The sequence below is a fragment of the Rana temporaria genome, chromosome 9 (genome assembly GCF_905171775.1).
Source record: "Rana temporaria chromosome 9, aRanTem1.1, whole genome shotgun sequence".
Classification (NCBI taxonomy): Eukaryota; Metazoa; Chordata; class Amphibia; order Anura; family Ranidae; genus Rana; species Rana temporaria.
Window position 1 is genome coordinate 52,146,689 of NC_053497.1, and position 288,358 is coordinate 52,435,046.

The 288,358-nt window shown below is 43.6% G+C and overlaps 7 protein-coding genes and 1 non-coding gene across 13 annotated transcripts in view; 4 read left to right on the forward strand and 4 right to left on the reverse strand.

Moving 5' to 3' along the window:
* Positions 1 to 12,901: 12,901 nt before the first annotated feature.
* LOC120913490 (cyclic AMP-dependent transcription factor ATF-4-like) lies at positions 12,902 to 14,672 on the reverse strand. Its single transcript, XM_040323452.1, has 2 exons — positions 14,466 to 14,672; positions 12,902 to 13,238 (listed from the first exon to the last, which is right to left on the reverse strand). The coding sequence occupies exons 1-2, from the start codon at positions 14,576 to 14,578 to the stop codon at positions 13,001 to 13,003; spliced, it is 351 nt and encodes a 116-aa protein (XP_040179386.1). The 5' UTR covers positions 14,579 to 14,672; the 3' UTR covers positions 12,902 to 13,000.
* A 169-nt stretch (positions 14,673 to 14,841) lies between these two features.
* NRM (nurim) lies at positions 14,842 to 22,384 on the reverse strand. The gene is made up of 4 exons (XM_040323451.1): positions 22,164 to 22,384; positions 20,449 to 20,648; positions 17,266 to 17,442; positions 14,842 to 15,653 (listed from the first exon to the last, which is right to left on the reverse strand). The coding sequence occupies exons 1-4, from the start codon at positions 22,339 to 22,341 to the stop codon at positions 15,354 to 15,356; spliced, it is 855 nt and encodes a 284-aa protein (XP_040179385.1). The 5' UTR covers positions 22,342 to 22,384; the 3' UTR covers positions 14,842 to 15,353.
* Positions 22,385 to 22,498: 114 nt separating this feature from the next.
* On the forward strand, positions 22,499 to 22,571 carry TRNAK-CUU. The gene has a single exon. It is a non-coding gene; the product is annotated as a tRNA-Lys (tRNA).
* A 12,125-nt stretch (positions 22,572 to 34,696) lies between these two features.
* Positions 34,697 to 64,873, forward strand: LOC120913491 (serine/threonine-protein phosphatase 1 regulatory subunit 10-like). 4 transcript variants are annotated; one of them, XM_040323454.1, is made up of 20 exons: positions 34,697 to 34,803; positions 34,955 to 35,506; positions 47,685 to 47,800; positions 47,944 to 48,030; positions 50,391 to 50,526; positions 50,623 to 50,674; positions 50,771 to 50,848; positions 52,200 to 52,370; positions 52,454 to 52,556; positions 52,807 to 52,916; positions 54,518 to 54,618; positions 54,797 to 54,941; positions 55,041 to 55,226; positions 55,321 to 55,567; positions 55,721 to 55,796; positions 57,100 to 57,288; positions 57,532 to 57,646; positions 58,609 to 58,719; positions 63,403 to 63,852; positions 63,960 to 64,873. In XM_040323454.1, exons 3-20 carry the CDS (start codon positions 47,694 to 47,696, stop codon positions 64,067 to 64,069), a joined length of 2,574 nt encoding a protein of 857 aa, XP_040179388.1. In that variant the 5' UTR covers positions 34,697 to 34,803; positions 34,955 to 35,506; positions 47,685 to 47,693; the 3' UTR covers positions 64,070 to 64,873. The 4 variants fall into 4 exon arrangements, with proteins under 4 accessions (XP_040179388.1, XP_040179391.1, XP_040179390.1 ...); XM_040323457.1 differs by lacking the exon at positions 34,697 to 34,803 and having other exon boundaries at positions 34,822 to 35,506; positions 63,403 to 63,669; positions 63,733 to 63,852; XM_040323456.1 differs by lacking the exon at positions 34,697 to 34,803 and having other exon boundaries at positions 34,822 to 35,506; positions 55,047 to 55,226.
* A 20,076-nt stretch (positions 64,874 to 84,949) lies between these two features.
* LOC120913492 (serine/threonine-protein phosphatase 1 regulatory subunit 10-like) lies at positions 84,950 to 128,159 on the reverse strand. Of its 2 annotated transcripts, XM_040323458.1 has the most exons (20): positions 128,037 to 128,159; positions 127,358 to 127,886; positions 117,642 to 117,757; positions 117,208 to 117,294; positions 115,637 to 115,772; positions 115,490 to 115,541; positions 115,306 to 115,383; positions 113,810 to 113,977; positions 113,616 to 113,718; positions 113,185 to 113,294; positions 111,658 to 111,758; positions 109,800 to 109,944; positions 109,520 to 109,699; positions 109,020 to 109,266; positions 108,309 to 108,384; positions 106,411 to 106,599; positions 105,361 to 105,475; positions 101,159 to 101,269; positions 86,506 to 86,844; positions 84,950 to 86,405 (listed from the first exon to the last, which is right to left on the reverse strand). In XM_040323458.1, the coding sequence occupies exons 3-20, from the start codon at positions 117,746 to 117,748 to the stop codon at positions 86,296 to 86,298; spliced, it is 2,454 nt and encodes an 817-aa protein (XP_040179392.1). In that variant the 5' UTR covers positions 117,749 to 117,757; positions 127,358 to 127,886; positions 128,037 to 128,159; the 3' UTR covers positions 84,950 to 86,295. The 2 variants fall into 2 exon arrangements, with proteins under 2 accessions (XP_040179392.1, XP_040179393.1); XM_040323459.1 differs by lacking the exon at positions 128,037 to 128,159 and having other exon boundaries at positions 127,358 to 128,019.
* Positions 128,160 to 140,069: 11,910 nt separating this feature from the next.
* ATAT1 (alpha tubulin acetyltransferase 1) lies at positions 140,070 to 202,270 on the forward strand. The gene is made up of 13 exons (XM_040323460.1): positions 140,070 to 140,411; positions 140,529 to 140,761; positions 150,450 to 150,510; positions 165,010 to 165,101; positions 168,025 to 168,085; positions 168,696 to 168,809; positions 168,998 to 169,099; positions 170,830 to 170,875; positions 173,443 to 173,514; positions 176,827 to 177,037; positions 189,731 to 189,828; positions 193,625 to 193,661; positions 201,900 to 202,270. The coding sequence occupies exons 2-13, from the start codon at positions 140,667 to 140,669 to the stop codon at positions 202,195 to 202,197; spliced, it is 1,287 nt and encodes a 428-aa protein (XP_040179394.1). The 5' UTR covers positions 140,070 to 140,411; positions 140,529 to 140,666; the 3' UTR covers positions 202,198 to 202,270.
* Positions 202,271 to 212,209: 9,939 nt separating this feature from the next.
* On the forward strand, positions 212,210 to 230,606 carry C9H6orf136 (chromosome 9 C6orf136 homolog). Of its 2 annotated transcripts, none has more exons than XM_040323461.1 (6): positions 212,210 to 212,425; positions 215,555 to 216,043; positions 219,194 to 219,282; positions 223,129 to 223,329; positions 226,421 to 226,490; positions 230,111 to 230,606. In XM_040323461.1, exons 1-6 carry the CDS (start codon positions 212,315 to 212,317, stop codon positions 230,237 to 230,239), a joined length of 1,089 nt encoding a protein of 362 aa, XP_040179395.1. In that variant the 5' UTR covers positions 212,210 to 212,314; the 3' UTR covers positions 230,240 to 230,606. The 2 variants fall into 2 exon arrangements, with proteins under 2 accessions (XP_040179395.1, XP_040179396.1); XM_040323462.1 differs by having other exon boundaries at positions 212,211 to 212,377.
* Positions 230,607 to 237,481: 6,875 nt separating this feature from the next.
* The window catches only part of ABCF1 (ATP binding cassette subfamily F member 1), a 67,912-nt gene continuing 17,035 nt past the window's right edge, over positions 237,482 to 288,358 (reverse strand). The window contains exons 3-29 of the mRNA XM_040325230.1: positions 288,033 to 288,119; positions 282,025 to 282,160; positions 277,974 to 278,008; positions 276,498 to 276,605; positions 271,856 to 271,915; positions 270,332 to 270,428; positions 268,887 to 269,038; positions 266,667 to 266,729; positions 266,447 to 266,536; positions 265,478 to 265,546; positions 262,311 to 262,403; positions 258,409 to 258,531; positions 254,282 to 254,382; positions 253,987 to 254,072; positions 253,760 to 253,899; positions 252,249 to 252,397; positions 251,215 to 251,298; positions 250,963 to 251,087; positions 248,354 to 248,466; positions 246,314 to 246,485; positions 243,799 to 243,873; positions 241,785 to 241,855; positions 241,664 to 241,696; positions 241,382 to 241,550; positions 239,688 to 239,752; positions 238,124 to 238,196; positions 237,482 to 237,842 (exon numbers count right to left, since the gene is read on the reverse strand). Of these exons, the coding sequence (XP_040181164.1) occupies positions 237,655 to 237,842; positions 238,124 to 238,196; positions 239,688 to 239,752; positions 241,382 to 241,550; positions 241,664 to 241,696; positions 241,785 to 241,855; positions 243,799 to 243,873; positions 246,314 to 246,485; positions 248,354 to 248,466; positions 250,963 to 251,087; positions 251,215 to 251,298; positions 252,249 to 252,397; positions 253,760 to 253,899; positions 253,987 to 254,072; positions 254,282 to 254,382; positions 258,409 to 258,531; positions 262,311 to 262,403; positions 265,478 to 265,546; positions 266,447 to 266,536; positions 266,667 to 266,729; positions 268,887 to 269,038; positions 270,332 to 270,428; positions 271,856 to 271,915; positions 276,498 to 276,605; positions 277,974 to 278,008; positions 282,025 to 282,160; positions 288,033 to 288,119 (2,757 nt within the window). The 3' untranslated portion in view covers positions 237,482 to 237,654. The remainder of the gene's footprint in view (positions 237,843 to 238,123; positions 238,197 to 239,687; positions 239,753 to 241,381; positions 241,551 to 241,663; positions 241,697 to 241,784; positions 241,856 to 243,798; positions 243,874 to 246,313; positions 246,486 to 248,353; positions 248,467 to 250,962; positions 251,088 to 251,214; positions 251,299 to 252,248; positions 252,398 to 253,759; positions 253,900 to 253,986; positions 254,073 to 254,281; positions 254,383 to 258,408; positions 258,532 to 262,310; positions 262,404 to 265,477; positions 265,547 to 266,446; positions 266,537 to 266,666; positions 266,730 to 268,886; positions 269,039 to 270,331; positions 270,429 to 271,855; positions 271,916 to 276,497; positions 276,606 to 277,973; positions 278,009 to 282,024; positions 282,161 to 288,032; positions 288,120 to 288,358) is intronic.

The following is a 288,358-nucleotide window of genomic DNA, read 5'->3' on the forward strand; positions in this document are numbered from 1 at the left end:
CCATTGTCATTTTTACAGCGAAAAGTGCTATAAAAATGCACCGATTACTGTGAAAATGACACTGGCAGTAAAGGGGTTAACCTGTAGGGGGCCCTAAAGGGGTTAAGTGTGACCTAATTTGTGTTTCTTGCTGCAGGGGGGCGTGGCTGGGCATGTGACGTCACTGATCGTCACTTCCCTATGACAGGGAACAGACGATCAGTGACAGGCTCACTAGGAAGCATGGGGAGAGGTTTGTTTACACTTACCTCTCCCTGTTCTTCCTCTCTGTGCTTCTGTGAGATTACGGGACACCAGCGTGAATCAGGTCCGCGGGCACGAAGCACAAGACCGTGTCGCAAGCGCGCCGTGACCCACGGCTGGGCTTCTGAAAGGGGACGTACCTGTACGTCCATATGCCCAGCCGTGCCATTCTGCCGATGTAAATAGTCTTGCGGCGGTCCTTAAGGGGTTAAATGACAGCTCTGAGTCTGTTAACATTACATTCAGGATGGCAATGCTCAGCAGCGATGTCAGGGCTTTTGGATGTCTACACAAGGGAAGCTTTTACAGGTAAATAACTTTGGTAAAAAAATAGTATATATTGTACGTATTACATAATTATATTCTGTACTGTCAGACAAAATTCATGAAAAATAAGCAGATGCCCCCTACGCATTCTCAGCAGATACAGAGCATCTAAGGACATCTCTGTTTATGGCTTGTAGCTTTCTGCCGTAAATGTTAATGTAGAAATCTCCAAACAATGAATTAATAGCTCATGAAATTAGCTGGTACTTTTCTGCCCTCTGTTGTTTAGTTGTAGCACTACAGGAAACATGCATTCGCAAAATTATATACCAACCACACAAAACGGGGGGGGGGGGGGAATCAACAGCATGATGTATTGGGTCTGGTCTCGGAACCTACGTTTTAATGCACTGCACAAAGAAAATCTGTTCTGCATGGCACTATTAGACAATCAAAGTCAAATGGCAGAGGCTAGTGGGAGAGCAGGGGAGATGCAAGGATCACAATTTTCCCACTTCCTCAATGCTCATAGGGAATATTAGTTATGATGAGGGATTGGATATATAAGGAACTTTATTTTTGGCACGCAGGCACAGCCCGACTGTAAGGGCCCTTTTACAGGGGTGATCCCATCAGGTCTGTCAGTCAGTTTTTTTAGTCTCACCTGATCTGACAGTCCATGCATCCCTATGTTCCAGCGGGTGTAAATGGATTACCTCCGGACCCAATAGGCCGGCTTAAAAAAAAAAGAAGGATCGAGTCCTCTTCCATTGGGGCAAACCATGGAGTTCATTTACTCCCAGCTGCCCATAGAGCAGAGCAGAGTGGACATAGACCTGTCATTCATCCTGCTCTGCTCCAATTAACAGGGGATCAGTGGACAGATGTGTGAAAGGGTCTGACTTGCCTTAATAAAAACTTTTGTAAATAAAAATAAAAAAACAAACATGCATCTTTGGTCTAAAGATGGCTATATGCTTTAACCACTTCAGCCCCGGAAGGATTTACCCACTTCCTGACCAGGCCATTTTTTGCGATACGGTACTGCGTTGTTTTAACTGACAATTGCACGGTCATGCAACGTTGTACACAGACAAAATGTATGTCTTATTTTCCCTACAAACAGAGCTTTCTTTTAAAGGTGGTATTTGATCACCTGTACATCTTTTTTTTTTGCGCTATAAACAAAAAAATGAGCGACAATTTTGAAAAAAAAAAACAATATATATATTTTTTTGCTATAATAAATATACCCCAAAAAATGCAAAAAAAATTTAAATGTCTTCATCAGTTTAGGCCAATGTGTATTCTTCATATTTTTGGTAAAAAAATAAATCGCAATAAGCGTATATTGATTGGTTTGCACCAAGGTTATTGCGTGTACAAAATAGGGGATAGATTTATGGAATTTTTTTATTATAAATTCTTTATTTTTTTAACTAGTAATGGCGGTGATTTTAGCAGGATTGCAGCGGACAGATCAGACACTTTTTTCGGGACCAATGACATTTATACAGCAATCAGTGCTATAAAAAGCCACTGATTACTGTATAAATGTCACTGGCAGAGAAGGGGTTCAAACTAGTGGGCGATCAAGGGGTTTAGTGTTTCTAGGAGGGAGAGAGAGAGAGAGAGAGAGAGAGGGGAGAGAGAGAGAGAGGGGGGAGAGAGAGAGAGGGGGGGGGGGGAGAGAGTAAACCGTTCCTGATCACTAGAAACAGCAGATCTCCCTCTCTAGCTACTGTTTGGCTGACAATTTTCTGCCCCACATCATACTGTTGGGGATTAAATGAGCTCCACCCCAGGAGAAAAGGGCTTTTTTAATGTATGACGATACACCTTCCTGGATATAGACTTTCTTGTCGTAAGGATGGTAGTGTCAGAAACACCCCTAGCCAATGGGACTTGGGCCGTCAAACTACAAAGCAGAATAGAAGATTGAACCCCGTGACAGGAAATCTTGGCCAATGCCAACGATTGTTTGCCAAGAGATTTATGATGTCTGCATACCATGTTGTTTATGGCCAAGTAAGTGTGATCAACATCACTGAAATGCCCTCCACCTGCACAACAGGTGAGAAAGAAGCTGCAGTGGAGTGAAAGCATAGCTCAAATTAAAATGATCCCAAGGAGTCACCAGGTCGTCTACTGCATAGGCCTACAGATTCCGGTCTAGTTTTTTGATGAATATGGAGGCCAAGAGATCCAACTCGGCCACCCCCACCAGTCAGGTCTCTGCAAACACCTCCAGGTAAGGGGCCCCATTCTGCTGGTTTCAGCTGCTGATGGCTGAGAAAGTGTACCTACCCGCCAATTTTACACACTGGGAATGTGCACTATGGATAGGGATGAAACAAAGCTCTGCTTCTTCCCGAGCAGCCCAACTTCTTGCCTCTCCTTGATGGATGATGCATGATACAGGAGTAGCACTGTCTGACTGCACCTTAACAGGCAGACCTTGAAGGTGTAGCAGAGCCAGCCAAATTGCCCAAAGTTCCATGATGTTGATCAGCAACTTGCGCTCCTCTAACGAACACATTCTCCCAATCAAGAGGTTCTCCAGAACACCTTTCCAGCCCAAAAGGCTGGAATCCATTGTCTAGCATCTACATGGATTTCCACCATTCCAGAGAAAACTTGGTCTTGGGAGTCAGATGCATCGGCAGGTCCAAGAACATCTGGTGTTTGCCTTAAATAAACAGGATATTAAAAGAGCTCTGCAATGAAACTTGGCAAAAGTGACTGCATCAAAAGGCGACTACCATCTTCCAAAGTACCTCACGCAGGTTCAAATCAAAAGGTTTTCCAATGACCTCAGAGACTCCTCCTGAGATTCAGAGAGACAAGCATGACATAGTACCTTCATCTGTGCCATGTCAGGAACTAAGCCCAGCACTCTGCTCCTTCCCATTGAAATCAATGGGAAACCGCGGTAATATCGCCGGCAATGCACCTCTGCAGAGGCGCATTGCGGGCGGTATTAACCACTTTTTCGGCCGCTAGCGGAGGTTAAAACCACACCGCTAGTGGCCGAATATCGCAGTAAATACAACGCTATACCACCACTACACCTCCCCTGCCCAGTGTGAAAGGGGCCTTAAAGTGGTAGAAAACTTTTTTTTTTTTACCTTCATGTAAGCTTACAGGTAAAGCTTACCTGTAAGGAAAATGAATAACGCCTAAACGTGCACCATATTCTAGAAAACAGCAGACGGTGACGTCACCTGCAAATACGCTCTGAAGAAACAGCACATCTGTGCCATTCCTTTAGAGCCGAGTACCGCGAGTGATGTCATCATGCCTCGACCATTTAAGCCCATAGGAAGACCGGGTGAAGATGAAAGCCTCTGCAGTGGTGACAGCGTGCAACTGGAGGGCTTCATTTTAAGGCAAGTCTATGTGCATACTAGCACATTATGAGTTTTCGTTGCAGCACGAAACTTTATTTTTAAACAAGAATTTACTACCACTTTAAGGTCCAGAATAGGCTGCATGCCTTTCATTTAAAAATAGAAGCCATGAGACCCCCTGGGACAGCAGCCTTTCCAGAGCTGCAACAAAAACTGCTGTTAAAGCATGAAAGGGTATAAAGCATGGAGGGGCAACGCCACAAACTTCAATGGCTGCAGATCCAGTCTTCTTTGACTTCCCGAGGACAGACGGTCACAAAGGTCAATAAATATCCCCAATCTGAGTAGGGGCACCCCTTTCGCTGGAAAGAGTATTTTTTGCCTAGCTTCAAAAACCCGAACATTGTTGCTTATGCAAGGAACTTGCTTTGATTCTTTTGCCTTCTTTTTGGGAAAGAGCATGCTTTTATCCACAGTCACCTTCTGGATAAAGGTATCCAAGGAGGGTCTGAACACGCATTTACCCTCAAAAAGAAGCCTCTCAATTTGTTTCTTGCAGAGTTCTGCCATCTACAACTTAAGCTATAGGATCCTTTTTATATGGACATAGTATAAATATGGCAGCTTTCAAGGATGGGCACCAAGTGATGTTTCTTTATTTCTATGATTTTCCAAAAGTAGAAATTATGGTTGTATGCCTCAGCTTTGAGACCTATGGCCTGCTGTCATTGTACTGAATTTCCCCCCAATTAAAAGAAAAATGCCGCTCTCCCAGCGCTACGCCATTCTGCTGCAGTATGTGATGAAGCAGCATCCCCTGAAGATAAGGGAAAGGTGGGAGGCGGATGCGGGGGAGCTGGACGGTGAACAATGGGAAGAAATATTTCAGGCAGTAGGCAAATGCTCGTTGAATGTCTCACAGAGGCTTACGCAGTTATATATTTTGTTGCAAACTTATTATACCCCACACAGGCTCCATAAGATGAATCCGCAGCTTGACCCTACCTGTACCAGGTGTAAGAGAGACCATGGAGATCTGATCCATATGCTGTGGAGATGCCCAAAGCTCCACACGTATTGGGCGGGAGTTGTGAGTACTGTAAACTCAGCATTTGGCGTGGCTCTTCCACAGGACCCGAGGGCTTGTCTCTTGGGGGCTCTGGAGGGGTACGAATGGGAGGAGGCGGACAGAGAGGCGATACACAGGGTTCTGTTCCAAGCAAGGAAGCTTATTATGGTTCACTGGAAGGCTGAGGCTCCTCCGACTCTGGCTGAATGGATTAATAATATTGGGACAGTGTTGAGGATGGAGAAAGTGGTATATCAACACAGAGGTAATACCCACAAATTTGAGAAGCTGTGGGCAAAGTGGTTAGATGTACCGGGTCTGGCCCCGGTGGACCTGGTGATGGATAGGCTTTTGGGCATCAATGTGGGGTGAGGCGGGGACTGTGCTATTTGTCGGGATGGTGATGTTTGAAATGTTTGGGGGAGGGGGGTCTACCTCCTGCTTATGGATGCTTTATGAGTATTGGTTATCTTGATCTTTGTTCTTAATCTGTCCCCGCAATGTCAAGGGGACCTTGCATACCTTGTACCTCTGCAAACTAAATAACATTTTGTTGGATCCAAAAAAAAAAGAAAAATGCCGCATGGAATCTTCCAAAGCATTCCCCAAGAAATTCAGTGCTCTCAAAAAATCTTCCAGGAACTGGCAGACATCAGGAACCCCAGGGTCTGATCCTCTGGAATAGAGCATACATTTTGATGATATTTTAAGGGCTTGGCAAACTCCTACCGCAGACTGCAGATCCACCCTCACCAGAAAAACTCTAACCTCTTGTCTGTGGCATCTTAAAGATGGGTTCTCATACACAGGTACCATTAGGGTCTTGTTTAAGTAGGTCAACAGCCAGAGAGCCCCTTGCTTGTAAATTCCTCCTACATGGGATACTGCTCAGAAAATCTCCTGGAGAAAAAAAAACTATCTCCAGGTGAGCCCAAATAGTATACATCACTTCCTGTAACAGAGTGCACAGGAAAAAAATGGGGATGTTCACCCCCTCTTTAGATGATCGCTGGGCTAAAAAATAAATAAAAATTAACCTCTCTAAATCCAGTTTTTCACGTGCGCTTCTGTTTACTTCCTGCTGCAGTCCTTCTTCCATTGACAATTCCCACTAGCTAGGTCCTTATAGGATCCAGAAAAGATCCAATGTCGAGTCAAGAGAAGTGATGGGGACCACTCAGCATGGTTAGAGTGCGGCACGGGACTAACGGTTCCCGCATGTGAAAACGGTGTCAGCGAGGAACCTGGATGGAGACACCCAAATGATTATAACTTCATAAGGTAAGGACATCTAAACACCTGGCAGGATTGGTAAGAGATGAACAGTAGCTATCCCCAGATACTTGTGGAACCCTTTGCAGAAACCTGCTGCACCATTTATGAACTAAAAGTAGCTGAACAAAGCTGCAGGAGCTGTAAAACATGTGTTGCTCATACAAGGAAACAGCAAAATGGTGCCCACACGTATGCACAATGATGTCACCAGGGATGCATGCCAGTCTGTCCCTTTTAAACAAACACAACTGTGCTGTAACACTTTGATTGATAAACAGCCCCACTACACTAGGGACACCCAGGAAAAGACTACCAACCACTCCACCTAGCCCAGAGGCACTCCACTTTTTCTTTGGGGGAATCACTGACATGGATCTGTGGAGCACCCTTCCAGCGAGATTACCTTGTACACTGTATCCTGGAGATCACTGCCCACAGGATCCAGTGCCAACTAGCATTGTTACAGGTCATCCCCATTCTTACTTGCAGGCTCTGGGTATGGTCCCTCTCGGCCTGCTGGCCATAAGGACTGCTTGGGATGAAGCTCTCTACACTATCAGGGGTATTAGGAGCAGACCAGGCATTAGGGGAAACTGCAAAACAAAATTCTTCGGGACAGACGCACTCCGAATAAAAAATTGCCTTTATTTTAAAAATCCAAAATAAAAAAACAGCACACTGGTAATGCTGACGCGTTTCACACTATTAGTGTTTTTTTTTTTAATCAAAAGGTTTTTATTGCTCACAAAAACATACAAAGCATGAAAACATGAAATAATGTACACAGTAGTCAGACATTGAAATAACATATCATAAGACATCGAGTGCAACTTGCAACCAATAAAGCTAACATTCTGCCATAATTCCCCCAAGCTTATCTTATGCTGCTCAAACCCCCGCCACCCTGTCCTCACCCCACCCCCTCCCATTGGTCACCCCTCCAGTCAAAAGATGAACCAAGTACCCGGCCCGGTGTCCCTTCTCATATCTACTTTGCCTATACACCCCCTAGCAATCTCATCTGAACCAGTTCCAGAGGGCCAAGACCCGGTACAGCCAGCCATGGATCCCAAAGTTTGAGAAATCTCCCGGCGTTACCCCTGTGCTGAAATATATACTTCTCCATTGTGAGCGTTCTACCCATGTGCTGTATCCATGTTTTAACCTTGGGCGGTATGGCCGATTTCCAGTTAAGAAGAATGTTTTTTCTCGCATGAAGCAAAGCCCTGGCGAATGCCACTCTGGTCACCTCCTTCGGTATCGCCCCCTTAAGTGTATCCAGAACCTCCGTCCAGAATCTGTGGAGTTTGGGGCAACGCCAGAGCAGATGAATCAAGTCCCCAGGCACCGCCCACACAGTGGGTCGGGTGCCCTGCCCATCCTGAAGAGTTTCACCGGGGTAAAATGTACTCTCAGTAAAATAAACAATTGAGAGACTTTTTGTGACACATTAAGCGAACATAGATTAACTGCCTATAGCGCCTCCTCCCAGAGTTCCCCTGCAATGGGTCCTACATCTGCCTCCCACTGATCCACCACCCTCACAGGGTGTCCCTCCAGAAATGACACCAACAGCATGTTATAGCACTGGGTCGGATGCTCCCTGTAGTATACGGAAAACCGGGGTGGGGGACTGAACCCACTCCGTCCCATCTCCCTGGGCCCTGATAGCGTGTTGTAATTGCAGGTAGTAAAACTGCATATTAGGAAAGAGCGCATATCTAGATTGAAGCGCACTAAATGAGAGCAGAGCCCCGCCATGGAAAACATGTTTCAGGTGTGTTATCCCCATGGGGCGCCAATTGAGTCCTTGCTTAATCTTGGCCAGTTCAGTGTATGTGTTGTTCCCCCAGAGAGGGCTATATTCGGTGAACCCTGTTACATTTTGGAGCTGTTTGGTCTTATTCCATACCTTCTGAATGAGCGAGTAGGTGGGCATACGTTTATTGGGTTTTTGAAACAGCTGGGCCTCCAGCCCCTCAGGTATTGCGTCTGCACCCGAGCCGGCCCAACAAGGCCGCAGGCAATGGGACCATGGCTCCTATCAAATGTTGTAGCTGTGCGGCCAAGTAGTATATCCAAGGATTGGGTAGGGCAAGGCCCCCTCCCTCCTTTGGACGTTGTAATTGCTCTAGTTTTATCCTAGGAGGTTTGGTGTGTCACAACAATAACCTAAAGAGAGAATTGACAACTCTAAATATTTTAAGTGTGATAACCACCGGCGTATTGTGGAGGAAATATAACAGCTGCGGCATTAGAATCATCTTAATGAAGTTTGTCTTGCCCGCTAGGGACATTTTCAAGTTGTTCCAGATGTGTATGTCCCTGAACCGGGTCAGTAGGGGATAAACATTTAGTTGGCAGAAATCAGTTATTTTAGGGGACACCCAGATATTTGAAGGATGACACTACAGGGACCGGGCAAGAGAGGCTCCCACCAGACATGGGTGTCTCGTCTAGGAACATTAAAGCTGACTTTGACCAGTTGATGGTAAGGCCCTTTAAACGACCAAAGTCAGTGATAAGAGACATAACCTGAGTCAAGGAGTCATCCACATCCTCCAGGAAGGAGCATGTCGTCAGCATATAGAATGATTTTCTCATGCATGTCACCATATCTGAAGCCCCGAACCGTGGGGCAGCTCCTCACCAGGGCCACCAGGGGCTCAATAGCCAGGGCGAAGAGCAGGGTGGACAGGGGACATCCCTGCCTGGTCCCCCTGCCCAGTGCAAAGGCATGGGACATCCTATCAGACATGCGTATGGCCGCCTGTGGCACGTCATACAGAAGTCTCACCCACCTCAGGAAATTAGGACCAAATCCAAACCTAGCCAGCACCGCCGCCCAAAGATACCGCCAGCCAACACTGTCAAATGCCTTATTGGCATCAAGAGACAACAGTGCCCTGTGGCCGACGGAATCCGAGGGGGTCTGCATGTTCAGGTACAGCCACCTAAGGTTGGTCGCAGTAGAGTTACGTGGCATGAACCCTGCTTGATCCAGATGGATGATAGACAGGACAACTTTATTAACCCTCATAGACAATACCTTCGCCAGAGTTTCAACATCGCTTTGCAGTAGTGAAATGGGCCTATATGAGCTGGGGTCCAAGTGATCCTTGCCCGATTTTAGTAATAGGATGACACTTGCCCTTGACATGGATGGGGGTAAGTTTCCCGACTCGAACGAGGAGTTGAAGACTACAAGTAATTTGGGCAGAATCACCTCTCCATATTGGGTGTACACCTCCATGGGGATCCCATCATCCCCCGGGGCCTTACATGTGGGAAAGGAGGCGGCTGCCTCCCTAAGCTCCTCTAGATTGAGTGGAGCCTCCATCTCTACCACTGTGTTAGTGTTTAATCATAGCTAGTGAAACTAAAGTCCACAAAATGAATCTTCAGAGAGACACAAATGGGCACCATCCATCACCTACGAACACAAGCCAAAAACAAGCTTAGCTGAGCTGGGAGGCGTTATGCCTGTCCATTCAACTGAAGGTGGCAGCATAACCCGAGTCTGTGCCATTCGATATGTTGAAGAGTGAATGCAGTGTGACATATAATTTTACAATATTACTGGGTCTTGAAGGTTATCAGTATCATGGTCTTAATAAAAGTGAAATTTGTAATAAAGACACCACCAGATGATTTACTCAAAAGCCTACAACTGCTGGATGACCAACACAGAACTCTTCCGACTTAAGTTTGGTTGCCACAAGGTCGATGGCATCCTAATTACACCAAGGATGATAACCTACTCTGCAATGTCTGTACTGAACCATCATAATAGACATACTACAGTAGAAGGATTGCATGCGGTTATACACCCCAGTCACTGCATAACACAGGCAACTAGTGCTAGAGATGCACCAAAATTTCAGCAGCCAAAAATTGCATTTTCGGCAAATTGCCAATAGAGGAAATAAAAGGTGAGGATAATGGTGCCAAAAACGCACATGATTTTGCTGCGATTTTTAACACCACAATGGAAGCACAATGGACCAGTGAATAAATGCATAGAATTTAAAGGGACGTGCTTTTCTTGTGCTCAAGGTCCCAATAATGGCCAGACGATAAACTCATACCAATTTAAATTTATGATATTAAAAATTTGACTACAATTATATATTAAAAAAAAATCGGTTTTGGCCAAGTGCATCCTCAATTTCCGGTACCAAAATGTCCTTTCGGTGCACCACTAATTCGTACAGATCATTGTGTAAAGAAACTGCAAGAACCCTTTTACTCATAAAGGACAGGAGTAGGAGAGACTTTATATGCACCACCGAAAACTTTTTTTTTTTAAATCACATATTCAATGTGAAAAAAAAAAAAAAACACACACACATTACACCAGATACCACATGTTGAAGATCACCGTTTTTATCACGTTATTTTAAATACTGTATGTTAATAAAAACTGAATGATTTATTTAATCTGTGCAATTTCTTGCTATCACATAAAGTCCCATTTACCTACTCCTCCCTCTTCCAGTTTCATTGCAATAAGGAATGTGTCCACTAGGTGATACATTTGTATAGACAAGGCACCCCTACATAAAACTCTTTATGCATATCACTCTGTATTCTTTTTGCTGTTTACGGTCAACATGACTGTAAAAATGTGTACTCCTAGACAAGGTAGCCATACACAGCTTGAAACATTTAGTGCCGTTTCTTTATCTGACTATCAGGCTAAACCATCCCCCCCCCCCCCCCCCCAGTAACTTGGTTTACATTTGACGGATACATGTTGAATGTGTTTGTTAACCACTTCAGCCCCGGACCAGAGCACTTTACAATTTGACACTGCATCGTTTTAACTGAAAATTGCGCGGTCGTTCGACATTGTACCCAAATAAAATGTGTATCCCCCCACAAATGGATCTTCATTTTGGTGGTATTTGAGCACCTCCGCAGTTTTTATTTTTTGCACTATAAATAATTTTTTTGAAAATAAAGATGTTTAGGCCTATTATACACACACACAATTTGGGGGGGGGGGGGGTAATATAACAAATAAATACATACAAATCTCCATCTATCTATATCTCAATTGACTGCAAGCTATGGGAAAGATTTTTGCCATTTTTATTATTTATTTTTACTAGTAACGGCGGTGATCTGCGATTTTTTTTTTTAGCTGTACTGCGATGCACAGATCGGAGACTTTTGACACTTTTAGGGACCATTGGCATTTATACAGCAAACAGTGCTATAAAAATGCACCGATTACTGTGTAAATTTCACTGGCAACAAAAGGGGATAACACTAGGGGGCGATCAAGGGGTTAAACGTGTGTTCCCTCAGCACGTTTTAACTGTGTGGGAGATGTGAGGGGCTAGTAGAGAAGCAATATCGGTTTTCCTACTTCGTACAAAGAAACTATATGGCTCCTCTCCTGACAGCACACGGATTGTTTACGCACACACACACACACACCTGTGCTGGTGCTCGTACACACAGTTGCCGCTGGCCACGCGCCACCCTCTGGTAATCAAAAAACGGGCAGGACGTACCTGTACGGGATTTTGCCCAGGAGAGCCATCATGCTGCAGTATATCTGCGCGACCGTCGGCAAGTGGTTAGGGAGTCAACTTACTACGCAATATTATTGTGTATTACCTTTTATTCTGTTAGTGAAACATTGTTTCTCCTAATCCAATTTATAACGGATGTATGCAGATATAGATTTAGCCCTGACCCCAAGTGCAATTTACAGTATCGCCTAAAGCGGCGTTCCACCCAAAAGTGGACCTTTCACTCATTTGTCTCCTATGCCCCTCCGGTGCCACAATTGGTGGGGGGGGGGACCGTAGGCTACACTGCTGGGTTCCCTTACCTGCAATGGCGGCAGAAGCACCTGACAGCGGATGGAAACATATCAGCTGCAGTGCTGCCATCGCTGGACTTCAGGACAGGCAAGTGTTCTATTATAAGTCAGCAGCTGCAGTATGTGTAGCTGCTGGCTTTTTAATTTATTTTATTTTTTGGAATGGATCCCCGCTTTATCTAAAAATTTATGGGAATCCAGTGCAGCTTTACCTCTCACTTATTAGGTGCATGCACTGTTATTTAGTTGCAGATTTTCCCCATCAAAGCAGAAGCGCAAGACTGAACGAGCCATACGGAGGTTGCCCTGTCACTTGCCCAAGCTCAGGGCTTACAACGAACTTACAGTGAGGCTGCTGAATGACAGTATAAAATTGATAATCAATAAAAACTTTAGCCTTCTTTAAAATAAATTCAACAGAAACTTTAAATTACTTGATTATATGCATTCAACACAGCCCTCGGGTCTTACAGCCCAGCAAGCAGAGAATACAGAATAAATAAAAGCAAGACTGCATTATAACTTAAGAGTAGAGATTCAGATTGCTAGAGGCCCACGGGTGATTGGCTATTTTTAAAGCAGACCAAGCCCCAGTTTGCGAGAATTACAGACTTCTGCAGAAGTGATGGCACCCTGCGCTGGCCAATGAAGATGACTGAAACCCTGCACAAAGGAAGAGATGCAGGCAGTGACTAGGGACAGGGCAGTTGGAGGAAAGACCAGAAAAACCTGTAGCTCTGCTTTAAATGAACTGCAGCATAGCAGGCCATGGTTACAAATTAAGTTGTAAGCATTAAAAGCTAGTGTATGCTTAAAGCCCCCCCCCCCCCCAGGAAAGACGTGTAATATCTGCCACACAGATTAGAGAACTACAAAATAATTTATTGGAGTAGACATTACTTGTTTTTTTAACCAACTAACCTATATGTACAACATACACAACGCTCCAACTTTCCAGTCTCAAGAACGTTTTGCTTGTTTGCTTTTGGCCTTGCGAACTACCTCCATTAGATTTTTTAAATACTGGATCTCTTTTGCTATAGAGTCCACTTTTTCATTGAGGGAATCATTTTTCTGTTCCAGTTCTCGACACTCTGCAGATATTAACTCTTGTCCCGCTTTCTTCTTCTGCCGGTAGCGATTGGCTGCCGTTTTGTTCTGCTCCATTTTCTTTGTCTTCTTGTCTACTCCACAAAGGTAAAAAGTAGGATTGTCCCGATACCACTTTTTTAGGACCGAGTACAAGTACCGATACTTTTTTTCAAGTACTCGCCGATACCGAAACTTTTTTTTTTTTTTTAATGTGATGTGACAGTGGCGTTTTTTTTTTTTTGGTTGTTTGTTTTTTACTTTTTTTTATTTTATTTTTATAGTGGCGTTTTATTTTTTATGTTTTTAGAGGGGGGTAGTGGATTGTCAGTGTGTTTTTGAATTTTTTATTACCATTTACATTTTTTTTATTTATTTTTTTATTTATTGCAATTTTTATTTTATTTTTTAACCAACCCTGTTGGGGGGGCTTTGGTGAGATATCAGGGGTCTTAACAGACCTCTGACATCTCCCCTTTGAGACAGAGAAAGGGACTAGGGATACAGATTCCCCTGTCCCTTTCTCAGCAGCATCAGCTGCGCTGAAAATGAATGCAGAGAAGACAGCGTCTTCTCTTCATTCATAAAACTGAAACATTGTAATCAACAGGTTACGGTGATTCAGTTCTGTGAATGGACAGTCATCGCTGACTCTGTCCATTCGGAACAGTAAGGAGCCGGGTTTACCGGCTCCTACCGCCGCTCTCCATCCTGACAGTTCCGGGGGGGGGGGGGGCACGGGGGGAGAGAAGGAAACATCCGGACGCACGGGGGGAGAGAAGGAAACATCCGGACGCACGGGGGGAGAGAAGGAAACATCCGGACGCACGGGGGGAGAGAAGGAAACATCCGGACGCACGGGGGGAGAGAAGGAAACAGCAGGGGGGGCACGGGGGGAGAGAAGGAAACAGCAGGGGGGGCACGGGGGGAGAGAAGGAAACAGCAGGGGGGGCACGGGGGGAGAGAAGGAAACAGCAGGGGGGGCACGGGGGGAGAGAAGGAAACAGCAGGGGGGGCACGGGGGGAGAGAAGGAAACAGCAGGGGGGGCACGGGGGAGAGAAGGAAACAGCAGGGGGGGCACGGAGGGAGAAGGAAACAGCGGCGGGGGGCACAGAGGGAGAAGGAAACAGCGGCGGGGGGGGGCACAGAGGGAGAAGGAAACAGCGGCGGGGGGGGGCACAGAGGTTGAGAGACTGCATAAAAAGGGAGGGGGGGCTGGAGGAGGACACAGGACAAGTATCGGGTGAAGCATCGGGAGCATTTGCCCGAGTACAAGTACTCGGGAAAATGCTTGGTATCGGTCCCGATACTAGTATCGGTATCGGGACAACCCTAGTAAAAAGTGTAGGGCATCCCAGAGATGTCTTTATCATTACGGGGGGGGAGGGAGAGGACTGAACACTACTAGGGTACAGAAGATGCGGAGGAGAGTCAGCAAAGTCCTGCATCTTCTATGCTTAAGTTTTGTAACCATGACAAACTGCTCAGTTTTGTTTTGTTTTTTTAATTAAAAATTATACAATATTTCCACAAAAAAAAAAAAAGGGGGAATAGCTTTAAAAAATAATAATAATTCAAGTGTAAAAGAAATACTTTACAACCCCCCCCCCCATTTCTGTTTTCAGTGTACAGTCAAAAAGCAAAAATAGCTTTGTAGAGATATGTACCTCCCAAGCACATAGACAGGTTTTGCATGGCAGCAATGGCTAAAAAAAAAAAAAAAAAAAAAATACAAAAAGCAGAGCAATTTGCTACAGGGAGCTTTGCTCATGGGAGTTACACGGTGAAGCAGTCCTGAAGAACATTGTCCATCTGGTAATCCAAACATGGCTCAAGGTTGACAGCTGCTTCCTTAAAAGTTGCTGCAGATTCGTAAATATGGCAACCCATGGGTGGTCTTTATTCCTTTTTTTTTTTTTTTTTTAAACACGGTTAGCAAGTTAGATATCATCTTAAAAGCATTGCACTTGACACGATCAAGTTTCTAATTTTTAAAACTTTGCAAAAGTAAAAGAAATAAAATCCAATGAATAGGTGAAACCCAATGTTTCTTCCTTATTAAAATGCTTAAAGTTTCTATCCATCATCGTATTCCACAGTCAAGGTCCATCCAAGGCACTTGTTTTCCGCAGACCAACACTTATTTACAGCTCAAAATACTTCACCCAAGTTAGTCCTTTTTGTCCTCTACATACTTCTCAAAACTCAAATTACAAAGCGGTCTCAGTCATTTTTCCACGTTTCCCGGTCAGTGCTCGCTTCCTCACGGGTGAAAAGTGAAAACTTCTTCTCAAGCTGAGAACGGAGGTAGCTGTAATCTTGAACATCCAGTCGATGAACACAGGAGACGTACAAAGTGAGGGCAGAGGCCAGGAGAAGGCGATCCGGAGGAAGGGAGGGTACCACCCACAGGATTACAAGCAATTCCAAAAAGACCGGGTGCCTGAGATGGGCATAGAGGCGAGCAGCACGAGGCGACTTGAGAGACAAGGGGTCACCCATTCCAAAGCAGTGGTAATACACCTGTGAAAAAGTAAATTGAACAGAATGGAGTTTAAAATACTTCAGCTCATTGCCTAGCTACGTTCTAAGTTGATGGGAACCTTATGAATACCAGAAGTGAAGCTTTAAAGTATTGAATGCTTAGCCCACTTGTAGCTTCTGGCATTTAAACAGAAAATGTTAAACTGGTGTAGCCGATACTAGTTATAGATTATGCAAGACTAGCTATTCTTGCAAACATTTCTGTTCCCCGATTTGGTCAATTACAGCCAAAATGGTAGCAACACTGCACCTAAATTGGCTCTGTGTAACCTATTCAGAAACCCCTGGTGGACAAATCTTTGGGTAAAAAAACGCGGCAGCAGTTATTTCCCCAGAAAACTGCTTTTGTTCTCCAAAAGGCAGGTAGATGCAGTAAAACATTTAAAATTTCAATTAGTTTGAAAGCGGCAGGGCTTGTGAATGAACTACAAAGTTGCTCATTGGCTCCCTCACAGTTTGAGAACTACAAGCCATCTGCCATTGTGGAAGACGGGACTTTTAATTCATTCATTGATTGCTGCTCAGAGACATTGAAAAATCAAATCATGTAAATACGTATTGCCAGGATCACACAGGTGGACACCAATATCCCTCAATTTAGAAAAAAACATAAACACAACACTGTTTAGAACCACTTTAAAAGTCCCAAAGAAGGTTTTTTACCTTAACGCATTCTATGCATTAAAGAGGAGCTCCAGTCTAAAAAAAAAAAAATTCAGTTTGGCAGCGACAAAATACTGTAGCTGCGGACTTAATACAAGGAAACATACCCGTCTAGGGATCCTGCAAGGTTTTCACCCCGGGCGCAGACATTGTAAGACAAACCAGCAATAAAGCCTTTCCGGCTTCACAGCTAGTTCCCTGTGAATGCATGAGTTGCGCCACACTTTCTGAATGGTCCCGCCATCTTCTGGGACCTGTGCGGGGAAGGAGGGGTCGGAAATGTCAGATTGCTGATCTTCCCGAAAGTGGGAGCAGGTACCAGTCAAAACAAAGTACTCACTCGCCCCCCCAAAAAGTGCCAAATGTGGCAGTGGAAAAAGGAGAGTGCAAACAAGGGAAGCTTCCCCTTTTGTTTGGAGCTCCGCTTTAAAAGATATATAAAAAAAATAAAATAAAAAAAAAATAGATATCGACATGCAGCAGGACACAACAATACCTGAGCCCCATCTGAATCAAGTGATGTGCACAAGAGCTCTCCGCAGATACTCCCGCCTCATTGGCTGAGGTAGCAGCGGCCACCATTGTCTCCCGCTGCCATCAAAGTCAGCGAGCCAATGAGGAGATGGGGGTGCAGTCAAGCTGCAACTATCGGAATGGACAGACAGAGACAAGGAGCAAGCCTTGCTCTGGGTGCAATCGGCAAAAAGGAGGGGCCAGGAGCACCAAAAAGGGGCCCGAGAAGAGGATCTGCAAAAATCATTTCACAGAGCAGGGACATAAATAGTTTATTCTTATTATAAAGGAGAAGACTCTAGTATCACTTAAATCTGTTGTCCTAAATTTACTTTAGCAATAGAAGCATCTCTGGTTTCAGGAAACACACAGGGACTAGGAAACAAGGGTGTTAAGAGGTTTGTGTAAAACTTACCTGCTTAATTCCCATGAGCTCGGCATAGTCAAAAATAAGTAGAACACTGAAAATAAGCAGCCATGATATGGTGTGTAGCAGAGCGCAGATTACAGGGAATAATGCACTCCATGGAGCAGTAGGGACATTCCACAGGAAGGGACCACGTGGGAAAGACTGCCAGTATCTCATCATGATCTATAAAGAGAGGAAAAACACCTTGAGCCAAATATAAAAGAAAAGCACCCACTAGCAAACATCATTACACCACCTATCGGATAATACGCCTGCTGCCCCTCCCTGCAAAACACCACACACCGAGTTTAGTTCAAAACAAACCCCTCTTTTAACACTTTTGCAGCCATACTAGGATAATATCCACTTTATAGGCATTACATGGTCTTACACACACACACACACTTTTTTTTTTATCAGGCAAAGGTTTGAGATGTCACAAATCTTTACAATCAGACATTAAAAGTACATCTAGTTCACATCAGATATCAATTCAGCATACCAATATTGTAGATGACGTCATGGGAATGCTTCAAAACACTTGCCGACCAGCTGCGGTCACACTGCGGTAGGCCGGCTTAATCCTGCAAAGCGTCATAGGTGTAAGTCGGCTCCATTAAGAGCCATAGCAGGCGTGTGCCCACCGGCCACCCGCCATTGTGGGAAAGAGCCAGAACAGGGATCTATCAATGTAAAGACAGACAGATCGTTGTACACTGTTCCTAGTGATTGGGAACAGCGATCTCACACCTCCAGAGTCTACAACCACCACCCCTTTCCTGACAGTGACATTTACACAGTAATCAGTGTGCACATTTGTATTCAGTCCCCTTTACTCGGATACCCCTTAACTAAAACCTAGTGGAACCAACTGACTTCAGAAGTCACCTAATTGGTAAATAGTGTCCACCTGTGTGCAATTTATTCTTGGTATCAATACAGCTGTTCTGTGAAGCCCTCAGGAGGTTTGTTAAAGAACCTTAGGGAACAAACAGCATCATGAAGGCCAGGGAACACAGACAGGTCAGGGATAACGTTGTAGAAGTTTATAGCAGAGTTAGGTTATAAAAAAAAATATCCCAAGCTTGGAACATCTGAGCACTGTTCAATCCCATCATCTGAAAATGGAAAGATTATGGCACAACTGCAAACCTTCCAAGACATGGCTGTCCACCTAAACTGACAGGCCGAGCAAGGAAAGCATAAATAAGAGAAGCAGCCAAGATGGTAACGCTGGAGGAGCTGCAGAGCTTCGCAACTCAGATGGGAGAATCTGTCCACAGGACATCCATTAGTCACACACTCCACAAATCTGGCCTTTAGGCCGGATTCACAATATTACGAGTTGGATGAGGGTTCTCTGAATTCAATTCACAATAGCAGGAGATTGTGACCAGGTCTATATGGAGCTGGTTAACATATCTCTGATGCGGCTCCGGGAGCCCTGTGCATCTTTTGGTCCATTTTAGGTCCGAATTCAGCCCAAATTTCGGGCTGAAATTGGACCTGAAATGGTGAACCAGGATGCACAGGACCCCTGCTGTGAGCCAAGCCTCATGGAAGAGTGCAAGAAGAAAGCCATAAAAAGTCCCATTTGCAGTTTGTGAGAAGCCATGTGAGGGACATCGCAAACATGTGGAAGGCGCTCTGATCAGATGAGACCAAAATTGAACTTTTTGGTCTAAAAACAAAAACACTGGTGGCAGAAAACTAAAACACCACATTACCCTGAACACACCACCCCCATCGTGATGTGGGGATGCTTTTTTTTTCCCCCCAGTAGGAACAGGGGAGCTGGTCAGAGTTGATGGTAAGATGGATGGAGCCAAATACAGAGCAATCTTAGAAAATCTGTTGAATCTGCAAAAGACTTGAGCAGAGGTTCACCTTCCAGCAGGACAACGATCCTTAACATACAACCAGAGATAAAATGGAATGGTTTAGATCAAAGCTTATATATGCGTTAGAATGGCCCAGTCAGAGTCCAGACCTAAATCCAATTAAGATTCTGTGGCAAGACTTGAAAATTGCTGTTCACAGATGCTTTGCCCATCTAATCTGACAAAGCTTGAGCTATTTTGCAAAGAAGAATGGGCAAAAATGTCACTCTAGATGTGCAAAGCTGGCAGAGACATCCCCAAAAAGACTTGCAGCTGTAATTGCAGTGAAAGGAGGTTCTACAAAGTATTGACTCAGGGGGGCTGAATACAAATGCCACCCGCACTATTCACATTTTTTTTTTTTTTTTTTTTAAACAAATAAGGAAAAAACATTTTCCATGTGACAATTATGTGCCACTTTGTGCTGGTCTCTCACATAAAATATCCAATGAAAGACGGTTACGTTTTTCGTTGCATCATGACAATTTCGAGGGGTATGAATACTTTTCAAGGCAATGTAATAGTCATTGAATTAAAAAAATTAAGCCTTTTATCATTTTTAAAAGAAAAGTATGGGCTTAGGGAAAAAAAAAAAAAAAAACACAATTATAATTATACTTACCTAAATGGCTGTAGCACCGATCCCAACTGCACCTGTCCTCTGACACCACTAAGACTGGGAACTGAGGTATCAAACAATGCTGATCACTCATCTCTCAGTCTTTAGCCTGCAATGTCAATTAACGGCTCTCTACTCTGCTCCTCCAGCAATCACTGGGCTGTGGAGGGGGAGGGAGCAGGCTCTCAGTAGCCCGCTGAGAGGCTGAGCCAACTGCCAGTCCAGGCTTCTGGGCAGATTTCGACCATATGGACAGGATCTTTTCAGAGCCTGGACCGAGTCTGTGATGTCACCCGACAGCATACATATATACAGGAGTGTAGAGCCAACTGTGAACTATAGGGGGAAAAAAAAAAAAAAAAAAAAGTATAGCCAAAAAAGCTTTGACTATACTTCTCCTTTCAAAGAAAAAACTACCTAAAACAACTTTCTTATTCTAGTAGAAAATGCATAACAGAAGGTGTATCCATGATGCTTCATCAAGAATGACAATACCATGGTCATGCAGGATGCAGAGATTCCTTATCCCCCTTAGTACGCAGAATATCTAATATATGCAGTGTGATATGTATACATGGAACTGTGTTACTGACTAATGTATTTCAGAGATGTCTCTGTATTCCCGCATGTTCTCCCTTCTTAAATAAATAATTTATATATAAAAATAAAAAAAAGGAGGAAGGACAATACCTGGAGAGAGACAGCAGTGCACAGTATATAAACGGAGCGCTGAAGAACACCAAACACCCGAGTCACGCCCTCCTTTAATAGAGGCCAGGCCATGAGGCTGTGCTGGAAAACAAATACAAGAAGCAAGGCCAAATTTATCCCAAGAGAGCGCAGGAACTCGGAGTCTCCAATCGCATCTTTCCACAGCAGAGAGGACTCACCTGTAAAATGAAAGAGAACAGTTAGCAAATGTCAGTCTATTCACAGGTTCAAGTGTGGATTGTTCTATACAAAAATTGAGCCGATTACATTTAAAGAGACTTTACACAAAGCAGAAGTTCCAATTTAGGGTGGAACTCCGCTTTAAGCTACAAAAGACAAAGCATCACAGCCGCAGCCAGACAGCGTTGTTCGCATGCTGTGGCTGCGATGCTTTGTGGATGCAATGTTTTTTTTGTACCTATCACATCAGACATTACCACACAGGTTTTTTGGTTTAACCCAGCAGACTGAACGAAAAAAATAAATAAAGTAAAAAAAAAAGGATTGGATGCCGTGCCTCAGACCGCCCCAATCGTGCAGCTTTTGATCAAGCCGACTTTGGTCAAACCTGCTGCTGTACACACGGGCCCAAAGTCAGATGGTTTCTACTGAACCAGCCAATGCCGCCAAACATTTGGTGTACTAGGCTTATAGGTAGGGCTTGGAACCAAGGAATGGCGCTCAAAGAATGGGCAAGGAACGGCGCTCAAAGGCTGGGCGTGGAACGGCGCTCAAAGGCTGGGCGTGGAACCAAGGAATGGCGCTCAAAGGCTGGGCGTGGAACCAAGGAACGGCGCTCAAACGCTGGGTGTGGAACCAAGGAACGGCGCTCAAACGCTGGGCGTGGAACCAAGGAACGGCGCTCAAAGGGTGGGTAACCAAGGAACGGCGCTCAAAGGGTGGGTAACCAAGGAACGGCGCTCAAAGGGTGGGTAACCAAGGAACGGCGCTCAAAGGGTGGGTAACCAAGGAAGGGGGGCCCTGTTTATAGGCACTATGTGGATCCCAGTGCTGGCAGTCCCATTGCTGCCTATTGGGAGTCAGGGCTATGTTTTCACAGGTGTGTGCATCTGCATATTACTACTGTTGACTATTGCGATGGAGCACCTGCACAGACACTGCCACGGTTTCCAACGCGACATCCATGTGGGTGCGGGTCCCTAAACAAACACAGGGCGAGACCAGGGACCTGCACCCACACAGAAGTCATATTGGGCACAGAGGCTGCGTCTGTGCTGGCATTGCATCCCAATAGTACTGTTGGCACGCAAATACACACCTGTGGGAACACAGCCCTGTACAGATGTAATCACCCCGTGTGAATGAAGCCTCACAGTCACACGACCCATTCATGTGCCAGAACCACTTGCATTGCACACACTGCTGCAGGCTTTTAAAAAGTTAAAACCAGACCTGAGGAGGTCTACCTGCTGCCCGCAGATGTCTTTGCAGAGGGGCATGCAGTGCCTGAAATGTATATTAAACCTAGAAGGAGATCATACAATTCCATTGTATAGTATGTGGAGAGTTCCTCAGCGCCACAATAACTACACACCGACCCCGGAAGTCGCAGGACCATCAGGCGCCTGTGGGGGCACCTTTAAGAATCACGTGACTCGCCCCCATATAAACGTCCCCTCATCGTTTCTGAGTCCCGGTAAAGTCACCATAACCTTCCCGCCATGTTCACTCACCCTCCGACCCCTCACTGATATTCCTCAACAGAGCTCCGAATGACAGGAACCGCACGAACTCCACCCCGGTACCGAACCCAGCCACAAAGCACAGCAAGGAGACCAGACCCAGAACCGCGCACACCGGCATGGAGGGTGCCGGAGACACCGGACCGCTCATCTCACTTCCCGCCGACATCTTCGCACTCAGTTCTCTAAACTCCGCTGCCCCGCCCCCGGTCACACCAATGCCCCGCCCTAATCAACTCATTACCACGCCCTGAGCCATTTTCTAACCACTCCCGCTTTATGACATAAGCGCATCTTATAGCCATGTAAAAACACTGCCACCAAGCGCCCGGCTAGCTCAGTCGGTAGAGCATGAGACTCTTAATCTCAGGGTCGTGGGTTCGAGCCCCACGTTGGGCGAAATACTTTTTTTTTTCTTTCCCTTAGAGTGGAAATAAAGATTGTTATGGAAAATATCCAACGTGATGCTCAGTCTTACCTCCCAGAACAGACACAAATAGCTGGATTCCGGTAGATTGCCGCAACTTTAAGGCGGCGTAGCGTATCGTATTTACGCTACGCCGCCTTAAGTCAGAGAGGCAAGTACTGTATTCACAAAGTACTTGCCTCCTAACTTACGGCAGCGTAGCGTAAATGGGGCCGGCGTAAGCGCGCCTAATTCAAATTAGGCTGAGGGGGCGTGTTTTATGTTAATAGGGGGTGACCTGACGTGATTGACGTTTTTTACGAACGGCCCATGCGCCGTCCGTGTACATATCCCAGTGTGCATTGCTCCAAAGTACGCCGCAAGGACGTATTGGTTTCGACGTAAACGTAAATTACGTCCAGCCCTATTCACGGACGACTTACGCAAACGACATAACATTTTCAAATTTCGACGCGGGAACGACAGCCATACTTAACATTGACTAGTCCAGCTATTTGATTGAATAACTTTACGCCTAAAAACGCCTTACGTAAACGGCGTATCTTTACTGCGACGGGCGCACGTACGTTCGTGAATAGGCGTATCTAGTCATTTACATATTCTACGCCAAACTCAACGGAAGCGCCACCTAGCGGCCAGCCTAAATATTGCACCCTAAGATACGACGGCGCAGGCTGTCGTATCTTAGCTAGGTTTAAGTGTATCTCAGTTTGAGAATACACTTAAACTTAGGACGGCGCAGATTCCGAGTTAGGTCGGTGTATCTACTGATACGCCGGGCCTAACTCTCTCTGAATCTAGCTAAAATACTATAATCTACTGCAATCGTCCTTAATTGCATAGGCGTGCGCAGGGGGTGTGCCTGGCAGTGTTGCCAACCTACCAGATTGAAATTTGCTGGCACGACACCCGAAATTGGCGCAGTCACGTTTTTACTGGCATTTCGCAAAAGTTACTAAATTACATTTTTAGGTGCAAATTTCAGTATTTAGGTTACAAACAAGTACGCTAGGCAAATAACAATGTGATTTAGGTAGATATTAAGGTAAAAAACATATTTTTGTTATTTTCGATATAATAAGGGCAAATTATTTAGTCACATCACCCCCTGCCTCCATCCCCTCTGCACACCTATGCTTAAAGCGGAGCTCCGCTGAACAAAAAAAATACTAAAAGCCAGCAGCTACAAATACTGCAGCTGCTGACTTTTAATAGTAGGACACTTACCTGTCCTGGAGTCCAGTGACTCTGCTGACCCCCCCCCCCCCGTCATCCTCGGTGAGGGAACCAGGAAGTGAAGCGCTCCGGCTTCACTGCCCGGTTCCCTACGGCGCATGCGTGAGTCGCACTATGTCTGCCGATTGGCTCCCGCTGTGTGCTGGGAGCCGAGTGTTCCCAGAACACAACGGGGGGGGGGGGGGGCGGGAGGTGACGTCATGCCCGCAGTCTGCCCGAGATGTGGCCGGACGTGGGTGCAAATACCTGTCTTTAGACAAGTATCTGCACCCCCCTCCCCCTGAAAGGTGTCAAATGTGACACCGGAGGGGATGAGGGTTCCGATCAGCGGGAGTTCCACTTTAGGGTGGAGCTCCGCTTTAATTATTTTTTTTTTTTACAGGGAATCCTCTCATTCTAAAATGTCACAATCTGTTATTTGACAGATTGAGACATTTTCATACAGCGTGTCACAATGCGTTACAGTAACAGCAGTTAGGGCTTTATTCACCCCTCACATAGCGGGAACGTGCGTTCTTGCTTGCAATTTTGTGGAAGGCGATTTTTCACACATTTCAATGTGTCGCCCATAGGGAAGTCTTTTCACCTAAAAGGGCTGCCCTATGCGCATTTGTTGCGGAAAAGAAGCTCTGTTTGGGGTGCCATTAGGAATTAATGGTCAAAGTTTAAGCAGGTGCTTACAGGTTGGTTAATTTAGTTCTCCACACTGCCCAGAAGGGAAGGGGTTAAGTTAATCTGTGTATTTTTCCAGGCATTTTTGGGCTCCGCCCTGTGTTGATATATGCCGTTTCCCCACATCCAATTCGCTGAGCAGGAGAATGTGACTGGCTCTCTATGAAGCCGGTTCACATATCTCTGGGGCGGCTGCAGAGCGCACTGCACAGGAACGCTGTGCGTCTTTGGCTCTGTTTCATTGCCAAATTCAGGCACAGATTTGTTCCTGATTTGTCTGACAGCGTTCCTGTGCGATCTGCGGGTGGTTTAGGTGTGAACCGAGCCTTAAAGGGGAGTTCCAGCCTTTTTTTATGTTTATTAAAAGTCAGCAGCTACAAAAAGTGTAGCTGCTGGCTTTTAATAAACAGACACTTACCTGCTCCACGGTTCCAGCGACGCGCCGGCCGGGGCTCCGCTCCTCTCCCCCCCCTCTCAGGCCGGCGTCTTCATTCCAAGTGTGGGCACCCGGCCGTGACAGCTTTTGGCTTCACGGCTGGGCACCCACTGCGCATGCGCGAGCGTCACTGCGCATGCGAGTGGGCGGCGCTGCGCCGTCTGATTGGACAGGTGATCGCCTACAGGGAGGGACTGCAGTAAGGCGAATAAGCTTTCGTCTTACCAGCCCCTCGGCGGAAGGAGGAAGTGGGACAGGAAGTCCCACTGCGACAGGAAGTCCCACTCCTCCTGAAGCCCCCCCCCAAAAATGCAATTTTTGGGTGGAACTCCACTTTAACTGAAGATAGAAGTAGATTGGTGGCCATGCACAGCTGCTCCAGATTCTGTCTGTTTTGATAAATTCCCCTCATAGTGGTGTAAACAAACCCTAAATTAGCCAGCAGCCTCTAATGTTGCATACAAACGGTCGGAATTTCCAACAACAAATGTTCGATGTTAGCTTTTGGTCGAAGTAAAAACGCTGTATAAACGCACTAGGTGCTTTTTTGCAGCTTCTCCATTAAAATTGATTGAACCAACAAAGCAAAATATAATAAATATCCCCAAAAAATATATTTAAAAAAATACGATACGTATTCTTCTACATATTTTTGGTAAAAAAAAAAATGTTATAGCGTCTACAAAATAGGGGATAGATTTATGGCATTTTTATTTTTATTTTTTTACTAGTAATGGCGGCGATCTGCGACATTATGTCGGACACTTTGACACTATTTTGGGACCATTGTCATTTATACAGCAATCAGTAATTACTGTGTAAATGACACTGGCAGGAAAGGGGTTAAACACTAGGGGGCGATCAAGGGGTTACGTGTGTCCTAGGGAGTGATTCTAACTGTGGGGGGATGGGCTACCACTGACATGACAGCGACCACTGCTCCCTAACACAGGGAGCAGTACTTTCCTGTCATGTCACTAGGCAGAACAGGGAAATGTATTGTTTACATAGTGTTCGCAGGACTCGCGAGCACACTCCCAAGGTACGCGCCCGCTAGGCGGAAAATTCAAAGGGACGTAGAGGTACGCCCAATCGCCTGCCCGTGCCTTTCTGCCGACGTATATCGGCGTGTTGGGGTCAGAAAGCGTTTAAAGTGATTGTAAGCCATCAACTTGTAAAACAACCCATTCAGTCTAAAATAGAAATGAAAGTCAAAACTAAAAAGCAATATGAATACTTTATTTTTCCCCCTTTTTTATAAGTGATCGCATTCCGTCTGTTCTCGTGTGCATACGAGCTGGTGGGAGGAGAAGCAGCAGCACACTGAGTTTCCCAGTGACACGCTGTGCAGCGGGTTGGGTGTCAGGACACATCATTGGAGGAGAGCAGGCTGAGTTCCCAGCATAGCTAGAGAACTGACCATGCTGTGTTCTCCTGTTTAGTGTGGTCAGTTTTTAATAAGAATGCAGAGGAACTGGCAGGAACACTAGGGATTTCACACAAAGGAAGCAATACAAAGAAAACAGGACACTTTTTCATATAAGTACATGGTACAGCAGGCACATATCAGGAATATGAAATTTGGGGTGTACATTCTCTTTAAAGCTCTGACAAAGTCAATTAGTGATGTAACGAGTCGGGCAAAGTAATAGAAAGCTTTCAGTTTTGAGAGGAAAGAGCAGCAGCCGCACGGACTAGATGATTTTATCTCTGGTATCAGCTGGCTTGAGCAATGAGCTGTGGAAGCAAGACATCAATAAGCTGTTTTGTATGGTTTTACTGTAAGTTTTTAACAAAGATCGATTGATTCTTGGAAACACAGAGAGCACTATGTTTTACCTCTTTTTCTTTTGAGCTATTTTGCTAGGTGTTTCCTTATGCTGATGTTTTTGAGGAAGTGAACCTGATCATCCATTTTTTGCTTATCATAGCTGTTTAATCACGGTCAATGGACAATTGACGTCCGGGAAGTGGTTGTGAAATCCTGACTGGACGTCTATTGACGTTCTGCAGGATTTCATGCCGGCACGCACCCGTGGGGGCGCGCAGCGCGGTGATCGGTGGTGCAGGGTGTCAGTCTGACACCCTGCATCTCCGATCTTGGTAAAGAGCCTCCGGCGGAGGCTCTTTACCACGTGATCAGCCGTGTCCAATCACGGCTGATCACGATGTAAACAGGAAGAGCCGTTGATCGGCTCTTCCTAACTCGCCTCTGATAGCGGCGAGTAGAGGAGAGCCGGTCGGCGTCTCTCCTGACAGGGGGGGTTCACTCTGATTGTTTATCAGTGCAGCCCCCCCTCGGTTGCCCACACTAGACCACAGGGAAGCCGCCAGGACCACCAGGGATTGGAGGAAACATGTGGATGGCCAGGTACATCCCCCATGGCCATCCACATGTAAGAAATATGCATAATAGATGTCAATCAGTGCCCACAAATGGGCACTGACTGGCAACATGGGCACTGATTGGAAAAATTGTAAAAAAACAAGTGCCACCCCTCAGTTTCCATCAGTGCCACATCTCAGTGCCCATCCATGCCCAGTGCCCACCTATCTGTGCCACTCATCAGTGCCACCCATATGTACCCATCAGTGCCACCCATATGTACCCATCAGTGCCACCCATATGTACCCATCAGTGCCACCCTCATCGGTGCCCGTAATTAAAAAAGAAAACATACTTATTTACAAAAAAAAAATTAAAATTTTCGGTCTTTTTTTAGTTGTTGCGCAAAAAATAAAAATCGCAGAGGTGATCAAATACCACCAAAAGAAAGCTCTATTTGTGGGAACAAAATGATAAAAAAAATTGTTTGGGTACAGCGTAGCATGACCGCGCAATTGTCATTCAGAAAGCTGAAAATTGGCTTGGGCAGGAAGGTGCGTAAGTGCCTGGTATGGAAGTGGTTAAAGGGATGCTGCATTATTAGCATTATTAACCCCTGCTAGCGGCCGAAAGAGCTTTAAAAGCGCCACTATAGTGGCGCTTTGCCGGCGGTTTGACAGCGCTGCCCATTGATTTCAGTGGGCAGGGGCCCTTTAAATGCAGTGTATTTACTGCTCCTAAAGCGCAGCAAAGAAGCTGCTTGCAGGACTTTTCTTGACGCCCTGCCAAGCGCAGCGCCTCAGTGTAAAAGCACTCAGGCTTTCACACTGGGATTGCAGCTGAGGCTTTTTTAGTGCTGTTTTTAGCACTAAAGCGCCTGAAAAACGCCTCCAGCTGAGCTAAGTTGAGTGAAGGTCTAAAAAGGAGATTGTGGAGGAAGTAAAAGAGTTTGTTACAACTTGGTTAGAAACTTTTAAGATTGTTGCCATAGGAGACAGCGTTTCTACACATGCAGATGTGGTGTCCGGCTGGGTGACTTTCCCTGTGTGGCTGTCTACCTATAGAAGTCTCGGAGTCTGCTAATTAAAATTGCAACTACTAAAGGGTGTCCTGGCCCTAACAAGTCTCTCCTACAGTTCTGTTCAAGAGAAAATAAATCTCTTTGCATTCAAGAAGTGTCTGGAGCCCATTAATCTACCTTACATTATACCCACCATGCCTCTACACAGAAGGATGTCAGCTGTCCCTAACTCTAAAGGTCAGCATTAGGCCTGGAGAGGCTCAAGACCTGGCTACATATGCCATCTTTGTCCAGTAGCGGAGATTTACCTTTACTTCCTGTTCCATAGCCAAAACAGGAAGTGAGATGAAATCCCTGCAAATTAAGGCCCCTTTCACATTGAGGAGTTTTTCAGGCGGTAAAGCGCTAAAAATAGCGCTGCTATCCGGCCTGAAAAACTCCTGCCCAGCTACCTCAATGTGAAAGCCGAAGGGCTTTCACACTGAGGCGATGCGCTGGCGGGAGACAAAAAAATCTCCTGTCAGCAGCATCTTTGGAGCGGTGAGAGGAGCGGCATGTATACCGCTCCTTCACCGCTCCTTCCCATTGAAAACAATGGGAACCGCGGCAATACCGCCCGCAATGCGCCTCTATATAGGCGCATTGCGGGCGGTATTAACCCTTTATCGGCCGCTAGCGGGGGTTAATACCGCACCGCTAGCGGCTGATTTCCACGGCAATCCCGGCGGGATAGCGCCGCTATTTTTAGCGGCGTTATACCGCCACCGCAGCTCCCGCCCCAGTCTGAAAGGGGCCTTAGGGAATCCATTGGGGTCCCTGAGGTTATCAGAACTAGTGTCCCCATTGGAAGTTTTCTCTTCTGTTACTGTTTTGGGGACAACCCAAAATTGGAGATTTCCTTTTACTTTCACTTTTAATGGTAATGGTAAACAGTAAGGATGCGCTCAGGCGTGTTCGCAATTCCACATGCCCACGCCCACCAGGAAGCTGACACTCCGCATCGCTAATCACAGGCTGTGCGGAGGAGTGTCAGCTTCCTGGCATGCATGTGGAGTAAACAGGACAATTAGAGATGGGAAATCTCACTAATGGGGGAAAAAGTAGCAATAAACACCAGACAGGTGTTGTAATCCATCTTTACTCTATTCAAAACTAAAAAAAAAAAGTTTTTCCTTTAGTTACTCTTAAGCCTCATACACACAATCAGTTTTTTAGCGGACAAAGCGTAGAACGTTGGCCGGGAACTTATACAAACGGCAAAGAATTGTCGGCCAACAAATACGAAACGACATGTTCTTTCAGCTCTTTGGCGCCACCCTATGGGCAACTTCTGCTAATGTTGTGTTATGGTGAGCATTGCTTCTGAGAATGCGTGTTTGTACTTTGGAGTTACACAATTGTTGGTGGACAATTTTAAAGCATGTTATCCCACATTTTTGGATGGAAAATCCAACAACAATTGTCCGATGGAGCATACAAACGGTCGGATTTTCCGACAACAGCCTGTCATCACACAATTCCCGTCGGATAATCCGATCGTGTGTACGAGGCTTTCCAGTGCTGAAGGTGAGAGTGTGTCCACAGGAGTCGGTGGTGGTGACGTGGAACATTATCTCACATCTGTTTTAAGTCACTTCTGCTTTGATGATCATCACAAGCAAGATTTATTCAATGGACTACAGCAGCACATATGCTTATTTTTTGCTTTATATGTTTTAGATCATTGTAATTGTATTCATATGGTTTGTTACACGCCCCTTGTTGTTTCTTCAGCGCAGTACAGTTTATTCTTATGCACTTTGTAAAAATAGGTTAACACTTTGAGTACTGCAGCTCTTTAGATTTTAACAGGTGAGGTGAGTGCAAGAGGTTGTGTTAATTTAGGGTCACACTATCCCACGTGATAATACGCAATGGTTTACCGCACAGACAGCTTCCAGGGTCAGCTTCGGCAAGGCATAGTGCAATGTGCATTTTCAGGTATGGCGATGCCCCCTGTGTCTACCGCAGACATCCTAAGTCTCCCGCAAGTAGTGGGAGTCTCCTGCATTTTTCTGCCTGCTCCCAGACATCCTCGAGTGCCGGGCAATCTCCCGGCTGGGCAGCCACAGATAGAAGAAAGAGCAGCCTGAGAGGCCGAATAGAATACGGTCAGGACGGCCGCTCGGGCTGCTCTGTCTTCTGTCTGTGACCAGGGGAGGGGATTGGGACAGAGCCAGGAGCACTCCGCTTGTGGACACTGAGGCTGCACTGGTGGACACTGATGAGGTGGCACTGAAGGACACTAGTGGGCTGCACTGGTAGGAACTGATGAGGTGGCACTGATGGGCTGCACTGGTGGGCACTAATGAGCTGGCACTGATGGACACTGATGGGCTGCACTGGTAGGAACTGATGAGGTGGCACTGATGGGCTGCACTGATGAACACTGATGGGCTGCACTGGTGGGCCCTAATGATCTGGCACTGATGGGCTGCACTCAGGGCCGCCATCAGGAATTATGTGGCCCCTTACACAGCTTCAGGCATGGGCCCTCCTGGAGCAGAGAACCGGGGGGGGGGGGGCGCGAATTGAGAAGCGGGGGGGGGGCCTTTACAAAAAAAAGAAGATATAAAGAAAAATATATATAAAAAAGGGGGGGGGGGTCCTCTGGGCCCTTTAATAAAGAGAAAAAAATAAATAAAAAATATATATATTTTTTTTCAAAGCGGGGTTGCCATCTGGGGCCCTGGGCCCTTTAATAATAATAAAAAAAAAATATATATATATACATATATATATATATATATATATATATATATATATATATACATATATATATATATATATATATATATATATATATATATATATATATAAAGAAATTACAAAAAAAGGGGGGTTGCCATCCGGGACCTCTGGGCCCTTTAATAAATAATTAAAAAAATAAGCCTCTAGGCCCTTTAATAAAAAATAAATAAAAAATAAAATAAAATAAACATTTATAAAAAAAAAAAGGAAAAGGGAGTTTGCCACATGGGGCCCTGGGGACCTCTGAGCCCTTTTATTATTATTAATATATTATTAATATATATATATATAAAATAATATATATATATATATATATATATATATATATATATATATATATATATATATAAAAGAAATAAAACAAATATATAAAAAGAACATTTTTTTTTTATAAAAAAAAGGAGGGTTGTCATCCAGGCCCCTGGGGACCTCCGGACCCCTTAAAACAAATAAAAAATTGGCCCTTTAATAAAAAATAAAATAAAAATATATAAAAAATATATATTTTTTTATAAAAAATAAATAAAAAAAGGGGGGGTTGCCATCCAGGTGCCCTGGGGACCTCTAAAAAAAGAAAAAGAAAATTGTCCCTTTAATAAAAAATAAAATAAAAAAATTATATATTTTTTTTTGAAAAAAATAAAAAATAAAAAATATGGGGGGCATAAGATGCATTAAGGTGAAAAAACACGAACCTTTAAAACCCCTTATATGGCTGTGTGTTGAGTTATTTTAAGGGGACAGCAAATTGACACTGTTATACAAGCTGTACACTCACTACTTTACATTGTAGCAAAGTGTAATTTCTTCAGAGTTGTTACATGAAAAGATACAATAAAATATTTACAAACATGTGAGGGGTGTACTTCTATGAGATACTGTAGTTATGTAAAACATTCAAAGTGTCTACACTATCCAGTAATACGCTGTCTCACCCTGCTCTGCACATGCTCAGTTTCTCTTCATTTTTAAGCGCTCTGCCGAGTTTGTAGAGGCTGAACTGCTGGCAGCCTTAAGCGGGTTCACATTTGTCCAGCTACGGGTTGCAGTCCGGAGCGTTTGTGTTCACTGATTAATGCTGCATTCACACCTCCGCGACAAGTAACGCCGCATACTCGGCGTATTTTGCCGCGAATAGTGTAACTTGCCGAACGCCAATGCCGCCTGAAAAAAAGGGTCCGGGACTTTTTTTCAGGCGGCAGGCGTACGGCGTCTATGAGATGTGAACCATCTCATAGACAGCAATGGGAATTCTCCCCTCCAGCGGCACGAGCGTCCGGCGTCTGGCATTTTGTCGCGGAGGTGTGAATGGGGCCTCAGGGTCACGTTTTTTCCTGAATTCGAACCCGTACTGGACACAAAAATGCACAGGACCCTTTTCAGATTCACCCTGCAACAACCCCCCTACATTTTTGAACCGGCTTTGAAAGTCGGTCACACTCACATGTTATGCTAATTGTGAAAGGTGTAAAACGCATCCAATTCACGTACATGTGAGCCCAGCCTTAAAGTGGAATTAAACCCTCCAATCCTGTACAGCCAAGGAAGCTGCTTCTGTTTGATCTGCAACTGCCATGGTGCTGCACATGTGATCAGTTATGACACCAGCCATTTGATGGTTCGACAGTTTAGTTGAGGACACAAGCAAATGTAACAGTTAGACCCCTTTCACACTGGGACAGCGTGGGCATTAGCGGTAAATCACGGCTAGTTTTAGCAGCGATTTACCGCTGTTATATCGGTGCTTTTTGGCCACAAGCGGGGCGCTTTTGACCCCCGCTAGCGGCCAAAGAAAGGGTTAACAGCACCCATATTGCTGTGCTGCCAAAGCTCTTTGCAGGCGCTTCGGCAGCCCTGCCCATTCATTTTATTGGGCAGGGGCGATGGAGGAGCGGTGTATACATCGCTCCTCCACCACCCCAAAGATGCTGCTTGCATGACTTTTTTTCCAGTCCTGCAAGTGTACTGCCCCAGTGTGAAAGCTCTCATGCTTTCACACTGGGGCTGCAGAAGAGGCAGTTTACAGGTGTTATTTTTATCGCAAAAAGGCCTGTAAAATGCATGAGTGTGAAAGGGGTGTTAGCAATCTTGGCATTTAAGGCCCCTTTGACACTGGGGCAGGAGGTGCGGTGGCGGTAAAGCGCTGCTATTTTTAGCGGCGCTTTACTGTCGGAATTGCGGCGGTATTCGGCCTCTATCGGTGCGGTTTTACCCCCACCGCTAGCAGCCGAAAAAGGGTTAATACCGCAGAGGTGCATTGCCGGCGGTATAGCCGCGGTTTCCCATTGCTTTCAATGGGGAGAAGCGGTAAACACATCACTCCATCACTGCTCCAAAGACGTGGCTAGCAGGATTTTTGGAGCGGTCCTGCTAGCGCACCGCTCTAGTGTGAAAGCCCCCGGACTATCACACTGGAGAAACAGCAGCCGCTGTTTCAGGTCGGTTTGCAGGCGCTATTTTTAGCGTAATTGCGCCTGCAAACTGCCCCAGTGTGAAAGGGGTCTTACTGTTTTTTTAAACCGTTAAGTTGAAAGGTTTAGTTCTGTTTTATGATTTACTGCTGGGGTTTTGCATGCCCTCTGAAGTAACACGCATGCGCAGGAGTTACCCCACACAGCGCCGGCCAGTCCGTGGCACTGGAAGAAAGACAGGCGAAGATGGGTGCGACCTGCAGCAGGGTAAGTGCAGGTGTCATGTAATGTGCTAGTATGTGATGCATACTAGCACATTATGCCTTTACTTTGGTCGAGATCCTAAAATGACCGCACCAGCCAAGCAGACACTGGCTGGAAAAAGCGCATTGAGGCGATTCAGTTCGCATGTGTAGCGCTATACAAGTCATTCATTCATTCATTACTTTGCAATGAATAAAGAAAAAATGGGAAAAAACACTCCATTTCCCTCCACAGGACTTTTTTTTTACTTTCATTCACCTTTATTGACAATTTACACTCTGACATTGGAAACTACTAGAACTGAATTTGTTCACAGTAACTATACTTATTACTACATTTGTTTACACGACTGTTGAATAGTTTTGTGAACGTCAATTATAATTAGTACCCAACAAAAGCAACAAGTGATCGTACCCGCCCACAATCTGTAAAGTGTGACGTGCAGACGCTGGAATGCTGTTAGGCAATTAAGGTGTGACGATGACAAAACCAAGCACATGACTAACAACTTTGTGCTGATGCGCTCATTTCAGCGTACATACAAAAAAAACTCGATGTCTGCAAGTCCTTACAGTATAAAACGTGTCTCGAGTTCTTTTTGCACTAGCACAGGCGCCATTTTATTGGAGACCGCTTCAATGTCATTCAAAGCAAAAATGCCTAACGCAAAATGGTTTCCACCGAGGACACAACTAGCGAGGCGACTCGCGCTCTACATGTAGAAGGTGAGGCGAGTTCGTTAGGCTTTAGCGTGCGGCTAGTGTTAAACGGCCGAACACGGACCCTGAATTCTCTTACTTAGAAACTCATAGCATACAAATACGATAGAGGAGACGTTGTGACTAAGCACTTTGATGGTTTCTCAGGTTTCTATTGGGTGGGAAGATGACGTCATCGATCGCCATCTTCCTTATTTAAATTTGCCTTCAGCGCTTGACCAACCAGCTTCCTCGTTTTAGCCTCAGTTTTCCACGCCCTTCAGCTTACGTCACGGCGCCTTATAACGGCGGGCGTCGCCTTCCGCCGCCATTCGAGGCTCAGTCGTCAGGTATGTTGGAGAGAATCTATGGTGGATTTTATTGGCGCTCGCCCCCTCCCTTTTCATTGTCCTTCGTTCGCCACATCCTCGCCGCCATTGTATGTCTGCTCCCTTATACTGTATTCGTGTTTAATGTGTTTTTATTTTGTCTCCTGTACAGGTCACGCTGCCTCCACGAATTGTTCTGGCTCCCCCGCGTTTGAATGCTCATGTTGGAGGATAGTTATTAATCTCTAAAGAACCCAGAAGCTTCTCTCTGCTTGGACCATACTGAAGATCAAGGGGAACAAATAAATCCCACATCAGCTCCATCTACACGCCTTCCCCTCAGATCTATGCCGTTCTCATGAATCTGAACTCATCTAAACACCATAGGGCGGTTGAGACGTTAGAATAACAATAATTGGTAATAATAAACAAAAAAAGCTAGAAACAGTATTACTAAAAGTTAGACTTTTAAACTGAATTTCAGCCATTTTTTTTTGTGTGGCTAAGTTCCTCTTCAGTATGGATTCCCTGGACAGTTTCCAGCCCTGAGCTGTACTACGCCCTTTATAAAGATGGCGGCTGCAGTCTTTGCCATGCTGCTATAACCTATAGAGGCACATTGGCCCTTCTAAGAGGAATTAGAAAGCCCCACTTTGCCCTCTTTTTCTTCACCTTTTAGCCAAAATAACTACGTTTTCGAAGCACAGGAGGAGAATTTTGGATAGTAAGTGATTTTTTTTTTTTTTTTTTTAAAACAACTTTTTGACAAACTCCCCACCAAAATCTTTTTTTCCCCACATAAAAATCCATGTGGGGTTCTCTAAACTCCAGGTTTTTTTTTTTCCTTCCTCAATGTAGATCTGAACATATAACAGTATCACTAATTCCATGCTACAGTGACAAATCATTACCAGGAAAGCCTTAAAGCTGCAGAGACATGAATTGCGTATTTAAATTGTATAATTAGGTTGGCATGCCTTTTGTTCTACGACCATCTATGCCATTAATATTAGAGGAGAGGTTAGTCTAGGCAGGCAGTAATGATCTATAATCTGTAGCTAGGCAATAAGGAAATATTGAGCTGTAAACACTAGATATAATATCGATTTTAGTGGAAATAATAATAATAAAAAAAAAAATGAGCTCCCATACTTGAGATGAGGTTGGGAGTTTTGCCTGAAGGGGCTTCATCTCTGTGTGGGAGACGGCATTTAGGTTAGCAGGGAGTTGGAGATTAGATGTAATAATAGATCCATGAGCAATCTGTACATAAAGATTGCAGGCAGAGAAGGCTGCTCAGACACCAAGGAGGATGACTCTCATATTCTGGGATGGCCAGGAACATTTTTTTGTCCAGGCAGGCAGCATAAAGGTGCTCATGGAAAGCAGCAGACGAGAGCAGATTAATGGAGGATTACCCATTCCATCCAAGGACCCTTCTTGTTTTGCGCCTCTGTATGGATATAATTACACAGCAGTGGAGTCATTTTTTTTTTCACTACATTTTTGCAAGCAATCTAGTAATAAAGATTGCATAGCTTCTGCCTACAAAATACAAAAAAAAAAGTGTTGGCACATATCTAAAATGCAACACTTTCCAATAATGACTGTGTATTGAGCAATGTGGCAACAGTGTAGCATGGGTAGACCTTTTTTTTTTTCTGCCATTCTCCCTCTTTTTTTTTTAATTTTTTTTATAGCTTTTGTTTATTGTTTAAAAAGTTATGTCATTTCATAACTCCCATTTCTGAATATTATTTGCCACAACACACATTTCATTATTGTATGCAGAAGAGGCAATATGCATCTTTATTTTAAGGTTGAGGCAAAATTATCTGCAATATTGGATCTGTGCTAATATATATATATTTTTTAATGCGTGAAAAATATATATACCATTAGTTTTCAGTTGTTTACCACAGTTTTTTTTTTATTTTTAAAGCATTTATTCCAGTGCATTTTGACTGTTCTTCAAAATGGCTGCTCTACTTGTTGTTTTTAGTCTCTGGCGTGTTCCAACATCAAAATGGCTTCCGTCACTCCTTCTTTGTTTGCAGCAGGGGCGGAGGGATGAGTTATGCTGCAAAGGGGTTGGCCAATGTGTACAGCCCATGGAAACGCCCTCTTTTCATCTGCTTATGCCTCCTGCTTAGCCAGACATCTAATGTAGATGTTAGAGCGGTGGATAGACTAAATCCATGTTTAGTTTTTCAGCATTTTGTTCTATAAACCAAAGCCTGTCTGCTTTTCAGATAGTTATTTAAAAAAAAAAAAATTATGTTATCCAGCACATAATAGGAAAACAATATTTACCACTGTAAAGCACAAGACAATTGCTGCAATAGCCATTATTTATAGTAATTACCTTATTTATTTTATTCATTAAGTACCCACATGCTTCACAGTGTTTTAAGATTACATTGCATTGCACATTTCACTCATGCTTTGATCTCTATTAATTAACTTGTATTTTTTTGTAGCCAGTTTTGGAAACCTAGACCTAAAAGGATTTTTTTCATACTTTTTTTTTTTTAAATATATCTAGTAACAGTATAGGCCTAGAACTTGGGGAACTGTGCATTAAGTGGTGTTCGTGTGTATGTGTGTGGTGTGTATGGGGTACTCAAGAATTATAACCACTATTTGCCTTTTTTTTTTAATTATTACTTAAAAAAAACAATACATGTTCCTTTTTTAAGATTTAAACTAAAGCCATTTCTTTTTTCTTTTTATTTCTTATGCCACTGTTAAGTATTGACCCCCCCCCCCCCCCCCCCAAAAGAAAAAAAAGATACTACAGTTGATTATTTTTGCTTTCAACATTCTGGTGATTTACTGCCAGTATAAATGAATTGGGCTCTGTCTAGTGATAAATCCATGTTTTTTATTTTTTTTGTAGTGTTCTTTAAACTTCCTTTTTGGAGGTGAATATGTGGCTACCGTTTTTTTTCTCTAAACATTAAAATGTTTAGTAAACTTAGACACAAGTTTTATTTTACCATCATACTTTAGTGTAGAAAACAACCCTTCTCTCCCCCCCCCCCCTTTTATTTTTAAATGCAGTTTAATTCTATTTTTTGTTTTTGCTTCATCGCTGAGATTCACATTATACCACATGTATAAATATCTGAAACAAAACCTACGGCAGTCTGGGTAAGTATTCTGATATTGCTTCCCATACCATAACCAGCTGCAGGCAGTGGTTAGCCTGGTGTCCATGGTATTAAGGCACCACTGCCAGTTGTTGGCATGAGTATGAATGCCTTTAGCACAGGGTCAGCTGATACAGATACCGTCATTGTGTGTGTTGGATGAACTAGAGGAAAATCCCTGTCACTGAGATGAAAGGCCAACTCAAGTATTGGTAAGCAAACAATTGCAAATCTGTGCGTATATGCACACTTTTCCCATCTCTTGTTAACTTATTAAAAGTTTGCAACTTGATGTTGAAAATCTTATAAGTGCTAGCAGTTATTGCAAGCACAAAAATGTATGCATGCTTATGTGTTTATTTACCCTTTGCAGTTTAAACCTATGCACTGAACTGTTATATAAATGCTATGTACACATGGTGGTATAGACCAGCTATGGTACATTAGCTTTTCTGTACAGTGGAGATGCTTTAGAAAAAAAAAAACATTTTTTTTTAAAGAAAAGTGAGCGTTGAACAAAGCAACCAAATATTCCCTGTTTTAATTCGAGCTAGAAAGATTTCAGCTTGAAATCCAGTTTCTATATTGGTGTCGGCAATAGTTTCTTTAAAACCATTTTCATACACAAGGCCTATCGTAGCCAAAATAAAGATAATGAGCCTAATTTAATACATTGGGAAAATACCTGTCTGTTTTTCCAGGGTATGCAGCCAGATTCCCTATTTCATGCTGACAGTTTCCAATTTAGGGTTTAGTTCACTTGATATAGGGCTACCGACATTCTAGGGCCTGTCTGTATTGCACCAAAGTAAGCAGCTTTAAACTTTGATGGCTATATTTGCATTTTTTTCTGTTTCACCCAATAGTCAAACTTTTGTAATTGGATCCAAATGTGAAAACAGACCCCAAAGATTCCAGTTATTTTTGCTTTTTAGATTTAAATCTGGTTGCTGTGAAGCAATACAGACTAGTTTGCTGCTGGAATTCGGTGTATGCAAGCAAATACTCATGTGGGGGAGGCCCTAATCTGCAGCTTTCATTAATAGAACCTCTGTTCATGCCCTTCCTGTTTATTGGTTAACAGCTTTCTGACAACTGTGCCCTTGCATTGTCACCCTGTCAGATGTCCCTGGTGGAGACTGCAAGTTGCTGTTCAGACATCGTGACTTGTTGCCAGGAAGTCGATCCAGAGCAATGTGCAGCCAATACTTAAGATCGTTCATGTAGACAGAAAGTGTCTGAAAAAGGCCGTAGGAGATGAGCAGTACTGAGATGCATAAAGATTAAATCAATACTTAATAAGACAAACATTTTATGCGCAGTACTTTAGCAAATTTAAATATGGGTTAGATCTACTTTAAAGTGTATCCACATTTTGAATAGTAAAAGGAAGTGTTAAATCACTGTTAGGTTTATATTGCTATCTGTGTCCTCACATGTGGAGATTTACTGTCTTTGTCCTAGACCAGGGATATGCAATTGGCGGTCCTCCAGCTGTTGCAGAACTAAAAGTCCCATGAGGCCATAGCAAGACTCTGACAGCCACAAGCATGACGGGCAGAGGTATGATGGGACTTGTAGTTTTGCAACAGCTGGAGGTCCGCTAATTGCATATCCCTGACCTAGACATTTGTTGCCAGGAAAGTCCAAAGTTGAGAGCAGGAAAAGTTTGAGGTAGAGTTTTCTTCTCACTTTTTCGTTTCTCCGTGACAGATGAGGAATTTGTAAATCCTGAATAAAACACAGATGGGGAAAACTACCAGGGGTTTAAACTGTCCGTTACCCCATTCAACATTAAAAAAAATGAAAATTGTATCATACCATCATTTTATTTTCCTGGTGCCTATCCATGGCAGCATACACATGATTCAGTATGCTGCCATGGTGGCACCAGGAGAAAAACATTGGCTTTAGTTATACCTAATGAGCTTCCATTTCTTGTCTTTAAGACTACCAATCGGCTTTACAGAAGTCAATTTAAAATTTTCATCTTCTTTGGGGCCACATTAAACAGTGTTTACTGGTATATGGTAATTCAATAATATAATGTCAGTTAACAGCTCTAGCTTTGCTCCAGTTTTAATAAATCGATCAGACTGTTGTGTTCTGATGATCCCTTGCAGAATCTAACTAGAATTCTAGTGTTAAGGCTCATTCCCACAGCAACACATTGCATATTGTGTATGCGTTGTTATAACACATTTCAGTGTTCTCCTTTTTAACAGTTTTTTACACTTCAGTGGATTGCTATAAAATGTATGCCTGCACCAGAAGATTAAACAACCCTATACAATGCAAAGCTTTTTGCCTTGTCTTTGTGTTGGACAATGCGGCTCAACAGGGATGGTGTGAACAAGCCCGAAGCAGCAAAGAGTTACTTTGAATCATTTGAGGCTCATTTCACACTGACTTACCGATCTGGTCCACCTGTACATTTTTCTGTCAGACCTGATCGGACTATCCATTGCTCCATTGTGTCTGCTGACACCAACCGGCATCTGATCCAATCTGCTTCAAACAGACAAATGGGGATCCGTCTGGCTAGTCGGATGATGGATGGAAATGGACAGACCCTATAGAGAATGGCGGCCCCAGTGTCTCTGTGTCCACTTTGCATGGTGGAGCGGACACGGACCTGTCATCGGTCTGCTCAGCAGGGATCAGCACACAGATGCCCCGCTTTGCAGGTGTATTTGCTTGACAGAGTCTGCCTCATCTATAATGGGCCTAATGGACTGAAAAAAGCGCACATGCTATCTTTTTTTTTTTTGTAATGCAGCTCACCACAATCCACAGTGCACTAACACAGCGTAACATTGTGAACCAAACCTTAAAATAGAACTGAAGGCCGCAATACTTACCGCTGTTTCAGCTGTCCAACACCTGTGGGGTCCCTCGCCAGTGCCGACTTTTTTTTTCTGGCTTCTTGCAGGTCCCTAGCTTTTTTCTTTTTTTTCGTCCCTCTCTCTAAACTCCCCTGCATGTTGGCCTATGTGTCCACGCATACATAGACTTTTAGCAGCGTTTAGAAGCAAGAAATAAAACCCACTGCCAGTGTGTCCAAGGGCAGCAGAGTTTGGGCAGAAAAAAGTTTGCTTGTAAATGCGTCTAAACATGCTTTAACACTAGGCGCGTTTAGTGTTTGAGTGGTAATTAATTTCCATGGCCAGAATTATTTGTTCTGGCCAAGAAAATGAATCGACACCCAAATGCTTGATGTGGGTAAAGGCGTCGCACACTTTTACAAGCGCCAGGTGCTTTTATTTTGCCAAAGTGCTGCTGCCAAGAGGAAGGCTTCTAGGAGAGTTTAGAAAACATCCAGCATGTATGAGACCTTAAAGGAGAAGTATGTTTTTTTTTTTTTGGATTCATACTTGCCTTGGTGGATGGAGCGTCAGACTGATGCTCCATCTGTCCCCCAGCATCTATGCACTGAGAACCGAGCCACCGAACATCGCCGCTGGCTCGGTTCTCACAGATCTCCGAGTAGAAAGAGGCTGACTGTCAGTCAGCCTCTTTCCTCTCTGCTTCTCCACGCTCATTGGAGCACTGACCCGTAGAGGGGAGAGGCTGTCGCAGCCATCAATCAGGGCAGCTGGTGGATCCCGACTTGGGAAGTCGCGCTGCCGCGACTGATGGCAGTGACATCAGCAGATAGCTCTCCGCTGAAAACGGGTCACAGGAGTGCAAAGCGAATTGCACTCCTGTGACCCAGAGGAGAATCCCAGCCTAAAAAGCTCAGGCTGGACTTCTCCTTTTTAAAGCGGCAGTAAACCACAAAAAAAATAACAAAAATCTCTCTGCTAATTAACATCATAATGTGCTAGTATGCATCATTTGTAAAATATACAAATTTACTACCACTTCCTGCCCCTTTCACACTTTTGCGACCTGAAAGTCACGCGACTTTGTCGCAATTCCTGTGTAATCTTGAGGTCAATGGACCTCAAGTCGGACCAAAGTACTGTAGGGACGACTTTGAAGTTGCACAGATATGAATGGTACTCATTGGATATCATTGGGTGCGACTTGTCATGTGACTTTGCAGTCCCAAGTTTCAGGACAAGTTGCACAAGCGTGAAAGAGGCCTTAACTTAAACCTTCCAGTATTGGTTTCCTGCAACCACTTATACTTACTTTGCCCCTTTCTGCATCCAGTACTGTGCCTGAGGAGCCTTTGGCTTCTGTTGCTGTCCATCTAATCCCGTGAGGAGGGCGGGGACAAGCTGCACTGTGTATGTCTATGGACACTCAAAGCTCTGCTTGGGAACGAGCCCAGATGTCTGCCCCCATAGCAAGTGTTTGCTGTGGGAGCAGACAGAAGAGGGGCCGAAAGCTCTGGTGGGGATCCCAGAGGAGGAGGTTTGGGGCCACAATGTGCAATACTATTGCACTTAACATTTAAAGCGGTTGTAAACCGCATAAACTTTTTTTTTTTAAACCTGCAAGGCAAAAGGCATAATCAGCCAGTATGCACCGCATACTGGCTGATTATGAAATACTTACCTCGGAACGAGGTGAGGAACACTTACCTGGTCCACGCCGAGCGAGATGTCATCTTGCCCTGGCGTGTCTTCCGGGTATCGCCGCTCCAGCGCTGTGATTGGCTGTAGCGGCGATGACGTCACTCCCGTGCGTGCGCGCGGGAGATTTAGGTTCGGCAAGGCCCGGCGGATGCCGGTCCTTTAGCCGAGGATCCCCCCTGCACATGCGCCGCTGCAGCGGCGCATTGCGGGGAGAATATCTCCTAAACCATACAGGTTTAGGAGATATTCTTGATACCTACAGGTGAGCCGTATTATAGGCTCACCTGTAGGTAAAAGTGACAAATAAGGGTTTACAACCACTTTAAGTATAACTTTTTTGTTATGAAAGGCAGACTTTTTATTAAAATAGCACTAACTTTCATAAAAATCCATTTTTTTGGGTTACACTTTTAAGATTGGGTCTGCTTTTATTCTGTACAGTGCATAACAAAATCCCAGCCGTGATAGCTGACATGTCAGTGCAGAATACTCTTCTCTATAGGTGCAATAGATACAATAATGTATAATCCTGCACACTTTTCCTGAATTGGTGTAATATATTCACATTTGCATGCATATATAATATTCTTGATATAAGAGCAATGATCTTTTTCTTGTATAAAATAAAAATTTATATCCTTGCTTCCAGATTTGAGCACATACCTGGTGACATGGGATTTGGACGTGTGTGTTCGTGTTCATCCAATAGAGTACAGAGCCTGTGTGTGTGTGTTCGTGTTCATCCGATAGCGTACAGAGCCTGTGTGTGTGTGTGTGTGTGTGTGTACACGCTTCAGCTGCTGGAGAATTGAGATAGGCGGGGACTGTTTCATCATTTCGAAGTCTCCCCATCTCCCTCTATGTGTTAAAGGAGAAATAGCTACATGTGTCCGTCCGCCTCCTCTGTAGAAAGTCTATTATGCAGCAAAGGGCAATGCAAGCTGTTCTTACTTAGTCATACTAGAGGTCAGCATGTATTCATCAGGTAACATATTCCAATGTAAACAGACTGAATAAATAGTTTTACGTTTAGAAGAAACAAAACGGTTTACACGCAAGTCTTCTCTGCAGCTTTATGGACTCCTTGTCAAAATCATCCCAAACAGTGTGAGCCATGTTCAAGAATCCATCAATGCAGGCAAATATACAGCTGTGGCCAAAAGTTTTGAGAATGACACAAATATTAATTTTCACAAAGTCTGCTGCTTTAGGTTTTTTAGATCTTTTTGTCAGATGTTACTATGGTATAATCACAAGAATTTCATAAGTGTCAACGGCTTTTATTGACAATTACATTAAGTTTGTGTAAAGAGTCAATATTTGCAGTGTTGACCCTTCTTTTTCAAGACGCCCTGGCATGCTGTCAATCAACTTCTGTTCCACATTCTCACTGATGGCAGCCCATACTTGCATAATCAATGCTTAGGGTTTTTTTTCCCCCCCCACCTGCCTCTTGAGGATTGACCACAAGTTCTCAACGGGATTAAGGTCTTGGGAGTTTGCTGACCATGGACCCAAAATGTCTGTTTTGTTCCCCAAGCCACTTAGTTATCACTTATGCGTTATGGCAAGGTGCTTCATCATGCTGGAAAAGGCATTGCTCGTCACCAAGCTGTTGTTGGATGGTTGGAAGAAGTTGCTGTCGGAGGATGTTTTTGTACCACACTTTATTCATGGCTGTGTACTTAGGCAAATTGAGAGTGAGCCCACTCCCTTAGCTGAGAAGCAGCCCCACACATGAATGGTCTCAAGATACATTACTGATGGTAGCACTTACCTTTTCTTCTCCGGACAAGTTTTTTTTCTGGATGCCCCAAACAATCGGGAAGGGATTCATCAGAGAAAATAACTTTACCCCAGTCCTCGGCAGTCCAATCCCTCTACCTTTTGCAGAATATCTGTCTGTCCCTGATCTTTTTCCTGAAGAGAAGTGGCTTTCTTGCTGCCCAGGCCCTGCTCTAAAAGTCTTTGGGGTTGATTTACCAAAGGCAGATCCACTTTGCACTGCAAGTCGTTGTAGATCTAAAGGGAAGAGCTGAAACGAGGGGAAGCTCTGCTGATTTTATCATCTAGAAGCAAAAATGCTGTTTTTTTTTGTTTTTTTTTCCCGGCATGTCCCCCTCAGATTTACAGCGACTACACTTCCAAGTGCATTTGCAGTGCAAAGTGGTTTTGCCTTTAGTAAATAAACCCCTTTGCCTCGATGTTCATGCAGATGCACTCACACCTGCCTGCTGCCATTCCTGAGCAAGGTAGTGCCACAACCCCACAGCTGAATCTACTGTAAGGGACGGTCCTGTCGCTTGCTGGACTTTCTTGGGCGCCCTGAAGCCTTCGCAAATGCAGTGGAAATGTTTTTTTATGGGATTAAGTTCCTTTTCATGGCAAAGAGGGACTTTGCAATTGATTTGCATCTCTTCACTCTTCATAACATTCTGGAGTATATGCAAATTGCCATGATACAAACTAAGGCAGCAGACTGAAAAGTAATATTTGTGTCATTCTCAAAACTTTTGGCCACGGCTGTAATAGCCCCTTATATCTAAAAGTATCAAAAACGCCTCTATTCTACAATATATATATATATATATATATATATATATATATATATATATATATATATATATATACATTTTTAATTAACTAAGGCTGGGTACACACTATTTCGTATGTCAGTAGATACTGACCGACTCTCGATGGAGCTGGTTCACACATTTCCGAAGCGGCTGCTGAGTGAATTGCACAGGAGTCCTGTGCGTCTTCTGGTCTTTTTCAGGTCTAAATTCAGCCTTAAATTTGGACTGAAATGGTAACCGAGGATGCAGAGGACCCCTGATGAGTGCCGCGCCATACGGCAGTGTGAACCCAGCCTAACGGTTTGATTAAATGAAGGGTGCTACAAGTCCTATCACACAGTTTTTCTTAAAGATGGCTATATATCTTGTTTAGTACAACTTTTATGAGTGAACTATGTGGGGGCTACTGGAAATGTGTACAATTCATTCCTTCTTCTTCTGGGTCAGCAACTCAAAGTTTGAAGCTACAGAACCGGTATCACAGGCAGAAAACTAACATTCCCAAAAGAGATCAGCAATGGTGGCCTACATGAATCACTCCTGACAAGTGTACTTTAAAAATGTTGGTTCAAACTAAAGGCACAGCCACATCTTGTTTATATTTCTTGGCTTGTAATATTGCAGTTACACAACCTTCCCTCCTTGCTGTTATTACTAACAGCTATTCAATGATTGTTTTGTGTCATCTATTTGTATTTTGGTGTATTACATGTGGTTTGGGACCCAGCAGTGTGTCCCACATACATGGGTATACCATTTGTGTGATTCTGATAATTATGGTAGACATTTGGGGTTCTAGACAACAATATAGTAACACTTTGAGCCTAAACATAAGAAGGTTAAACACCTTATGCTATATAGTGCATCTTAATTGCCTTATAAACCTGACTGACATAAGCTTCACTATAGTAGCTTGCTACTAGAAAAAACAAAATGAGATCACGCCATTGTGCTACTGTAGCATGAATGCACTGGTGCTATTCATTCTAAATGAAACCCCAACACACTTGTGCATCTAATCTGTATGGCCGTGAAACACAGTATGTCACTACTTTGCATTATGGTGTGTTTCATAGGGGAATAAAGGTGCAGGTATGGTTTTTGGTGAGTCTAGAGCCAACTGTAAATTAATGAGCTGCCTTAACACATTGCACATGATGGAGCACATTGGGGGTTATTTACAAAAGGCAAATCCACTTTGCACTACAGGGGAAGATCTGAAATGAGGGGAAGCTCTGCTAATTTTATCATCCAATCATGTGCAAGCTAAAATGCTGTTTTTTTATTTTTATTGCATGACCCCCTCAGATCTACAGCGACTACACTTCCAAGTGCACTTGTAGTGCAAAGTGGATTTGCCCTTCGTAAATTACCCCCATTGTGCGTTTAGGAATGCACAGGTGTGAATGGGTCAATGTACTAACACATGGTTGTTCTAAATCCATATATTCCAAATTGATTTAAATGCTAATCAAGTTCTGATACAATTACCTATTTTAGTTGTAGTAATAATGTTTATTATAACATTATTGTAATGATTGCTAAAGGTTAGTTAATTGAACCTATAGGGTTCAGACTGAGCTCAACTTGATCAAAACGGTAGTACTAGAACTCTGACACAATATTAAAGCAGAACTTCACTGCAGCTGAGTATCACAAACCAAAAACACTTTAATTCATTTTTAATATTCAAAACAAACTCGCCCATCCAGCCATGTCTCCATTTTGCTAAAAAAATCATGTTGAAACCCCCCCAGCATTTCTGGCCATCTTGAGAACGGGCAGATAAATTAATGTAGCATTTACTTCCTGGGATCCATCTGCCCTTGGCTCAGGCAGGAGGGTGTGCTTGGCTAAGAAAACCCCTCCTGAAGGCTCCTGGGATGTATGAAATCCGTTGCCGAGGCTGGGAAACCAGGAAGTAACTGAAGGAATGTAAATATGATATCCCCTCCTATCTATTAATGCAATCAGTATAAGGATTAAAAAAAAACAGTAAAGTTCTGCTTTAATGTATAACAGTAGACTAAAAAAGTGGTGGTATGTGGGCCTCTTAAAAGCTCATATTCATGGCAATCTACTGTATGTTTCAGCCATAATGTTTGTTTCCTGAAAACTTTTATCCAATAAGTCAGAATAGTGTTTGGAGCTTTTGTACAATGGCTGAAAACCATGAAATACATGAAAGTGCTGTAGTCTTTATCCTACATGTTTGATCACAATTTGGTAGTCTGTGTTACATTTTGATAACTCAATATAAACCGTAAATTCACATAATATAAAATAAGCTTTTCAAAATGTGGCCTCTTCAAGTTTCCTTTGGTCAGGTTAAGAATTCAAACTAATGGCTTCTTTTTAGGTTTTGCATTCCTGGTAATATATAGCCACCCTGAACTTTTATTCTTACAAGTTCTTAGTGGTTATACTTGTCACTGTCAATTAAAATTTGTATTGTACAAATTATCCTCCAATAGTGAAACATAATAAACAAATATGCTTTAAAACATATTTTTTTGCATATGTTCAAAGTGAAATTCTAGATCTACTTATCCAGGTTTCCCCTGATTGACCAGTGTAGTAATATGCTACATGTCCCTATATATCAAAATATAATGTAATCCTTATCTGTCTGTTTTTCTTTTTTCCAGGTTGATAAAATGGGGTCAGGACCTATAGATCCCATTGAGCTGCTTAAGGGTCTGGATTGTTTGTTGGGCCAAAAGGGAGAAGTAAAAGCTGTCGCTGGAATATCAAAAATATACAAGTAAGAACATGATTATTGTAATCATTTGCACAAACTGTTGGTGCAATGTAAATCCTGTATAATAAATATACTGTGCTGTGTTTAGATCTTGTTTCATTGTTCATGCTTTTATTTATTTTAATTTTTTTTAACCTGTCTTTTAGCTTGATGAAAGAATCTCAGAAGATGGTTAGTCGGTGTATCTACATGACCATCATATGCCAGACGAATTCCCCGGAACTCCTTTCTAAGTAAGCAGCAGATGTGATTTTTACCTTCCTTTTTTCAAAACTTATTTTGATCTGATGATCACAGATGTCTAAATGAGTGGGCTTTTAAAGCGGAGGTTCACCCCTACAATATACTTTTTCCCCTTAGATGGATGCTCGTTTTGTCTAGGGGAATCGGCTAGTTGTTTTAAAATATGAGCAGTACTTACGGTTTACGAGATGCATCCTCTCCGTCGCTTCCGGGTATGGGCTGCGGGACTGGGCGTTCCTATTTTGATTGACAGTCTTCCGACGGTTGCATCCATCGCGTCACGATTTTCTGAAAGAAGCCGAACGTCGGTGCGCAGTATAGAGCCGCACCGACGTTCGGCTTCTTTCGGCTACGAGTGACGCGATGGATGCGACCGTCGGAAGCCTCTCGGAAGACTGTCAATCAAGAAGGAACGCCCGCTCCCGAAGACCCATACCCGGAAGCGACGGAGAAGATGCATCTCGAAAACGGGCTAAGTACTGCTCATATTTTAAAACAACTAGCCGATTCCCCTAGACAAAACGAGCAGGAATCTAAGGGGAAAAGGTCAAAAAATTAATAAATGGGTGAACTCCCGCTTTAAGGAGCACCTAGGGGGCATTTTTTTGTAAGCTGTAGAAAGTGCTGAAATTTCCAGGAATCCCTTAATCACATAATCAATGCCAAGCTTTTAGTCATGTGGTCTCTGTGGTGATTCAAGTAGAACTAGGTAATTGGTGACTATGTTTCCTAGTCAAGCTAGACCTCATCATTGGCAAAAAGGCATAAAACTTTTTTGATGACCGTTTAGTATCTAACCACTATGTAGCCTTTGTAAGTGGGGCATAGGGATGTGTTTGTGTGTTGTGTGGTGGTGTTTTTTTTTTTGGGGGAAGTATTTAGGTCTACTTTAACCACTTGACCTCTACAGAGCTGCGTTATTTTAACTGACAATTTCGCGTTCGTGCAACGATGTACCCAAATTAAATTTGTATTTTTTTTCCCCCCACAAATAGACCTTTCTTTTGGTTGTATTTGATCACATCTGTGTTTATAGCACAAAAAAAGACCCACAATTTTGATAAAAATACATTTTTATGTTCTGCTATAAAACATATCCTATAAAAAAATCGAATTTCTTCATAAATATAGGCCAATATTTATTCTGCCATTATATGTTTTGGTAAAAAAAAAAAAAAAATCTCAATAGTGTATATTGATTGGTTTGCGCAAACATTGGTGAGTCTAAAAACTGTTTTTTTTTTAAATTATTATTACTAGTAATGGCGGTGATCAGCGACTTATAGCAGGTCTGTGTTATTGTGGCGGACATGACACTTTTTGGGGACCAGTGACACTAATACAGTGATCCATGCTAAAAAAAAATATACCCTGTCACTGTACTAATGACACTGGCTGGGAAGGGGTTAACATCAGGGGTTAACTGTGTGCCTAGCCTGTGTTTTACTGTACTGTGGGAGGTGCTTTTACTAGGGAAAGAGATGGAATTTATTTCCTGCTTTTGTAGGGACACAAATTCCATCCCTTCCCTTCTGTCAGAACAGCGATCTGCCTTATATACTTAGGCAGGTTGCAGTTCTTCCTTCTGATGGACGATCGGCAGGTGCCAGAGGACATCGGGAACCGTGCACTCGCCGATCAGCTTCTGCTGTGTGTAAAACTGCCTTAACGTGGATGTAAACCCACATATGTAGGGAGGTTTGTTTAATCTCTGCATCATCTGAAGCTGTTAACTTCACTGGGTATAAGTTTTACATGTATATCTTCTGTCTTCATCTGTATATATGCTTTAGAATTCTTACATCAGGTAAGAATGTTCACTTCCTCATTCTGCACTGTTAGAGAAGGCTTGGATTACACCGGGCGCAGCTGATTGGAGGAAAGCTCTAACACAGCAGACGGACTGCTAATCTGTTTATAGCAACCTCCCCCACACACACACACTTCTATCTTCCATCTCTGAATGTGTGAGAAGTTATCAGGCTGATAACGGAGCTACAGAGCAGGAGACAGCTACTGGACTTAGTATTTTGAAGAGAGATGAGAAAACGCTACAGATATGTGCCCAGCACAAATTTCATGAATCAGGTTTACGTTCACTTTAAGTGGTTAAATGTATTGGCAAATCTCTGCTAAGCAAGTCTGAATCAAAACATGTTACAGTAGGTGCTTAATTTATCTGTTTATTTTCAGCATAATGCAATAAAGTGAAGGTTTTTTTTTTTTTTTTGTACACAACACATACAAATCTGAGAATATAAATTGACTGCATTCTTGGGGTTCTGTAATCTTAATTTTTGGTGGTTTTATATATTTGGTGGACTGACCTTCTTTTCTGAATGTTTTTCAGGTTCATCCGGGTTGGGGGATACAGACTTTTAAATGTTTGGCTGACATATGCTCGTAACGGCAACAACAGCCCTCTGCTTCATCGAATTCTGCTGACACTTCAGCATTTACCTCTGACCGTGGACCACCTAAAGCAGGTAAAAAGTCTTGGACTGATGTTTTGATCATCTATAAGCAGGATGCAGACTCTAATATTGTGCTATATAATATATTCTTCTGTCTTGAATTTACAGAATAACACAGCTAAACTAGTGAAGCAGCTTAGCAAAACCAGTGAGGATGAAGGTATGGTACATACTGTATGCTGATTTACAATCTTTCAATGTGTTTCTTGCATTTAAAAGTATGTTTAACTTTTTTTATTTTATTTTTTAACCTCAGAAGTTCGGAAGGTAGCACTTATACTTGTCAATGACTGGATGAACGTAATCAGGACCCAGAGTAATCTGTTGCCTGCTGGTGAGTTGGTACTATGTTTATCAGCAGGGGTGTATCTAAAGACTCTCACCTTGTCTATAGAGTTGTCTCTGTAAAGATCAGCCTCCAACCTCCACTTACTCACCTTACATGTGCTCCTTGCTGCTCCACAATTGCCACAGATTAAGGCCTGCAGTTTGGCTGCTAGGCTTGAGTATTGTCTTAGGGAAGCAAGTCGCCTGCTTTCCCATACCAATAAGTTCTATGTAGTGTCATTGGCTGGGGATTTGCTGTGGGGGAACGTAGGTAAGATTAGTAAAGGGTGCTTTTCAGAGACTATATCACTTTGCCCTGCATGAGAAAGAAGGTGGCAGTGTCTCTTTGAGCTAAAGCATTGATGGGCCAGTATAAGTTAATGGTGGTCGCTCCAATGCAGGCTTTATGTTCTCTGGTAGGAAAGATGTGAGGATGAACAACAGCTTCTGGGAGGAAGAGAAACAAGACTTAGCTGTCCCTTCTTTTGCCTATTACATTTTCGTAGCTTTAGGGCATATTGTTTCCCTATGCATATAAAGCTGGAAGTTGTTCCCATACCACATTCTGCTGCCACATAATATGGTAACTAAAGAGGGTGCAGCTTCTATTAAGGGTTGTGTAATTTACAGACATCAGTTTGGATATTAAATAAAGCTTTCGTTTCTGAGAATGGAGTGTGACTGGGTCCGTTATCGCTGCATTTAAATCACGTGTGAGCAATGTCACAAATTTTCACTGCTAGATTATTATTTGTCTTCTGGTCTGGAGTTATTCCTAATCTCCATGTCTGCAAAGTAGCTGTTTGACCGTGATACAGCCCTATAGTTTTAAACATATCCTGTATTTAGCCAAAACGGCACAGTTCTCTCCTAAAATAACTGGGGACATTTAGTTTAGCCCTCCAGGGAGGCTTTACATGGATCGATTTTGAAGATTAACCCAGATATCTGTAAAACCACAGGGTGTTCGCACCTTGTACATCTTAAAACACTATTGTGTATCATGGACTTCAGTGGCGGATTCTCTGTGCTAGAGCTCCCAGATCTGCACATATGACACTGCGTTTATCGAGAATCTCTCTCTCTCTCTCTCTCTCTCTCCCCCTCTCTCCCTCTCTCCTCTCTCTCTCTCCCCTCTCTCTCTCTCTCCCCTCTCTCTCCCCCCTCTCTCTCTCCCCCTCTTGAGTTTATTTTGCATTATGGAAAACACACCAGGGGAATGGTAATAACGGAGGGGGGTGATTTCTTAACAGCAGCTTTGTTCTATGGAGACCACAGCACTCTCTCCCACTGCAGCCACTCCCTAAACCTTACCATTTCAACAAGCCTTACAATTCTCATATGTCTTGCTCTTCTAGAAAAGGAGAAGAAGAAAAAGAAAGAAGACCCAAAAGGACGGTCTCCTGTGCCTGATAAGACTGCAGAAGCCAAAGCTGAGTCCTTTGTAGAGGATCAAGTGGATAGAAAGAAAGAAACACCCAAAATACAGCGCACTACTGCCCCTAGTCATGCAAAGTTCAGATCTACAGGTAAGTGACCACAAGCACTCTCCTCTGTAAATGAACCCTTTTCTCCTATCTTTGACTAATTTTGTTCTTTTACCCTAACACAGGTCTTGAGGTGGAAACGCCATCGCAAGCTCCCATTAAGAAGCCAGCTACTGTTCCACTTATATCGGACAAATACATGAAACCTGTTCCTGTTAAACGACAAAGGTGAGAATAAATAGTGCACACTGTCAGCATTAAATGGTTGTAATGTGTGCATGCTCGGCCAGCAGCTTTGTGGCCTCAGCCAGTAGTCCTGAGTTTAGGAGGCCTGCTGATTCACATGACTCCATTTAAAGGGACTGTTTCCACATAAATGCATTTTATTAACTCTTCAGTGTTTCCTTTTATTACAAGCTGCCTTTTTTTTTTACGTTTACAGCTGTGTTGCTTTGCTTACATTTGTTGTCTTTTACAGTTCGGTTCCACTACCCAGTGATGTAACACCTGCAGAAAAGAAATACAAGCCACTTAATGCTATTCCAAATTCTGCCAAGGAGATCAAAGTGAAGATCATTCCTCCACAGCGTATGTGTCATAACCTACTTTAAAGTATTCCTTAATTTACAGGGGTTGCATTTTTTCACAGTTCACTTAAAGTGAAAACAAGAAAACTGACGGGTAGTGTTTTTATGACAGAAGAGACCCCTTTGGTCCCTTTTGTCATAAACCCTATTCCCTGCCTGTCAGCTTTTGTGTACCTTGAGTTGTGCACTTGCAGCTAAGCGTAGATTTACGGTACAGCTCTGTGTTGTGACAATGTGACTTCAAATGCATGGCATCTCGAATGCGGGTCCCGCGTTTTGTCATTCACACCTCGGCGCTGTCAAATCGTGGGCAGATCCGTGGCAAATCTGCCCGCGATACAAAACGCTGTAGAGTGAATGCAGCCTAAGGATTAGTAGTCTTTTGAAGTGAAGGAAAAACTCTCAATCCACATTAACTATTTTAAGCGCTATGCTACTAGCATTAGTAAATAGGATTGTATATTTTATTTTAAACTTCTATTTCCTCAGCTGCTTCCTGGTTTCTGGCATAGGCTCAGGTGTCTTTTATGGGCATGCATTGAATATAGTTTTAAGTTTGTGATGCTCAGATACAGTTAAAGCAGATCTTCACCCAAAAGGGGACGTTCCACTTTTCCGCCTCCTCCTTTCCTGCCACATTTGGAACTTTTTTGGGGGGAGAGTGGAGAAGCGGGTACCTAGCTTTGATATGTATCTGCTCCCATTTCTGTTCGGATCGAAATTCCCCTTCCCCTGCTGACACGAGCAGAAAGTCAGAGAGGGGATGGAGGAGAGGACACAGGAGGCAGAGCAGGTATGCTGACAACGGTGTCAGGGCTCAGAAGCCCTGCTATATCGTGATCAAAGTACAGAGGTAGGGTATAGCCAGGCAGTATCACAGGTACAACAGGGGACCAAATGACATGACATGCTGTGCTGTATAAGATGCATTAAGGGAACGGGATCTTTTTTTTTTTTGGGGGGGGGGGGTTAACAAACATTTTAATTTCTGCTTTAAGAATGACACATGCAGCTATAGTACTGTTGTCAAACAGATTAATGTAATTCCACTAATAAACACTAGATGGTGATGTAGAGACCATTGTGCATGCTACATAGGACTAGCATTCTTTCAAGATGCTTTTTTAAATTGCAATATTTTAAACTCTTTAGTAAGGCCTCTTTCAAACGGGCGGCTGTTCTGCCACTGTTAAAAGTTTTGTTATTTTGAAAATCTAAGACTCCAGGTACAGCGATCACTTGCAGTTGTACATTGTAATTAGCAGTGTTTATGTGCGGCTGCACGTTTTCCCATTTGTAATCTGCTTCCTGTTTTTCTTTCCTCATTGCCGCTGTTAGCCACAGGAGAAATAGTGCACTGTGGTTATATGCAGATGTCTGCGCTAAATCGGTCCTGGACGCAGTCAAATAATTTTTTTATAGCCACACAAAACCCCATATGATGAAACCGTTGCTAAATGCAGTGTGTGAATGGAGCCATAGAAAAGCATTGTATGAATTTTTAGGTGCGGTAGATAACTTCATCTATCCGCAGTTAAAATCTGTATTCTATCTGCCCTCGTGAAAGGGGCCTAATATCCAATTTTTTTTCCCCCCCTGTAGCTATTGAGAGTTTAGGTTTCTTGGATGCACTGAATTCGGCACCAATGACTGGACTTAAGATTAAAAAGAAGAAGAAAGCAGTTTCTCCAACTAGCAATAAGGTAACTTCACTGCTTAAAAAAACACTGGAATGTTTTTATGGTAGCCTGATATATTTACATAATCTCGAGTATTCATTGGTCATCTGGGATATATAATTCTATAAATACAGGTTGTGTTTAAAATGTTTTTGAAACTGCCCTACAGAGATCTAAAACCACATTTGTATTGTTTATACAGCCCTGTCCATTTGACAGCAAGCCCCAAGGTGATGTACCAGCAGTCACCAAGCCCTCTTCTCCGGAACCAGAGCCCCCAGCTGAGGCAATGGAAGTGGAACGACCTGGAACTCCAGTTCCTGTTGAGCTCCCTGAGCCTATGGACAGTAAGACCTCATTCTATACTCTTCCAGGCTTTAACCATTCCTGTCTATTCTCCTTCTGCATATATTTCTCATATGCCTAATTTGTCTTTCATTTTGCAGTATCAGCATCAGTATCAGTATCCGTATCTGCACCTACACCTGCCCCAGCCCCAGCAGCTGTGAAACCTGCTGAGCCAGAAGTTCCCCAACTAACTAAAAAGGGAAAGAAGAAAAAAAAGGTTAGCTGGCAAGAAGAGAGTCAACTTCGGGAGTACTTCTACTTTGAGTTAGATGAAACGGAGAGAGGTACATGGAATATCCAATCTCTGACATTGTATTTTTGTAGACCACATGGCTCTGTACAGCTTTTAACCGTCTTTCCTTCTATGCCTACTTATAGTTAATGTGAACAAGATTAAGGACTTTGGTGAAGCTGCCAAGCGAGAGATGCAGAAGGATCGTCAGGCATTCCAAAACGCCCGTCGGCTTAGTCATGACACCATGGAGGAAGTCACTCCTTGGGTCTTTCCACGGCCGTTTTTGCACCTGGGAACACTTGTACAAAATGGGAGCAACAGCACAGAAAAGCACACCCAAGCTGAGCGGGAGATGGGCATCCTGCAAGAGCTTTTTCTCTCCAAGGAAAGGTTAGTTTGCATATCGAGCACTGTAAAACAAGTTTCACATGAGCCTTTTGTTTGTTTTTTACAGCATGGTCTGTACACAAGCTTTAAGGGTGTGAATTTATTTTATTCAGACTGCCAAGTTTAAACTTTTTTTTTAATTATTATTCCCTGCAGTGTTCCTGACACCCCACATGAACCGGACCCTGAGCCTTATGAACCGATGCCTCCAAAGCTTATACCACTGGATGAGGTATGTGTTTTTTTTTTTTTTTCTTAAGGTACTACTTCAAGCCACAATGATAGATACCTTTAGTCATCCCCCAGCATGAAGCCCGCCTGACATAACTTTCCTCTCAAATTCAAATAATTTCCTGCAACAAGGTCCTGGCCATCTTCTCTTCATACTATCGCTGTACTTGTTACTTTTTTTTTTTATCTGGTCCAGTTGTATGATTCGTCAGCTCTGGCTTCCTGTTTAAGGGAGCATTTAACAATGGCTAAGAATTTCCAGTGCTGTAACATAACCCATAGGCTCCCATTGTTCAGCCATTGTCAGCACTCCTTCCTCCCCCTGCAGTAGCTGCTCACTGAGGCTGCATTCACACCTGAACGCGGCGTATTGTACCGCGATTTGCCGCGACAAATTGCAGCGTTTTGTCCCTCGATTTGCCGCGACAAAACGCGACGTTTTTTAGCCTACAATAAGCCGGAGGGGTGATTTAACATTGTCGGCTATGTCGAACGCCGAAAGCCGCCTGGAAAAAAAGGGTCCGGGACTTGTTTTGAGCTTCAGGCATACGGCGTTCGGCGTGGAGATGTGAACCATCTCCATAGCCGACAATGTTAAATCACCCCTCCAGCGTATTTCAGGCTGCAATAGCGTCGGGCGTAAAAACGCTTAGGTGTGAATGCAGCCAGACAGTGCCAAAACAGCTGGATCAAGTGACTGGACCAGACTAACAATAGGTAAGTACAAAGATCTCTGCTACAAAGTATGCAGGACAGATGGGAGGCGGGGGGAAGTTTTTAAAAAGTGTTAAGTTAACATTTTTTTCCATTTTAATTACCCTCTCTGACTGCAGCTCATCAGCTTAAAATGATATCACCTTCTCGATCCAGTGGTCTTCACTATGCAGTCATACCTAGCAACACAGCATTCTTCTTTTGAAGATGTGCATCTTGGATCTTCCTTGTCGTGTGCTTGCATGCCCACAGCCCTATGTATTTATAGGTAAGCCATATCTATGATGGCCTGAGTGGTCCAGCAGAGTATTGCTTGCCTATAGAAATAAATAGGGCCTGCTTTCAAAGACAAGGCTGTGTAGGGTTACACAGAGAAGATCACTGGATTTGAGATACTCAGGTAATTGTGGGAGCTGATTAGAGGAAAATCATAAGTTACAGTTGCTCTTTATTAAACACATAAAAAAAAAAGATCTGTCGGCTGGAGAGCATATTTTGTAACTAAAACATTATAATTAGTTACCGTTGTTTGAAACTTGAGTATGAAAGTCATTTTTATTACAAACCTCACTTTTTCTTGCTTTCATTAGGATTGTTCCATGGATGATAGTTCTTATGTTGAATCAATGGATGAAATTGGAGGGTCTCAGTCTCCAGACCTGTCATCTGGTGCTAAGCTACCTCCTGTACTTGCTAACCTAATGGGCAGTGTGGGAAATCCAAAGTCACAAACAAACCCACTGCCAGGCACCATGCAAGAGATTCTGACTTCCATCATGGTGAGTAGATTTGCATGTTGTGCACCATTTGTGATCCATGGTCTATCTTTGTAAATCTAGACTCAGTTCACTTGGCTATAACAGTACTTGCCATAATGATTCTTCTTTTCAGCAGTAACAGCCAATGAGATTTGATAGCTTACCTGGCTAAACATGCATTTTCCTGTTGCATCAGATTTTTAAGTGTTAGTTTTGCATTGTGCTATTTGTATTTATCACTTTTCCACAAATTTTGTGTTGCAGGGAGCCCAGGGTAATGCTAATCCAGAAGATCTGATGAAGCAACCAGACTTCTCCGATAAGATCAAGCAGCTTCTTGGCTCGCTGCAGAACCAGGGTCAGGCCACACCAGCACCAGGTAATTTCTTTTTTTTTTTTCGTGGTCGCAAAGTTTATTGTGTAAGCTACAGTTTTTCCTAAGCAGAAGCAACTAGAAAAACGTTTTCCTCTTGATGCCTACTGCATTAACACAGCATATTGCACATTCATTTGAATGCAAACAAACACAATATAAAACCCGATTTTTCGATAAAATATAAAAAAATGTTACACAGAGTAAATGGATATCTAACATGTCACGCTTTAAAAATGCGCACGATCATGTAATGGCAACATACTTTAGTACGTAACCGCTTCCAGTCCGCGCTATAGCCTAATGACAGCTATAGCGTGAACCTTAATTATGTGCGCTCTGTGATCACCGAGTCAATGATCCCGGCCCCTTACCACGTGATCAGCTGTCAGCCAATGACAGTTGATCATGTGATGTAAACAAAAGATCAGCAATCGGCTCTTTTTCTGCTCGGGCTGACAGCGTGAGCAGAAAAAAAGCCGATCACTGGCTTTTGTCAGAGAGACATCACCCAAGTATCGATGCCCTTCAGTGCCACCCAGCTGTACCCCCTTATCAGTGCCTTTCGAAAGCTGCCATGATACTGAAATTCAGACTTGTGTATACACACACGCACACACTGTGAATCTTGGCATGATTTGTGTATTACAATCAGATGTGTGCAGTAATCCAGTGCCTCTGCGCAACAGCTTTGTGTAGTAAGAGTGGTCACTGCTACTTGTACAGGGTGACTGATCTTGTCTCTGCCCCCTCCTGCCGTTTTCTGCAGGCAGACTGTACTGGGTGGGTGCATGCCTTTTCTTGGGTAATACCTAGGTTTGCAAAGGCATTTGGTGCACACAAAGTATTCTAGCCTTTATGGCTGTTGAGGACCTTATTTCATTGAAGTATTTGTACCTGGAATTTAGCTTTAAAGATCTCTCAGGACTTTAGTTTAATAAAAAAAATGTTTTGTATCTCTTTTCTAGCGGGACCCATGTCTGCCTCCAATGGCTTTCCACCACCTGCACCTAAAAACCCACTACAGCAGCTGCCTCCTCAACATTACCCACCACCCGGGCCTGGTGGGCCATTTCCAGGTAATTTACTTTCGACTTGGCTTGCCATAAAAGTTTTCGGGAGGTTGTAAGACAATCTGTCACTGTTTGCAACGCTTATGAAATAATTGTACAACAAATTCTTTGGGTGCACATGGAAGAAAGGCTTTCCAAACTTTGTCATTAACAGTGCTGCATTGCTTTGTTGGTTAAGGGGATTTCAAACAGCCAAGGTCCTAGTGAAGAAAGTCAAGGCATCTGTTTACCATTTTTTAGCGTGTACCTGAGATCAGAGGAAGGGTTAATTTTGGATAGATTGTAAATGTGTTGTATCATGTTTTCATTGCTGTGTTCCCTTTGGAAAGATGCATCTTCCCTATTTTGGCTTTTGTGTTCACTGTCAACAATGAGAGATCCAAAATATTAATGTTTTTAGCCCAACAGGAGATAAAGGGAAATCTTTCAGTGGGGAACACCTATTCTAGTGACAGCTAATAAGGGGGTTTGATCAGGGCCGGTGCAAGGATCTTTGACACCCTAGGCGAATCCTAATTTTGCGCCCCCCCCCTCCCCGCTGCGCCCCTGACATCACTTTACTCTGCCCTTGCAACACATGTGACCTATCTGACACCCCCCTTATCTGACACATACACTGACCCCCCTCACCTGACACAATGACCCCCCCTCACCTGACACACTGACCCCCCCCCCCTCACCTGACACACTGACCCCCCTTACCTGACACATACACTGTGACTGGCCCACCTGACTCTCACACACACCACACAGACAGAACCCCCACTCGGCACTCCACAGACAGTGTAATGTAGTTCAGAAGGGATCCGTCCTCCTCCTACCTCGGCTGTTTGTGGCTTCATCGTCATCGACCATCATCCAGTCTCTGCTCAGGGGCCAGGCTAGCGCCATCCTCCCGCTCCACAGTGTCCCCGCCGAGACCAGGCCAGCGCCATCCTCCCGCTCCACGGAGGTCAGCTGCTCCTCTCAATGCTCCGGGCTCCCATCTCCATTGAGCCCCGCCCCTCCGCTGCACACACAGACACACAGCGCTGCACCAGAGGGACAGGCTAGAGCAAAGGAGTCCCGGAGCAGCGCTGTGTGACCGGTCTAGAAGATGTAACAGTGCAGCAGGGCGCTCAGCGGGACACATGAGGGATTAGTGGTGGCGGCGCACAACGAGCGATTAGGAGAGGAGAGCCGAGCTCACACAGAACAGGGGCTGTGGTTGCGCCCAGGGCTGGCCTTAGGTGTTCAGGCGCCCTGTGCGAGCAAAGCCTGTGGCGCCCCCCCCATCTTCACCGATAGATAGATAATTTTGAGAAAAAAAGAAAGAAAGAAAGGGAGGAGAAAGAAAGAGAAAAAAAGAAAAGGAAAGAAAGAGAGCGAAAGAGAGAAAAGAAAAGAAAGAAAGAAAGGGAGGAGAAAGAAAAAAAGAAAGAAAAAGAAAGAGAGGAGAAAGAAAGGGAGGAGAAAGAAAGAAAGAAAGAGAAAGAAAAAGGAGAAGGATAGATAGATAGATAATATGACAGATAGAAAGAAAGGGAGGAGAAAGAAAGAAAGGGAGGAGAAAGAAAGAAAGGGAGGAGAAAGAAAGAGAAAAGAAAGAAAGAGAAAAGAAAGAAAGAGAAAAGAAAGAAAGAGAAAAGAAAGAAAGAAAGGGAGGAGAAAGAAAGAAAGGGAGGAGAAAGAAAGAAAGGGAGGAGAAAGAAAGAAAGAGAAAAGAAAGAAAGAGAAAAGAAAGAAAGAAAGAGAAAAGAAAGAAAGAAAGGGAGGAGAAAGAAAGAAAGAAAAGAAAAGAAAGGGAGGAGAAAGAAAGAGAAAGAAAGAAAGAAAGAAAGGGAGGAGAAAAAAGGAAAGAAAGAAAGAAAGAAAGGGAGGAGAAAAAAGGAAAGAAAGAAAGGGAGGAGGAAGAAAGAAAGAAAGAAGAAAGAAAGAAAGGGAGGAGAAAGAAAGAAAGAAAGAAAGAAAGAAAGGGAGGAGAAAGAAAGAAAGAAAGAAAGGGAGGAGAAAGAAAGAAAGAAAGAAAGAAAGAGAAAAAGAATGAAAGATAGATAATCTGACAGATAGATAGATAGATAGATAGATAGATAGATAGATAATCTGACAGATAGATAGATAGATAGATAGATAGATAATCAAATAGATAGATAGATAATCTGACATCTTCACCGATAGATAGATAATTTTGAGAAAAAAAGAAAGAAAGAAAGAAAGGGAGGAGAGAGAAAGAAAGAAAGAACGAAAGAGAAAAGAAAGAAAGAAAGAAAGGGAGGAGAAAGAAAGAAAAGAAAAGAAAAGGAAAGAAAGAGCGAAAGAGAGAAAAGAAAAGAAAGAAAGAAAGGGAGGAGAAAGAAAAAAAGAGAAAGAAAAAGAAAGAAAAGAAAGGGAGGAGAAAGAAAGGGAGGAGGAGAAAGAAAGAAAGAAAGAAAGAAAAAGGAGAAAGAGAGATATATAGATAGATAGATAGATAATCTGACAGATAGAAAGAAAGGGAGGAGAAAGAAAGAAAGGGAGGAGAAAGACAGAAAGAAAGAAAGAAAGAGAAAAGAAAGAAAGAAAGAAAGAAAGAAAGAAAGAGAGGAGAAAGAAAGAAAGAAAGGGAGGAGAAAAAAGGAAAGAAAGAAAGGGAGGAGGAAGAAAGAAAGAAAGGGAGGAGAAAGAAAGAAAGGGAGGAGAAAGAAAGAAAAGAAAGAAAGAAAGAAAGAAAATAAGAAAGAAAGGGAGGAGAAAGAAAGAAAGAAAGGGAGGAGAAAGAAAGAAAGAAAGGGAGGAGAAAGAAAGATAGATAGATAGATAGATAGATAATCTGACAGATAGATAGATAGACAGATAGATAGATAGATAGATAGATAGATAGATAGATAGATAGATAATCTGACAGATAGATAGATAGATAGATAATAGGGAGAGAGAAAGAAAGAAAGGTGAAGAGAGAGAGAGAGAGAAGGGAATGAAGGCCACCCCTACATCAGTGTACAGTGTACTCACTCACTGGATGGATATCACACTCCTCCATCTTTCCCTTCTGTTTGCTGTGCTTAAAAATTCCCGCCCACATCCCCTGTATGCCGGGGAGAGTGGGCGGGGCAGACACAAGGAGAGGAGGGGAGGAGTAAAAGCAGCTCCTCTCCTCTAACTGGCTGTGTGGGCAGCAAGGGGAGGGGATAGATGTCAGAGCTGGCTGTGATACGCCCAGCTCATCTCTCTCTCTCTGGAGCTCTCAGTGTGCTCCGATCCCCCTGCTGATCTGTCCCACTCGCAGCTGGCACTTGCGCCCTAGGTGGTAGTGCGCTCCAAGCGGCTGCTTACTTCGCTTAGTGGTAGCGCCGGCCCTGGGTTTGATTATATTACTACTTATTGTCTTTTGTGGCTCTGTGACCAGAAGTGTAGGGAAATCTCCCCAACAGCACATTAGACTACAAAGTCCACCAGCTGCTGAAGGGGGTCCAGATTTTTTATTTACCATTATTCTGATTTTATTTATAACTCCAGTCCAATAAAAGTCATTCTTTTAAAGGGGTCATAAAGGTTTGTTTCTTTTCTAAATATGTTCCTTTAAGCTAGTGCATTTTTGGTTAACTTACATTTTCCTTCAATTTCCCTTCTAAATGTTTTATTGCTTTGTCTGAATTTCTCACTTCCTTTTTCTCATCAGTAAGCTTGCCCCCACCGTCTGGCTGGGGGTTAGTCAGCCAGAACAGCTTACTGAGGAGGAACAGGCAGTGAGAAATTCATACAAAGAAAAAAAAACATTTAGAAGGGAAAACTAAGGAAAAGGTAAGTGAACCAACAATGCACTAGCTTAAAGGAACCTATTTGGAAAATAAAAAAACGAACCTTTACAACCCCTTTAAGCCATGATGATTGGATGATGGCCTATCAAGGTGGTAATGGAGTTTTTTATATTATCAATCACAGGTGCCACATAGCATCCCTGTGGGTTTCTGTACCATCAAATTCACTAACTTAAAGGGTTAGTTCACCTTTAACAAAAACTGCTTATGCAGGTAAGGGGCACCTGTAGATAAAAACAAACTGTGCAGCTTTGACTAAAATAAGCAAAGCCTTAACAACAAATCCGAAAAGGATAATACCTTTTTTCTGGGGGTATTTCAGACACGCTTCGGGAGGTATGTCAATGGCCTACACCTATAGCAAGGGTCCCTTACCTAGATAGGCAGTTTTTTTTTGGCAAAGCTGAAACAACCCTTTAAGCATACAAAGAAAAACCTTTTGGGAGTTTTATCCACTCGGTTAACTTTTTATGTTCCTTATTCCTTGGTATGCTTAAAAAAAAAATCTGCTTGTAACTGGTTTAGAGTTTTCTAAAGCTAGGTTCACACATGTCCAGCTCCTGTTTTGTTCACCTGATCGGGTGTGATTCAGGTGCAAATATTTACTTGAATTTGCTCTTGAACCCGGACTCAAAATCGCACAGGACTCTTTCCAAAAAGAACCCGACATGTAAAGCGGCTCCATTGAAAGCCTGTCTGGTTCATATGTTTTGCGAATCTGATTTGCATATATGTGAACCAAGCCTAAGGCTCTTCAGAAAATGGTTAGCACTATATAAATAAGTGAATGCAATCTTGTTTGGTTACCTATATCTGTCATGCCAGTCCTTGAAATACTGAAGTAATACTTGTTGACAAATCCATGCAGTAAGGATTTAAACAGAAACTTAACATATGTTTTTATTTTTTGTAGGGCCACATGGACCTCCTGGTGGTCCACGAATGATGGGTCCACCTCCTCCACAACATGAAGGTTATTGGGAACCGCCACCAAATGAAATTAGAGGTGATCATCATGAGCCCATGGTGGGGAGAGGAGGCGGAATGAGAGGGGATAGAGGACATCCTCCCCCATTTCACAGAGGCAGAGGAAGCAGAGGAGGTGACCCAGGATTCAGAGGACGAGGTGGAAGGGGAGGAGAAAGGGGGCCTCGTGGACGCGATGGTCCATACAGTATAGGCCATGGAGGAGAGCACAGGGGCCATGGAGGAGAGCACAGGGGCCATGGAGGAGAGCACAGAGGCCATGGAGGAGAGCACAGGGGCCATGGAGGAGAGCACAGAGGCCATGGAGGGGAGCACAGGGGCCATGGAGGAGAGCACAGAGGCCATGGGGGAGAGCACGGACATGGTCAAGGCGGAGGTAAATTATTATTATTATTATTATTCTCATAAATATTCGATTATGAAATCTTTAAAGACATAAAATCTATGTCATGGTTTACAAATATCTTTTTTTTTTTTTTTCAGATATGTCCTTTCGACCGGTGTGTCGACATTTCAGATACAAGGGCAGCTGTCGATATGAAAACGATTGTGCCTTCTACCACCCAGGAATTAATGGACCACCTCTACCTTAAAAACTGACCAAATCAGTGTTTTCCTGAAAAAAAACGAACAAATTGAACTTTATAACATTATGGCTTCTGTGAGGCCTACATTTTTTCCTTCAGTATACTTTCTGTTACTTGAAAAAAAAAGTCAGTCTCTTTTCCACTCCTTACTGGGTGACCTTGAAATACCACTGATGAAGATGAGACCTTTTGGCTTTTTCCAGTTGTCTTTTTTTTCTTGCACATTTTTCAGTGTTGGCCATCCCAGCATTCATTATCTTCTGACAACCCAATAACACTAAATACATGGCGGTGGCTTATCCATAGCTGGGTAACTTGGCTCCTCTCTTCAGTGCAACTTCAAAGAAAAACTTGCAAAGACTTACAAGTATTAACACTGACTGCTGACTTTTACACTAAAATGGGAATATTTCCCAAAATATGCACTGTGGTGTACTAGACCAGCAATGGAAATCTCTCAACTATCTGTGTTTTATACTTTTTTTTTTTTTATATTTATAAAAATATGTATGTTGAGAAGTTATGAGCTATGTTCATCAGTAGTGATGAGCTCGGGTTCAAGCTCTAGGTTCAGTCCGAACCTAGAGATTAGCTGCCATTGCTGGGCCAATGACGTGTGGGTAGGAGATTTGCCATCCTGCAGCTGACATACACAAAGAAGCAGGGATGCTCAAGACATCATTGACCCAATATGAGTTCAGGACCATATTGGGTTAGAGTATAAAGGTAAAACTTTTAGTTTTGGATAGAGTAGAGAGGAATTGGAACACCTGTCGGTTTATATTGCTGTCTGTGCCCCCCATTAATGAGATTCACCCTCCTCTATTTGTCCTGTTTACCATTATCGTTGAAAGTAAAAGAACCCCAAATTTTGGGTTGTCCCCAGAAAAGTAACAGGGAAAATCTTTCAATAGGGATGCTAGTTATAGTAACCTGGGAGTTCCCAAGGAATTCCCTTCATTTTCAGATGTTTCCCCTCATTTCTGTTTGGCTGTGGTACAGGAAATGTAGGCAAATCTCTGCAATGGGATACAGATGGCGAAAAAAAAAATATGGAAATAAAAAAAGTTTTGCCTATAGTTCTACTTTAAGTCAGAAGCATCCCTGCTGCACAGCTGCATGTATACAAAATGGGCCCTACCGTACTTGCATCATTGACCTACTTTGGCCCACAGCTCATCCCTAATCAACAGTATATATACTAAGTTTGAAGTTTTGATACCAGTTTAATACAGTTTTTTGTTATCGCTCCCAAAGTGTATTTACATACAGTGTTAAAGGGGGAAACTCTGGCTTTCAGTCTCATTGGTACCACAAAGTGGGAAGGAGGTTTTGGTTTCTGTTCTGGAAAATTGTTTTCTGTGAAAACTGTTTGAGAATATATTGTATCACTTTTAATGTATTTTTGCTTTTTATGGGTCCCTAAAAAATTCCTTTGTTTGGGACTTATTTGTAAACTTTGTAGATGATAAATAAATCCAATGAGAAGGTGATGTGTTTTGATTATGAGTCTTATGCTACAATTTCACCAGAAGATACTTTAAAGCTGAGCCCCGCACAAAAATCAGTGAATCAAGTGGCTCCGCTTGCTCAGGGAGGAATCTGTGTCTGCTGTTTCCCACTGAGCAGGTGGATGACAGGTCCAGTGTCCGCTCCACTATGCAGAGCGGACATGGACATACACCCCGCTGTTCTCTATGGGGTTGTTAGATGAAATGAGCAGGCAGTTCGCTTCCAACCGTCATCCAATCCGATCTCCCGGACAGAATCCCCATCAGCTTGTTTTCTCTTCCGTTCATAGATGGCACATCATCCTTTGACAGTAGGGTTATATCCGCTTCCCTTTAGGAGAGTTTAGGCAGAAAAAAAGCACTTTAAGTGTTAACAACACATTCCTCAGTGCAGCTCCTCCCAGGGGGCGTGGCCCCCCGGGTATAACCCACACCCTGCTCTAGCAGCCTTAGTTTTTTCCTGCCTAACGACAGGAGAGGTCAGGCACTTCTGGAGATTTTTTTTTTTTTTTTTTCTGGAGATTTTTTTTTTTTTTTTTCGCTTTTTATTATTTTGTTCCTGCATTTTTGTATCCTGAGATTCTTCTATCAACAGCTGGCTGGGTGACAGGCTGGGTCTTGACTCTTGTAGTCCCCCCATGTTCGGCCATCGAGCGTGTGCCGGCTCTTAGCTCAGCTTTGGGACGTCCACGACAGGCCCCGTTGCTCCAGGGGCGGCCGGGGAATTTCGGTTCTAGGGCACACATATGACCGGTCTTTTATGGCTTTGTCACAGTGTGTCTGGCCGACAGCCATGCCGTTTAGCGGACGTTGCTTCTCCACACACGCATAGGCTCTCTCAGACCGCGCTGCACCGGGAGGGGTGGTGAATTTCCCGGGGGGCCCCCCCATGCTCTGTAACGGCCGGGAGGTGACCGTGGGCACTTCTGCTTTGCAGGTAGGTGACACAGCGGGGGGGCATTGGGAGGCCTGGACAGGTACTTCTCCCCTGTAAGCCTGAGTTAACCCTTGCTGCCCCTCCCCCTGCCACATCTGCTATGGCAATGTCGGTGGTGTTTTTTCTCGCCAGGTTGAAGCGGCTGGTGGCCGGCTGGGGGGTATATTAGCGCCCCCCTCCCTGGCCTGCTTCTGGGGTTATTTCTGACACTATTGTCAGATGATACGGGCTTAACCCACGCGCACAGTGAGAGCGACTCTGGTCAGGGTCGGTTACTTGGAGCTAGTTTTTTCTGCATAATACTCAGGACTTGAGGATGGGGCGGGGGCACCTGCTGTGCCAGTCCTTTTTGGGTCCCGCAAACCGCCATGCAGTGTGTTCCTTTTTTGGGACAGTTTGTTTTCAAGGAATGGGATATGCCACAGACAGTTTTTGCTTGCGACTCGTTGTCTTTTTGTGGAGGACCTTTTTAGTAAAGTGGGTCTCTCCTCCGTCCGTGGACCCTCCAGTGTCCGGGTTGAGTTCCACCATGTGGATGGGGCTCCTGCCTTTGAGGACCCCGCGGATGGGAGAATGGAGGCTGTGGCCCGCTCCATCTTCGCGGTAGGGGGTTCGGCTGTGAGCCCGGTTTTGGCCGGGGCTCTGGTGCCACGGTGACTGTACGAGCAAAGTTTTTTGCTGCAGGAGCAGGATGCTTCCGAGACCTGCAAGGACCTGGCTGAACGATTAGTTCTGGGTCTTAAATGTGTCTGTGAGTCGGTCCTGGTTACGCTCTTGCTTCCAGGGCTTCCGCCTATGCGGTGGTACTGCGCCGCCTTGTGTGGCTGAAGTGCTGGTCTGCGGACCAGTCCTCAAAGAAGGCCTTGGTGGATTGCCTTTTTAGGGGTGAACGGTCCTTTTGGGACTTCCCTGAATGGCATCATTATGGATGCCACGGGTGGTAAGAGCATGCTGTTCCCACAGTCTGGGAAGGGCTGGGGACCCCGCCATGGGCAAGGACCCTCCTTTACTACCCCCAAGCGTTTTTTTCGCCCACCCTTTACGGTGGGGGGAGGTTTGCAAGGTGCTAAGACCCCCGCTGCGGGGCAGCAGCGCACCTGGTTCCGCAAGCCTAACAAGCCTCCCTCCGTAGAAGCCATTCACTGGTGAAACTAGTCAGGGCGCTTGCTACACCATACATTTGAAGGATCCCCGCGTTCCACCGAAGCAGGACGAGGCAGCTTTAACTCTGCCTGGTAACCTGTCAGCGGTGTGAGGAGGAGACACTGATGCAGATCGCATGAGGATCTGGTGATATTTTCAAATGCCTATTACTGTTTGAATGAATGGTCCTTAACCAGTTCCCGACCCCCGCATGTACATATACGTCCACAATATGGCACGTACAGGCACATGGGCGTACACGTACGTCCTCGCCTATTAGCGGGTGGGGGGTCCGATCGGGACCCCCCCCGCTACATGCGGAGGTCGGGTCCGCTCGGGGAGCGATCCGGGACCACGGCGCGGCTATTTGTTTATAGCCGCTCCGTCGCGATCGCTCCCCGGAGCTGAAGAACGGGGAGAGCCGTGTGTAAACACGGCTTCCCCGTCCTTCACTATGGCGGCGCATCGATCGCGTCATTCCCTTTATAGGGAAGACACGATCGATGACGTCATTCCTACAGCCACACCCCCAAACAGTTGTAAACACATACTAGGTGCACCCTAACTCCTACAGTGCCACCTGTGGTTAACTCCCAAACTGCAACTGTCATTTTCACAATAAAGAATGCAATTTAAATGCATTTTTTGCTGTGAAAATGACAATGGTCCCAAAAATGTGTCAAAATTGTCCGAAGTGTCCGCCATAATGTCGCAGTCACAAAAAAAATTGCTGATCGCCGCCATTAGTAGTAAAAAAAAAAAAATTAATAAAAATGCAATAAAACTATCCCCTATTTTGTAAACACTATAAATTTTGCGCAAACCAATCGATAAACGCTTATTGCGATTTTTTTTACTAAAAATAGGTAGAAGAATACGTATCGGCCTAAACTGAGGAAAAAAAATGTTTTTATATATGTTTTTGGGGGATATTTATTACAGCAAAAAGTTAAAAATATTGCATTTTTTTCAAAATTGTCGCTCTATTTTTGTTTATAGCGCAAAAACTAAAAACCGCAGATGTGATCAAATACCACCAAAAGAAAGCTCTATTTGTGGGGAAAAAAGGACGCCAATTTTGTTTGGGAGCCACGTCGCACGACCGCGCAATTGTCTGTTAAAGCGACGCAGTCCCGAACTGTAAAAACACCTTGGGTCTTTAGGCTGCATATTGGTCCGGGGCTTAACTGGTTAAAGCATCTGGTTCCATGATAGAAGCTGTCCACTGAGATCCATGGTTAATGAAGTGTTATTCACTGAAAGGCGTATTTTATATTTCATTGCGGTGAGTTTGAACCCCGACGGGGCGAGTGATCACAACTGGTGAATTAAGAAGATTTTTGGTGGATGGTGCACGCTGCTAATTTTCTTTCTTTTTCAACACTCCTTCTGGGACATTTCTCATCTGCTTCTTAGCATTGATTTTTGGACTGCTTGGTGGGAGTGATAACACCACCTATAGAGTAGCGCTGTTGTGCTTTATTTTTGTTGAATGGACTTACCTTTTCAATAAGTGTTAAAGTACTTGTTTATATATGCTTTTCTTTCTAAACAGCTGCTTTTGTTTAGGTTGTCTGCTATTCATTTAGCAGTTAACCTAAGATTTGGATCTTTTTTCTTTTACTCTAGGTTGTGTATAGGTATTCATCCAAGTGGCGCTAAGCAGTGTATATAGGCCTCTTTTACACTACTTTATTAAGCCTGCGGACATGCCTGCTTCCGCCTGAAGGTCTGCCCCCGCCCGTGTCTCGGGTGGGGGACCGGCTTCGCGAAATCGCGGTTCAGTGGACGACCGTTGGGGGTTTGCGAATAGTTTCCTCGGGGTACGAGTTAGGCCCCGTACAGACGAGCGGACAGTCCGATGAAAACGGTCCGACGGACCGTTTTCATCGGACATGTCCGCTCAGAGATTTCGGTCTGCTGGTTGTACACACCATCAAACCGAAATCCGCGCGTTGACGTTGCTGCGCCGTCGACGTGCGCGACCCTGGAAGGTCAATGCTTCCACGCATGCGTCGAATCACTTTGACGCATGCGAGGGATGGCGGCCCAGCGGACATGTCTGGTAAGTCGTACAGACGACCGAACATGTCCGACGGACAGGCTTCCAGCGGACATGTTTCTTAGCATGCTAAGAAACATTTGTCCGCTGGAAACCTGTCCGATCCGCCGGACATTTGTCCGGTCGTGTGTACGAGGCCTTAGAGTTTCTCTCTCGTCTACCAAACAGGATTTTTTTTCCCTCTGGCTTCCTCCGGTTTGCTCTGTCGGGGGCTGTCCAGGATCTTCTGGTCGGGAGTGATTGTGCCAGTTCCCTCGATGGAATGGTCTCAGGGGTATTACTCCAATCTGTCCATCCAATCCTGAGCCCCAAGGCCCTCGTTTTGTTTTTGTCAAAGTGCAAAATTTCAGGATGGGGATTTTCTGGCGTCCTTGGATGTCATGAACGCGTACCTGCATGTCCCCATATGTTCAAAGCACCAGAGATTCTGGGCTTTGCAGTCAGGGAGGACCATTTTCATTTTGTGGCCCTCCCGTTCAGCTTGGTGTTGACGCCACGGGTTTTCACCGAGGTGCTCGTCCCGATACTGGCCCGGCTGTGACAGCGGGGGTTTGTTATCATGGGATGTCTGGACGACATTCTCCTACGAGCTTCTTCGAGCTCTGAATTGGTGAAGCCGTGTCTGTCACGTGTCCGACTCTCCAAGAGTTCGGCTGGTTTCTGTATTGTCCAGAAGTCAGTGTTGATTCCGTCTCAGGGACTGGAATTCCTGGGACTAGTCCTGGATTCTGCCGGGGCGGGAGTTTTTTTCTCCTAAGGGAAAAAATTCAGACTTTGCAATCTGTTGAGCAGCAGTTGTCGACCTAGAAGAGGTCATCTCTGCGATTCGGCATGAGGGTTCTGGGTCTGATGGTGGCCTCTTTCGAGGCGGTTCCGTATGCCCAATTCCACACCGGGGTGCTACAGGGAACTGCTGTCACGTTGGGACAAGCTTCCGTCATCTCTGGATTACCAGGTTCATTGAGTCAACTGGTCAGGTTTCCCCTGGTGTGGTGGCTGGCGTATTCTGGTGCTTCGGGCCGGGAAGTCGTTTTTCTGCCGTGCCACTGGACAGTGGTCACGACGGATGCCAGCCGCTCCGGTTGGGGGGGCGCGCGCGTTTGGGGCACCCAGTCAGCCTAGGGGCGCTGGACTCAGGAGGAGTCCCGCCTACCGATCAATATTCTGGAGCTCCGAGCAATCAAGCTGTGCCTTGCTAGGTGGTCCCTGGATCTGCAGGGCCGACGGATCAGGATCCAGTCCGACAACACCACGGCCGTGGCGTACGTCAATCATCGGGAAGGCAGACAGAGTTCTGCTGCGACGGAGGTCGCGCACATCCTTCGGTGGGCCGAAGAGCCGGAACGGACCTTATCGGCCATGTACATTCCGGGAGTACGGAATTGGCAAGCCGATCTTCCTAAGTCGAACGGCACTAGACCAAGGAGAGTGGTCTCTCCACCCGCAGGGGCTCTGTGCCAAAAGTGGGGCACTCCGAACGTGGACCTTCTAGCGTCCCGCCTCAACCGGAAAAGGTGCCACGATTGTGGCCAGGTCAAGAGACCCGTGGGCGGACGCGTCTGGCGCGTTGATGGCTCCTTGGGGTCACTATCGCCTATTCTACACCTTCCCTCCTCGGAAGCTTCTTCCTTGCCCGCTGCGCAGAGTGGAAGCCGAGGGGATTCTATCAATCCTGATTGGCCGCGTCGCTCCTGGTACGCGGACCTGGTGCGTCTGGTGGCAGACGCCCCCTAGCGTCTTCCCCTGGGAGATGATCTTCTGTTACAGGGTCCGATCTTCCACCCTGTTTTACAACCACTGGCTTTAGCGGTGTGGCTGTTGAGAGCCAGGGACCGAGGCCTATTGGGCTCGGTGGTCTCTAACGTGCTGCGTGCACGGAAGTCTACCTCACGTAGGATTTACCATCATACGTGGAAGGCCTACATCTCTATGTGTGAGGAGATGAAATGGCACCCTCGTACATACAAAAAAAACAGGATTCTGCTGTTTTTACAGCAGGGAGTGGATCAGGCCCCATGATGCAGGGGATTGTTTTGGCCAGGCCCACCCATTTGTCAGGTCTGATGGTGCCCTGCTTTTATTTGTGTCTCAATCCCCTCAGATGGCATTGCTTTGGGACATCCCACATAGTAATTACTATGATGCTCTGTGTCCTGTGATGTACGATAAAGAAAAAATAGGATTTTTGTACTCACCGTAAAATCCATTTCTCTGAGTTCATGGACGGACACAGTAGCCTTTGACCTTAGGGTTATATCCGCTTCCTTCCAGGAGAGTTAGGCAGAAACAAAGCACTTTAAGTGTTAACACTTTACTCAGTGCAGCTCCTCCCAGGGGGCGTGGTTCCCCCGGGTATAACCCACACCCTGCTCTAGCAGCTCCAGTTCGTAACAAGCAGTACAAACAAAAGGAGGGGTGGGTGCTGTGTCCGTCCATGAACTCAGAGAAATGGATTTTACAGTGAGTACAAAAATCCTATTTTCTCTTCTGTTCATGGACGGACACAGCAGCCTTTGACCTTAGGGACGTCCCCAAGCAGTGTCAAAAAATTTGAGGGGTGGGAAAAACAACACAGCAAACCAAGCTACACCCCAAACAAAATCGGAGTAACTCAACGGAGGAACTCCAACTTTAAACTGCCGCCTGTAACACCTTGCGGCCGAAGGAGGCATTAGAAAATGCACTCACATCCACCTTGTAAAACTTTGAAAAAGTGTGGACCGACGACCAGGTCGCTGCCTTACACACCAGTAACACAGAGGCTTGATACCGGAAAGCCCAAGAGGCACCGATCCCCCTGGTCGAATGCGCCGTGACCCTAAAGGGAGGCGCCCGCCCCTTTAGGGCATAGGCCTGAAGCACAACCTGTCGTATCCACATAGAAATGGTGGCCGACGAGACTGCCAGACGTATTCTGGGACCAGACACCGACACGAACAGTGAGTCCGACTTCCGGAACGGAGCCGTAGCAGAGAAGTACACTCGTAGGGCCCGAACCACATCCAGGGAATGTAAAGTGGCCTCCTTCTGGTTTTTCGGCTGAGGACATAAGGATGGAAGAACAATGTCCTCATTAATGTGGAAAGCCGAAACCACTTTCGGGAGAAAAGACAGCTGCGGCCGCAGCACCACCTTATCCTTATGGATGACCAAATAGGGAGCCTTGCAAGACAAGGCCGCCAGTTCAGATACTCGTCTGATTGAGGTAATTGCTACCAGAAAAAAAAAAAAAACCTCTTTTGTGACAGAGTCAACAAAGGGATCTTTCGGATGTCCCCAAAGGGAGCATCCTGAAGCACCGAAAGGACTAAATTCAAGTCCCATGGGGGGGGCAGAATCCTAGACACCACGTATGAACGAGGGTGCCACTTCATCTCCTCACACATAGAGATGTAGGCTTTCCACGTACGATGGTAAATCCTACGTGAGGTAGACTTCCGTGCACGCAGCATGGTAGAGACCACCGAGCCTAACAGGCCTCGGTCCATCAGTACCTGGCTCTCAACAGCCACGCCGTTAAAGCCAGCGACTGTAAAGCAGGGTGGATGATCGGACCCTGCGACAGAAGATCTGTTCTCAGAGGTAGACGCCAGGGGGCGTCTGCCACCAGACGCACCAGGTCCGCGTACCAGGAGCGGCGCGGCCAGTCTGGGGCTATCAGGATTGTTGGAATCCCTTCGGCTTCCACTCTGCGCAGCAGGCGAGGAAGAAGCTTCAGAGGAGGGAAGGCGTAAATCAGTCGATAGTGACCCTAAGGAGCCACCAACACGTCCGCCCACGGGTCCTTCGACCTGGCCCTGAATCGTGGCACCTTCCGGGTTGAGACGGGACGCTAGAAGGTCCACGTCTGGAGTGCCCCACTTTTGGAACAGACCCCCGAAACACTTCCGGGTGAAGTGACCATTCTCCTGGGTCCACTGATTGGCGACTTAAGTAGTCGGCTTGCCAATTCTGAACACCCGGAATGTACACGGCCAATAGAGCCGGAACGGACCTTTTGGCACACCGAAGGGTGTACGCTACTTCCAGCGCTGCAGCCGAGCTTCGTGTGCCTCCCTAAAGATTGACATACGCCACGGCCGTGGCGTTGTCGGACTGGATCCTGACCGGTCGGCCCTGCAGCTCCAGGGACCACCCGGCAAAACACAGCTTGAGTGCTCGGAGCTCCAGAACATTGATCGGCAGGCGAGACTCCTCCTGAGTCCAGCGCCCCTGGGCTGACTGGGTGCCCCAAACGCCCCCCCAGCTGGAGAGGCTGGCATCCGTTGCGACCACTGTCCAGTGACATGGCAGAAATGACTTCCCGGTTTGAAGCACCGGAGACGTCAGCCACCACACCAGGGAAGACTTGACCAGTTGACTCAACTGAATCTGGTAATCCAGAGAAGACGGGAGCCTGTCCCAACGTGACCGAATCTCCTTCTGTAGTTCCCTGGTGTGGAATTGGGCATAAGGAACTGCCTCGAAAGAGGCCACCATCAGACCCAGAACCCTCATGCTGCAGAATCGAAGAGACGACCACTTCTGGGTCAACAACTGCTGCACCGCAGATTGCAGAGTCTGAAGTTTCTCTGTTGGGAGAAAAACTCTCGCCTCTGTGGAATCCAGGACTAGCCCCAGGTATTCCAGACGCAGAGACGGAACCAACACTGACTTCTGGATATTCAGAAGCCAGCCGAACTCTTGAAGAGTCTGACACGTCCTCTTCTAATTCTGAGCCTGAGGAGCTCTCAGGAGAAGGTCGTCCAGATACCCCATGATAGCGATCCCTTGCTGTCTCAGCAGGGCCAGTATCGGGGCGAGCACCGTGGTGAAAACCTGTGGTGCCAAGGCCAGGCCGAACGGGAGGGCCACAAATTGAAAGTGGTCCTCCCCGATCGCAAAGTTCAGAATCTCTGGTGCCTTGTGCATACAGGAACATGCAGGTTTGCGTCCATGATATCCAAGGATGCCATAAAGTCTCCCTGATGGAGCGCTGCTATTACCGATCGAATCGACTCCATCCTGAATTTTTGCACTTTGACAAAGCAATTGAGGGCCTTGAGGTCCAGGATTGGACGGACCCCTCCTTTTTGGGGGCTACAAACAGATTGGAGTAAAACCCCTGAAACCGTTCCATCGAGGGAACTGGCACAAACACTCCCCTGACAAGAAAATCCTGGACAGCCCCTGACAGAGCCTGCCGGCGAACCGGAGGAAACTGGAGGTTGGAAGGAAAAAATCTGTTTGGTGGACAAGAGAGAAACTCTATCTTGTACCCCGAGGAAACTACTTCGCAAACCCAACGGTTGGAGAGGAGAGACCTCCACCGAGCCGCGAATTTGCGAAGCCGGCCCCCCACCCGAGACCCGGGCGGGGGCAGACCTTCATGCGGAAGCAGGTTTGTCCGCAGGCTTGTTAGGCTTGCGGAACCAGGGGCCTTAGCACCTTGCAAACTTTTTCCTGCTGCACAGGGCGCACGAAAAAACGCTTTGGGGTAGTAAAAGAGGGCCCTTGCCTATGGCGAGGCTCCTTGCCCTTCCCAGACTGTGGGAGCAGTGTGCTCTTACCACCTGTGGCATCCTTAATGATGTCATCCAGGGACGCCCCAAAAAGCCGCTCACCCTTAAAGGGGCAAATACACCAAGGCCTTCTTGGAGGATCGGTCCGCAGACCAGCATTTTCAGCCACACAAGGCGGCGTAGTACCACCACCGCATAGGCGGAGGCTCTGGAAAGCAAGGGAAGCGTATCCAGGGCCGACTCACAGACAAATGTTAGACCCTGAACCAATTGTTCAGCCAGGTCCTTGCAGGTCTCGGAAGCATCCTGCTCCTCCATCTTCTGCAGCAACAACTTTGCCCTTTCAGTCAGTGTCTGCGACACCAGAGCCCCGGCCACGACCAGTCTCACAGCGAACCCACAACTGTGAACATAGAGCGGGCCACAGACTCCACTCTCCCATCAGTGGGGTCCGTAAAAGCAGGAGCCCCTACCACAGGCAATGTGGTGGCCTTACTCAGTCTAGACACAGGAGGGTCCACTGACGGAGGAGAGACCCCTTTTTTTTTTTTTTTTTAAGTCCTCCTCAAAGGGATAACGGACCGCAAAGTTTTTTTAGGAACAGCAAAAACTTTTTGTGGCATGTCCCATTCCTTACATAGCAAATGCTCCAAATAAGGAGCACAGGGAAATACTTTTTTGCGGTGCTGGGCGGTTTGCGGAACCCAAAAGGGATCGGCACAACTGGTGCTCCCGCCAAATCCTCAATTATATGAGTATCACGCACCGCAGAAATAAGAGCTCCAACAAATTCCCTATCATGTACTGACCCTGAGGCAGAGTCATCCTCACAGTCCGTGTGGGTTAAGCCTGCATTGTCAGAGACATCCCCAGAAGCAGGCTCAGGGAGGGGGCGCTTTGTACCCCCTACTGGGCACCAGCTGCTTCAAACCTGGCGAGAAACGCTTCAAGTACAGCCGACATTGCCTCAACAGATGCGGCAGGAGCAGGGGGATTAAAGTATAACTCAGGCATTGCTGGGACAGAAACACCAGGTTCAGGTTCCATATTGCCCCACCGCTGTGTACAGCAAGACAGAACAACCCATCGGTCATCTCCTGGCTGCAAAAATAGAAGCAGAGGCCTCCCAGGGACTCACCACCCCCCACCCAGCTGCAGAGAGCGCTGAAAACCTGAGGTGTGCTCTGATGTGCTGGCTGTGATGTGTCTGTCACCTCAGGGAAGAATCACAGCGTTTCACAGCACTAAAACTGTCACAAGAGGCCAAGAGATTTTCAAGATGGCCGCCGTGTGAGGTAAAAATCACCTCATACAACACAGCAGCACCCCCCAGAGTAACAACACAGTCCCCCAACAACACATGGGCCCCGGTGGTAATATAAAAAACCCAGGAGGCCCCCCTTCACAGCCACTACCCAGTCAGGGGAAGGAGGGAGAGGAAGGGGAGAGAGGAAAGCAGGGCGGACCCTCGGTCGACCTCCCCAGGGAAAACACCAGCCATACCACCTTACCTGAGCAAGGGGCCACTACTTACCTGTCCTGCGACCACCGGCTGGAGGTATCCCAGACAGAACCAACGTCCACTAACGGCATGGCTGTCGGCCAGACACACTGTGACAAAGCCATAGAGACCGGTCATATGTGTGCCCTGGAACATGTAGTTCCCCGGCCGCCCCTGGAGCAATGGGGCCTGTCGTGGATGTCCCAGAGCTGAGCTGAGGGCCGGCACACGCTCAATGGCCGAACATGGGGGGGACTACAAGAGTCCAGACCCAGCCTGTCACCCAGTCGGTTGTTGATAGAAGAATCACAGGATTCAAAAATGCAGGAACAAAATAATAAAAAGCGAGAAAATCGCAAGAAAAAAATCTCCAGAGTACAGGAACTCCAGAGTGCCTGCCTCTCCTGTCGTTAGGCAGAAAAAAACTGGAGCTGCTAGAGCAGGGTGTGGGTTATACCCGGGGAACCACGCCCCCTGGGAGGAGCTGCACTGAGGAAAGTGTTCTTAACACTTAAAGTGCGTTGTTTCTGCCTAACTCTCCTGGAAGGAAGCGGATATAACCCTAAGGTCAAAGGCTGCTGTGTCCGTCCATGAACGGAAGAGAAATAGTGTTTTTTATAACAGCTTACTTATAAAATCCTTTTCATGGAGTACATCACGAGACACAGAGGTCCCTCCCCTTTTGTTGAGATACTTATTGCTTTGCTACAAAAACTGAGGTACTCCCTGTATGGGAGGAGTTATATGGGGGGGGGGGGAGAGGGCTGGGACCAACGTAACAAAGGCTACCATCAGTAACCCACTACACACCACCAAGGACTCAGATCCTGCAGTGCCAGATGTGTCCCCCTGCTTAAGCCAGTACATGTCCGGGCCCATCTGAAGTTTGCTAGAGAGCATTTGAATGATCCAGAAGAGGATTGGGAGAATGTCATATGGTCAAATGAAACCAAGTAGAACTGTTTGGTAGAAACACAACTCGTCGTGTTTGGAGGAGAGAGAATGCTGATTTGCAACCAAAGAACACCATACCTACTGTGAAGCATTGGATTGGAAACATCATGCTTTGGGGCTCTCTGCAAAGGGTACGGGACGACTTATCTGTGTACATGAAAGAATGAATGGGGCCATGTATCGTGAGATTTTGAGTGCAAACCTCCTCCGATCAGCAAAGGCATTGAAGATGAAACGTGGCTGTGTCTTTTCGGCATGACAATGATCCCAAACACAACGCCCGGGCAACGAAGGAGTGACTTTGTAAGAAGCATTTCAAGGTCCTGGAGTGGCCTAGCCAGTCTCCAGATCTCAATCACATAGAATACCTTTGGAGGGAGTTGATAGTCTGTGTTGTTCAGCGACAGCCCCAAAACATCACTGCTCTAGAGGAGATCTGCATGGAGGAATGGGCAAACATACCAGCAACAGTGTGTGACAACCTTGTGAAGACATAGAGAAAACGTTTGACCTCTGTCATTGCCAACAAAGGATATATAACAAAGTATTGAGATGAACTTTTGATATTGACGAAATACTTATTTTCCACCATAATTTGCAAATAAATTCTTTCCAAATCAGACAATGTGATTGTCTGGATTTGTTTCCACATTTTGTCTCTCATTGTTGAGGTTTACCTAAGATGACAATTACAGGCCTCTCTCATCTTTTTAAGTGGGATAACTTGCACAATTGGTGGCTGACTAAATACTTTTTTGCCCCACTGTATATGTTTACTGAGGGCCAAGCATGTCGCACCATATATGTTTATTAAAGACTGAGCATGGAGCACCATATCTGGTTATTAAGAGCCAAGCATGGCGCACCATATCTGGTTAGTAAGGGCATAGCATAGTGCACCACATCTGGTTACTAAGGGCCAAGCATGGCGCACCATATCTGTTACTCAGGGCAAAGCATGGTGCACCATATCTGTTGTTTTCTAAGGGACGAGCATAGCACGCCATATCTGGCTACTAAGGGCAGAGAATGACACACCATATCTGGTTAGCAAAGGTCAGAGCATGGCGCACTTTATCTGGTTACCAAAGGGCGAGTATGACACATCATAACTGGTTAATACCAGCCAAGCATGGTGCACCACATCTGGTTACTAAAGGCCAAGCATGGCACATGATATTTGGTTACTAAAAGACATACATGGCACATCATATGTGATTACTAAGAGCTGAAACATAGCACATTATATGTGATTACTAAGGGCCAAACATGGTGCACCATATCTGGTTACTACGGGCCAAGCATAGCACACCACATCTGGTTATTAAGGAACAAACGGTACATCATATCTGGTTACTAAGAGCCAAACATGGCACACCATGTGTGTCTACAAAGGGTCAAGCATGGCACATCATATGTGGTTACTAAGGGCCAAACATGGTGTACCATATCTGGTTACCTAGGGCCTAAAATATCGCACTATGGCTTTTTTTTTTTTTACTAAGGGCCAAGCAAGGCGCATTATATCTGTTTATTAAAGACCGAGCATTATACACCATATATGGTGACTAAGGACCGAGCATGGTGCACCATATTTGGTTACTAAGGGCAGAGCATAGCTCACCATATCTGGTTAGCAAGGGTAGAACATGGAGCACCACATCTGGTTACTAATGGCCAAGCATGGCACATATCTGGTTACGAAGTGCCAAACATGACGCATCATATCGAATTACCTAGGGCCAAGCATGTTGCACTGGTTTCTAAGGGCTAAACATGGCACACCATATGTGGTTACTAAGTTACAAGCATTGCACATCATATCTGGTTACCTAGGGTGGAGCATGTCACACCATATTGGTTTACTAAGGGCCAAGCATGGCTCACCATATGGTTACCCAGGGCTGAGCATGGCTCACTGCATCTGTTTTTTAAGGGCCAAGCATGGTGTACCCTGTTTACTAAGAGACCGCATGGCACACCATATGTGGTTACTGAGGGCATAGAGGGGCCAACATAAGTGGGCTTTACCAGGATTTTTGAAGCATCGGATACCCAAATTTATGAGTTTGCATTTTTGACTGTTAATAAACTTTTTGATCTGCCTTTACTACACTATGAGCGTTTGTCCCTTCATATGTTTTCATCATTGGGCACTATTCAAACATTCTGTGATTCAGTAAATGAAGATCTGTCTTGGAGGCTGCTTATATCATGAGCACTTTATAAACATTCCTTGAGAGGGTGTGATATATACATTTGTATATATGCAAATATATACCTGGTTACTAAGGAGCAAGCATGATACATCATATCCAGTTACGAAGGACCGAGCATGACACAACATATCTGGTTACTAAAGGCCAGCATGGCACATCGTATCTGGTAACTAAGGGCTGAGCACGTCATACCATATTTGGTTACTAGGGCTGATCATGGAGCACCATATCTGGTTACTAAGGGAAGAGAATGGCGTACACAGCTGCCAGCTTGTTAATACAGGAGCCCTGTCAGATTGCTAATGTTTGAAATCCAGTTGTCGTTGGGCACAACAGTTTGAAAAACACTTTGACAAGGCCAGTCATAACCAAAATACAGATAATGAGCCCTTGAGAAAATAACCGTTTCCCTGGAGTATCCTGGCAGATTCCAGATTTCATTTTCCAGTTTAGGTTTAAGGGTCCAGTTGCACAAGGTGCAAAAATGCGTCTCCCCTGCAGGGCCCTCTTTTACTGGCATGGGGATGCAGAGGTGCTGCATGTATCCCATTCATTTCAATTGGGACACACGGTCGGGGGTCCCCGAACGCAGCCTGTATGCATTTGGGGACCCGCACTCACATGAAATTTGTTATACAGCTGCTGTGTCCATGCAGCCACGTGTCCCAAGAGAAATATATGGGACGCTGCCAGTAAAAGATGGCCCTGTTCGGGAGATGCATTTCTGTGCCCTGTGTGAATGGACCCCAAGTCTGCTTGCTTTAGGACTACACACATTCTAAGGCCTGAATATGCTTATTCCTTTATTTCAGACAGGCCTTAGACCACATGCACACCTGCAAATGAGCCTGACTCAGATTACATTCAAGAATAGCATTAGGGGGTTCCTGGAAGTTAGCTCCATTAAAAGCAATGGGAGGCTGTCGGTTCCCGCAGCTATTCATGATCGCTCATGTGTAATTATTGCTCATGTAGCAATCGTCCATGTGTGATCAGCCCAGGACACAGAACGGGACACAGGGGGAATCTGTGATGGAGAGGAGTCTGTGATGAGGAGTCTGTTATTCTGGGATTTGTGATGGAGAGGAGTTTGTGTTGTGGGGCTTTATGATGGGGAGGATCTGTTATGGGGACTTTTTGATGGAGAGGATTTTGTGATGGGGGGTCTGTTATTGGGGGCTTTGTGATATAGAGGAGTTTGTGTTGGAGGGCTTTGTGGTAGGGTCAGTTATTGGGGGCTTTGTGATGGAGAGAAGTTTGTGTTGGGGGGTCTAATATGGGGGGAATCTTTGATGGGGGGGATCTGTGAAGGAGAGGAATCTGTCATGGGGGGCTTCCGTGATGAGAGGGGCCTGTGTTGGGGAGGGGTTCTCTGATGAGGGGAGTCTGTGAAATACTAATAAGTTTATGTTGATTAAAATTGTTCTTTACTTTAAATATTGTACTGTTTTTTCCTGTTTTTTTGCACTTCAAATAAGATGGGAGCATGAGGGACCGTGAACTGGCCCTGTTTAAAAAGTTTGAGGATCCCTGACATAGAGCGTCAGAAACTCAGGCTCTAGGACAGTGATGGCGAACCTTGGCACCCCAGATGTTTTGGAACTACATTTCCCATGATGCTCAACTACACGGCAGAGTGCATGAGCATGAACATCTGGGGTGCCAAGGTTCGCCATCACTGCTCTAGGGGATCAGGAACCCTGCGTCACCCTTTTAGCCAGACAGGGTAGTCCTACAGCCTTTTCACCAGTGTGTCCCTAAAGTACCTGCAGTCTACCATCTCAACAGGAATGGGTTCTCCTGAGAAGATACAAACTCCTCAAACTACACGCTTTGGATGTACCCAGTTCCCTGAAGCGTTATTCAGAACTAACAAAAACAGTTCAGCAAGGATCAATGTTCATTAATTTTTCCCACGGGCGCAAAGAAGAAAAAAACAACACCCTCCAAGCTAATCCAAGGATGTATCGGACTAGTGGTCTCCCAGTCCCAAATGCGCTGAATACGCACTCATCACAGGGAATAACCTCTTCCTCTGCAGCTTATGAGCTAGGGTCTCTCTTGAGACAACTTGCAGGATGGATAGTTAGTCAACCTTCAAGTTGCACTGTAGCCTAGATCCAGCAATCCTTACCTCCTGACATTTTGGGAGAAGGTCTTTGGAACTATCAGTTCTGTAAACTCATTTAATTTTATTGTTGCAGTACCCTCCCTGTAAGGGAGTTAATTACCATTGGTATGCTGCCATGGAGGCACCAGGAAAACAGAAAATTGAATACTTACCTTTCCGTAATTTTCCTTTCCTGGTGCCTACCCATGGCAGCATACACCCTCCCTCCAATAATCCTTAAAGGTTCTGAAGACTAGTTACAAGAATACCTGAGGGGGGGAATGACTCTTTTTTTTTTTATAGAGTCACGTGGTCCTGTGGGTTGGATGAGGGCGGAGCCACCAACCATTGGTATGCTGTCATGGGTAGGCACCAGGAAAGGAAAATTACGGAAAGGTAAGTAACCTTAGGTCTCTGTGCTGCCCTCCTTGCCCGGTCTGTGAGTTTTGATGTGCGGCCGTCTCTTGGCAGGTTTGCTGTTGTGCCATGTTCTTTCCATTTGGTTATAATAGATTTGATGGTGCTCCTAGGGATCATCAACGATTTGGATACTTGTTTTATAACCTAACCCTGACTTGTACTTCTCAACAATATTGTCCCTTACTTGTTTGGAGAGTTCCTTGGTCTTCATGGCAGTGTTTGGTTAGTAGTGCCTCTTGCTTAGGTGTTGCAGCCTCTGGGGCCTTTCAAAAAGGTGTGCATATGTAATGACAGATCATGTGACACTTAGAATGCACACAGGTGGACATCATTTCACCAATTATGTGACTTCTGAAGGTAATTGGTTGCATCAGAGCATAGGCGTGCGCAGCCTATAGCATTAGGGTGTGCACCTCAAACCAAAGCACTGGCCATGACATTGGATCAAAATTACTGTATTTATTGGCATATAACACTCACTTTTTTTACCCTGAAAATAGAAGGTAAATTGTGCCTGCGTGTTATACGCAGGGGGCTGTGGAAAGTTTTTTTCCTGAAACTTCCCTCTTAACGTTAGGGTTCGTGTTATACGACGATAAATACGGTATATCGATTTTATATTGATTTGATCTTGAAATAAAAAATTACACCGAAGCTTTCTTAATTATTTTCAAAAGATAGAGAAAAAAAATGAATCAACTCAAAGAAAACAAAAACTTTACCATAAAAAAGCTATAGAGAAAATAGTGTTTATGTAATGTACCCAATTACAAGTACATAAATAAACCATAGACATCGGGTTCACATTACAATATGTCATCTTCTTTCAGCTGTCAGTTTGTAAAAAAATTTGGGGCAACCTACGTATATGTACTATAAACTAGCGATAATCATCTTCATCTAGTGCTCAACGTGCACACTATGTAGTTCAATTTTATCCCACTAGAGTGCGTGCACAAGAAATCTACAGAAACCTGTGGGAGGCGGCAAGGTTTTGACTGTCTAGGGGCCTCCACAGAGATTAATCTGGCTGTGGATGCAAATTGAACAGTGTTTACAAAGACTAAGGCCAGCCATACACAGTTCAAACTGTTAATGGCTAAATGTACCAAGATAAAAGCGCTCAACTTGAGAACAACCAGCCTGCAGGATTCTCTTGTGACGATCACGAGTGACTGCTAAAGCTGCTAGCGATAATCACTTTCTTCTCCCAGGGTGGATGGCTTCACCTCCACCCACCCGGGACAAGACAACTGCCGATTCCCCTGTTAACACTGCCTGTGTTGATAGGGGAATCGTGCAAACACCATGCACAATGTATGGAGTGCATAAGGACGATGTTGCGCTTCCTGGCCCCTGGGAGAAGCCTGCAGGAGTTGAAATTTACATCACTAGGAAAGACAATACCGTTGCAGGATGAATATGTTAAAGTAAAGTGCAGTCATGAGCAAAGCTTTTAAAAAGGTAGTGGCAGATAACCCACGGTCTATGAATCGATTCTGGTGTCCCTATTCAGTAGGTCATTTTCTATCTTCATCTTCCAAAAACTTGTGGCAATAAAATTAAATATTCAAAAGGCTCTCTGTGCCTCTTAAAATACTTTTGGGTGTTTTCTTTCCTAAATGTGGTAATTTTGTTGGTGTTTCTACTGTCCTGACGCACAAGGGCCTCCAAAAACGTGATAAGTATTGAGGAAAATAAATGGATAATGTATGCTCTGTGAACTGCTCCTTGGATTTTGAGCCTCTCTGTGCAGCTAGGCTCCAAAAGTCCCACATGTGGTGTCCCCATAATTGGCGTGTTTACTTTCCAAAAAAGGAGCCATATTGGGGGTACTTGGATTGTCCTGGCATTAAACAAATAAAATACTCAACTCATCGGGCTTGATGAACTTCAAATTATATATACACCATAGTTTGTAGACCTAATTTCACACAGTAGATAATATACACTACTTTTTTTTTTTTTAAAGGAAATGTGGCAATATACATGGTCTAAATTTCTGAATATTTATTTGCAAAGTTTTTATAACAGAAACAACGAGAAGCAGTTTTTTTTTCAGTCTTTTTTCCTTTATATAGTAAAATCACCAGTGGCAATTAAATACCACCAAAATAAATCTCTGCCTCAAAAAAAAAAAAAAAAAATGACATGAAATTCATTGAGACACAATGTTGCATGGCAAAGTATGCTGAAAACTGTAAAATGGCCTCAGCAGAAAAGAGGATTTAACACGCTAGTCTTCGAGTGGTTAAACGTAATTAGTGTAGGTACCTGATTTTGAATTGGTATCAGCCTCTTGCATTCTCCTTTAATATAGCAGAGCTCAGACTGTATATAAGCAGTACAAGGAGCCAGTAAGGTGTTAGGCAATGGGCTGACAGAGGAGAGAACAAAGTGACATAAAGATGGGTTCATACGTCTCCTGCTTTTCCTTCACTGTCCAGTCACAGGCTGGGAGCAAGAGATGAGACCTAGTTGTATTGAGTACTGGAGAAAGTCAATCTCCAGGCTACCTGTGTTCTGTGACCAGAGCTTTATTAATCCTAGAACGGAATAGATAGAACTATAAATTGCTTTGGGCAGATAAAACCGCTTTCATATATGCATCTTATCTCTGAATTTGCCTGAAGTTCAGCGCTAAGGTTTATTTTGGTAAAACTGTAGCATAAGGCTTCATGTACACTTGATCTACTTTAACTGCCGGCTGCGGGGAAAAAAACAAAACGTGACCAAATCATGCCACGATTTTGCGTCCGACAATTAAAATGTTCCTATCCTGAACAAGATTCTTCTACGTTTAGGAAAGGGAGGTTAGACCTCCCCTAACCACAGCAGCTCCTAAATGCTCATAAAAGCCTATGTGTACACATAGGTTTTTATAGAGTTGAGTGAAGGAGCTTTGGTAAAATAAAAAAAAGCCAAAAAGCTCCTAAACCCAAGTATAGGAGCTGCTAGAGTACTCGGAGCCTAGGACTTTAAACCAAAATATATTGCCTTCTCATCGGGTTTATTTATCATATACAAAATTTATAAATAAAACAAAACAAACAAAAAAAAAACATTTTATGGGACTATAAAAAGCATATAAAGCAATTAAAAGTGAGAATATATTCTCAGTTTTCACAGAAAACAAGTTTTCAGGATAGAACCCAAAGCCTTCTTCTCACTTTGTAGTATCAATGAGTGCGAAGGCCAGCGATTCCCCCTGTTAATACTGTATTCAAATACACTTTGGGTGCTATAACAAAAAATTGCAATAAAGTGGTATTGAACCAGAAAGCTTATAAACAGAAAATGTACAAAAACTGATAAACACAGCTGCAATACTAAATACTCAGTATGCCTAATATCTCTGTACCCTGGATGGATAAAAGCAGCTTGTTCATGGTATACATTTGTACAGAAGCTCAGCATCATAACTGTGCAACGTTAAACATACAAATAAAGAAAAAAAAATTGTAAACATAGATCAGTTCAGTGGTTTCCATAGCTGGTCTAGTTCACCACAGTGCATATTTGGGGAAATGTTCCCACTTTAGTGTAAAGTCATCAGTCAGTGTTAATACTTGGAAGTCATGGCAGGTTTTTCTATCGAGTTGCAGTGAAGAGAGGGACTGAGCGGGATAGGTCACCTCTGATCCAAATCTCATTGATTTAGTGTTATCGGGATGTCAGAAGATACTAAACACTGTGGGATGACAAACACTGAAAAAGGTGCAACAAAAACAAAAAGACACTGGAAGAAGACAAGAGGTCTCATCTTCATCAGTGGCATTTCAAGGTCACCCAGCAAGGAGTTTTTTTTTCAAGTAACAAAAATATGAGGGAAAGATTTGTGCCTCAGGAAAACGCTGATTTACTTGGTCCGTTTTTATGGAAGAGGCGGTCCATTAATGCCTGGGTGGTAGAAGGCACAATCGTTTTCATATCGACAGTTACCCTTGTACCTGAAATGTCGGCACACCGGTCTATAGGACATATCTGGAAAAAAAAAAAGATAATTGTAAGTAATGAAGGGGGGTTTTATATTATTTGAAGATTATTTCATAATGCATCTTGATTATGATATTAATATATTTACCTCCCCCTTGAGCAGGTCCTCTATGTTCTCCTCCATGGCCTCTGGGTTCTCCAAGGTAACCTCTATTATGATCTCCTCTATGTTCTCCGCCATGTCCCATACCGTGTGGTCCATCTCGACCATGTCCAGGAGGTCCTCTTTCTCCTCCCCTTCCACCTCGCCCTCTAAATCCTGGGTCACCGCCTCTGTTCCTTTGATATGGGGGAGGATGTCCTCTATCCCCTCTCATTCCACCTCCTCTGCCCATCAAGGGCTCGTGGTGTTCACCTCTAATTTCAGTCGGTGGTGGTTCCCAATAACCTTCGCGTTGTGGAGGAGGTGGACCCATCATTCGTGGACCTGTAAAATAAAAACATGTTTAAAGTGGATGTAAACCCTCCATACACCCAGTGAAGTGAACAGCCTCAGATGATACACAGAGATGAACCAAATCTCCCCACATAAAAGTTTTACATGCATATCTGCTGTCTTCACATTTATATACAGTTTAGAAAGTTCAGATCGTGTTAGGAAATTTTCTCTTCCTGTTTAACACAGAGTGTGATGTCTGAGCATACAGCCAAGATAGCTAAAATTGCTGATTGGAGACACACAACCCCCCTCCACATAGGCACAGACTCTGAGATGTTTTGTAACAGGACTAGCTTCCCTATCAGGCTGATAACAGAGGAACGGGTCAGGAGAGAGCTGCGGGACTTACCCGTATGTACTCGAGTATAAGCCGAGTTTCTCAGCACATTTTTTTTGTGCTGAAAATGCCCCCCTTAGCTTATACCCGAGTCACCTTTTTGCGCCTGATCTCCCAAACCTGGCACACATATAGCCCCACTCTTCCTCTACAAGTGTGAAAAGTTTGTTGTCCGGGGGACCTACGGCCGGGGAGCAGCGATTTTTCAAAGTTGGGCACCCCTTCCATAAAAAAGGAAATGAACCGCGCTTAGGACCCACCAGGGCTAGTAGAGATGTAGAATACTATAGTGTGAGGCCAATCAGTGCCAACGAAATAGTTAAATAAATAACAAATATGAAAAGTAAAAGGTTAGGCTGCAGCCCCCCAAGAACAATTCCCCGAGGGGAAAGGCTATAAGAAAAATGGAAAATGGAATGGGGTGGTGGCGCTGCCCTACTTATAAACTGTGTAAATATTAAAATATAGTAGACAGTGACCCTAAGAGGTACGTGAATAAGTGAATAAGTAAATGTTAGTAAACCGTGGAAACCAACAAATGCTGGGTAGTAAGTGTAATATCAGTGACCAGAAGCTAGCATGTAAAGACTGAACTCAACCAAAGGTGGTACACTATACGAGTAACCCAAGCTGTGCTATCACTACTAGGCTAAGCGCTAGCCTGTGTGTGTGTTTCCACTATGTGGGTGCAATATACTCATAAGACCCATAAACATATGGGAAGTGAAATATAATAATAAATGCAGACAGTAACTCAATTAGTAAAATACAGTGAGACAATCAATCATCATAGATATTGAGTGTATAGAAGATAAAAAATGAAAAAATGAAAAATGGAAAATAAAAATAGTCCAAAACTGTGAAGCAATATAAAGGACAGTCTTCATACAAAGTGCCAATTAAATGATTTAACAAGGGATAAAGTCCATCCAAGAATTGAAGGGATCCGTGCTTGTAAAGGTGCACCTAAAAAGGTGGGTGCTCAATTGAACATTGGTGACAATTCCACGCAGTGATCACGGTGCTCCCCCTTTGGGTCCCCACTCACCAGAGGCACTAACCCCTGCAGGGGTACAGTGCAAGAAGTATGCCTCCAACGATTCTAGGATCTCCCACGGTTCCTCTGGTGTCCTTGGTGTTTCCTTTCCTCCTTATTGGTGGAATTCCGGGTTCAGGAATGGGGGTACCGTTTATTGGTCAGCAATCCTCCAACAAAGCAAATGAACTAGCATAGCGTAGTATGTTTGATCAAACGCTGATTTATTAACACTAGCAATGACATGCGCAGTGTATAAAATGTAAAAATAATAATAAATAAAAATACTGGGTAATAAAAAACAATAGAGCAAGGAATGTACTCTATGTAGGATAAAAACTAAAAACCGAAGTAGCAGGTGGAGTGGCTAACAAAAGCTAGCATAACTCCTAGCGCCGCACTGCGTGTACCAGGAAGTGTCGGCAATAGCCTGGAAACGGCGTGCGTTCCACCAACGACCAGCTGGAAACCGGAAGTGCGTGCGTGTATGCGTGTATCCGCTTTACGTACGTTTCGTTCGGATACGTCTTCAGAAGCGGGTGCACGCATACAGCAGAGGGTTGCCCATATAGCCGACTTCATTATGCAAACACCTCCCACCAGCGGCGGTAGCCAATCGTGTTTATTTGCATTGGTTTCCCATCGAATCATATATAAAGGGGGTGAGCCCTTGGATCGTTCTATTTGCATATTTATGCCTCGGCGTCCCAAATGAGGCCAATAATATAAATGAAACGTCAGCAATATGAGCGCAGATCTATAAACACTACTAATGTCACAGTATAACAATAGGCAACCTGCTCTGCTGTAGTGAGCCCTAAATGGACAATCATGGGCAAGTATAGATATACAGACTGAATAAAGGAAATTGTATAAAGGTTGAATGAGGGAAATATAAGGTATAAGGTACAAGTAGGTGTATAGTTCTAGGGGGATAAGGTCAAATATATGAACCAGGGCCCAACTATCATAGGCTAGTAGTTGGAGAACGAAATATCCCCTCGGTCTTAGGTGGCTACATTTAAAGATGAAAGGTGTATATGGAAAATGTATATTAAAGCCACCATAATCTCATGGCAGTCCAATGGTAGGTAAAAGATGAATAATAATTGATAATTAGTTAGCAAACAAAGGAGAATGTTAGCTAGTAATATATGAAGAGGCTCCCAAAGTGATCTTAATGGTGATCCTTACTAAGTAATATAGATATTAGTAATTACCTCAAAAGGGTAAATATCTAGAGATTATCTTATTGAGGACTATTCTCTTATTAAAGTAGAGACCTTCTAGGTGATGGGCAGAAGTGTAGTTATGATGCACGGTCTAAATGACCTATTGACAACATTTATAGTAGAAGTGCACATAGATGAATGTGAATCTCCCCATATCCGCTAAATGGTCATCAGTCAGATAGAGTTTGAAATAAGAGGGACAAAAATATATATCAGCGGGTGGTATGATACATAACCCAGCTAACCATAAAATTCTGTATCACCCCAAAGAAGGTGGGGGTGTGCAGAATTGGTGAAATCCCATACGGTATGTCAAAGAATGGGGGGCGACGAGCTAATTTGGAGGTGGAGATCTCGCCTAGTAAACGAATAGTGCTCAGAGTTAGTCAGATTGGTAAAAGATGGTACATATGTCTCGTTTTAAATGGTCAAATTCAGGGGTTTGCCAAGAAACAGTTTAAATCTATGTCCTTATTTAACCCATAAGGCGCCAATGTTCCCAGACGGTAGATCCAACTGGTTTCGTTCTGGGAGATGGCGGTGGTTTTATTGCCACCTCTCCAGTTGTCTTTTACGAGGTCTATACCGTAAAAAATCAAGCCACTAGGGTCTTTGTGGTGGACCTCTTTAAAGTGGCGTGAGAGGTAATGTTTGTCATATCCTGTTTTGATCCTATTTATATGTTCACGAATTCTCACTTTAAGAGGTCTGGTGGTTCTTCCCACATATTGTAGGTGGCAGGGACATTCGATGATATACGTCACATGGGTAGTGCTGCAGGTGATGAGTTCTTTGATCTTGTATTCTTTAAAGTCAGTTCTTGATTTGAAACTCATTTTTCGTCTCGGTTGGTTTTTGCTCACTCTGCAAGGCAGGCATTTCTGGCATTTATAAAAACCTTTAAGTTCAGGGCATATATTGACTGATTTTGGTGGGTCTATGACATTATGCACAAGGAGATGACGAAGAGAAGGGGCACGCCTGTAAATGAAATTGGGTTTTTTCCCCAGTATTTTAGTAAGAGCATGGTCTTCTTGTAGGATTGGCCAGTATTTTTTGATTATGTGCTCAAAATCCTTATATTGAGAGTTAAAACCTGTGATGAATGCTACATTTCGCTTATTCTGCTTGTTCTTTATTTTAGGTGCCAGCATGTTGTTCCTATCCATGTTAAGAACTTCTTCTTTCAATTTTAACAGGTTTTGCTCCTTGTACCCCTTTTCCTTGAATCTATCTACGATTATGTCGGCTTGTATTTTGTAATCTGCAATCGAACTACAATTTCTCCGGAGCCGCATCATTTGTCCTTTAGGTATGTTTGACTTCCACCTAGGGTGGTGGCAGCTGGCTGATGGAATGTATCCATTGCGGTCCGTTGATTTGAAATGTGTTCTGGTCTGTAATGTTGAGCCGTCTTTGAAAATCTGAAGATCAAGGAAATCTATGCATTCTCTATCGCATTTTCCCGTGAAGGTGAGGCCATATCTGTTGGAGTTCAGCTCCTCTAGGAATTCCTGGAAGCTGTCGATCGTCCCATCCCACAAGATAATGACATCATCGATATACCGACGGTATAGTTTGATATGGGGAATATTTCTATTGTAAACGTATTCCTCTTCCCAACAGTCCATTAATAAATTTGCAACACTGGGGGCATAACGTGCCCCCATCGCCACGCCTCTGGTTTGAACGTAGTAAGTTCTGTTGTACCAGAAATAATTACATTTCATGGCCATTTCAAGTCCTTCTACAATGAAATTAATCTGTTGTTGCTTTAGCCCTGTGCTTTGATGTAGTGCTTTTTCCACCCCCATAATGCCATCTTTCTGTGATATACTGGTGTACAGTGAGTTGACATCTATAGTAGCTAGTAATAGATCTTGTACTTCGTCAATATGTTGCAATTCGTTAATAAGTTGCAGGCTGTCCCGAAGATGTGATCTCCCCTCTTTAACAATCGGTTGTAGGTAAGTGTCCAAATATTCCCCCAGACGGGAAAAGATGGAGTTTATCCCGCTTATAATGGGGCGACCTGGGGGTTTAAGCAGTCTCTTATGGATCTTCGGAGTGTAGTAGATCACTGGAGTTTTAGTGGAGTTAGACACCAGATACTCTGCCTCCTTCTTATTGAGTATCCCCATGGTGGCACCCTTTTTGACATATTTAGTCAATTTTTTGATGTATCTCGCTTTCGGGTTGCCTTTGAGTTTTTTATAGGTGTTTTCAACCCTCAATAGGTTCTCCATTTCTTCCTCATACTCTGCTTTATTTAGGATTACCAATCCACCCCCCTTGTCAGCTGGTCTGATAATAACCTCATTTTTGTTGCCAATCTCCTTAATAGTTTTCCACACATTTTTATTTTTATTTTTAAATGTTTTCTGTAGTTTCCTTAAATCCCCCTCCACCATCTTTTTAAACGCTCCTATACACTCGTTGCCCGGTGTGTTGGGATTAAATGTGGAGTTATTCTTCAAGCTAGTTTGAATATACTCTGAAACTTCCATAGCACTCTCCTCTGTGTTATTCAGAAAGAATTTTTGTAGGTTAAGTTTTCTAAGGAATTTCTGGAGGTCGATGAAGACCTCGAATTGATCTAGAGTTTTTTCTGGGGCATATTTAAGGCCTAAATCTAAAATGTGTAGCTCGTCTTGGGTTAATTGGATATTGCTGAGATTAAATATACCTTTCCCTAATGTTGCCTTTGGCGTTTTCTTCTGCCCTCCCCTGCACCCTCTGGTGCGTTTTCTCTTTGGGTTTGCTCCAATTCCTGATTGTAGGATCTGTTGTTCCATGGGTTGGGATAAGGTCCCTGACCTTGGTACGGTTGATTTCTTTGGCTTTCTCCTCTTCCTGACGGTCGTATCTGGGTAGCCCCTCGGTTGCCATTCCCCCCTCTCCATCCAGGGTTTCCATAGCCTGTCCTTGGCCTCCATCTTCCTGGTGGACGAGTGTTGTGGCCACCTCTGTGAAAATCCCCATAATCCCTCGTATCTCTTCCTTGGTTGTAATAGGGATCATATGGGTACTGATTTCTTCCTGGGGAATTTCTATTGCGACTCTGTGACCTCCACCTAGGGGGGTTTCTGTTGCGGCTTTGTGACCTCCATCTAGGGGGGTTAGGGCTCCTTTGGTACTCATCATCATGGTATCTGACCCTTCTGTTGTCAGGCCTCGCCTGTTGACCCCTAGGTGTGTGAACAGTGTTTTGTATGAATTCCCTCGGTCTATCAGGTGCTATTAAATCAGTGATGTCTCTCAAGGAGCTGTCTTCTGGATTATTCATCAGGTTCAGTTCATTTTCATCCAAGAGTGTGTCATCGAGGTTTTCACTAGGTTCCTCCATGGAGGCTTGCCATTTGTAGACTTGCGCGTTTTTATAATCTAGAGCGTCTCTTTTGAATTTCTTTTGTTTTTTAGTCTGTATGTCACTATCGTATTTTTTAATCACATCCTGCAATTCTTTAGTTTTATCTTTATAGTCCTGCTGGTTTGCAAATGGTAGCAGTAAATTTTGGATTTCTTTTATGCTTTGTTCTATTGCCTTAAGTTTAAATTTCCTCCTCTTAACAATTTTGTGTAAAAGCTCATTTTCACATGTGTTAAAAAAATGGTACCACTCATTCATAAGTTCTGCATCATTAATATTGTCATTGGGGTGAACATCCCATCGTAGTCTCCTGGGGGTCATCTTTTCCTTAATATAGGTTTCTAAGGTGGCAACATCCCACCATACTCTGAGTTGTTTTTCCATAGTATGTCTTAGCTGTTTGACCAGCCCCTGCATATCCTGTCTATTGGTGGTGCCATCTTGACTAAAGATACCCCCCAGGTCTATGTTTCTACTATTCATGTAGCCAAAAAGGTCCATAGCAGCAGTAGACATACACCAAAGGTGTAGGAAATAGTATAAAAAAGGAAATGAACCGCGCTTACTACCCAGCATTTGTTGGTTTCCACGGTTTACTAACATTTACTTATTCACTTATTCACGTACCTCTTAGGGTCACTGTCTACTATATTTTAATATTTACACAGTTTATAAGTAGGGCAGCGCCACCACCCCATTCCATTTTCCATTTTTCTTATAGCCTTTCCCCTCGGGGAATTGTTCTTGGGGGGCTGCAGCCTAACCTTTTACTTTTCATATTTGTTATTTATTTAACTATTTCGTTGGCACTGATTGGCCTCACACTATAGTATTCTACATCTGTACTAGCCCTGGTGGGTCCTAAGCGCGGTTCATTTCCTTTTTTATACTATTTCCTACACCTTTGGTGTATGTCTACTGCTGCTATGGACCTTTTTGGCTACATGAATAGTAGAAACATAGACCTGGGGGGTATCTTTAGTCAAGATGGCACCACCAATAGACAGGATATGCAGGGGCTGGTCAAACAGCTAAGACATACTATGGAAAAACAACTCAGAGTATGGTGGGATGTTGCCACCTTAGAAACCTATATTAAGGAAAAGATGACCCCCAGGAGACTACGATGGGATGTTCACCCCAATGACAATATTAATGATGCAGAACTTATGAATGAGTGGTACCATTTTTTTAACACATGTGAAAATGAGCTTTTACACAAAATTGTTAAGAGGAGGAAATTTAAACTTAAGGCAATAGAACAAAGCATAAAAGAAATCCAAAATTTACTGCTACCATTTGCAAACCAGCAGGACTATAAAGATAAAACTAAAGAATTGCAGGATGTGATTAAAAAATACGATAGTGACATACAGACTAAAAAACAAAAGAAATTCAAAAGAGACGCTCTAGATTATAAAAACGCGCAAGTCTACAAATGGCAAGCCTCCATGGAGGAACCTAGTGAAAACCTCGATGACACACTCTTGGATGAAAATGAACTGAACCTGATGAATAATCCAGAAGACAGCTCCTTGAGAGACATCACTGATTTAATAGCACCTGATAGACCGAGGGAATTCATACAAAACACTGTTCACACACCTAGGGGTCAACAGGCGAGGCCTGACAACAGAAGGGTCAGATACCATGATGATGAGTACCAAAGGAGCCCTAACCCCCCTAGATGGAGGTCACAAAGCCGCAACAGAAACCCCCCTAGGTGGAGGTCACAGAGTCGCAATAGAAATTCCCCAGGAAGAAATCAGTACCCATATGATCCCTATTACAACCAAGGAAGAGATACGAGGGATTATGGGGATTTTCACAGAGGTGGCCACAACACTCGTCCACCAGGAAGATGGAGGCCAAGGACAGGCTATGGAAACCCTGGATGGAGAGGGGGGAATGGCAACCGAGGGGCTACCCAGATACGACCGTCAGGAAGAGGAGAAAGCCAAAGAAATCAACCGTACCAAGGTCAGGGACCTTATCCCAACCCATGGAACAACAGATCCTACAATCAGGAATTGGAGCAAACCCAAAGAGAAAACGCACCAGAGGGTGCAGGGGAGGGCAGAAGAAAACGCCAAAGGCAACATTAGGGAAAGGTATATTTAATCTCAGCAATATCCAATTAACCCAAGACGAGCTACACATTTTAGATTTAGGCCTTAAATATGCCCCAGAAAAAACTCTAGATCAATTCGAGGTCTTCATCGACCTCCAGAAATTCCTTAGAAAACTTAACCTACAAAAATTCTTTCTGAATAACACAGAGGAGAGTGCTATGGAAGTTTCAGAGTATATTCAAACTAGCTTGAAGAATAACTCCACATTTAATCCCAACACACCGGGCAACCAGTGTATAGGAGCGTTTAAAAAGATGGTGGAGGGGGATTTAAGGAAACTACAGAAAACATTTAAAAATAAAAATAAAAATGTGTGGAAAACTATTAAGGAGATTGGCAACAAAAATGAGGTTATTATCAGACCAGCTGACAAGGGGGGTGGATTGGTAATCCTAAATAAAGCAGAGTATGAGGAAGAAATGGAGAACCTATTGAGGGTTGAAAACACCTATAAAAAACTCAAAGGCAACCCGAAAGCGAGATACATCAAAAAATTGACTAAATATGTCAAAAAGGGTGCCACCATGGGGATACTCAATAAGAAGGAGGCAGAGTATCTGGTGTCTAACTCCACTAAAACTCCAGTGATCTACTACACTCCGAAGATCCATAAGAGACTGCTTAAACCCCCAGGTCGCCCCATTATAAGCGGGATAAACTCCATCTTTTCCCGTCTGGGGGAATATTTGGACACTTACCTACAACCGATTGTTAAAGAGGGGAGATCACATCTTCGGGACAGCCTGCAACTTATTAACGAATTGCAACATATTGACGAAGTACAAGATCTATTACTAGCTACTATAGATGTCAACTCACTGTACACCAGTATATCACAGAAAGATGGCATTATGGGGGTGGAAAAAGCACTACATCAAAGCACAGGGCTAAAGCAACAACAGATTAATTTCATTGTAGAAGGACTTGAAATGGCCATGAAATGTAATTATTTCTGGTACAACAGAACTTACTACGTTCAAACCAGAGGCGTGGCGATGGGGGCACGTTATGCCCCCAGTGTTGCAAATTTATTAATGGACTGTTGGGAAGAGGAATACGTTTACAATAGAAATATTCCCCATATCAAACTATACCGTCGGTATATCGATGATGTCATTATCTTGTGGGATGGGACGATCGACAGCTTCCAGGAATTCCTAGAGGAGCTGAACTCCAACAGATATGGCCTCACCTTCACGGGAAAATGCGATAGAGAATGCATAGATTTCCTTGATCTTCAGATTTTCAAAGACGGCTCAACATTACAGACCAGAACACATTTCAAATCAACGGACCGCAATGGATACATTCCATCAGCCAGCTGCCACCACCCTAGGTGGAAGTCAAACATACCTAAAGGACAAATGATGCGGCTCCGGAGAAATTGTAGTTCGATTGCAGATTACAAAATACAAGCCGACATAATCGTAGATAGATTCAAGGAAAAGGGGTACAAGGAGCAAAACCTGTTAAAATTGAAAGAAGAAGTTCTTAACATGGATAGGAACAACATGCTGGCACCTAAAATAAAGAACAAGCAGAATAAGCGAAATGTAGCATTCATCACAGGTTTTAACTCTCAATATAAGGATTTTGAGCACATAATCAAAAAATACTGGCCAATCCTACAAGAAGACCATGCTCTTACTAAAATACTGGGGAAAAAACCCAATTTCATTTACAGGCGTGCCCCTTCTCTTCGTCATCTCCTTGTGCATAATGTCATAGACCCACCAAAATCAGTCAATATATGCCCTGAACTTAAAGGTTTTTATAAATGCCAGAAATGCCTGCCTTGCAGAGTGAGCAAAAACCAACCGAGACGAAAAATGAGTTTCAAATCAAGAACTGACTTTAAAGAATACAAGATCAAAGAACTCATCACCTGCAGCACTACCCATGTGACGTATATCATCGAATGTCCCTGCCACCTACAATATGTGGGAAGAACCACCAGACCTCTTAAAGTGAGAATTCGTGAACATATAAATAGGATCAAAACAGGATATGACAAACATTACCTCTCACGCCACTTTAAAGAGGTCCACCACAAAGACCCTAGTGGCTTGATTTTTTACGGTATAGACCTCGTAAAAGACAACTGGAGAGGTGGCAATAAAACCACCGCCATCTCCCAGAACGAAACCAGTTGGATCTACCGTCTGGGAACATTGGCGCCTTATGGGTTAAATAAGGACATAGATTTAAACTGTTTCTTGGCAAACCCCTGAATTTGACCATTTAAAACGAGACATATGTACCATCTTTTACCAATCTGACTAACTCTGAGCACTATTCGTTTACTAGGCGAGATCTCCACCTCCAAATTAGCTCGTCGCCCCCCATTCTTTGACATACCGTATGGGATTTCACCAATTCTGCACACCCCCACCTTCTTTGGGGTGATACAGAATTTTATGGTTAGCTGGGTTATGTATCATACCACCCGCTGATATATATTTTTGTCCCTCTTATTTCAAACTCTATCTGACTGATGACCATTTAGCGGATATGGGGAGATTCACATTCATCTATGTGCACTTCTACTATAAATGTTGTCAATAGGTCATTTAGACCGTGCATCATAACTACACTTCTGCCCATCACCTAGAAGGTCTCTACTTTAATAAGAGAATAGTCCTCAATAAGATAATCTCTAGATATTTACCCTTTTGAGGTAATTACTAATATCTATATTACTTAGTAAGGATCACCATTAAGATCACTTTGGGAGCCTCTTCATATATTACTAGCTAACATTCTCCTTTGTTTGCTAACTAATTATCAATTATTATTCATCTTTTACCTACCATTGGACTGCCATGAGATTATGGTGGCTTTAATATACATTTTCCATATACACCTTTCATCTTTAAATGTAGCCACCTAAGACCGAGGGGATATTTCGTTCTCCAACTACTAGCCTATGATAGTTGGGCCCTGGTTCATATATTTGACCTTATCCCCCTAGAACTATACACCTACTTGTACCTTATACCTTATATTTCCCTCATTCAACCTTTATACAATTTCCTTTATTCAGTCTGTATATCTATACTTGCCCATGATTGTCCATTTAGGGCTCACTACAGCAGAGCAGGTTGCCTATTGTTATACTGTGACATTAGTAGTGTTTATAGATCTGCGCTCATATTGCTGACGTTTCATTTATATTATTGGCCTCATTTGGGACGCCGAGGCATAAATATGCAAATAGAACGATCCAAGGGCTCACCCCCTTTATATATGATTCGATGGGAAACCAATGCAAATAAACACGATTGGCTACCGCCGCTGGTGGGAGGTGTTTGCATAATGAAGTCGGCTATATGGGCAACCCTCTGCTGTATGCGTGCACCCGCTTCTGAAGACGTATCCGAACGAAACGTACGTAAAGCGGATACACGCATACACGCACGCACTTCCGGTTTCCAGCTGGTCGTTGGTGGAACGCACGCCGTTTCCAGGCTATTGCCGACACTTCCTGGTACACGCAGTGCGGCGCTAGGAGTTATGCTAGCTTTTGTTAGCCACTCCACCTGCTACTTCGGTTTTTAGTTTTTATCCTACATAGAGTACATTCCTTGCTCTATTGTTTTTTATTACCCAGTATTTTTATTTATTATTATTTTTACATTTTATACACTGCGCATGTCATTGCTAGTGTTAATAAATCAGCGTTTGATCAAACATACTACGCTATGCTAGTTCATTTGCTTTGTTGGAGGATTGCTGACCAATAAACGGTACCCCCATTCCTGAACCCGGAATTCCACCAATAAGGAGGAAAGGAAACACCAAGGACACCAGAGGAACCGTGGGAGATCCTAGAATCGTTGGAGGCATACTTCTTGCACTGTACCCCTGCAGGGGTTAGTGCCTCTGGTGAGTGGGGACCCAAAGGGGGAGCACCGTGATCACTGCGTGGAATTGTCACCAATGTTCAATTGAGCACCCACCTTTTTAGGTGCACCTTTACAAGCACGGATCCCTTCAATTCTTGGATGGACTTTATCCCTTGTTAAATCATTTAATTGGCACTTTGTATGAAGACTGTCCTTTATATTGCTTCACAGTTTTGGACTATTTTTATTTTCCATTTTTCATTTTTTCATTTTTTATCTTCTATACACTCAATATCTATGATGATTGATTGTCTCACTGTATTTTACTAATTGAGTTACTGTCTGCATTTATTATTATATTTCACTTCCCATATGTTTATGGGTCTTATGAGTATATTGCACCCACATAGTGGAAACACACACACAGGCTAGCGCTTAGCCTAGTAGTGATAGCACAGCTTGGGTTACTCGTATAGTGTACCACCTTTGGTTGAGTTCAGTCTTTACATGCTAGCTTCTGGTCACTGATATTACACTTACTACCCAGCATTTGTTGGTTTCCACGGTTTACTAACATTTACTTATTCACTTATTCACGTACCTCTTAGGGTCACTGTCTACTATATTTTAATATTTACACAGTTTATAAGTAGGGCAGCGCCACCACCCCATTCCATTTTCCATTTTTCTTACACCCCTTCCATAGACTCCCATGTTAAACGGTAATTCCTCAGGTAACTTTGGGGCCCCGCTACCGGCCGACCGTAGGTCCCCTGGACTCCTCCTATATATTCCCATGTTAAACGTAAGTCTAGTCATGGACACAGTGAGGCATAGGCATGCACATGGACACATTGAGGCATGCACATGGACACCCTAGGCTTATACTCAAGTCAATACATTTTCCCATTTTTTTGTGGTAAAATTAGGTGCCTCGGCTTATATTTGGGTCGGCTTATACTCGAGTATATAAGGTAGCTCTTTGAAGAGAGATAACAAAATACTGCAGATATATGTGCCCAGCTCAAATTTCATGAATTGGGTTTACATCCACTTTAAGCTTCTGTGTTCATCTTTATTACATACATTTGCTGACAAGCATTACTTCAGTAACAATGCAAGTTTGCATTCACTTGTTTATATAGCACTCATAATTTTCAGCAGGACTGTAAAGTGATTATAAAGGGATTTTTAACCGACGCTGGGGGGGGGGGGGGGGGGACGACGACGACTGACTGACACCGACATCACCAGTGACCAGTAATACTACTATACACTGTCACTGTACTAATGACACTGGCTGGGAAGGGGTTAACATCTAGGGCGATCAAGGGGTTTAAATATGTGCCTAACTATGTGTAATGTGTGTACAGTTTGCTGCTTTTACCAAGAGGTCTCTCAGTTATGCTACTTTCACACTTGGACACCCAGCTGTTTTAGTGGTGCTTTTCAGCTGCTAGCGGGCGCTTTTTACCAAAAAAATAAAAAGGTAAAAAGTACAGTTTTACAGCAATGGGCAGGGCGTTTTGGGAGCGCTAAATACAGTGCTCCTAACCCGCCCCACAAGAGCGCCGCCACAGTGTAAGTGACACACTGCAATGAATGGGAGGCGGTTTCCAGGCACTTTTCAGAGGCTATTTCCAGCGCTAAATTAAAGCGCCTGAAAACTCCCTCAGTGTTAAAGTAGCCTATATTTCCTTGACGGATCACCCCCTCTGTACAAAGCTTTGTGTTGTTTACCAACACAAGAGCTCTGGGTTGCGATTGCACATGCCCTAAACTCATGCCGCGTACACACCATCATTTTATGTGATGAAAAAAAAACGAAATTTTTAAAAACGTCAATTTAAATGACCGTGTGTGGGGGAAAACGTTGTTTTATGTCTTGTGAAAAACGACAAAAAAAAATTGAAGCATGCTTCAATTTTATGTGTCGTTTTTCAAAACGTCGTTTTTTGTTTCACGAAAATTGACCGTGTGTAGCAAAAAACGACGTTTTTAAACCCGCGCATGCCCAGAAGCTAGTTATGAAGCGAGCTTCAATGGAAAAAAAGTGGTGAACGTAACCTCGCTTTGCTAGAGCATTGTGAAAAAAACGATGGTGTGTAGGCAACTTCGTCTTTGAAAATTGAAGTTTCAAAAACGTCGTTTTTTACTTTACAGAAAATGACGTTTTTTTCCATCACATAAAGTGATGGTGTGTACGCGGCATTAGAAATAGGTATCGATGTATGGGTTTGTCACTTTGCCTACAATGGCCACTTGTTTGCAGTTCATTGCGGGGCGGGTGGTCACTAAATATTTAAACCTCCAAAAACAAAATCATGATAAACCAAGACAAATAAATTACCTGGGAATGGCCCCGGTGGTGGAAAATGATGTGGGGGAAGCTGTGGTGGGTTTTTAGGAGTGGGTGGTGGAAAGCCACTGGTGGTAGACATGGGTCCTAGCATCCCTGGTCCTGTCGAAAAAGAGATAAGGAATATAAAATTAGACCAAAATCCTACAAGATTTTTAAAGAGGTATGATGGACAAAATAAATTAGATCTAGGACAAATCATATTATAATGGCAGGTTTTTCAGAGTCCACTATGTAACATTTTTAATTCTGTTGAACCTTCCAGTAAATATGCTTGTACTTCCTTTAAAAGAAAAAAAGGCATATAGAGACCCGATAGGCAGTCTAAGTGCTGAATGGCGGAGTGCAAGTGGCAGGCTGGCAACACTGATGCCAATTGTAAGGCAGCAGCTTAGCGTTGTCCGTCTGCAACAGAGGTGCTGGTACTAGCAGGATCTCCAGAAAATAAACTTCAAGATAGATGAGAGCGTCCCCCAGTCATGCAGTTCCTCTCCGGAGGATGTATCTTCTGTTCTTAAAGTGGAGTTCCACCCAAAAGTGGAACTTCCGTTTTAAGGACTCCTAACCCCCTGACATGCCACATTTGGCATATCATTTTTTGGGTTTAGGTACCAGTTTTGACAGGTACCCAGCTCCCACTTCTGCTCGGGCCATCTAGGCATCTTGAGTGGAAGTTCTCCTCTCCCCTCAATATTCTGGGACATGTCACAGGTCCCAGAAGATTGCCCGGCCACCGAGAAGGTGCAGCCGCAAGCTGTCATTGCCGGGTGCCCACACTTGTGATGCCGGCACCAGAGAAAACCGAGGGAAAGAACAGAGAGCTAGGTGGCCACATCGCTGGAACGACCGCATCACTGGACCATGGGACAGGTGAGTGTGTGTTTATTAAAAGTCATCAGATACACTTTTTGTAGCTGCTGACTTTAAGGCCTGTTTCACACCTAGGCATTTTTAGTTTTGCAGAAACACACTACAGTCCATTTAACATGGTTTTCCATGGATGTAGTTCACATCTGTGCATTTTATGGAAAGGGCCAGGGTTTTTATTACTGTTTTTTGGTTCCATAGACTTCAATGGTTTATAGATGTGTATTGAAAAAACGCAAAATGCACCTGCTGCAATATGCAAACAGCAACCTGCACAAGTGTGAATCAGGCCTTAATAAAACACAAAACCCGAGTGGAACTTCGCTTTAAGAATTATAGTCCAAAATTGCGTTATACTGGTTCCTTAGCGACCAATGGTGTAATGTTATCATGTACCAGTACTTTTCTATACTGTATTGTATGGTTTTAGATCGGTATGCTTTATAACCTTAATACAAATTGTTGGAAAAGAAAACAGTTTAATAGATCTGTATATACAATGAGGAATTATGTCAAACATACTAAAAATTGATTTAATTTACATTTGTAAAACAAACAAAAAAAAATTTAAAAATACATTTCATAAAATAAAAGGTGATCTTTGGAATATATTACAGGACATTTGATGGAATTCATTTAGGAGACTTGGTTTGTGTTACAGCTTTGGCTATCAGTTTCCAGTATAACCCCTACCAGTGTTGCCAACCGTCCGTATATTCCGTATGTCCATGGTTGCGGGAATGTGCCAGTAAAAATAGCCGAGATCAGTTCGGCTTGGAACTGCGCATGAAAATTGGAGGCAGGGGGTGATGGTGGCTGCGGTGGCACTGCAGAGGGGGATGGAGGCAGGGGGAGATTGGAGGCAGGGGGTGTTAGTGGCCCAGCAGAGGGGGATGGTGCCACCGCAGAGGGTGGGGGATGGAGACAGGGGTTGTTGGTGGTACAGCAGAGGGGGATGGAGGCAGGGGACAATGGAGGCAGGGGGCCTGGAGGAAATTGGAGACAGGGGGAGATTGTGGCACCGCAGAGGGGGGTGATGCGACTAAAAAATTTGCCCTTATTATATATTGAAAATAACAAAAATATGTTTTTTTACCTTAAATCACATTGCTATTTGCCTAGCGTACTTGTTTGTAGCCTAAATACCGAAATTTGCACCTAAAAATGTAATTTAGTAACTTTTGTGAAATGCCAGTAAAAACGGGCTGTGCCAGTAAATTTTGGGTGTCGTGCCAGTAAATTTCAATCCGGTAGGTTGGCAACACTGACCCCTACCACACCCAGCATGCCTTAGTTTGATTAGCAAGCAGTAGTAAGGCTCCATGCAAACTGGAATTAAAAAAAAGGTATGTTTTCTTGGCAGTAAGAAATAGAGCATTTTTTGTACAAAGTTTAGATGAGTTTAGGAGAGCTTTACGGTTTTTTTTCTGCCAGTGTTGCTCAAAACAGAAACGCTGAGGTCAAAATATGCCTGTAATCATCCTAATGTACGTGGACACATAGGATACCATTCAGTAGTCTCTATAGGCAGAACACATAACTCCCATAGAAGCAACTTTTTTTAAGCTAGTGTGCATAGAGCCTAGGAGCGGACCATATCCAAGAAGGGGCTATGTTCTGTATTCACTTCAAGAAAAGGAGTTTTACAGGTCAGACAAAAATCCTACTTTCATAAGGCTACTTTCACACTGGAGCGGTGAAAGATTTGGCGTAAAGCGTTTTAAACCCCCGCTAGGGGCCGAATGGGGTTAATAGTGCCATTGCCAAAGCACTTTGGCAGCGCTGCCCATTAATTTCAATAGGCAGGGCGGTTTAGGAGCGGTGTATAAACTGCCCCAAAGATGCGGCTAGCAGGACTTTTTCTAGCGTCCTGCAAGCACACCACTCCAGTGTGAAAGCACTCAGGTTTTCACACTGGAGTGAAAGGGGAAATGCTTTACAGGCGCTATTTTTTGCGCTAAAACGCCTGTAAAGTGCCTCAGTGTGAAAGTAGCCTTAATGTACAGGGCGTATCAAAGAATATAACAAAATATGTAAAAAGGAAATAAAGGCTGTTTCTGGAGGGAGCTGGGGCAACTACGGGTTATATGTCTCTGAAGGGGGCTCTCTAGGAGGCTGGGAATTTTGCAGTGTCATTGTGGGAGAATGGAAGGCAATGCAGGGGATGGATATGCACTGTGGGACACCGTTTACACTCAAGGACCTATAGGTAGCTGGAAGCTCTGCAGCAATCTAGGAGCACTGTTGGAGGCTGGGCAGCACTGTGGGATGTTGAGGGGCACTGCAGCCCACTATGGAAGGCTGGGTTGCACCATGCCAGGCTACAGGATCTGTAGTTGGAGTGAGGTCCGGAAGGAAGGGGGCCAAAGCCTAACAGTGAGCTGTGGCTTTAGAAGTTGAGAAACACTGCTTATAAGGGTAAACTGCATGCCCCCCCCCCCCCCAGCACGGTTGATGGATCACTGCTGTCTTTCCATTTATGATCTGTCATACTAGGTATGTAAAACGGAAATACCAATACTTGCTTGTGGAAGCAAGAAGGGCTAAAACTGAATTTGACCTGGTCACTGAGGGCAGCAGGAAAACCAAAGACATCCAGCAGGAGCTGGCAAGAAGGGGGACAAGAAGGGGGGCATTGGCTGTGCTCTGGAAAATGGTGCATTAGCCAAAAGTGTCGTACCTGGAAAACCTACAATAAACCTTTAATGGAAAAAGTAGAGGATAGGCATGTGCCCAGGGCTCCCAAATAAAGACCACCACACAGAAGGTGACGCAGGCAGGGTTCAGGCACTCTACACAGTCTCTGCCCTCCCAGGCAGGCAAACTCTTTTAGCAGACTTCAGGGTGTAGGTCCTGCCAAATTAAGAATGGTAACAACAAAGCCTGGGGAATTCCCAGGAAAAACCCAAGCCTACTTACCAAACAGCTCGCAGACAACCAAACGAACCTGTCTAACAGTATGCGTTAAAAACAGGGGTTTAGACCCCTTTCACACTGAGGGTGTATTGCAGGCGCTATAGCATTAAAAATAGGGCCTGCAATCCACCCTCAAACAGCTGCTCCATTGTCTTCAGTGTGAAAGCCCTCGCGCTAGCAGGACGGTAAAAAAAAGTCCTGCTAGCCGCATCTTTGGAGCAGTGTGTTTACCGCTCCTCCACCGCTGCTGCCCATTGAAAATCAAGGAATTTCAGTGTTAATGCTATGTAGGCGATAGCAGGCATCAAAGTGAATGTTTGCTTTAAGGTAGGTTAGTTACTTTTGCTTGTCACAAAAAAACACAGCCCACTGTAATAAATTTGTGACCATTAGTAAAAATTAAATCTCACCTGGGGCTGGTGTGGCCTGACTCTGATTCTGCAGTGACCCAAGAAGCTGCTTGATCTTATCGGAGAAATCTGGCTGCTTCATCAGATCTTCTGGTTCGGCATTACCCTGGGCTCCCTACAAGATAGAAACAATTTTCCAAATTGGAAAGTGATAAATATACAAATAATAAAAAATGCAAAACAAACACTCAAAAGGCTCAATTTACTACAGGAAAATTGCAAGTGTAATTTGCCATAAGTGATTGTAAATGTAGTTTTTTTTATTAAAACAACAAACAATTTATAATTAAAGGGGTTGTAAAGGTAATTTTTTCCCCCTAAATAGCTTTCCTTACCTTAGTGCTATCCTCCTTCACTTACCTCATCCTCCCATTTTGCTTTTAAATGTCCTTATTTCTTCTGAGAAATCCTCACTTCCTGTTCTTGTGTCTGTAACTACACACAGTAATGCAACACTTTCTCCCTGGTGTGGAGAAAGCCTCTTGAGGGGGGGGGGGGTGAGCAGGAGTGTCAGGACACGCTCTTCTTTGCAGATAGAGAAAGGAGCTGTGTGTTAGTGGGCGTCCTGACACTCCTGATCACCCCCTCAAGAGGCTTTCTCCACACCAGGGAGAAAGCCTCGCATTACTGTGTGTAGTAACAGACAGAAGAACAGGAAGTGAGGATTTCTCAGAAGAAATAAGGACATTTAAAAGCAAAATGGAAGGATTAGGTAAGTGAAGGAAGACTGCACTAAGGTAAAGGAAGCTATTTAGGGGGAAAAAAATGTACCTCAACAGCCCCTTTAACTACTGTATAGGATGCATTATGGTGAAATAACACAAGGGTTATTTTTCTTTAAGGTTTACAGCAGTGGCAGTAAAAGGTTTAAAGGCATATACCCATAATGCAGCAACCTCTAGCTACCAGTTAGCAATCACCTCAACTGAAATAAATGCAGTAGTGTGAAAGGGTACTATGGTGTATTATTTATTAATTCTAACAGTGTTACTACTAACTAGTACAAAAAGATCATGTCTGTCAAACGGCGTAGAATATGAATCTACTCACCATAATGGATGTCAGAATCTCTTGCACAGTGCCCGGCAGTGGGTTTGTTTGCGACTTTAAATTTCCCATGCTGCCCATTAGGTTGGCAAGTACAGGAGGCAGCTTAGCACCAGATGACAAGTCCGGAGATTGAGAACCGGTACTCTGGTCCATTGACACAATGTACGAATTATCATCCATGGAACACTCCTGGTGAAAGAAAAGAAAAAAGTGTCTTGTTTATTGTAATAAAACATTGTTTATAGATAATAATAAATAAATACGATATGCTACTCCAGCTGGCAGATTTTACTTTTAACCTGAAAAACAAGCAATGTACTTCAAAGGACAAGTGTAACTTTGTATAATTTTCCTAAAGAACCCTTCCACATTACTGGCGCGGCCGCGTTGGCGGTAAAGTGGCGCTGGTGTAGCAACATACATACAATATATACATACAGAAAAGCCTTTACCAGTTTAGAGTTACACAGGAAGTCTGGTGCTAGAATTATTGCTCTCAATCGGATGTTCATGGCCATATATCACATGTGGTTTGATTGCTGTTTACATATGCTTGCAGGACCTAAAAGTATGTTCACATTTGCACATGATCACGGGGGGAGGTTAAAAATGTTTTATTTTATTATCTATATAAAAAAAATATTTTTACACTGTATCTAATTTGATCAGCTGCTGTAAAAACCATTAACGGTTTGTCAACAATCCAACCAAAAACCAGGTTTGACGTAAGGTCGCTTCCGGTTTCTAATGCCACAGAAGAGGGGCAGGAACTTCCGTTTTTGCCACTCTGCTCACCGAATGCGAATAGACCGGTTGCACCATTATCAGGTTCCCGGAGCAGATGGCCGCTCGATCAGTTTTTCACAAAAAATAATTATTGGCTGAAAAGAATAGTATAAGGATCATGGTTGTAGCCTCAATACGAGGCCATATTATATATATATATATATATATATATATATATATATATATATATATATATATATATATATATATATATATACATATACACACACGTATGGCAATATTGGGGTGGTTAACCTCTTGCCGACCGCCGGGCGCAATCACCGCCGGGCACCAGCGATCGCTCATTTCAGACCGAGATTCAGGAACTGTGTGTGGAAACACACAGCTCCCGGTCCTTTCAGGGGGAAAAATTACTGATCGCATGTTCATACAATGTATGAACAGCAATCTGTCATTTCCCCTAGTCAGTCCCCCCCCCCTTCAGTTAGAACACAATGAGGGAACATAATTAACCCCTTCCTCACCCCCTAGTGTTAACCCCTTCCCTGCCAGTGACATTTTTACAGCAATCAATGCATTTTTATAGCACTGATCGCTATAAAAATGCCAATGGTCCCAAAAATGTGTCAAAAAAGTCTGAAGTGTCCGTCATAAGGTCGCAGTACCGATAAAAATCGCAGATCGCCGCCATTACTAGTAAAAAAAAAAATATTAATAAAAATGCCATAAATCTACCCACTATCTTGTAGACGCTATAACTTTTGCGCAAACCAATCAATAAACGCTTATTGTGATTTTTTTAATGAAAAATATGTAAAAGAATACGTATCGGCCTAAACTCAGGAAAAAAATATTTTTTTTATATATTTTTGGGGGATATTTATTACAGCAAAAAGTAAAATATTCATTTTTTTTCAAAATTGTCGCTCTATTTTTGTTTATAGCACAAAAAATAAAAGGTGATCAAATACCACCAAAAGAAAGCTCTATTTGTGGGAAAAAAGGACGCCAATTTTGTTTGGGAGCTACGTCGCACGACCGCGCAATTGTCAGTTAAAGCAACGCAGTGCCGAATTGCAAAAAGTGGCCCGCTCATTGACCAGCAAAATGGTCCGGGGCTGAAGTGGTTAAAATCCTATCTTCTAACTTACCTCATCCAGTGGTATGAGCTTTGGTGGTGCCGGCTCATAAGGCTCAGGGTCCGGTTCATGTGGGGTGTCAGGAACACTATAAAAAAAATTTAAAGTTTAGACTTGACAGTATAAAAGAAAAAAAAAAAAAAAAAACTTTTAACACACTCCACAAGCCAACTTTTAATGGAAAAAATGTATTTGTGCCAAAGCACTTAAACGCACAACCTTCAAAAAATGTTAAGCCCACCACCACGTACACACAAACCTAAACATAACTATCGGGGGGTAACTATCGGGGGTAAATTGTGGCTTGCAATACACGTTACATTGAGCATGCTGGAGTAAAAACAATTCTAGGGCTACCATTCGCAGTCAACTTTAAAGTGATGACCTGTAGGAGCTTTTAAAGTATCGCAATATCGCAATCGCAATATAGGAGTACTGAACTTATTTTTTTCAAAAATTTTGCACATGATAAACTGTTTTGCAAATATTGTGTAGATTAGAACTACAACTATTTTATTTTCTAAAGTGTGTGCTTTCAGAAAATATATAATGTTTGGGGGTTCCAACTAATCGTCCCGTCTAATATATTTTTTTAAATGTGCGCAAGAAACACAAAAACAGCTCTCAGTAAAAGGGTTAAAAGATTGTGTACACACAATACTATAAAAAAAAAAAAAAGGTTTATGTGCAATTTGCTCTAAAGTGCTTGAGACTGATATTTACCTCTCTTTGGAGAGAAAAAGTTCTTGCAGAATGCCCATCTCCCGTTCAGCTTGGGTGCGCTTTTCTGTGCTGTTGCTCCCAATCTTTATAAGTGCTCCTATGAGCAACAGTGGACGTGGAAGGACCCAAGGAGTGACTTCCTCCATGGTGTCATGACTAACCCGGCGGGCATTTTGGAACGCTTGACATTCTTTCTGCATCTCTCGCTTGGCTGCTTCACCAAAATCCTTAACCTTGTTTACATTAACTGTAAGTGGGCATAGAAGGAAAGACTGTTGTAAGAACAAAGCAGACAAAGATATATAGTATAGAGCCAAGTAGATTACAAGGATATAAGTAGCTGAATATATATATATATATATATATATATATATATATATATATATATATATATATATATATATATATATATATATATATATATATATATATATATATATATATATACACACACACACACACACACACACACACACACACACATTATTTATAAAATGTACCTCTCTCCGTTTCATCCAATTCAAAATAGAAATACTCCCGAAGATGGCTCTCATCTGGCCAGCTAACCGTTTTCCTCTTCTTTCCTTTTTTTGTTAGTTGGGGAACCTCTTTCTCAGGTGGTTTGACTTCAGCAGGGGCCGGAGGAGGGGCAGGGGCAGATACAGACACAGACACAGATGCTGCAAAATTGGGAAGCAAATTAGCCATATAAGAAAGATACACAGAAGGAGAAAAATCAGGAGAGGTTAAAGCTTGGAAGAGTATAGAATGATGCCTTACTGTCCATAGGCTCAGGGAGCTCAACAGGAACTGGAGTTCCAGGTCGTTCCACTTCCATTGCCTCAGCTGGGGGCTCTGGTTCCGGAGAAGAGGGCTTGGTGACTGCTGGTACATCACCTTGGGGCTTGCTGTCAAATGGACTGGGCTGTATAAATAAAACAGGCATTGTTTTAGATCTCTTTAAAGCAGTTACCTTAACTCCCTATTGAGCCTGAGCGGCCCACACACTTTTCCCAGGTCACCCTAGAGAATACAATTTCAATTGTTGCAATATTTTATGTCACACTGTATTTGCGCAGTGGTCTTTCAAACGCGATTCTTTTGTAAAAAAAAAACACTTTAAACGATTTTAAAAAGATTATGTTACGCCGAGTAAAAGATACCCAACACATTATGCTTTAAAATTGCGCACGCTCATGGAATGGCGACAAACCACAGTACTTAAAAATCTCCATAGGCGACACATTACTAATTTTACAGGTTACCCATTAGTTACAGAGGAGGTCTAGTGCTAAATTATTGCTCTCGCTCCAACGATTGCAGCAATACCTCACGTGTGGTTTGAACATCGTTTACATATGCGTTTACTTCTGCGCGTGAGCACGGAGGGATGGGCCGTTTTACTTTTTACCTTAATTATTTTACTTTTTTTTTTATCATTTTTATTCTTATTCCAAGGAATGTAAACATCCCTTGTAATATAAATAAGATGACAGTTCCTCTTTAGTGAGAGATCTATGGTAAAAAAAATAAAACCCTGGAGGTCTCATTTACCTTTAAAAGCAAAAGCAAAAAATAATAATTTCTTTATGCCCGAAAACCGGAAGTGACATTAGAGGTCGCTTTGGTCCTCCAAGGGCATAGATTCGAGTAGGGGCTATCTTGCCATTTCTCGACTTCCTGCCTAGCCATCGGATCGCTTCCAGGTTTACCTGACGACGTCAGCAGACCAGGAAGTGGCGGGAGGGGGCACTTCTCCCGCTGCCTCTGAAAGTGACCCTGCGGCAAATGCGCCGCTGGGATCAATTTTATTCAACGCAGAATCACCCATAGAAAAAAATTATACCAGGCTTATGGCAGCTAGCTGCTGCCATAGCCCTGGTATTAAATGTCAAAGTAATGATGTATATATACTAGGGGTGTTAAAAATAATTGTGTAATCGACGCATTGCAATTCAGCCTTAAGCGATTCTGCACCGATGCAGAGAATGGCTGAATCGCGATTGTATCAATTACGTCATCGGCCCCTGTGAGAGTCTTCCCCTCCCTCCCTAAATGTGTATGTCACACACAGAGCTCGGATCTGAAATGCCACACAGCTGCTGTAATAAAGTCCCGCCTCTTAGACTAGCTCTTATGATAGACGGCATACTGATTCAATGCCTGGGAAATTTAAACAGTGTGATTTGTATTATAGGAGACAGTCTAAAAGGTGGGAAATCAAATCCAAGCTCCGTGTCACAGCGGGACATACCCGCTCTGTGTGATCCAGGCACTGATGAGGCTGCATTGACAATGGTAATCTGCATTGATGTGCACTGGTAAGCTGCACTAATGGGCACCAATGAGGCTGCATTGATTAGCCCTGATCATGCCCATCCTGCAGCCAAGCTAGAGATGTTGAAGGACTGAAAACCATGGAAGTAATCATGATGCATCGCAGAATTGAATAATTGACAGAATAATCGTAATGGAATCGAATCGTGAGACCAGTGAAGATGCACACCCCTAATATATACTGAGGGCACTTGGCAATCTGCATTTATAGAATCATATTTCTTATATGACTAATAGTGGAGATGTAAATATATCAGGCTACCACAAAACATCCCAGTGTATGGCCAGGCAATAAAGTTACCTTATTATTGGTTGGAGAAACTGCTTTCTTCTTCTTTTTAATTTTTAGTCCAGAAACTGGGGCAGAATTCAATGCATCCAAGAATTCCAAACTCTCCATAGCTGCAGGGAAAATTCGTAAATTCTATTAGAGTTAAATATATTACAGTATGAACATCTTGAAAGAATGCTAGTCTTCTGTGGCATAAAGAGGGACTATAATTTGCAGTGGATATCTGTATCGCCATCTAGTGTTTTATACTGGAATTACAATATTTTGTTTGACAACAGTACAATAATAACATGTCATTATTAAAGGACTACCATTTCAGGACCAAAATACTCGATAAAAAAAAAAAAAAAAAAAAAAAACACCTTTAGTGGTTTTGACATTCATTTTGGAAGCCATGCACAGGGCCGCAGCATTGTATAGCAGGACTTTGAAGGCTGTGCAATTTAATGCCCGGCTAGATGCTGTAACATAGAGCACTGCTTGAAACAACACATTCTAAAATGCTTTGCTCAGTCCTAATACACTCTGTGGCAGTTTGGAGGCTGGTCAATGGCACTGTTTGCTTCCACATAGAGCAGAAATATCAGTGAGCTTCTCCACTTGGGAATATACACACAAGGGTGACAACCCTACCTCTCCATACAGGTTATGCAAGGGCAGTGTTGTTACCCCTGTCAACCTTGTCTTATCAAAAGGCAGCATTAGCAAAAGTGTTGGTGCTACTATTTACAAGTTTAATCCTCCGTGGAAATTGTAGAAGAAAAATCTACCAATTTTTATTTTTTTAAATCACAAAACAATTTATTTACTTTTGTTAACAGGGTTTCAATATACTTTTAATTGAACCTGTACTGCCCATAGTAGGCAAAAGCAAAATGTTCACTTTATAGTGGGAAAATTAATCAGCTTATATGTACCTTCCTTGTGATCCCCTGCTGCCCTAATCAGGTGTCAGAGCACCTATGAATTACATTTTTTTTTTTACTTTTTGATATTCTGTAGAAAGGGGGCTCACCACTCCCCTTGGCCTCATGTGATAGAACTTGGACCCAATAATTAATCTCCCAGGCCTCCAACACCATATTGTGAGTGGCACAGGCACTGCCACGCTTCCCTATACCCAAAAGTATTTGCCTACTAAGGGTAAAGTACAGGTTAACACTGTAACATTGGCCATACATAAATCGAAATTTGGCTGGTTCAGCAAGGACTGGACAAATTTTGATCCAATAGCATGCTTGTTGTACAGAAGTTGATCTGCCAATTGACTTCTGTACAACCAGCCTGTCGGATTTGCCCTGCTCAATCAGTGAAGCAGACTATAGCCAGTAGCGCCTATCAGTGTATTCTGACAGCAGGAAAGTCTCCCCACTGTCAGAATACAATACCTCAACAGGGAGTATTCCCCCATCCACATCAAGAGTGTGGATGGGGGATCAAGTAATTTCTTTTGTTTAACCAGTTGGTTGAAAAAAATAAAAATAAACTCATCTATGGGCTGCCTTAATGGTAAGAAATACTTGTAGGGGTACTTACGTTGTGGAGGAATAATCTTCACTTTGATCTCCTTGGCAGCATTTGGTGTAATATTCAGTGGCTTGTATTTCTTTTCTGCAGGTGCTGCATCACTGGGTGTGGGAACCGAGCTGGTAGAGTAAAGACAGCAAATGTAAGTAGTTATACAGCTGCACACATGTAAACAATGTAAAGGGACTTGTGTTTAAAAAGCATTGCACTGTATTAAAATGTACCCATTTGGAAATGGGCCCTTTAAATTATTCCATTTTCCCTTGTAAATCAACAGGCCTAGTAAACCCACTGACTACCACAAAACTGACAGCCCACTAATTATATATATATATATATATATACACATATATATACATACACACATACATACATACATATACATACACACACACACACACACACACACACACGAGAGATCCTTCTACCCTTTTTCTCACCTTTGCCTTTTTACAGGAATGGGTTTCAAGTATTTTTCTGAAATAACTGGAACAGGAGCTGGCTTCTTGATGGGAGCATGTGAAGATATTTCCACCTCCAGACCTGTGATAAGGCAAGAACAAAACCAGTCAGGGATCGAAGAGAAGTTTTTTTTTTGTAGAGGAAATTGTTGCAATTGCTGGTGGTCACTTACCTGTAGATCTAAATTTTGCATGACTAGGTGCAGCAGTGCGCTGCGTTTTGGGCTTCTCTCTCTTATCTCCTTGATCTTCTGCCCGAGATTCAGTTTTGGCCTCAGAGGTCTTATCAGCCATAGGAGATCTTCCTTTAGTATCTTCTTTCTTCTTCTTTTTATCCTTTTCTAGTGGATTAAGAAAATGTTATAGAAAATGGTAGCCTAAGTGGCCATATAATCTCAAATTTACCACTTCTAAACCACCCACCCAACATATACTGTGGCAGGGCAGCCTGGCTGCGCGAAACAACGTATCTATACGTCTTTTTGTTACTGTGGCCGTGCGCACTGCACACCGGGGGATCTCTCCAAACAGGCAGAACGGGGGGGATCTGCCTATGTAAACAAGGCGGATCCCTGTTCTGACAGGGGACAACACCGGGATCAGCTGTTCCTAGTGATCAGGAACAGCGATCTCTGTGTTGACCCAGTGAGTCCATCCCCCAAACAGAACACACACTGAGGGAACACATTTAACCCTTTGATCGCCCCTAGTGTTCATTTATACATCGATCCGTGCATTTTTTTTTTTAGCACCGATAACTGTATGGGTGTCACTTAGGGTCAAATCTGTCCGCCGCAATGTCGCAGTCCCACAATTTTTTTTTTAAAAAATCACAGATCGCCGTCATTATCTGTAAAAAAAATAAATAAAAAAAAGTCCCTAAAACTATCCCCTATTTTGTAGATACTATAACTTTTGTGCAAACCAATCAATATACGCTTAATGGGCTTTTTTTTTTTACCAAAAACATGTAGAAGAATACATATTGGCCTAATCTGAAGAAACACAATTTGTCTTTTTATATTATTATAGGAGAAAGTAAAAAAAAAATTTGTTTAAAAAAATGTATGCTCTTTTTTGTTTATAGCGCAAAATGTAAACAACTGCAGAGGTGATCGAAAACCACCAAAAGAAAGCTCAATTTGTGGGGAAATAAGGACATCAATTTTATTTAGGTATCACGTCGCACGACCACGCAATTGTCAGTTAAACCAACGCAGTGGCGTATCGCAAAAAATGGCTTGGTCATTAAGGGGGTAAATCCTTCCAGGGGTGGAAGTGGCTTAAACTACCAGATGGGCAGAAAAAAAATGGTATTTAGCAGTTTATATTTACTAAAGAAGCATTTCCATGTCCTGTGGGAGACCAGATATTGTGAATGCAGGGTCCTGGGTTTAATAACACTTTATTGAGTTTGTCACCTTGCCCATGCAGCGCACAGCGACAGTATTTCTGCAATGAATCAGCCGTCACCCTTGTACTATTCCTTACCTACACCCCCCATAGCTCCCCCCAGCCTGTTAGGAGGAGAAAGAAAGTGTGAAAGAGTGCAGGTAAGGTGAATATATGAAGGTTGAAAAGATGCCTGTTACAGAAACACCTGCATGGGTAAGGTGACAGTGTCTCCAAGTACCCTATGTCCCCACCAGTAACCATAGTACCAACTCACCAGGAGGCAGAAGATTACTTTGGGTCCTTATTACTGTCATCCAGTCATTCACCAGAATACTTGCCAACTTTCGAAGTTCTGAGGGGGGGAAAAAATAAGCAAAAAAGCAAAATAAAAACATACTTACAATCTTCAAAAACACATTGGACTATTATAAATAACCAACATAAAGAATGTACAATACCTTCATTGTCACTGGACTTGCTGAGCTGCTTCACCAGCTTTGCTGTGTTATTCTGAAAAGACAAGTCAGTAGAGGATATACTGTAAGAGAACACAGTACTAAAGTCCACATACTGAATGATCAAAACATTGGGTTCATTCTTTTTACCTGCTTTAGGTGGTCAACTTTCAGCGGTAAATGCTGAAGTGTCAGCAGAATTTGATGCAGCAGAGGGCTATTGTTGTTGTTACGGGCATATGTCAGCCAAACATTTAAGAGCTTGTATCCACCAACCCGGATAAACCTGAAACATGCAGGAAGAGAGGTCAGTCCACCAAATAAAATAAAACACAAACATTTAAGAATGGAGAACCCAGGTAATTTAGTAAATATATGTTTTCAGATTGATAAATTATGTATAAAACCACTATATATCATATATAAAAATACCAAAATACCCAAGTGAGGCACCCACTGTTATCATGGAAGCAAAGACTTGCTTTTTTTTTTTTATATTTAAGACTTGCCCAGCAGTGCTTTGATGTCAGATTTAAAGTGCACCTATACTCTGAATACTTCACTTAAAAAGAAAACATCCCTATGTCCTGCTACCAAAAACAATATAGTCCCTTGGAACTTTCTCTGGTTTGTCCTCTGTTGCCAGTTATGTGGTATATCTTGAATGGTAGCAGTACATTTCTTAGCAAACTACCAATCAGCTAGGTCTGCTTCAACACTGTTCACCATGGAGACCACATGACTAGTGACTTGGCATTGATTATGTGATCCAGGCATTCCTGAAGACAGGAATTTTAGCAGTTTCTACAGCTTATAAAAAGCAGCTGCTTAAAGTGGAGGTTCACCCAAAAACCTTTTTTTTTAACATTAGATTGATGCTCGTTTTGTCAAGGGGAATCGGGTGTTTTTTTTACAATCGAAGCAGTACTTACCGTTTTAGAGATGCATCTTCTCCGCCGCTTCCGGGTATGGGCTGCGGGACTGGGCGTTCCTACTTGATTGACAGGCTTCCGACGGTCGCATACATCGCGTCACGATTTTCCGAACGTCGGTGCGCAGGCGCCGTATAGAGCCGCACCGACGTTCGGCTTCTTTCAGCTACTCGTGACGCGATGTATGCGACCGTCGGAAGCCTGTCAATCAAATAGGAACGCCCAGTCCCGAAGACCATACCCGGGAGCGGCGGAGAAGATCGCTCTCTAAAACGGTAAGTACTGCTTCGATTTAAAAAAAAACTACCCGATTCCCCTTGACAAAATGAGCATCAATCTACTGTTAAAAATGTGTTTTCGGGTGAACTCCCGCTTTAAAGGCATAGTTCACCTTTATGGAAATAAATGTCTATGCAGATAAGGGAAGTCTGTACATAAAAAACAAGCTGAATTGAATTGCTCTTGCTATTGGTGTAGGCCATTTACCCCATGAAGCCTGACTGGAAAACTCCAAGGGCATTGCTAAGGATGTTTCTAAGACAGCCTTCAGCTGTTATTGATCATCTTCACCATCACAGGAGTGAGCTCTTTCCCTCATTCAAACCCCTCACATGCGCTCTCCCCCCTAATGCAGTAGCTCTGGGCTGTGTGTTTGAGAGCTCACTCCTGTGATAGTAATATGGTTCCTTCATCCTTGTTTTGAAGACATGATTGTAGGCAAACAATCAATGTGACAACATAAGAGCAGTTTAAAAAAAAACGTAGGGACAAATGATAGCTCCTGCTTACTTAGAAAGGAGATCCTGGGAATTTGTCTGGCATAGGATGTTTAGGTAGATACACCGACTGACCATCTTTTGAGATTCCTTCATCAAGCTGAAATATATACAGAAGATACAAGTTTAAGCAGTCAAATGAGACAAACTGTTTAAACAGTTAGGCCCCTTTCACACTATCGAGACTTCAAAGTCGATTTAACCCCAATTTTGCGCCCACGATTTTAGGGAGACTTGAGGTCTATGGACCTCAACTCGCATCAAAGTAGTGCTGGGACTACTTTGAAGTCGGCGCCACTTGAAGTCGTACTAATATGAATGGTTGTCATTGGAACTCATGGGGAATAACTTGTCATGAGACTTTGCAGTCCCAAGTTGTTGTACAAGTCGTACAAGTGTGAAAGGGGCCTTAGACAAAGTCATCAATATATTTATTCATGTACATACTTGTATATTTTTGGCATTCCAGCCACTTCTTTTACTTCTCCCTCTTGTCCCAGCAGACAGTCGAGACCCTTGAGCAGCTCACTGGGATCTATGGGTCCTGGCTCCATTTTAACAAACTGAAATAACAAAATACGTATTTTTTTATACATGTTATTATGTAGTATATTACTATAAAGGTTATCGCAGAATTTTACTTATTTACTACCATACAAATAATGATTGGCAGTGACAGGTATAACCATCACTAGCCTGTACTATTCATGTCCAACATGGATGTACATTAGTAGAAATGCAAAATTAACAAAACTGCAAGGGGTTGCACTAACTTAATGCAAAACAAATTTCAGGGCTTGAGTGATAAACGGAAATACGGTTATCCATAATATTCTATTACTGATAAAGGGGCCATAAAACATTTCCAAATTATTTTTTCTGTATATGATATATGGGGGAAGGGGACCCTGTGGTTCATATTCTGACATCACAATGTAACCTGATTTATTTTTAATTGTGATCATTCTAACTGCATGTATGAGAAAAAACACTTTCATATATCTCATTGTCTTCAGCAATCCTGTAATATATAATAATGCTCAGAACACTTTTTCCTGACTTATGCCCCGTACACACGATCGGATTTTCCGATGGACTTTTTCCATTGAATTTTCTGATCGTGTAGTTTTTTCATCGGAAATTCTAATGAATTCCATCGGAGTTTAGATATAGAACATGTTCTATTTTTTTCCGATGGAATTCCGATGTGATTTGGCCGGGCAAAAGCCCGATCGTGTGCACGCGGCATTAGACTTTAGTCACATTGGCAATGACATACTACATAGATAGCCACACAAGTGAAGCCACTTCATTTTTAGGCCTTTCTACTGCTATAAATTCTAAGTAGAGTCAGAGGGACCAATCCATTACCATATTGTTTTTTATATTATTGTGACAAGTCTAACACTATATGTTCAATTGATTAATCTATACCAATCCTTATTTGCCATAAGGATCGTGATTTCGAGCTGAAAATAATAATCATCACCGAAAACTAGAACAGGCTAATAAAAACTTACAGTTAAAACAATTTTGAACATTTAGATTTATGATAAATAGAATCCGAAAGACTATGGGGCCCCTCCACACCTTTACAAAGCGTGGTTGTGTGTTCTCACACACACTAATCTGAAGCTGGCCATAATTATACAATTTTCGTTTTTCTTTAGTTATAACTATGTAGCGCAAGAGTGTGCCTGACTGCAGACAAATTATAAGTGTTTAGGTTTGACCTATATGGTTTTGGTAAATCTAAGAGAATATTGTACAAGAAAAGTGAATAATGTAAGGCTGGCGACTTATGCCGCGTACACACGAATGGGTTTTTGCCCGACCAAAAGCTCATCGGAATTCTGATGAATTCCATCGCAGTAAAATAGAACATGTTCTATATTTAAACTCAGATGGAATTCATCGGGATTTCCAATGGAATTTTTCCGATGGGGCATACAAATGGTCGGAATTTCCTATGGAAAAAGTCCGTCTGACTTTTTCCATCGGAAATTTCCGATCGTGTGTCCGCGACATTAGTTGCATTTAAACAGCCCATTTATTTAGAATGGGCTTCCAGTGCATCAAAATCCCTTCCTTATTCCCTAAGGCAGGGATCTTTAAACTACAGCCCTCCAGCTGTTGTGGAAATCCACGTCCCATGAGGCATTGTAAAACTATGACATTCACAGACATTACTAGGCATGATGGGAATTGTAGTTCCTGAACTGGAGGGCCATAGTTTGGAGACCCCTACCCTAAGGCAACACACCACAGCACATGGTATTGTGTTATTGTGTGTTTCACAGCAACACGGGTCCACTGCTGAAGTGTGTCGGAGTGTAATTCAGAATGAATAGCACTACAATGGGTTCATGCTGCAGTACTATGCATTACAGCAACATAATGGTTTGAAGCTGGCCTGAATGTTTTCCTTTCTTCGCAAACTTTGGCAGTGTCCATTATGGCACAGCTTTGGTCAGTGAGGCTTAGGAGGTCATTATTACGCACTATATAGCAAAGGTGATCGTCGTCGTTATGTTGAGGCTCCAAGTGTCAGTATAGTGTTTTCTGCAACCCCCGAATGTCTGTCTGCCATAATGTACAGGATTCCAAAATGTATCATTTACAATCTAGGGGACCCAGAAATGTTTGGCAGGACACTTTGAATAGCTGACAATAGGACAATTATTGAATAGCTGAATGGGAGGGAGGTTGTGTAGCTCCAGTTTTATGATCTTAGAAATATGAAGAAGATATAAGTTGCATTTTTTTGTTTCTTCGAAGTGAAGCATATAAGCCACCATTGCTGATCTCTCTTTTTTGAGAATGTAATTTTGCTGGCTTTCATGCTGATGCTTTAGCATCACAATTTGAGTTGCAGGCCTACAAGTAGAGAAATAAGGACTTGTTACACCTTTTTAACATTTGTTGGTCTCTGGGCTGCGATTTAAATGTATTGAAGCCTACCATAGATAACAAGGAAAACAGAATGATGGTGGCCTCCATGGCAGGTGTACTTAATGAGATATTAATACAGTATTGTCATCCTTTTTGATAAATGTTTAGCGAAAGAAGAAATCATGTGATGGGCCTATAGCAAATTTCATTTGATGAAAACTGGTACAGAAGTTGTACAATGGTGGCGTTTTGTGTTTCCTTTAGCTGTAGGGGACAATTACGTTTGCCAGCATTGATAGATTCTTGAACATGGCTAACACTGTTTGGGATGATTTTGAGAAGGAGTTCATAAAGCTGCAGAGAAGCCTTGCGTAAACGGTTTTATTTATATTCTACAAACTTATATATATATATATATATATATATATATATATATATATATATATATATATAATTCAAGGCTATTTGTTTACATTAGATAATGAATACGAATTGTGAAAAAGAAAAGAAAAAATATATAATAATAAAAAATCTGAGTCTCTGTGTTCATTATGTAAGTTGTAAACCTACACCAATCCATGGGCTCAACTTTAGCACGACTAAGTCAGAACAGCTGCGTGCATTTCCCTTTGCTGTGTATTATACTTTCTATAGTAAAGGCCGGTGGACACATGTGGCCGTTACTCTTTTAACTGATAAAGGGAGATGGGGGAGACTTAGAAATTATGAAACACACAGTCTCCTCCCATCTCAAACCAAGACTGCTCCTCCAGCATACACACACACACACACACACACACACACACACACACACACACACACACACACACACACATACAGGCTCTGTACTCTATCGGATGAACACGCACACTGCTAATACCAGACAAACTCACACGTCTAATCCCATGTCACCGAGCAAGTGCTCAAGTCTGGAGGCAAGGACATTCTCTTTTATTTATTGTAATACAAAGATCATTGCTTTTATATCAAGTATATTTTATATGCATGCAAATGTGAATATATTACACTAATTTAGGAAAAGTGTGCAGGATTACAGTGGACATTGCTGCACATAATGCCACCATTTATACTTCACCTATACAGAAAAGGATTCTGCACTGGCGTCAGTAATCATTATTTGTTATGCACTGTACAGAATAAATGCTTAACTAACCTTAAAAATTTAACTTTTTTATTAAAACTGAACTTCTGTAAAAACAGTTTGTACTGTTTCTTGAAGGACTTGTGTCTTTTTTCAACCTCACCTACTATGTAACTATCATACAGGGATATACAATGTAATACTGACATATAACTACACACGTGTTGGTCTTTTTTCAACCTCACCTACTTTGTAACTACCCCAATACTAACCACATTTTTTTCTTACATAGCCTGTTCACACTGTGTATTGTATGAGTTGCATTACAAAATATTGTGGGGTCACCTTTTTTGGTGTGTTAGACAGCCCACTCAAATGAACGAGATGCCTTACCAGAACAAGCATGTGTTAACACATCACAACAATGTGAATCCAGCCTCTATAAAAAGACTGAGTACCGTGATGTGACGTACCTGTTCACACCAGCAGGGAGCACAAACAGCACTAATGTGCTGGAAAGAACACATTACATTAGACTAGGGTTTACTCTTTTGTGCCAACTTTATTGACATAACAGAAAGTGACATTCTATCAAGTTTTATTGGCCACACCATGGTGTAATGCACTAAATTGTGTTGCACTGTGCTACACTTTTGTTGAGCACACACAACTGGGGTGAACTGATGGGAGCCGGAACAAGGCTTTTCTTAGCATTGAGAAACACTGCTTAGTGCAGCCCAACACATCTGGTGCGAATGAGACAGTTCAATAAACTAGGCAAAATGTACTACCATCAAGCACTATTTTCCATATTAGCCAAAAGATACAAAGTATCTCTACTGCTAAGATTTAACCCCCGTTCACACCGATGCAACTCGTTATGCAATGTGACAGTCCAACCTATTTTCGGTAATGCAATTGTTAATATTGCGGCAACTCATGTCCCAGCGATTACGAAACAAGTTCCTGCGCTACTTATAGATGAATTAATTGTGACTTTCAGATTTATGCTAAATTAAGTCATAAACAAATCATCACTGCAAAGCGCATTGATGTGTGGTTTTGAAATTGCGCCGTTTCAAAGGCGCAACGGTGTGATCCGGGACTAAAAATTGCATTGTTAGATTCTACAGGGAATCATTACACCTAGTGTGGCCGGTTCATACACACTGGAGCAAAGGTGGAGCTGTTACCTACTAGAGCAGGGATCCTCAAACTACGGCCCTCCAGCTGTTGCGGAACTACACATCCCATGAGGCATTGTAAAACTCTGACATTCACAGACATAACTAGGCATGATGGGAATTGTAGTTCCTGAACAACTGGAGGGCCGTAGTTTGAAGACCCATGTACTAGAGTAACCAAGATGTAACCACTGTTAAATGTGAACCCGCAGCCACCAAAAAGATTACAATTTTGAATTTACCTCTGTCATTTTCGAGGGTATGTCTAAAACTTATTGGTGGGTATGTGGCAACAAAAAACAGTTCTTAAGGCAAGTGACAACTGCTTGAACAGTTCTTAGCCACTTATGTACCAGGGTACATTTCTAAACAGCAAGGTGGCGGACCCTTGTTTCTGCAGTGCCATTTATAAAATCACCCTTGGGTGGTCAGTGCACCTGTCAATGGCTGTAAACTGAGCCGTCATGGGGTGGTACATTTCACAGAGGGTACAGAGCCAATCTGAGCAGCTCTGTACCATGTGATGGCCAATTACAGAAATCAGATGTAAACATAGTAGGTTTTACATCCGAGAATCCGCCTCTTCTTATTACAACTGATGGGGGAGGGTTAAAAAATAAATCATTCAGTAGTTTCAGATCAACAGCTGCAGCAGAATCGGGGTAGGAAGGGTGTTGATTGTGGGATCGTTTTTTTTAAACCCTTTCACCTCTCTCTCCTACAAATCCAATCTAAAATGTGACCTGTATAATAAGCCTCAACTTTTCTTATCCTATACATCTGTACTGTCCACAGTGTTTTTCAAAATGAAAGATTAAATCACTTTGATGTGTCTAGTTTCCAAAAAGGGGTCATTTTGGGGGTGTTTGCACTGTCCTAGAATTTTAATTTAGCTGCTATAATCAAAAGTAAGGTGTGTTGCCATGCATTGCACCATGTGTAGCCTTAGTTTGTTGGGTTTCTATTCAAAATGAATTGTGTATTGTGGTAGTGCGCACATTACACATCTACATCCCCACAACGCACAGGTGTCAACAGGCCCTTATAAATGGAAGCTGCTTACTCTGGAGCAATACAGACAGGCCTTGGACTGTCATTTGCCCTATAGAAATTGGACTAAAATCTAATCTAAAATCTGAACTTGAAAATGACAGAATGAAATCCTGAATCTGACTCAATATCTTAAGGAAACAGAGAGTTCTTATCTGTTTGATAAATAAAGCTCATTATCTTTATTTTATCTAGAATAGGCCTTTGCGTATGAAAGTGTTTTAAAGTAAACTGTTGTTGTCCCCAATAGCAATCAGATTTCAAGCTGAAATCTTTCTAGATCAGGTTAAAACAGGAAAAATATGATTGGTTTGTTTCCTTAAAATGTAAAAAGCTTTATACAGCATCTCCACTGCAGTAAAAACCAATGTACCATAGCTGGTGGAGACCACCACATGTACATAGCATCAATATAACAGTTCAGTGCATAGGTTTAAATTGCAAAAAATAAATAAACACATAAGCATGCATATATGTTTGTGCTTGCAATAACTGCTAGCACTTAGAAGATTTTCAACATCAAGTTGCAAACTTTTATAAAGTTAACAAGAGATGGGCAAAGTGTGCATATACGCACAGATTTGCGATTGTTTGCTTACCAATACTTGAGCTGGCCTTTCATCTCAGTGACAGGGATTTTCTTTTAGTTCATCCAACACACACAATGTCCATATCTGTAACAGCTGACCCTGTGCTAAAGGCATTCATACTCTCGCCAACAACTGGCAGTGGTGCCTTAATACCATCGACTCCAAGCTGACCACTGCCTGCAGCTGGTTATGGTATGGGAAGCAATATCAGAATACTTACCCAGAGTGCCAAAGGTTGCGTTTCAGATATTATAATATAATGTAAATCTCACTGACAAAGCAAAGAAAGAAAAAAGGAATATAAAACCGCATAAGGGGAAAAAAAGGGCTTTTCTTACAACAAAGTTATGATGGCAAAATTTTAGTTTAATAAATCTGTTAAGGTGCAAAAAAAAAAAATGTATTGCCATGTTTTCACCTCGAAAATTGCCAAATATGCAGTTTAAAGAAAAATAGTTAAAAAAAATAAAAACACACACACACACAGGTATCAGATATTAGACCTTGGCATAAAAAATGAGTACAAAAAAAAAAATGGCGTTACTTAAAAATTAACACACATACTACATGCATTCTCTTATAAAAAAAAAATGAAATAAAAATATTCTGCATTTTTTTTTCACTCAAAGGGTTTGTTAACTCACATATGCACATCACTGCCAGCCCCTCTATTAGAGCCTGGCATAGAACACTATAAGTCTTTTATAAAAATAAAAAAAAAGGAGCGTTGTAAATACCTATTTAGGGCGATTTTCAGGCCTGGTCAAATGATATATGGCTTCTGCAGGAGGGGGGGCCAAGATCTCCCTCTGACGTCAGTCGGGGAGATCACATGGCCGCTCAGCCCCTCCCACAGTAGCCCTGAAGATCGGGCGCGAGTCACGTGACCGGACTGAAGATTGCATTAAATCGGTATTTACAAAGCTCATTTTTATAAAATACTTATACAGTGTGCTATGCCTAACTATAATAGAGGGGCTAGCAGTGACATTTTGTAAACTTTTATTTGTACATAGCGGCGGGGCTAGAGGGGGGGGGGATGCGCAGAGACACAGCTGACAGGCAGGGAGGTGGGGGTGAGGAGTAGAGCAGAGAGGACAGCTGTGGATGACGAAGGGACGTACACTGACTACGGTGGTCAGGGCTCAGCAACCCTGATTTTAATGGTCAGTGCAGAGAGGGGGATACAGAAAGTGTCAGGTTCAGGGAGGTTTTTTTTTTACAGTTTAGCGAGAGGCAGATTACACAGCACAAGCACCGTGCTCTGTAATCTGCTTTAAGGGAACAGGATCTGTCATTTTTTTGGGGGTTAACAAACACTTTAATAACGGGCAAAATTATTAAGCAACACATACACATCCACTACCAAACATACAAACACTTAAGGCACAGTGTAGTCTTTTCTAGGCCTAAATAGTTAAAAAATGCAGAGGAATTTGAGTAAATATTTTATGTAAGCTTTTAGCTCACATAAAAACAAAGTTGCAGTTATTATTTTCTCGTTGATATCTAAAAGTCTATGTTCCTGATTAGGGCTACAATGAAATACAAATTAATTAGTATAGATCAAAGCACGAGTGAAATGTGCAGTGTATACTGAATCATGGGGGTATACTAGAAAAATGAATCAAGATGTATTTGATAGTCATTACTGTAAATAATGTATATCGCAGCAATTTACATGTGCACACACACTGTAGCTATTAATACAGCAGTGGCAGATGCTGTTTTCCCATTGTGTGGGGAATAAAATATAAATAAAATAAAAGTACTATCTGAAAAAGCATGGTTTAAAAAAAATGAAATGTTGGAAAACAAAACATGGATTTGATGGTCTATCTAGCCTGCCTCACTCACCGCTCTAACATCTATATTAGATGTCTGGCTGAGCAAAGGGCATAAGCAGAGGAGAAGAGGGCGTTCCCATCGGCTGGGCACATTGGCCAACCCCTCCGCAGTACAACTCAGCCGTCTGCAAACAAAGAAGGAGTGACAGAAGCCATTTTGATGTTGGAACACACCAGAGACTAAAAACAACAAGCAGAGCAGCCATTTTGAAGAATGATTGAGATGCACTGCAATAAATGCTTAAAAAATAAATAACAACTAAAATAAATGTGGTAAACTAAAAAAATGCACATATATAAAAAAATTAAATAACAGATCCAATATTTCAGATAATTTGGCCTCATGCTTGATATATTAAAAAATAAAAATAGATAAATTAAAAATGTATGCTGCCTCTTCGGCACAGGGCTAAAATAATCCCAACTTCATTGAGAAAAAAAATGAATTAAGTGCTGTGGCAAATATTCAGAAATGGGAGCTATCAAACGACAAACATTACTTTGAAACAGCACACATGTTGGTTTAAACAAAAGCTACATACAAAAAAATAAAATAAAAATAACAGATAAAAAAAAAAAAATCTACCTAAATTATACTTTTGCTGTATGGCATGGTCATTATTGAAAAATAGGGATCTACACGCGTTTAGCCGTAAGAAGAAGCTATGCAATCTTTATTACTAGATTGCTTTTAATTCTCCTTGGTCAATATGCACATCTGCAAAAATTAAATAAAACTCCACTGCTGTGTAAATATATCCATACGGCGCCCACAATAGGTTAATGGAGTAATAACGCAGAGCAAAAACAAGAGGAAGGGTCCTTGGATGAAATAGTTATGGTTTATCGTCCATAAATCACTCTGTTCTCGTCTGCTGCTTTCCATAAGCCTCTATGCTCCCTGCCTGGACACAAATTTGTTCCTGGCCATCCCGGGATATGAGAGTCATCCTCCTTGGTGTCTGAGCAGCCTTCTCTGCCTGCAATCTTTATGTACAGATTGCTCATGGATCTATGATTACATCTACGTTAGATGTTGTCTCCCACACAGAGATAAAGCCAACTAAAGGCAAAACTCCCAACCTCATCTCATGTATGGGAGCTCATTTTTCCAATGAAATCTATATTTTATATATATTTATGTGTGTTTTATAGCTCATAACTGCCTGACTATATATTGTTATGCCTGGCTAGACCAGCCTCTCCTCTAATTTTAATGTATGGCTCAGATGATCATAAAGGGGGTAAAAAAAGAAAAAACACACATGCCAACCTAATAAGAACCGCAATTGATTTCTCTGCAGCTTTACAAGTCTCCAGGTAATGGTTCAGGCTGTGCCATGAAATTACTGATACCATTATACTTCCAGATCTACACTGAGATGAGAAAAGCCTATTTAGAGAAACCCACACGGGTTTTATATGTGGGAAACAATTCCGGGGCGGAGGAGGGGGTGTATAAAAAGTATTTGAAGGTCGTTTGAAAGGCAACACTTACTATCCAAAATTCTCCTCCTGTGCTTCGAAAAAAACGTCGTTTTTTGGGTTAAAAAAAATGTGACGAAAAAGGGCAACAAAGTGGGGCTTTCTAATTCCTCTCAGACGGGCCAATGTGCCTCTATAGGTTATAGCAGCATGACAAAGACTGCAGCCACCATCTTTATAAAGGGCGTAGTACAGCTCAGGGCTGGAAACTGTCCAGGGAATCCATACTGAAAGGGAACTTAGCCACACAAAAATAAAAAAATGGCTGAAATTTAGTATAAGAGTCTAAACTCTCACTAATATTATTTCTAGTGTTTTCTTTTTTTTATTATCAATTATTCTAAACTGCCCTTTGGGGTGTCAGATAAGCGCAGCGCGAAGACGTGTAGATGGAGCTGACGAGGGATTTTTATTCCCCTTGATCTTCAGTATGGTCCAAGCAGAGAGAAGCTTCTGGGTTCTTTAGGGTTAATGTTAACTATCGTCCAACGTGAACATTCAGACCTCGGGAAGCCAGAGCAAGTCATGGAGGTAAGAGACACCTGTGCAGGAGACAAAATAAATCCCATTAAGTACAATCAGCAATTGGGGGTGACAGAGAGACACACAATACAAACGCTGAGCGTGTGGTAAAGGACAATAGGGGAGGGTGCACGGCCATCAAAAACAACGCTATTTCAACCTTCACATACCTGACGACGAAGCCTGGAATGGCGGCGGTAGGAACCGCCCGCCTCTATAAGGCTCGGTGACGTAATGTTGGGGGCGTGCAAACTAGAAGTCAAAAGGGGCAAGCGGGTTGGTCAATCGCGCCAGGCTGACTAGGAGAAGGAAGCTAGCAACAGGTGACGTTTCTGAACCCACCAATAGAAACCTCGAAAGTGCTAAGCCACGCCCTCACCCTTATCTTCCCCCGTATACGTTTCTAATGGAAGGACCGGGGTTCGTGTTCCTTCATTTCAAAGAAAGAGAGAGATTATATTAGCTGAGAGGTAGAAATGTACAGCCGAGCGCAAATGCATTTGTTTTACTTGCTGGTGTGGCTCCGTAGAGTGTGAGTTAGCGCGCTATTTGTGTCCCCAGTGAAAGACATTTTGCGTGAGGCAAATGCAGCGGTCTCCAACACAATGGCACATAGCGTCTTCACTGCGCATGCGTAGACTGTTCTTCGGGTCCAGAAATATAGACCCGAGAGGTGTGCCAGCTGACACATGGCGTCGGCGGGAGCAGTGAGTCTAGCCCCGTCCCCGCCACTAACACGCCCCCTAAGGCTACTCTAGAGAGGCGGGCGGGCCCCCGTGCATAGCCCTGTACAGTATATGGCACTGGAGCTCGGATACACAGGGCGGTGCTGGCAGCAGTGGGAGGGACCTAGACATCGTGAATAGCACTGTATGTGACCTATAGTTTAAGAAAGCCTATCAGAGATCCCTGTGCTGTGCCCAAGAGCTTGCAATCTATGACAATGACCTGCAGTTTAGTTGGTAATATAAGAAAGCCCATCGGAAGAGCTGTGTCTATTCTGATCTCTGTTTTTTCTCTGTATTCTTTTAAAAAGTGTTCTGTAGATGGAGCATGTGAAGGCAATGCATAGCTGTGCTCCCTGGGGGTATGCTGATCCATGCTGCTGCAGGAGACCATTAATGAGGGCCCTGCAGAATTCATTGGTCATGGTAAGTGAGCCCACCCAATACCCCTCCATCTTCTCCTGGGGACAGGGACCCCCTTCTTCTCCCCCGAGGACAGGGACCCCCTTCTTCTCCCCCGAGGACAGGGACCCCCTTCTTCTCCCCCGAGGACAGGGACCCCCTTCTTCTCCCCCGAGGACAGGGACCCCCTTCTTCTCCCCCGAGGACAGGGACCCCCTTCTTCTCCCCCGAGGACAGGGACCCCCTTCTTCTCCCCCGAGGACAGGGACCCCCTTCTTCTCCCCCGAGGACAGGGACCCCCTTCTTCTCCCCCGAGGACAGGGACCCCCTTCTCCTGGGGACAGGGACCCCCTTCTTCTCCCCCCAGGACAGGGACCCCCTTCTTCTCCCCCGAGGACAGGGACCCCCTTCTTCTCCCCCGAGGACAGGGACCCCCTTCTTCTCCCCCGAGGACAGGGACCCCCTTCTTCTCCCCCGAGGACAGGGACCCCCTTCTTCTCCCCCGAGGACAGGGACCCCCTTCTTCTCCCCCCAGGACAGGGACCCCCTTCTTCTCCCCCGAGGACAGGGACCCCCTTCTTCTCCCCCGAGGACAGGGACCCCCTTCTTCTCCCCCGAGGACAGGGACCCCCTTCTTCTCCCCCGAGGACAGGGACCCCCTTCTTCTCCCCCAAGGATACCCCATCTCCCCTGGGGACAGGGACCCCCATCTTCTCCGAGGACAGGGACCCCCATCTCATCCCCTTCTCCCCCGAGAACAGGGACCCCCATCTCATCCCCTTCTCCCCCGAGAACAGGGACCCCCTTCTCCCCAGAGGACAGGGACCCCCGAGGATACCCCATCTCCCCTGGGGACAGGGACCCCCCATCTTCTCCGAGGACAGGGAACCCCATCTCATCCCCTTCTCCCCTGAGGACAGGGACCCCCTTCTCCCCTGGGGATGGAACCTAGGTGAGATGGAGTCCTTGTTGTCAGGGAAAATGGAGTTCCTGTCCTTGGGGGAGAAGGGGGGTCCCTGTCCTCAGGGGAGATGGCGTGTTAATATGCCATAGAAGCGATCTCCAACAAAATGGTGCATCTCCCTTGAGGACAGGCACCCCCATCTCCCTTGAGGACAGGCTCCCCTGAGGACAGGGACCCCCCCCTTCTCCCCCGAGGACAGGAACTCCATCTTGCCTATGGACAGGAACCCTATCTCCCCTGGCAACGGGGACTCCATCTCACCTAGGTTCCATCCCCAGGGGAGACGGGGGTCCCTGTCCTTAGGGGAGAAGGGGATGAGATGAGGTCCCTGTCCTAGGAAGAGAAGGGGGTCCCTGTCCCCAGGGGAGAAGTGGGGTCCCTATCCCCAGGGGAGATGAAGTGGGGTATGGGGTGGTCTCGCATATTCTAATGACCAAGTCTGCAGGGCCCTCATTCATGATCGCCAGCAGCAGCACGGATAGGCGATCAGCATTTTCTCAGGGCACACAGCTATGGCTTGACATGCTCCATCTACAGCACACTTGTCAAAAGAACACAGAGATCAGAATAGACACAGCTCTTCCGATGGGCTTTCTTATATTGCCAACTAAACTGCAGGTCATTGTCATAGATTGCAATCTCCTGGGCACAGGGATCTTTGATGGGCTTTCTTAAACTTTAGAACATTTACACATACAGTGCTATTCACGGGGCCCACCCCCCTCCAAAAGCACAGATCTTGGTCGCTCCCACTGCTGCCAGCACTGCTATGTGTATCCGAGCTCCAGTGACATATACAGGGCTATGCACGGGGCCCGCCTCTCTAGTGCAGCCTAGGTGCGTGTTAGTGGCAGGGGCAGGGCTGGACGCACTGCTCCCGCTGATGTCTTGTATCAGATGGCACGCCGCTCAGGTCTATGAGATTTCTGGACCCGAACAACAGTCTACGCATGCACAGTGAAGACGCTAGAACAGCTGGGTAGTGACACAGGCTTAGCGGAAGTGACCAGGTCGAGGATTTTTATAAGTCAAGAGACACCCTAAAACAAAAGAATAGACTAACCTTGGCTTGTGGCATTGGGTACTATTATTGTCATTCTCGATACCCAACACAATATATGACTGTGTTAACAAATTTGATAATAAATAAGTATACAGTAAACCATAAAGGAGGTCAGCAGTGAGTCTAGGTTCACACTATTGCGGGAGCTGGAGCGTCTGTAAATTGCTTGTGTTCTCGTACCCGCAAACCAAAACACGCTGCTCTTTAGCAGACGTGTGGAGATTCCATTAACCACTTAAGATCCAAGCCTCTTTCTGAGATTTGTTGTTTACAAGTTAAAACATTTTTTTTGCTAGAAAATTAACCCCCAAACACTATCACCCTAGAGAATAAAATGGCGGTCGTTGCAATACTTTGTCACACCGTATTTGCGCAGTGGTCCTACAAGCGCACTTTTTTAAATAAAAAAATAAGACAACAGTAAAGTTAGCCCAATTTTTTTTAATATTGTGAAAAATAATGTTACGCCGAGTACACTGATACTCAACATGTCACGCTTCAAAATTGTGTCCACTCGTGGAATGGCGACAAACTTTTACCCTTAAAAAATAGGATTTTTGTACTCACCGTAAAATCCATTCTCTGAGTTCATGGACGGACACAGCAGCCTTTGACCTTAGGGTTATATCCGCCCGTGCGCCCCTTATGGATGCACCGCCACTGCTCCCGGTGTCATGTGGTGTATTAGTGTTACGAGGTCTCAGGTGTGAATGGGGAGCAGGTGTGTTAAATTTGGTGTTATCGCTCTTGCACTCTCATACTGGTCACTGGAAGTTCAACATGGAACCTCATTACAAAGAACTCTCTGAGGATTTGGAAGAAGGGAATTGTTGCTCTACATAAAGATGGCCTAGGCTATAAGATGATTGCCAAGACCCTGAAACTGAGCTGCAGCACGGTGGCCAAGGCCATATAAAGGTTTAACAGGACAGGTTCCATTCAGAACAGGCCTCGCCATGGTCGAACAAAGAAGTTGAGTTCACATGCGCAGCATCATATCCAGAGGTTGTCTTTGGGAAATAGACGTATGAGTGCTGCCAGCATTGCTGCAGAGGTTAAAGGGATGGGGGGGGGGGGGTCAGCCTGTCAGTGCTCAGACCATACACTGCACATTGCATCAAATTGATCTGCATGGCTGTCATCCCAGAAGGAAGCCTCTTCTAAAGATGATGCATAAGAAAACCTGCAGTTTGCTGAAGACCAACTTTTTGTAGCCCGCTGCAGTTTTTTGCTAAAAACAGTCCAGATTTCCCGGGACAATAGCAAAATCCTGGGAATTTATTCAAGACAAGCTCCAATCGGGACGAGGGTCTCAAAATCGTGATTGTCCCGGGAAAATCAGGACTGTTGGCAAATATGCTTACTCTGTGTTCTGTCAAAACAGTCAACTCATTGTATACCATAGTGCATACGCTGCCGCTGTTCTGTGAAAACAGCCAATTCGTCATAATCTCCAATTACAGCTGCTGGAGAGTCTTCAGGAAGTGATTTGGTTGGAGATTTTGATGAGTTGGCTCTTTTGACAGACCACCTCCTCTCAAATCGGACCCAGCAATGTGTACATGCATCAGATTCATTCAAAACTCATTAAAATCACAATTAAGTGATTAAAATCACTTGATTAAGTTAAAAACACTAACAAAAATTGAAATAAATGTATTTCACCATAAATAAAAAAATTAAAAATGACCTTTACACCAGCTCCATCTAGTGGTCAGATTTCATAATGACATCTTCATTTATGTGAAGTCTGCATTGAAAGACAGCACCCTTTACAAGTATTAAAGATGACCAAAAAGAAAAATAGGGATTGTGTATATTTAGATTTCGGTGTATCTGATGTCACCCAGTGATTCACAGACCAGATTGTGTTACCCAGTGACCACCAGATTAGATTTTGTTACCTAGTGACCCCTAGAGCAGACAGTATCACCCTGTGACTATAAGACCAGACGCTGACCGTCGCTCAGTGACCTTCAGAGCAGACGTGTCACCCAATGACCCCAGAGCAGACAGTGTCACCCAATGACCCCAGAGCAGACGGTGTCACCAATGACCCCAGGGCAGACGGTGTCACCAATGACCCCAAAGCAGACGGTGTCACCCAATGACCCCAGGGCAGACGGTGTCACCCAATGACCCCAGGGCAGACGGTGTCACCCAATGACCCCAGGGCAGACGGTGTCACCCAATGACCCCAGGGCAGACGGTGTCACCCAATGACCCCAGGGCAGACTGTGTCACCCAATGACCCCAGAGCAGACGGTGTCACCCAATGACCCCAGAGCAGACTGTTTGAGCAAGTTACTCCAGAGTGTTATGTTTCACCCAGTAACCACAGAGCAGACATTGTTGCCTAGTGACTCCCAGATCGGACAGTGTCACTCAGTGACCACCACTCTCAACCTCAGGCTCTTTAGGGCTGTCTCTGTCTGTGTGCTCTCACACAGACAGGTCCAAGTGCGTAGACTCCTGTGTCGCCAAGAGAGCGGGCTTTTCCCCGCACAATTGAATAAAAGCTCTGCGGGGCTCCTTCTGCTTAAGCAGAGTCTGTTAGGGCCTGTAGTTCAGAGAGTCAGCTATACAACTCCCAGGATTCCTGCATTGAAGCCCATGGGTTTGCTTGACTTGGATGTTCCCCTACTGGCTGGAGGAGGGATGCATAGAACAACGTTAAAGCAGTAGTAAAGTCTGACACCCAAATCATAAAAAAAACATTATAGCCATTAAAAGAATGTTAAAGGAAGGACTGACCACACACAGAGCTTGCTGTGAATCGCGGGACATATGCGCAGCCCACCCCTTGGACTAAACTGAAATCATACTTTTCCTGCAATCAACAATGACCCCTTTCACACTGGGGCGGTTTGCAGGCGCTATTGCGCTAAAAATAGCGCCTGCAAACCGACCTGAAAGCCTGAGGTGCGCTAGCAGGACCGCTCCAAAAGTCCTGCTAGTCGCATCTTTGGAGCAGTGAAGGAGCAGTGTGTTCACAGCTTCTTCCCATTGAAAGCAATGGGAAACCATGGCTATATCGCCGGCAATGTGTCTCTGCAGAGGTGCATTGCAGGCGGTATTAACCATTTTTCAGCTGATAGCGGGGGTAAAACCACACCACTGTATACCGCTGCAATTCCGACGGTAAAGCGCCGCTAAAAATAGCAGCGCTTTACCGCCACTGCACCTCCCGCCCCAGTGTGAAAGGGGCCTAACACCTCTACTGAAATTTTGGACTACTCTTTTATCGCCAATGGCTCCAGGTCTCTCAGATTGGAAGGTTTATTTTTCCCAACTGCTGTTTTGAGATCTTTCCACAGGTGCTCTATGGAATTTAGATCTGGATTCATTGCTGGCCAGTTTACTACTCTCCAGCGCTTTGTCTTAAACCATTTCTGGGTGCTTTTTAACGTGTGCTTTGGGTCATTGTCCTGCTGTAAGACCCATGACCTCTGACGGAAACCCAACTTTCTACATCTGGGCCCTACATTAGGATGACCAGACATCCCTGGGTTTTGGGGACAGTCCCCGGATTAAGGACACTGTCCTCGGAGCCCATCTGTCCCCGGTTTTGTCCATGGATTCAGGAACGATCATGGGTGGGTGCATCACAAGCTGGTGCAGAAGGGGGGGGGGCGCCCAGGGCCAGCTCTATCATGGGTCCCTTTGGGGTGTCTCGGACAGGGAGGGGGTGAGCACCACTGGATTATACAGCGCGGGATCTCCCACTTACTCGGCTATCGGACGAAGTCCAGCCTCCTGGGCTGGCTCCTATGATAGGCAGCACACTGGTGGCGCCTATCATATTAGGTGGGACTTCATCTGAGGACACCGGCCGTGCGGGATAAACAGGAGATCCTCGCTCTGTATAATCTGTCTCCTCTCCTCGCTCGCTATGCACTGATCACAGGTAAGGCTGGTCTGCTGGGCACTCTTCAAATGTGCTTTAAAATGCATGGTTTTCCCTTTTATGAACAAGAAAATAATGTTATGCGGTTGGGCTGGTACAATAATGCTATGGGGCTGGTATGAAATGATTTTCAGAAATAACGTATATATCATACAATCATTCCATAAACACATACCACATACACTGCATATATCACTTAAGAAAAATATGCTTATAAAATAGTTTACCATTTGCCAATTAAAATTTTTTAATAAAATGTCCCCGGATTTCATTTTAAAAATATGGTCACCTTACCCTACATTGCACCCCATAATTATTTGGTAATCTTCAGATTTCATAATGCCATGCACACGGTCAAGACATCCAGTGCCTGAAGCCGCAAGGCAACCCCATAACATCAGTGAACCTCCACCATGTTTGAGTGTGGGTACTACATTATTTTCTTTAACCTCCTCATTTTACTATACGGTGGGCGGGATCTCCTCTCGTTCTAGGACGATGTCACATGATGTTGCCCCAGTGTCACCGCTCTCGCGCTCCTGCAGGGGAGCGCAGTGATCACAGGCAAAATGTGTCCCTAGGACACAGCCTGACCCTGATCTTGGTAAAGAGCTGATGACGCGGCTCTTTACCCATGTGATTGGCTGTGTCCAATCACAGCCGATCACATGTAAATGCAGAAGTGCGGTTTATTGGATCTCCTCGCCTCACACTGACTGTGTGTAAGGCGGGAAAAGCCGATCAGCGGTGTCTCCTCTGAGGTAATCAGGGCACTGATCATCAGTGCAGCCCCAGCAGTGATGCCATTCTGTGCCCATCATGACACCAATCAGTGCCCATAAGTGATGTTAGTCAGTGCCTGCCTTTCAGTGCCTGCCTATCAGTGTCGCCCATCAGTGCCGCCTCATCAGCGCACATCAGTGAAGGGGAAAAATTACTTATTTACTAAATTTTCTGACAGAAACTAAGAAAAACTTTTTTCTTTTTAGCAAAAAAATAAAAAATACCACCAAAAGAAAGCTCTATTTGTATGATTTAAAAAAAAAAAAGTTCATATGGGTAGAACGGTGCATGACCGCGCAATTGCCATTCAAAGTGTGACAGTGCTGAAAGCTGAAAATTGGCCTGGGCAGGAAGGGGGTATAAGTGCCCAGTATTGAAGTGGTTAAAAGCCCCATCACATTTTTCCCAAAAAAATTCCACAATGGGACACAGATGCCGAAAAAAAAATCTGACAGGGATTATAACCAGATTACTGTACAGTAATACTGCTCACTGATTGGTTGCTAGAGGTTATAGCACATCATCTCTTCACTGCAGAGGGGCATGATATACATATGAATGCTGCCTTTATTTACATATGAATGCCACCGGCCTCAGCTATTTACACATGAATGCCACCGCTATTTACATATGAATGATGGTTATTTACATGTAAACACAGGGTCTGCAGGTGAGTCATCTGTACACAACAATAGGGCAGAGCTGGGCAGCATTATTAGCAGCACTTCACACTGAGATATCGGCACACAGATAAGGAAATATAAACTGGGATAGTTGGAAAGTATGAGGCAGCTGCTTTGGGCCCCACAACAATGACAGGGCCCAGAGCAGCTTTCCCCTTTTGCCCTGCCTTAACCACTTGACATCCAAGGACGTCCATGGACGTCCTCGGCTTTGTGCGGTGATATCTGAATGATGCCTGCAGCTACAGGCATCATTCAGATATCACCGTCTTCAGCCGGCGATTCTGTACAACATAAGAACAATCATAGCGGCGTTTCCACCGCTTGATCGTTCTTATAGGCGGCGGTAGGGGACAACCCCCCTCCCGCCGCCATCCGGTGCTTCTCCGGGCTCTCCCGTGCCATCGGGTGCCCGGAGAGCGAATCGGCCGGCATTCGTTGAGAAAGCATAGAGATGACTGGTGACCAGATGGTCACCAGTCATCTCTATGACCGTCGGAGGTCCAGGCGTGACGTTATGACGTCACGCCCGGTACCCGGAAGTAAACAAAGCCGCAATCGCGGCTGTCCGCATGTGATCGGTGAATTTTTTTCACCGATCTAATGCTTGTAAGCCTGAATGAGAGTCGTGGGGTCTTATTGACCCCACATCTCTCCATAAAGAGGACCTGTCACAGTGATTCCTATTACAAGGGATGTTTACATTCCTTGTAATAGGAAATAAAAGTGATCAAAAAAAAATATGTAAAATAAAGTGTTAAAATTAAAAAATGAAGTAAAATAAAAATAAAATTACATTTTTTTTTTTAAAACGCCCCTGTCCCCGGTAGCTTGCGCTTAGAAGTGAACTTGCATGCAAGTCCCGCCCACATATGTAAACGCCCTTCAAACCCCACATGTGAGGTATCGTCGCGTGCGTTACAATTCTAGCACTAGACCCCCTCTGTAACTCAAAAATAGTAACCTGTAAAAAAAATGTAAGCGTCGCCTATGGAGATTTTTAAGTACCGAAGTTTGGCGCCATTCCATGAGTGCATGCAGTATTAAAGTGTGACATGTTAGGTATCTATTTACTCGGCGTAACATCATCTTTCACATTATACAAAAAAATTGGGCTAACTTTACTGTTTTGTTATTTTTTAATCCATGAAACCGTTTTTTTTCCCAAAAAAGGCATTTGAACAATTATTGCGCAAATACCGTGCGAGAAAAAAAGTTGCAATGTCCGCCATTTTATTCCCTAGGGTGTCTGCTAAAAAAAATATATAATGTTTGGGGGTTCTGATTAATTTTCAAGGGAAAAAGTGTGATTTTTACATGAAGGAGAAAAGTGCCAAAATAGGCCCGGATGTCAAGTGGTTAAAGACGACCCTGGTTGTATTCTGTCGTATACAAGATTTTTCGTATGGCGAATAACCTCTTCACTTTTGACATGAGAGACAAATCTAAGCGTGTGTACGGGGCTTTACTCTATCCAAAATGAAACATTATTTATTTATTTTTTGCCTATAGTTCTACTTTTAAGATATCTGGAGATGGACTGGTAAACCTTGAGATTGTCCATGCTTTTCCACAATTTTTATTATCAAATCCTCAGACCATTCTTTGCTGCGCTTTCTCTCTTCCGCGTGGCACACAGAGACACACAACAGAAAGGTTGAGTCAATTTGTCACCATTTTAACTGGTTGCCGTTGTGATCTCCATATTGTCAGCACCCGTTAATGGATACAGGCGAGTTTAATTACAAATTACAGGAGCATCGCATACTTGGAATGCAATCATTTCTTACAACTTTGAGAAGGTGCCAATAATTTTGTCTAGTCCATTTTTTTTAGTTTTGCGTGGAATGTGGCAGATTTGGCTTTTTGTTTCTCCACTTTTTTGTGTCATTCCAATACAAACAAAATAAATAAACATGAGAATGCCTAAACATTTGTAATTGCAAAAATTTTCCGAGCGAAGTGGTGCATTATCTGACAGAAATGTGTCAGGAGAGACAATGTTTTTGGCCATGACTGTATATTAGGGGTGTGTTTGAGGGCAGTGCCAGGGATGGAGTCGAAGGAGCCCCATCAGGTAGGCTGTACTGGGTCCCGTGATTTCTGACAGTGGCCCTGATAAAAGGATCTCTCTCATCTAATATAAAGAGGGGGCACTGATAGAAGGGGACTGTGAGACAATGGGGGTCTCTAATGGGTACTGACTGCTGATCTAATGGTTGGTGATCATTAGATAAGCAGGAAGCACCCCTCCTCTACATACCCCCCATTAGATCAGAGTCTTCTATCATCAGCAAAAGGGGGAGCTGTTAAAGGGTGGTAAAGACGCAGCTCAACCGCATGGTTTTTATCCCCTCATCCCAGCGGCAGCATTTGATGGGCACATTGGCTGCATTTTATGGCACAGTGGCTGCGTTTGATGGGCACAGTGGCTGCGTTTGATGGGCACAGTGGCTGCGTTTGACGGGCACAGTGGCTGCGTTTGACGGGCACAGTGGCTGCATTTGTGGTTGCAGTGGCAGCATTTGATGGGCGCAGTGGCAGCATTTGATGGGCACAGTGACTGCATTTGATGGACACGGTGGCACCATTTGTGGGCACAGTGGCTGCATTTGATGGGCACAGTGGCTGCGTTTGATGGGCACAGTGGCTGCGTTTGATGGGCACAGTGGCTGCGTTTGATGGGCACAGTGGCTGCGTTTGATGGGCACAGTGGCTGCAATTGATGGGCACAGTGGCTGCGTTTGATGGGCACAGTGGCTGCATTTGTGGTTGCAGTGGCAGCATTTGATGGGCGCAGTGACCTAATTTGATGGGCGCAGTGACTGCATTTGATGGGCACGGTGGCACCATTTGATGGCACAGTGGCTGCATTTGATGGGCACAGTGGCTGCATTTGATGGGCACAGTGGCAGCATTTGATGGGCACAGTGGCTGCGTTTGATGGCACAGTGGCTGCGTTTGATGGCACAGTGGCTGCGTTTGATGGCACAGTGGCTGCGTTTGATGGCACAGTGGCTGCAATTGATGGCACAGTGGCTGCAATTGATGGGCACAGTGGTGGCATTTGATGGGCACAGTGAGGCTACACTTGATGTGTTTTTTTTTTTTTCAGTTTGTTTTGCTTCCAGGGGCGGACTGACCATTGAGTCACTCGGGCACTGCCCGAGGGCCCCATGTCACTAGGGGGCCCCATCAGGGTTGCCAGGCTCAGTAAAACCAGGGACAGTATGTAAAAATCTATGTTTTTTTTACATCTGGCCCTGATATGTCCGAAACCAACATGCTTCTGATGTGAAAATCCCGAGATTTTTGCTGCCCCGCCTCTGCACTGCCTTCTGGCGTGGAGACCATCTGTAAGCCCAGGGGCCCCATAGTCTTCTATTGCCCGGGGGCCCCATGAGTTGTCAGTCCGCCCCTGTTTGCTTCATCCCCATAGTAAGTGTAAACGAGCCCTAAAACGTTTTAGGGAACTTGCTTCAAATCAGTGTGAATGAATTCTTATGCATCACAGCTGCACGAGGAACATCATCCCCGTTGCTAAGGAAGGCCTGCGCGGTTGCTAGAGAGCTGCTTAGCCTGATATAATCACATAAGCAGTGCTGTCAGAGGCGTGGCCAAATAAAAGCCTCTTACTGCAAGTATCAGGCACGAGCTTCCAGCTGGGCGAATCCCCCCTCGCCGTCCCTACTAGCCAATCGCCGGGTGTGTGAATGTGTCGCTAGGGAAGCGGTTGCTAGGTGGAAGCGGACGCTCTTCAGGCGATTGGACGAGATGGTGGTCACGTGCCTCGCGCTCTGCTCTCGTCTCCCGTCTAGCGCCGGTTTCTATTGTCTCGGGGGCGCGCTTTGTAGTGTAGGACGGGCGGGTGCGCGCAGTCGGGATTTACGTGTCAGTGTGAAGCATAGTGAGTGGCCCCCCAATGCCTGTGTGATGGATGTAAGGAGCAGTGTACAGGCTTTTCTATGCAGCGGTCAGCATGTGATTTATTAGGTGCATTGGTCACATATAGGTAAAGGTAAGTACTCACTGGGGCAACAAAAGGCCTATTGGCTGCATGTTTTCTATTTATGGAGGAATATAGATATTGCACAGATTATGAATATAAAATGTTTATTATTTCTTCCTGTACCAGAAAGGTGTGGCCAGCTGGGCAGGTGAGGTGCCATAAGGATATGCTGCCAGTGAATGAATACCGTATTCGCCTTTGAGCGCCAACTCACACGCCATTGTACACGCATATTAGCGCACTCTTTATTGCACTTTGGTCAACATGGAGTTTGATTTTGACGTACACAAGATCTTCTTGGACCCCATCACTAAGCTGGATAGCAGTCTCATCCCTGTGCGCCGACCGCTCATCTCCAGGTAGGTAGAACTGGGCGTCTGCAGGGAGGTGGTGCCAGTGGAGGCGTGAAAGGGCTTGTAAAGGTTTAATTTAAAATGTTTATTTTTTAAAAACAACAAACATGTTATACTCTGTGCTCTCCTTCTATTCTGGGGTGCCTCCACGGAGAGACCCTTACAATGGGGGCACCTGTGGGGGCTTGTTCCCAAGTCCTGCTGCTGCGTCCATTGAAACAGACTCTTGTCTCTGCCCCCCTATATTATTGGATTTGATTGACAGCAGCGGGAGCGCTATCATTCTATCCAATGAGGACAGACACAGCAGCTGGAGCCACTGGGTTTGTGCACATCACTGGAATGGACTGGCTCAGGTAAGAAAAAGGGGGGGCTCTGGAGGCAGCTGCAACAAAGAAGTTTTTTTACCTTTAAAGCGGAGGTCCAGCGACAAAAAAAATAAAAAAAATAATTAAAAGCCAGCAACTACAAATACTGCAGCTGCTGTCTTTTAATAAATTGACACTTACCTGTCCAGCACGCCTGCGATGTCGGCAGCAGAAGTCAAGCAATCGCTCGTCTCTCTGCTGCCCCCGCCGCCATCCTCGGTGAGGGAATCAGGAAGTGAAGCCTTTGCGGTTTCACTGCCCGGTTCCCTACTGCACATGTGCGAGTAGCGCGGAGCTTTCCCAGTGGTCCCCTCTGTCTCCTGGGACCAGTGTGTTTCTCTGAAGGCAGCAGGGGGGGGGAGTGGAGTGACATTCCCGGAAGTGGGTGCAAATACCTGTATTATACAGGTATCTGCACCCCCCTGAAAGGTTCCAAATGTGACACCGGAGGGGGAGAGGGTTCTGAAAAGCAGAAGTTCCATTTTTGTGTAGAACTTTGCTTTAAAGGAAAAGTATGTGTGTGTTTTTTTTTTTTTATTCATTTTTTTTTTTGGAGATTTATACTTACCTAGGTCGATGCAACACTGCATCTGCAATGAGAACCGAGCCACCGAACATCGCCAATGGCTTGGTTCTCTCACCTCCCGGCCGTAGAGCTGCTGACCTGAGAGGCGCCCCCCCCCCCCCCAAAATATATCAAAACAATATTTTCACAACCAAATGCATTAAAATATTAGTGGACACAAACATAACAGAGAACCTGTGTGAATTAGCCTTTTTTTTAAATATTTTAATTTTTTTTTTTATATATAATTTTGTTTAAAGAATGTAATTTTATTTTACAAATTTTTTTTTTTTTTTTTTGAGACAGGTAAGCCAGCAGTACAGTGGGGGGGCAGCACAGTGACAGGGGGCACAGAGGGGGGATCAGAAGCGGGCAGAACAGGTAGGGGGATCAGTGCAGGGGAAGTAATTCTGTAATTGCCCCCTCCATCTGACCACAATAAATCCCTCTGCTGTCCGGGCCCCCTTCAGGAGGGCTGGTGGTCCCCCCCCCCCCCCCTATCAGTGGCCCTGGATATAATACTGGTGCCCTACTTTAAGTACATTTCTAGTGAAAAGCATACAGTATTAAAAAAAAAAAGAAAAGAGGGAAGGACACCTTGGGGGTTATTTACTAAAGGCAAATCCACTTTGCACTTGGAAGTGCAGTCGCTGTAGATCTGAGGGGAAGATCAAAATGAGGGGAAACTTTGCTGATTTTATTATCCAATCATGTGCAAGCAAAAATTCTGTTTATTTTCCTTGCATATCCCCCTCAGATCTACAGCGACTGCACTTCCAAGTGCACTTGTAGTGCAAAGTGGATTTGCCTTTAGTAAATAAACCCCATTGTGTATCTATATTTTCATTAGAAAAAAATAAAAATAAAAGCAATTACATTATTATTTTTTGCCCATTTCTATTAGGTCTGTAAGAGGAATACATAATTACAATGCAAGTGAGGACTGAATTCCTATTAACTCCTTCAAGTTGTTGCCAGAACCATAATATATGTATGATGGGGAGCATTAATTAATCTAAAGAACTAAACTGTGTTTTTAAAGCGGAGGTTCACCCAAAAAATTTTTTTTTAACATTACATTCAGCCGAGTTGTCATAATGACAATCGGCTGTTTATTTTTTCTTATTTTATCCCCGTACATACCGTATTTTCACCGCCGGTTCCGGGTATGTCTTCTGCGGTATGTACGGGGATAAAATAAAAAAAAAACAGCCGAATGTCATTATGACAACTCGGCTGAATGTAATGTTAAAAACATTTTTTTGGGTGAACCCCCGCTTTAAGATGTATGTAAAACAAAAAAAAAAAAAAGGAAATATAAGCGTGGCAGCGAAAGGGCAATACAAGGAATGCTGAGTGTGCATGCACTCTAGCTTTCCTGTTTGTTTTCTGGTCCTTTAAAATGCTGCGCTCTCCTGAGCGTGTGCCCAGTCTATACAATGGACAAAGCTCAGATTATTTTATCTCCAACTATTCAATTAAGCTCCAGGGTTGAAGTCTGAGTGCCATGAATACAAGTCATTATTTAGCGTGGAGAGTTCTGGCTGAACTTGCGAAAGATTGAGAACATTGATTTGATAGACTGGATGAAAGCTACTTGGATACTTTTTGTCTGTTTAGTGTGCATTGTGTAAGACAGTGGTTCTCAACCCTGTCCACAGGTACCCCTAACAGGCCATGTTTGCAGGTTTTCCTTTATCTTGCACAGGTGCTTTAAATTGGAGTCAATGGCTTTGTATTTTATCTAAGAGAAATTCCCAAAACATGGCCTGCTGGGGGGATACTTGATGGCAGGGTTGAGAACCACTGGTATAAGAAACCACAGTTCTGGCCTTGAGACATTCTTCTATGATCTTTTTTATTTAAATTACTATCAAACATCATCTTTTTTTTTTTTTCCAATGTTCTATTTAACCACTTCAATACAAGGCATTTTCACCCTCTTCCTGCCCAGGCCAATTTTCAGCTTTCTGCACTGTAACATTTTGAATGACAATTGCACGGTCATGATACACTGTACCCACATGACATTTTTATCATTTTTCTATCCACAAATAGTTTTCTTTTGGTGGTATTTGATCATCTCTGTGGTTTTTATTTTTTGCGTTTTTATAAACCAAAAAAAAAAGCGTAAATTTTGAAAAAAAACCCTCAATTTTTTACTTTAATAAATACCCCCCCCCCCCCCCAAAAAAAAAAAAAAATTCCTCAGTTTAGGCCGATATGTATTCTTCTACATATTTTTGGAAAAAAACGCATTCCTGGACATTGCGACCGCCGGGCACACGCATCGGCTCCCGAGAGACGCGGCTGGCGAGCGCGCCCCCTATATCGCCAGGAAGCCGAGGACGTCATATGACGCCCGCCCAGGATGGGGAGATCCCACCTGCGGACAGCATATGACTATACGTGGTTAAAGGATCTCTATGAGCCCTTTCACACTGAGGCAGTTTTCAGGCGTTTTAGTGCAAGAAATAGTGCCTGAAAATTGCCTCCCATGGCACCCGTGGGGGACGGTGTGCAAGCAGCATCTTTGAGGCCGTTTGGGAGCGCTGTATACAGCTCTCCCAAAACGCCCCTGCTCATTGCAATGAATACGCAGCGCTTCCGAAGCGCCTAAAAAGCAATTTGGAAGCACGGCAATACAGACATTTTTATGCCCTTCTCTGGGGCTAAAAGTGCCTCACTAGCGGCCGAAAACAGCGATAAAGCACTTTTCTGCTAACGCACGGGTGGCCCCAGTGTGAAAGGGATCTGAATGTTAAGTGGAACTGTAGTCCTGCCCGATCACTTCAGGCTGGCCCCTTTTGCAGGTATAGCTATGCAAAACACTTATTTTTTTACTTTTAATAGATTTTTATTTTTCCAAATATAGAATACAATTACAGTATGACCAAAGGCCGTGTCTACAACATCAAAACATTCAACAAATAAGGCAAAATGTCAGCAACAAGGCCTCAACCGACTTCATATTGCCCGATTGTAGGCTGATTAAAGGAAATATACAAGCTTGCTAACAGGAAACACTTATTTTTAATGTCTATACTGTTTACAATCCAGTAATGCACCGTCTCACCCTGCTCTACACATGTTCAGTTGCTCTCTTTTAGGCACTGTTGCGTTTGTAGAGGCAGATCTGCTGTCAGCCTCAAAGTGGAATTAAACCCGCCAAGGAAACTGCTTCTGTTTGATCTGCAACGCCATGGTGCTGCACATGCGATCAGCTATCACACCAGACATTTGATGGTTTAACAGTTTGGTTGGGGACACAAACAAATGTGACCGTTGGCAATTCCAGGAATGGAACTCTTTTTTTTTTTTGTAACCATTAAATTGATGGGTTTAGTTCCGCTTTATGATTTACTGCTGTTCAGGGGATTCTTGGCTTCGGCAAAAGGGCAGCCTCCAGCAAGAATAAACAGAAAAATTTTGGAGGCAATACAGCACACACTAATTTTTGGTAGCTTAATTATTAAAGTGATTGTAAAGTCAGATTTTTTTTTTATCTTGATGCATTAAGATAAAAAGCCTGTGCGCAGCAGCCCCCCTAATACTTACCTGAGGTCCGTCTAGCTCCAGCAATGTTGTAGGAATGTCTCAGCTGCTGTCTATCAAAGTCAGTTGGCCAGTGAGAATGCAAAGGGGGTGGGGCTGGGCCGAAGCTCCATGTCTGAATGGACAAAGGGAGCTGTGACTTGGCTCAGGTGCCCCCATAGCAAGCTGCTTGTTTTGGGGGCACCCAACAGGAGGAGGGGCTAGGAGAGCCAAAGAGGGACCCGAGAAGAGGAGGATCCGGGCTGCTCTGTGCCAAACCACTAGTATAACATGTTTGTAAAGTTTGGTTTTTTATTAATTTAAAAATTACAATCACTTTAATGTGGAATGTATGTACCTTGCTAAAGAACATTTATTTTTTATCAAGTTGTTATGGGTAAAGTTCCACTTTAACAAAGAATTCCAGGTATTGCATTTTTTACATAATTACATTGGTCCAGCTTTGGGATCCCTCTATAAACTGGAAATCACTGTAGTAAACACCACTGTTCCAGTGATCTTTACTTGCTTTTGGATCCTACAAGAAAAACAGAAATGGAAGGCGTGCACACCTAGTGCATTACCAGAGATAATTTAATAATACGTTTCAGGGGTGCGCCCCCTTCCTCAGAGCTAGGCTCAGTGCTAGCTCTGAGGAAGGGGGTGCGCCCCCCCCCCCCCCAAAACACGTTAGCTGTACCCTGTGTTCTGTGCATGTCCATGCACTGTGTTTATGGCCTTTTGTCAGTTGCATTTTGTGAGTAGCCACTTTTATACAAACCTTTTATTTTTTTGTTATTAAATTATCTCTGGTAATGCACTAGGTGTGTGCGCCTTCCATTTCTGTTTTTCTTGTAGTTCCTTTCGGATTACCCCATCTGAGGAAGGCAGCATCCACCTAGTTTTGAGATATACCACATATACCTTTCACACCACCATTTTATCTGATATCTGTTACATCACACCTTGGAAAACCTATTAACGCTGGAAGTGACTGTGTTTTTCGTATTTTTATTGCTTTTGGGTCCTGTGCCGTGTGGTTGCCCTGCTGCATTCTAAACACAGGTTGGCTGGTGCAGCTGAAAGAGCTGCCAAAAGGACCCTGTGCCTGAAACTGGCATCAGATGAGGGCTGAACATCCACCTAGTAGAGTTTACTATGACACAGGTGTCATTCAGAGAATGCTTTTCATTTTCTCTATGAGTGCAGAAGTTCACTGATTGGACAAGGTGGAGAGATGAGGGGGATCCCGCAGGTATAGTATATGCATAGTCGCATTAGTCCACGAAGGACCAATGGAACTATGTAAAAAATGCCTTCCAAGACAAGTACACAATGCATGCTAACTAGAAGCAGTTCAAAGTTTCTACCTTTCTTTCCCCCCTAGGGACAGAGGATGTCTCGAATGATTACCCTTGTGAAGAAAATCTATTATGTATGTAGCGCCCCCTTACTTTCAGTATGGGCACTACGCTAAAGTTAGTGGGGAATGGGAGAGTTATTTTGCTCCCATTCACAATTTGTCAAATATGGGCTGCTGTCATTCCAGAAATGTCCTGTAGGTCAGCCTGCGCTCCAGGGGTGTTGTTTCCACCCCTGGGCGACAGGTGGCACTAGAGGGGTACTGGCAGAGCCACTTTTCCTCAGCAACCAATTAGAGGAGTTTTCCCTTGTGGAGCATGCTGGGGAGGGGTATATCTGTGGCAGACGCCATCTTTATTGGTTCTTCCCGCGGGTTCCAGGTGTGGCATCCACCTTTAGGGTGCGCGCATCCAACGGACCCCAGTGATGGCCTACCAGGCTGGGGTCAAATGCTCTGCGGAGTTCTATATTGCTGAGAGGGGGCCCCAGTGACTTGCTGGGTCCCCCGCTTTACTGACAAGATCCCAGGCTATGAGCCTTTCGATTGGGGGGTCGGCTTGAGGAGAACCCAGGGGCAGGTTATCCAACAGAGCTTGAACGAACCATCAGGGATCTGGTGACCGGAATGCTGGCAGGTACGCTTTGCTGTCACCCGGTGAGCTTAAATCTACTGGGAGGATTTGCTCAATTTGTCCATTTAGCTCATCCAAAGTAATAGGCCTGTGGCAGAGGCCCTAGAGCCAGGTCTATGAGAGAGATCTGTTCCTCCCAGCAATCTAAAGTGACACTTCGGCTGCCAGGCTTGTGGCAGGAGTCTGTCCGGGGGCACTTTACCCACTCTGGCTAGAGTGGCGACGAACTGTATCTACTACTACTACTGAGAGCAGGATTGCTCGGTTCATATCCAGGCCTGATACTGCAAAGTTCTCCCTTCTTTTTCATCAACCTTTTCTTCCTATTTGACGTTGATGTTGGCCGTGTTTGGCCTGGAAATAAAGCATTGGAAAACCTTTATTCATTGTCTGGACATTCGCTCAATACTCTGTTCTCCAACTGCACCCCTAGACAACACTAAGGTAACTCAATACGCCGATCCGAACAACAAATCAGCGGGGGTAGCGCTACACGTACTTTCTGTTCCAGCCCTTTATTCGATTAACACAGCTGTCAGTTAACCACTTCCAGACCGCCGCATGTATATGTACGTCGGCAGAATGGCACGTACAGGCACATTGGCGTACCTGTACGTCCCTGCCTAGACATGGGTCGGGGGTCCGATCGGGACCCCCCCCCCCCCCCGCTACATGCGGCGGTCGGATTCATGCGGGGAGCGATCCGGGACGACGGCGCGGCTATTTTTTTTATAGCCGCTCCGTCGCGATCGGTCCCCGGAGCTGAAGAACGGGGAGAGCCGTATGTAAACATGGCTTCCCCTTGCTTCACTGTGGCGGCTGCATCGATCGAGTGATCCCTTTTATAGGGAGACTCGATCGATGACGTCAGTCCTACAGCCACACCCCCCTACAGTTCTAAACACACACTAGGTGAACCCTAACTCCTACAGCGCCCCCTGTGGTTAACTCCCAAACTGCAACTGTCATTTTCACAATAAACAATGCAATTTAAATGCATTTTTTGCTGTGAAAATGACAATGGTCCCAAAAATGTGTCAAAATTGTCCGAAGGGTCCGCCATAATGTCGCAGTCACGAAAAAAAAACGCTGATCGCCGCCATTAGTAGTAAAAAAAATAAAATTAATAAAAATGCAATAAAACTATCCCCTATTTTGTAAACGCTATTAATTTTGCGCAAACCAATCGATAAACGCCAAAAATAGGTAGAAGAATACGTATCGGCCTAAACTGAGGAAAAAAAATGTTTATGTTTTTGGGGGATATTTATTATAGTAAAAAATATTGATTTTTTTTCAAAATTGTCGCTCAAATACCACCAAAAGAAAGCTCTATTTGTGGGGAAAAAAGGACGCCAATTTTGTTTGGGAGCCACGTCGCACGACCGCGCAATTGTCTGTTAACGCGACGCAGTGCCGAATTGTAAAAACCCCTTGGGTCATTTAGCAGCATATTGGTCCGGTCCTTAAGTGGTTAAAGTGGAACTTTATACTAAGGAATTAAATTTGGCGGACAGGCAGGATTTTTAATGGAGAAGAGACATGCTTGCAAAAATACACGTGTCATAGTGTGAGGGTATAAATCTTCCCTGGATCTGAAGCGCAGCATTAATACATTCTATGGCAGAGAGGGAATTCATAGCGGTGCAAACACCCGCATATGGCTCAGCATATGTCCCTCCAGCCAAAATCCTCTTACACAGAGTTGCATAAGGCAATCTGCTGAGCATGTCTCCTTTCAGGAGAAGGCCCTATACAAGTCTATGAGGACTCGCAGTGCGGGCATGGCCAGCACTAAAGAGGATTCCTTCTTCTTTTTTTTTTTTTTTTTTTAAAGTTGTAAACGTCAGACTGAGGGATTTAAAGCGGAGCTCCACCCTAAAGTGGAACTCACGCTGATCGGAACCCTCCCCCCCTCCGGTGTCACATTTGACACCTTTCAGGGGAGGGGGATGCAGATACCTGTCTAAAGACAGGTATTTGCACCCACTTCCGGCCACACAGCTTCGGGTTTTCTCAGGGGCCTGGTATTGTCGGATCCCGTTCATTGAAGTTGGATGGAAGTCAGACTTCAAGTCGCAGAGCAAAGTTGGATCCACAGTCATATGCCTGTTGTGTCATACCAGTGTGAACCCAGCCTTGGAGCTCTTTCACACGGGCGGCCCGTTCAGGTCCGCCTGCCAGTTTTTTAGGAGGACCTGAACGGGCGCTCCATGCTCCTCTATGGAGCTGCTGATGTCAGCGGTGACATGCCCGCTGACATCCGACCCGCTCCGATCCCCCAAAGTGTGACGGAGGAAAAACCTACTTTTCCATCCATCTGGGGGATGGGATCGGGTGAACACGGACAGACGGTCCGTGTTCATCCGATCCCCCCCATAGGGGAGAGCAGAGAAAAGACAGGGCGGTCCCTGCACAGTGTGCGGGGACCGCCCTGTCATCTGCCGGCCCAGTGGGGATCAACAAAGCGATTACTGATCCACCCCGTGTGAAAGGGGCCTTACAGGTGATTTTCCTCAAACCTTTTATTCTGTCAACAGGATTGCTTTAAATAAGACCCCTTTCACACTGGGGCGTTTTTCAGGCGCTTTAGTGTCAAAAAAAGCGCATGTAAAGCGCCTGAAAGAAGCTGCATTTGGAATCCCAATGTGAAAGCCAGAGTGCTTTCACGCTAAAGCACCTGAAAAATGCCCCAGTGTGAAAGGGGTCTTATCGTTAAAAAAAAAAAAGTGCCTGTAAAGCGCCTGAAAGAAGCTGCATCTGCAATCCCAATGTGCCCGCGTGCTTTCACACTGAGGCGCTGCGCTGGCAGGGCGTCAAAGTCCTGCAAGCAGCTTCTTTGCAGCACTTTAGGAGCGTTGAATACACCGCTTATAAATCGCCCCTTCCCATTGAGGCAATTTTTTTAAACGCAAGGCGCCTGAAAAAAACCCTAGTGTGAAAGGGGTCTCAGCGGAGCTTTACAAGCGTTTTTCAGGCGCTGGCAGTGAGAAGGGGCTCTGAAAGCACTCAGGCTTTCACATTGGGATTGCAGATGAGGCTTCTTTCAGGCGCTTTACAGGCACTTTTTTTTTTTAACGCCAAAGCGCCTGAAAAACGCCCCAGTGTAAAAGGGGTCTCCACATAAGTGAAAACATTAAGCCCGAATACATACAGATCCAGCTTCTCATCATGCAGTTTTACTATCAGTGTTTGTTTGGGGTCATTTAATAACGGTTTTCTTTTGTTTTCAGTTTTGAAGCTCAAAAACAAATCACGAAGGTCATAGATGAGATTGGAAAAGCATCTGCAAAGGTAAAATTAATTATTATAGACCTCTATTAGAACAAATACTGTATTGCGTTTCTGACCTATGGTTTGCGCCTGTGGAGTTGGAATAGGCCAATGCAAAGAAAATATATTTTTTAGGTTTTTGTTTTAATCATTATTGTGATATGTTCTATAATACTCAGTTCAAGGTTTGTTACCCTAATTCTTTCTCTGAATTAAGATTATACACACACACACACACACACACACACACACACACACACACACACACACACACACACACTTTAGCTCCCTAGCCCCCTCTTCTACTTAACAGAGCTATATCTCGATCCAGTGCTGTGCATGGGAGCAGCAGCTCTCTCCACTCTCTCCCTCCTCGTAGACTGAGAGTCCATCACAGCCAGTGAGGAGGGAACTGTGGGTGGACACACAGGACACGGCTTAGAAGTGAGCCTAAATAAGTTTCCCATAGCAAGCAGCTTGCCAGGGTGGGCACTCGGCAGGGGGAGGAGCCAGGAGCACCGGCAGGGGACCCAAGAAGTGGAGGATTGGGGCTTCTCTGTGCAAAACCATTGCACAGAGCAGGTAAGTATGACTTATTTTTTAATTATGGGTTGACAATTACTTTAAACTGTGTCACAAAGGAGCTTGGTTTTTATTTGTCCCAGCATCCAATATAGCTTGAAGATTTTTTTTTTTTCCAACAGAAGATAAATGCACTCGATATGAACCAGTCTGTTCTAACAGTCATCAGAGAAAGTCAAGCACGTGTACTTCCACTGACAACAATATAAATGGCTCAAAAAAGCTGGTTTGTTTCAATGATAATTTGGTTACCTGGCTCTGGTGACTTGTCCATTACTGATTTACTTTGTGTGTTGGACCACTGTACTGTACTTTGAGGTTTTGCTTTCCTGCAGTACACGTTCTGACCACAAAATGGCGCCCTCGTGTTAACTAGGTAACAAAGTGAGATTAGTCTTGGTGACATAGATGAGAACATAAAAGGCCATGGAAAAATAATTAAATCAAATTATTTGCATCAAGGGTTTTATAAATAATATCTGGCTAATATCTGTGTTTTCCTGGTTCTCCTCCTACCTATTTAGGCGCTCCATCAGTATCACCTAAAACTCTATCCTCCTTTCCTCTACCTCCTCTGTAGGGATTCCCAGAGGTTTTGTCCACAGATGCCTTTTATTCTATATTTATATCTCCCCATTGATCAGTTGATTACCGTATAAGCCGAGTTTTTCAGCACTTTTTTGGTGCTGAAAATGCCCCCCTCGGCTTATACTTGAGTCACCTTTTTGCGCCTGATCGCCTGGACTTTGAGGACCCAGTGCCGGCCGTAGGTCCCTTGGACCCCAAACTTTGCACACATATAGCCCAACTCTTCCTCTACAAGTGTGCAAAGTTTGTTGTCTGGGGGACCTACGATCGGGGAGCACCGTTTTCTTTCTCGTACATCACGGGACACAGAGCAGCATATTCATTACTATGTGGGTTATATGGAGTACCTTCAGGTGATGGACACTGGCAATCTCAAACAGGAAGTGCCCCTCCCTATATAACCCCCTCCCATAGGAGGAGTACCTCAGTTTTTTTCGCCAGTGTCTTAGGTGTTGGTCATGGTTTAGCTTACCTCCACATCCTTGGGATTAAGGTGGGCTAACCGGTTCTGTCCAAAGGCCTCAGTGCTAAAGTGGTCAGCAACCGGACCCCAAACCATTGGGGTGTAGCCCATAATGCTTTCTGTTCAGAGAGCTGGACCCTGGGCCCAGAACTTAGAAACCTTTGGGGGCCTAATGTTTCTGTTGCCAGGGTGCTATATGGGCCCAGGACAGTGACTCCTTCATAGGAACCCAGGGCCTGAAGGTCTAGACGCCACCCACGGAGATGGGGGAAGATTGGACCTCTTGCTGTGCAAAAGTCCTGCGGCATGGAGCAGGTAAGTATTGGGGGAGCTTGCGGAACTTGGTTCTTAGCGGGTTCCTGCAGGGGGTGCACAGGGGGACATGCGCCTGGGTATGCTCTGCATTGGCAAGGAATCACTATGTCTATGACAGAGACAGGATGATTCAAACTTTTTCCCCAGTAATATGTGACCTCCCTGGTAAGTGTTGCTTAGCTGGGCTGCTGGCGCTAGGTGTGGGATCTCTGTGAGAGGGGAGCCTTTTTCCCATGCTAAAAAGGAGGTCTGTGACCTACCTAAAGGGCTTACCTGCCTGGGTGCCTGCGCTGCTCCGTCCTCCTCCATGTGTGATGGCCCCCACCGACGGGCGCGTGCGCGAGATATGAACGATTTTCGCGCCGTTTCCGTGGTAGGGGCGCGTCCCTGTGGGCGGCGAATCACAAATAAAGGAAGGGGAGGCCCTTCCATTAGCTGCCAAGAGCTCAGTATCATCCTGAGCTAGAGCAGAGGAGGACACAGAGCGGAGCACGCCGAGGACACCCGGTGGCGAAAGGAAGGATTGCAGTCTTTTCTAAGGACTGTCAAACCTACAGGTTTTCTTTTCCTTTTTCTCAGCAGATGGCTATTGGCAATACTTAGTGGGAGACAGAGTGGTTTCTTTTCCTCTTCAAAAAAAAAAAAAAGAGAAGAAGGGAAAGAACTGCTGATCTCCCTTCTCAGTTTGGGCGTTAGTCTCTATCGCTCCCAAACCGACAGATCCCCTTAGCTACGTCTGTGGCTGGGTGATAGCAGGTGTACCTCGGTATTGTACCATGGCTTCTGGGTCAGAGGGTACAAAGGGTGGGGATTCCCCCGCAAAATCCGAGGGCTCAGACACGGCTATGCCGCTGCTCTCCCCACAGGACATATCAGGGCACGCCTTGATGGGACCTGGGGGATCTGGTGCTGGGGCTGATCCAGGTCAGTCCAACCCCGGCTTTGTCACTGAGAGGGTTCTTGCTGTTTCTTTAGGTGAACTAGAGAAAAGAATGGCAAAAAGGATAGCTAAGGCTATATCGGGTAGAAAGCGGACTAGGTCTCCGTCACCCGAGCAAGAACCCTCAGACACAGAGATCCTTTCCCTAGGGGAATTAGATAGACTTGACGCTCTGGACCAGGGTGGTTCAGAGATCGAGGATCTGGATACTGAGGGGTCTGGTTCAGCCTCCCAAGGGGAAAGTTTGTGGGTTCAGGCCTTAACGGACATGGTCCATCAGGCATTTAAGTTACCCATACCAGAACCTCAAGTATCGACATTTTCAGCTTTAGGCTCATTAAGAACGCTTCAAAGCAACACAGTTTTTCCGATCCATCCTCTACTCGAGGAGGTCATGTTTCAGGATTGGATTAAGCCAGATAGAGTCTTTTTACCACCTAAAAGATTCTCTGTTTTATATCCTATGGAGGAGAAATTCTCCAAAAGGTGGGCGCCCCCGGCAGTGGACGCAGCCATCTCCTATGTGAACAAATCTTTAACTTGTCCGGTGGAAAACGTACAGGTGTTTAAGGATCCGGTTGATAAACGCTTGGAAACATTACTGAAAGCCTCCTTTACTTCAGCAGGGGCGATAGTTCAGCCCGCTGTGGCTGCTATTGGAGTTACCCAAGCATTATCAGATAAGACTAAGCAGATGCTTAAACTTATCCCTGCCCAGCAGGCAGAGGAATTTTCGGATATACCGAGGGCTATACGCTTTACGGTGGATGCTATCAAGGACTCCATCCAGCAGGCATCACGTTTATCCTTATTTCTAATCCATATGAGAAGGCTCTTATGGTTGAAGAGTTGGGAGGCTGAGCCCCCATGCAAAAAACTCCTGGTAGGGTTTCCCTTCCATGGAGGACGACTCTTCGGAGAAGATCTGGATACATATATTCAGACTATATCAAGCGGCAAAAGCACTCTCTTGCCAGTCAAGAAGAAAGCCAGAGGGCCCGCGTTTAAGCGCCAGCCCTCCCCGGGACAGGGGCCCTCTAATACCAGACAGTATCGACGGCCTCCTGCAAGATCAGGCTTTAACAATAAGCCACAGGGCCAAGCCACTGGGGGCAAGAAGCAGTGGTACCGCAAGCCTGCGAAGCCAGCCCCCAAGTCGGCCTTATGAAGGGGCGCCCCCACCCACGATGGTGGGGGGAAGGCTACGTCTCTTTGCAGAAGTCTGGGAGGCCAGCATTCCCGACTGCTGGGTACGGTCTTCCGTGGCCACGGGCTACAAACTAGAATTTCTAAAATTCCCTCCTCCTCATTACCAGGAGTCAAGAGTACCAGGCGACCCTGTGAAAAGAGCCGCATTGATGGCGGCATTGAATCATCTGCTATACCAGAGGGTGATAGTAGAAGTACCAGTCCGGGAACAGGGATTGGGGTTATACTCCAACCTGTTTATCATCCCAAAGCCCAATGGCGATGTCAGGCCAATTTTGGACTTAAAGGGAGTAAATGCGTACTTAAAGGTCCGCTCATTCCGGATGGAAACAATTCGGTCAGCTGTCGCCGTGCTCCAGAAGGACGACTTCATGGCGTCCATAGACATAAAGGATGCTTACCTTCATGTGCCAATTTTTCAGCCACATCAAGTATTTCTACGCTTCGCGGTGGCTCAGCGTCATTTCCAATTTGTGGCGCTCCCCTTCGGGTTGGCTACGGCCCCCCGGGTATTCACGAAGGTCCTAGCCCCAATCCTAGCCAATCTAAGGACCCAAGGGGTCACGGTCCTGGCTTACCTGGACGACCTCTTGGTCGTAGACCACTCGTCTCCTGGCCTGGAACGAGCAGTGGCCCTCACGGTTCAGTACCTCGAGAGGTTCGGCTGGGTCCTAAACCGAGACAAGTCAGCATTCCTGCCCACAAGGCAGCTGGAATATCTCGGCATGAGATTGGATACAGAACAACAAAAGGTGTTCCTACCCCTATTAAAGGTCAAGGCCATCAAGGAGCTAATACAAATAGTTCTAAGAAAGAGAAGGCCAACTGTTCGCCTATGTATGCGACTACTAGGCAAGATGGTGGCCACATTCGAGGCGGTTCCGTACGCTCAGAGCCACACTCGCATCCTGCAGGCAGCCATCCTGTCAGCATGGAGCAAGAGGCCTCAGGCCTTAGAGATTCCTTTGCCACTCTCACCAAGAGTCCGGCAAAGTCTATCTTGGTGGTTAAACCCTCAGAATCTCCTGAAGGGAAAGACGTTCAGTCCTGTGACCTGGAAAATAGTAACCACAGACGCCAGCCTGATTGGCTGGGGAGCAATTTTGGATGGTTGCACTCGCCAGGGCACTTGGGCAGCGGCAGAGAAGCAGTTGCCCATCAATATCTTGGAGCTCAGAGCTGCTCGACTAGCCCTCAGGGCTTGGACGTCCAAACTGCAGGGGTTCCCGGTGAGAATACAATCGGACAATGCCACGGCGGTGGCATACATAAATCACCAAGGGGGAACCAAGAGTCAAGCCGCTCAGAGAGAAGTGAGCTTGATTTTCTTGTGGGCAGAAGCCCATGTGCCCTGCATATCGGCTATATTCATTCCCGGAGTGGACAACCTACAGGCGGACTTCTTAAGTCGCCAGACTCTGTTGCCGGGGGAGTGGTCTCTGCATCCACAGGTCTTTCAGACACTCTGCCAGAAATGGGGAGTGCCGGACGTGGATATCATGGCATCGAGACTGAACAAGAAGCTAGACAGGTTCATGTCCCGCACAAGGGATCCCAGGGCCTGCGGAACCGATGCGTTAGTTTGCCCTTGGCATCAGTTCAAACTTCTTTATGCATTTCCCCCGCTCCAGTTACTACCCCGCCTGCTGCGCAGGATCAGGGTGGAGCACATACCAGTTATCCTGGTAGCTCCAGCATGGCCCAGAAGGGCATGGTATTCACGAATCCTAAAGATGGTAGTGGGAGACCCTTGGACTCTTCCTCTACGGCCAGACCTGCTATCGCAAGGTCCGATCCTCCACCCTGCCTTACGGCATCTAAATTTGACGGCCTGGAAGCTGAATCCCTGATTCTCAGGGGTAGAGGTCTGTCTCAGAGAGTAATCTCTACCCTAATCAGAGCCAGGAAACCGGTCTCTAGGGTGATTTATTACAGGGTCTGGAAGGCCTATGTAGGCTGGTGTGAGTCCAAGCGATGGCTTTCTTGCAAATTTACCATCGATGGAGTATTAAGTTTTCTCCAGCTAGGAGTGGATAGAGGACTGGCATTAAGCACAATCAAAGGACAGATTTCAGCTTTGTCAGTATGGTTTCAGCGGCCGCTGGCCATCCACTCGCTGGTTAAGACCTTCATGCAGGGGGTCTTGCGTATTAATCCTCCAGTTAAATCCCCGCTTTGTCCGTGGGATTTAAATCTTGTTCTGTCAAGTTTACAGAAACAACCTTTTGAGCCGTTGGCTGAAATTCCTTTGGTTTTACTGACGAGGAAGTTAGTATTTTTGGTCGCCATGGTTTCCGCCAGAAGAGTATCGGAACTGGCAGCCTTATCCTGTAAGGAACCATATCTTATTTTACATATGGACAAGGTCGTTCTCCGCCCTCATCCTTCCTTCCTACCGAAGGTTATATCCAGTTTTCATCTAAACCAGGATTTGGTATTACCATCCTTCTTCCCTAAACCTACTTCCAGAAGGGAAGGGTTGCTGCATACCTTGGATATTGTCAGGGCCATGAAGGCCTATCTTAAGGCTACAGAGAAGATCCGGAAAACAGATGTGTTGTTCATTTTACCGGATGGGCCCAAGAAGGGGCAGGCAGCTGCAAAATCCACCATCTCAAGGTGGATTAAACAGTTAATCACTCAAGCCTACGGCTTGAAGGGGTTGCCTCCTCCGTTATCATTAAAGGCTCATTCTACTAGGGCCATGGGCGCCTCCTGGGCAGCACACCACCAGATCTCTATGGCTCAAGTTTGCAAGGCGGCAACCTGGTCTTCTGTCCACACGTTTACAAAATTCTACTAGTTGGACGTAAGAAGGAATACTGATACAGCCTTTGGGCAGGCAGTGCTGCAGGCTGCAGTTTGAGACCCTCGATTTCCGGGGGCTCCCTTTTGAGTAAAATTTAAAATAATTTTTTCTCAACTAAGTTGGATTTATTATGATTTGAGTATATCTCTAAATTAAATCCTTTTGTCTTGGGAAGATGTTCTCCCTCCCCTCATTGTAAGCATTGCTTTGGGACATCCCACATAGTAATGAATATGCTGCTCTGTGTCCCGTGATGTACGAGAAAGAAAAAGGGATTTTTAATACAGCTTACCTGTAAAATCCTTTTCTTGGAGTACATCACGGGACACAGAGCTCCCACCCCTCTTATGGGGACCATTTTGGGAGGCATACTGCTTGCTACAAAACTGAGGTACTCCTCCTATGGGAGGGGGTTATATAGGGAGGGGCACTTCCTGTTTGAGATTGCCAGTGTCCATCACCTGAAGGTACTCCATATAACCCACATAGTAATGAATATGCTGCTCTGTGTCCCGTGATGTACTCCAAGAAAAGGATTTTACAGGTAAGCTGTATTAAAAATCCCTTTTTTTTCTTTTTCCAAACCGGGCGCCCCTTCTATATATTCCCATGTTAAACTTAAAGGGGTGTTCCAGTCATTTTTAATGTTTATTAAAAGTCAGCAGCTACAAAAAGTGTAGATGCTGGCTTTTAATAAACCTACACTCACCTGCTCCAGATTCCAGCTCCGCTCCGGCCGGGGCTCCGCTCCCCTCCCCCCCCTCTCCGGCCGGCGTCTTCATTGTAAGTGTGGGCACCCGGCTGTGAAAGCTTTCGGCTTCACGGCCGGGCACCCACTGCGCATGCGCCATCTGATTGGACAGGCGATCACCTGGGACCGGTCACGTGTCCCAGGCGATCGCCTATAGGGAGGGGGTGCCAAAAGGTGATTAGCCTATTCGCCTTAGCAGCCCCTCGGCGGAAGGAGGAAGTGGGACAGGAAGTCCCACTCCTCCTGAAGCCCCCCCCCAAATGTGGCATGTAAGGGGGCGAGGAGTGGATTAAGCGGAAGTTCCACTTTTGGGTGGAACTGCGCTTTAAGTCTAGTCATGGACACAGCGAGGCATGCAGATGGACACCCTAGGCTTATACTCGAGTCAATACGTTTTCCCATTTTTTTTGTGGTGAAATTAGGTGCCTCGGCTTATATTTGGGTTGGCTTATACTCGAGTATATACGGTACCTTCAATGGCTTCCAATATCACCTTTATGCTAATGAAACCCAAATCTGCCTCCTCTATTTCTCAGCTCACCCCTTCAAAAAGAGGTTCACTATGGGGGAAAAAAAATAGTTACGTACCGGTAACGTCTTTTCCAGTAGTCTTTCAGGACAGCCCACAATTGAGAGATACTCCTCCTCTTCCTCTAGGAAACACTGCGCCAGCCCATAAATTTCTCACTCCCCCTGCCAGACCTCAGTTTTTATACGAGCACCTCCGGTCAGCTGGGGAGACACAAGAACATGTTAATAACATATAATTTCATATCAACATCATGTCCTGGTCTTGAAATCAGACTTCCTCTATTCGGGTGGGTACCCAGGGCTGTCCTGAAAGACTACTGGAAAAGACGTTACCGGTACGTAACTCTATTTTTCCCCTCCCGTCTTTCAGGACAGCCCACAATTGAGAGGATAATCGAGAACTTACCAACTAGGGTGGGACTATGGCTTGCAAAACCTTTCGCCCAAAGGCTTGCTCACCTGCCGAAACCAGGTCCACCCTGTAGTGTTTAACAAAGGTGGTGTAGCTGGACCATGTTGCTGCTTTGCAAATCTGTTCCGGCGTTGCTCCAGCTCTTTCTGCTTGAGAGGTTGCCAGCGCTCGAGTGGAGTGTGCTTTTATTCCTGTAGGGATTTCCCTACCAGCCAAAGTGTATGCTTGCCCAATGCTTAGTCTTAGCCACCTGGCAATAGTGCGCCTGGATGCTTTGCATCCCTTCCTGGTTCCAGAAAATAAAACAAATAGTGAGTCTGACCTTCTAAACGGTTTAGTCACCTCTAAGTAATGTAGGATACTTCTCCTAACATCTAACGTACTGAAACGACTTTCCCTTTCCCCCGAAGGGTTGGAACAAAAAGAGGGTAAAACTATATCTTGACTCCTGTGAAACTTTGAAGTCACTTTAGGAAGAAAGGCTGGATCGGTCTTAAAAACGACCCGATCCGGGAAAATAACACAAAAAGGGGGTCTGATCGATAGAGCTTCTAGCTCGCTGACCCTCCTAGCAGTGGTCACTGCAACCAAAAAAGCTGTTTTTAAGGTTAAATCCCTTAGAGAACAATTATCTAAGGGCTCAAAGGGAGTGCCCGTTAGGGTACGCAACACCAGAGACAGGTCCCAACTGGGGAAGGGTGGCCCTCGCGCTGGTCTCTGTCTGGATAGTGCTTTAAAGAACCTGACTACCCAGGGACTGGTGGCCAGAGGTTTTTCTAAATACACCGTAAGTGCCGAAACCTGCCCTTTAAGGGTGCTAACTGAAAGACCCTTATCTGCCCCACACTGAAGAAATTCTAAGACAGCCGTGGGGCTCTGTACAGAACAGGGGCAATTTACACACCACTCGTTGAAACGAAGCCAAACCTTCTTGTAAATTTTGCGGGTCTCCTTTTTTCTACTATTAAGGAGGGTGGCAATTAAACCTTCGGAAAATCCCTTGGATCTTAGGATGGCTTCCTCAGTAGCCACGCTGCTAGCCTCCACCTGTGAACTTGTGGGCATAGGACTGGGCCCTGTGATAGAAGATCCTCCCGCTGAGGTAGAAATAAGGGTGGTTCTGCCGCTAACTGTTTGAGGACTGAGAACCATGCCCTCTTGGGCCAGTAAGGAGCTACCAGGACTAGAGGTGTGCTCTGATTGGAATTTTCTCAGTACTGCTGGAAGAAGTACCGGAGGTGGGAATGCATAGCATCTTCCGAACTTCCAGCTTTGGGACAGGGCATCCACTCCCCTTGCTCCTTCTCCTTTGTTCAGGGAGAAGAAACAGGGGGTCTTCGCATTTTCTCTTGAGGCGAAGAGGTCCACCTCCAGAGTTCCCCATCTCTTGTTCAGGAGATGAAAGACCTCCTGGTTGAGGGTCCACTCGCCCTCCCTCAGCTGCCTTCGACTGAGGAAGTCTGCTGTCACGTTTCTTTCTCCCCTCAGAAAGACCGCCGAAAGGGAGAGGGTGTGGATCTCGGCCCAGCCCAGAATCTCTGCTGTCAGGACCGACAAACTTTCGCTCCTCGTGCCGCCCTGTTTGTTTAAGTAGGCTACGGCCGATGAATTGTCCGATCTCACTTGAATGTGGTGCCCCTGGAGTTCTTCCTGAAAGAACCTGAGGGCTAGGCCCACTGCCCTCAGCTCCTTCCAATTGGAAGATCTTTTCAGATCCTGGAGACCCCAGGTACCCTGCGCTGGAAGGGATCCCAGGTGCGCTCCCCAGCCCTTGCCGCTTGCGTCTGTGGTTACCACCCGAGACACCGGGATAATCCACAGACGTCCTTGGGTTACGTTGGTGGCCTTTCTCCACCACCAGAGGGATCTTTTTACCTGAAGTGGTACTTGAATCAAGGAGTCTAGGGCTTCTAGGCTGTGATCCCAGACCCTTAGTAGGAAGGCCTGCAGCGGGCGAAAGTGAATACCTGCCCACTGCACGGCTGGGAGGGCAGATGTCAACAGACCTAGCGTTGACATCAGGGACCTTAGTGACACCTGTTGATTGTTTTGGAGGGAAGCCACTGCTCTGTCCAACTTCCTGACTTTCTCTACCGGGAGGAACACTCTTGAGAGAGTAGAATCCAGCAGGTACCCCAGGTAAGTGATCCGTTGGGATGGATTTAAACTGGACTTTTCTAAGTTCAGTAACCACCCTAGGTCCGTTAGAACCTTCTTGGTCACTTCCAGGTCCCTGGATAGCTGCTCTGGCGAGGCTGCGAAAAGAAGCAGGTCGTCCAGATAGGCTATGATGGATATTCCCTGAAGTCGCAGAAACGCTATGGGTTCTGCCAGGATCTTGGTAAAAATCCGGGGCGATGAGGATAGCCCGAATGGCAGAGCCTGGAACTGGAGGTGTACAATCGTTCCCTCTAGGTCCACGGGCAATCGCAGATATTTCTGAGAATTCTCTGCGATCGGAACGTGTAAGTATGCGTCTCTGAGGTCCAGAGATACCATGAAACAATTGAGGGGAAGGAGGGCTCTGACTGTATAAATCGATTCCATGCGGAATTTCCTGTATGAAATGGATCTGTTCAGAGGTTTTAGGTTTAGGATTAACCTGTATTTCCCCGAGGGCTTCTTTACCACAAAGATGTGTGAATAAAATCCCCTTCCTTCCTCTGCCCTTGGAACTCTGAGGATGACACTCTGATCCTCCTAGCTCCCTTAGAGCTCCCAACAAGGCTTCGGATTTCTCCTTGTCCCTGGGTAGATGGGTGACTAGGTATCTCTGGGGGGGAGGTGATGAAAATTCCAGCCGGTATCCCCCTCTTATGACCGCCAGGACAAACTGGTTTGGGGAAATTGATTCCCATTGTGGGAGAAAGGTCCCCAGTCTTTCTCCCACCCTGACTAGCGAGTCATGGGTTCTTAGGGGGCTGGACAGGAGGGTGAAAAATCGCTCCACCTCTGCCTCTGCCCCTGGGGGTCCAAACCTTCCTTTGGCCTGCCGGTTTGGCCCCTTTTTGTTTTTGCGGACGAAACCCCCTTCCTGCCTGTACTGTGACTTTTCTTTTAGGAGGAAAGGCCTTCTTTTTGTCCGCCGTGCGGTCTAGTACTGCTTCAAGGCCTGGGCCAAAAAGCAGGTCACCTGTGAAGGGAATACCGCATAACTTGGATTTAGAGGCGCTGTCGCCAGTCCAAGTTTTGAGCCAGAGGGCCCTTCTGGCCGAGTTAGCCAGAGCAGCCGATCTGGCCGACATGCGGACTGACTCCGCTGAGGCATCCGCTATATAAGCGACCCCTTGCAGGATAGTAGGGAAGGAGGCTAAAATAGTTTCCTTATCCGTACCAGCTTCAATGTGCTCCTGAATCTTAGAGAGCCAATGCTCCAGATTGCGAGCCATTACCGTGACGGCAAGTTCTGGTTTAAGGTTCCCTATAGTAGAATCCCAACATTTCTTTAATAGGGAATCCATTCTTTTGTCCATAACATCGGACAAAACCCCCATGTCCTCAAACGCTAAATCCGTGTTTCTGGACACTTGGGAGAAGGCGGCGTCTAATTTGGGGCTCTTGTTCCAAACAGACGAAGGATCCTCTGAGAAAGGGAATCTCCTCTTTAGGGATCTGGAAAAAAAGGGTTTCCTTTCAGGATCCTGCCACTCCTTCTTAATGGTCTCAACCAGTATATCATGTACTGGGAAGACCTTTTTCTCTTGCTCCTCCAGACCTCTGTACATTCGATCATGGAGGGTAAGAGGTTTCTTGTCGGTTTGGATACCAAGGGTTGTGTAAACTGCCCCTAAGAGGTCCTCTACCTCATCCAGTGACAATTTGTACCTAGAGGGCTTCCTGGACTCCCCGTCCTGGTCCTGGTCCTCTCCCTCTGACCCTTCCTGAGAATCAGAGGTGGCACTATCTGGAGGAACCTGTTCCTCTTGGGAAGGGCCTGCGGAAACATCTGCCATAGCTGTTGCAATGGGTATGACAGGAGCAGGACCCTGAGCCTGTGGCTGGGTTGTAACCTGGGTGGGGACAGCCAAAGGCTGTAACCTCTCAAACAGAGATTTGAATGAGGAGAAAGTGGATGACAGCTCTTTAACAGAGGCTGCAAGTCCTGACTCCTGTTCTAATTCATTTTCCCTGACTAAGGATTGAATGCAATCCCTACACAGGACCTTAGTCCATGATTCTGGAAGGACATCCCTACAGGAGGCACACTTCCTCTTTGAGCTATGCCTTCCACCACCCGTTTTTTCAATGGCCTTCTGAAATACAGAAAAGGGCAGAAAACAACAGTTTTAAAACAAAAATTATAAACTTGGTTACAACCCTGGGAGTGCACCTAGCCCTCTATAAATCCTGGGACTAAGGACTCCCCCTCCCCTGGCCACCCAGGGGGCTTGCCTCCCCATGCATTGAACCCTACATGGAGAGGCAAACCTAAGCTAGAGAGCGCCCCTCCCCAGGGTACTCTTACCTTAGGCTCGCTGGAGGTTGCGTCAGTTGTCAGGGCTGGCTCTGGAGATGCTGCCGACATGACTGCAGGTGGCTGCTTGCTGAGAGCTTCTCTTCGCCTGTGCGAGATCCGACTCCCTCCAGCGTCCGTCCGGACCTCCTATCAGCACCGCGACCCGGAACCGGAAGTCGCGGTTCAAAGGGGAGACATCCGCTCTACGCCGGAAATGACGTCACCCGCCGTCCAGCCCGCTCGGTTCAAAAAAATTTTTTGCGGCCTGTAGTACAGGGCGAGCCCTGATGTCTCCCTCGCTGCGCCCCGCTGGACGAGATAGGGGTCCCCCGCAACCAGGAGCCGCGCTCGGCGTGGATGGGGTGGCTAATGGTGGGCCTGCACCGCACCAGGATTCACCTGGAAGCCTCTGCTTCCTTTAAGGTAAAAGAAATGGCCTCAGTCCTCTGACTGAATTGGCCTAGGTTCCCATGCACAGTGTCTCCCCATCGGAGGAAACACTAATACTGAGGTCTGGCAGGGGGAGTGAGAAATTTATGGGCTGGCGCAGTGTTTCCTAGAGGAAGAGGAGGAGTATATCTCAATTGTGGGCTGTCCTGAAAGACGGGAGGGGAAAAATTAAACCAGCAGCTATAAAATCCCATAGTAAAAGGACACTTGCGTGTTCATGGATCCAGCACAGGCCTTACCCTGCCTAGTTCTCCACTAGTCTCTGTGTTCCTGGCGCTGGCATCCTAACTGTAGGCAACTGGCTTTTGCTTTGCGGCCCACTGCGCATGTGCAAGCCACGCTGTGCTTTGTGAAAGGTCCTGCAGTCTTGTGGGACCTGTGACACATCCCAGAAGACTGCGGCGAGGGAAGGGGAGAGGAGATCATCCGCTCAGATCGCCTACACTCAATGTCCACCACCCCTCTTTGCCAGTCCTTCCACTGACGTCTGCTCACCCAACAAGTAAAATACAAAATTCTAACATCATAAAACTACATCACTCAAACATAACAAAATATCATCCAAACCATCCACTTTGCTCATTCTCTCTAGCTCCCTTGTTATCCATGCTCACTTCCATTACTTCTCCGGAGCCTCTCCTATCCTCTGGAACTCTCTACCCCAATCTGTATGATTATCTCCTACTCCGTCCTCCTTTAGTCGATCCATAAAAATGAATCTCTATAGAGAAGCCTATTCTGGCTCTGCCTAAAAATTAAAATTCCTCCCCCACACTAACTTTTTTGTACGATTTGCCCCTTCCTTTTCAGTTGTATGTTCTCACAAGCAGAGCCCCCTTGACCCACTTGTCTGAATTGTATTGTAATTGTACTTTCTCTTTTTTATATCATAGAGTACTGCACAAACTGTTTGACGCTATATAACGTCTGTATTATAATAATAATAATAATAATAATAATATATTTTAACTTTGTAATAGAAGATTCACTATATTTACACACTCCATGTTTCAGGCCCAGCGGCTGCCTGTCCCAATAACCAGCGCCTCTCGTATGCAGACAAATCAGCATCATCTGTATATTCTGAAGGACTGCACAGCTAAAACGTAAGAATTGGTACAATAAAGAGATGAATTGAACCACATGGTTTACATATATGATTGTGATTTCTGGGTGCATGCGTTTGATATTTGGGAATTCAATATGAATTACTATTTATGTTTAATGATTGTGATCAGGTCAGGTATGCAAAGCTACATAATTTAATTAGATTGAAAAAAAGACAAATGCCCTTTGCAGCTTCCTTCAGTGTGGGATTACAAAAACTAATTTAGTGCATCTCGGCAATTAATGCATGCATCCTGTTGTATCCCTTTAGACAGGCCATACATAGAACACATTTCTTTCCTGCAACCAGAGGTTGCTCGATTTATTTATTTTTTTCCCCCATCAACACATACTGTGTTGACAGGGGGAATCCCTCCTGCCAAGCAATTATTTTCTCAGTGATTGATAGCGGCTATACCAGCCGCTAGTGATAATCATATGTAAAATCTGGCAGGCTGGTTGTACCCAAGTCAATTGATCAACTTGGGTACATTTAGCCTGCCTTATACATTCTCTGGCTGGCCTTATACACTACAGTTACTGAAAAATAAGGCCTCATGCACATAGTATGCTCTTGATGCCTTTTTTTCCCCCTTCAGGAGCTCAGCAGAGGTAAAAACGTGGTAAAAAGTTGCGTTTTGCATTGGCGTTAATGAGCACTAATGCACGTTCCCGAGTCTGGCGTTATTACATTCTGATGGCCAAAATTCTCGCCACTAGAATGCATTAACACAATAACGCGCCTAGCGTTAAGGAGCTTTCTCTTTTTTTTTATTCTCAAAAGCTCCTCTCCAAAACGCACAAGTGATGTTTTTTTCTTCATCATCAAATATCCTTTTCAAGTAATGTTCAGGGCCACCAAGAAGGGGTATTGCAGGCCCCCGGCCTACTAAGGATTATAAGGCAAAACTACTAATAGGACTTATTCCGAGTGAGGCCTGGTCAGCTCAAGATGGTGGGACAGGAGTACTAATGCTGTGACAGGAAAGTGATGTGCAGGAGAAGTGTCCTGGAAGTAAAAGTCTGCAGGGAGAGTGCAGAGGTGGGAAATGTTCTGAGGTGAAGCTGTCAATATTAGAGTCTGCCATTTTTGTCCCATCTGAGGAAGTGTAAAGTAATGAGTGAACTGCTATAACATTTTCAATGCAAAGCCGGAACCGCTATAACATTGCAAATACTAATTCATCCTATGGGTATCCCATATCCCTTCCCCAACCAAGTTCAATCCCCCAAATAACAAAGCAAAGCAAAAGACTTGTCATTGTCTACAAAGTGTGACATATGGATGTCTGGCAGCAGGGTAAATATGCGTAGATGTAGTAACAGTAGCAACCACACCGCTACATAAGCAAACATGTAGGGGAGAAGGCAAAGACTAGACATCGGTACTACCTGTAGGCTCCCTGCAGCTAATCCTTACTGACTTGCTATGCTTGTTTTGCACTGTGTCTGTGTTTGGAGGTAGCCATTTTGGTTGAGACAAAGCTGCACTCCTGGTTATTGCTGATCTTCAGAATTGGTGTGGTAATATTTAAAGAGTAGTAAAAAAGGTTTAAAAACCCCAGATTTACAAACTGAATTAAGCAGAAGCAGGGAGATTTTTGCACTGCAGCTGCAAGCTTCTTCTCCAGCAAACATCGCAGTAGTGAAATTGCCTATGTAAGAGCTGCAGAGGACCTAGCGGTATATGGTATTACTAATAAACTCGCGGCAACTCTCCCAATCTACTGGGACTCGCTGAAAGCCTATTTGAGGGCTCTTTTCATTTGCCAGATCTCAAAAAAATTAAGAGCTGCAGTGCCTTAGATGATCTCACACTGCAGATGGATAGCTATGAGGCTAAAGGTACAGGCGTGCCTAGACACAGTGGCCCAGATTCTCATACATTTACGTTGCTCCTGGGCAGCGTAACGTATGTGATTTACGTTACACCGCCGCAGGTTTACAGGTTTACAGCCTGATTCTCAGAACACTTACCTGTAAACTTGCGGCGGTGTATCGTTAAATCGCTCGGCGCAAGCCCGCCCAATTCAAATGGGGCGGGCACCATTTAAATTAGGCGCACTCCCGCGCCAAGCGTACTGCGCATGCTCCGTCGGGTAAATTACCCGACGTGCATTGCGCTAAATGACGTCGCCCCGACGTCATTTGCTTAGACGTTTACGTAAATGGCGTCCAGCGCCATTCACGGACGTCTTACGCAAACGACGTAATTTTTTTTAAATTCGAAGCGGGAACGACGGCCATACTTAACGTTGGTTGCCCCTCCTAATAGCAGGGGCAACCTTACGCGTCCGCTACGGAAACAACGTAAGTTCTCAGCGTCGACCGCGCGTATGTTCGGGAATCTCGCGTAATTACCTCATTTGCATAGACGACGGGAAAACGACGATGCGACACCTATCGGCGGGAAAAAAAAATGCTTTTAAGAACTGACAGAGTAAGAGCCTTATGCCTGTCAGATCTAATGGGTATCTATGCGTAACTGATTCTAAGAATCAGTCGCATAGATACCCGGGGCCAGATGAGGAGTTACGACGGCGCAAATGGTGTTGCGCCGTCGTAACGCCTTTGAGAATCTGGGCCAGTGAATGTACTGCTTTATTTATTTTTTAGGAGTAATTCAGTACAAAAGATTAAACATTTAGAGATTTTCTCTATGAAATTGCAATCTTTCTTTTTACTTTTTAAGTTCAGGGCTAATAAGCAAATAGTCCCCTTTTTAATATCATTTGAAAATCACTATTTGTATAGATTTTATAATTTTGTGTGAAGTGATGTGAATTTAAATACAAGAACTTTTGAGCCATAGATGGTACCAACTATCAAATTGCTTATAGACCTCAGGGTGTTGGGAGTGCCAAGTCGTTCCCTAGTGGTCAGATTCAGAAATGCTTTATTTTTTTGTATCTTGTGTTGCAGAGCTGGTCGTGGAGTGGTGATTGGTTTTCTGAAGGTTGGATATAAGAAGCTATTTGTGCTGGTGAGATATGCTAATAAATAATGGATATAAACATTCAGTTTTAATGGGCTGGCTAACACAATGCACCTTCATGCATAAAAATCTGTGCATTGCAGCAGGGCCGGGACAAGGGGTGGGCAGGAGGGACGGCTTACAGGTGTTTTTTTTTTGTTTTTGTTTTGTTTTTTAATCTCCGGCGGTTTACTACCACTTCAATGCCCCCCTCTCCAGAAGCACATATGTTCCTTTACTACAAACTCCCACTGCTCAGTTTTAACCAAGACTGAAGAAAATTACTGGAAGAATTTTGTGACTCGCTTCCCTTCCTCCCATGTTACAGTGCTAGTTCTTGGTGGTTTGTCAGCACTGTCACATGGCGAAAGAGATTGTAAGCTCCAATTACAGTGACCCTGAGATTACACACGGCTTCCTTTCCTCTCTTCTGGAATTAGAATGCAGGGACGGGCTTTGGGACATTGATCTATCTCTAGCACTGTGCATTTGTTACTGAATCTTTACAGTACCCAGTTTCTCTTCTGGCTAACCCTTCCAATATATTTTTTTATAAAAAAAATGTTTTGCTTTTATAACATTATTAGTGTGTTCTAGCTTTCTTTTTCATCATTTTTAGGACCACAAAGGCTCCCATATTGAAGCAGAACCACTGTGCATTCTTGATTTCTATATTCATGAATCTCTCCAGCGCCACGGCTTTGGGAAAGAGGTTTTTAACTTCATGCTCCGAGTAAGGGCTCACACTTTTTGTGTTTTTTTATATTTTATGTAACCTGCGTTGATGTTTTTTTTTCTCTCACTGCTGTGTGTTTTAGATGGCTCCTGCCAATATTGCTGCATGGTTAATCTGTGTTCACTTTGTCTGTTGGTGTCCCTTTTCCCAGATGTACCTTTTTAATAAATGTTTCCTTGTTCCAGACAGAGCAGGTTGAACCTCAACATTTGGCCATTGATCGTCCTTCTGAGAAGTTTACTTCATTCCTGAAGAAACATTACAATCTTCGCTCCACTATCCCACAGGTGAGTGGATGATGTAAATCAGGGGTGTCAAACTCAATTTCATTGTGGGCCGCATCAGCATTATTATTGCCCTCAAAAGGGCCAGTTGTATCTGTAAGATTAGATGTCCAGCGCATCCCCTCTGCTTTACATTAGATGTCAAGAGCCACCCTACCATCAGGAGTTGAGTCCCCCACTCTCCCTTACATCACAGTGCACCGCCCTTTCCTTATGCTGCTGCTGGGAAGAAGCTGGATGCATTGCTTGAAAGTAGTAAGGGTCTGGAGGAGGGCTGGAGCTCTTCTGTAGCTGCAGGAGAGGTGCGAGGGCCACATGAAATGGCCTGGAGGGCCAGATTCGGCCCGCGGGCATTGTGTTTGACACCTGTGATGTAAATGGTTTCTTTATAGACAAGGCAAGGTAATTTGGTCTATTCATTTTCAGCTTTCGAAAATCAACATGGCTTTGAAAAAATCTTTTCACCAAAATTTTTGGCATGTCAATATTTTTAAACTAATGACTATTCTTCTTTTCTATTTGTGTCTTGACTCTTCAGCTTGACTCGGGGGGTCAGAGTGCCAGTCATGATTGGCTCTCTTTAAAGTGGTGGTAAAAGCTAATGGTTTTTCACCTTGGGGGTCTATTCACACTTGTAGGACTCCAAAGTTGCACGAATTCGGAGTGCAACTTTCATGCAACTTTTTACGGGTTGCGACTTGGATACAACTTTGGTTTTCATCAATGACAACAGATAACTGTTGCATTGTATACCATTTAGGTACGACTTAATGCAAATTTTGAGTGCTAACATTTTAGTCTGTGGCCCTCCAAGTTGCATGAAAGTCGGACCAAAGTAGTACATGAACTACTTTGAAGTTGTTTGCAACTTTAAGTCGAACATATTTGAATGGTTATCCTTTGAAAATATGGGTATTGACTTTTCATGCAACTTTGATGTCTAAAGTCGCACGAAAAGTCACACAAGTGTGAATGGAGCCTAATGCATTCTTTGTATTAAGTGCTAGTTCATACCAGACGCAGTTCCATTCAGTTCCGTGCACTTTTTTTCTGCACAAAATGCATGCACAGTGTTTTCCATGTATTCAAATGACTCTAGTTCACCAGAAACTGACTGGAAACTGACTGCATGGTGTGAACTGGAGCTATTGGAAAATGCTGTGCATGCATTTTTAGTGCAAAAAACCTGGTGTGAACTGGCACTAAGCTAGAAAAAAAAAATCATGTTCCGCTCTGCCCCCCAGCCCCCTCCTAAATACTCACCTGAGCCGATCCTGATCCATTGCTGTGCCCAGGAGCAGCAGCACTGCTCCCTCTCCACAGCCTCCATCCATTGACGGCAGCAGGAGCTAATCTAATCCCCATAGATGTCCCAATACGTGTGGGTCCCCAAACATAGACCGTGTGAGTTTGGGGACACGCACCTGCACCCACATGGATGTCCTATTGAGACACAGCATCTTTGTCCGTGCGGGGGCTTTGACCCAATAGACATCAATGGGACTGCCAGCATGGGGGTGCATCGCAGACCCTAGCATCCCTGTCTGGGTAAACACGGCCTTGCACAGATGTACGGTATTGTGAACAAGGCCTTCCAAATAAAAAAAAAAATTTTATGAAGAGGAATGAGTTTTGCATGTGTAATGTTGACACATTACCAATAAAATGATCAGTGAAGTGTGAAACAAATGACCGTTTTAAACAAGTACTAACTTTTATTTTTATTCTCTCAGGTTAATAATTTTGTTATATTTGAAGGCTTCTTCAGAGATAGAAAAGGTAAATATGTCTACCCCCTAAAGCCAGAATTTAAAGGTATTAGTTACCTTCTAATTTGCAGTATCATACAGCAGAATCAAACTGCAGCACTGTACATAGTGACTGAGATCAACATTTATATAATAAACCTGTGTCAGAATGCTGTGGTATGAATTGAAATGTACAGATGTTTAAAACTGAGAGAAAATGCTACTCCAGGTTCCATTTAGTGCCCGCCACGTATCTGAATATGCTTTGTGCTAAAGGGAAGGGTCAGAGCTCAGATGGTCTTAAATTTTCCCTGTTGCAATTTCCGCCATTGTTGTGATCCAAGCATACCTGCCACAAAGCAGCACTTGACCCGTGACCTTATTGTTGTCTAATACAATTAAACAATATGGTCTGATCAAAGACCTACCCTCAGCCTGCTGATTGGACAATGAAAAGGGCAGAAGCACACCAAAGAAGCCACCCCTGTGCAGTTCTCTCCTGTAAAGTCTGCCATAAATGGATTTTAATTTGTCTGGTTCAGCAGGGACCGACCGAATTCCGATCCACCCTACCAATCGAGTAGCCGTGCCAGTACAAGTGAATTACCATACTCATGTAAACGGTAATCGCTTCAGCATTGGAGTTTACAGTGCATGCACGTTCGACTTATTTCACCAAAAGCGGAAGTGGCTCATTTGGCAAAATTATGCTCTATGCACAAGTGTGGGTGAACTCCAGTGCGGAAACAGTGTTTACATTAGTACAGTCATTAAGTTGTTCTGGCAGCTGTACACAGCACGTGCGGCTGATGGAGCGCAGGAAAGTGCCAAGGATTTTATGCTTGATTTTCAGCATGTAAAAGTCTGTGTGCATAAGAGCTCTTTCACACAGGTGGGTCCGCCTGACAGAATTGGCTTTGCTCAGCAGGGATCGCTCTGCTGATCTCCGCTTAGCAGGCAGATGACAGGTCTGTCTCCACAGCGACGGACCTGTGAGAGCCCTGCTCTCCTCTATGAGGAGATTGGATGAAAACGGACCGTCTGTCCGTTTTCATCCAATCCTCCAGATGGAAGGAAAATGGGGTCACTGTCCGTCTGGATTTTGCAGACAGAGCCAGATCGGATATCGGCGGATGTCAGCAGACATGTCACCGATTGACATCCGCCGATCCAAAGAGGTAAATGGAGTGTCTGATTGGATCTGATTGGAAAGCCTGTGTGAAAGGGGCCCAAGACCTTTTCTGAGTGTGATAAAACTTTATTTTATGATGTGCGGTAAGTTAAATTTCTTTTTAATACAATGGATCAAAATGGGATATATTGTCAGCAGTTAAATGGTTCTAAGAAATGGCTTTTAGGGCCATTGGCCCCCGCATCTTCCAGACACCCATGCCTTGAAAGCTAACAGTGATTGCATCTATAGTTCCCTGTTACTAATAACGGCCTTTCTCAATTCTTATTAGAAATATTTAATACATTCACTCCTTTTAGAAGTATGAGACTTTTCAATAAAGAACTCCTGTTGAATTAATGGGTCGCTTCCGGCCTAAATGACCCATTTTCTTTGACTCTTCGATCTATGCAGCTGATGTTACTTTACACACAGATGGAAGATCATCCTGCTAACAAGACAGTAAGACAATATGCTGACCCCCCCCAAACCCCTCCCCCCCCCCAATACCCAATTTGTTTTCACCTGAACTCCTATTCCTTCAGCTGTTCCTCCTTCTTTACCAAGTACAGTGTTTCCATTTCCCTTTATAACCTTCCAGCATAAGTATTTTAGAAAGAGCGTATGTTAAAAAACAAATAAAAAAACAACCTTTACCTCCATTTACATTGTAACCAGTATGGTTATTATTTTGATGTTTGTTACCAAGCTGATCATTCAAATGCTTTTTTTATTTTATTTATTTTTTAGGATCTTTCACAAACTTGGGTGTGAACAGTTTTTGTCCAGGGCCACTCAAATATCCCTGTACCCATGAAACCGCTTGGATGTGCAGTTACAAGCATACAGCCATAGCATCTTGTTAAAAAATATGTAAATAGTCGATTGTCCATAGTCTGGGCACAGTGTCTGCCTGGCTGCTCTACATTTGATACTTGAGTAACTGGGAACATTATTTCATTCTGGGACATTGTCTGAGAATTTTACTAAAGTTACCCTTATGCATCAAATGTTTTATTATAAATTACTTTGTGGCAGTTTGTTAACACAATGCACTCACCTAGAGAAAATAAAAAAAGAGTATAAGCATTGTACAACCAAGAATACGTTTTATCCATCATAATTTAACCAAAGTGGCTGCCAAATGTCCTGATGCTCTTTGATCCTCCACCTTCTTCTGATCCAGGGTAGTCATATACAGAATCCTTTTACTTTCCTGAAAACTGATTCCTTATTTAGGACCCCAAAGCATGTTGGGGGATGTAGAGGTTTGTCCATAAAAACAGTATTTTTTTTTTTAGAAAAATGCCTAACCTAGTATTTGTTCCAGGGATTGGGTAAAAATCCAAACGGGCTGTTCTGCAGTGGATGGACCTGATTAAAATCCAACAGTATTGCATAATTCCTTTTTTTTTTTTTTTTTACAGCTCCAGTGAGAAAATTGCCCCCCAAGCGACCAGAGGGAGACATCAAACCATATTCGCTGTCTGACAGAGAATGTAAGAAATAGTGAATAGTGATGGGTTATAAGGGAAGCTATGGCAAAACGTACAACTCTTGTGACTGCTAAAGAAAAGGAAGATCTCCATTTACTGTAGCAGAAAAAATGCACATACTGTATAATGAAGAGCTGAATATATCCCAGGAGACTGGTAACCAGTGCAGTACATTAGCTTTTAGAACTGGGCCGTGGGTGCTGGTAGTTTTTGGTGCAGAGATGCTAATGCATAGAAAAATTTGTCCTAAGGCACCCCCCCAACATTAACTCTCCCTGCAACTCTAAGACTGATTTATTTAAAAAAAATTCTGTAACCCTTAGAGTCGGTTCACACAGGGGCGGCACGACTTCGGGGGCGACTCGGCCAGGCAACATGAAGACGAAATGTAAGGCGACTTGCAAAATGACTTCTGTATAGAAGTCAATGCAGGTCGCCCCGAGTCGCCCCCGAAGTAGTACAAGAACCTTTTTCTAAGTCGGAGCGAATTGCGTCGCTCCTATTAGAACGGTTCTATTCACTAGAATGGGACGCAACTTGTCAGGCGGCTGCGTCGCCTGACGAGTCGCCCCCAGTGTGAACCGGGTCTTATGATCCTCCCATGTATTTTTTATTTTGTTTGCAAAAATGTTAATAAACAGAAATTTGCGTAGTACAAAAGACACAAAAAGAAAGGTAAACAAAACCTAGGGATTCCTAGAAAACATTTAACAACTAGAAAACTCCCCAAAAAAACAAGGGGATTAGGTATCTCAAATTTCTGTTTTAGATCCACAAATTTTAACAACTCGCCCCCTCTAGTGACATCACCCGAGGTTTTGACACCCATATGATCAGATCGGGTATAGTGAGCAGATGGGGGGGGAAATGGGGGTTCCTCCACAGCAGCGAGGTTGGTGACAGGGCAGTAGAGGCTGGTGCAAGCAAGTCCTGAGCACAATCCCAGGCTTTAATGGTGGCTCGCATTGTGCCCGTCAGTGGAAAATTAGCCCCAGAACCTCTGTATATGAGGAGACGCAGACTCTCATAGGAGCCCAGTACCGCCGCTTCCAAGATCTTGGCAGAATCCTTATCGTCCCCAAGAAGCCATCTACGTGAAAAAACTCCCTGGTCTGCCAATAAATATTTATAAAGGTTAGGGAGTGCTAGGCCCCCTTTGTCCCCAGAGCTCCTGGAGTCCTTTTAAGGCCTATTCTTGGATGGGAGTTTCCCCATATGAAAGAACCAAAAATGCCATGTACCTGACAGATGCATGGAATCCAAATGGGGGATTAAAAAAAAACACAGAAGTATCTTAATTTTTAGAAGGTTTATTCGTCTTGAATCACTGTCGGAGGAAGATTCCTCCATATCTTAATTTTTCTCATAGATCCCTTTCACACTGGGGCGGTTTGCAGGCGCTATTGTGCTAAAAATAAAGCCGCAAACCGACCCTAAATGGCTGCTGCTGTTTCTCCAGTGTGAAAGCCCGAAAAAAAGTCCTGCTAGCCGCATCTTTGGAGGGGTGAAGGAGCGGTGTGTATACCGCTGTTTCACCGCTCCCGCCCATTGAGATCAATGGGACAGCGCGGCTATAATGCCGGCAATGCACCTGTGCAGAGGTGTATTGCGGGCGGTTTTAACTTTTTCTCGGCTACAAGCGGGGGGCAAAACTGCCCCGCTAGTGGCCTAGTAACGCCGGTACAATTGGCAGTAAAGCGCCGCTAAAAATAGTAATGCTTTACCGCCACCGCACCTCCCGTCCCAGTGTGAAAGGGGCCTTAAGGAGATCCAACAGGGGCTGCAGATTCAGACCAAAGTAATCCGCAACCCTTGCAGAGATCTGAAGCCCCAAATAAGTAAACCAAGTGACCCACTGCAGTGGCAGTCCAGGGTCCGCTGGGGCCTTTGTACCAGAGTCAAGTGAGAGAATAATTGATTTGTCCTAATTAACTTTTAGGCCTGAAAATTTCACAAAGTTAAAAAAAATGCTGCTTGAAGAGACGTACCCGGATCCTTCAAAAACCAGAGCATATCATCTGCATACAGCGCTAAACATTCCTTAATGTTTCCAAGGCATGATTCTCCACTGTATGAAACTTAAGACCTGGTTCACACCTATGCATTTTTTTTAGTGCGTTTTCAGTTTTGCAGATGCACACTACAGTCCATTTAACATGGTTTCCTATGGGTCACCTTCACATCTGTGCATTTTATGGAAAGGGCCAGTGACTTTTTTTTCTGGTTTCATAGACTTCAAGGGATCAAAAACATGCATTGAAACTATTATAGGTGTGAACCAGGCCATAAGCAATATGAAACCCAAAACCAATTATATTACAGCCTACCAAACATTAGATTTTGTTGGCTGCACTTGTTTGTTTTTTGCCTGTTAATCTGGCCGGTAACATTCCTCCTGTATTAGAGTGCCCCCACTGTGGGTGAATGAGCATAGGGGCACCTTTGAACAGCAGCATTGTCAGTCTGGGGGAGGGTAGTCTTATGGCCCGTACACATGATCCGAAAATCGGACGCAAGTAGAAATTAAACAGATTACTAAAGTCACGAAAATTCTCGTATGACAGAAAAAAAATCTGAAGTGATGATATGTGTCGTAATGCATTTGTATTATATTTTTGGACAACTATACTGACTAAATGAAATCTGGTATTATACGAGGAAAATGTTCGTGCATGTCCGATCGAATAATATCGGATGAATTGTGATCGGCTCTCGAAAGATCTGTACTAACCAATCCAATCCGATTTTATCATATGATTGTTCCTCGGACTACAGTTTTCATATGATATTCGGATCGTGTGTACGGGCCATTAGATGTACTAGCAGATTTAAACTAACAAACTTTTTTATAAGCAATTGCAGCTAAATTTTTTCCTTTTGGGATTAAAGGTGTTGTAAACCCTTGTGTTTTTTTTTTTTTTCACCTTCTCTCATTCTGCAGCCCCCCCAGACCCCCCGTTTTACTTGCTAAAATAATTCTTGGGATTTCAGTGCAGCAGAGGAACTGTTGTGTGTGTGTGTGTGTGTGTGTGTGTGTGTGTTTTTTGTTTTGTTTGTTTTTGTTTTTTTTGATAAAGGGCAAGTTGTGCACTCAGTGGATTTCTGGCAACATGTATTTTTGTGTAGTTGCAGTGCTTGTAAAGGGATAAACATGGGAGTATGTGCATGTGTGTTTTATTTTGGCCCACACATTCGTTCAATTTTAGTTTTTCCCTGAAATTATGGGCAGAGAGACGGTGTCTCAATGGGTACTGCGAAATAAGTTGCTTCTGTCTCATGCAAGTGTTTTTTTATTCATTTTTTTTTTATTTCTAGTTCTGAAACACGACGAAGGCCTCCCTTGGCCTTTAAACCAGTCACCGTCTTCCCTTAACCGTGCTGGCAGTCTTGGTTCTTCCCCCACACGGGCCCGACCATATCCCGGAGAAGATGATTTTATGAAGTCCCTCAGGGTCTGCAGACCTCACTCCCTACACAGAGCAGCCAATGGGGAACAAGAAGAATCTTCCCAGAGGAGAAGGACCAGGTATGAGGGTTTCTGAAATCTCTTTGGTACATCTAAGAATAGTAGATCTAAGTAGAAACTCAACATCGCCTTCTAGCAGCCAACAACTAAACACAAACTAAATCTCTTATATCTCTGGGGACAGTTGTATTAGAAGATCATTTGGGTATACTACTAGACTGGAAGCACAGTAATGCCTTGTACACACGATCAGAATTTCCGATGAAAAAGTCAGACAGAATTTTTTCATCGGATATTCCGACCGTGTGTGGGCCCCATCTGAGTTTAGAAATAGAACATGTTTTTTTATTTTTTTACGATCGTCTGTGTGGAACTCAGACGGAGAAAAAAACATGCATGCTCAGAATCAAGTTGACGCATGCTCTGAAGCATTGAACTTAATTTTCTCTTTCGTTCATAGACGGACACAGCCTTCTTTGACCTTAGGGTTATGCTTCTTCCTACCAGGAGATTTAGGTCTCCTGGTAGGAAGAAGCATAACCCTAATGTCAAAGAAGGCTGTGTCCGTCCATGAACTCAGAGAAATTGATTTTACGGTGAGTACAAAAATCCTATTTTCTCTTCCGTTCATAGACGGACACAGCCTTCTTTGAAATTAGGGTTATGCTTCTTCCTACCAGGAGACCTAAATCTCCTGGTAGGAAGAAGCATAACCCTAAGGTCAAAGAAGGCTGTGTCCGTCTATGAACGCAGAGAAATGGATTTTACGGTGAGTACAAAAATCCTATTTTTCTCGGCTCGTCGTAGTCTTTTACGTCACCGCGTTTTGGACGGTCGGAATTTGGTCTGACAGTGTGTATGCAAGACGGCTTGAACGGAATTCCATCAGATTTTATACCATCAGAAATTCCGATCGTGTGTACAGGGCATACGTTTTTAAACAACTTACTAATTTTTACTAGCTTGTCCTACTTTTTTTTAGTTCCAACATTTTTTATTGACTTTATCATAATGAACAAGCAAAAGGTAAACGGCATCTGTCATACATTCGGACAATGTCGAGGAAATCGCTTAAGCTTGTCCTACTTTTAACCTAAAATCTTCAATTCACTGCTCCCCTTCCCCAGCCTTGTGTAGCAACAAAACGTGAAGCAGGATAAGTGTTATATATGCACATGACTGGTGTAAGAATTTTTTTATTTTGATTTTTTTCTCCCTAAAAATGTAAACACTTTGCATTCGTGCTTATAACAGTTACAGTATATGCTCTGGGTCATTGTCTGTCTCAAAGTACTCAATCAACTGGAATTCAGAAGGCGCTTAGCAATGGCTAACGGTCTTCATATTTCGCCTGTTACCTATTGAAAGTCCATTTGAAGTTTTATTTGTTTTACTACATAGGATTGCTGGAGTGACAGCACAAATTTCTCCCCCTGGGTAGCACACTGCAGAAACGGACCATTGTTTGTGTGACAACTGTGGCTTCTCTTCAGTGATACAACGCACCTCCCACTTAGAGCTAAAGATTTCCAACCAAGGTCATCACTGATTGAGGAGCTTATCGCTGTCAATCAGCATGGGCCTAAAAGTGAAAATGCACCATACACTTTTCTTGTACACGCCGTCTAAAGTGGTATTAATCCTGAATGTGGTGGCTGCATTCGTTTTCCTTTTTTGGGGAGGGGGGTTTCTTGCCATCCATTTGAGCTGGCACGTGAGTGTTATTTTTCATTTTCTTTTTTGTTGTCCAAACACCGTTGTTCAGCAAAAGTAGAATTTTGAGGGTTAAGACACACTGTTTAATACTGACATACAATGATCAGTTTTTAAGTTTTTATTTTATTATGTAAAACCTTTTATCTCTAAAAGTAAAAAAGAAAAACGTTGTAACTGCTTAGAAAGTGTTGGCTGGAGTTTGGCTTTAAAGTAGAGGTCCACCCAAATTATTTTTTATTTTTTTTAAAAGCCCAGCAGCTACAAATACTGCTGCTGCTAACTTTTAATAAATAGACACTTACCTGTCCAGCGCGCCCGCGATGTTGGCAGCCAGCAATCGCTTGTCTCTCGGCTGCCCCGCCACCATCCTCGGTGAGGGAATCAGGAAGTAAAGCATTGCAGCTTCACTGCCTGGTTCTCTACTGCGCATGCGGGATTAGCGCGGCTCGTCCCCGCTCTCTCCTGGGAACAGTGTGTTTCCCTGGAGACAGGGGGGTGGGGGTCGTGGCGTGACTCCCACGGGAGTATATGCCCGGAAGTGGGTGCAAATACCCCCCTCCCCCCTGAAAGGTGCCAAATGTGACACCGGAGGGTGGAAGGGTTCCGAAAAGCGAAACTAAAGGCAAATCCACTTTGCACTACAAGTGCACTTGGGAGTGCAGTTGCTGAAAATCTGAGGGGAAGATCTGAAATCAGGGGAAGCTCTGCTGATTTTATCCAATCATGTACTAGTAAAAATGCTTTTTTATTTTCCTTGTATGTCGCCCTCACATCTACAGCGACTGCACTACCAAGTGCACTTGTGGTGCAAAGTTGGTTTGCCTTTTAGTAAATAAACCCCATGGTACACCCTAAATACAGGTGGATGATGTAATATGTTCCAAAAGGTGAACTAGGTTGACTAACAAATTACAGGATATCTAAATTTGCTTGTGCAACTTCTACTACCTTCTCTCCAGATTGACATTTTTGCTGTCCAATGGTATTTTTTGTTGTCTAAAGCCTCGTACACACGATCGGATTTCCATCGGACAAATCCGTGGATTTTTGTCCGAAGGGCATTGGCTATGAACTTTTTCTGCATACAGACGGCAGAACTTTTTCAGCCAACATGCACAAAACTACGTGTTTTTTCAGCTCTTTAGCGCCACCCTTTGGGCAACTTCTGCTAATGTTGTCTGATGGTTAGCATAGGTTCGGAGCAACTTCTGTACACACGATCGGATAATCCGATGGAACACATTTTGTTGCCGGACAATTTGAGAGCATGCTATCCAACATTTGCTGGAGCATACAAACAGTTGGATTACCTGACAAAACCCTTCCCTCACACAATCGTTGTCGGAATATCCGATTGTGTGTACGAGCCTTAAGACAGAAAGTGGGTTACTGGCTGGATCACTGGGTGAAAATACAGCAAAAAAAAAGAAGCCTAATAAAAGAAAACTAAAGCAGCCACCACTTTTGGTAAAATGCAGTAAATTGCATTTTTGTTTTGGGGCTTATTACAACTTTAGCTATGCACCTAAGAATTAAACTTCAATTGGGCTTTAACTAGTGATGGGCAAGCTTCCAATTTTCTGTTGTAATACTTCATTGTAACTGTATTTTCTTACTATGCCTATTCCTAATCTACTTTCTTTTTTTTTTTTCTGTCTTCTTGTTCCTCCCTTTTCCTCCCTGTGTCTTTATTGATCCTGACAGTTCTCTCAACCGCCCTCAGAGCATTCACCATTAACCTGACATTTTATAAGCTCCTTCCTTTTCCATTGCAGCTGTATTTAATCTTCCATCATTGTTCTAACAAATTCGCACAATACAAATGACTGTATCAAACCAGTTTTTTAGGAAACAAGTGACCATTCCACCCACTGAATGCCTCTACTTGCGTATCGTCTGTATTGATCACATTGAGTTTCTTTTTATATATTTAATTTTTTAATATGTGGTAATTTATGAAAAAAAAAAAAAAACAATTAGAGGTGAGTGAATTACATTGGATCACTCAAATCCCCCTCTACCACGTTTAGTCATTGCATAGAAACCTTGTAGCAGCAAGAACTATGCTGTCAGAATGGTGCGAGTACCATAAGCTTCCACACTGGAAGGACTGATGATGAAAATAAAAGCCACTATTTATTTATTAAAGGACCAATAGTGTTGCATAAGGTGGTGGATCATGTCTATGATTATGCAAATTATTGCATTACAAACAAGCAACCATAGCGAGCAGGGCTGTCAGAATTTTGTTTGGAAATGGATCGAAAAAAAAACAGAACTGTATACTGTTACCTTATACTCTATAATGAGGTGATAATATATATAATATAATACATGTAAAAGCGATTTTTGGAGATGAATAGAGTTTAATTTGTGCTTACACACTTTTTTTTAATTTATGGCCAAATGTATTTATATATATATATATATATATATATATATATATATTATTAAAACAAAAACAAAATACGCATACATTTGGCCATAAATTTAAAAAAAGTGTGTAATTTAAATGTATTTATGGCCAAATGTATGCATAAGCTCTACCATCACGCTTACAAGTATATGACTAAATGTATATGGACATACCTCAAGCTGAGATCCAGTGACGGGAATAGTTAACACTACTGTATAAAATAAATTTTAGAAAATTATACACTTCCACATTCTTAAGGCCACAGTGTATGCAGTTTGCCTAGAGTTCAATGTTAACCATAAACATTTCTACAAAGGTGCAGGGTTCCGTAAAAAAAGTATTTTTGCTTGATAGATCTAGTGTTAATTTAGTCAACTAAAACAATTGAGATGACTAAAATACCACTAAAACTAAAATGGCATTTTTAGTCAAAAGACTAAAATGGGTCTAAAACTAAAATGCCATTTTAGTCAAAAGACTAAGGGCCAGTTCACACCAGACGCAGTCCTGTTCAGTTCCGTGTACTTTTTTTCTGCACAAAATGCATGCACACAGTGTTTTCCATGTATTCTAATGGCTCTGCACCAGAAACTGACTGCATGGTGTAAACTAGAGCCATTGGAATACATGGAAAACACTGTGTGCATGCATTTTTAGTGCAGAAAAATGCACAGAAAACTGTACGGAACTGCGTCTGGTGTGAACTGGCACTAAAACTAAATGGAAATTTGACTGCAAAATTAACACTGGTCTATGGTGCATGTTCATACTTCAATACCACAAATAATAACATATTGGATTTTTCACTCCAGCAGTATATAAATGAGTTTGGAAATTGTAGAGAAATGTTAACTAATTCATTACAATTTAATTACACACATTAGATTTTAGATGACTAAAATCTACTGGAGATTTAGTCGACTAAATATGACTAAAACTAAAACAATTGCAGAAGACTAAAATGAGGCTAAAACTAAAATACCATTTTTAGTCCTAAGACTAAAACTAAATCGAAATTTGGTGCCAAAATTACTACTGGATAGATCGGAGGCAAAAAGGGGTGATATAACAGTATTTCTGAAACGGTGTAGCAACCAAGGAGCCAGCTCATTATGACAAAGTATCGAAGGTCACAAATTGTTCCATTGTGTCTAATTAATCTATCACTGATAAATATAATTCCAGATTTGAGTGATCTAATGCAGACCCCAAATTGATTTGCTCATCCCTTCTTGCAGTACTTGACAACAGTTGTAAAATAGCAATCATTTGGATACAAGGGTTCTTCATTGTCTCCTGTTCATTACAGCAGCAAGATCTGAGTGGTAGAGTCTCTGATGAATGTTTGGAGGATAAGACTCTTGTCAGTCTATTGAGCTATTACTTGTCACTGGGGAGTAAAGTGTGGGAAAGGGGGGCAGCCTCCTGTACCTGAGATAATGTTGCAGTGTACTTCTTTTCATGATGAGAACAATGTGTGGTTGAGAGTTGTTGATGATTGAGTAAATTATTTTACTGTGGGCGCTAATGACAGAAATGTGCAACTCATCCCACATTGGTAACTCTTATGCCGTGCTTCAGATACTGCAGAGCTGGCAGATGACGGGGCGGTCCCTGCACACTGTGAAGGGACCGCCCTGTCAGATCTCCGCTCTTCCCTATGGGGGGATCGGATGAACACGGATCGTCTGTCCGTGTTAACCCGATCCGCTCTACAGACGGATAAAAAAATTGTATTTTCCTCCGTCTGCAGAATCTGAGCATTGTGGACACCGATTAGATCGGGTGTCAGCGGATGAACATCCGCTGACACCCGCTATCTCATAGGGATTAATGCATGTCCATTTTTCATCTGTAAATGGATGGATGAAAAAGCGGACATACGGTCCGCATGCGTGAAAGGGGCCTAAAAGGTAAAAACTGTGGGGGAGGAGCTGATGAAGAAAATGAAAGTACAGTTGTTAGGTGAAGGCAGGATAGGCTTCTCTGAAGAGAAAAGTTTAAGGATGAAGCCTGAAAGTGGATACATTTGGAGATAGTGTGACAGATTGGGGTAGGGAATTCCAAAGGATGGGAGAGGCTCAGAGTCCTGGAGGCGAGTATGGGAGGAGGTGATGAGGGAGCGAACAGGAGGTCTACTGATGTAGCTGGGGGCAGAGTTGTGGAAGGCTTTGTAAGTTATTGTTAGTATTTCAAATTTAATTAGTTGGGTGATATTCTCTGTAGTTGGGTGATATTCTCTGTAATATAAAACAAATGCATCCAGCAGTATTGGTGGTATTTCCTACTAAAACAATGGCGATAACGGGTGGCCAGAAAACTCACTGCAAGAGTCACCCAGAAATATAAGTATCTGTCACTTATGTTTCTATTAGAAATTCAATATCATTAGAAGGACTGACATTTTTCACAGTATCAGCTGTGAAATCAATGTTTTCATTTAATTTCATATTGGCGCTGCAATTCCGGTTCTTGTTTACCACACCAGCATCTGCCAACACAAAGGGCTTTGATGTCTACATATTTTACCACCAGAGACAAGTAATAGCTCATTGATTTTTGTCCTTTTAGCCATATGAATGTGTTTTTGTTTTTTTTTGTTAATTTTTCTTTAGAATTGTTTAGACCCATTTTTATACTGTACTACAAGTAGTGATCCTAAATGTTTGAGATGATAAACTTGCACATTTTGACTGATCAAGAGACTTGTTTTAAAGTATACCTGTCGTACAATCTGCAGCAAGTTGCATTGTGAAAATCTGTTCTAAAGAAAATTCTTCTTCACCCACCCGGGTGGGATTAAGGCAAAGCTCCTTGTATCACCATCCAGGGAGAAGGGATACCCACAGTCCCTTGAAAACAGTGCGGAGTACCATATAGGCAGACTAGGCATGGGCCTATGGGCCCCTTGCCATTAAAGGGCCCTGCAACAACAGATCAAAATAATATTGATTTCACTGATTACACTGAAGCTTTCTTAACGTGGTTTGCAAAAGATAGAAAAAAATGAATCTACTCAAAGAAATTAAAACTTTACATTTAAAACCTCTATAGAGAAAATATTGTATTAATGTAATGTTTAGGGATGAGCTCCGGCGTGTTCGCACAGTCCACGTGTAGAGCCCGCCAGGAAGTCTGCATTGTCCCGATGCTCGCCTGCAGAGATCAGGAAATGTCTCCCTGACTGTGATTAGGTCCACAGTGTATAGTAAAGGGAACCCACTTGAGGTTTACACTGCTTGTTGAAGATCTGAGATGACTGCTTACAGCTGACCCCCTCCCCTCTCCTTAAAGGGGTTGTAAATGTTCATTTTTTTTTCTTTTCTAAATAGGTTCCTTTAAGCTAGTGCATTGTTGGTTCACTTGCCTTATCTTTCAATTTCCCTTCTAAATGTTTTTTTTTCTTTAACTGAATTTCTCACTTCCTGTTTCTCCTAAGTAAGCTTTCCCCCCATCATCCAATCTTTTCTGGCTGGGGGTTAGTCAGCGTGCTTGCCCCCTCACTTGGGACTACATCCTTGTGGGGAGACGTTGTGGCGATGTAGTCCCAAGGGAGGGGGTGAGCACGCTGACTAACCCCCAGCCAGAACGGCTCGGATGATGGGGGCAAGCTTACTGAGGAGGAACAGGAAGTGAGAAATTCAGACAAGAAAAAATAAACATTTAGAAGGGAAATCGAAGGAAAAGGTAAGTGAACCAACAATGCACTAGCTTAACCACTAGCCGACCAGCCACCGTCATTATACGGCGGCAGGTCGGCTCTCCTGGGCAAGAGCCCGTAGCGATACGTCCGCTCTTCGAGCGGCCACTAGGGGCGCTTGAGCGCCCCCGGAGGCGCGCGCGCGCCCCCCGCTCGCCCCTGAATCCCGTGCGTGTGCCCGGCGGGCTCGATCGCCGCCGGGCACCCGCGATTGCTTGTTACAGAGCGGGGACCGGGAGCTGTGTGTGTAAACACACAGCTCTCGGTCCTGTCAGCAGGGGACATGCTGATCTTCTGTTCATACAATGTATGAACAGAGGATCAGTGTTTTCCCTAGTGAGGCCACCCCCCCCCCCCCACAGTAAGATAACACCCAGGGACATACTTAACCCCTTCCCCGCCCCCTAGTGTTAACCCCTTCACTGCCAGTGGCATTTTTATAGTAATCCAATGCATTTTTATAGCACTGATCGCTATAAAAATGCCAATGGTCCCAAAAATGTGTCAAAAGTGTCCGAAGTGTCCGCCATAATGTCGCAGTACCGAAAAAAAATCGCTGATCGCCGCCATTACTAGTAAAAAAAATATATTAATAAAAATGCCATAAAAATACCCCCTATTTTGTAAACGCTATAACTTTTGCGCAAACCAATCAAACGCTTATTGCGTTTTTTTTTTTACGAAAAATATGTAGAAGAATACGTATCGGCCTAAACTAAGGAAAAAAAATGTTTTTTTATATATTTTTGGGGGATATTTATTACAGCAAAAGGTAAAAAATATTATTTTTTTTCAAAATTGTCGCTCTATTTTTGTTTATAGCGCAAAAAATAAAAACCGCAGAGGTGATCAAATACCACCAAAAGAAAGCTCTATTTGTGGGAAAAAAATGACGCCATTTTTGTTTGGGAGCCACGTCGCACGACCGCGCAATTGTCAGTTAAAGCGTCGCAGTCCGAATCGCAAAAAGTGCTCTGGTCTTTGACCAGCAATATGGTCCGGAGGTCAAGTGGTTAAAGGAACCCATTTAGAAAATAAAAAACAAACCTTTTACAACCCATTTAATGCAAGTACATGTCATTAAACAGAAACATTATTAAAATAAACAAAAATTAGGTTAAGAGGAAAATTTTACTGAGAAAAATTATGAGGTCTATTCGATATCGGAAACGCACTTCTGTTCCTCTTCTCTCCTTTTATTTTTACAACAATTGGAGTAAATGGTTAAACAATATCTCTATTCAAAGAATGGCTACACTCACAAGACTATACTGCATTAATTGTATGTGACAGGTATGACTTTAAATTTCAGTTTTTGGAGGAGGGTTGAGGGATGTTGACTGATACGTTTAATAAAGATGCAGAATGTTGAATATTTTTTGTGTATTGGTCAGTGATTTTAACATTGCTATCATAACTCCATTATTGGCTGTTGGTTCATTTTTGTCACCTTTTATACAGTGTTTTCCTTAAAAACTGAGAAATTGCCTTGTCAAAGCACTGCTTTAATATGAGAAAATCTTACAACTAGAGACCCAAAGACCTTTAGAGCTGAACTGCTGCCTAATCCTTTTTTTTTAGTTTTTGGATATTTCAATACAATAGGGAATGGATTAGAAGCTCTATCTGGTTTTTAAATATTTTTTTATTATTTTTTTCCAAAGATAATACATAACCTACTCAAAAAAAGACAACAGGTCGGGGCATGCCAGCATCTTTTTGATATAAATATAAACCTATATATTTATTACTACTACAAATCATATCCTATGTCGTATAGCTGAGGGCGGGGCCACCCGGTTAAGTGTGCAGGTGACCCCGCCCCCCTCTGACGCCACTGGGAAACGCCGCAGGGTTAATGTTTCTCTCTGGGATAAAGGTTTTACATGAATTAAAGCTCAACATTGTAAGCACCCCTGTCAGTGTTAAATAGTTTGTCTAGTCCATGTAACTTTTGAAAGAGAGCTTGTTTCTTTGAAAAGCATCAGACTGGAACTGGTAAGTTGCAATATAATAAATGTTTGCTTTTTGGTTTAATACTGCTTTAACTGCAGGCCAGTTGATTCATGTTTTAATACTTATCTTTGTTAAATGAAGCACTGAACAATTCTTCAGTAATTCATCTTTCTGGCTGTTTTTCCTGCCTTCAGCTCCTCCCCTGCATTAGGTCTTATTTGTGGGTGTTCCCTTTGTACAGCTGAAACAGAGAGCTGTTTTTACCACCCCCTCTGCAAGCATGCCTGTCAGAATGTCCTGTGTGGTTACAGTGAATCTAGAACAATTTTAGGCTAAAAATAACTTTTTGATATTATTGATGCTGTCTGCTCAGTCGCTATCACTCTTTCTTCTGCATCTCGCCTATTCTATCCGCTCCAGCTCCCACCCACCCTGTCTGCTTCAGCAGCAACCTATAAATGGAGTCACACTGCTCCAGTACTAACCAGCAACCATTCAGTGGTGCTCTGCCTTCCGGGATCTGCGTCCTCCCAGTAAAACAAATGAAAACTCTCTTCATTAAATGTAACCATATTGCTACACTTGGAGGTGCCTCTCTTCTATTTTATACTCTGTTGTGACATGACGCTACTCTTATATCAAGTAAAAATGTATTGAAAAATGTTGCTTGTCTTCCAAACGCTCTCAAACCAAGTTACACTCAAACCAAGGTGTTACTGTATATTCAAAATATAAAGTTGATTCAAAACCGTATTGCATACAAAGAGGTGATTGTCATTGTTCTACATGGTTATATGTATTTCATACAGGTAGGCTGCAGACAATGACAGCTCGCAATTGGAATGCATGTAACCATGTGGAACAAACACATGCAGCTTAAATGCAGAGAAACAGTCCAACGCGTTTCAAGAATTGGTACATTATAGCTTTCTTTTCTTCAGGGGAAAAAAATGTCAAAACATGGTTATCTATAATACAAAATAAATCCTGAAATATTTTTACACAAATAGATACTTAGAGGAACTAAACCCTCTTAAACATTTCCTAAAAAAAAAAACTCTGCAAGAGAAAGGCATAATGAGCTAGTATGCATAGCATACTAGCTCATTATGAATTACCTGAGATCGAAGCCCACGCAGCGGTCCTGGGTAACCTCCTCCGTCGCCACCATGATACCCGACGTGACTTTGGGGTTTCTCTGCGTCGGCGCTGTGAGTGAGTGAGTAACTTGTATAGCGCAGCAAATGCGAACTTAATCGCCTCAAGGCGCTTGGCATCCAGAGTTGTACAGGTCTTTCAGAAGAGGTGGGTCTTTAGCTTTTTCCTAAATGCCCAATGGTTTTCTTCCAAGCGGATGGTTGTGGGTAGAGCATTCCAGAGCCGTGGTCCTTGGACCGAAAATCTTCGTTCTCCTTTCGATTTGTATCGGGATTTAGGAATTTGGAGAAGGTTTTGGTTGGTTGACCGGAGCATGCGCTTGGTGACGTACGGTTTTATTTTCTCACTTAAGTATTGAGGAGCTTTTCCCTGTGTACATTTTTGGGTGAGGCAAAGCGTCTTGAATGTCACCCTGTCTTGTACGGACAGCCAGTGGAGGGATCTCAAGGCCGGGGAGACTGATTCCCACGGCTTTTTACCTGTTACCAGTCTGGCTCCCGTGTTCTGGACGACTTGTAGACGTGCCATCTGGTATTTTGGTAGTCCTAAGTAGAGGGAGTTTGCATAGTCGAGTCGTTGATGATTGTTCCAACCACTACTGCCGTGTCCTCTTTCGGGATAAAGGGGATGAGTCTACGTAGCATGCGGAGCAGATGATGAGAACTGCTGACGACTGATCCTATTTGTGCATCCATCGTCAACTGTGACTGGCCGGAGCAGCAATGACGTCATTCCTGCGCGCGGGTGCTGTCACTAACGGCATGATCGCCATAGGAGGCGGCATGCTCAGTGTGCCTGCGCCCGATGTCTACGGTGCATGTGCTGTAGACATCGGTGCCGGGAATTTTCTGCAAATATATATATATATATATATATATATATATATATATATATAAGACCTAAACAAAATCAAAACCATCTATAATTTTCTATCTACTTCACTATTATCTTCCACTTTGTGTTGGTCTATCACATAATATCTAAAAAAAAAAAAAAAAAAATATATATATATATATATAATATATTTTGGTTGTAACATGATAAAATTTGAAAAATATTGCCCTCAAGTTGTTTAGGGACTACAACTCCCATCATGCCTAGTCATGTCTGTGAATGTCAGTTTTGCAATGCCTCATGGGATGTGTAGTTCCGCAACAGCTGTAGGGCCGTAGTTTAAGGATCCTTGCGTCTAGACATACAGAAAATACCCCCAATCGGACATCTGTGAGGTCCAACGCTGGAGACTACATCATCCCACTGATTTCTTCCTCCTTGATTGGCCTGCGCAGTATGATGTAACTCCTGAGCATGCACAGTTCAGTGCACATTTTAAAGAAGACTGCAAACAGGGAGGTAGGTAGGTATGTTTATTTTGTAGCAGAAGAAACATAAAACTTCTGAAATAAAAATCCTGCTTACTCACAATTTTATTTACACTTTAGTTCCAGTGTATGTCTGAGCAAAATAAAATTACATCTGCAGTATAGCTCTTCAAAAAAGGTGATTGTTAATTTCACTAAATTGCTTAATATTCTTTTAGTTGTATCCGTTTATAACAAAATTGGTGTTACACTTTGTTTGCTTTAGGATGACTTGCGTAGAGACTTTGTGGAGGCCGATGTCACCATTTGTCATTTCTTTCCTCATTCTTTCCTCTCTGCCTGCCACGCATTTCACATCACTGCACTTTTATCTCCATCTATGCTTATCCTTCATCTTCACCCTTCATCATGTTCATCCTTCCATGCATGATCCCCTGTTGCCCAAACCTTCTTTCCTTCTCTGCCCCTGTCGCTTTATCTCTTAGTGATACGAACCTCTCCCGCGGACTCCTGGCTCAAAGAAATTGTTACAGCCGCTACACCTCTACCTCTCCTCCCCTTCTCCGTAGAGCTCCCCCCGCAGGTATGTGCAAATGTTTTAGCTTTCATTTTTTTTTTTTTTTTGGATATGCCTACACTTTATCAGTTTTTCTAAACCTTTTTAAAATGGAGGAATCCTTGAAATAACTTGTTTGGCTTTAGGGAAACCTACTAATAAATATATTTACAGCTCACAGTTGGTGTGTGGTCCCTGGGAAGAATGCTCCTTCTATCTATTCCCCTCTCATGTCTTGTACACGATCAGTTTTCCCTACAAAAGTGCAATGTGAGATTTTTGTCAGGAATTCCAACCGTGTGTATGCTCCATTACACTTTTTCTGTGAGAATTTCTGCCAAGAAAACGAGAGCAGGATCTCAATTTTCGTATCAGAAAAAATTCCTATCGGGAATCGCGGTCGTCTGTATGCATTTACGACACCAAAAAAAACATGCATGCTCAGAATCAAGAGCCGAACTGCCTATTAAACTTCATTGATCTCGGCTCGTCGTACGTGTTATGTCTCCACGTTCTTGACGTTCAGAATTTCAGATAAGATTTGTGTGACCGTGTGTATGCAAGACAAATTTGAGCTGTTTTCCTGCTGGAAAAAAAAACAAGATTTTTCTGTCGGAAAAACTGATCGTGTGTACGAGGCATTACAGATAGCTAAAAAGATCATGAATGTCAATGGCTACTCATCTGAGAGGCAGAATCGCTTATTGCCCGAGGAACCCTTAGCAACCTCCGGAGAAACCGGATTCCACAGAACCCTGGTTGAGAAACTCTGTTGTATGGAAATTAATTTTATAAAGAAATTCCATGGTTAATTTCAACTTATTTTGTCTAAACAAATTCACACCTAATTTATACAAACGTATTATTCAGCACTTTAGCTTCTGATGTTACTCCTTTTTTTTTTATTTACTGTTTATTACTCTTTAAACTCAATGCACAAACCTTTCATAGGGAAAATTATCTTTTGGCCTTGAGATTTTATTCCTGAAATGTCAGAATCAAAAATGCAATATTGTGAGATTTTGATACTCTGACACACAAATTTATTCAGGTCTATTGAACAAGTTGCAGAAAGACTCCACCGCTTACTCCCCTCTGACATGTTTCGTCCCCTGCTGGATCTTAGGACTCATTTACATTGCATTGCACCTGTTTTTTTGTGCATTAAGGTGTATTGTGGTGCACTGCTTTAGGCAGCCCAATCAAAGGGAGTTCTCCACAACACACAGAATAAAAATGCAGCCAGCACTGTTACTGCATTGCACACACAGGACACCATGCATTGTGTGCTGAGGTGTGTTCCAGCACATGTACATTCTGGAGGTATATTGGGGTACCATTCAAAATGAATGGCACCACAGAGGACCAACACACGTAGCATGCTTTACGGTGTGTTACTACAGTGCAGTCATGTGAATAGGCCTTTAATCATACTGTTAAAATACATGAGGGAGTACAAAGATTTTAAAAATGTATTAAAATAATTCCCATATGAAAAATACAGGGAGACAAAGGTCTACACAATCCAGATTAGTCCTAGAAGGGTTATTAAGATGCACAATACATCATAGGAACAATCCCAAAAGGTATATAAAGCAGACAAGCGAGTCTCCTATGCGGTCAAGTCATTCTCTACAGCATTGGAATGGGAGGGGGGGGGGGCGTGAATGGTGAGGGAAGGATCATTGGGGGGGGGGGACAAGAATTTGCCCATGCAGAGGTTCAGCTGGACCATGAGCTTCAATCCAGGTGGACCATACCTTGTCAAACTTCTTGGGACAGTTTTTATTCTAAGTTAACTTGTACAATGGTAGAACTGCATTAACCACAGATGCCCAACAAGTGAGCGTTGGAGGATTAGGCTGCTTCCATTTATGTAGAATCTCCCTAAATGCATAATAAAGTGTAAAGAATTGACATAACTTTTTGTGTCTAGAAGCTACAATATCTTCCATAATACCCAATAGCGCCAGGCATGGGTCAAGCTGCAGAGACCAGTCGCAAAGCTCATTCAGAACTGCAATCACAGATTTCCAATACGAGCGGATAGCTGGGCATTGCCACACCATATGAAAAAAAGTTCTATTAGAGGACAGACCATGTGTACAGGTAGAACTACCTGAGGGGTATAATGTACCCTATGAAGGAACTTCAACTGAATGAAGTGGTCCCTAGCTGAAATCCTTGTCCCTATGTAAGAGTCTACAGTCCTCCCAGTCATCAGTGGTGAGCTCCGGTATATCCGCTTTCCACCTGTCAAAAGTCCCACTAGAGGTGTGAGCATATGAGTCTGACAAATTAAAATATAAGGAGGATAGGGGTTTGTCCAACAACCTTTATGTCAGCAGGCTCCAGAGTAATAAGTTCTCGGAATTGAGTCCGGAGAGCGTGGCGTAACCTGAAAATAGCAGAAGGACATAGCTAGGGGCAGAGCAAATGTATCCCTTGGTTCAGCAAAGGAGGAGATTTTCCCCTTGTTTATAACATGTTTTAAGGTCACAATGCCCTTAGTCGCCCACAGTTGAGGCTCCAGGATCTGAGTGAAGTGTCTCAGCTGGGGATTACCCCATAGAGGGATAGGTGGTGAGAAAGTGCCCTCCGTCCTATAAATTCCCCTAGCCTGTACCCACACCTGAAGCATAGTGTGCATAGGTCCAGTGACCCGCTGGTGTGCCCTAGGTCCCTTTTTATAGATTAAGTTCGTCAAGGCTGCGTAAGAGTCTAGCAAGGCCATCTCAAGTGTGACTGCCGTGTTCTGAGTAGACTGGCAGAACTGTAACCAGCACTGCAGCCCAGTAGTATAATTGCAGGTTGAGAAGGGAAAGACCCCCCCCCCCCCCGACAAAGGGGCAGTTGAAGGGTCAGCTGAGCCAATCTAGGGATTTTATCCACCCATACAAATGAAGTAATACTACTATGCAACCTGACAAGTCGCCTTAGACACAGGCAAAAAATAAAGACATTTCGGTACATAAATCTTAACCAAATTCACCATGCCCACAGGTGACATGGCAGAGTGTGCCAGGTCTGACATTTTGGAGCAAATTGGGAGATCAGGGATACTAGGTTATCCTCTAGGTAGGCATCCAATGTATTCCTCACTCTTATTCCCCAAGAATGTGAATTCCTCTACCCACTGCAGTGGCGTATGTGTATCCTAGTGTTTTACGTTTGTGAATGGAGTCTTTTCTGTTTCTCTCACCAGAAATTTTGTATAAATTGGTGAGTTTAAAATTTCTTCTGAATAATTTGCTGGTTGACTTTACCACAATTAAAGTTGTATTTTTCACAACTTTATAAAGATACCCTTTCTTGATTTTTCTACCTTTGCCATCTTACATTATATCACTCTACACATCATAGGCGTGAACCACTCTATGTGGTGACTATTCCCCCTACTGCAGTGCTGCTGGCTCCCCCCCCCCCCCCCCCCGGCTGCTGTGGGGGATGTTTCACGAAGCATGGGGGAAGGGGCTAATCCAATGTCTTTTACTGACCCCTTCTTTTTCTAAATGAACACACTCACTGTGTCCATTCATAACTGAAGCATGGTAAGTTATTTACTATGCTTCCATTTGTGAATGAACAGGAAGCCGCTTAGCACAGAGCACTTTCCATTCGATCACTGTAATGTGCATCTGAGGCTGCAGAGAAATGCATGTGTGTTTGTGCTTTGGGGTGCACACCCTAATGCAATAGGCTGCGCACACCTATGCTACACATACAGTAGATTGCATCACTGTTCAACTGTAGAAAACACCAATGTCTTTGTAACCAGCAAGTTGAATGGGTGCAAATGTTCTCTTTTTTTTTTTTCCTCCAGAGGATAATAAAGAAAAGCACTTTGATACTGATAAAAGGTAAGATTTTTTTGTAAGTGTTTGTTGGGTATAGGTAGTTCAGCTTGCTTCTTCAGAAACCTAGATTAACATTTATAGCCATAGAGGTAACTATTGCCTTAATCCAATCATCGTGGAATGTGTCAAGGCAGATGTTGATTGTCCAAGAACAAGATGGGAGGTGTGAAACTTATATAATCGCCATGTTCTAATTGCATAATCCCATCCCCTGGCATAAGAAAATCTGTAATGGGTATTACATAGCTTAACTACTTGCCGACCGTGTAGTGTAGGTTAGCTGCTATAGCGTGGGCCAGCAGCACATAATCGGGTGTGTTTGTGTGTATGTATTGTGACAGGAAGTCAGGTAAATCTGTGGGTGTTGTCACAGACGGGACATACATTTCTGCCTTGTTTAGACAATACACCAATTGTTATTAGGCGTCGGCTGCAAAAGGTCTAAGGGCGTTGGAAAACTTCAGCTGTTCAGAATAAGCCAATTAAGGCCTCTATAAGTAATCCAGAGGATTGCCACTGATTTGCTGCATCCTGAGGCTTTCTGAGTGAAGGAGAGCAGTACTGAAAGTCTTCTGAGGAGGTGATTGATTTTTCTGTGCGATAAAAATCAAAAAGAGACTATTGTTTTTCTGCTGTATGACCAGCAGTGTCTGCCCAGCACTAGGCTGTGCCAGACTCCATAGATAGGTTCCTGTGTGGTGAAGATAGACGCCCCAAGTGGCCAGGGTTTATTTTATGTTTGATTCTGTTTATGCTGTTTGGATGCTTGCACTTGTTTCCAGCAAGATGGAAGAATAAACCAAAATCTTTGTTTTCAACCATCTTCGACTGCCTGTCTGTAAAAAAAATCAGTGTGTAGTGAACCCATCCAAGGGGACACACACCCCGCTACCGAGCTAACCCCTTACAGTATATACACATGATTTCGCTTTTCCGGGTAGGGGGCTCGCCCAGGTTCACAATGATTTATGGCTGGGACCCAACAAAAAGCTCACCTCTGACGGCGGCGTATTGCAATTTTACATCCCTTAGTTAAAGTGCCATACAGTACACACAGTAAATATAGTAGGGCACACATTTAACCCTTTGATTGCCACAAATGTTAACCCCTTCCCAGCCAGTGTCATAAGTACAGTGTAAGTGTATATTATGCGCACTAATTACTGTATTAGTGTCGGTGTCAGATTGCCTGTCATCCCGCTATAAGTGGCTGATTATTGCCATTACTAATTTAAAAATAAAAATAAATCTAATATATATCTATAACTTTCACGCAAACCAGTCAATTTACACTTATTGGGATTTTAGTTTACCAAAGGCATGTAGCAGAATAAATTTTTACCTAAATGTATGACGAAATTCGATTTTTTTATTTTTATTTTTTTAAATGGATATGGTTTATAACCCGAAGTAAAAAAAAATAATTATATATATTTTCCGGGTAGCGGGCTGTATAATTTTTTTTTCAAAAAGAGACAGAATCCTAGCGCTGACAAGATTCGAACCATCAATCGATCAAGTTGGGGACAACCAGCCTGTCAAATTTTACATGAAATTATTGCTTGGTCCATAGCAATAATCACTGTCCTCCCGGTAGGGATAGCTTTCCCCACCCTTCCACTTGGAGAACACAATGGCCCCACGGGAGAGATTCTCCCATCAACACTCACTGTGTTGATGTGGGAATCACTCTGTATACGGCCAGCTTTATATCTCCTTTCTGTCGGTTTCACTTTGAAAAAGAAGAGACCGATTCCCAGCTCACCTCAGTAGCTGTCATTTTGCAGGAAAAGGGATGGACTCGTAGCTCCCCTCTGTCATGTCACCCAGCTGTCCCTTTTGTCTCTTGCATCTTTTTTTTTTTTTTTTTTTTTTTTTTGAATTGTGTTTATTAGATTTTCAGGATATAATGATACAAACATTCATATGAAGAGAGCATATACATTTTATGCATCTAAGAACCATCAATAAGACAGAATAAAAGTATTTTCAAATCGACAAGCAGAAAGTAGTCTAAACTGTGCACTGTAGCACATAACAATGAAAATGAATCACGAAGGGGAAAGGAAAAGAATAGGTAGGGGAAGAAAGTGCATAGCTAATTCCAATAATCAATAATTGGCAATTTAAATCAGGTCTAAGATAATACACCATGAAATAAGAAGTATACATATTGCAGTGGTATAAAGCAATATCGGTGTCACATTGGATTTTCAGGGTTTTGTTAACTTCAGATATTCGGCCGATGTCTTAAAGTGTGACCAACATGACCACATATCAATGTAAGCTTTAGATGAGTCCCTTGATTGGTGTATAAGTTCTTCCATGCTGGCAATGTGGTTAACTCTGCGCAACCATTCCGAAATGGATGGCGGGAGAGTTTGTTTCCATTTGATAGGGATACATAGTCTCGCTGCGTTAATTAAGTGTATAATTATGGTGTTTTTGTAGGTCGAGTGGGAGAGGCTAGAAAGGTGTAGCAGGTATTGTGCTGGAGTGAAGTCAGGAGTAAAAGTAGTAATATGCGTAATCAGTCTATGGACTTCCTTCCAGAATTTGGCAATTGCTGAGCATTCCCACCATATGTGTAATAAGGTCCCTGGGGCATTGTTACATCTCCAACACAAGGGAGATGTATCTGGGTTGAATTTATGTATAATTGAAGGGGTTCTATACCATCTAGAGTAGATTTTGTATCCGTTTTCTTGTGTTAAAACATTTAACGTGCCTTTATGTATTCTTCTGAAAATGGTTGTCCATTGATCAGACTCTATAGTAATCTGAAGATCTTTTTCCCATTTTAGGTTAGTGCCATCTTTTAGAAGGTCTATTTTTAAGTTGAGAATGGTGTACATAAGAGAAATCAGATGTTTTTGAGGGGAATCCCTAAGACAAACGGATTCAAACATTGTTTTGGGCCTATACCATCCATTCATGTGGTCCAATTTTTGTAGAAATTCAGTGACTCTGTCAAAATCGAGATTGGACATTATGCTATCTGGATTGATGGATTTGAAGGATTCAAAAGAAATGAGGGAGCGGTGTTCAAAGAAATCAGCAGCTCTGTGTGTCACTGTGGGTGGATTGCCTAAGGTCATTATGACGTAATCAGTAAGAGGGATTTCAAGATTAAAGGTAACCGGAGTGATTGGTCCATAAATAGAGGATAGGTTGATTGTCTTGCAAAGACACCTGAATATCTTCAGGGACGATCCCGTCACGGGATGTGTTTTGGCGCTACGTGGTATTTTTTTGGTGATGGTCCAAGGTAAGTGTCTTATAGGTATAGATGAAAGGCAAGAAACCTCCTCCAATGCAATCCAATCTTTGGAGCTTATATGTACATGCCAATCCACTATTCTGGACAAGTGACTGGCCCAATAATATTTGCGCAAGTCCGGTACCCCAATTCCTCCCATAAGTTTTGGCGTAACCAATTTGTCCCAACTAATTCGTGGTTGTTTCCCACCCCATATAAATTTCAGACACATCCTTCTAAATGTTTTAAAAAAAGACCCTGGAACATTAATAGGGAGTGTCTGGAGTAGATACAAAAATCTAGGAAGAACGTTCATTTTTAGGATGTTCGCTCGGCCAAACCATGAGAATAATCCCTTGTCCCATCTTGATAGGTCTGAACTAACCGTATTCAACAAGGGTAAGAAGTTATTGATGTATAAGTCCTTTATATCGGATGATAAACTAATGCCTAAATAGGTCAGATTTTTGTCTACCCATATAAAAGGGAAGTTTTGTTCACAAAGTGTCACCGCGTCAACGGGAAGCGTGATATTAAGGGCTCTGGATTTTGTCAAGTTTATCTTTAAATTGGAAATATCCCGAAACATCGAGAAATCCTTCAATAAGTTGGGGAGAGTAATTATGGGGTTTGTTAGAAATAGCAGTATGTCGTCAGCAAATGCTGCTAACTTGTACTGCTTATCTCCTATAGTGATACCCACAATATCGTGGTTGGCTCTAAGTCTACACAAGATGGGTTCCAAGATTAATACAAAAATTATTGGTGACAATGGGCAACCCTGGCGTGTCCCATTCGACACAGAGAAAGCCTCCGACAGGCAACCATTAATTTTGATCTTTGCTGTTGGTGATGAATAGAGAAGGTTGATAAATTGTAACATACGATCTTGGAGGCCTAAAGCTCTTAGAGCAGCATGCATGTAATCCCAAGCAATCCTGTCGAAGGCTTTCTCTGCGTCGAGGGAAAGTAGAAATCCAGGGAATCCTGATTTAACGAGCCAATTATGGATGCAAAGGGTTTTGATGGTATTATCCCTAGCTTCTCTCCCCGGGGTGAAACCAACTTGATCTAATGATATCAAATTTTTTAAAAGGGGTAGGAGGCGGTTTGCCAAGATTTTCGCATAGAGCTTGATATCTACATTTAGAAGCGAAATGGGCCTGTAATTAGATACTTGATTCCTGTCTTTATTGGGTTTGGGTATCATTACTATGTGGGCCTCAAGAAGTTCATTAGAAGGTGGCCATTGATTAGGTGTAGAGTTAAAAGATGAAATAAAACGGGGAATTAGGGTATCCTTAAAAGTCTTATAATAGTTGACCGAAAAACCGTCCGGTCCAGGACTCTTTCCTATATTAAGTGTATTCAGAGCGATTAGGGCTTCGGATAATTCCAATGGCTTATCTAAATTCCTAGCCACTTCCAGATCTATCGGTTTAGGGCAGTAGGATTTAAGGAAGCCGGTAATCATGTCTATCCTCGATTGTGAATTACTAGATGGATCATTAGATTGTAAGTTATATAAGTTAGAATAATATAATTGGAATTGCTTGGCAATATCAGTAGTACTAGATAGTTTGTTACCCTTTGCATCCATTATAGAATGAATATTTTCAAACTTTCTATTCGAAGCATTCAAAGAATTGGCCAATAATCTACCGGTTTTGTTTCCATATTCGTAGAAAAACTTCTGCGAATAGACATTATTCCTTCTAATTTTATTTTCTAGAATTTCAAGCAATTCGTTCCTGGCATTAGTAAGTTCAGTAAGTACATCCGAGACTAGGGATTGTTTATGAATTCTTTCTAAAGTCCCTATTCGGTTGGTGATCTTCTCGATAATCTCCCTTCTATCCTTATTCCTTTTAGCTGCTAAGGAAATAAACTCACCTCTGATTACACATTTGTGAGCAAGCCATGTAGTCGGAGGATTTATATCTGGTGTTGAATTTTCCTGAAAGTAAAAAGAAAGTACAGATTCGATTTTTTCAACTACGCTTGTATCGGTTAGTAATGAGTTATCCAATCTCCAAGATTTATGTGGGAAAGGTTTGTCATCAAATGTTAGGCATATAGAGATGGGGTTGTGATCCGACAATACCATAGGCTCTATAGAGGTGCTTTTTAAACAATCTAGGTCTCCCTGAGAAACAAAAAAGTAGTCCAACCTGGAATAAGTGTTGTGAGGTGGAGAGTAGTAAGTAAAGTCTTTTGAAGAGGTGTTGAAAGTGCGCCATGAGTCATGCAAATTCAGTCTGTGAAGTAGATTTTTAACCAAATTTAGAGTTTTGTATGGGGTCTTGGAAGATCCAGAAGACGTATCAAGGAGGGGGTTTAGAGCTATGTTAAAGTCTCCTCCCAATATTATCATGCCATTAGCAAAGGCTTCAAGGGATTCCAGGACATTTTTAAAGAATGATGCGTGTAGCCTGTTGGGGGCATATATGTTTCCCAAGGTTATTGGTTTCTTATATAGTGTACCCTTTATAAAAATGTACCTGCCGTCCTTGTCAATTTTCGTATCCAGGATCTGAAAGGGACAGTGTTTTGAAATCAATATGGAGACACCACCACTCTTGGATTCCGGGTTAGTAGCATGAATCACCAGAGAGAATTTCTTATCCTTAAATGTGGGAAAATTATCGGTTTTAAAGTGCGTTTCTTGAATAAATATTATATCCGATCTAGATCTTTTAAGTAACACTAGCAGTTTCGATCTTTTTTCGGGTATATTGAGACCCTTAGCGTTGATAGAGTATATTTTGATTTTGTGTTTTGAATTGACCACATTGCCAGTGGGTGAAGACATGTTTATTGTCAAAGGGAAGTGATGTGCTACAGGTTAATTGGATGGGAGGTAATCACAAGGAAAGTAGAGAGGATGGGAGGGGGGTGAGCAGATAGATTTAATTCGATTAGAAACAAAAGAAATATATCAAATCAAAAGAGGGGGATATTAAAAAAATACCAATAGAACAGTTCAACCAGGTTTCTCCTACTAGAAGAAATACAACAATCAAAATGTAGCAATGCCTTCCTGTCCCAATCCTAAAAGGAAAAACAGACAAAGAATATCGCTACTCGGGGGTTGAAAATAGCCAAGCACAAAACTAGCAACTCAAACCAATCATCTGCCCCCCGCCGCAGACTTTCCAGAAGTATGTTGTATGCATATAAGACGGAAATTGCAGTAATACAAGACTGATATCAGAAGTCAAAAAAGTAAAACAAGTAGATTATGTCATTGTGCAGGAAATCCGACTTTGCGTGAGTTTTCCATAAGTGTCATATAAGTAATTTCACGACCGATTGGAAAAAAAAAAAAAAGGGGTCGAGAGTTCCTCACAATGAGCATAAAGTCACAATTTCCTACAGGAACCTAAACTCGCACAAAGTAAACCTATTCCTCTAATCCCATTAATAGAGAACAGAACACATACATTAAATATAAAGTAGCAATTATACTTATGTAGCAATTGTATTGAAAAACATAGCAAGCTTAAAGACAGCAACTCTATCTGTCACCACTCATCTAACAATATTTTGAAAACAAATGAGTAGAGAGAGAGGGGCTGAAATTGCTACAATTGACTGGTGGGAAACAAAAACAAAGCATAACACAATAACATAATAACATATTAGTATCCCTTTCTAGAACGTCTTGCTCTTGGTGAAGATGTTGATCGGGTATCTGTATTCGGATCATTAGAGGATGTCTGTCGACCGTCGTTCGATTGGGATCGTCGTCTCCGGTTTCTTGATTGAGATGTTTCCATCAGATCCTCTTTAGCATGTTCTTTAGTTGGGATCTTGAAGCGATATTCGGCGTACCAATCAGGAAGGTCTAGGAATGGAATGTCCATCGTTTTGCAAAATGTGTGGAGGTCTTCAGGGACTCTCAGTATTGCAGTGTGTCCCTGATTAGTAGCCTGCAGGCCGAACGGGAATTTCCATTTGTAAGTAATTCCTTTAGCTACTAGTTTCTCTAGCAAGGGTCTCAGGTCCCTTCTATTTTGCAATGTGATAGGGGAAAGGTCCTGATAGAAGGAAATGGTATGACCCTCAAAGACGTACTTCGATCTCAGTTTGGCATTCCTGAGGATACCCTCCTTGAGCTGAAAGTCATCCACATGACAGATAACGTCCCTAGGGGGATCTGTCGGCTTGCCCCTTGGTCTGAGCGCTCTGTGTATACGCTCCATTTTAATGACTGTGAGTGGAGGACGTCCCAGCAAATTGTTAAAAATCCCAGAAACAACATTAGCAAGTTGATCCATGTCTATCGATTCAGGTAGTCCCCTAAGTCTTATATTATGGCGCCTGCTGCGATTTTCTAAATCTTCCAAATGGCGATTCATATCCCTAAGACGCAGTGTGTTGGTGTCTGTCTTGTTATTGATGTGACGCAGCGCTGCTCCCTGTTGCGCAGTAACTTTTTCCACCTCCTGTACTCGCGCTGTAACTGCGCGCATTTCCAGACTAATCTCTGCAATGGCTGCAGCAAGGGTGGTTTTTATATCTGCCGCTACAAGGTGCAGGTCATTGAGGCTAGGGGATTGAGAGAAATCTTTCGATATCTTCGTTTCCACTCCGTCAATCGGGGGAACCGGAATATTACCGGCAAATTGGGCTCCTTTAGCTCCCATGGGGAGGCTGTGTAAATCAGACATAGCGGAGATGGATCCAGTAAGTCCGCAAGTGAAATCTCCTCCAAAACTCCCTTTTGTGGATCGGGAGTGGTATCAAATGAAACCCTGAGGTTCAGGGGTGTTGGTTTGCAAAGTCGGGCTGGTCGGTCCTCTTACCAGCGCTCATGAAATCCGTTCAAAGTCCGCGGCGGCAGGAGCTCTCCGTCTAAGCTGCCATTCCCGTGTCCGGCTAGACCACCGTCTCTTGCATCTTTTAAGGTGCAAGGACAGAATTGGAGTTCATTACTGGCTACTAACACACTGCAATATAATGCTTGCTTATATCCACAGTAAGAACAAGAATGAGACATCCGATGTGGCATCTGTTAATTTGAATGACCAGCTCACAAGCGATCAACACTACCCATTTGTTAAACGGAAGCCTCAACAGGCTACATCCCATTCCAAGCAAGAGCCACCTGAAGAGAAAAAAAACCTTGAAAAAGCAGAGGACCATAACAATACTAGTGTTCATGATGGTTCCAGAACTCAGTTGTCGGAGCAACCATCTTGGACAGTCCTGGGCACGGTAACAAATGCACAGTGGGTCAGACGGAAACAGGAAATGCGTGGTACAAGGCCATGGTAAAGACAATAAATATAAGCCAGCACTGTCACTTCCACTTGATTTTGTATTACAGAATAAATATTATTTTCTATCAGTCATTGTTATTTTTTAACAAATTTGTGTCACACTACAATAATAGATATGAGATAGTAAATAATATATCAAATATTTCATGTGAATCACAGTTCTGTTATCATACAATAAGTGTAGTAAAAGGTCACAAATATCCATCAATATTGTGCAAAAAGGTTATTCACAATATTCCTAGTTCTTCAAGTGGATGTAAACCCGAAATTCTTTTTTTATTTTTTTGCTGTCACAATGTAGAGTATAAGATTTCCTATCATTCGTGCCCAGTCTTGTCACAAAGAGTTAATCCAGCTCTGAGCAATCCTCTTCTTTTTTTTTTATTTTTTCAGTGAGATAAACGGACAAACTGGAGAAAACTTTTGTCCGTTCTTCCCCCTTGCTGTGAATGACAGGTTATTTCCATATCTCATGCACTAGCCTGAGACAGGCATTATTTTTTAATTCCCACCTCCACTCCTTTTCTGAAGTCATGTGGTTACTTTTCTGAATTTTGACTGGATGTTATAGATCATAGCAGAATTTTTTTTAACAACAAGGTTGGTCTTTATTAAGACAAAAGTGGTGCAGAGATCATAGCAGAATTTTAGTGTAAGGAATACACAGGAGAAAATACATGTTGACAAAGGGAAGGGTAGAGGTGGGCGGGTAGTCTACTGACATCACGACTCCACCCACCGAGCTCCAGACAACAGATCCACCCACAGAATCTGCAGTTTTTCAGTTCTTCTAACAGACAGAGGGGAGACATTTGACAGGTAAGGATACATGCAGGAAGCATGTACTGTATATCCTTATAGATCAGCACTATCGCAGTAGTTTAGAAAGGATGAGAGAGGGGGGATAGGCTGGCGTATCGGTAGATACGCCAGCCTGAGTCTGAATCTGCGCCGACGCTAATTTAAGCGTATTCTGGTAACCAGATACGCTTAAATTAGGCTCCGATACGAGCAGCGTCTTACACCGTCGTATCCTAAAGTGTAATTTTTCGGCTGAACGCTAGGTAGCGTATCCATTTGCGGTCGGCATAAAATATGTAAATCACTAGATACGCATATTCACGAACGTACGCCCGGCCGACGCAGTACAGATACGCCGTTTACGTAACGCATAATCAGGCCTAAAGTTATTCCATCAAATAGCTGGAATAGTAATGTTAAAGGGGAGTTCCAGCCATTTGTGTGTTTATTAAAAGTCAGCAGCAACAAAAAGTGTAGCTGCTGGCTTTTAATAAACAGGCACTTACCTGCTCCAGCGCTCCAGCGACGCGCCGGCCGGGGCTCCGCTCCTCTCCCCCCCTCCCCGGCCGGCGTCTTCATCTTCAGTGTGGGCACCCGGCCGTGACAGCTTTCGGCTTCACGGCCGGGCACCCACTGCGCATGCGCGAGCGCGAGCGGCGCGGCACTGCGCATGCGCGAGCGGCGCGGCCCGGCGCCGCGCCGTGTAATTGGCCAGGAGATCGCCTAGGACCTGTGACGTGTCCTAGGCGATCGCCAACAGCAGCCACTTCCTGAAGGCGACTAAGCTTAGTCGCCTACAGGAAGGAGGAAGTGGGACAGGAAGTCCCACTCGTGCTGAAGCCCCCACTCCCCCCCCAAAAAAATTACATGCCAAATGTGGCATGTAAGGGGGAGAGGAGTGGGTTAAGAGGAAGTTCCAAATTTGGGTGGAACTCCTCTTTAAGTATGGCCGTCGTTCCCGCGGCGAAATTCGAAAATTTTACGTCGTTTGCGTAAGTCGTCCATGAATAGGGATTTACGTCATTTACGTCCACATCGAAACCAATAGGACCGTGCGGCGTACTTGGCCGCAATGCACACTGGGACATGTACACAGACGGCGCATGTGCCGTTCCAAAAAAACGTCAATCGCGTCAGGTCAACCCAAATTAACATAAAACACGCTCCCTAGGCGCGCTTGCGCCCGTCGCATTTACGCTACGCCGCCGTAACTTAGCAGGCAAGTACTTTGTGAATCATGTACTTGCCTCGCTAACTTACAGCGGCGTAGTGTAAACACGATACACTACGCCGCCGCAAGGATAAGCCTGCCCACCTGAATTTAGCTATTAGTGTTGAAAAAAAATGCGATAACGATGTTCAGTGCAGCCACAACCACTCACCAGTGGACACAAACACTTACCTTGTGTGATGGACCTTAAAGGCTAACTCCAGTTTTTTTTTTTTTTTTTTTTTTTTACTTTAAATAGTTTGTTTGGGCCAAACAATTTGCTTCAGTAACGGAAGTGCATTCTGTATAAACTGTATGTAGCATTAGCTTCATACAGTATACAGCCCTGTGTTCCAGCAGCGGGATGGGGACTTCCCGCCCCTCTCTTGTAACAAAATCCGGGTAGGGCTGATCGCTTCTCAGCCATTCACAGTAAGCATTGTATTTCATCAATGAATACAAGACTTTCTCCAACTGGCTGAGGTGGAGATCATGATGTCATCCGCCCATTGCGCCACCTCCTTATGATGTAATTCGCCCATTGTTCCACCTCGGCCAATCTGAGGAAGCCCTGTGTTCATTGATGAAATACATTGCTTTCTGTGTATGACCGATTTTGATCCGGGAGCGGGACAGGAAGTCCAAATCCTGCTGCTGGAACACAGTGCTGTATACTTTATGAAGCTAATACTCCAAACAGTTTATACAGCACCCCCAGCAGGCGCATTTGTTAGTGAAGCAAATTGTTATTTTCATTTAAAGTCACAAGAAATCTAGAGTTGGGGTTTAAAATTATATAAGGCCTAATGCCAGCATCTTACTTTCTACTGGGAATCTTTACTGATTGACAAGCTTGATTGCTTCCTTCCTGCCTTTATTTCTGCCTTCCTTTCCACAATGCTTGGTGTGCAAGATGGGGGAAAAAACAACAACACGGTGCTCTCCATTACTTAAAAAAACAATGTACAGTGATACCTCGGTTTGCGAGTAACACGGTATACGAGCGTTTCGCAAAAAAAAGCTATATTTAAAAAAAAAAACCTGACTTGATTTGCAAGCTCTGTCTCCCAAGCAGGACTCAAGCTGCTGGTGTATACATTACCGTATGTGGCCAGAGGTCCAGGGGGTGCTGGCAGCTCCCAGCGCTTCCTGGAGAACTTGGAGACACTCTGAGACACTCCCAGCTGGGTGGGGTGGGCATAATGTGTGTCTGAGCACCCAAAAGTGTCAACAGTTCCCGAGCAACACCAGCGCCCCTGCACCTCTGACCACATACATTACTGAATACACCAGCGCCCCTGCACCTTTGGCCACATACATTACTGCATACACCAGCACCCCCGTACCTCTTGCAACATACATTACTGCATACACCAGCGCCCCTGCACCTCTGACCACATACACTACTACATACACCAGCACCTCTGGCCACATACAGTGCTGCATACACCAGCAGTGGTTGTGGAACTAATCATCTGATTTCCATTGTTTCTTATGGGGAAACTCGCTTTGATATACAAGTGCTTTGGATTACAAGCATGCTTCTGGAACAAATTTTGCTTGTAATCCATGGTATTACTGTATTATAAAACAAAACACTCACATAGAATAGTGCACCAGACTTGAGCAGCATGCACTAGTGTGGATTTAACTTCCACTATTCAGTGCCTCCACTATCGGTGCCCTAGTATGCGCTCTCACACTCACGGTGTAGAAAGACTGAATCCACCCACCTGTGTCTCCTAACTATGCCCTGCATGTTACATTGTGCATTACATCTCTAGTCTATTTTTTTATTTTATTTTTTTGCAATTCTGGTGCATGATTAGGATGCACTACCCCTATGTGAGTTTTTTTTATTTTTTTAAGTAATAGAGAGCACTATGAAGTAAAATTCAGTCAGTAAAATAGACTGATAAACTTCATAAAATTTACTTTTATGAAAACCTTTTTTCCCTTTATCAGCTTATTATAAACCACATAAACAGAGAATTTATTAAAACAGTGAACAAGCTAAAGGTCATATATGCCCTTTAAAACAAAGTAGTAACAAAAGTATTTGTGCTGAAAAGTTAGCTAAAGCTGCTAAATTTGGTCTGGTATATCTAGCACCTTGGTGCCCAACACAATCTTGCCTTGCCTTCTCCTGAGCTGGGTCCATCATATTCATCTGTGGTGCTTGGTTCTGGAATTTTTATCACTGAACACTGAAACAAAGCTGGTACTCTAAGGCAATGCCATCTCTGCCCTATAGTACAAGTATAGCAATGGGGGGAAAGCTAGAGAGCAATGTGGGAGCATGTGATCAGGTAAGAAGCCACCGACTATGTTAGAGGGGTTAACTTTACAGCCACTGATCACCAATGCACAGAAGGGGTTATTACATACACCTTCACTGACCACCAATGGAGAGGTTAACACTGTTCCTGATCACTAATCGGAGGTTAAATAATACTCCCACGGACTACTAATGTGGAGAAATGGGAACAGGACCTTGGTGATCAGCCACATCGGTTTACTTGGTGGTAGGTCAAATTCTGCTCAGCAGGGGCACTGCTGAGCAGAACTGAAATCATGGGGCCCTGTACAGCCTTCCTGGCAGGGCCCCCTAACCCCACTCACACCCCTGTGGTGCAATGGAACAGCAGCACTGACTTTATCCTGCTGCACCTTGTAAGTGGGGAAAAAAAGTCTCTTTTTGATGAGTGCATTTTTATAGCTCTGATCTCTGTATAAATGATCATGGTCCCAAAATAGTGTCAAAAGTGTCTGATGTGTCTGCCGCAATGTTACAGTCACGATAGAAATCTATCCCCTATTTTGTAGACGCTATGGTTTGCGCAAAAGTTAATCAATATACGCTTATTGCAGATATTTTTGGTAATTTAAAAATAAATAAAAAATAAATGTAGAAGAAAACATTTTGTTTTTTATTTATATATTTTTTTTAGATATTTATTATAGCAAGTCAAAAATATTGCTTTTTTTATTTTTTCAAAATTTAAGCTCGGTTATTTTTTGCCATATAAAAAAAATTTTTTTTTTGACAAAACTATTTTTTACTTTTTGCTATAATAAATATCCCAAATTTAAAAAAAGATTTAAATTTCTTTCTCAGTTTAGGCCGATATATGTTCTACATATTTTTGGTAAAAAAATGGCAATAAACGGATATTCAGAAAATATATAGAAACAGTGCAGCGCAAAACTATAAATGAATAATACACTGGTATTATAAATGTGAATAAGTGTTTGTAGAGTCCAAATAAACAAAGTCCAAAGTGCCAAAATTATAAGAAATCTTTACCACGTGATATGAGAAGCCAACCTTAAAGTGATCCCTCCACCGATAAAGATGGGTACTCTCACCTTCACATATGGATCACTGAACTACCAGATGGTCAAATGAGCAGGTATCACAAGTAAAGATAACCAGGAAACAGGATGGTGACTCAGATCCTCATAAAGCAACCAATCTCATGGACCGGAACATGGGAAAAAAAAAAGTAATCACAAACTAAGTGCTCTCTGTTAAAGGGTCGCTAAAGGAAACATTTTTTTTTGCTAAAATGACTGTTTACAGGGTATAGAGACATAAAAGTTAACTGATTCCTTTTAAAAATAATTAAAAATAGATTAAATTCAATCATATAATGTACCTGCAGTTTCACTTTTGTTTTTAAACTGGTTTCATGTTTCTGTAAAGTAAAGAGACCCACAGAACAAAAACAAACAAATCCAGGGCAGTGTTTTGTTTTTAAAATGAATCGGATTGGTTCCGAGGAGTTTTAGACACACAGCTTGGACCACAGTGAAAAGCTGCCATGAGATTTTTCATAAGGAGCCAGACAAGCAGGAAGTGTGGAGATCACAGCAGAATTACAGCAACTTCAAAGCAAAAACGAACAATGAGGACATGAAACCAGTACTGCAGTAAGGTAAACAAAGCTATTTAGCTAAAAAAAAAAAATCCTTTATTGATCCTTTAACTTTGGTGATTTATTAAAAGCTTAAAACAGTCGGGCTACTCACATTTCGCCAGACCACAAACACCATTGAGAAGTACAATCTTTAAATATCCAGGACGGCAGCCAGCGACATAGTAACAGGCTCCTAGACCCCCGGACGCGTTGCGTTGATCAACTTCCTCAGCGGGGCGGATATTGATTGGTTTGCGCAAAATTTATAGTGTCTACAAAATAGGGGATAGATTTATGCAGCCTTGTCCCCAAATGCAGCCTTGTGTCCCCAAAGAGAAAGCCAAGCCCCCCCACCACTGCCGTCTAGTTGATTAGCGCTCGGGGAACATAACAGCTTTCATTTGAATAGCTGTGTGTTCCCCGCCGCGCCTCGTCATGTATAGACACTCCCCCTTGCTCGAGCTCTTTGATAGACAGATCACCCGTCCAATCCTGGGGGAAGCATCGGGAGCATTTGTACGAGTACAAGTACTCGCGCAAATGCTCAGTATCAGTACCGATACTAGTATCGGTATCGGGACAACCCTAATTTATGGCATTTTTATTTTAATTTTTTTACTAGTAATGGCGATGATATGTGATTTTTATTGGGACTGCAACATTATGGCGGACAGATTGGACACTTTTGACATTTTTTTGGGGACCAGTGACATTTATACAGCGATCAGAGCTAAAAATAGCCACTGATTACTGTATAAATTACACTGGCAGGGAAGGGGTTAACACTAGGGGGCGATCAAGGGGTTAAATGTGTTCCCTCAGTGTGTTCTAACTGTAGGGGGGGGGATATACTATATATTCTAGGAACACATGATCTGGCTCTGGCAGGAGCGATCGCAGGTGCCCGGCGGACATGGTTTCTATGGGTCGCGTTCACATTTGTGCATTTTATGGAAAGGGCCAGGGACTTTTTTCTGGTTTTTGGTTCCATAGACTTCAATGGATCAAAATTGTGTATTAAAAAACGCAAATTGCATCAGGAATATGAAACTGCAACCTTCATAGGTGTGAACAAGTCGTAAGTGTTCAGCAATCTTTTCTCAAAATAAGAGTTTTACGATTTTACACTATGTGGACCCCCTTTTTCTTCCTTGTTGGTCACATCTGAAAACGCCCGGGGTTTGTTTGGCCAGCCATGTTGCGTTCCTGTCTGGTCTAACCACTGAGGGATTCGCTTTGAGTGCTGGATCATTATTTAAACGCCTGTCTAGACTCCTATTATGTGGAATCTAGAGATCTGGTAAGCTCACATCCTGTTTATTATCATGGTGGAAGTGCACCAGGTGGATATTCATCTAAACCAGGGGTCTCCAAACATTCTAAACAAAGGGCCACTTTGCTGTCCTTCACACTTTAAGGGGGCTGGACAAGTGGCAGTGGGAGTAATCAATGTCCTGGGCTGGATTCAGATAGGTTACGTGGATCTAAAGATCCGCTAACCTATCTGATTTACGATCCGCCGCCGCAAGTTTTTGAGGCGAGTGCTTAATTCAGAATGCACTTACCTCAAAACTTGCGCCGGCGTATCGTAAATCCCCCGGCGGAATTCAAATTCCGCGGCTAGGGGGAGTGTACTATTTAAATCAGGCGCGTCCCCGCGCCGATTTAACTGCACATGAGCCGCCTGCTAAATTTCCCAGCGTGCATTGCTCCAAATGACGTCGCTAGGACGTCATTGGTTTCGACTTTAATGTAAATTACGTCCGGCCGTATTCGCGAACGACTTACGCAATCGACGTAAAAAATTTAAAACTCGGCGCGGGAACGACGGCCATACTTAACATAGGATACGCCGCACTTACCCCTGCTATAGCAGGGGTAACTTTCTGCCGGAAAAAGACGAACGCAAACAACGTAAAAAAAAGCGACGGGCGGGCATTCGTTTCTGAATCGGCGTAAATGCTCATTATCATATTTGACGCGTAAAAGACACGGCAGCGCCACCTAGCGGCCGGCCTGGAATTGCAGCCTAAGATCCGACAGTGTAAGTCACTTACACCTGTCGGATCTTAGGCATATCTATGCGTAACTGATTCTATGAATCAGCCGCATAGATAGGACCAGCCGGCCTTGGAGATACGACGGCGTATCAGGAGATACGCCGTCGTATCTCCTATCTGAATCTGGCCCCCTATCTTTGGTGTCCGTGGAGGAATGGTGCCCGATTGTTGGTATCAATGGAAGGCATTCTGCTCCATTGTTGGTGTCAGTGGGAAGAATTGTGGCCCTTCATTGATGTCCGTGGAAGGAAATTGTGCCCCATCGTTGGTATCAGTGGGAGGAATAGTGCCCCAATGTTGGTATCAATGGAAGGAATTCTGCCCCATCGTTTGTGTCAATGGGAGGAATAGTGCCCGCTTGTTGGTATCAATGGAAGGCATTCTGCTCCATTGTTGGTGTCAGTGGGAGGAATTGTGGCCCTTCATTGATGTCCGTGGAAGGGAATTTGTGCCCCATCGTTTGTGTCAGTGGGAGGAATAGTGCCCCATTGTTTGTATCAATTAAAGGAATTCTACCCTATTGTTGGTGTCAGTGGGAGGAATAGTGCCCCATTGTTTGTATCAATGGAAGAAATTCTGCACCATCATTGGTGTCAGTGGGAGGAATTGTGGCCCTTTGTTGGTGTCAGTGGAAGGAAATTTGTGCCCCATCATTGGTGTCAATGGGGGGGAATAGTGCCCCATTGTTGGTATCAATGGAAGGAATTCTGCCCCATCGTTGGTGTCAGTGGGAGGAATTGTGGCCCTTTGTTGGTGTCAGTGGAAGGAAATTTGTGCCCCATCATTGGTGTCAATGGGGGGAATAGTGCCCCATTGTTGGTATCAATGGAAGGAATTCTGCCCCATCGTTGGTGTCAGTGGTAGGAATTGTGGCCCATCGTTGGTGGCAGTGGAAGGAAATTTGTGCCCCATCGTTGGTGTCAATCAGAGAAATAGTGCCCCACTGTTGGTATCAGCGACAGGAATTTTGCCGCAAAGAAAGGGCCGCAGTTTGAAGACCACTGTTGTAAACAATCACATTTCTTTGGACATTACTTCAATTAACTTTCTTTTTCATTTTTTCAACTTTAGTAATCTGGCACTATATGGACTCATTTTTTATGATTTACTTTGAACTTCATTTATTTAGTGCTGCAATTTTTATTACGTATGTTTTTGCACAAATGATTCTGTTGTGTATATTGCAAGAAGCTTTTCTCACTAAGGTTATTATCACCTGCGCAGTAATATTTTTTATTTTTTTAATTTTTTATTAAAAAAATAATAATAATTTCACCAATAGTTTGTCTTTTTTTCATTTATATAAAAATAAAACAGGGGTGATCAAATACCACCAGAAGAAGGCTCTATTTGTGTGGAAAAAAAAAACAAAAAACGATATAAATTAAATTTTGGTACAGCATTTTATGACCACACAATTGCCAGGTAAAGTAGCAAAAAATGGCCTGGTCATGAAGGGGGTAAAATCTTGTGGAGCTCAAGTGGTTAAACTTGAAATAAAAAAATAAAAAACAGAAACGTCCCTGGTAGCAAAAGGGTTAATGTCCACTCATCATGATAGGATTAAAGGAAATCTATTATCTGTGCTGTGATTTTACTCTTCAGCCACATATGTACCTAAGGTTACACTTTCCTCCTTTTGTGACCTTCTCTAGAAGTGTCATTGAAAAGCACAGGCACTTTCCCTCACTTAATATGGCGCTCTCAGGACACCTTTAGCCTTTTCGGCCAATTGAATGAAGATGGGGGTGGGACGCTAAGCCATTATCCAATAAGAAGAAGAAGCCTCCGTCTCACTACACCCCTAGTCCTGGAACGCATATCCCGGAAGTCTACAAAATCACCGCATTTTTATTTGTCAAGCCTTCTTACAGGCAGATATGCTGGCGGTTGCTAAGTATTCCATTGGTCAATACGCTCACGCCTCCACGATGTGATAGGCGGGCAGATTTGCACTGGGCAAGTATGCTGTCAGTTGATAGGTTCGTGGAGGGCTGTGTCTTTTCCACTGATTGGCTGTCTGAAATTTGCTTCCCTGTGTGGGTGCTGGTTGTCCTGCGCGCCCTGTGTGTCTCCCTTCAGGCACCGGTTCCTGTGAGGTGACGTCGCGCCGGTGACCGGATGGCGCTGTGTATGAGGAGGCTCCGAGGGGCCCCGGGGCTGGGCGGCAGGTGGAAGAGCGGGGTGAGGGGAGCCGGGGGAGCGGCTGTGAGACTCCGGGAAGGGAGCCGGGTGAGTGATATGGAGCAGAGGGCTGTGTGTCGGTGGGAATGAGGCAGCAATGTGCTGTGTGTGTATGTATGTATGTATATGTATGTGTGTGTGTGTGAATATATATATATATATATATATATATATATATATATATATATATATATATATATATATATATATATATATATATCCTATAACTGTACACATGTGACACACACTTCCTGTGTACACTCCCAGAGGGCTGCTCAGTACAAACTGCAAATTAGAAGACATCTACACACAAGAACACAATATATTCCAGCTTACCAGTCCTTGTGCTGGCTCTTATCTCCTCTCTTAGGGCTCTTTCACACTAGCGGACCGTTCGTCAGTTCATTACAAGTCCGTTTACGGACTTGTAATGAATCCCTATGGGATCGCGTCCGTTAGCGGATGGAGCATCCGCTAACGTCCGCGTCCGTCGGGATCCGCTTTTGCGAACGGAAGAAACCCTATTTTTCTTCCGTCCGGCGGAACGGATCGGATGCAGACGGACAGACGGTCCGTCTGCATCCGATCCCCCATAGGGGAGAGCGGAGGAGAGACAGGGCGGTCTCTGCACTGTGTGCGGGGACCGCCCTATCCGCCGACAGCTCAGCGGGGATGACGGATGATCCCCGCTGAGCTTTGGCGGACACAGAAACGGTCCGCTCCGTGTGAAAGGACCCTAATTTGCGGTATTCTCTATTTATTGTCACCTGGTGATCCCTGGAATAGCTACTGGTAAACAATGCAGCCTCCCTCACTGTGCCCACCTGTATCATCAGTGCCTATCTGCATGTACCTTTGACCATGTACAGTCTCTCGGAACACTGATACAATGCTGAGAAACTGAATCAGTGTTCTGCCTATCACGGACGAGGAGGAGGTGGGGCTTTGTTACAGTGGACGGCCGCCGAACAGTTAAAGGGACAACGGTACAATTTTTTTTTTTCCCCGCAAATGGCTTACTTTACCTTAGTGCAGTCCTCCTTCACTTACCTCATCCTAAGCACTAGATGAAGGATCTTAAATATAACAACTTAAAAATATGCATTCTTAAAATACACTTTACCCTTTACCTTCACCCTCTACCCTTAACCACTTGACACCCGCCCGCCGTCAAATGACGGCGGGCGGAATGCTCTATTGTTCTGACAGGACGTCATATGACGTCCTGTCATTTAAAGCCTCTAGGGCGCGCGCGCACCTGTCGCATCACTGGGAACACAGTGCGCGTGCCCGGCAGCCGCGATTGCCCAGTAACTGAGCAGGGACGTGGAGCTCTGTGTGTAAACACAGAGCTCCACGTCCTGTCAGGGAGAGATGAGACCGATCTGTGTCCCTTGTACATAGAGACACAGATCGGTCACCCCCCTCCACACACAGTTAGAACACACCCAGGATACACATTTAACCCCTTCCCTGCCCCCTAGTGTTAACCCCTTCCCTGCCAGTCACATTTATACAGTAATCAATGCATATTTATAGCACTGTTCACTGTATAAATGTGAATGATCCCAAAGATGTGTCCGCTATAATGTCGCAGTCCCGGAAAAAAAAAAAGCAGATCGCCGCCATTCCTAGTAACAAAATATATTTAAAAAAATCATTATGTCCCCTATTTTGTAGGCAATATAACTTTTGCGCAGACCAGGTTATTGCAATTTTTTTTTTTTTACCAAAAATATGTAGAATACACCTAAACTGAGAAAAAAAATATATATTTTTTTAAAAAATTGGGTATTTATTATAGCAAAAAGTAAAAAATATTGTGTTTTTTGTTTTTTTTTCAAAATTGATGCTCTTTTTTTTTTTGTTCATGGCCCAAAAAATAAAAAACGCACAGGCGATTAAATACCACCAAAAGAAAGCTCTATTTGTGGGGGAAAAAAAGGACTTCAATTTTGTTTGGGAGCCATATCGCACGACTGCGCAATTGTCAGTTAAAGCGGAAGCTAAAATCCCGTCTGGGCAGGAAGGGGGGGTATGTGCACAGTAGGCAAGTGGTTAAAGGGGTTGTAAGTAAGTAAGTACATTTTTTTTTTTTTTCCTAAATAGCTTCCTTTACCTTAGTGCAGTCCTCCTTCACTTGCCTCATCCTACCATTTTGCTTTTAAATGTCCTTATTTCTTCTGAGAAATCCTCACTTCCTGTTCTTCTGTCTGTAACTCCACACAGTAATGCAAGGCTTTCTCCCTGGTGTGGAGTGTCGTGCTCGCCCCCTCCTTTGAACTACAGGAGAGTCAGGACGCTCTCTACGTTGCAGCTATAGAAAGGAGCTGTGTGTTAGTGGGCGTTCTGACTCTCCTGTAGTCCAAGGGAGGGGGCGAGCACGACACTCCACACCAGGGAGAAAGCCTCGCATTACGGTGTGGAGTTACAGACAGAAGAACAGGAAGTGAGGATTTCTCAGAAGAAATAAGGACATTTAAAAGCAAAATGGAAGGATGAGGTAAGTAAAGGGGGACTACACTAAGGTAAAGGAAGCTATTTAGGGAATTTTTTTTTTTTTTTTACCTTTACAACCACTTTAAAGTTTTTCTTTTAATATTAGTATTATGTTCATTACTGCTAGCCCTGTGCATGTCTGTGCCTTTTCTTATCCTGTTTTCAGTATGTCTTTTAACCTGTATGTATGCTGAGCACATAGTGCCTCTTCTGTTTATTGACAGTCTCATTCATTGTACCCGGATTTATTTGTCTTAATTATATAATGCAGAGCGAAGTGTGCAGCCTGCAAATTCCCACAGAGAACACTTGTGTATAGGAGGGGAGTCATGTGACCCCTTCCCTCTTCTTCCTGGCATCGTGTTTTTTTTTTTTTTTTTTCTTTTATTCATTAGGACAGAATTTCAAAGTCAGCAAAGGGAACCCACAATTTTAAATCGCACAACAGTACTTTATAAATGTTTAGTTAGAGGATTTAATAGAAAAGCTGTAATGTGGCTGCTGCATCAGAAATGGGCTCCTAAGTGCACAATAGTTCCTTTTGTATCCTTGTGTCTAGTATTAGATGAAACACACAGGTTTTAGATCTGTCTGGTGTGTATTATTTTACCAATATAACACCCTAAAGTTTCTGTCTCTGCTTTGGTCACAAGTTAATTACATTTTGTTCTGCTCCAGGTCCACGATGTCATCTTGTTCCAAGAATTGCGTCCCTTGCCCAGAACCAGCACTCCTGCTAGACGACCAGTACCTCCAAAAGCCATTGTTGTTTCACCAAGTACCAGGCCTTTGGGCATTGAACTGTCCTCATCAACTTCTGAGCAGAACAGGTCTCTGCAGCAACTAAAGGACATTATAATCCAAAGTAAACTACCTCCAAAACCAATTTCCCAGTTCTTACACAGTGCAGAGCCCAGTGACTGCTACCCTCTTGGCAGGGAATGTGGGTATCTTAGCAGTGCACAGTTGGACTGTTTCCGAAGTCTCTTTGAACCTGGATTGTGCAGGACCCCTTACCAAGCGCTGGCATTTCCCACACCATCAGCTAAAGAAGGTCTCTTGGAGTTTACCCTCAGTGGCAAAACTAAGGGCAGTCAGGCTACCGGGAGCAACCAGCCCAGTATGGAAGAGCATCTGGCGGTAATGCATGAGAAGCTGAGGGAGGAGGTGAGTCAAGGCACAGGACTTGTAATTTAATGCACATGACACGGTTTCTAACTGTCTAATGCCCTTAGACTAGAGCATGGATGCTCAGCCTGTGGCCCTCCAGCTGTTTCAAAACTACAAGTCCCGTGAGGCATTGCAAGACTTGACAGTTACAAGTAGGGCTGGGGAAAAAAATCGTTTTGAATCGAGTTGAGAGGTCAAATCGATTCAGATTTTCAGCAAATCGATTTTTTATTTTTTATTTTTTTTAGATTTAATACTTTTTTCACCAGGACCGGCGCTGACACCGCGCCGGCCCTGAGGAGCTGCGGGCAGGCGTTTTTAGGCAAGGCCGGACGCCGCGCACTAGGCCAAAGCCACGGCCTTGTCTAAAAACTCCTGCCCGCATCTCCTCATGACCGGCCCGGTGTCCATAAAGTAAAAACTCGATTCAAATTGTGAATCAAGGTGTTTTTTATCGCAGATTTTTTTGGGGGAAAAATCGCCCTGCTCTAGTTACAAGCATGACTCCCAAAGGCAGAGGCATGATGGAACTTGTAGTTTTGCACCAGCTGAAGGGCCACAGGTTGAGCACCCATGCCTTGGAGGGACTCTGTCACCCGAATAAATAGTGTAAAAAAAATAAAAGGCCTCCCAGTATACTTACCTGTTCCACTGCCCCATCCTAGCAAGAGTCACTTGAATGAACTGTTGTCCTGGAAATGGCAACATTTATGTGAATTAACAAATACATTAGGGGGGAAATCATTTTCTCTCGGTACCCAATGCAGCTAAACAGATCGAAACTTGTGTAATTTCTCTTGAACCACTGTGTTGGTTCAGGACCTCACCTTTTACATTCAGGCCTCATTCACACAGACACTGTGAGCTGTCCATTTTTTTTTTTTTTTTTTTTTTTATATGGCTGGAGCTTTGTGGTGGCAGCCTATGCAACTTTGGGGATACAGCAGCTTTATGGACACAGACACTCGTCCAAATTTCACAGGCGTCCCGAGGTGGCTCTGTGGCCCCAAACGCACACTTTCTGCATTCGTGGCAGATCACCCACCTCTCAGATTAGCATGACTCGCTGTGTCTGTACATCTGCCACGGTCTTACATGCAGTGTTAATTTTGTCGACTAAAACATTTTAGTCAACTAACCCTAACTTAATACCATTTTAGTCGACTAAAATACGACTAAAACAATTGAGATGTCTAAAATACGCCTAAAACTAAAATGCCATTTTAGTCAACAGACTAAGAATAAAACTAAATTGAAATTTGATGTCAAAATGAACACTGGTCTGTAGTGCAGGTTCATACCTCAATAACATAAATAATAACATATTAGATCTTTCAGTCCAGCAGTATATAATGAGTTTGGAAATTGTAGGGACATGCTTAAACACTGCATTACAATTTAACTATACCCATTAGATATTGGAGGACTAAAGTGAGTTATAGTTGACTAAAATGTACTGGAGATTTACTTGACTAAATACGACTAAAACAATTGCAGAAGACTAAAATGGGACTAAAACCAAAATGCCATTTTAGTCCTAAAAACTAAATCAAAATTTGCTGCCAAAATTAACACTGGTTACATGGGCCGCTTCATGAAGCTCCTGGCAAGGCCGATTCTGCTGTACTGGCCACAGTGCCAATGTGATGAAGCCTAAAGTAGAACTAGACCGTACCTAAACCTTAATCCAAAAATGTAGGATATTTCAGTTTAAATGTGGTGGTTACATTTAATTTTAATTTTATTTTTTAGAAATGATCTTCTGATTTTGCCAAAATGCTGTCTTTGTCACTAATTGTGAGCAGAAAAGAAAGCACAAATAGTCATATTTTTCTTTTGTAAACTTCTAATCCTATCAGTCTGTGTTTGAAGTTCAGCCTTTATGACAACTATGGCTGCCACTGTAGATACATTATAGTGGATGAGAATGTTTAGACATGAAGGGACTAAGGTTTATGTGCAGGAATCAATTAGTATTCTATTTGAAAATAAAACTCGCCTCCTCCTTGCTTTAAAAGAGAAGTATGGAGAATATAAAAAAAACAAAAACCTTATGCTTACCTAGGTGGATGCAGCATTGATCCTATGCAGTGTTTGTCCCCTCTACTGAGAAATGAGCGACCAAACACTGCTGATCGCTCAGTTTTTTCCTCCACTCTGAACAGAGAGCCTTGACTGTCGGTCACCTACTCTCTGCTCTGTCCCTCCAGTGATCAATGGAGCGCTGGGCTGGGGAGGGAGCAGCTGTAAAGTTGGGATCTTTTCCCAGCCTGGACCAGCTGATTGACTGTAGACATGTGACAGTTGTGCAGAATGAACTGCATTCCTGGGATCCACAGGAGAAGTACACCACAAAAAAAGCTTTGGCCATATTTCTCCCCAGCCATGCTCTTCTCTCCAATAATGCCAGTGCCAATGCATTTTTTTTTTATAGGTTGGCACTGTAGCTATAACATCATGTGCTTGCGTTTCCCGACCATGGCAGCCTGTATTAGTAACATTTTAAAAAGTAAATCAACTGCAAGGCTTAGTGCTGTATGCTCCATTTCTTCTCCTGTAGATCTTTCTTCAAATCTAATACAGAATGTAATTTTTCAAGAAAGAGTCCCTGCCCTAAAGCGTATCTATACCTAAAAACACAAATGTAATATATTGCAGCTTACCAGTCATTACATACAGCGGCTGCTTTTTTTTTTGGGGGGGGGGGGGGGGGGTTTCCTCTTTTATTTCCTCCTAATTATGCCAGCAACACACTGCCTGTTTTAGAGTGACAATTCTTATTCACTACACTGTGTCTGTGGTTATCACTTCAGGACGCGACTACAAAGGTGTTCCCTGTTCTTTTTGCCATAACATAGATGGGAGGGGTTCTGTAGTCCTCAGAGATGAATACAATATAACTGATAATGCAGCACAGAATGTTATCAGCTCAAAAGATTTCCAGCCAGATCAACTTTTTTTTTTCTGCATTCATCAAACAGAAATAACAAAACCCTTTCAAATATATATTTACAAGCTCAATGGTACCAGATAAAAGAAGTTCATTGTTAGGGTTTGCTTACCCTTTAGGAGCTGTTTGCATTGCACTGCTATTCCTGCTGTTTAGCTATAGATTTTTCATGCTGATGATGTTTATTTCATTTGCAGCTGCCAAGGTTCTTCTGGAAACCAGCAAATTATTCTTTATACAGAAAAGATGTGGAGTTTATCAGTAGCATATTTCATGTGCACTCACGGTAAAGCTGAACTCCTATTGATGCCGTTTCCTCCCCTGTGTTTTTTTTTTCTTTCTCATCCTATCATTCTTCTTGTCACCTTTTGATCTTTTTTCTGTTTTCTTACTTCATCTCGCTCTCCCTCAGCTTTGTTTTCTTCACTTCGCTGAAAGATTACTAAGTTGAGATCAGATGGCCTTCCATATACTAAGGTATTACAAGTGGTGGGATTTGCAGTTTCTCAGCATTTGGGCTGCTGCAGGTTGCTAGGCATGTACTAAATTGTATGAAATATGCCTGATGAAATCATTTGAATAAATAAGTTCCCCTTTAATTCAACAATTAAACTCTTTGCAGTATGAATGTCCTAAAAAAAATATATACTTTAGATGTTTTGAAAGGGCAATATATATTCTGGCTTGGCATGGGCTTTCACTGGCTTGCCCAGGGCTGGCACAATGTTGCCATCTTCTGGTGCTCCTTGTGTGCCTTTTAAAATTTGACACCTGATGCTTTACCTTGGAGCAGGGGTGTCAAACTCAATTTCATCCTGGGACACATCAGCATTATGATTGCTCTCAAAAGGGCCGGTTGTATCTGTAAGATTAGATGTCCAGCACATCCCCCTCCCCTTACATTAGATGTTAAGAGCCACCCCACCATCAGAAGTTGAGTCCCCCACTCTCCCTTACATCACAGTGCACCCCCCTTTCCTTATGCTGCTGCTGGGAAGATGGATGCATTGCTTGAAAGCAGAAAGTACAGGGTCTGGAGGAAGACAGACCAGAGGAGGTTCTGGCGGTCTCCTGCAGCTGGCTGGAGAGGTGCAAGGACCACATGAAATGGCCTGGAGGGCCGGATTAGGCTTGTGGGCCGGATTGGGCTCGTGGGCCTTGTATTTGACACCTGTGCCTTAGAGAATATTGTCAGTCATTATATGTAACCTAATCTGTGCATTGCACAAAATCATTTGATACTGCTTTGAGTAGGCATAGAATTTCAAAAGTCAGCTGGAAGAAACATTGCAGGTAGAGTGATGTATACTATGTCCTTAAAGTCTTACTAAACACACACTGTTTAATTTACATTGTCACATCTATTTCTGAATGTGGCTGATGGCACTGTAATTATTTAAATAAAATCTAAGGATGTTTTTCCTAATTGATATACAGTTGTCACATGACCCAGCCCTTTCCCAGCCTGTCTGCAGGGAAACATAAGTAGGAGGAGCTTCTAATCCTCTGCTGCTGGTCACATGTTAAATAAAAAAAAACTGTCTTTGGAATACAGAATAAAAATAATGAATATCAATATATATTTTGAAATCAAATCTATTATTTTTTGGTAATACCATGATGTGGGCACTCCCCCAGCCTTTGTTTTAGAATAAGAGGGCGGTGAAGCCTCCATTAATCTACATATAATATCCTGCCTCCATTGTAGTTCCAAAACATCTGGGGTGCCAAGGTTCACATCATTGCTCTATAGTTACATGGGCTGCTTAGATGTGATGTGGAGGAAATGCTCAGCATAGAAACTCGCTGAAAACTGAGCATGTGCAGAACTGCCAACACTGCTCTGCACAAAATCCCTAGCTGAATTGGGGACATGGACAGAAGGGGGAGATGGAGAGCTGCAGGCTCAACAAGGTTTTTATAGAAAATGACTCTCATAGTGACTGAGTATAAACAGCATGTATTGCAGCATTTATTGATGGTTTTTGATGATGTGGGTTTAGAGACACTTTAGGTTCTTTGTATGTTTTTATACTGTGGGAAGAGGAGCGGACTCTGTCTTGTGTGGCTAAAGGTGTACTATAGCAGTGTGGTCACTGTAACACAGTGGACTAACTGTACACGTTATAATTGGTCTGCTGCAGTTAGTTTATTATCCCATAAGAGAATTTGAGTTTTGAAAAGGAGAAATTGTTTCATTTTAAACCATTGAACTTTTTGTGCTTTTTAAATTTCCTCTTTTCAGAATGTATTGTTTTAAAATGCCACTATTTGAAAAAAAAAAATGATATACATTTAATTTGGGTACAGTGATGTATGACTGCGCAATTGCCAGTTAAAGTAGCACTGAACAGCAAAAACTGCCCTGGTCATGAAGGGGGTAAAAACTTCCTAAAGTGTGTGCCAATCAGATCCTAGTTTTATATTTTAAGTTACACAAGAAAAAAATGCAATTGGCTTTTCTTTGCACAAAAAGCAGTAACTTTTCTCTGATTCATTGAAGAGATAGCATTCCTTTTGGTAATTGCTTCAATGGGATAAGGGGAGTTTCTGTCATTTGGTGGACATGTCCTATACCTCTGAATGTTCCACTTCTTCCATGTTATAAATATTTTTAACTATGTCATAGTGGGAACCCAACATTTTCAGCATGTGGTCCTACCCTTTACCTCTAAGACCTCTTTCACATTGAGGCGTGGAGCCGCGGTGACGGTATAGCCGCGCTATTTGTAGCGCGGCTATACCGTCGTATCTACCGCGATATTCGGGCGCTAGCGGTGAGGTTTTAACCCCCGCTAGCGGCCGAAAAAGGGTTAATACCGCCTGCGTTGCGGTACCGCGCTTTCCCATTGATTTCAATGGGAAGGCGCGGTAAAGATGCGGCTAGCAGGACTTTTGGAGCGCTCCTGCTAGCGCACCGCTTCAATGTGAAAGCCTTCGGGCTTTCACATTGAACACTACAGGGCAGGTTTTTTCATGCGGAAGAGCAGCACTATTTTTAGCGCTGTACCGCATGAAAAACGCCTCAATATGAAAGGGGCCTAACAGTGGCCAGGATATTTATCAACATCTGAACAGCCAGGGCCCATATGGGGGGTAGAACATTTTTATGACCTTGAGATTTGCTGGGACACTCTTGTGAATATTGATTTCACAGTAAATCTCCAGAGGCTGTTTGGGAACTTCTATTTCAGAGTGTGATCTTTCTGGGAAAGGATTCAACATCCCACTCATATCCATCTCTCTCTGGAATTTATGGCCGCCTTGTGTTCCAGAGTATCTTATCTGAGAATTCAAACGCCTTTGATCATCAGAATTGTATGCAGGTCCTTGAAATGACTGGTTTGGTGGTGAAGCCATCCTGATCAGCATTTGCATTCTGTTTTCTGTTAATGACCAGGTAACACTGTAAAATAAGCTGATCCAAAACAAGGAACGGCTTCAGCTGTCATTTTTAAAGTGTACCCCTAATTGCTTGCAATATATCCTTGCCAACAGGGTAGTAGTCGCACCTTGTTCTTTCTTCAGGCAGACATTGGGAGTTCCAGTACCCAGGGTGCTCATTAATGTAAATGCCAAGTTCACCCAGGAAGTCAGTGCCTTGGCCCACATACTGCACCTTGTTATCAATTAGTAAGGTTGCCAATCCCGTTCAGCTCTCAGTAGTGTGAGGGTCAAGATGCTGACTTCCGTTGAACGCTGTATCTGGACAAAGGTGCATGTTGGGTTTTGGGGCTTGCAGGACACTCTAGGAAGATTCATGGAGCTGCTTGTTTTCAGATTTTTCTAGCATTTTTATACAGTGTAGATCAGTGGTTCTTAACCTCAGTCCTCAAGTACCCCCAACAGGCCATGTTTTCAGGTTTTCCTTTTACACAGCTGCTTTAACTCAATATCAATGACATGGTATTGATAAGAGCTATTTTATCTAAGGGAAGTTTCCAAAATATGGCACATTGGGGGTACTTGAGGACCAAGGTTAAAAACCACTGGTGTAGATAACACAAGTTAAAGGTTGCTTGGTAAACAGGAAATGTCCTGATACTAAAGAAATATTGTAAAGGACAGTGTAATCTAAGTTATATAGGGCTTGCCCTGGCTTTGTATGTTGCCTAATTTTTCTTTCTTACAGTGGTCTGGTTAAGTATCAGCTCTTCCTGACCTTCACCCGGATGCTGATGTTGATGTATTATAGCAACTGTCATATCTCCGTCTTGAAACTTACATCTCACCCAGAGACCAACAGTATCCATGCCCGCTGGTCCTTCACTGGCCTCCCACTGCACTCTATCTTTCTCTTCCTTTTTAAGAGTGATAAGAATGAGCTGTACAGGTGAGCCAATGCTTCAATCTACGTGTCTGTGTGCCTTTGTGGCAGAATTCATTGGTTTATTCAGTAAGACAAATTGAAATAACCTAGAGCAGGGATATACAATTGGTGGACCTCCAGCTGTTGCAAAACTATAAGTCCCATCATGCCTCTGCCTGTCATGCTTGTGGCTGTCAGAATCTTGCTATGCCTCATGGGACTTGTAAGTTTTCAACAGCTGGAGGACCTTTCACTGAAAGAAATGTGACCAGTATGGTGGACATCATCACTTATTGCACAGATTTATTGTACATAGCAGTGTATCTGTTAATATAAGGATTTTTTTTATCCTCTTCCAACAATGCCAAAACCAGGATTACACCCATCATTTTCAGATTTGTGATGGAAATAACCAGTTAATGGCTTCTGTTTTAACAAGATGGTGCTAGACATTCTACTAGTTGAGAGATTTGGGTTTCTCTTCGCTTAGCTCCCAGCCAATGACTCTACAGCGTGCTAATAAGGCGAGGAGGTGGTGAGACTTCACAGTTGCTGGCCTCACCTACCTGAGCTCACACACACCATTCTTCAGCTTTTGAATGTACAGCCTGTGAGATCTGCTGCAATGTAGAAACTTTGACCCCTTGACACAAGCTAGAGTGTCAGAATAAACTAGATGCTAAATAAGGGAGAAGATTTTTATTCCAGCATTAGGCTGTTTCCGAGTGTACATTGTGTAAGATGGACAAATACTTTGTGACTCCCTAATACCAGCGGGATTGTCACATAGACAAGTAGATACTCAAAAAGGGAGCAGATTTTAATCTTTCAGCAGTAAGTTTACACGGTTATAACAATTTAATCATGATTATTCAGATTCTAAGGCCCATTTCACACAGACGGCTGTTCTGCCGCAGTTAAAAGCATGTTTATGTTCTCCTGAAATTCAAGACTCCAGGCACAGTGGTCAGCTGCATTTGTACAGTGCGATTAGCTGCAGTTGCGCTTAGCCGCGGCACGATATTGAACGGGGATCCCTGCCAATACCAAGCACTGTCTGGTATGAATCTTGAGGGGGAACTCCATGCCAAATTTCAAATAAAAAAAACGGCATGGGTTCCCCCTCCAGGAGCATACCAGGCTACGGTCTTCAGCGCTGGCTTGTTCTGTTCCGCTGGGGCCCCCGCTTTCTTCTTTAGCTCTTTTACGAGTGGGGGCCCCGGGCTTCTGTCACCTTCTTCGATGTTGACACGTCGCTTCCTCCTGCTGTAATGCCATGTGCGCAGCTCGCACTGATTTATATAGGCTTCTTATGATGTCACAGTTCCATCATGCTTTGGGAGGTGTTGACATAAAGGGGCAGATATCACCCGGTGACCTCGCCCCTTAAGTTGTCACCACCCGGGGCAGTGACGTCATAAGGGCCCTTTATAAATCTGTGCGAGCCACGCACACAGCATTACAGCAGGAGGAAGCGACGTGTCAACATCGAAGAACGCAACAAAAGTCATGCCCCTGTTCGTAAAAGAGCTAAAGAAGAAAGTGGGGGCCCTGGCAGAACAGAACAAGACGGCGGTGAAGACTGCACAAAACTGCAGTGTGTGTGAAGGGTGTCGTAGGAAAGCATTGTGTGCTTCTAGCTGCGGTAAAATCCGCAGCTGAAAGCAACATTCTATCCGTCCATGTGAAAGATGCCTTACAGTCATGACTGGTTCCATTTAGGGTCTACTCTTATACTTTGAGTGTTGTAGGATGCTTATATCTGAGAGTCTAAAGCTCTCCACACAAGTTCCAATTGCCTTTAATTCAGCCAACTGGTATGCAATGGCCAAACTGAATGGATTGCACAGTCAGATTGTAACGTTTATGGTGGCCCTTAGGGGCAAGGCTGTTTAGAAAAGGTACAGGGCTTCATTATGATGGCAGGATCTAAATTGCTCAGGTCATGAGAAAAGTATGGGGTGTGCCAGAGCTGGTCCTTCTTTGAACATACTAGTTGGCCTGTGTCTAGGCTCAGACACAAATCTGTAACAAGCTTGCTATAAATGAGTGTCGGAATGCCTTATTTCTATATTTGTCCTAGGGCAGAAGTATGGAAACCAAAGATTTATTATGACAGCCGGGTTGAAGAGATGAGTTCTGTGTGTATAATAATCTCTTCCGTGGCCCTCAACGAATCCTTGAGCGTGTTATTTGGATATAACATATTTAGCGGCGTATAACATGCACCTTCACTTTGAGAGGGAAGTTTCAGGGGAAAAAACGTAGATTTTAAATAACGAACTGTGAAGCAAAATAAGGTTCAGTGCCCATGAATGCAGCCTTGGAGGAGGCGGGACAAGTGACAACAGATTACATACAGGAGAACCCCCTGTTTTCTCAGTGGCCTCTTTAATACAAAGTCCCGCCTCCTATGATCGACAGAACAGTCATCCAATGGCAGCCCAGGAGATGGGACTTGTGTAAGTGCAGTGTAAATAGGAAATTCTCACTGTATGTATTCTGTCGGTGCTCGTCCCGCCCCCTCCCTGGCACATATATGTATATATCTTTTGTGGCCCCTGCAGCACTCTGGGATTTGTTGGGGGCCAGAAAAGCTGTATAGCCAAATTACCAGTGGGGCTGTTTGAAACCAGAATGCAAGCCAGGCTTAGGAGCCTGCAAAACATTGTACTCAAGAACAGCCAATTGTGGGCGCAATGCAGCGCTCTTGCAGACTGTCTGCTCGTACCTGATACGGGCAAGCAGTTACACACTGATAGGAAGCATCAATAAACTACTTTAAGCACTCAACCTGGCCATAGTAGTTCATTAAGAACTGCAAGCCTACAGCTGCAAAAGCTGTTGGTACCTGTAATTCTCAATTTTTCAGAGCTTTGAATGAAGGACCTACCCGCATTATTTATTTTTAAATTGCGACAGGAAGAAGATCCCTGGCTCGCTGGCACTAAAGGCAGCAGGTCAGGGAAAGGCTGCAGCAGTGGGAACATGTTGCATCTCAAAACCAGGTGTAACATGTTCCCGACAGTACGCTTATCCTTTAAATATTTCGAATTATGAACATCCTCATTATGTAGTTCTGTGCTTATTTATTTTTTTCTATTTTACATTGCAGGACATATGATGCTTTTTCCACTTTCCAGCTTGCACCTGATGGTCTCATATGTTTACATAAACTAGAACGGGTAGGTGATGAAATAAAGTTTTTGATGCGTTTGCTGGCTTGTAAAAAAATGTACTTAAAGGGAAAGATTTACCAAAACTGCTCACACAACTTCAAGGCCACATTTCAGTGCGATTTTGGGTATGATTTCAAAGACATTTGTTGGGCTTCATGCACAGATGGTCAAAGGAAGAGCTGCGCTGTTGTTGGCTAAAATGTGACACTAGTGACAATGAAGTGCTAGATAAATATCAATTAAATTATGAAACGGAGTGAAAAAAATTATATCTGTAAATAGGTTTGTGAGACCTCAATAATATAACAAGAAGGGATTAATTCCTAAATTCGGTAAAACTTGAAAATTATGAAGTGAATAAATACCAGTCCGTGTGAACAAACCAAAAAAATACTTAGGAATACCATTAACAAAGCGTCAAAGGTAAAAATATATGAATATAATAAAAAATATTAATGCAGAGTGTCCATATAAACTTAAATATCCCCAGTGTTCAACGAATCCAATAGTCCAGGAAAAAGTGCTGACAGGATAGTGCCTCCAAACAATAACACTGCCGCTTACCAGATGGATGTGATCTCCAATTATAGGAGGAGATCAATATGCGCATATGGTTGATATTTCAGCCTGGGGTCTCTATTGGTGGCATAAATCCCTCAGTGTGGTTCAATATTGCATAGATGTCTCAAACAACGTATTAATTCAGGACATACCACATTAAAAAAAAGGGAAGGGACTGGCATAGTCTACCAATAGAGACCCCAGGCTGGGATATCAACCATATGTGCATATTGATTGTGTTTATCCCATCAAACAAAGGGACAAGAATAAATGTAAAAAAGTCCAGTGATGAAGAAAAAAATTTCAATGATGAAAACAAAAAAAAGTCTTTTGATAAAGACGTGATAACTGAAATCATAGATTCATAAAAGTCATTTCTGTGAACGATCCAATGCACAAAAAGCTCTGATGCTTGCTTGCCATTGGCTCTCTTTATATTGGGGTGTCTTTGTGTATGGTTATTGCATATATCCGCAATGCAGTTCTCATGCAGAGACAAATTCCTATTTTTTATTTTGTTTTAAATTTTTTCCAATTTTTTACCAATTTTTTATAATTTTTTTAGCTTTGGTGATAATATTATTGTCAATATGATATTGATAATTTTTACGACGAAATTTTTGTCTTTAATTAGATGTCGTTGCATCACCTATACCAGTATGTATGGTGGATTATATACTCACCAGTATGATGGTTTACAATGGAACTATACATGCTGTATGATTTACTACCTAAGTTTTTTAACTACCTTAGCTAGTGGTTTTTCCTCTTAGTTTGGCTTACGATATTGTAATATTTTTCAAAATTTTCGGGACCCTGTATGTTTAGAGGCCTTGGCACGGACAGATGCCATTACTTTGACATTTCGTCTGTGCCCGCAGGTCTCAGGGAATTTTCAGTTTTCTCTTTGTTTTTTTTGCCTTTGTCCTTTTTCCCTTAACTAAGATGGCGGACGGCTTGTCATTCGGGACATGTGTTCATCACTTGCTCCGCCCGCTGCCATGTATTTAACGCGGTGACGCAGGACGCCTCCTCATACCCCGTGAACAAGTCTGATTGGACGAAACGTTGGGAGGAGGCGTGCTGACGTCACCGCAAGTGAGGAATTCGTTCCACTACCGGCCGGAACTTTTATGCTGATTGTTTTCTTTTATGCTGTAAGTGCAATACTTTTTTACTCATTAAAACGTTTAAACGATGTTACACTATTGTGAGTTCTCTTCTACATGCTCATTTATCGCCTGACTGCCTGTTTGAGGATCGCTCTGACAAGACCCCCACCTGCTGCATATACTTCATTTGCTGTTTGCGATAGTCACTCCTAGGGCTCTGGTAAGGAGCAGTGTGTACTGTGGTGGTGGTCTTATATGTCACACTGTCTGTTTGCCAGTCACTGGGGGATATTACATGCAAGTGCTCCATACAGTATCACACTATTTTTTCTTATTTGTTCTTTCTTGGATATCTGCTGGAGAACTATTGGAAAGATCTTTAAAGATTCCGATCCCCTGTGCAGTCCAGGTGTGTGGCTGCTCGCTTGGCCTGATCCATGAGGATCATTTTATCTGGTAAGGGTCAGTAATACCAGGGAGTTGGGATCCAGGTCCATTGTTCATCTTCCTTCCAGATTTTCTCCATTTCTGGAGAGCTTTTTGTGCATTGGATCGTTCACAGAAATGACTTTTATGAATCTATGATTTCAGTTATCACGTCTTTATCAAAAGACTTTTTTTTGTTTTCATCATTGAAATTTTTTTCTTCATCACTGGACTTTTTTACATTTATTCTTGTCCCTTTGTTTGATGGGATAAACACAATCATTTTATTTTGTTAGCGCAACTCCATCTTGTTTTATGTTCATTTTGTTTGCATAAACATTTGAGTTTGCAGCTGTATATATTTCACTTGATAAGCGCACTTTTTCCCTTTTGATATATGTGCATATTGATCTCCTATAATTAGAGATCACATCTATCTGGTAAGCGGCAGTGTTATTGTTTGGTGGAGGCACTATCCTGTTAGCACTTTTTCCTGGACTATTGGATTAATTGAACTCTGGGGATATTTAAGTTTATATGGACACTCTGCATTAATATTTTATTATATTCAATTTTTTTTTTTTACCTTTGATGCTTTGTTAATGGTATTCCTAAGGATTATTTTGGTTTGTTCACACGGACTGGTATTTATTCATTTGATAATTTTCAGGTTTCTACCTAATTTAGGAATTAACCCCTTCTTGTTATCTTATTGAGGTCTTGCAGATATCATTTTTTTTTCACTTAGTCTGTGTTTCATAATTTCAATTGATATTTATCTAGCACTTCATTGTCACTAGTGTCACATTTTAGCCAACAACAGCGCAGCTCTTCCTTTGACCATTATTATTAGTGTTGTATAACATTTTTAGTTGCCGTTTTACCATTAATTGAATTGGCGCAGTACACCCCTCTTTTTCATATTCTTCATGCACTGATATCAAAGTCGCACCTGAAATTGGCAAAAGTAGTGCAGAAACTACTTTTGCGGACCGGGGCCATTGCTAGCAATAGGCTGTGAATTGCCATGCGATTTGACCTATCAAATCAATATGAATGAGGGCTTAATTGAACAAACAGAAGTTATAAACTGGTTACCCTGTACAGCTGCACCAATTGTATTGCAGATTTGTTTCCTGCTCTGATGACAGATCTTACCCCTGACAACACATAGGGGTTGATTTACTAAGGCAAATCCACTGTCGCTGTAGATCTAAAATGAGGGGAACCTCTGCCGATTTTCATCATCCAATTATGTGCAAGTACAAATGCTGTTTATTTTCCAAGTGCACAGTGGACTTGCCTTCAGTAAATAGATAAAATTCATTCAGTTCCTGTGTAGTGGGGAGATTTGTAACAGACAGACCTCCAATTTTATTTAAATCACAAGAGGAGGATTGGGGGCCACTCTGAAAAACGAACTGCACAGTGGAGGTAAGTTAAAGTTTGTTTGTTTTTAAAAAGAAAAAACTTATAGTATTACTTTAAAGGCAGATACGTATTATTTATTCTGGCTGTCTCTTGTAGGTGATGCCATCGTCGCCACTCACTGTAGCCAAGAAGACTATATTGGCTGCTGCATTACTTGCTTTGGGACTGCATGATCGACCCGCATTAAATCTACTCTCCACCCCTAAAATGCCTCATGAACTGTAACCTCTGTTGAGCTGGGAGTGTATTTTGTGCTGCTGCTGCCCTTTTAGCAAGTTCTACATAGTATAAAGAGACTGTGCCTGGAGCTGCCACCTCCTAGAGGACAGAGACCAGATGTTGCAGAGCCAATCTAGCAGGCCTTAGTGCAATGTAACATGTCACTGGATGACTCCACTATCAAACATGTCTCTTTTCGATCTGGCCTGTATGTTGTTATGGGATCCTAACTTTATCTGTGTCTGAGCCCATTATGAGGTAGGCAGTTTACCTGATTGCACTGCTGTGTCTGCATGCGCAACCTGGACCTTGCCTGTGGATGTGTAACATATACTGTATATAATTAAATTATAACAACATTTTTGTTTCTCAGTGTCAGTTCAAATTAATACTGCACTGTCAAATTGTTTTTCTTTTCCTATGAGCTGGTTATCATTGGTTTACATGTCAAAGCTGTTGCCTTTTGGGGGCCAATAGATGATGTACACATAAGGTAGGACGACGTCAAAATAGAGGATTTATTATGGATAGTGCGATAGGAACCCCTTTTTCCTCTGTATCAATGTATTTTTCAAAGAGGTGCTGACCTTCAAAGGGCATCTTTCTCAAGCGATCAGAGGGCACAGAGTAGATCAGTCTGTGTCCGTATATGCAGAGTGGACACAGACTTACCATCTGCCCCCTCCGCTCATTATGGCCCACAACCAGTTACCAAGTCGCTAAGGTGGTCCTTGCTCTTCAAACGGTTGGGCTCCCCCTGTGCTAGAACAAAAGGATGATTTCAACATGGTCTCCAAACTGCAATCAACTGAAACTTTAAAGAAGGTAATGCCAGCAATGAGAACAGTAGATTGGTCCATAGAGTCCTGTTTTCAGAGCGGTGCTCATGTGGCCCACTGCCTCTCTCCTCCTGACTTTTAGCAAGGGTTTCTCAGGCCCCACCCACTGCAGTTGTCAGACAGACGGCAAGTCACACAAACAGCTTTTTTTGGTTTATAAAACAGACATGCCTACACAAAATTATTAAACAGAGAATGGTATAACTTGCATATAGTGGCTTAACAACCACTTTAATGAAACATATGAAGGCTATGCAAAACTAGGTGTATCTAGCTAGAGAGTGGTACTCATTGGATCAATGAGCCCACAGTAGGCAGCATATGGTGAGAAGCCCAAGAATGCCACAAAATGTTGATGAACATTGGCACCCCAGATGTATTGGAACTACATTTCCCATTATGCTCAACTACACTGCAGAGTATCATGAGAAATGTAGTTCCAAAACATCTGGGGTGCCAAGGTTCACCATCACTGCCTTATAGAATAAAAAGGTGATAGTTGCAGCATTTTCTGTCAGATGACATTTGTGCAACTGTTTAATAAACACATTTTTAGGAAAAAAAATAAATTTTAGTGCAAAAAAAACACACTAGAATACCAATTTTGTGTTAATCTAAAAGAGAAGGTTGCAGCGAGTAAATATATACCAAACATTCCATGTCTTAAAATTGCATGCACCCAGGATTATATCACCAAAAACTGACATCACTTCTGGTTTCATTGCCTGTTTGTAAGATCGAAGCCCTGTGCCGCCAGCTCTGTGAAAGTCATCTGCAGCCATCAGCTTGTGATTAAAGGTTCCCTTGGATATAACCAAAGAGCTGAAATAACTACAGTGATGTTAGCCAATCCAGAAACGGCTAGTGAGCAATAAGGGACTAAGCCATGGGTGCTTAACCTGTGGCCCTCTAGCTGTTGCAAAACTACAATTAAAGAAAAGAAGGGAGGGCACACCGACCTAGTGCATTAGCACTTAAAATTTTATTAAAAACAGAATAAAAGCAATAGTCTTACTCACAATGAAAACTTAGGTAAGCACTTTTCAGAAAGCTGGACTGGACCTTCGCGGCACCTGCAAGTGGAACCTCAGACATCTGGACGGCTGACGCGTTTCTGGGGCATACCCCCTTCCTCAAAGCCCAAGTTGTCCGTAGCTGTGAGGAAGGGGGTATGCCCCAGAAACGCGTCGGCCGTCCAGATGTTTGAGGTTCCACTGGCAGGTGCCACGAGGTCCGGTCCAGCTCTCTGAAAAGTGCTTACCCAAGTTTTCCTTGTGAGTAGGATTATTGCTTTTATTCTGTTTAATACAATTTTAAGTGGTTATGCACTAGGTCGATGTGCCCTCTCTTCTTTTCTTTCTTTAGCTATATGAACACTCTTTGTTCTGAGGAGGGCTGCAAGACTTTAGAGTTTGTCGTGAGACTACATTACCCAGGTTTGGTGAAACACCAGAGCGCAGGAGGATTTTGTTTTACTGCAAAACTACAATTCCCATCATGCCTCTGCCTTTGGGAGTCATGCTTTTAACTGTCAATAGCTTGCAATGCCTAATGAGACTTGTAGTTACTCAACATCTGGAGGGCCATGGGTTGATGAGCACCCATGGACTAAGCAGTCATATCTTGATAGAAAATTCACAGCGGTAATGAAAACTAAAAAAAAAAATCTCCAAAAGAATGGTTTGATCACCTAGGGACACTAGCAAAAAACTGGAGCCTCGTGGAGTGGATGAGGTCATATGGATGCACTTAAGGTATTCCAGCAAAGCTTTTGCCAGTGTCTAGTCGCCTGAAGGTAGTGGGATATAAGCCAGGATCTAAGAATAAAAGCACGTTTCTATCACTGTATGATTAACATATCATCATATAAAATCCTTTTCTTGGTGTTAATGAGTCCCACCCTTCTTTATCTGATTGTCCCATTGCCACTGCGTGCTATAAACTGAGAAGAAAAACAGAACTAGTGACGACCTGTTAAAGAGCCTTCCAATGGACCTTTTACCCAAAGTTGGTCTCAAAATAAGGCTGCAACATCCATCATGTAGAAATTTGAAAGCGTGTGAACAGAAGAGAAGGTGGCAGTCTAGCAAATCTTTGAAACCAATCCTTGAAGCCAAAAAACATAGGAAGATCTAGAAGAGTGTCTCAACAGGAAAGGGTGGAAAGCAGATCCTTGAATCCATAAGTTTGGATGGTAAAAGAGAAGGTATGTCCCTCGCGCTACTGTGAGTAAATCAAATGTCAAAATAAAACAGAAAAAGTTAAAATAACACAAAAAGCAGCAAAACCTAAAGTGTTCACAATGCACACAAAGTCATAAGTCAAATAAGAGTGATCTCGCGCTGATGTGGTAATTACCCAAAAACACAAACAAAGCAAGACAAAAATACTTATGTAACACATAATTCAGTTCACATGCGTTGCGCTATACAAGTCATTCATTCAAACACAACATCTGTGAATAAATGCACAATAATGCCAGGGAATGTCTATATATATATATATATAGCATTCTGTGCTGTGGTAAACACAAAACGTCCCTTAAAGTGGAGGCATAGAGATGCAATATCAGACAATGGATGAATCTGGATAGTATAAATAACAATAAATATCCACAACCGGTCTCTCACCTCATTAGATGTATAGACTTGTATATATAAGCGGTTGCGACCTCTAGTGCCGTAATCTCCCAGCCTTTTCTCACCGTGTCCCCACCTCCAATCTGTCTGTGGTGAGTAGCCTTCACTGGCGGCAGAGGAGGTATATCTGTGGAAGTCACAGCAATGTCTTCAGAGCTTGGATGGTCTGTAAAAACCATCTTAAAGATAGTGGAAGGAGAAACTGCATGTCCATTCGGGATAAAAAATAAATAAAAGGAAGCAGTAGGTAAATAGCAGACTCACAGGTCGATCCCATCCACACAAAAGAGGGAAACTTTCTTCTGGTAAAGTGATGTCCTGGATAAGAGGGAAAGCAGAACCTCCTTGGCAAGAAGTTCTGAGCATTAACACCATCTTGTTCCTATGCAGAACCAGTATAGGTTCCTTGCAGGATAGAGATGCCAGTTTAGATTCTCACCTCTCTGAGGCGATGGCTTCAAGAACATCACTTGGGAGAGAGAGGAACATCTACACTTTGTTTAAATAGCGGTTTCTGACGTACAGAGAGAACCATATTCAGATCCTACAGATTTAGAGGAACAGATGGGAAGCTTTTTTTTTTTTTTTTTTTTACAAAGGTCTCTGTGTCAGGTTTATGTTCTTGCTTTTCAGTTTCAGACGCTGGTCTAGACCAAGCTGCAGCAACGAGGGAATTTCTCCCAGAGAAACTCCTGAAGTCGAAGCCCAAAGACTTGCACCAACAGAAAGATGCCGAGAGGACTTTAGTCAAACTTCTCTATGCACATAAAACATTTGAGAAATGAGATGAAGCCTTCTAGCAAACCATCACAGCTGAAATGTAATGCTACAAGCCATGGGCTCTGTTATATAGTCAAGGGTTCAACCTCAGCAGCAGCTAAGGAACATTGACCAGTCCTGCATGGTTCCACAAAAAGTCAATCAGAATCCAATAAAGGGCAGGACCCACCAGTGAAAATAGGATTCTGAAGGGAGGGGGGCCAACTACTTATTGGTTGGGTCCTTAAAGACCGGTGCATCCTCTGGGCATGGTACTACAAACGTCAGGCTAACAATGTTGGAAATTCGCAAATGAAGAAACAAAATTTTCCACCAACGAGCTAGCAAAACAATGAAGGCGTGCTGGTAGTGGGGGCATTATCCTGGGCAGGCCTATAGTTTGTTTGCCTGTGGCTGGCAGTAAAATCCAAAAAGGTACTGTGCCCCTCAAATGATTTTTTACCAGAGCACCTGACTGGCAGTCACTGAGCTGTTAAAAGGTGGTTGGATGTGTAGGCATAATGGGACTCGGCCAAGGCCAGCACATTTGTATAAACTTCTGATACTTCAGGGTAGAAACTACAAATCGCCATCAATTTCAGACACAAGGTTCAAGCCATCTCTCAAAACCAGTTGTGTGGCGTTTGCCTGTTACAGTACTACTGTATATATGAAGTATGATCACCAAATCTCATTGAAACCAAGCAAGAGTGACAATAATTCACCTGTGTGGATTGTTCCCAGCACTTTAAGCAATTGTAAACGATCACCTTGTAAAAACAACCCATTCAATTTAAAATAGAAATGAAAAGGTACAACATTTTTATATGGATATAAAAGAAGAAACATAAATACCTTTTTTTTTTTTTAAAAGTGATCACATTCCCTCAGTTCTTAGCTGCATGACTGGTGGGGGGGATGACTTTGGGGAGGGTGCAGCTGCAAACTGTTACTGAGCTTCCTAGTGTGGCTGTGCTGGGGGGGGGGGGGGGGGGGAGAGAATCAGGACAAGTCTGATCATTGGAGGAGAGCACTCCAAGTTCCCAGCACAGCTAGAGAACTGACCAGGTGCTCTTGCTTAGCGTGGTCAGTTTTTATTCGCAAAGCATAGGGACTGGCAGAAACATCAGGGATTTTTACACAAAGGAAGCAATCTAAAGAGAACAGGATACTTTCTAATACAAGTACTAGGTACAGCAGCCACATATCAGAAATTTGAAGTGTTGGGGTAACAAACACTTTAAGATCAGCAGCTTGGCTTCGGATGCGTTCTAAGGGTGACTTTGCTTCTGATATATTGCAGCTCATTTATGCTCCCAGCCCACAGAGACTTTGGCCTAATGGGTGCATCAGAGCTGCTGTATTGTATCAAAGTATATTTATTGTTCCCAACACAGATTGTGGTTAATTATTACCAAGCAACAGATGGGCTTGGCTTTGTCAGTCTACACAGCAGTGTTCAGAGATGTTTATTTTCCTCACATTCACTAAACGTCTAGACAAGGGCGCCCCTTTTTGTGGGCATACTCACTTTGTATTGTAGCAGGAGCTTACCCAGAGGTTCGGTAAAAAAATTTAAAATAAATAAAGCCTTTAAAAAAATAATAAGCTTCTCTCGATATCAAAAGGAAATTCAGGCATTAAAATATTGTGACCGCCCTGCCCCTGGGCTTTCTTCATCTAAGCCTAGAGGGGTTATAATTACTTTTACACACTTGTTGAATTCTAAATGGCTAAGTAGTGTGCCAGGCACAGCCTTGCTTTAAGCAATAATTTATCTATTATCACATGTGCTGCCAGACTGTAAATATAAAAGGAGGTATATTTTTTCCATAAAGGTGGCCCGCTTTTAACTGTAAGGCCTATATGGGGGTGTCCACCAGGGCTCTTTATGCTTGTCTGTAATTCAGAAAGGACCATACTAGGAGAGGACGATGGGTCAAGGTCCATGTCAGACTAATCAATACAAGCCAACTTGGCACAGACACTGCTACCCCCCCCCCCCCCCCCCCCCCCCCATCTTCATCTTAGTACAATGCCCACAAATATCGACAAATATGAGAAAACCATAGGATTTAAAAATTTCATGGGCAATTCACCATACAAATCACATGGGAATTTTCATTTACCAGTGCTGATATTTTTGGTGAATTCACACAGATTGTTTTCTTACCCTTTCTAGATTTTTCTAACTGCAACAGAATTAAGTTGGTCTTATAATAAGTTAGCAGGGGGCATTTATGCTTTGTTGCAGGTTAATAAATCCAGCACTGAAGTCAAACTGTATATATTAATGCACAGTACTGTCCTGTGCACTCTGCAGTCTGACCTTGTTTTGCACAGAGTGGCCCCGAACACAGACTTCCGGGGTCCCCAAGCAGCTCCTCCCCGCATAAGATAACCCCCTAGGACAGTGATGGCGAACCTTGGCACCCCAGATGTTTTGGAACTACATTTCCCATGATGCTCATGCCCTCTGCAGTGTAGTTGAGCATCATGGGAAATGTAGTTCTGAAACATCTGGGGTGTCAAGGTTCGCCATCACTGCCCTAGGAGAAGCACTCTCCCAGGGGAGGGGGGGTTACCTTGCGGGCGTGCTCCCAAGTCATTCATTCGGCGTCCATAGACGCCAAATTTCTGACTCATGCCCACCCCATCAGGTCTTTGGATTTGATTGACAGCAGCGGGAACCAATGGCTGCGCTGCCATCAATCTATCCAATCAAGAGCCGGGACCCTGTGGAGAGAGGCAGAGCAGGTCACAGCCGAGTGAATTCCACGGCTCAGGTAAGTAAAACAGGGAGGCTGGTGACTGCCAGGAGTTTTTTCACCTTCATGCATAGGATGCACAAAGGTGAAAAAACACAAGGGTTTACAACTCCTTTAAGTGGTTCCTATGCCTTCCTCTGTGGACTACAGAACACCCACATGTTATGGAGGAGTTCTGAAGTACTAACACTTCATGCCCCTTGGTGACTAGATCATCATTTTTTTTAATAAAGTGCACAGCTCTTTTCAGCCAATATATAAATATTTATTTGCATTTTCCTCAATAACAAGGCAGCAGGATGGAATAAAAACAGATTTCCTCATAATTTTCTTAGGTCCAGGTGAGTCCATTGTAGGGGGGGGGGGGGGGTCCTTCACTCCCCGACTTGCGGCACTCTATTCACCATCAGTCCATGTCACTCCTTGTCCTTGTCCTTTTCTTTAACCACCTTGTTGATGACCACCTCACCCAAGCTCTCCAGGACCTCCCGCTTGTAGTCATCAAAGTCGCCTTCTATCTGGTTCACAGTTTTTTCTTCCACTACCCACAGCTGGCAGTTCGTCTCTGTAATGAGACGGGCATCGTGGCTGACTGTGATTACCGCTGTGGAGAGACAACATGGTCAGTGGCGGCAGCAGGGCCCGAAACATATACTGGACAGCAGACAGGGCATTTCCCAATATATTTTAAGGGAACATCTTGATAAAGAAATAGGGGACCCCCGTCATCTCCACTTTACATCTGGTTGAGTCACTGATCTCAGGCAAGCACACAGTGCACAGTGTTACAACTCTGACTTTACCCTTCTGGGTCAATAACTCAATAGTGCAATGTTTGATAGAATATACCATATGTCCAACAAGAAACTGCAGTTCTACACCTACCTCCTTTATATTCATTCACGGCTTCAGCCAAAGCGTCAATGGATTCAATGTCCAAGTTATTTGTGGGTTCATCCTATTGTAGCCAGGAGAGAGGAACATTATTAATGAACAAACTAGACTATTTTTTGTGCAGCATTTCTTGGACAACAGCAACACATATGCCATCAAGTTCTAAATGTGAAACAGGAGAAACTGGGATCCATTTTGTATACATTTGCTTGGAATCTAGGAGCCAGTTTTTGTTGTTTTTTTAATGACCGACAAAATCTTTTCAATATAAAAATTAACCAATCCTAAATTTACACAGAAAGATGACTAGAACAAAACATTATACAGGGGAAGCTCCATTAGCATTGCTGGTTGTCTTGTCATACCATTGGCCACCACAAGATGACGCCAGATTCCAGAAGGAAGCATAGGACTGCAGAAGGCCGTGGCTTCAATTACCGGCTGGCGCGCACGGTTACAGGATACCCCCAGCTGCCCGGGGTTTGTCGAGCTTTGGTATAAACATTACCATAAACTGCAGCAGCCATTACGCTACAGGTACTCTTGAAGAGGAAATTAAACATGAAAGCCTTGTACACGATCGGATTTTCCTATGGGAATTGTGTGTTGACAGACTTGGTTTGTATGCGCCATTGGACAATTGTTATCGGATTTCCCACGGACAAACGTTGGCTGCCAGGCTTTAAAATTTTCCGCAGACATTGGTCTGTTATCAGATTTTCTGATTGTGTGTACAAAAGTCCAAAGTACAAACACGCATGCTCGGAATCAATGCTCACCACAACATTAGTAGAAGGTGCCCAAAAGGGTGGCGCTCAAGAGTTGAAAAACCACGTAGTACGTCACTATGTTTGTGTTTGTTTGCCGACAATTGTGTGCCGTTTGTATGCAAGACAAAATCCAGGCACACGCCTTTTGGAAAAAAAAAAGTCAGATGCTTGGTCTGCGGAAAATCCAATCGCGTGTACAAGGCTTAAGACTCCATGCACACTAGCAACAAAAAAAAAAAAAAGCTTCTAGCAGCAGCCTTTGTGCATTTCCCTGCTTTTAGAAGCAAACATTGTTACCCTACGTGTCCATGCACATTATTTTAGTTTAGAAGTGTTTTTTGAAGCTTCAGCTTTTAGGAGCAAAAAAAAAAGTGAGTGATTTGCCAGCAGAAAAAAAGCTGAATGCTCCTATCTATATGCTGCTAAAATTTGGCACAAGGATGTGGAATTTCCTTCCACAGGCAGTGGTCTCAACACAACATACAGGGCTATACAATGTAATACTGACATATAATCACACACATAAGTTTAAGACCGAGTTGTATAGTTGGGTGGAACTTCACTTTAAAGTGGTAGTAAAATGACAAAAAAAAAACCCGAAGCTTTCCTCCTGCAAGGCAATGTCATAATGTGCTAGTATGTATCCTGTGTTTTTAATTTTACAATAAAAGAAACAAGTTTTGGAGTGCGACTGTCCAGAAATCTATCCTTTTTACATTGACCAAGGTAATCCCTTCCCCGCCCAACCTTTCCACTGTCCTTTTCAGCAACGCTTTCTTACTCACCAAAATAAGGACATCTGGCTCCCGGCAACACAACTCCGCAAACACTACTCGGGCTTTCTGCCCTCCTGCAACAGAAATGCTGATAAATGTACAGTTTGAAAGATCCATAAAACATCTTAAAACTAACACCCCACACAAAAAAAAAAAAATTCCCAGACTTCACCTACAGAGAGACATCATAAGTGAAACCTGGTACTGCAATTACTATAGGCTAAAGTAGAGAGACCCTGTCACCAACTTAAAAGCATAGCAGGTAAAAGCACTTGATCTTCATAAGATTTTACCCCCTTCATGACCAGGACATTTTTTTGCTATTCAGTACTGTGTGTGCTAATTTAACTGGTAGTTGCTCAGTCATGCAACACTACACAAAAATGTAATTTATATCATTTGTTTCACACAAATGGTGTTTTATTCAGTGGTATGCAAGTTTATTTTTTATTCTATACACAAAAGAAAAAGAAAATTTTGGGGGAAAAAAACATTTTTTTCTACTTTCTGTTCTACAACATATCTAATAAAAATCGAATGTCTCCATAAATTTAGGCGAAAATGTATTCTTCTACATGTTGCAAATGCTGGCAATGAGCAGGGCTGATCCCGCCAGCGCTGCATCCTTGGGGACACCAATATAGTTCTGATTGTGATCAAGATACTGATCCGTACACAAACTATACTAGTAATGTCAGCGATCAATGACTTTTAGTGTGATTGTAGTCGTGTGGAGGGGCAATCTGGCACTAACAGACACTGGCCAGGATAGACACCGAAATCACCAGTTGCACTAATACGCTGATGAGTTACAGAAATGTCTGCAACTATAAGCAAAGTTAAATAAAATCGGATTAGAGAAATTACAGTGATCGGTAATACTGTACGATGTACTGATGGCACTGATAGAAGCAGCAGAGTTTGAATAACGCACACAGTGAAAAACGCATTAAAGCATTTGTTAACCCAAATATTTAAAGCAGATTATACAGCACAGTGCTGTGTAATCTGCCCCCCTCTAGATATATATAAAAAAAAAAAAAAAAAAAAAAAACTGAATCTGCCACTTCCTGTATGCCCTTTTTAAACAGACCACTATAACTAGGGCTGCTCCGCCCTGATCACCGTGGTCAAAGCGCCTCCCTCTATGATAGGCTGCCTTGCTCTCCTCCCCCCATCATCTGCCTCTGTCTCCACCCCCGCCGCTATAATTGTAATAATAAAATCTTAAATTTGTCACTGCCAGCCCCTCTATTAGAGGCTGGCACACGGTGTATGTTTTTAAAAACAAGCACTGTAAACACTGAATTTTAGCTCGCTTCAGGCTGATCACGTGACTCGCGGCCGCTTTCCAGCTCCGATGGGTGGCTTCTGTGGAGGAGACACACGACCACATGATCTCCCTCTGACGTCAGCCGGGGAGATCATGGCCCCTCTCCCTCAGAAGACATCCATCAGAGCTGGAAAGCGGCCACTAGTCATGCGACAGGCCCAAGGGCAGCGGAAATTCAGTATTTACAGCGCTCATTTTTAAAAACAACTTACACGGTGTGCTATGCCAGCCTCTAAGAGGGGCTGGCATTGACTTACACTATTGCCTTAACAAACACTTTAAGCAAAGGTAAGCAGACTGGTCCTCTTAGACAGAAAGCCAGAGAGTGAGGACCGAGATACATACAAGATTACATTTTAAATTTAGTCACCTGACAACTTGCAGATCTGGATGGTATGAGCATGGCTCTCCAAACCGAACCTTCCCAGGCATTTCCGGGCATCCTGGTAAGGCAGATTGAAGTTACGCTGAAGATATTCAGTCGCGGTCTCCTCCATGGTCAGCTGGTCTGCATATTGCTGATTAAAGAACCCAATTTTCTGTGTATGAAGGCAAAAAAAATAAAATGAGATAAATCACCATCAACGGAAGAGTCACATAAGAGATAATAAGGCCCACTGTCTCCAATTCTGTCCTACAGACCAGCACTCACCAATCTATGGTTCTTCCTCATTTCCCCCTTTGTCTGTAAAAGAAGAAGACATAGAACACTCAGCTAACCAGTTACTGAAACGGTTATTGATGGACGCAGAGCAGCGACAGGTTATACTTACAGGCGGGAGTCTTCCAGTTAGAAGTAACAGCAAAGTACTTTTTCCCACACCATTTGGGCCAACAATACAGACTAGGGAGAAAAAATAAAAAGACTGGATGATGGTTGTCCTGTTTGTTCTTGCAATACAGCAGCACAACCCTTTCTCCACAATGTATGTCAAACTATATTGCACCCAGGGGCGGACTGACAACTCATGGGGCCCCCGGGCAATAGGAGATTATGGGGCCCCCCGGGCAATAGGAGATTATGGGGCCCCCTGGGCAATAGGCGATTATGGGGCTCCCGGGCAATAGGCGATTATGGGGCCCCCGGGCAATAGGCGATTATGGGGCCCCCGGGCAATAGGCGATTATGGGGCCCCCGGGCAATAGGCGATTATGGGGCCCCCGGGCAATAGGCGATTATGGGGCCCCCGGGCAATAGGCGATTATGGGGCCCCCGGGCAATAGGCGATTAAGGGGCCCCCGGGCAATAGGCGATTAAGGGGCCCCCGGGCAATAGGCGATTAAGGGGCCCCCGGGCAATAGGCGATTAAGGGGCCCCCGGGCAATAGGCGATTAAGGGGCCCCCGGGCAATAGGCGATTATGGGGCCCCCGGGCAATAGGCGATTATGGGGCCCCCGGGCAATAAGGAGAGACACACACACACACACAGAATACACACACACACACTGAAAGGGTACTGGAGAGGCGGGGCAGCTATAATCTTGGGATAAAAAAAAAAAAAAAAAAAAAGAAGATTTTCACATACTGTCCCTGGTTTTACCGAGGCTGGCAACCCTGATGGGCCCCCTAGTGGCATGGGGCCCTCGGGCAGTGCCCGAGTTCCCGAATGGTCAGTCCCCCCCTGATTGCACCAACAGGCCTCACGCCCAAAAGCGGACAGTGCTTCAGCAGCATTTCAAACATAAAGGGAATCAGGGTTCACACCAGTCCTCAACAAGGCACAAAAAGCCTGCAAACTGCATCACCAATAATCAACAACTGTGGCAAAAGTGGAGCTTTACCCATAACTAGATAAAAATAATGTTCTTTAGCAAATAACATGCATTCCACATTAATAATTATGCTACCAAAATTAGCGAGTGCTTTAAATTGCCTCCAGCATTGCTCCCGTTTCTCCTTGCTGAAGGCTGCCATTTTGCTGAAGCCAAAAGCCCCTGAACAGCAGTAAATCTTTAGACTGTCAGCAGATCGGCCTCTACAAATTCGTCACATTGGCTAAACATGGAGAGCAACTGAGCATGTGCAGAACAGGGCAAGACCGTGTATTACTGGATATTAAACAGTATAGAGACACTTATTTTTAACGTTTTACATAACTATACCTGCAAAAAGGTGCCAGCCTGAAGTAATTTTCGGACTAAAGTTTGAAAGGAAAATAAAGCCACTTTGTTTTTTCCTAGAACCCCTTTGTGTGATCAAGTTATGTGCCCCAGTGTACATGCTTTATAAAAAAAAAATGCCGCTTCATGCCTTAATTCAGAACACTGCTCGGCTCTCACGTGACCACACGCGGTGCGCTAGCAGGACAGTAAAAAAAAAAAGTCCTGCTAGCCGCATCTTTGGAGCGGTGTGTATATCGCTCCTCCACTGCTCCTGCCCATTGAAATTAATGGGACACCGTGGCTATACTGCGTGCAGAGGTGCTTTGCAGCGGTTTTTAACCCTTTCTCGGCCGCTAGCGGGGGGTAAAACCGCCGCGCTAGCGGCCGAATAGCACCTCGAAATTGGTGGTAAAGCACCGCCAAAAATAGCGCCGCTTTACCGCCAATGCCGCTCCCGCCCCAGTGTGAAAGGGGCATAGTGTCAAGCATCAATCTCTGTTTTTCACACAGAGGGCCGATAGGCCCCAGATCAAGTTTGACTCCACATATTGCAGCATGGTACTGTATGTAAGTGCACCCCTCAAAAATAGTACAGATACTAGGTCCCACCAGCCTGGAACGAGTGCTGAAATATCTCTAGGCGCTAATAACCTAGAACTGGCTATTGTGCGGGTTTAAACTCACTTCGAGAATCCATGTCTATGCCAAATTCCAGATTTTTAAACAAAGGCTTCTGTCCTGAATAGGCAAAATCAACACCTGAAATAAAGAAAAAAAGACAAGGTTAAATTCTGACACTTTGCTCATATAGTTTTCAGCACAGGCTTTATGAGAATAAAATAACAGTCGATACAATTTTTTATATCACACGGGTTTTGTGCAGCGATTTTTTTTTAAACAAAAATACACAAACACAATATACAGTGCCATGAAAAAGTATTCATACGCCTTGAGATTTCCCACATTTTATGTTACAACCAAAAAAAAATTTAATGTTTTCTATTGGGCTTTTTTTGTGATAGACCAACACAAAGTGGCATGTAATTGTGAAGTGCAAAGAAAATTATGGTTTTCATTTTTTTTTTTTTTACAAATCAATAGGTGAAAAGTGTGGAGTGCATTTGTATTCAGCCCCCCTAAATTAATACTTTGTAGAACCGTCTTTTACTGCAATTACAGCTGCAAGTCTTTTTGGGGATGTTTCTACCAGCTTTGCACATCTAGAGAGTGACATTTTTGCCCATTCTTTTCTGCAAAATAGCTCAAGCTCTGTCAGATTGGATGGAGAGTCTCTGCGAACAGCAATTTTCAAGTCTTGCCACAGATTCTCAATTGGATTTAGGTCTGGACTTTGACTGGGACATTCTAACACATGAATATGCTTTGATCTAAACCAAATTCCATTGTAGCTCTGGCCGTATGTTTAGGGTCGTTGTCCTGCTGGAAGGTGAACCTCCACCTGTCTCAAGTCTTTTGCAGACCAACAGGTTTCCTGCCAAGATTGCCTTTTATTTGGCTCCATCTATCTTCCCATCAACTCTGACCAGCTTCCCTATCCCTGCTGCAGAAAAGCATCCCCAAAATATGATGCCGACGCCACCATGTTTCACAGTGAGGATGGTGTGTTCAGAATGATGTGCAGTGTTAGTATTCCGCCACACATAGCATTTTGCTTTTAGGCCATCGAGTTTGTTCTCTGCTGACCAGAGCACCTTAGTCCACATGTTTGCTGTGTTCCCCATATGGCTTCTTACAAAACGGAACTTTTCATGACTTTCTTTCAACAATAGCTTTCTTCTTTCCACTCTTCCATAAAAGCCAGATTTGTGGAGTGCACAACCAATAGTTGTCCTGTGGACAGATTCTCCCACCTGAGCTGAGGTTCTCTGCAGCTCCTCCAGAGTTACCATGGGCCTCTTGGCTGCTTCTCTGATTAATGCTTTCCTTGCCCAGCCTGTCAGTTTAGGTGGACGGCCATGTCTTGGAAGGTTTGCAGTTGAGCCATACTCTTTCCATTTTCCGATGATGGATTGAACAGTGCCCAGTGAAATGCTCAAAGCTTGGGATATTTTTTTTTTTTAAACCTGACCCGGCTTTAAACGTCTCCACAACTTTATCCCTGACCTGTCTGGCGTGTTCCTTGGCCTTCATGATGCCGTTTGTTGACCAAGGTTCTCTAACAAACCTCTGAGGGCTTCACAGAACAGCTGTATTTTTACTGAGATTAAATTACACACAGGTGGACGCCATTTACTAATTCAGTGACTTCTGAAGGCCATTGGTTCCACTAGATTTTACTTAGGGTTATCAGAGTAAAGGGGTCTGAATACAAATGCACGCCACACTTTTCACATATTTAAATAAAAAAAAAATGCAGAAAACCATTGATCATTTTCCTTTGGTCCATCACATAAAATATATTAAAATTTTTGGTTGTAACATAACATGTTGAAAATTTCAAGGGGTATGAATACTTTTTCAAGACACTGTATAACCCAATTGTTTTTTTGTTTGTTTTTTTAAATCTTTTTATGGAGTATAAAAACATACAAACAAACCACAACAGTAAACCTTACACAGCAACCCAATGAAAGATAATGTTCAGGCGAGTAAATAGATACACAACATGTCACGCTTTAAAGTTGCGCACGCTCGTGGAATGGCGCCTAACGATGGTACATAAAAATCTCTATAGGCGGTGCTTTAAAAATTTCTACAACTTACCAGTTTAGAATTACAGAGGTGATCTAGTGCTAGAATTATGGCTCTTGCTCTGGCGCTCACGGCAATTTGTCACATGTGGTTTGGACACCTTAAAATATGTGGGCGTGACCTACATATGCATTCACCATTGCACACTAGCAGAGGGGGACCATTATTTATTTTATTATATATATATTTTTTTTACACTGTCCTTTTAAAAAATAAAAAAAATGTATCACTTTTATTGCCAATTGCAAGAAATATAAAAAAGTCCCAAATACAGCATGAAAGGTCCTATGTATGGAGAGTTCTAGGGTCTAATAAGGCCGGAGGAACTGGAAGTGATGTCATAACTTTGCTCTGGTCCTCCAAGGCCATAGAGATGAGTGGAAGACATCTTGCCTTCACCGATCTCTATTACAAGTCGTCGCCGGCATAATTCCAGCCTTAAATAATCGGTCAGGTAAGCCTGGGAACCACAGGGGATTACACTTACCATGCAGGCCCAGGATAGGAGGGCTCAGCGATGGAGGGTTGGGGAAGGTGAATTTCACGGTGTACTCTTTCGGTCTCTTCAGTAGCTCAGCTGGATCATGGGCATCATCATCAGTATTCTTCTTCTGACATTTCTGCTGCTTCCGAGTCAAAGCATCCTTCGTCTGTTTCACCTGCAGGACCAAACAGAAAAGGTGTGAAAAGACGGCAAGAAGCCTGGACAGGGAAATGAATGGCAGGGTGCCATGGACTAGGATTTAAATGCATCAGAACTTTTCTGTGATCAGAAATTAAACTATCCATTAGTAGGATCACCACCCCTTACCCTATACACACATATATATTAGAAATGATAGCCATACTGCTTAATACAGTGGTAATGTTTTTTGTCACGAGAGAGAGGTGCATGTGTGATTTTAGGTGTTTGTTGTGTGTGGTACCATTTTAATATACGGATTTGTACACTAACTATTTTTGATAATTAATAAAGTGACCGTATAATATAGTTCAGTGAGTTGCCATATTTATGTTGATTCTTTTTTTCTCTGATGGCCAAGTTGAATTCGTTTTTTTTTGTCCAATGTTTAACCACTTAAGCCCCGGACCATTTTGTTGCTAAATGCCCAGGCCAGGTTTTGCGATTCGGCACTGCGTCGCTTTAACAGACAATTGCGCGGTCGTGCGACGTGGCTCCCAAACAAAATTGGCGTCCTTTTTTCCCCACAAATAGAGCTTTCTTTTGGTGGTATTTGATCACCTCTGCGGTTTTTATTTTTTGCGCTATAAACAAAAATAGAGCGACAATTTTGAAAAAAAAATGCAATATTTTTTACTTTTTGCTGTAATAAATATCCACCAAAAACATATAAAAAAAATGTTTTCCTCAGTTTAGGCCGATACGTATTCTTCTACCTATTTTTGGTAAAAAAAAAAAATCGCAATAAGCGTTTATCGATTGGTTTGCGCAAAATTTATAGCGTTTACAAAATAGGGGATGGTTTTATTGCATTTTTATAAAAAAAATTTTTTTACTACTATTGGCCGCGATCAGCGATTTTTTTCGTGACTGCGACATTATGGCGGACACTTCGGACAATTTTGACACATTTTTGGGACCATTGTCATTTTCACAGCAAAAAATGCATTTAAATTGCATTGTTTATTGTGAAAATGACAGTTGCAGTTTGGGAGTTAACCACAGGGGGCGCTGTAGGAGTTGGGGTTCACCTAGTGTGTGTTTACAACTGTAGGGGGGTGTGGCTGTAGGACTGACGTCATCGATCGAGTCTCCCTATAAAAGGGATCACACGATCGATGCAGCCGCCACAGTGAAGCACGGGGAAGCCGTGTTTACATACGGCTCTCCCCGTTCTTCAGCTCCGGGGAGCGATCGCGACGGAGCGGCTATAAACGAATAGCGGCGCCGTCGTCCCGGATCACTCCCCGAGGTAAGCCGCCCACCGCGGAGGGGGTCCCGATCGGACCCCCGACCCGCGGAAAGGCGGGGACGTATATATACGCCCATCTGCCTGTCCGTGCCATTTTGCGGACATAAATAGTCGTGCGGCGGGCGTTAAGTGGTTAATATCTATGAACCTTCTACAACAGAGATGTCAAACACAAGGCCCGCAGGCCAAATCCGGCCCTCCAGGCCATTTCATGTGACCCTCGCACCTCTCTTGCAGCTGCAGGAGAGCTCCAGCCCTCCTCTGGTCCTCCTCCAGACTCCTACTTTCAAGCAATGCATCCAGCTTCTTCCCAGCAGCAGCAAAGGGAAAGGGGGTGCACTGTGATGTAAGGGAACTTCTGATGGTGGGGTGGCTCTTGACATCTAATGTAAGGGGAGGGGATGCGCTGGAAATCTAATCTTACAGATACAATCGGCCTTTTTTAGGAAAATCATAATGCTGATGTGACCCACAATGAAATTGAGTTTGACACCCCTGTACAAGAACGCATGAGGATTTATATAACCTCAATGTAACAAACATCTTTGTTCCAGCACTGATCCAATTGAAAAGATCCAATCACATCTACTCACCGCCTGCTTGTTAGATTTCCCTCCTGCCTTCAGATCCTTCAGTTTCTTTTCCTGCTTCTCATACTGTTTCAGCATCTCCTTCTGTTTCTGCAGGTACATCTTCTTAAATGCCACTAGAGAGACAAAATCAGCAAATTAAGGCTTTTTTCCTAATTTTTCCTCTGGGTAGAGTGAAGTACAGTTTGGTGTCCCTCCTCTACAGCTACTACAACAGTCAGGTTTCTTCTGGTGGCCAAATTTCCTAGTCAGTTTCACCATTTTCTCTCTCTGCCATATATTCTATCAGCAGAAAACTAGGGTACGATAACACCAGTGAGGGCAGGTGAAAGGCACCAGACAGGCAAAGACTGCCGAGGGGGGAGATGAAGACCATAGAGAGCAGCACAGATAGAAGAACTGGTGACTCCACATGTAATATGAAAAGTCAGTAGTATGGGGCAGGCTGAAAGCCTGTCAGGAATAGGTACCCGTTCCTAGAGGGGGGGGGGGGGAAAAAAAAAAAAAAATAAGTTTTGCTTTATCCACTTCAATGCCCGCCCATAGTCATATGACGTCCGCAGATGGGATCTCCTATCCTGGGCAGGCGTCCTATGAAGTGCTCAGCTTCCCATTGGCATATGGGGCACACGCGTCACTGACAAGCCGATGCGTATGCCTGGCGGCCATGATGTCTGCCGGGCACCCGCGATCGCTTGCGACAGAGCAGGAACATGGATCTGTGTGTGTATAAACACACAGATCCACGTTCTGTCAGGGGAGAGGAGACAGATTGCGTGTTCCAAGTATATAGGAACACTGATCGGTCTCCTCCGGTCAGTCCCCCCCCCACAGTTAGAATCACTCCCTAGGTAACACATTTAACCCCTTCATCGCCCCCTAGTGTTAACTCCTTCCCTGCCAGTGACTGTAATGTCACAGTCCTGATAAAAAAAAAAAAAAAAAAAAAAATCACAGATCACCACCATTACTAGTAAAAAAAAAAAAATATATATATATATATTATAAAAATGCCATAAATCAATAACCTATTTTGTAGGCGCTATAACTTTTGCGCAAACCAATATACGCTTATTACGATTTTTTTTTTTTACCAAAAATATGTAGAATACATATCGCCCTAAACTAAGGGGGGAAAAAATAAAAATTGGGATATTTATTATAGCAAAAAATTGAGTTTTTTTCCAAATTTGTCTTTTTGTTTATAGCGCAAAAAATAAAAACCGCAGAGGTGATCAAATACCACCAAACAAAAGCTCTATTTCTGTGAAAAAAATTATCAAAATGTTATTTGGGTACAGTGTTCCATGACCGCGCAATTGTCATTCAAAATGTTACAGCGCTGAAAGCTAAAAATATACCTGGGCAGGAAGGGGGTGGAAGTGCCCAGCATTGAAGTGGTCAAGCATCTACCTACTAGATACCAAGGCAAGATCAATGTCGGCAGAAAAGGTAAACTGTCCAGTAACTGTAGTAAACTTTTTTTTAATCTCACTTTCCACCATACGGATAGAAAAGTAGGGTTTTCCTCCGTCACACTTTTTGCGATTCGACACTGCGTCGCTTTAATTGACAATTGCGCGGTCGTGCGACGTGGCTCCCAAACAAAATTGGCGTCCTTTTTTTCCCACAAATATAGCTTTTTTTTGGTGGTATTTGATCACCTCTGCGGTTTTTATTTTTTGCGCTATAAACAAAAATAGAGTAACAATTTTGAAAACAATTTATATTTTTTACTTTTTACCATAATAAATATCCCTCAAAAATATATATATAAAAAAACGTTTTTTTCCTCAGTTTAGGCCGATACGTATTCTTCTACATATTTTTCGTAAAAGAAAAAAAAAAAAAGAAAAAAAATCGCAATAAGCGTTTATTGATTGGTTTGCGCAAAACTTATAGCGTTTACAAAATAAGGGATAGTTTTATGGCATTTTTATAAAAAAAAATTTTTACTAGTAATGGTGGCGATCAGCAATTTTTTTTCGGTACTGCGACATTATGGCGGACACTTTTGACACATTTTTGGGACCATTGCCATTTTTATAGCGATCAGTGCTATAAAAATGCATGGATTACTAAAAAAAAGGCCACTGGCAGGGAAGGGGTTAACACTAGGGGGCGGGGAAGGGGTCAAGTGTGGGTGTGCCTGGGTGTGTTCTAACTGAAGGGGGGGGGGTGGACTCACTAGGGGAAATGACTGATCACTGTTCATACATTGTATGAACAGACGATCAGGCATTTCTCTCCCTGACAGGACCGGTAGCTGTGTGTTTACACACATAGCTCCCAGTTCTCGCTCTAACGAGCGAGCACGGGAGCCCTATTGGCTGCTGGGAGAGATGACGTAGATCTACGTGATCTCACCCAGCAGATCCGACCTGCCGCCGTAAAACTGCGGCGGCTGGTCGGCAAGCAGTTAACAGACAATCCACTGCCAACAATCATATGGTGTGTACAAGGCTTAACACTGATCTCTGCTAGGAGTCCAAGTTAAATTCAGCTACTTACAATTAAATTAATGGTTTATTAGTGAGGTGCATTAATTTGTGATTTTTGTAAGATTTCAGCTTTAGCATATTTATTTTGCAGAGGTGATGGAAAATACTTACTGTAGTTGCCTCGGTAATAATAGAGTTTCTGCTGATCGAGATGCATTATGTCCGTACACACGTCATCCAGGAAGCCCTGGTCGTGGGAGACAACGAGGAGAGTTTTCTTCCAGCCCTGCAGGTAACTGGAGAGATAAGAGAGATATGAAGCACATAGCAGTAATGAGGACCCATTCATGTGTGGAGAGCAGTATGGACAACAAGCGTCTCCTTTCCCCCCCAACAATGAGTGCACAGGTGTAATACACATACTTGTTAAGCCAGATGACAGCGTTGAGGTCCAAGTGATTGGTTGGTTCATCCAACATAAGGAGGGTCGGTTCCATGAAGAGAGCCCTGGAACACAGAATATACAGAAACGTGAAGCAAGAGAAATGACCAGGTCTGGACACTTTACAGGAGTCCTACAGCATCATTTCAAATCAGTACACAATTTGAGTTTTACATTTGTAAAAGTGGATTTCAAGGCGTCGCTCATATATATTTCCTTGCATGCTGCCCATACTTGAACTGTCTGTCATATGCAAAATTTGTAATCTCTCCCTATAGAGGTTATCTTTGCTAGGAAACCCTTTTAATGGAGGAAAAAAAAAAAAAAACCTCACAGGGCTTGTATCCAGACCACCTTCTGAAAATGCATATATTTTTGCCACAATCAATAATGATCAAATTATTTACAACAAACTGATCACCTTCACGAAGCGTCTTATTAGATGCACTTTAATTTTGGCGGTCAAAATATATCGTCCGAAAATGGCGTGTTCGGCATTTTTCCGATAAAAGAAAAAGGTGCCAATAATGGCATCACAAACGCATGTGATTTTTCTAGCAAATGGGAACCATTGTGTAGGGAAGACAACGGACACTGGCAGTGTAAATATTGCACTACAGAATGTAAAACATGCAGGATTCCCTGCACCTTCAAAGAAATTGTGTCAATAGGTGTAAAAGACTTGGTCTCTTGCAATAATAGTCTAAGGCTTTCCAAAAAATTTAAAAATAAATGTATATATATATATATATATATATATATATATATATATATATATATATATATATATATATATATATATATATATATATATATATACACACACACACACACACACACACACACACACACACACACACACACACACACACACACACACACACACACACACACATTTAAACTGGGCTTTTAAAGCAATACTGCGGTTCTAAGACCAGATACGTTTATAATCAACAGACCAGGTGCATCAGCTCCTTACATGCAATGAAAGTTTTAACAAGATATTTGCAGATACCTGGCCAGTGACACTCTCATCCTCCAGCCTCCGCTGAACCTCCGCGTCTCTCGATCCTGCATCTCCGGAGTGAAACTCAGACCGGCCAGAATCCTGCGGGCTTTAGCTTCTGCTGAGGCAGCTCCTGTGGCTCGTAATTCCTCGTAGACCTAGAACAGGAAAAAAACACGTCAACATCTTATATAGACTTTTAAGCTTGCCTAGCACACGCACACACACTAGTTTTTTGGGGTTGAATGAAAAAAAAAAAAAAAAAAACAGCTCCGGTCGGAGCTAAACATCTGATGTTAGTACAGCGATCAACCCCCCCCTGACAGAATATTTCGGTCAGCGTGCTCAGGCATTGGCTGAGAGAACTGATCGGCTGCTGGTTTTCCAGCATACACATCCGACAGAAGCCATCCAAAAGGCGCGCTTCTGTCAGACCAGCTGCCATACACTTGGGCCGAATGTCAGACTTTTTTTTTTTTTTAACCACTTGCTTACTGGGCACATATACCCCCTTCCTGCCCAGGTGAAATGTCAGCTTTCGGCACTGTCACGCTTTGAAGGACAACTGCGCGGTCGTGGCTCCCAAACAAAATTGATGTCTTTTTTTCCCCACAAATAGAGCGTTCTTTTGGTGGTATTTGATCATCTGTGGTTTTTATTTTTTGCGCTATAAACAAAAAAACAAAAAAAAAAGCGACAATTTTGAAGAAAAAAAAAAACCCACACAATATTTTTTACTTTTTGCTATAATAAATATCCCAATTCTTTTAAAAAAACTATTTTTTTCTCAGTTTAGGCCCATATGCATTCTACATATTTTTGGTAAAAAATAAATACATAATAATAAAACAAAAAATAAATCGCAATAAGCGTATAGCGATTGGTTTGTGCAAAAGTTAGTTATAGCGCCGACAAAGTAGGGGATAGAATTATGATTTTTTTTTTTTGTTATACTAGTAATGGTGGCGATCTGTGATTTTTATTGTGACTGCAAAATTATGGCGGACACATCGGACACTTGACACATTTTTGGGACCATTCACATTTATACAGCAAACAGTGCTATAAATATGCACCGTTGACTGTATAAATGTGACTGGCAGGGAAGGGGTTAACACTAGGGGGTGAGGATTCTTACTGTGGAGGGAGGGGACTAACTGGTGGAGGTGACCGATCTGGTGACACAGCATCGGTCTCCTCTCCCTGAAAGGACGTGGATCTGTGTGTTTACGCACACAGATCCACGACCTTGGCTGTGCAACGGGCGATCGCGGGTACCTGGCGGACATCACGGCCGCCAGGCATGCACATCGGCACCTCAGTGACGCAGCGAGCTTGCGCGCCCCCCAGTGTCAGGAGCCGAGGACGTCAATAGACGTCCTCCTGGCTTGGAAGAGCAACCTTGTGACCGTCAAACTACAATGGCCCGCATACGAAGTAGTTAAACTGGTTGATGCTGCCCAATGTGTGTGTACTAAGCATTTTATGACCGGTAACCTTGTACAATTACAAGTCATCACCTTCTCCAGCCTCTCCCCTGCGCTGTCATCTCCCTTCTCCAGGCGAGCTTGCAGCTTCTTTTCCTGTTCCAACAACTTCAGGCGCTTTGTGTCGGCCTTAAGGACAGCTTGGACAGCCGGTGTTTCATCAGCGATAACCTCTGCAGGATAGAAAAGGAGACAGGTTAATCAGGAAAAAACGAGTAGGTTTTATACATTAGGTGCAATATAGTAAAAGGGGGACATACCTTGCTCACAGAGAAGAACGTCAATATTGGGGGGAATGTTTAGGGCACGGTTGGCAATATGTTTTAGCAGAGTTGTTTTTCCTTTGCTTAAAAAGGAGTAAAAATAAATAAAAAAAACACCCAGAGAAACAAATGTTAAGAACTAAATCTAAAATAACCATTATTAAAATTAAAATAAAAAAATAAAAATTATAAAAACAAAAACACAAGAGAGCACCTTGTACACAATGAGCAAACCTTGCTGTGTGCTCCACTAAACCATAAAAAAATTCAATGATGTTCCTGGATTACTTACCCGTTAGGTCCCACCAAGCCGTAGCGCCGACCAGCAACTACTAACAAGTCGGCATTCACAAACAGCTCCTTTCCATGGGCAGAGATACTGAACTTCTCCAACTAGATAGGGAAACACTCATTTTACACTTCTGGTATAACATGTTCAGCATTCTGCAACTGATTCGAAAATGTAAGACTCCGTGTTGGTCGGCTGTATTCTCAATAAATAAGCAAACCTTGTTTTTTTTTTGTAGTGCAAGTTCCCAATTAAACACTTAAAGCGGGGGTTCACCCAAAAATAAACTTTTTTTTTTTTTTTTGTACTTATCGTTATACGAGCCCTTGTTATCCGGCTCCGAGCGGGGGATTACTTCCGGGTATAGGCGTTCCTAAGCTGAGAGGAGTTGATTGACGGCTGCTAAAGCGCGTCACGCCTTCCGGAAATACCCGAAGTCACACTCGGGTGTTTACGGTGCCTGCGCAGTCAGCTCTACATGGCAGGCGCCCGTAAACGCCTGAGTGTGACTTCGGGTTTTTTCGGAAAGCGTGACGCGCCTTAGCAGCCGTCAATCAACTCCTCTTCGCTTAGAAACGCAGATTCCCCGCTTGGAGCCGGAAAACAAGGGCTCATATAACGATAAGTACAAGGAAAAAAAAAAAACACAACAGCATACTGCAGATGTTAGCAGTATGCTACAGCTAATGTCAAAAAGTGGAATTTTGGGTGAACCTCCGCTTTAAAACCCGGGCCAATTCTGACATTTCTCACATACTTAAAAAATCTCCATTTTTAGGCTTTAAAATTACCTAGAACCACACACAGACTTGAAAAAGTATTTATACCCCTTGAAATTTTCCACATTTTGTTATGTTACAACAAAAAACGTAAATATATTTTATTGGGAACGTTTTCAATAGAGCAACACAAAGTGGCACATAATTGTAAAGTGGAAGGAAAATTATAAATGGTTTTCAATTTTTTTTTAACAAATAAATAAGTAAAAAAGTTTAATGTGCATTTATATTCAGCCCCCCTTAGCCAGTACTTTGTATTAATACTTTGTAAAAGTTGTAGTATTGATATTCCAACAACCGTAATGCCAAAAAGAGGCCAAAATATGACACTCCCACACAGTGAAAGGGCTGTGATGGCAGATTAAACTGCCTGGTCTAATGGACGTTGGACCATATAAGCAGATTGATACAAGCGGGCCAATAATAATCAAAGGGTATCAAACGTAATAGTTCATAGGCCAGGGTTTGACAAATTTGCTTGGAATCTAGGAGCCAGCTAAAAAAAAGTTAGGAGCCAGAAAACGCACCCTGTCCCGACGAGCTTGCGCGCAGAAGCGAACGCATACGCGAGCAGCGCCCGCATATGTAAACGATGTTCAAACCACACATGTGAGGTATCGCCGCGATTGGTAGAGCGAGAGCAATAATTCTAGCCCTAGACCTCCTCTGTAACTCAAAACATGCAACCTGTAGATTTTTTTAAACGTTGCCTATGAAAATTTTAAAGGGTAAAAGTTTGTCGGCATTCCACGAGCGGACGCAATTTTGAAGCGCGGGTATGTTGGGTATGAATTTACTCGGCATAACATTATTTTTCATAATATTAAAAAAAAATGGGGATAACTTTACTGTTGTCTTATTTTTTAATTAAAAAAAGTGTAATTTTTTCCCAAAAAAGTGCGCTTGTATGACCACTGCGCAAATACGGCGTGACAGAAAGTATTGCAAAGATCGCCATTTTATTCTCTAGGGTGTTAGGATAAAAAAAAAATATATAATGTTCGGGGGTTCTAATTAGAGGGAAGAAGATGGCAGTGAAAATAGTGAAAAATGGCATTAGAATTGCTGTTTAACTTGTAATGCTTAACTTGTAATGCAAACGGCCACCACCAGATGGCGCCAGCTCACACAAGGAAGAGCTGGGGACTTCACAAAAAAAAAAAAAAGTCGCCAGGAGGCCATTTCTAGTCGCCATGGCGACAGCGATTTGTCAAGCCCTGTCATAGGTTATATCCTTTTAAACACCCCTCACACTGACAATATACATATCACAGCGATGGCAAGTGGTGGAGTAGACACAGGCATACAACATGGATACTAAACATCCAGTTTACCTGTCTTTTTAGTAAGACAGGTTAACTGGATTTTTTTTTTTATCCATGTTGTATGCCCGTGTCTACTCCACCACTTACCATCGTTGTGATATGTTTATGTATATGCTTATATGGTCCAACGTCCATCTGACCAGGCGGTTGAATTTGGCTTCACCCCCCTTTCACTGTATGTGGTGGGGTTCTTCTTTGCTCGCTTTTTGTCTTTGTGGCTGTGGGAATATCAATACTACAAGTTTGGTAAGCACCCATACCTAATGTACAAATATTTCATAAATGTGATACATTATTATTGGTACCAACAGTACTCTTTATGACTTACATAATGTTACAGATACATACAGAGCTGTTCTGAAGAAGCAGACAAGTCTGTGAAACGCGTCGGCTTTCCGCATATACAAACATCTACAGCTAACCTGTATATTGAGTATGAACTGTGGTCAAATGGTTATGACCTAATGCTATTGGGTTCCCCTCTGGTAACCCATACATCACTATTGCAATTTTTTTTAACTTTAACTTACATTTTGTGGTTGTGCTAGCCTCAATGATAGTTCTAAACACACCCTAAAAAATCCCACCACCTTATGGAGGGAGTGGTACACTACACATGCTCCAATTTTTTCCTAGATTCGCCAGGGATGTGGGTGTGTTAAATTGTCTCTAGACACTCTAGAAACTCCATTCCATTGCATATATATATATATATATATATATATATATATATATATATATATATATATATATATATATATATATATATATATATATATATATATATATATATATATATATATATATATATATACACATACACACACACACACACACACTGAAATGACTGTTTACAGGGGTATAGAGACATAATAGTTAACCGATTCCTTTTAAAAACGATTAAAAATAGATAAGAATCAATCATATAATGTGCCTCTTAGATGCAAAAACGAAACTGAAAGTAGTTTAGTCTTTGCATGTTATTTTATGCCTCTGTGCTGGACAGTGCCATAGAGAGTCAAGGCTAGAAAAACTAAACTAAACTCTCCCATTACTTTTTTCATATGGAGCCAGACAACCAGGAAGTGTCCAGAACAGAGCAGTTTTACAGCAACATCAGAGCAAAAACGAACAATGAGGACATGAAACCAGGACTGCAGTAAGGTAAAGGAAGCTATTTAGCTACAAAAAAAAATCCTTTAGTGACCCTTTAAGAGAAATCATGTCTAAAGAAATGCAGACCTTGCCACTTTCCTCATTAGAGCCCTGCAGGTGCAGCAGCTGATTGAGTATTATAAAATACCTCCCACACAGATTCACTTTGCACATGGACAGTCATTTCTTCAGAACAACAAAAAGGTAGGAATCTGCAACAAAGTTTGAATAAAGTCCCTGAAATGTACATAAATCCCCCAGGAGAAGAATGTTTTTTTTTTTCTCAACAAAAGTGGAGTTACTCTTAAAGCAGAGTTCCACCCAAAAATTGAACTTCCGCTTTTCGGGTTCCTCTGCCCCTCCGGTGCCACATTTGGCACCTTTCAGTGGGGAGAAGATACCTGTATACGTGTCTAATCCAGGTATTTGCTCCCACTGCTAGGCATAGATCACTGCAGTATCTGCGGCGATCTACGCCATGTCTGGCCCCTCCTCCGTCCCCCCACAGCAGGGACGGAGGAGGGATTGCGCAGCACAACTTGCAGCAGGGAACCAGGAAGTGAAGCTGCAAGGCTTCACTTTCTGATTTCCCTTAGCAAAGCTGCTGGCGCCTCCACCCAAGGGACAGATTGGCTTCGGGTGAGGACATCGTGGGCACCCTGGGCAGGTTAATGTCCTAATAATAAAAGTCAGGAGCTGCAGTATTTGTAGCTGCGGACTTAATTTTTTATTTTTTTCAGCGGAACTCCGATTTAAGATCATAACTATGCTTGTGAAAAAAAAAAAAAAACACAGCCTTTCATTAACAGTCATGGACATCCCGAGACCCAACTGAACTATATATTCTGTGACAGCCAGAACTGTCGGTTACCTTGATGTCGGAGGCATTCTCTAGCATGGCTTGGCGTGATGACAGTTCTGCTTGTGAAACTGAGAAATCGTTCTCTGCTGCTGTTGCCTTTTTCATTGATGCCACCTGCTTCTCATAATCCATCTATGAGAAAGACGACAGTGAGATGTTAATGTCAGTGAGCAACCGGGAATCAGAGAATGGGAAATGTTTTGTTAAAGGGCAATTCCAGGCAAAAAAAAAAAAATGAAAGCATAAAATACACAGGATCAATAGGACCGGTCTAAAAAGCTTGCACTTTACAATATTTTTCTGCATTATTTATCACACAGGTATGTATCCGATTGGTGGATGTAAGGAACTTCTTAGCATTGGCCTGATTTTTACATACAGCTGTGTACGAGAGACATCAAGGAGGGCGTTTCAGCATCACCAGCGAGCCTTTTCCAGGATTACTAAATAACCGATTTAGGAATGGGGAAGGTCTGGTTCGTTACAGGATGATTGGACAAAAAACACTGCAACGAACGATTATTTTTAGTTGGCCGATAATTTTTTTGATTAATCGGATAATAACCTTAAAAAAAGTGGGGTGTATAATTTAGTGAATATGTAAAGTATAAAAAAGGCAATTTATTCTTAAATATCTCTATGCAGTGGTAAATATAAATAACCAACCATATGGACATCCTAGGCCTAATCTACTGGCCCAGTCCAAGAAAAAGCCTACTAATGGCAGTGATACTATAAGAATAATCACTAAATATCATACCCAGCACCAACAAACTAGAGGGATTCTAAAAAGATTCTGGCACCTATCAATCGATCCTCAACTAGGACCATTTGTCCCCAAATACCTTCTTTTTTTTTTTATCTAGGCAAAAATGTTTTGACTGAATGGGATGTTTTACAAGGTGGTTGTTTACAAATCACATTAACCCAAGACCTAAAGAACTTCCATTTGGATTGAAGTCTTGAATTGGATTGGATTATTTGTGCTTGTTAAAGTGGGGGTTCACCCTATAAACAAAAAAAATAATATTTTTTTTCTTCTAGCATAAAATTAGGCATAGTAGCGTGAGCTACAGTATGCCTGTCTTGATTTTTCTCGCCCGGTACTCAAAGTGCAATCCTCTATAGAAGATTCCGACTCCCAGCGGGGAATGGGCGTTCCTATCCAGACGGAGGATGATTGACGGCCGGTGATCTGACGTGCTGGTTCCATGTATCATGGAAGTTCCAGCGCATGCGCGAACTGATGCGCTGAGATGGTTCCAGCCATCGGGAAAGTTCCTTCAAGCACTGCGCAGGTGCAAACTTGCTGACGGAAATCCCCGAACGGCGGCCGGCATCCAGGGCGACGTGGATTGTGAGGTAAGTGGCCAGTCGGCCTTACGTCCTCGCTGCGCTTGGACGGCTCGCTTCGCTCGCTCGGCCTCCTCCAATCCACGGGGATGTTAAAGAATGAGCCTGGATGCCGGGCGAGGTTCGGGGATTTCCGTCGGGAAGTTTGCGCCTGCGCAGTCAGTGGAGGAACTTCCCCCATAGGGGAACATTGAGGACAAGTCACCGGCTCTGGCACGTCACGCTTCTCCGGAAATAGCCAAAATAGGCTTGCTTCTTCACGGCGCCTGCGCATAGTCTGTGCGCAGGCGCCGTATAGCGCCGTGAAGAGCCGAGACCTACTCTGGCTGTCTTCGGGGAGCGTGACGTGCCAGAGCCGGCCGTCAATCATCCTCCGTCTGGATAGGAACGCCCATTCCCCGCGGGGAGTCGGAATGTTCTATAGAGGATTACCGGGCGAAAAAAATCAAGACAGGCATACTGTAGCTCGCGCTACTATGCCGAATTTTATGCTAAAATGTTGCTATGGAGGGTGAACCACCGCTTTAAAGTTCTAATTTCCAATTAAGCAGCAAGTATTCCGGCCACCTACCCACTTTACTGCAAACCCAAGAGACGCCATCTATTTTCCCAAACAGACCATCCTTTATGTAAAAAAAAGTAAAAAGAGAAAAAAAACAAATCCAATAGCAAGAGCGCTAATAAAACTTCTGAAAAACAAAATCAGTTGCTGCCCCACTGTTTATAACCAAGATTGACAGATCCATCAAATTCGATCCTTATGACCAAATCTGTTAAAGCTTTTGACACATGATTCAAGAACAAGGAATTCTTGGTCAATCCATACCTTCATGGCGGTAGGAGGTTAGGCCCACAGTGTCAAAAAAATTAACCACTTAAGGACCGCCTCCTGCACATTCACGTTGGCAGAATGGCACGGCTGGGCACATGCACCTACAGGTACGTGCTGTGCTAGTACTCAGCCGTGGGTCACGGGTGCACGCACGCGACCCGGTCCGAAGCTGCGGGACCCTGATCGCCGCTCAGGTCCCGCGATCGGTCCCCGGAGCTGAAGAACGGGGAGAGCTGTATGTAAAACACAGCTTCCCCGTTCTTCACTGTGGCGGCGGCATCGATCGTGTGTTCCCTTTTATAGGGATACACAATCGATGACGTCACACCTACAGCCACACCCCCTACAGTTGTTAACACACTTGAGGTCACACATAACCCCATCAGCGCCCCCTTGTGGTTAACTCCAAAACTGCAATTGTCATTTTCACAGTAAACAATGCATTTTAAATGCATTTTTTGCTGTGAAAATGGACAAATTTGACACATTTTTGGGACCAAAGTGTCAGCCATAATGTCGCAGTAACGAGAAAAAAAAAAAAAAAAAGCTGATCGCCGCCATTAGTAGTAAAAAAAAAAAAAAATGAATAAAAATGCAATAAAACTATCCCCTTTTTTGTAAACGCTATAAATTTTGCGCAAACCAACTGATAAACGCTTATTGCGATTTTTTACCAAAAATAAGTAGAAGAATACGTATCGGCCTAAACTGAGGAAAACATTTTTTTTTATATATTTTTGGGGGATATTTATTATAGCAAAAAGTAAAAAATATTGAATTTTTTTCAAAATTGTCGCTCTATTTTTGTTTATAGCGCAAAAAATAAAAACCGCAAAGGTGATCAAATACCACCAAAAGAAAGCTCTATTTGTGGGAAAAAAAAGGACGCCAATTTTGTTTGGGAGCCACGTCGCACGACCGCGCAATTGTCTGTTAAAGCGACGCAGTGCCGAATCGCAAAACCTGGCCGGGTCCTTTAGCTGCCTAAAGGTCCGGGTCTTAAGTGGTTAAAGAGAAACTTCTACCTCCTAATGAAAATTATGACCCTTTTCCACACTTCCCTTTGGTGCTATGCTGCATAACTATACTTACAAGTAAGGATGAGCTCTGGCTTGTTCGCATAGAACACGTGCAGAGCCGCCAGGAAGTGAGCACGGCGCTGTGCTAATCACAGCCAGGGAGACATTGTCCCGATGCTCGGCTGCAGGGATCGTGAAATGTCTCCCTGGCTGTTATTAGCACAGCGCCGTGCACACTTCCTGGCGGGCTCTGCACGTGTTCTATGCGAACACGCCGGAGCTTATCCTTACAAGCCCAGTGGATCCAGCCCTGTCCTCTTTTCTCCCACCACTCTTACTACAGGGTCCTGTCCAATGCCACCATCTTCCTCATTAGGAGCTGGCCGTTACTTCCTGGTCTTGCAGGTGGCCTCTCAATGACATGTAAAGGTCCGGCTTTGTGTAAGTTTACATTTTGCCATAGATTTTATGAATGGAGCAAAGTATTGCCTTCTAGGACATGCGATGTCTGCATCCCAGGAGGATGCAAGACGTGGCTGAAATCAAGGCGGTGGTGGGTTAAATGGAAAAAAGTAAACACATTTTTAAAAGGCAACTTTTTTATAAATGTGGACGGGGTAATGGTGCAAGAGATTTATGTGCGAAGGTCCACAGTTACTCAATAAATAAAATTTGTGATATCAAAGAATAAATCCCATTTCACACACCTGCTTCTTTATCTTCTTTTTCTCTTTCTTGCTTAGATTGGCAAAAGGATCATCAGCTGGTGTCTTTTCTTCTGCATCTTCCTCATCCCCAGACTGATGGAGAAACAGAGTTAGATGAGACATGTTTACATCGAAAATTAAAATTCACACATTATTGCAACTCTGTATTCATTAATACAACAAGAAGGCCTCATGCACACTGGACGTTTTTTGAAGTTTTTACAGCAGCTGTTTTTGGCAGTAGACGTTTTTGCACACATATAGCTGGATTCACGTAGAGGTGCCTAACGTTAGGCAGGCGTAGCGCATCTCATATACGCTACGCCGCCGTAAGTTAGAGAGGCAAGTGCTGTATTCACAAAGCACTTGCGTCCTATGTTACGGCGGCGTAGCGTAAATGTGCCGGCCTAAGCACGCCTAATTCACATTGTGAAGAGGTGGGCGTGTTTTATGCTAATGAATCGTGACCCGACGTGATTGACGTTTTGAACGAACGGCGCATGCGCCGTCCGTGGACATATCCCAGTGCGCATGCTCCAAATTACGCCGCAAAGACTTATCGGTTTCGACGTGAACGTAAATTACGCCCAGCCCCATTCACGGACGACTTGCGCAGACGACGTAAAAATTTGCCGCGGTTTCGACGTCCATACTTAACATTGGCTGCGCCATCTTTTTGGTGGAATATCTTTGGGCCTGAAAACGCCTTACGTAAACGGCGTATCTTTACTGCGACGGGCAAGCGTACGTTCGTGAATAGGCGTACCTCGTTGATTTATGCATTCTAGGCGTAAATCAGCATATACGCCCCTAGCGGCCGGCCTAAATAGACAGCTAAGATACGACGTCGCCGGTGGTCGTATCTTAGCTAGATTTAAGTGCATCTCAATTTGAGAATACACTTAAATATACAAGGCGCAGATTCAGAGATACGACGGCGTAACTCTTCCTGAATCTGGCTAATAGGCCATTATCAGCAGTTTTGGGCAGTAAAAAAAAAAAAAGGGTTCTCAGACGGTTTTCAGCTGTAAAAAACACCAACGATGATAAACGTTGATTACCACCATTTTTTATCCATTTGAAGAAGAAGAAAAAAAGATTTTTTTAAAAAGAAAACACTAAAAAACGCTAATAAACGCTATTGCAAAAACTTTGAAAAAAAAGTTGAATCTCACTGCAAAGTTACTGGTGTTTTTATAACGTTATTTTAATGTCCAGTATGCATGAGGCCTTAATGTCTACAACTTAAAATTAAACGCAAGAAAAGCTTTACAATGTAAACAATTCTATAACTCAAGTTTTTTTAACTGGCCAAAAATGCAGCAAGCAAGATTAACACAATGGAAGCACAAAGGACCAGAGTGAAGATGCATTTTTCTTGCGCTAAAGGCATAGATAATGGCCAACTGTTATGTCCCTTAGACACAGGGTCTCTCAGGGTGCTGCTAGCAATGCTGTCAGTATCTGCTCAGCAAGTTACACACAGGCCGGATGCACTTCTAAACCATGGAAGGGTTTATTACTCACAAACATGACGACTTTGTTACATGGAGGAGTCTTAATACAACAGGTTTCTGTCATTACCAGATCTATGCATCATGCTGCTGCTTCCAGTCCCACACACACCTACAGTCCTCTCTGTCCTTGTTAAGGCCCATACACACGGTCTGACTTTTTGCCAACAAACTTCAAAATTAGCAAGTTTTCAAAATAGTCCAACCGTGTGTACGCTCCATCGGACAAACTTTTTCGGGTTTCATCGGACAAAAAGTTTGGTCTGCAAACGGACAAACTTTACGTCAACAAGAGTCCGATGGTGCCTAGTCCAGCCGTGTGTACAGCAAGCAATCAGACTTTTGGACAAAGTACAAACGCGCATGCTCAGAAGCAAAGACCATCCGGAAGCTTTCCGTCTAGTAAAACTAGCGTTCGTATTTGAAAGAGCACATTCGTGACGCGGCAAGTTCTGAAATCAAGAAAAGCAGCGCACATTCTCTTCTTCTTTATAATGTGATAATACTAAAAGCTGCTTTGCTGGTGATACTGACGGAGTAAAAACAAATGTCTTTACTTTGGATTAGTGTATTTTGGTTATATGAAGCAAACATATTTTGGGTCAAGTTAGCACAACCCCATTGCGCAAAATGTCTGCTTGACGAACGGACGTTCAGAAAAAAACAAAATGGCACGAAACTGAAAATCGCGAATGCACACAGACGAAACCTCTTCTAACTCTCGATTAGCAGAGGGAGCCCAAAGGGTGACGCCGGAGAATTGAACTTCCTCTTTTAAACTCTCGTCAGTACGTTGAAACTTCACTACGTTCGTGTTTGTTGCCGAAAAAGTCTGAGCATGTGTATGCTATGGGTATGACCGGACAACTCCCTTCGGACAAAAATCCAAGGGAACGTTTGTTTGATGTCCGATCGTGTGTACGAGGCTTTAGAGCAAGGGTCCTTAGACTACGGCCCTCCAGCTGTTGCGGAACTACACATCCCATGAGGCATTCACAGACATGACTAGGCATGATGGGAATTGTAGTTCCTGAACAACTGGAGGGCCGTAGTTTGAAGACCCCTGTTTAGAGTGTCATTTCGGGCCCGGAGAGGCTCTAACGTGACGTTCGGGAGGGAAAGAGCCTCCTCTCCTGACCACTGGCAGTCAAGCACACAGGGGGGGTTAAGAACTTCCAGAAGAACAAATTAAAAAGACAGGAAGTGCTGATAGAGGGGGTGTGGAGGAGTATGGGAGTGCACCTGTGAGAAGCTGATAAAGGGTCAGCAAGGAATGGAAGTTCTGGGGTGAAGACCTACCTAAAACCGTATGTGCCTTTACTTTGGAATTATTGCTGTGCTAAAGCCAAAAACTGACTTTTTTTTTTATGCTGGAGACAAGCGGACTTGTACTTTATATTTTTCCCTGTGTGCTGAATGAAGCGTTGTTTTTGGTTTGGTTACAAATAAAACCCTTTTTGGTTCAACGTTAACGGTTTATGCACCTAATACCGCAGAGCTAAACAACCCCCAAAGTTCACAATATATATTTTTTCCCTTTTTCCAAAACGCTCATTTCGGTTTCACTTTTCAGCCAAGTGCATCCTACATTTTCGGTTTCACCACTAAAATATCCATTCGGCGCACATCTAATTCTTATGCATCAGGACTCACCCCTTGCTGTGAGCCAGCACTGCCTGCATCGTCATCATCATCATCCAGAGCACTAAACCGACTTGGATTCTATGTAGAAAAAGAAAGGATGAAATAAGATCATATACTGTAGGTGGACAGTTCTGTATCACCAGAACATCTCCAGCTTTCTCATTGTGCCCAGAGATCTTGGAACCCATTGATACTTGCAATTTACTGAGAATGGATGGCAAAACAACTACCCGAAACTACAAGTACAACTACCCTAAAATGTAAAAAAGAAGCTTCATGAAAGTATTGATGGGAGAAGACAGTGTCAGTAGGGTGCCCACGTGTCCCGGATTGCCTTCAATTGACATGTCCCGGAATAAAATAGAGGACACAGCCACCCCCTACTAACTAATAACTAAATTTCCGGAACTGGTTGCTAGGGCCGGCGCTGCCTGGCATCTTGCAACCAGTGACAATTTATTCTCAGAGAGCGAGACCAGGAGCGAGGCCTGCGCCTAGTGCAGCACTGCTGTCCCCACCCACCTCGGCACCTCATCCTCCTGCAGCCAGCGGCAAGCAGCAGGAACTGGTGTGATCTTTACTCTCCTCCAGATAGATAGTGACGCCACTCCTTTCCTTCTACACACGTGGCTCATGCAAAGGGAGCGACAGCAGCACGGCAACTGGTGGCAGGCTATGGGTGTCAAGTGGCACATTCACCTGACAAATAACCCACCGCCATATTCCCCATTAACCCCGAGACTACATTTTCCCCCGCCTCCTCATCTTTTTTTTTGGGGGGGGGGGGGTGTGAGAGAGGGGGGGTGTCCCTGAACGGCAGTTTGGAAATGTGGTCACCCCAAGTGTCAGCCACGGAAAACTTTTTTAGCTCATTGCGCCACAGGGGTATAGCCAGTTGTAGCGTGTTCTAGAAAGTAAATAGGACTCAACATATCTGTCTGCAAAGAGAGCTCTGCAACCATGAGAGAAATAAATTACCGGTGTCGGTTTTGTCTTTTTGTTGCCCTTTTTGGACTTCTTTTCTTCCTCAACTTTTTCAACCTTTTCCGGAGCCTTAGGAGGAGGTTTCTGTAAATTAAAGAAGTTATTATTTGGATGTTTTAATAGACAGAAATTAAACACCACAAATTGTGTTTTAAGAAATGATTTATTCTCTCGGTCAGCAATGAAATAACTCTGCCAGGGTAGAGACACTCACTTTGCCTTTAGATTTTTCTTTTGGCACCTCTTCTTCACTTTCTTCTAGATCTTCACTTGGGGGCTAAAAAAACACACAACACACATTGAGAAAAGTAAACGGATAAAGTGGTTCTAAAGGCAGGGCAGCATTTTTTACCTTAAAAAGGAGAAGTCCAGCCTGAGCTTTTTAGGCTGGGCTTCTCCTTTGGGTCACAAGAATGCAATTCGTTTTGCACTCCTGTGACCCGTTTTCGGCGGAGAGCGGTCTGAATTCCACTCTCCGCTGACGTCACTGCCATCAGTCAGGGCACAGTGTCATCACGACTTCCAAGTCGGGAACCGCCAGCTGCCCTGATTGATGGCAGTCTCAACGAGCCGCTCCAGCCCCTCCATTGCTCAGTGCTCCAATGAGCGTGGAGAAGCAGAGAGGAAAGAGGCTGACTGACAGTCAACCTCTTTCCTCTCAAGGATCTGTGAGAACCGAGCCAATGGCAATGTTCGTGGCTCGGTTCTCAGTGCACAGACGGTGGGGGACAGCTGGAGCATAAGTCTGATTCTCCATCCACCGAGGCAAGGATGAATATGGGAAAAACTCGAAACCCATACTTCTCTTTTAAAGCACAACTCCGAGATTTTCAAAAATATCCCCCACTAGTACCACACACACACACACACACACACACACACACACACACAATCACATTAGTTAAATGTAAATGTAACAAAAAAAAAATGTCTAAATTAATTTTCAGGAAGTCAGCTCTGTGATTCAAAAAGTGCAGCCTGTATTTTGCCATAGAGGAGATGTTAGAACAGGGATTGCATCATAGCCTCTCTCCCCTCTTTACACTGTAATCAGACTACGTTGCTTTGCCAATTATGATGAATGTGGGAGGTACACTAGGCTTGTACATGTAAACGTGAACAAGCCCACTTCAACATAAGTCACACCCTTCAGTCAGCAACCAGCAAGCCATACTACTCAGTAACACACAGTATGATAGGTTACAGCCTCTTATAAATGTAAAGCATGTCTGTTCTCTCCCCTCCAGCCACAACAGGAGATATACATATTGCTTTCTTACGTTATATAATCATTACTGAACTGTAAACACATGCCATAACTATATATTATACACACTGTACTCTGCTGTAATTCAGTATTAGAAATATTGCTCCTGCTACAGCTTTGAGATTGTTCCAACTGTGCAATCAGTGGCCTACCAGTGCATAGCAGGATCGTGATCACAAATCACTGGATGACACAGCAGGGATCTCTGGCTGTGACAGGTATTGTATGCAAGAACACAGATCACCAATCTCCCACCTGCATTGGCACAGTACGCCGTCAATCACAATGCCGGCGGGAGATTACAGTGATCGGTGTTCTCGCATACAATACCTGTCACAGCCAGAGATCCCTGCTATGTCATCCAGTCATCTGATAACGATCAGGCTATGCATGGAGATAGCGGGCAGACGGGCGTGGAAGCAAAGACTGACAGGGAGCAGAGGCGGAGAAGACCACCTCCATGGGTGACACAGACCGGGGGCTGCGAGACCCTTCTGCCCACTACAGGAAATATAACTCCCTGCTCGCTGTGGATTGAACTACAAGTGGGAGTGCATAGACCGCCGAGGATACAGAAGGACTAGCAGCCAGCGGTCTTACAAACCGGATGTCACAGGGCAATAAGGTTTTTCAGCAAGATCGGCAGGCTATTGCAGAAGAACTACAGAGCTCAGAAGAACATGGATGGCATAGTTGGTGAAGGTAGGAGATCAGCAACAAGGACATGGGAAAAAGTTTTTTCCCAGAGTTCTGCTTTAATACACTCCTTGCATTACGGTAAAGAAATGTCCCTATGTTTGTATCACCCCCTCACACTCACAGTATATTTACCCAACCTCAATCTTGATCTTGATACAGCGCTGTGCCTGTCTGCAGCGGCTCTCCACTTTCTCTGCGCAGAGGCAGCAGCCACTGGCTCCTGCTGCTGTCATTTAAATCTGGGAGTGAGCCAGCAGGAGCTTCCTATGGGGGGGCCAACTGAGAAGAGGAGGAGCCCGGAGCGCCAGCGAGGAACCCGAGAAAAGGAGGTTCAGGGCCACTCTGTGCAATACTATTGCACAGAGCAGGTTAGCATAACAGGTTGAATTGTTTTTAATAAAAAAATAAGCTTTACAATCAATCACGTTATCTCATTAGGAACTACAAAGCAAAAAAAAATAAACATACCTTTGGTTTGGCCTTTTCATTTTTCTTTCCCTTCTTATTTGGCTTTTTCTCCTCTTCTTCCTGTGAAACATAAGTGAGTAGCAATGAGTGTGAGCCAATCAGAGTTGTAGTAGCCACAGAATTGATCTTTTTAACAGTTATGTTGCTAGGACAATTAAAAATTCAAGTGAGGCATGTTTGACCATGGGGAGCAAAGCAACACATTTTTCCCCATTTTTTAAAATTCTATTAAAAAACTTTTTAAACTCCTGCAAGGTTATATATATATACACATACACACACACATACACACACATATATATATATATACACACACACACACACACACACACACACACACACACACACACACACACACACACATATATATTTGGGGAGATTTTTTAACAGTTCATGTTCTGTACAAGTAGGAGGAAATCTCTCTAAAAATGAGGGAAATCCTCTCTTAGGCCCCGTACACACGACCGCATCTATCCGCTGGGGTTGATCCGCGGATCAGTTCCAGCAGATAGATCCGGTCGTGTGTACGGCCTAGCGGACATTTCCCAGCGGATAAAAATCCAGCCGACGGATTCCCAGCGGATAAAAATTTCTTAGCATGCTAAGAAATCTATCCGCTGGAATCCAGTCCAGCGGACTGATCTGGTCGTCTGTACAGACTCACCAGATCAGTCCGTCCGCTCCCATCCCTCGCATGCGTCGTAATGATTCGACGCATGCGTGGAAGTATTTACCTTCCAGGGTCGCGCAGCGTCGCCGCATCATCGTCGCGGCCACGTCACCACGGATGTATTCCGCGGGGATTTCGATCTGATGGTGTGTACAGCCATCAGATCCAAATCCGCTAGAGGATTTATCCGCTGGAAACGGTCCGGCGGACCGTTTCCAGCGGATATCCTCTCGTCTGTACGAGGCCTTAGACAGATGTCACTGAAACAGAAGTGTCTATTGCAAGATTTCCCCTCCGTTATTCTGCAAAAGGAGGGACAGGCTCATAAGATCTATTCTGTCTAGGTCACCCTGCAGGAGGAAAGCCAGACTAAAAGCCCCCTTCTATGTGTCACCATGCAGGAGAAGGGACAGAATAGTAGCTTCCAACTATGTCATTCTGCAGGAGGAGCGACAGACTTATAGCTCCTTTCCATGTGTCACCCTGCAGGAGGAGCGACAGACTTATAGCTCCTTTCCATGTGTCACCCTGCAGGAGGAGCGACAGACTTATAGCTCCTTTCTATGTGTCACCCTGCAGGAGGAGCGACAGACTCATAGCTCCCAACTGTGTGCATCATCCTGCCGGAGGAAGGACAGACTAATCGTTCCCTTCTGTGTCACTATACAAGGGGGAAGGACAGACTCCTAGCTCCCTTCATTATATTTTAATAGACAGAAATTAACCACCACCAGTTTTGTTTAATAAATTATTTTTAGTTTATTATTCTGTCAGCAATGAAATAACTCTGCCAGGGTAGAGACACTCACTTTGCTTTTTGCCTTTTCTTTTGGCGCCTCTTCTTCACTTTCTTCTAGATCTTCACTTGGGGGCTGAAAAAAAACAAAAAAACAAACAGTGAGAAAGGTGAAGAGGTAAAGCGGTTCTAAAGGCTGGGCAATTTTTACCTTAATGCGCTCCTTGCATGAAGGTAAGGAATGTCCCTATATTTGTATCACCCCCTCACACTCCCAGTAAATTTACCGGCGCTCGATCTTGATCCAGCGATGTGCCCGACTGCAGCGGCTCATCCCTTTCTCTCTGCTCAGAGGCAGCAGCCACTGGCTCCTGCTGTCATCATTCAAATCTGGGAGTGAGCCAGCAGGTGCTTCCTATGGTAGCGCAGTGAGAAGGGGAGGAGCCCCGAGTGCCAGCAAGGAACCAGAGAAAGGGAGGTTCAGGGCTGCTCTGTGCAATACTATTGCACAGAGCAGGTTAGCATAACAGGTTTATTATTTTACTAAAAAATAAGCTTTACAATCACTTTATCTCATTACCACTTGCCAACTGCCTAACGTACATTTACGGGGCAGGCAAAGCAATGTACAGGTACGTTGCTTTAAATCTGTCACCTAGTGGGCGCGTGCCCGACGCGAGTTCCGTGACTGTTTCCACGGGACCAGCGGTCTCGATGTCTGCCAGTGTCCCGCGATCGTGTCATGGAGCGGCGGAACGGGGAGATTCCTATGTAAACAAGGCATTTCCCTGTTCTGCCTAGCGACAGGACAGGACAGTGATCCACTGCTCCCTGTCATCAGGAGCAGGGATCATCGTCGTGTCACTGGTAGCCCAGCCCCCTCACAGTTGGAATCACTCCCTAGGACACACTTAACCCCTTTCTTGCTCCCTAGTGGATAACCCATTCCCTGCCAGTGTCATTCACACAGTAATCAGTGCATTTTTTTTAGCACTGAACGCTGTATAAATGACAATGGTCCCAAAATAGTGTCAAAAGTGTCCGATGTGTCCGCCGCAATATTGCAGTCACGATTAAAAATCGTAGATCGCCGTCATTGCTAGTTAAAACATTTTTTTTTATAAAATGCCATAAAACTATCCCCTATAACTTTGGCTCAAACCAATCGATATGCGCTTATTGAGATTTTTTTACCAGAAATATGTAGACTACATAATCGGCCTAAACTGAGGGGAAAAAATAAATAAATTACCGTATATATATTTTTTGGGGATAGATATTATAGCAAAAAGTAAAAAATATAGCTTTTTTTCTAAATTGTGGCTTTTTTTTGTTTATGGTGCAAGAAACAAAAACCACAGAGGTGATCAAATACCACCAAAAGAAAGCTCCATTTGTGGGGAAAAAAGGACGTCAATTTTGTTTGGGAGCAACGTCACACGAACGCGCAATTGTCAGTTAAAACGACGCAGTGCCGAATTGCAAAAAATGGCCCGGTCATTGGGCAGCCAGTTATTCCGGGGCTAAAGTGGTTAAAAACTACCATGCAAAAAATAAACATACCTTCGGTTTGGCTTTTTCATTCTTCTTTCCTTTCTTATTCGTTTTTTTCTCCTCTTCTTCCTGAGAAAAACATAAGTGAGCAGCAATGAGTGTGAGCCAATCAGAGTTGTAGTAGCCACATAATTCATCTGTTTAACACTTACGTTGCTAGGACAATTTAAAACTCAAGTGAGGCAAGCTTGAACATGGGGAGCAAAACAATAGCTTCACTTGCAGGTATACCAAAACCTTCCCCTCCCCCCTTTTTTAAATTAGGAAATTATTAAAACTCCTGCAAAGTTTCTTTTGTTATTTATGCCCAATTGGGGAGATTTTTCAACATCTCCTGTTCTGTACAGGAAGGGAGAGGAACTCTTTAAAATGAGGGAAATGCCCTCTTACACAGATGTCACTGAAACAGAAGTCTCTATTGCAAGATTTCCCCTCTATTTGACTTCTTTTGATAACCCATATTTGATTTTTCCCTCACTTTAAATAAAAGGAACGGTGGTCACCAGGACAACGTTTTCTCTAAGGCCCCTTTCACACTGGGACGGGGTCGGGGGTAAAACGCCATTTTTTATTGGCAATTTCGCGGTGCAATTTGGCCACTAGCGGGGTGGTTTTACCCCCGCTAGTGGCTGAAAAAGGGTTAAAAACCACCACATAGCGCATCTACCGGCGGTATAGCTGCGGAGCCCCATTGATTTCAATGGGCAGGAGCGGTATACACACACACACACACACACCACTCCAAAGATGCTGGCTAGCAGGACTTTTTTTTTCCCGTCCTGCTAGCACACCCCTCGGGGGCTTTCCCACTGGAAAGACAGCAGTGGCTGTTTCAGGTCGGTTTGCAAGCCAACCCAGTGTAAAAGGGGTTGAACGGAAGAACACGCATCAATAAATACAGGGTCCAACAAAAAAATAAATACAAAATTGTTGCTTTAGATACACTTTAAATGGCTGCACCACCACCTCATATACCACCCTTTCCTCCCTGCCACACCATTCGGGTCCAACTCTCTTCACTCCCACTGGCTAAATGAAACACGGGCATGCAAAGTGTTGGCTGGGGGAGAGGGAAGAGAGCAGTAAGAACATGGTGCAGCAATTTGAACCATTTTCTAACCAAGTCATAACATCATTCGTTGATAATATATTGTGTGAATAGAATACAATGGGCTTGATTTACTAAAACTGGAGAGTGCAAAATCTGGTGCAGCTCTGCATAGAAACCATTTAGCTTCCAGGTTTTAATTGTTAAAGCTTAAGTTGAACAAGCTGAAGTTAGAAGACGATTGGCTACCATGCAACCAGATTCTGAGTGCTCCAGTTTTAGTAAATCAACCTCAATATATGTTATCAGTTTCTGAGTGGGGCGGAAAGGGGAGCGCATGCTACTCCTGCAACAGCAGCACAGCCAACAGTAAATCTATAATAAAGACAACAAGGATTTTCCGCATTTGCCTGAATGCAGTATATCTAGAGATAACTAGGCTAAAGCAATTTAAATTAAAAAATAAATAAATAAAACAATTTCCCAGAATTTGGCTTTCCATTTGTTTTTTTAAATGCAGCTAGTGTAAGTGTTTAACCACTTGACACCCGCACACCGTCATATGACGTCCAAAACGGGGACCTGTTATCCTGGGTGGACGTCATATGACGTGATGGGCTTTGCGGGGGGGATATCTCAATGATGCCTGCACCCGGAGGCATCATTGAGATATCATTGTTTAGCGGCGGCGATCCTGCGCACCGTAAGAACGATCATAGCGGCGGTTCCGCCGCTAGATCGTTCTTACAGGCGGCGGGAGGGGACATCCCCCCCCTCCCGCCGCCATCCGGTGCTTCTCCGGGCTCTCCCGTCCCACCGGGGGCCCGGAGAGATGATCGCCGTCCGCCGGATGTTTGCCATAGAGAAGACTGGTGACGATCTGGTCACCAGTCATCTCTATGACCGTCGGAGGCCCGGGCGCGATGTGATGACGTCACGCCCGGGTCCCCGTAAGTAAACAAACCGCAATTGCGGCTAGTTTGAATGAGATCTGTGAATTTTTTTTCACGATCTCATTCTTTCCAGCCTGCAGGAGAGATGTGGGGTCTTATTGACCCCGCATCTCTCCTTAAAGAGGACCTGTCACACACATTCCTATTACAAGGGATGTTTACATTCCTTGTAATAGGAATAAAAGCGATTGAAAAAAAAAAAAGTGTAAAAAAAAGTGTAAAAAATAAAGAAATAAGTAAAATAAAAAAGAAAAAATAATAATAAAAAAATTAAAATGCCCCTGTCCCCGGTAGCTCGCGCTCAAAAGCGTACGCACACGTAAGTCCCGCCCACGTATGTAAACGTCGTTCAAACCACACATGTGAGGTGTCGCCGCGTGCGTTAGAGCGTGTGCAACAATTCTAGCACTAGACCTACTCTGTAACTCTAAACTGGCAACCTGTAAAAATTTTAAAGTGTCGCCTATGGAGATTTTAAAGTAACGAAGTTTGGCGCCATTCCATGAGTGTACGCAATTTTAAAGCGTGACATGTTAGGTATCTAGTTACTCGGCGTAACATCATCTTTCATATTTTACCAAAAAATTGGGTTAACGTTACTGTTTTGTTATTTTTTAATTTATGAAACCATTTTTTTTACAAAAAAAAGCCGTTTAAAAAATTATTGCGCAAATACGGTGCAAGATAAAAAGTTGCAATGACCGCCATTTTATTCCCTAGGGTGTCTGCTAAAAAAACATATATAATGTTTGGGGGTTCTGAGTAATTTTCTAGCAAAAGAATGAGGATTTGTACATGTAGGAAAGAAGTGCCAGAATAGGCCCGGGAAGGAGGTGGGTTTTAAAGCCCGGTATTGAAGTGGTTAAATACGACTTGGAATCAAATGCAATCCCACCTCTACAATGGCAGTCAGGTTGGGAGAAGAAAGGGCATGACAGAGAGCCAATCAGGTGTGAGACGTGTCAGTTTGCTGAAAAGGAACCTGCTGATAGGAGAAAGTAGAGTGGGCAGAAAGCCGACTTATTCCATTTGCTACTGCTCTTTTAGGGCCAGATTCACAGAAGAAGTACGCCGTTATACTCCGGCGTATTTTCAAATTTGCCGCGTCGTATATTTAGTTTGAATCCTCAAACCAAGATATGACGGCTTTTGGCTTCGATCCGACAGGCGTATGGCTTCGTACGCCTTCTGATCGTAAGTGTAATACTTCGGTGCCCGCTGGGTGGAGTTTGCGTCGTTTTCCGCATCGGGTATGCCAATTAGCTTTTTCCTGGCGATTCACGAAGTTACGCGTCGCCGTCGCATTCTCTTACGTCGTCGCTAGTCGGCTTTTCCCGGCGTATAGTTAAAGCTGCTATTTTGTGTCGTATAGATAGACCTGCCATGTTAAAGTATGGCCGTCGTTCCCGCGTCGAATTTTGAATTTTTTTGCGCAAGTCGTCCGTGAATAGGAAAGGACGTAACTCACGTCTACGTTCAAAAAAATGACGTCGGTGCGACGTCATTTCGCGCAAAGCATGGCGGGAAATTTCAAAACGGAGCATGCGCAGTAGGTTCGGCACGGGAACGTGCCTAATTTAAATGATCCACGCCCCCTACCCGGATCATTTGAATTAGGCGGGCTTGCGCCGGAGGGATTTACGCTACGCCGCCGCAACTTTACAGGCAAGTGCTTTGTGAATCAAGCACTTGCCCGTAAAACTTGCGGCGGTGTAACGTAAATGCGATACGTTACGCCGCCGTAAAAGTACCTGAATCTGGCCCTTAATGTCTAGTCAGCAGGCTATGGGTGCAGAGGGAACACTGCAGTCCTCAATTATGCTCATCCACTTCATTGTGCTGTGTGGCCGTGTAAATCTCAGGACCAGATAAATAGAAACACAACTCCTTTGGCAGATAAACAGCTCTCATATAGGTGTTTCCTCTGTGTATGTAGCAATCTGCCCCAAAGTCAACTTACAGAGGAAGTAAACCCTGATGGGTTTTACTTCCTCTTTGTTTCCCTGCAAAGGTAAAGCATAATGGGCTACTATGCATTGTATAGTAGCCCATTATGTGTCACTTACCTGAAACCAAAGCCTGCAATGTCCCCGATTTCCTCGCCTCCACGAAGAGTCTATCTTTCATCCTCTTCCTTCTGGGTATCACTGCTCCGGCGCGGTGACTGGCCGGAGCAGCGATGACGTCACTCCCACGCATGCGCATGGGAGCCGACACTGATGGCACGATGCCATTCAGCAACGGCACACTCAGTGCGCCTGTGCCGTTGCCTACATCGCGCATTCACCATAGACATCGGCGTATTATTTATTGCAAATATTTCCTAAACCGTGTAGGTCTAGGAGATATTGCAAGCAGCGACAGGTAAGCCTTAATCTAGGCTTACCTGTAGGTGAAACTTCTCAGACAGGGTTTACAACCACTTTAAGCAAATTACTTTTTTGTAGACTTAGGGGCTAGCTACAGAATCACCAGCTTCAACCATTTTTGACCAGGGCACACCAGCAATTTGAAGTCATATACAAAAATTCTGCAGCGATCTACAAAAGCAAATAATCAAAAGAAATAGATTTGTAGCTGCAACAATGTTGCTGATGTGATGTGGCATTTTGTGTATTCATGCTAGTATAGAGAACATCTATGTACACACCACCTTCACTTTTTTGCCTTTATCTTTTTTAGACGTCTGCTCTTCTTCCTCGTCTTCATTCTCCTCCTCGCTGTCATTATCTCCAAGAGCGGCAAAGATGTTTTTACTCTGCAAAAGAAATCACAAGATATAGAACTTTTTCACTCACGTCTCAGAGTCAAGGTCGTAGTTATGGGGGGGGGGTCCCCATAGATAAATCTTTAGGAGCACTTATTTTCTATTTAATGGATAGCTTTGCTTACTTGGTCCCATTTGGACAATTTGTCAAGTGCAAAAAATACCTGTTGACCCTGCCAGAAATCTTGGCAGCTGATACCTTGCTGTGGGGTCTCCTGCTTTATTTATATTTTACAATGTTCCCAGCTATGTCTGAGGATTACAGAACCCCTCCCCTCCGGGCTATGGAGAAGAGAAGAGGTATTTGTAGCCCTGACTGACTGTGAACAAAACTGATTCTCCATAGATAGTGAGCTGTCACCCAGCCTAGAAGAAATTAGATACTGGCAGGATCATAAGGGGAACAGAATGGAAAAAAAAAGACTGAAAACTAATGCCGCTACCTCATCCAAGGACTGCTATGCATTTTGTTTTGGGCTTAGATACAGTTTTTAATCAGCATTTTCTTTAAGGCAATACTTTTAGAGATTCAGAATACTTATTGCTTTTATAGAAGTTTTATGCATTAGGCCTTTTTCACCCTGTCAGTTTTTTCGGCGGACCTGAATGGGCACACCATGTAAGTCTATGGAGCATCGGATGTCAGCGGCGACCATGTTCGCTGACATCCGATAAAATCGGACGTATGGCGATACATTGCCATCCGTCCTGGCGGATCGGATGAGACCTGATGAAAATGGACATGCTGTCTGTTTTCATCCGATCACTCCATAGCAAACATCGGTGCTCGACAAGCCCCTCCCCGCTCAGTGAGCAGAGAGCGACCAGTCATTATTATTATTATACAGGATTTATATAGCGCCAACAGTTTGCGCAGCGCTTTACATCAGGGAAGACAGTACAGTCACAATACAATTCAAGACAGGAGGGATCAGAGGGCCATGCTCGTTAGAGCTTACAATCTAGAAGTCATCCGCCGGCTCAGCAGATAGATCTCCCGCTGAGCTGGGGGACCGCTGCAACGGATCCGCCCCGTGTGGAAGGGGCCTTATATGTATTTGCCAAATGCCAAAGGGATCCTCATGAACCACTGTGCAGCCAAACCAATTTGGTCCTTCTTTGCTTCTAGGTCACTTTTTTGGTCTTCTGTGGATATATTTACACACTTTCTGAAAGTAATAGCTGAAGGTATTATTTTATTTGCACTGTATAAAAAACACAACAAATCATGGTACATCAAACACCCCCCAACCTGGTTTACAGTCACCGTCAGCTACTCAAACAGATCAACAGTAACATCACACTCTACAAACATAAGATCAAGTAAAAAGCACATTTAGTTTGCCAAAATAAATTTACCAGGTTTTTTCCTCTTCTTGGAGCAGGAGCATGGTCTGCAAAAGAAAAGCCATTGTTAAAATGAATGTATAGCGTTACTCTGCATATTTTTATTATTAAAAGGCCACGTTCATCTTTTGGGAAAATATAATAAATGCACATATTTTTCACAGGAAAAATACAATGCGCTATTTAATTTATTCAATTTAGCAGAAGCCAGCAAAATATTACACCGGTGATCAGTGCAATGTCAGGCTCCTGCAGAAAAGCCCTATAGCTTTCAGCCCATACCTCTCAGATTCCTGTGAATGAAAGACAGAGCAATACAATTATAAGAAGAAAAAAAAAAAAAAAAAAGAAAGAAGGTGGTTTTGAACATTGAAATAAATACATTAAAAAAAAAAAAAAAAAAGAATCCCCCCCTTACCCAACCTATACATAGAGAAATGGATGCGTTGGGGAACATATGTACAAAAATGGTGATTGCCCTACATGTTACATGTCAATGTTCATGCCAGCGTGAGAGCAATAATACTAGCACTAGCGCTCCTGGGCAACTTTAAAATTGATGATCGATTGGGGCCTTTAACCACTTAAGCCCCGGACCATATTGCTGCCTAAAGACCCAAGGTGTTTTTACAGTTTGGGACTGCTTCGCTTTAACAGACAATTGCGCGGTCGTGCGACGTGGCTCCCAAACAAAATTGGCGTCCTTTTTTTCCCACAAATAGAGCTTTCTTTTGGTGGTATTTGATCACCTCGGCGGTTTTTATTTTTTGCGCTATAAACAAAAATAGAGCGACAATTTTGAAAAAAATGCAATATTTTTTACTTTTTGCTATAATAAATATCCCCCAAAAACATATATAAAAAAAAATTTTTTCCTCAGTTTAGGCCGATACGTATTCTTCCATCTATTTTTGGTAAAAAAAAAATCGCAATAAGCATTTATTGATTGGTTTGCGCAAAATTTATAGCGTTTACAAATTAGGGGATAGTTTTATTGCATTTTTATTCATTTTTTTTTTTTTTACTACTAATGGCGGCGATCAGCGATTTTTTCGTGACTGCGAAATTATGGCGGACACTTCGGACAATTTTGACACATTTTTGGGATTTTTGTCATTTTCACAGCAAAAAATGCATTTAAATTGCATTCTTTATTGTGAAAATGACAGTTGCAGTTTGGGAGTTAACCACAGGTGGCGCTGTAGGATTTGGTGTACACTGTGTGTGTGTTTACAACAGTAGGGGGGTGTGGCTGTAGGAATGACGTCATCGATCGTGTCTTCCCTATAAAGGGGATGACGCGATCGATGCGCCGACACAGTGAAGCACGGGGAAGCCGTGTTCACACACGGCTCTCCCCGTTCTTCAGCTCCGGGGAGCGATCGCGACGGAGCGGCTATAAACAAATAGCCGCGTCGTCGTCCCGGATCGCTCCCCGAGGGGACCCGACCGCCGCAAGTCGCGGGGGGGGGTCCCGATCGGACCCCCCACCCACGTCTAGGCAGGGACGTACAGGTACGCCAATGCGCCTGTACGTGCCATTCTGCCGACGTATATGTACATGCGGCGGTCGGGAAGTGGTTAAAGCATCACCTATGGAAAATATTTTTTTCCCCACCATTTTATAGGCGCACACAAATTTAAGGCTTGACGTCGAGTATTTATTCAGTGCAACCTCTTTTTTTTATATTTTAACAAAATAGGCAATTTAAGTGTCCTAAGAATAACTTTAACCACTTAACCGGCTTATAGTCATATGACGTCCACGGATGGGATCTCCTGGGCTTTGTGAGGGGATATCTGAATGATGCCTGCAGCTAGAGGCATCATTCAGATATCATTTGCCAGTGGCGATTCTGCGTACCATAAGAAAAATCATAGCGGCGGTTCCGTCGCTTGATCGTTCTTATAGGCAGCCGCCATCCGGTGCTTCTCTGGGCTCTCCCGTGCCATCGGGGGCCCAGAGAAAGAATGGTCCGGCGCCAGATGGGAAGCATAGAGATGACTAGTGACCAGATGGTCACCAGTCCTCTCTGTAACCGTTGGAGGCCCGGGCACGATGTGATGACGTCACGCCCGGGTTCCCAGAAGTAAACAAAGCTGCGATTGCGGCTAGTAAGCATGAGATTGGTGAATTTATTCCACGATCTCATGCTTTCCAGACTGGAGAGATGTGGGGTCTTATTGACCCCACATCTCTCCATAAAGAGGACCTGTCACACACACCATTCCTATTACAAGGGATGTTTACATTCCTTGTAATAGGAATAAAAGTGATACAAAAAAAAAAAATGTATTATACAGGTATCTGCACCCCCCTCCCCCCTGAAAGGTGCCAAATGTGACACCGGAGGGAAGGAGGGTCCTGAAAAGCGGAGGATCACTTTTTGTGTGGACCTCCACTTTAATGAATTATCTACTAAAATTTTGCATTTCAGAACAACTGTTATGCCAACAATTGTGTAACATAAATTGGAACGACCACTATTTTATTCTCTAGGGTGTCCGATTTTAGGTCACAGCAGTGCAGTTCATTCTGCATTCCTGTGACCCCTTTTCAGCAGACGGTATGAATGTTATTCTGAATACCTTTATTTGGGGCACAAGTTGTCCTGGAAGATTCTCAAAAATCCCACAAACTTGGGGGGCACGGCCCTCCCTGACCTTAATTTGCACTACATAGCCGCTCAATTATCCCACTTTTATTACTTGGACAAGGGAGATAGAGAACGCTTTCTGTCACTGATATGCTGGGCTGACCATTCATCCATTCCAGACCCTTATGAGACCCTATGCTTTGGGAGGCCGTATGAGCAAGGTATACCACTACAGTAAAATTTGGGATTTGTTCCTTGTTCTAAAAAAAAATAACATTTTTGGGTCTTGGTAATGCTCGAAATAAATACTGCACTTTTTCATGCCCACACACTATATTGAGACAATTCTAGTCTTTTAAAATTGTTGACTGTCTCCGACCATGAGGTTTGGATACATAAAAGGGATTATAGATTGGATGCGTTTTTAACCAAATCCAATTCGCATAACATGTTAATGTGACCGGCTTTCAATGTGATGCAGTTTTGAAAAGGGCTCTGTGCATTTTTGAAAAGGGCTCTGTGCATTTTTTGGGTCCGGTTCAGGTGCGAATTCAGGGAAAAACCTTGCACCTGAAATGCACAGGACACCAAACCGCACCACAGATATGTGAACCCAGCCTAAAATGCAAAAAACAGATATGGCAATGAAAGGCTTAAAGCTCATCTAAAGCCTAAACAGTTTTTTGGGATACAGTATGGACCTCTGCCAAGGTTTTGTTTACCATCAGTGTCGGATTTGAGAGATTTCCATTTAAAAGTAAGCTAAATCCCCTCTTAGACAGTTGTCACTGAAACAAGTGTCCTTACTGGAAGATTCCCCTCAGATCCTGTTCTGGTGACAACTTTTGGACTTTTCTTATTTTCTGTCCCGGTGAAAATAATCACCTTATAGAAAGGGTGAATCTCTCCAGTGGGAAAACAAATAGTAATAAAAATCTGGACGGGTTCCAACCCATCACAAGTTCTCCAATACAGAATAAAAAGGTTTGCCTATACTTGAGGCCTCATGCACACTAGACATTAAAATAACATTATAAAAATGCAAGCGGCTTTGCAGCGAGTTTTTCAACGTTTTTGCAATATCTTTTTTTTTTTTAATGGATCAAAAACGGTAAAAAAAAATTAAAATAAAAAAAAAAAAACACACAGCTCAGCCGTTTGAGTGTTTATTAGCATTTTTAGGCGTTTGACGTTAGGAGTTTTTCAGCTGTAAAAATTCTCTAAGAATCCACTAGTTTTGGGGGGGTTTTCCAGCCAAAAAGCTGATGCCTGGACACATAGGATAAAAAGCTGGAGAGTTTGACTGTAGAAAAAAACATCTGATGCCAAAAACAGCAGCTGTAAAAATGTCCAATGTGCATGAGGCCCAACTGCTTTGCTCACAAAAAGCCTGGAGGTTTTCACACGAGTGACCAAAGTAATCAAACATTTTTAAATGTTTATTAATAATGCAGATCCTGTTCTACCTGAATCCTCCTCATCGCTGGGCTGTACTGACAGCTTCTTCAGCCTCTCGGTGATCTCCCGGTCTTCATCATCATTTCCCCCTCCTTTCTGTTTACTCCGATTCTTTTTCTTCTTCTCCTTTTCTTTTTTCTTTTGCTGCATCAAAAACAACTCTATGAAGTACAAAGACTCTCCAGAATAGTATTTTATCTGCCGTCACATGGGGAATTTTAAACTAAAATGCCCACCATGCATCTCAATATAAATCTCAACACCCAACTAAGCCATTAATATCATGTAAGGGTATGCCAAGAATGCCATACGAGGGGGTGCCGATAAGTTTGGAGCCTTACCCAGAAAAATTGAGATAGGAAGTTGTATATTGCAGGATGTACTGGCCAATAGGTCTATAGTCAATGGTGCAAAAATCAACTACCTAGGATTTTAACTTATCTTTCTTTTTCATGTCCAATGTAAACATGACAGCACCTCCAAAAAAATTCAATGTGGAAGAGCATAGGACCATAATCAAGTTCCTGTTTCTCCAAGAAAAAGGCGCAAAGCAGATCAATGATGAAATGTCACAAACTATGGGTGACAGTGGCCCTTTATATGCAACAGTTAAACGTTGGGTTGTCAATTTTAAAAACTGGCCATGTCAGTGTTGAATGTGAGAAACCCAGGAGAATGCCCATTTCTGTCTCTGTGCCTGCAAATGTGAAAGCCATCTATGACATGATCATCGAAGACCTCCTAATATATTCCAAAAGTATTGCTACATATCTGGGAATATCACATGAGAGAGTTGGTGCCATTATCCACAACAACTTGTATCCCAAAAATTTTGAAAACCCAACAAAAGAGGAAATGCGGGGTGGCTGTTTTGGAACATATTGCATGAAATTAGTCAAATTTCCTGGACAAACTGGTAACTGATGATTAGACATGAATCTACTGTTATGATCCTGAGACAAAGGAACAGTCTAAAGACCCGTACACACGATCGGAATTTCTGACAATAATGGTCCGACGGACATGTTTTATCGGACAATCCGACCGTCTGTATGCTTCATTGGACAATTGTTGTCGGAATTTCCAACAACAAATGTTGGCTGTGCATGCTCTCAAATTTTCCGACAAAACATTTGTTCCATCGGATCATCCGATCGTATGTACACAAATCCATCGGACTTGGGCCCCTTTCAGACGGACGGATAGAATAGTGCTTTTAGCTGCGGATTTTCTATTTTTCTACCGCAGCTAAAAGCACACAATGTTTTCCTATGGCCCCATTCACACACAGCGTTTGCGTGCGATTACGTTACATGCGGTTTGGTGCGAATAGAAAAAATAGAATTGAATGCGTCCAGGTGCGATGTAGCGCAGCTATATGCACATAACCGCAGGTAATCGCAGTATTTTTTGTCAACGGCAGATAGCAGCGTTTTAGAATTCAAGGGACCCAAACAAAAAAAATTAAAATAAAAGGGTTGCTATGGAAATGAATACCGCAGCTAAACGCGGCTGCAGTTAAACGCACGTAAACGCATGTAATCGCAATGTGCAAGTGCAGCTAATCGCAGTGCCTGGAGCCTTGTATTTCACAAAACATTTGTAGTGCTTTTAACTGCGGCAAAACAGCCGTCCGTCTGAAAGGGGCCTAATATCCAAAGTACAAACACACATGCTCTGAACCAATAATAAACATCAGACAACAATAGCAGAAGTTGCCCAAAGGGTGGCGGTAAAGAGCTGAAAAAACACGTAGTTTGGTGAATGTTGGCTGAAAATGTTCTGCTGTGTGTATGCATACCAAGTTCACGGCCAACAACCATTCGGACAAAAATCCACAGAAAAAGTCAGATGGAAGTCTGATCATGTGTGCGAGGCTTTATGCAGTGATGGCGAACCTTGGCACCCCATTTCCCATGATGCTCATGCACTGTGCAGTGTAGTGGAGCATTATGGGAAATGTAGTTCAAAAACATCTGGGGTGCCAAGGTTCGCCATTACTGGTCTAAGGAATGGAGGCACAGTGGTTCCCCCAGGCCAAAGAAGTTCCGTGTGCAAATGGTCAGTGCAGAAGCAAACGTCTTTTTCCGGAAAAGAAGGGAGTTCTGCTGGTGGACTACCTCCAAAAGGCTTCAACCATCAATGCAACATATTACTGTGCTTTATCGAGGAAGTCGAGGCAAAATATCAAGGAAAATAGTTGAGGAAAGCTCTGTAAAGGTGTTATCCTGTTGCAAGACAACACACTGCAGATGAAACAATGGCAGAACTGACCACCTTAGGCTTTCAAGTGATATCCCATCCACCCAATTCGCCCAACCTGGCTCCTTCTGACGATCATCTGTTCATTCCCCAATCTCAAAAAACACCTAAAAGGGACAACGATTTGGGAGAGTTCTGGAGGCAACTAATTCTGCAAATGAGTGGTTACACCAGCAGTTGGAATTTTATTTGGAGGGACTTAAAAGGAACACTAAAAGGTTCCCTTTTTTTTATTTTTTAAATATCAAAATATGTCATACCTACCTCCACTGTGCAGCTCGTTTTTGTAAGGGGTGACCCTGATCCTGGTCTTCTGGGGTCCCTCTGGCGGCTGTCTTGGCTCCTCCCCGCAAGAACTAAGCCCCTTCATGGGAGCTCTACCCCATGGGGGTTAATTGTTGCAGGCACGCTTCCGTGATACAGCCTGTGGCCATAGCCACTGACTGCATCGCTCGGCCCCGCCCCCTATGTGCCACGTCATTGATTTGATTGACAGCAGCTGGAGCCAATGGCTGCGCGACTATCAATTAACCAATGAATGAGCCGAGAAGCCAGCGCATTCACTGCACGGGACTTTCGAGGGGTCAGGTAATAGAATGCATTTAGGTGAAAAAATATGAACCTTTACAACCCCTTTAAGAAGCTGCAGGACAGATGTCGCAAGCGCATTGACTTCCTGGGGGGAATATGTAGAATAGTGTGGCAGTTACAGCTTCCTATCTCAGCGTTTTCTGGGCAAGGCTCAATATTTATCAGCAACACCTCTTATTCCACGAAACACGCACTTTGTCATTTGACCCATGGAGACTTCTGGTAGGGGCAGTGAGAAAATTACAATGAATATGGGGATTCTGGGGAATTCTGTATCAAACTGAATTATGTTGCAAAAAAATAGAAGATGAAATTTATTTTTTAGGGCAGTTATAGAAAACTGGTTGCTGGATAAAATGGTAATTGTTTGACAGATTTAAAAGGTGCTTTGATAAAAATGACAGACATGTCAATTCATCAAAAAAAAATAAAAAAAAAATTATATATTTTATATTATATATATATATTTATATCCTATTAAAAAAAAAAAAAAAAACATGTAACCTAAGCAGCTCTTCCACTACAGGGTCACATCCAAGTACAAGGCAATCTGTAAAAGAAGAGCGAAAATACGTACTTTTTAATTAGCAGCCACGCTTCACTGCTCCCCGGTTGCTGCAAGTGTTGCACACTTTGGGGAGTTTGGGATACCTGATCTCCTGCTGCACGCGGTGTTCCCCGTGTGATGGCAGGCTCACTTTAAGCGGTCAACATACTGCTATTCAGGACAGCAAGGGAGAAAACCATCCCACAACTTCCAATGACAAATGGGTTACAATAGTGTGACGTATTATACTTAAAACCTACCCTAGTCAATAAAAAGAATTTTCAAAAAAAAAAAAAAAAAAACTACCCTAGTACAATGCTCCACTAACAGAATGAATGCCACCATGAAAGGCATGGAAAGAGTGAGAAGGCTTAACATTACTCTTTCATAATATGCCAAAACCATCACAATTTTAAGGGCCAGTTTACACCATAGAAACACAGTCCGGATGCTTTTCTGTATGCGTGTTTTTGATGCGTTCCAGTGCATTCCCCCCCTTTTTTCTTAAAGCGGGGGTTCACCCAAAAAAAAATTTTTTAACATTACATTCAGCCGAGTTGTCAGACTGACGATCGGCTGTTTTTTTTATTTTATCCCCGTACATACCGTATTTTCACCGCCGCTTCCGGGTATGTCTTCTGCGGGACTGGGCGTTCCTAATTGATTGACATCCTTCCGACCGCCGCATACTGCGCGTCACGAGTTGCCGAAAGAAGCCGAATGTTGGTGCGCAGGCGCCGTATAGAGCCGACTCACAGTCCGGCTTCTTTCGGCAACTCGTGACGCGCAGTATGCGACGGTCGGAAGCCTGTCAATCAGTTAGGAACTCCCAGTCCCGCAGAAGACATACCCGGAAGCGGCGGTGAAAATACGGTATGTACGGGGATAAAATAAAATAAAAAAAAAGCCGATTGTCATTCTGACAACTCGGCTGAATGTAATGTTAAAACATTTTTTTGGGGTGAACCCCCGCTTTAACCTTAAATAAGGACATGTGCATTCCAGTGCATTTTTCATGCATTTTACACAGTCCAGTGCAGAAAAAAATGCAATGTTCTTTTTTTGTCTGGAACTGCAAGCACTGGTGTGAACTATACCATTGAAAACCATATAAACCTACTTTCCAGGGGTTTTTGATGCAGAAAAAAAAAATGCACTGGACTGCATGTGGCATGAACTGGCCCCCAGTGTGAAAGAAGCCTTAGGGCCCCTTCACACCAGCAAACCGTATGTCCGCTGTTTCATACATCCGTTTACGGATGAAAAAGAGACATACATTGATCCCTATGAGATAGCGGGTGTCAGCAGATGAACATCCGCTGACACCCGATCTCATCGGTGTCCGTTATGTTCCGATTCTGCAGACAGTGGAAACTCCTATTTTTACATCCGTCTGCAGAGCGGATCGGGTGAACACGGACAGACAGTCTGTGTTCATCCGATTCCCCCATAGGGGAGATAGGAGATCCGACAGGGCGGTCCCTGCACAGTGTGCAGGGATCGCCCTGTCATCTGCCGACTCAGCGGGGATCAATAGAGCGATCCCCGCCAAGCAAGCGGATAAGAACGGTACGGATCCTCAAGGGATCCATACGTGGGAAAGGACCCTCAGGAAGTGTACAAAGTACACATAACTTTAGAGTACTACGGTAAGCAGCCAGTAGGGGTCCCACCGTAAGTTGAATGAACACATTACACTGGGGTTTAAAGAACATAGGGGGCTTCTGCTCAGAACCCCTAGGCGGAAGTGGGAGCGGGTACCTGTCAAACCAGTTACTCACTTTGAAATGTCAAATAAGAATAGGGAGAAGGCCTTAACGTGGAACTTCCCATTTTGTGTGACATTTACCTTTAAAGCTGCAAGCCTGCACTATGTAAGAATTAAAGCGGATCTCCACTCTAAAGTGAAGTCGCGCTGATCGGCACCCTCCCCCCCTCCGGTGTCACATTTGACACCTTTCAGGGGGGAGGGGGGTGCAGATACCTGTCTACAGACAGGTATCTGCACCCACTTCCGGCCACACGATGGTTTTTTTCCTTACTTCCCGTCCGTCCCCCGTTGTATGCTGGGAACACTCGGCTCCCAGCACACAGCGGGAGCCAATCGGCGGGCGCAGCGCGACTCGCGCATGCGCCGTAGGGAACCGGGGCAGTGAAGCCGGAGCGCTTCACTTCCTGGTTCCCTCACCGTGGATGGAGGGGGGAGCAGCAGGGTGACGAGCGATCGCTCGTCATCTGCTGCGGACGGTGCTGGACTCCAGGACAGGTAAGTGTCCTTATATTAAAAGTCAGCAGCTGCAGTATTTGTAGCTGCTGGCTTTTAATATATTTTTTTAGTGGCACATCCGCTTTAAGTCTATGAAACTGGCTGCCACTGCCAATATCCTGAAAATACTTGCTGCCTGGCTTTTACGCTGTCTGAGTAACTGACTTGAAAAGGTGGACGAAGGTGAAAAATCCTGACCCCTTTGCTACAAAGTCAGGGACAATATTTTAGCTACAGGATCAGCATGACAGAAAACTAGCAACAGTCACCATTGGCACCCCTGAGGTCTCTCCTATGGCAGGTTTCCTTTAAAGAGAACTGTGGCAGGATGTACAGTGCCAAGTACCCACCTCTTGCTGCTGCTGTTCCTTTTCTCTTTCTTTTGCTGCTTCCTCCTCCTGAGCTTGTTTATTATCTGCCGACAGCTCCTCGAAGAACTGGTATGAGGAAAACAATATGAATTAATAGATAGGACGCAGCAAGCTGAGCCAAGACAAGAGTGACATGCAGGTAAATGTAAAAGATAAAAGTATATTTGTATGTGTGTTAGGTGAAAACTGACAATAACGCGTGTATCAAAGTGTCAAGTCTGGCAACCTGCACTTTTTTCTTTTTCAATAAAATTTTATAATTTTTTTTTTAAGATTGAAATAAATGGAATTGAACTCCCCCCAAA

Coding starts and splice junctions, on each gene's coding strand:
- LOC120913490 (XM_040323452.1), bottom strand. CDS start 14,578: ATGCAGGACTTTGCTGACTCTCCTCCGCATCTTCTGTACCCTAGTAGT. Junction 13,239..14,465: donor GGATGCCCTACACTTTTTAC/TAGGGTTGTCCC, acceptor TCCTACTTTTTA/CCTTTGTGGAGTAGACAAGA.
- NRM (XM_040323451.1), bottom strand. CDS start 22,341: ATGTCGGCGGGAAGTGAGATGAGCGGTCCGGTGTCTCCGGCACCCTCC. Junction 20,649..22,163: donor TATCAGTGAGGGGTCGGAGG/GTGAGTGAACAT, acceptor TTCATTTTACAG/GTGAGTCCTCTCTGCTGTGG. Junction 17,443..20,448: donor GCACTGCTGTCTCTCTCCAG/GTATTGTCCTTC, acceptor CTCTCTTTATAG/ATCATGATGAGATACTGGCA.
- LOC120913491 (XM_040323454.1), top strand. CDS start 47,694: ATGGGGTCAGGACCTATAGATCCCATTGAGCTGCTTAAGGGTCTGGAT. Junction 55,797..57,099: donor AGCTTATACCACTGGATGAG/GTATGTGTTTTT, acceptor TGCTTTCATTAG/GATTGTTCCATGGATGATAG. Junction 58,720..63,402: donor GCCTGGTGGGCCATTTCCAG/GTAATTTACTTT, acceptor TATTTTTTGTAG/GGCCACATGGACCTCCTGGT.
- LOC120913492 (XM_040323458.1), bottom strand. CDS start 117,748: ATGGAGCCAGGACCCATAGATCCCAGTGAGCTGCTCAAGGGTCTCGAC. Junction 115,384..115,489: donor CAAGTCCAGTGACAATGAAG/GTATTGTACATT, acceptor TCCCCCCCTCAG/AACTTCGAAAGTTGGCAAGT. Junction 108,385..109,019: donor CTTTTTCTCTCCAAAGAGAG/GTAAATATCAGT, acceptor TTTTTTTTATAG/TGTTCCTGACACCCCACATG.
- ATAT1 (XM_040323460.1), top strand. CDS start 140,667: ATGGAGTTTGATTTTGACGTACACAAGATCTTCTTGGACCCCATCACT. Junction 170,876..173,442: donor CTTCTTCAGAGATAGAAAAG/GTAAATATGTCT, acceptor TTTTTTTTACAG/CTCCAGTGAGAAAATTGCCC. Junction 193,662..201,899: donor CACTTTGATACTGATAAAAG/GTAAGATTTTTT, acceptor TTATATCCACAG/TAAGAACAAGAATGAGACAT.
- C9H6orf136 (XM_040323461.1), top strand. CDS start 212,315: ATGGCGCTGTGTATGAGGAGGCTCCGAGGGGCCCCGGGGCTGGGCGGC. Junction 212,426..215,554: donor GACTCCGGGAAGGGAGCCGG/GTGAGTGATATG, acceptor GTTCTGCTCCAG/GTCCACGATGTCATCTTGTT. Junction 226,491..230,110: donor GTTTACATAAACTAGAACGG/GTAGGTGATGAA, acceptor TGTCTCTTGTAG/GTGATGCCATCGTCGCCACT.